Source organism: Pseudocercospora fijiensis (assembly GCF_000340215.1).
Source record: "Pseudocercospora fijiensis CIRAD86 unplaced genomic scaffold MYCFIscaffold_1, whole genome shotgun sequence".
Taxonomy (NCBI): domain Eukaryota; kingdom Fungi; phylum Ascomycota; class Dothideomycetes; order Mycosphaerellales; family Mycosphaerellaceae; genus Pseudocercospora; species Pseudocercospora fijiensis.
Window position 1 is genome coordinate 4,662,603 of NW_006921532.1, and position 272,792 is coordinate 4,935,394.

Consider the following 272,792-nt stretch of genomic DNA (forward strand, 5'->3'; position numbering starts at 1 on the left):
AGGCCTAGCTAACCCGCCGGCCTATAAGCGAAAGTCAGCCGACCTAAAGAGCTTTCGCTTTAATAGGTATATAAAGAAGTATAGTACCGGGCCTACTAACTCTTACGATATAAAGGCAAATGCTCTCTTCTAAGCTTTATAGTTCCTAGACCTTAAGTCTAACGTATCTATAGGGGAGCTTCTAGTATACGGTTTGCCTACTAACCTGTTCTAGAGCCGGATTCTTAACGATGCTACCTTTATAAAAGACCTTGCAGCCCTCCGACGTAAATAGGGGCGAGAGGACTATATCGACGTCTCTTCCCTATAGTTCCTTCCTAAATTTTCAGGGGCCTAGGAGTTAGCAGAAGGCGAATTAGTAACCTACGAGAGCTAGGAGACTATCGATAATGCTAACGAAGAGGGGATTAAGGAGATAGGCCGAGGGGATAATAATAATGCCGACTCTACTTCGGTTTTAGTTTCTATTAAGGCTATCCGATTTACTAGCTAACAAATCGGTCGAGCAGGACCTCCTCGACCTAAGGAACTTTACTCTATCCCTAATAATATAGACCTTTCCGCAGTTACCCGTTCCTTTACCGTCGTTCCCGCTATCTACATTTAAGTTACTATCGGAAGCTATAGTTAGCAGTTGCTAGCAATGCTTAATAATGGCTTAGAGTCACTTATTATAAGTGAGCGCTAGGCTAAATAGCTCCGACTGCTAATAAACAGAGATATTTCCCTTAGTATATAGGGAGTAAATAGGGAGGTTGCGCTAGTAGGTGCCTACTATAATGTTATAGTAGACGCTTTCGGCATATACTTTTCCTTCACCTTCTAGATTGCCGCCGACCCGAATACGCCAATTATTCTAGGTCGTCTATAGTCTCGCATAACCCGGGGTATCTAGCGCAACTGCGACGATAGCTCCTAGGAAGGAACCATCGCTAACTAGAAGGGCAACCGAGTCGTGTTCACTAGTTATATCGGAAACACTAGCTGCAAGTCCTACGAGGATATCCTTACTGCTTCTAAGCGCTCTTCGGGAAACGCTATAGCGCGGTTATAAGACCGGCAATCTGCGCTATAAGTTAATATAGCTTAAATAGGTTATATCTAGAGGTGCGCCGCTCCGTACGACAAGGCCAGTTTCTAGGCTCTATACTAAGGAGACGAATGCTCGAAGCAATAGCGAGCATAATAGTGCAACGACTACCTAGTACACGAATCTCGGTAATAATACTGTCGTAGGCATCGCCGCCGGAAGCGGATCTACCCGAGCCCGAATCCGAACTAACTAATTAGAGCGCCGAGCCAATGCTACCCCGGGGGTGTTATTAGGAATCTAACGTTTTCGCCGGAATTATAAATCAGGATTACTAGCTATATACCTACCGACTTAAGGAGACTTCTAATAAAGTTTACGCGCTGTTCTGTTGCGCCAATCTCCGGGCCTAACGTTAAAGAGAGAGGGCTCGGGTATTACGAGCGGTTAGTATATATACCCTATATAAGAGGGTAGCTAACAAGATTAAGCCCGTAAAAGGCAGCGTGTATATAACCGATAGGTCCAATCCTAGCGGAAATCCTAACTAGCGACAAAAGTGCCTTAACCGCGAAGCGATGTTAATACCTAGGGATGGTCTATACGACTAGAGGTATATTACTAAAAAGTTCTCCGCTATTCCTAGGGGATCGAGGCTAACGCCGGAGAGACTAGCGAATATTAAACCTAGCATCGAGCTTTCGGATCTTAAACTAGATTTGCTATACGAGCTTCTGTACAACCGCGAAGCCGTATTAGTATATAACTTTACGTATCTAGGTAGGATTAACCCGGAGGTTGCCCCTCTATAAAGGATCCGAACGATCGAGTATAAGCCTTAGGCTTACCTAGGGTTTAAGCTAAACCTAAGCCTAAGAGGTATAGTTAAGGACATAATACGGCAGCGTGTGAAGGCTAGTACCTTAGAGCCTTCCTATGCCTCGTATCGCAATCTATACTTCCTAGTTTAGAAGAAGACAGCCCCTAGGGAGCTAAAGAAGTATCGGCTAATTAACGCTATATAGAAGTTCAATGCAGTTACGATTAGAGATGCTAATCTTCCTCCGGAGACTAATAGATTCTTAGAAGCCTTTACTAACTATATAGTAGCCTCGCTAGTTAATGTATTCTCGGGCTACGACTAGATACCTCTCTACCCTAACAGCCGGGACCTTACTAGTTTCGAGACACCTCTTAGGCTATACAGACAAACTACCCTTCCCTAAGGGGCAACTAACTCCGTAGCCTAGTTTGTTCGCATTATAAACTAAGTCCTCGCGGCCTATATCTCCTATATAGCGATGCCTTTCCTCGACGACATCGGTATTAAAGGCCCTAAAACTAGGTACGATAATAAAGAAGTAGAGCCTAGCATCCGTAGGTTCTTTCTCGAACACATTTAGAACCTCGATAGTGTCCTCTGCGACCTAGAGCGAGCCAACCTAACGGTATATAGGGAGAAGCTTCAGCTCCTATACAAACGAATAAACATTGTCGGGTTTGTAACTAATAAGAACGGCCGCTATCCTAACAATATACGGGTCCTAAAGATTGTTTCCTAGCTAGACCCTACCTGTTAGAAAGATGTCCGGATCTAGCTTAGAGTAGTCTCCTACTTCCGCATCTAGGTCGAAAACTTTACGTTAGTATATAAGCCTCTGTACGCCTTACTTAAGAAAGATGCAGAGTTTGTATAGACCTCCGTTTACTAAGCCGCTAAGGACAAGGTTACTAAGGCGCTTATTAGCGCGCCTACGCTTACCTCTATTAACTACTCGGAAGGCGTAGGTCTACTAATTATTGCTATCGACTCGAGCGGGGAAGGCTACGGCGAGATACTAATACAGTGTAATCGTAAGGAGCCCTCCTTACGTTACCCTATCTAGTACGAGTCCGGTCTATAGAAACCTATCGAAGCCCGATACGATACTAGCAAGCGAGAGTGCCTTAGTGTCTATAAGGCTCTTAAGAAGTTCCGACCTTGGCTCTTTAGAGTGTTCTTTCGCTTAGAAGTCGACGCTTAGACGCTAGTCTATTAACTTAACCGTGTAGCCTCCGACCTGCCTAACTCTACGATAGCTCGGTAGGTTGCCTAGATCTATTTGTTTAATTTCGACGTCTTCTACGTTCCTAGCAAGAGGTATACTAGGCCGGATAGCCTTTCTAGAAGGCCTGCTATAGAAGAGGACATCGCCGAGATAATAGAAGAAGAGGATGTCGACGCGGTTATTAACCGCACCTTCTTTACTGCCTTCTATATTAATACTATGCCGGTAATTACTAGGCCTACTGCCGACGACTAACCTAGTAACTAGCCTAACGAAGACCCTGCTACTAACGATAAGGGCTAGGACGATGCTAAGGCGGGCGAACTAGGCAGGGATAATATCCTTAATAGGGTCTACTCCGACGACTCCTATAACATCGCCTACTTTCTTACCTATACGAAGAGAGCTCCCGGTCTATTAAAGAGTTAATACCGTCGTGTTATTCGCTATTCTCGGAGGTTCCTTGTTAAGGATCGCATCCTTTAGCGATAGGCTATAGTTAATGCACCGCTCTAGCGTATTATTAACGATCTAGCAGCCCGATAAGAAATCCTTCGTTCCGTTTACGATAAGCTCGGCTATCGGGCGGCGGAGGGCACCTTCGATGTCCTTCGTCGACGCTACTAGTAGGACGGCGTATAGGCTAATGTCTCCCGCTACTGCAAGAGCTGTCCTAAGTGCAACTTTAGGAACAGCTACCGGCGTCTAGGAGAGCTGCGTATCCCTACTGCCTAGTTAGTTAGGGAGCGGTAGTATAGCGATAGGGTCTATCTTAGCCGCAACAATAGCCTATATATCATTCGAGAGGGTCTTTCTCGATAGCCGGAGGCCTATTATTTCTATAAGGGTTGTAGTGCTATTAATGCCCGTAACATAGCCACCTTCCTATTTAAGGATCTGTTTTGCCGCTAGGGAATACCTTACGAGATTATCTTAGACAACGCTACGAACAATATAGCTAAGGAGGTTTAAGCGCTACTTGTTTCGTACGGGGCTAAGAACGTTCGTATCTCCCTGTACTATCCCTAGTCGAATGCTATTGTTAAGCGCGGCTATCGGTCGTTAATTGATGCCCTATCTAAGATAACTAATAGTAGCGACAGATTAGTTCCTATTTCTACCCGCGTCCTAGCCCTTCTCTAAGCGGACCGAACTACTGTTGTCGACACGACTAGACTTATACTAGCGGAACTTATAATTAGGAGGGACGCCGTTCTTCCTATTGAATTGTCCTACCGTACGCACGGCGTTTACGATTAGGGGTCTGTTCGTACTAGGGCAGATCTTCTTACCCTACGGGCTAAGGCTCTTAAGGATATAACTACGACTTCTTAGGAGGGTCTTACTCGACAACGTCGCCTTCGGGAGGAAGCTAAGCAGTATTTTAATAACTATAATGCTGTTAATTAGGAACCTCTAAAGGTTAGCGATATAGTCCTTCTATACCGGTCCGAACTAGAGTACAGTTACTCCTATAAGCTAGCCTTTAAGTAGAAGGGTCCTTATAGAGTAAAGGAGGTCCTTTACTCGGGTTCCGTATACCTTCTTTAGGAGCTAGATAGTGCTACCTTGAAGCACTCTTACCCTCGGGCCAATCTAAAGAAGATCGTTAAGTTGCGCGAACCTGCCCGCCCTCTACCGACCGAGGAGGAAGTTAGTGCCTCTATAGACCCTCTACCGTCCTTAGATGCCTATCGGGAGGAGGATCCTACCGCTATTATAGATCCTGTTCTGCCTAAGAACTATGCCTATCCCTAGATTCCTCTTAGTGAGCTATTAGGAATAACTTAAGAACAAAGGGAGGGTTATATACGGATTAACTATATATAGAGCGTTTCCGATATTAATTCCGATTCCAATAGTAAACTAGACTTCTAGCTATCTAACTCTAACTCCGAGGAACCTGACTAGTCTAGCGATAAAGACCGCCTAGAATCATAGCTAGATAACCCCGAGACTAAATAATTGCTTGCTCTTCCTTGCCCCTATCTGCCTCTGCTACGTTGCTTCCTTGCTCTTGTCGATCGTTCTCCGCGCTGTTAATGCAGTGCCGCCCTATACGGTACTATACCTTTAGTCCTTACCTGTTATCTATTCCTACTAATGTTTATGCTCTCGTTTATTGCTTTTGGTTTATCCTGTTATTGTCTTTTGCTTTTGCCTTTACCTTCGATTAATGTTACTATAACTTTATTCCTTCGCTCTTGTTTCCTTAGATAGAACTGTACGAGGCGTATTTTCCTAATAACACCCCGGGGGTAGCATTAGGAAGATAGCCGAACCTAACCCCTCTACCCTTCTAGGACTACTTCCCTCTAGATTCCTAGTCTCTAGCAACTGCCCTTAGGTAGCAACGACAACAAGATACTCCGCTAGAGAAGATTGTTCCTGCCCTAATTAGCATTAGTTACGTAGGACACTAAGAAAGGGAGGATCCCTCTCCCTTCCTAGCTCTTAGATAGACGTAGCAACCTAGGCCTATAGCCTCTAAGAATAGGGACCTTAGGCCGCTAAGCTTAGTGTCTAGAAGAAAGAAGAACGCACGGGCTACGTTTATATGCCTACTGCTGCGAAAGGTAATGCTGCATCTACAACGATAGTACTATAGGCTAATATAAGCTACGCTAGGCCTAGGCGATTTGCTCCTAGTTGCCGAGCATCTCTAGAGAAAAGCTAATACTACCCCGGGGGTGTTATTAGTCCCGCTAGCCTCACTACTATAGATTACTACTAGGTACTCGAACTAACTAGTTACATTTCGAGTGCGCGGGAATCTACGAAAGCTAGAGGTTAATAAAGGCGCGTAGTCGCTACTAGCAATTAGCTAGATCGATTGTCAAACTTTAGCCGCCCTACTAATAAAGGAGTCTCGCATGCAGCTTCACTTTTCAGGGTCTATATATAATCGTTATCCGTTTGCTTCACCGGAATACACGGACTACGCTACCTTCGCACCCTATTTAAGGCGAGCCTTCTAAGCCCTTTCTTCTACTCGAACACTAACTAACTTACTACCGCCTACCCCTCCCCCCCTCTTCTATCTAAACCCTTTAATTATTATTAACAAGCTACGAACGTTTTTTGCAAGCTCGTTACTAACTCCTTTCCGCTCCGGTCGACTAAGATGTCTTCCGGCGCCCTAAATCCGCTAGGCGCTAGTAGTAGCGGCAACCTACGAGCCCTAAACCTAGGCGTACTAGTCCCGATCGAAGCCCTATCCGACAGCGCCTTAGCTGCTACAACCAGCCTCGAGCACTGCTTCTAGATCGTTACCGCCCTTAAAGATCCTTAAGAGAAGATCTAGAACGCTCGTACCCTACTACGCGTTATCGATAGGAACATTAAGAAGGCTGCTATCTTAGTTGCGTACGGTATAAACAACTTGCGTTAGTCTATCGGTAAGCGTATCTTTAAGCGCGAGGTTCTTAACGATATAGATATTAAACAAGCCTTTCCTATCGTCTATAGCCTCGAGACTACCGGCACCTAGATTCGTTTACGCTTTAAGACCCTCGACTAGGCCTTCGAACATTAGGGAGGACTAAGCAGTCTTCCTAAGAGCCTTATTAACTTCGCCTACGGTAGATAAGAGCGTATAAAGCAGGTCTCTTCGTTCGTTAATAAGTACAAGGTCCGTCGTTAAGGCGCCGAGTACCTTTCCCGTACTATAATCTATCGTATGTCTACCGCTAGTAAGAAGGTAGGCAAGTAGTCGCTTAACTTGTCCTTTGCGCTTAACGACTTTACGACATCCTACTAGAAGTAGCACTACGATACAATTGTCTAGGTCGATCTTAACGTATAGACAACTAAGGATCTACTAAAAGAGAAGGGCTATCGTATTAATAGTATAGGCTTTATTGTTAAAGGTTAAGAGGCTCCTATCGTTAATGTCCTTAAACGTAAGGCTCTTCGCCTAGAAATAGAGGCCGATACGGCTGCTAGTCTCGCGCTCGCTACGGAGATGCAGGCTTAAGACCGTCGCTCGACCCGCAACCGTAAGGTCCCTTAGGAAGTTGAAGACGAGCGCGCTAAGGCCGAAGCAGCGCGTAAGAAGGCATTGCATGCTCGCTAGGCCCTCCGCAAGGCTACTAAGAAGTATAGCGCCCCTTCTAGTACTGACTATAGTGCTAACTATAGTAACTCGGATGTTAATATGCTAGATATACTACTAGAAGATGTCTCCTCCGAAGGCTCCTTTAGCGAGCGTAGAGATAGAGAGTTCTCGCCGATCCTATTAACTAAGAATATCTATAGTTCTTGCAAGGGCGACTCTATTGCGCACCTTATTACTAAGATCGATATAGTTCCTAAAGCCGCAATAGGCGAAGCTCCTACCGCCCTCTCTATCTATTAACAGCTCGACGACCTTAGCAAGCTAGGAGAAGAGCCGTTCTCTATATATACTAACTATATTAAGAAGGCCGCTAAGGTCTATAGTCTCTATGCTAGTGCTAAGGCGAGTGTCCTCGTCGGTCGCCTATTAAAGATTAGTCGCAAGGTTCCTAATCTAGACGCCTTCGCTACCCTTAAGGCTGATTAGGCCTATGCTAACTGGTTTCCTAGACGCCCTATTGCCGCCCCGACATCTCTAGGACTCTACGCGTTCAACCCTACTAGTACTGTTACTCGCGCCCTTACGCTAACGGATCGCTAGAGCAAGTTCGTTACCGGCATCCTTAGCTAAGGCACTTCCTTCGACCGCTTTCGCTAGACTAGTAATGCTATCTTCCCTTAAGTCTTTAGTTAGTTGTAAGAGCCTTATAGAGTATATCTTCCTTTCCTTATCGACCTAATGTAGGAGGAGTTTAAAATGTACCTTTAGCATATGCGTGCGATGCCTAAGTCTAAGTAAGAAGGCCGCAATGCCCTTTAAACTTATAGTGTAAGTAACTAAATCGTCCGCTAGCACCCTGCCCTATAGCTCTTAGCTGTCGCCCTTCGACCTAATTACGTATACGAGCTTATCTCCGTCCCTAAGCCTACTAAGTTCTTTAAGGTTAGCGGTACTTACGAAAACTGTCCTTCTAAGGAGTCTGCTCGTCTCGGATAAGATATAGTTAAGCTCGTAGCTAGCGAGGGTGCTAGTTACCTACGCATTAAGGTCTGCCTTATATCTAAGGATGAGACTAGCTGCTCTACTATTGTCGAAGGCATATATTAGCCCGAGGTCTTTACGAACTAGGTTAAGAAGCTTAAGGCTCGTAGCCTAGTCCTACTAAGCAAGATCGGCAAGATTACTAACAAGCACCTTACCGACGACGACCTCGACTACATATTCGATAGTTAGCCTAATAGTGAGGGGCGTAAAGCGGAGTAGATCCTCAACCCTCTAAAGGAGTGCGAGGTCTCTATTTAGATGCTATACCTGCTATATAGTAATCTGAAGACTAAGAGCAACCGCATGTTAATTAACCTAGGCTACTCTCGCGTTATTAACGGTACTAAGGTTAAGGGCTACGAGAACTTAATAGTCTCTTAGGTTGCTAAAGTATACCGCAATCTAACCGCCCTCCTAGCCTCTAACTCCTTCGTGCTATTCGCTTTCCCTACGGCTATCTTAGTCGAAGGCCTCGGCTATATCTCCGACGCTCTAGTTAGTAGGATTCCTTAGTTAAGTTACGTTATTTAGAACGAAGTTGAATAGATCCTCTAGCTTAATAACGAGGGACTTAAGGAATATCTGCACGATTAGGAGAAGGCTGCGACGGAAAAGGCTATTAACCTCCTCGTTAATCAAGCTTTCTACGAGGGGCAGTACTTCGGTGCTAATAGCTTCAACGCATGCGGAGGAGATTTCGAGAGCCGACTAGCAGATAAGGTTATTGCTAGTAAGGATTACGGCGCGTTAAAGCAACAGTAAGTCTGTATAGTGTTGCTTAGGAAGTTGTTTTTGTATAATTATAGCATCTGGGATTAATACTACCCCGGGGGTGTTATTGCGGAGTTCTAAGAATAGCCTTAGCTAAGAGCGCTAAGGATGCATACATGTTTGTTTTGAGCGCGCATAATGTGAAACGTGTCTAGTTAGACACGAAGAAAGGGAGGGATATTGGCTAGTAACCGGCCCTACACCTATAGGCTAGTTTTGAGCCTATATAAGAGGCCTCCTTCTACAGAGTAGACAGATCATTAACCTCGTATAGCACATTGTTCATATTACACTTCTACAATGCCTATATTGCAGGGCTCTAGTTATTAGCCTAAGCGACAGTCTCGTCATCCTATCTTGCTAAACATAGCTGCCTATATTGCTATAGGTTATGTTACCCTCGGTAGCCTATACTATTGCTACGAGTGGTGGTAGTAGTATTAGTTTCCGTCCTTTAGTAGGTAAGGTTGTATCTATAGGCGTAGCGATAATAGCAAGTAATGTTAACAATAGCGGCGCTAGTCGTCTTAGCGCTAACTTTACCTTATTTCAATTTCCTTCTTTAACTAACAATACACTCCGCAATACCGTTACTAACATAGCCGCGCCGGCCGTGCCGCCCTTTAGTATAAGCGAGACGCTGTCGTTATTATTATTATTACCCTTCTACGCGCCTACGCGCCGCCCTCGCCGATCGCCTAGGCCTCGAGGCCTCGATAGAAGGAAGGAATAAGAGGGGGACCTAAATACTAGGAGAAGGGCCTTATAGGGCGCGTTAGTAGAGAGGTAGTTTCCTAAAAGAGTAGCGAATAGTTGGCGCGTTATAGCGCGCTTATTAACACTCGGTGCGCGTTTATTATAGTAGTATAGTCTTATTGTCCTAGTTTGCCGGCCTCTAATTAGTTAGCTTAATAGCACCCCGGGGGTAGCATTGTTCCTAGGCTTAGTAGTAACATTATAGGCATTATAAGCTCTTAGCCTTCTTCGTGTTCTTTACGCTAGTCTAATACTTATCTAATAACTTAGTTATGTCCTTAAACGAGTCTTTAGCCTCCTATAAGTCCTATTTAGGTAAATAGCCTTACTATCTTAATAGGTACTCCTTCTTGCCTTTCCTAGTCCGGTGCTATAGGATACGTTCTATAGACTATAGCTCTTTACTATCCGCTAGTATGTCTTCGTATTTAGCAGGGGCTTTATCCCCCTCGCGTAGGTAATATAGCTTAAGGAGGGATATATAGAAGGTGTTATAGATAGTGTAATAAGGAGGAAGCTACAACTAATAGGCCTATGCGGAGGAGCCCTTAACTTCTCGAATGCGGAATGGACTAATGTATCTTAGTGCGAGCTTGGGCCTTATTTTGCTATTAGGGGATAGGTGCTTACGGATACAGAGGTTCTTAGTGCTTAGCATAACTATATCGTCTTGTTTAAAGGTTATCGGTATGTAGTATTTGTCGTAATAGGCCTTCTAATAGGCCTAGGCCTTCGCTAGTTTGTTAGCTATCTTAGCGTAAATCTCTCGTATCTTTTAAACCCTCTTAATAGCCGCTAGTGTCTTAGGTGTTAGTACTTGACACGCTTCCCTTTCCTTGCGCTCGGCCTCGAGCGATAGGGGATCTTGTAGCATAGCTACGTTCTAGCCTATTATAGCTATATATAGTAACACCTTAGTTAATAAGTAGACACTGTTATTATATACGAATTTAGCTAGCTATAGGAGGTTGACCTAGTCGTTAGGGTTCTCGTTAATGTAACTGCGTAGGTACTGCTATAGGGTAGCATTCTGCCTTTTAGTCTAACTATCTATTTATAGATAGAATGCTATAGACAGGCGATGCTTGAGTCTTAGCTGCAGGCAAATCTTACTCTAATAGTAAGATATAAATGTCGAGCCCCGGTCGGAGACTATCCCCTTAGGGGTTCCCTAATAGCTATAGAAGATATTGTTCTACAACGACTTAGCTAGGTTAATAGCCGTCTAATCCTTTCGGGCAGGAATATAACGAGCGCCCTTAGTAAACCGATCTACGACAACTAGGATAGCATTATACATATCCTTGCTACCTTTACGCTTAGTAGGCGGGAGGCCTATAATAAAATCTATTATAAGCTTAGCAAATGGCTTCTTTAGAATAGGGAGTAAAGACAACTCGCTAAATAGTAAGTACTTTAGTGCTTTAACTCGTTAATATACGGTATACGTATTTACGTAGTCCTTTATATCCCGCTTACTATTTAGCTAGTAGTATGTGCGCGATAGTAGCTCGTGCGACCTCTCTATACTATAGTAACTAGCAAGCTTACTATTATAGTGTCGCTTAAGAAGCTCTTATCGGATCGAATGTTTAGCGGGGATATAGTATCTGCCCTTGAACTTTAAATAACCTTTGTTATCGATCGACTAGTTATTACTCTTACTAGATCGAGTCTTTCGCCTACTTACAAGCTTGTCTATACGTTTAGCAGCAAAGGCGTCCCTCTGCTAAGCCCGTAATAGCTTATCTATGAACGATTAACTATCCCTATTTGCAAGGTTATTTAATAGCACCCTCGCTATTAAACGAGGTACGCATTATATATATCTAATAGTACTAGCAGCCGGATTAACTGTATTAGTGCTTTAATCGCTATTACTATATATAGCAATATCGACTAGGGAGTTATTATAACTTCTCCTGTCTGTATCCTTAGCTCTTGCCTTAACACGCACTATTAATATAGTAAGAGCATTAATATACTTTAAGCCGTCGCAGAGTCCGGTAAGCCGCTTATCCTACGCGTACTTATTAACAATACGGGCTATAGTAATCTTATACTGCAGGGTTAGAAACAATGAATTAATAGATTGCTAAGTCCCGCTATCGTAATTAGGTCGCCTCGATAGGCTATTAGCAGGGTTGCTTACGCCTAGCCGATATAATATATTAAAATTAAACCTAGCGAGGTAGACGGCCTATCTAGCCTATCGACCTATAATCCTAGTAACCTTCGTAATTCTACGGAGGTTGTTATAGTCCGTATAGACCTAAATAGTATGCTGTGCACTATCGAGATAGTACCTCTAATGCTTAAAGGCTTCGACAATAGCTAGGAGCTCTTACTTATATATCTCGTAGCGACGCTCTATATTAATTATCTTCCTCGAGAAGAAGGCAATCGGGTGCTAGTAATAGTTATTATCTGATTGCTAGGATATAATAGCCGATACAGCGAACTGTAAAGCGTTAGTCTTAATTCGGATCTGCTTGTTTAGTACGAAATAGTGTAATAAGGGGACTTTAGTAAAGCGTCGCTTTAGACCGTTAAAAGCGGCTTGTGCTCTATTAGTCTATTTGAATTCTCTAGTCGGGTTAGCCTTAGTTTTGGTAAGCTTAGTTAGTAGCATTACGTGCCGCGAGTAACCTTCGATAAATCGACGGTAGAAGTTAGTAAAACCTAGGAATAATTAAAGCTCTTTAATACTAGTAGGCGTCGGCTACTTAGTAATAGTCTTAATCCGATTAGGATTAGCCTTAACACCCTCGGTTAACACGAGGAAGCTAAGGAAGGACACCTCTTTAGTAGCAAAGGTGCATTTAGAAGGCTTGCAATATAAGCTATAGGCCCTTAGGCGATCGAGTACCTTACGGACTATAGCCTAGTATTCCGTAATATTAGGAGAGTGTGTATAAACTAGGATGTTATCTAGGTAAACTATACAGAGGTAATCTAATAGGCCTAATAGGGCCCGATTAATGTAGGACTAGAATGTAGTAGGGGCATTAGCTAGCCCAAATAGCATAACTAAGTACTTAAAATGGCTATAGCGAGTACGAAAGGCTGTCTTCTATTTATCGCCCTTACGAATACGGATGCGGTAATAGGCGTCCTTAATGTCTAATATAGTATAGTAGTAGGCACTAGAAAGGCGATTAAGGGTCTTATTAATAAGAGGAAGTAGACAACGATCTTTAATAGTAATAGCATTAAGCCTACGATAATCGATATAGATGCGCAGGCTACTATCTTTCTTTAGTACGAACAGGATAGGGGCACTAGCAGGGCTGTTACTATACCGTATCCGGCTATTAGCTAGGTTTTCCTCTAGGTACTTACGCAATATAGCAAGCTCTCGTTTACTAAGGTTATAGAGGGGTCTAAAAGGGACCTCTTTGCCCTCTATAATATCAATCTTATAATCCGTCTCTTTGAACTTAGGCAATGTCGATGCTAAGTAGTGTTTAAACACATTAATATAGGTCTCTCGAATAGGTTCTAGTATGCGCTTAAGCTGTTTAGGATCTATGCCATTAGGGGGCACTAGTTTATCGTTATTACTACCGAGCAGGTCGGTAGTTAGATTAGCTAAGGCGGGAGTTAGGTTGCTAATAAATAGGACCCTAATATCGTTAGGATACTTGCTAATGTCGATGTGTTTAATATCCTCTTTCCTAGCGATTCTAAATCGCTATTATTAACTGCCTAAGTCTATAACTATAGCATAGTACTTAAGAACAGGGTTGCTAATAACAATATCGGATAGGAGGCTGTCTATGTCTACCGCGTAGGCAGTAAAGTTTAGTAGGCGTTTATTTCCGAGGTCGTCCTTTAGAGCTATATAGACATAGTAGGCTCCGTAGGTTAAGTGCCGAGCGTTATTAAACCAAGCAAGGGTTAGTAGGTTAGTCTTCGGCAGTTGTCGAAGGTCTAATTGCTTAGCTAGGCGATAGCTAATAAGGGCGCTAACTGAATTTCCGGGGTCTAGCATAACCTTTGCCTTATAGTTAGTATTGCGCCTAGATATAAGACAGGTACGTATAATAGCTAGTATAATGTCGATAGTCTTACGCCGCATAAGGCTAACAGTTAGTACGGCGCTTACTCTTTTTTCGACTAATAAGAAGGTTAGCCTATAGGGATAGCGTTAGCTACTAAAAGGTGCTTTCGGTGTTCGGCGGTAGCACGGTCGATTCGGGCCTAGTCCTTAGGTTTGTCGCATTAGCCTAGTAGATGGCTAGTGCTGTTATAGTTAAAGCACTTTAATCCGGTCGGGAGATTGTTACCGTAGCTATTGTTGCTGCTATTATTAGTCGAGCGGTTAGTATTATAGGGATACGAGCCCCTTCTACGGCCCCTATTACGGCCTCCTCTATATAGCCGTCGGCTACGGCTTCTCCTACGGTCGTTGCTACTATTCCTATTGTTAGCACTATTGCTCTAGTAGGAACCTTAGTTTCCTCCGCGGCTACGATAGGTAGCTAGGCGTATCTTAGATTCTAACCGTTATTAGAGCTATACTACACGCTCTATAGTCTCGACTTTAACTATAAATTAAATGCGTGTAAGATTAGTCTGTTTAAATATACGGCGGCGGTCTAATTTAAGGACTAATTCCTATCGCAATTTAGGGCGTATTTCGGAAATCTAGATAGAGTCGGTCTTAGCTAGCAAATCGTCCTCGAGGGTCTTTAAATAGGCCTTAAATAAGCGAGCCGATTGATTAGTCTTTTATTTAGCTCGAAGGTACTAGTCCTAAGCGTGTTATTGCCTTAGTATAGGGTTTCTAAGGGTGTCTAGCATAATAGTCTTATAGTCTTGCTACTAAACAGCGGTCTAGTCGTAAAGGGAATCAAAATGGTTATCCTATATACGCTTTAGGTCGCTATTAATGTACTACATAGCGTATACGACTAAGGAATAGTCGTCTAGTAGCGCTCTTAGTACGTTGCGCTAGTTAAGCTTACAGTTACGAATGTAGTCGTTATACTGCTTTCGGCTAGAGCTATTAAACACGGTGCAGTCCTTAAGTTTAGCATCCTTCTTCTAGACTAGGACTAATAGTAAGGAAGGCCCTGCTATCGGCCTAGTATTAGTTGTTAGGGCCTCCTAAAGGCGGCGAATTTCGAGGAGATTGTCCTTTAGCTATTGTTCTTAACGTAGAGCAGCGAGCTTGTTTCGGGTAGCTTCTTAAAGTCTCGCTACTAGCTAGGGGCTAAAGGCTAGTTAGCTATATCGTCGATTAACAATATTGTTAAGTATGTCGTTAACAGGCAACTCTAGGTCGTTACCTAGAACTATAGGTTCTTCGGCAGGCCTAGTAGTAGGCTATTTAGTAGGTACTTTAGCAGGTGCTCTAGTAGGCAATTTAGTAGGTACTTCGGTAGGCGCTATGCTACTAGTGTTGTTATTGCTAGCGCTGCTAGCGGCGCCGCGGTTGTTGTTTTGTAATAAACTAGCTATTATAAGGGGCGACACTAATAATGTATTATAGGCCCCTAAGATGCGGATATAGCGGAATTAGTAGGTATCGGCTTAGTGCGATTAACTTAGTGTAATAGGCCGTATAGAAGGCCTTACTTAATAATTAGTACGGTTGTTTCGATAGAATAGTACGTATAGGTCCCGTTCTTCGGGCGCAATATAGTTAAATCGATAGTTTTCGTAGCTATACCGCTAAAAGCTTAAAATAAGGACTATCTAGCTGCTGCCCTTAAAGGGTAGATCGAATACTATATAAGAAGGGTATATTAGCAGGTAGATAGGGTAGTAGTAGGTACGAGTAGTATTCGATAGAGAACTAGGAGGAGAAGGAGGAAGGCAGGCTAGTTAGCCTAACGCTAAGCGCTAAGCCCTGCCTAAGGCACTGAAACCCTAGCTTTACTCGAGCTAGTTACATACCAATTACGTGTAGCCTCTAACAATAGGCCCTTAGCCTTCTTCTTATTCTTTATACTAGTCCAATACTTATCTAACAACTTAGTTATGTCCTTAAAGGAACCTTTAGCTTCTTATAAGTCCTATTTAGGTAAATAGCCTTGCTATCTTAATAGGTACTCCTTCTTGCCTTGCCTAGTCCGGTGCTTTAGAATACGTTCTATAGACTACAGCTCTTTACTATCTGCTAGTATGTCTTTATATTTAGTAGGGGCTTTATCCCCCTCGCGTAGGTAATATAGCTTAAAGAGGGATATATAGAAGGTGTTATAGATAGTGTAATAAGGAGGAAGCTACAACTAATAGGCCTATACGGAGGAGCCCTTAACTTCTCGAATGCGGAATAGACTAATGTATCTTAGTACGAGCTTAGGCCTTGTTTTGCCGTTAGGTAATAGGTGCTTGCGGATGCGGAGGTTCTTAGTGCTTAGTATAACTATGTCGCCTTGTTTAAAGGTCCTTAGCGTATAGTGCTTGTCGTAGTAGGTCTTTTAGTACTCTTAAGCCTTTGTCAACTTCTCGGCTATCTTAGTATAGATTTCCCGTATCTTCTGAACCCTCTTAATAGCCGCTAGTATTTCGGGTACTTAACGCGCTTCCCTTTCCTTACGCTCGGCCTCGAGCGATAGGGGGTCTTGTAGTATAGTAGCGTTCTAGCCTATTATAGCTATATAGGGTAAGACCTTAGTTAATAAATACACACTATTATTGTATACGAATTCGGCTAGTTGTAGAAGGTTAACCCATCTGTTAGAGTCTTTATTAATGTAGCTACGCAGGTACTGCTATAGCGTAGCATTTTGCCTCTCTATCTAACCGTTAGTCTGTAGATAGAAGGCTGTTAATAGCCGATGCTTTAGTCTTAGCTGTAGGCATAATTCGCTCTAATAGTGCGATATAAATGTCGAGCCCCTATCGGAGACTATCCCCTTAGGGGTCCCCTAATAGCTATAGAAGATGTTGTTCTATAGGGCTTTAGCTATATTAATAGTAGTCCAATCCTTTCGAGTAGGAATGTAACGAGCACCCTTAGTAAATCGGTCTATAATAACTAGTATAGCGTTAAAGACGTCTTTACTTCCTCTTCGCTTAGTAGGGGGAAGACCTATAATAAAGTCTATTATAAGCTCTGTAAAAGGCTTCTTTAGAACAGGGAGTAAAGACAACTCGCCAAATAGTAAGTGCTTTAGTGCTTTAACTCGCTAGCATACTGCACAGGTCTATATATACTCCTTTATATATCGCTTACTATTTAGCTAGTAGTATATGCGCGATAGTAACTCGTGCGACCTCTCTATACTATAGTAACTAGCGAGTTTACTATTATAGTGCCTCTTTAAAAGCTCTTGTCTAATCGATTGTTTAGCAGGGATATAATACCTGCCCTTAAACTTTAAGTAACCTTTGTCGTCGATCGACTAATTGTTATTACTCTTACTAGATCGAGTCGCCCGCCTACTTACAAGCTTATTAATACGCTCGACAGCAAAGGCGTCCCTCTACTAAGTACGTAATAGCTTATCTATAAACGATTAACTATCCCTATTTGCAAGGTTATTTAATAGTACCCGTACTGTCGAACGAGGTACGCATTGTATGCATCTAATAGCACTAGCAGCCGGAACTACTACAACCTCTTCTATAGTGCTATCGCTATATAGGCTATTACTATAGATAGCAATGTCTTTAATCGAGTTATTATAGCTCGAGCGATCTACGTCCTTTCTTTTAATATGCACTAGAAGAACGACAACTCCGCTATAGTATTTGTTGTCGCCGCGGGGTCTAGAAGTCCGCTTATCCTACGCTTGCTTATTAATAATACGGGCTATAGCAATCTTATGCTATAGGGTTAGAAACAAAGAATTGATATGTTAGGTCTCGCTATCGTAATTAGGTCGCCTCGATAGGCTATCGGTAGAGTTACTTACGCCTAGCCGGTATAATATATTAAAATTAAACCCGGCGAGGTAGACGGCCTATCTAGCCTATCGACCTATAACCCTAGTAACCTTAGTAATGCTACGGAGGTTGTTATAGTCTGTATAGACCTGAATTGTATACTAAGCACTATTAAGATAGTAGCGCTAATACTTAAAGGCTTTAATAATAGCTAAGAGCTCTTGCTCGTAGGTCTCGTAGCGACGTTTAGCATTAATTATCTTCCTCGAGAAGAAGGCAATTAGGTGCTAGTAGGTATTATTAGCCTGTTGTAATATAATAGCTAATATAGCGAACTGTAAAGCGTTAGTCTCAATTCGGATCTGTTTGCTTAGTACGAAATAGTATAATAAGGGGACTTTAGTAAATCGCTTCTTTAGACCGTTAAAAGCGGCTTGCGTTTTGTTAGTCTACCTAAACTCTCTAGAAGGGTTTGCCTTAGTCTTAGTAAGCTTAGTTAATAGTATTATATGCCTCAAATAGCCCTTAATAAAACGGCGGTAGAAATTAGCAAAGCCGAGGAACGATTAAAGCTCCTTAATAGACGTAGGAATAGGCTATTTAGTAATTGTTTTAATCCGATTAGGATTAGCCTTAATACTATTAGTTAATACGATAAAACTAAGGAAGGCTACCTCCTTAGCAGCAAAGGTGCATTTAGAAGGCTTGCAATATAGTCTATAGGCTCGCAGGCGGTTAAGGACCTTGCGGACTATAGCCTAGTACTCCGCAATATTAGGTAAGTGTATATAAACTAGGATGTTATCTAGGTAAACTATATAGAGGTAATCTAATAGGCCTAATAGGGCCCGATTAATATAGGACTAGAATGTAGCAGGGGCATTAGCTAGCCTAAATAGTATAACTAAGTACTCGAAATGGCTATAGCGAGTGCGAAAGGCTATCTTCTATTTATCGCCCTTACGAATACAAATGCGGTAATAGGCGTCCTTAATGTCTAATATAGTATAGTAGTAGGCACTAGAAAGGCGATCGAGGGTCTTATTAATAAGAGGAAGTGGACAGCGATCTTTAATAGTAATAGCATTAAGCCTACGATAATCGATATAGAGGCGTAGGCTACTATCCTTCTTTAGTACGAATAGGATAGGGGCACTAGTAGGGCTATTACTATACCGAATGCGGCTATTAGCTAGGTTTTCCTCTAGGTACTTACGCAATATAGTAAGCTCTCGCTTACTAAGGTTGTAGAGGGGGCTAAAAGGAACCTCCTTGCCCTCTATAATATCAATCTTATAATCCGTCTCCTTAAACATAGGCAATATCGATACTAGGTAATGTTTGAATACATTAATATAGGTCTCTCGAATAGGCACTAGTATACGTTCGAGCTAATTAGGGTCTATGCTATTAGGGGGTACAGGTTTATCGTTATTACTACCGAGTAGGTCGGTAGTCGGATTAGCTAAGGCGGAGGCTAGTATTAGGTTGCTAATAAACAGGACCCTAATATCATTAGGATACTCGCTAACATTAATATATTTAATGTCCTCTTTCCTAGCGATTCTAAATCGCTATTGTTAACTGCCTAAGTCTATAACTATAGCATAGTACTTAAGAACAGGGTTGCTAATAACAATGTCGGATAGAAGGCTGTCTATATCTACTGCGTAGGTAGTAAAGTTTAGTAGGCGTTCATTTCCGAGGTCGTCTTTTAGAACTATAGGAATATAGTAGGCCCTATAGGTTAAGTGCCGAGCGTTATTAAACTAAGCAAGGGTTAGCAGGTTAGTTTTCGGCAGTTGTCGGAGGTCTAATTGCTTAGCTAGGCGATAGCTAATAAGGGCACTAACTAAATTTCCGAGGTCTAGTATAACCTTTGCCTTATAGTTAGTATCGCGCTTAGATATAAGACAGGTACGTGTAATAGCTAGTACAATGTCGATAGTCTTACGCCGTATAAGGCTAATAGTTAGTGCGGCGCTTACTCTTTTTTCGACTAATTAAAAGAGCCGACTAGGGTAGCATTAGCGGCTAAAAGGTGTTTCCTATACTTAGCGGAAGCACGGTTAATTCGGGCCTAGTCCTTAGGTTTGTCGCATTAGCCTAGTAGATAGCTAGTACTATTATAATTAAAGCACTTCAATCCGGTTAGAGGGTTGCTATAGCCGCTATTGCTACTATTATTAGTTAAGCGATTAGTACTATAGGGATACGAGCCCCTTCTACGGCCCCTATCGCGGCCTCCTCTATATAGCCGGCGGCTACGGCCTCTTCTACGGTTATTGTTACTATTCCTATTATTAGTATTATTGTTATAGTAGGAACCTTAATTTCCTCCGCGGCTACTACGATTACCGCGGTTAGTACTAGCTAGCCGGATCCTCGATTCTAGTCGTTATTAGAGCTAGATAGCTCGTTTGGCTGTTTCTACTTCGACTATGAATTGAATGCGTGTTAGGTTAGCTTGTTCGAATATACGGCGACGGTCCAATTCGAGGATAAGTTCCTATCTAAGTTTTAGGCGTATTTCCGAGATCTATATAGAATTAGTCTTAGGCGGAAGGTTATCCTCGAGGGTCTTTAAATAGGCTTCAAATAAGCGAGCCGATTAATTAGTCTTCTATTTAGCTCGAAGATATAGGTCCTAAGTATATTATTACCTTAGTATAGGGTTTCTAAGGGTATCTAGTATAATAGTTTTATAGGTCTGCTACTAAATAGTAGTCTAGTCGTCGAGGGAGTCGAAATAGTTATCCTATATGCGCTTTAGGTCGCTATTGATATACTATATAGCGTGTACGACTAAGGAATAGTCGTCTAGTAGTACTCTTAGTATATTGCGCTAGTTAAGTTTATAGTTACGAATGTAGTCGTTGTACTGCTTTCGACTAGAGCTATTAAATACAGTATAGTCCTTAAGTTTAGCGTCCTTCTTTTAGATAGGTAGTAAAGAAGGTCCTGCTATTAGCTTAGTAGTAGTTGTTAGAGATTCCTAGAGGCGGCGAATCTCGAGAAGATTATCCTTTAGCTATTGTTTTTAACGCAAGGCAGTAAGCCTGTTTTAGGTAGCCTCTTAAAGCCTCGCTACTAGCTAGGGGCCAAAGGCTAGTTAGCTATATCGACGGTTAACAATATTGCTAAGAATGTCGTTAATAGGCAACTCTAGGTCGTTACCTAGAATTATAGGTTCTTCGGCAGGCCTAGCAGTAGGCTCTTTAGTAGGAGGCACTTTAGCAGGTGCTCTAGTAGGCACTTTAGTAGGAGGCGCTTTAGTAGGCACTATGCCGCTAGCGTTGTCGTTGCTGGCGCTACTAGCGGTAGTACAGTTGTTGTTTCGTAATAAACTAGCTATTATAAGGGGCGATACTAATAATATATTATTAGCCCCTAAGATGCGGGTATAGCGGAATTAGCGAGTATCGTTCTAATATGCTTGACTTAGTGTAATAGGCCGTATAGAAGGCCTTGCTTGATAATTGGTATAGTTGTTTTAATAGAATAGTACGTATAGGTCCCGTTCTTCGAGCGCAATATAGTTAAATCGATAGTTTTCGTAGCTATACCGCTAAAAGCTTGAAATAAGGACTATCTAGCTACTGCCCTTAAAGGGTGGATCGAATACTATATAAGAAGGGTCTGTTAGCAGGTAGATAGGGTAGTAGTAGGTATAGGTAGTATTCGATAAGGAGCTAGGAGGAGAGGGAGGAAGGTAGGCAAGTTAGCCTATTGCTAAGCGCTAAGCCCTACCTAAGGTACTAAGACCCTAGCTTTACTTAGCCTAGTTACATACTAATCACGTATAGCCTCTTTAGCCCTAACAGCCGGAAGGGTTAAGAGAGGGTAAGGAGCTACGGGTCGGATTCTTCTAGTAGGTACTCGAGATACCGCTATTTTACGACTCGGCGGAAATGCGAGCTATATAGAAGACCTATATCGACGAGGACTTCGACCTAGTTACTATCGCTAATATAAGCAAGAAACAATAGCAGGAAGAGTTCAAAACAAAGGCTAGTATAAGGTATAGGATAAAGGAAGCAATCGAGAAGTTCCTAATACTAGAGGCCGATAAGATTATAGCGGCGGAGCTAGCCGGAGCTAAGGATACTATATAAAGTGCGAATTTAGGCTTTACTTCTTATAGTACTATATAACGTTAATACTATTATTTTTTGTAATTATTGCAGGCGCGGACTAATCAGACTAAACACATCTTATATATTAAATATCTAGTATAGTATTGCGTTGTATATTAAGATTTCCTTTTTATATAAAAGCTTAGAATTCGAACATTTATAATACTTCTTAGGCTCGAGCGCGCTAGTCGTACTAGCGCACTTGCCGCGAACATTACGTTATTAGTCCTATTCTTCTTTAGATTCTTCTTCGCTATCTATATCCTTATTCTACTTACTAATCGACGCTAGCGGCGTATATATATACTAGTTATACTAAGTAGACTCTTCCGGATCGAGACCTATTAGATCTTATACGTGTCCGGCGGCACTAACGAAGCCCTCTTTAGAAAACGCGAAATCTAGGCAGTAGACGTTATATCCGGTATATTCGAAGAGTTTCTACGCCCTTAGCCCTTAATATCGCTATAGGTAATAATATAAGAAGTCGCCGAAGTTTAAGAAGCATTCTACGTCGCGAATGTGCCTTTTAATATAGCACTTTAAGCAGTTAAAGGTCTATTCGATAGGATTCAAATCCGGTAAGTACGGAGGCAAGTATTCGAGTTAGTAACTAGCTAACAATATCGCCTCTCTTACCTCCGAGCTATAGTAGATGCTAGTATTGTCTATTATAAAGATTATCGGCGGATAGCCTTCGAGGTAAGGTATTACCTACTTAGTTAACTAAGCGACGAAGATCTCTCGAGTTATTAAGCCTTATCGACTAATCGTATAGGGTAGATATCTATTAATAGTAAAAGCGGGCAGTATAGACTATCTTACTTCTCGCTACGCGTACTAGAAATCTCTATAGTTAATGCCCTTCGGAGACTAACTATACTTCCGCTAACTAGTCTTCTAATTATAGGCAGTCTCGTCGATAAAGACTAACCTATCTACTAGCTATTTAGCGCACCTAAATATCTATAGAGCCCTTAGCAATAGGTTGCGCTCCTTCGCCTTCCTTTATACCGATTTACGCCTCTAACTACGCCGCTTTAAAACACTCGATAAATGCGTGTATTTTAATACCTCTTAAAGCTCCGGCTACTTGTCGATAAGCGCCTATATTACCTCTACGAAGTACGAGTCCGGTCGCTTAGATAACAACGCCTTAATATATATCTCTTGCTTATTATTAAGAATAGTCTTATAGCCTCGCTTTATAATACAAGGAGAGTAGATCTCGCTAAATAACCGCTAGTTATCGAGCGCTCTATATACCGTACGCCTATAGATAGGTAGTCGACTTATCTCTATAGTTTAATAGACATCTTTGCCTTATACAAAGCAGTCCTTTAGCAACTCTTAGTATTCTACGCTAAGCTCTTTACCTAGACGCATTCTTTACCTCGCAATACCTTAGAAACGGCTATACTACTGCTTTATAGCGACAACTTTGGCTTCAAAATGCACTATATACGTAGGTACGTAGAAGAGAGGAAGATATACTATTCTACGAGCAAAGTACCTAACAAAATTGGTAGCGGTAAGCTGCTTAGCACTCGCAGGCTTCCCCGCGGCCGAGTGACAGGTAAAAGCCAACCCTCAGTATTGAAGGTCCGCTTGAACAACTGAAGATGCCCGCGGCAGCTGCCTGGTGGAGGGCGGTCAAGGCCGTCCAGCTTTCCGCAACTTGATCAGAACTCAGTATGGACTCAGACTTCAAAGAAGGTTCTTCTCCGCGCTCTGGCATTTGCCAGATGGACGATGAAAGAGGAGTCGCATCAGCTGGAAGTGGTGCAAGTCACAGCGACACGGTGCCAGTGAGCATGGATCAAGACCCAGCGGCCACCGACAAGTTTCAAAAATTGAGCAAAAGAGCCTGGCAGACTCGCGATTCGAGATTTCACCCTTCGAAAGAACAGATTACTACACATTGATCTGAGCCAGTAACGGCAAAGGACGCTGGAGCAAAGAGGAACAAGGTCGAACGGGGAGCCTCTAGCCTTTTTATAACTTCACAAAGCAGGCTGGTCACCAGTGCTGCCTGCGATCCTGCTTTGAGTCATGCCTGATACAACTACATTGCACATGGCACTCGACTCAATAGGCCCCCGTTGTGCATTGAATTCCTGATGATCTCTACGTTCGACATGTCGCGCAACACAAAAATGTGTTATTACCATCTTGATCGGATTTGTGGGCGGATTGTGGCGCCGACATGTAAAAAATGCAAAATTCTTGTGCCAAAGGGCGAAAGAGGACAAGGTGGTATGTATCAGGATCCAAGTGGCAAGATGGTCTACAGTACACTTCCCACTCAAGATGACCAGAAGCAGAGCTTCATCGTCTCGCTCGAGCAGCTTTATACCGTAATAGGCAATGCCGCCCTCACGGACTTAAGCACTGAGAGACTATGGACGCCTGACTATTAGACTTGTCAGTTGTGATCGCAATCGATCATTCCGAGGGCATTCTTTTCCCAATATTGATCGACTCCGTCGGACATACGACTCCAACCTCCAACAAGAAAGTGCCTAGAAGTCTCAACGCAGCATAAATAACCAACGGATCTCAGCGACAGGGAAGCCGTACGCTCAACACCAGCTTTGCATGATACTCCCTCCATCTAATATGGCCAACAAGATAATCCCAGTTACGGGTGCCAATCGAGGCATCGGTTTCAGCATCGTTCAAGCTCTAAGCCAACGCGCCTCAAACGTTACCTTGATTGTTGCCGCACGAGCCTACGCCAAAGCACAGGATGCTGTTGATCAGCTTCGAAGCCAGGGAGTTCCGATCCCATTGCAACCGCTCGAGCTTGACGTGAGTCAAGATGACAGCGTACTCAGAGCAGTGAACTTGGTAGAAGAGAAGTATGGTCGTCTTGATGGTATGTAAGAGTTTGCATACGCAATACTACTGTTCAACGGCGATCCTTTCGGATGAGCCTGCGTTACAGCACAAATTTTTCGTGTCAATTCCGCGCGCAACCCATGATCACGAGATTTGGCTGACGAAGTCTTCAAAAACCAGTCCTGATCAACAATGCCGGCGTCGCACCTACATCACCGTCAACGGACATCGCAAACTTTCGGGCCTCGTGGGCTACTGTTCTGGACACAAACGTCACTTCTATTGCTTTAGTTGCGACCCTTTTCCTTCCACTTCTGAGAGCATCTGACGATCCCAAGGTCCTCAACGTCTCTTCGGCCCGTGGATCCCTAGCGCTTGTAACGAGCGGCGCAAATCCGCCAACAGACAAGATTGCGTACAGCGTTTCCAAGGCGGCGCTCAATCTCTTGACGATCGAGATGAGTCACTCGCTTCCAGAGCTAGAATGGCAAGTGGTGAGTCCAGGATGGTGTAAGACAGCGTTCAACGGGTTTCGAGGCCCAAAGGATCCTCTCCAAGGTGCTCAGGTGCTCGTCGAACTGGCATTGGCAGCTAAAGGGCAGTACGAGAATGGATTTTGGCAGTTCGAGGATGGAACGATGGAGAAAGTGCCATGGTGAGGCGGCGTATATCGAATCGCCGGGCGGGATGAATGCGTTCTTTCGTGTCTATAGTGCATGCTTGACATCGTGATGGTTGCCATTCAGCATACCAAAACTGTCGACCCTTCGACTTTTCCTCCCCCACACCTCTTTAGCCCATTCGCTGAGCTGGTAACACCAGCCGCCTGCGACTAGCAGTCCCGAAACCACGTTCACGATTCTGATGAAAAGGGCTGGAAACGAACTCCATTCCTCGGCGATGGTGAGGCCAATGGGTTCCATGTCGAATTTGATGAAAATGCCAGGAACAAAGTTCTCGGATACCTTACGTGACTGTTCTGTTACTGCGTATTGGTTCGTAAAGACGAAGTTGCTGTTGTGCTTGAGCGGATGCACTCCAAGGCCGTCCTCGCCCGAAGAAGGCGATTCATGGTACTTATCCAGCAAGCGAAGTGCTCTAGCGTCCGTGGTATAGACGGTGGGGACGACGGAAAGAAAGTATTGGAATTTGTAGTAGTTGATATCAGTGGTCGCGAATGTGTTGTCAAGGGGGTTTTCCAAGGACGGATAGAATGGTCCAAAGGAGAGCTCGTTGATGCGATGCGAGAAGTTGAACTCTTGAATCAGTGTTAGCGTTCTCGATCAATGAAACTGGTAAGATTGTCGGACGCTTACTGCTGTGGTCAAGATGTTCGGCGAATTCCAAATAGCCATGCCCTCGAGCTGTGATGTGGAAATCGCCTTGGACCTTGTTGCCATGCATAGTGCCGTAAATCCTGCATGAATCCGCAGTCCATCCTCGAGGAATCTTGGGCGTCTTGGGAAATCTTTTGGAGTGATGCGCAACACTCAAATAATTGTGTACGTCCTCCTCTTTGTAGTCTTTCCCTGCTTCACCCAGTCGCTCCTGCTTATCGTGACCGAGCGCGTGTGCCTTGAGTTTCTTGTCCCATCGCGTCCATATGGTGGGGTCTTTCTGGAAGACAGAGCCTGCTAAAATGCGATCGCCCGCTGCGTCTTGCACGTTCACATGCAGGTCCTCGCAGTTCATCATCACGACCATGTCCAGGTTGATTTGCAAATCATGGCCAATGCCTTGCTCGACGGAGAAGGTGTGCGTTGTCGAGCCTTTCCACCATCGTGCCAGCTCGCTCCAAGTGAGAAAGAGCGATGCAAGAATCAGCGTCACTGTCCATATTCCACCGGTCGACGTCCGCTCCTGATATGAAGGTTTGGTCTTGGGAAATGCATCGAATGCTTTGACCGCGCTCAGAGCCTTGTTCTCGCCGAAGTTGTCCTCGTCCAGGCCTTTTTCCGTGAAGCCATTCATCGTATGTGTGACAGCTGAGGTGACGATATCAGTCTGTCCGAAGCCAGGCAGGGCTTATTCTCGCGGTATCATTGAGTGTCTTCGCGTTGACTATGGCGATCCTGAAATCAACCAACGTGGACACAGGACAGCTTGCCATTGCACACGCGAGCCTCCAAGGGTCCGATGCCGACGGCAAGCCTCAGCCCTGCAGCTTGCATGTGTGCCGCAACCTTAACTATCTTTTCTCACATGCTTTTAGATCTTCTGCTTCAACCATCTGCACGTCCTAAATCATGCCTAGCCTCCCTGAGAGACGCGCCTCTCACTCCTCATCTGTAGAGCAGATGTACTACTCCGTAGACTTTGACTACATGATCATTGCAAGGGCATCACACTCGAATGAGCTACGATCCCAACTCTATATTTAGACTATGATATCGACATATCGGCGGACGAGCTGATCACAAAGTCATAGACGCGGAGCCGTGAACTCCTTCCTGTATTGAGATCATTTGCTGATACTGTGCTCCTTTCTCTGTCTGCCCCATGATGCGATCGTCATCATCTCCAGTTCCCTTGGCTTAACGATAATAAGCCGTGCACACAATCAAGATCATCATCGCGCGATGCCTTAGCAACTTTCCTGCCTCTGCCCATGAACGCAGCTAGCTCTGGATCAGCTTCGGGGTCTGTTCGATCTTCAACTAAATGCTTTGAGCTTCCTGACCGCCTCGTTGAATTTCTTTCTGGATTTGAGAATCGAAACTCGGAGGGATCGTTTTGAGGCGACCAATTCTCCTTGTCTGACTCGCTTCGCTTGAGGCCCAGAGATCGCGCTTGAGCACCTCGCGCTTCGTGACTGTCTTGGAGTCTTGCAGACGCAGTAGATGATCGCTGCACAGTCGATCGCTTAAGCTCGTGCTTTTGGCGTTTGTTAGAGTCGAGGCGTGTCTGGTTTTGTTTCCATGACATTGTCCCCAGGACGCTCCGGCCGGATGCATTCCTAAGCAGACCAATGGCGCCCGTAGCAGAGCCTCTGGCATCTCTCACTGCTGCAGTCTCAAGCTCATTCCGGGACTCTTTGTCGCACCAGAACTCCCAAGACCGTGAGTCCTGTGAACGACCACTGAATGACCTTTTCAACCCATTGAACGGCGCTAAACTATGCACATCTTCCGAAGCCGACGTATCATCCGGTAGTCTGTATTGCTGCGACCGGGGCGGTGATGGCGACGAAGCATCTTTGGTCGTGACCATAGCCTTACCTTCGGAATCCATCGATAATCGTATTTGCGAGGACGATTTTCTAAGCTGTCTTCGTGCTGCTGGCGCCGGAGGCGGCATGCACTTCACAGAAAGGCTGCGTTGTAGCGATGACTCGCTTCTCCTGTGCGCCAGGTAGCCAATGGTCGACGAGGACTCGTGGGCTGAAGCTGACGATGTCCTACTGAGACCGGTCGACAATCGCCTCTCTGACGGCCCACGAAGCTCTGAAGTCACCGTTGCCGCCTCCCGGTCGGTCACGATAGCGCCGTCAGTATGTTCTTGCCACCGACCCGCAACAGAACACAGCTCATCGTTTCGAGGCCCATCACTAGCATCGGAAGCGGGAGAACTCCCGCCAGCCTCAGCAACTACTTCAAATTGTTGCATCAAACCAGTCCCGTCTTCGAGGCCTTGAGTACTTGGCATCGCTACACCTCGAGAAAGCTGATACTGCGCAATTTCGTGCGGCAAAAGGGGACGAGACTTCCGTCGAGAACTTTGCCTACGGTTCTGAAACCAGATCTGCGTTAACATTATTGTTAAGATAGCGTTCGTGATTGAAGTGGCAGGTAGTGCTACAAACCTGAACTTCCTTCTCGCCCAAAGAGGTCTGCTTCACGAGCTCTAAACGAGCAGCTTTGTCAGGTTTCGGATCGTTCTTGTATGCTGCCTCCAGTATCATCTGGTCCTGAGGACTGGAAGAAGATTAGCGCTTAAATTGGGTGAGATATGTCTAGTGGTAGCATACCTGGTCCGTCGCCGTTTCTGGCGGCAGAAGCTCCTGTTGTCGAAGCTTTGCTGAGTTGCGCCATCGGTGTCGCTGGTCGAGCTGTCCAGTGCATGAGGTGTATTTGATGAGTAGGGGAGATTCGAAGACGCTGTCGAGCCATCCATGTCGACTGGTGAGGTGCGTCTACTTTGTTGTCTGTGCTGTGCTGTGCTGTGCTGTGCTGTGCTGTGCTGTGTATTGTATTGTATTGTATTGTACGTTGAGTTGTGAAGCAAGCACGCGTTCGGAAGACGCGTCGGGAGCGCGCGCACGGTTCGAAGAGAGAGCCCGTGTCGCTGCTGCACTGTACTGCCGACATCTGAGCTCCATGGTCCGCGACGACACACTCCATCTTTCAACACCACCGCGGCCTCCGGACATCGCTTGCAGGAGCCCTACTGCATCGGCAAACAACAAGTCGACAGCGGCGGCTGCCATGTCGCCGAGGAAATCCGCACCGCCAAAATGTGCCAAGCATGCAATAGAATATCGCGCATCGAATGCGTTGTCACCTGATCCGCTTTGGGCCTAGGGATCGACATGCGAAACCTTACATACAATGTAAGGTAGGGTTATGCCATGTAAGCTTACAAAACCATGTAAAATGGCATGTAAGGTTGTAAGACCAGTGATTCTGGCCATTCTGCCTATGTCGAAGTTATAGGCCTTGCTGACTGTCTTGAATAGCTTAACAACCTTCCTAGAGCAATCTTAGATCTCGAAAGTCCTTCCAAGACTATAAAAGACTGGTTACTGTTGGTTTCTAGACCTAGACAGTCCCCTGCTGAGAATTCCTTCTAGAAGCCTTAGCAGTCAACATGGTCTGAATGGGCTCCTACAGCCACAAACCTGTCAAGATAGCAGGTAAGAGCCTCCAAATTGCCTATACCTCCTTGGCAAGACCTACAGAAGCCATTCCGTAAGGCAGAGATACAGACAAGCCGTGTGGGTCTAGATAATGGTCCAACATACAAATTGTAAGGCCATACAAAGCTCAGATCCCTGCCTTACATTAGGTTTTGTAAGACTTACATGTAAATGTAGAACCCTATTTGGGCCGAGCAGACCGCTGCATTGATGTCAGCCTGATTATTGTTTTACGGGAGCGCAGCGCCACGTCGTGGACCGTGGACGTTATAGTGGAAGGATTTGCGCTCCAGCTCGGCCTGCCCTTCTACTGGCTCGTTGCAGGCTCCAACTCCGAGATGTGCCATGTCAGACGGCCAAAACTTCGACCAGTGCATGTCTCAGACCTCAAGACGTCACGACACGGCATTCGGGAGTGATTCTTTGACTGTGCTGTCTGGGATGACTCGGTATGCCGTTGCAAATGCTCTCCGATAGAGCACAATTGCCGAGTTCATGAAGACGTGCCTGCAGAACCACTTGGATTCATACTTCATCACTGGAACCTGTTGATGGCGTCCAAGACCTGCGCGGCGCGTACGTAGACATTCGTCGATTCTGTTCCCATGTCCACCAGAGTGGGCCACACCAGAAGACACTTGCACGTGCATCAAGCTTTTGATATCGGCAAGAGTGCATGCGCTGTCTCTTTTGACAGGGGTCTTTAACAAGCTGCACTCATTTATCTGCGGCCTTGGGATCACTACTACAGTGGCGATCGAGGCATATGAACTCAACCACGAGCTGTGCCGCAACCGGTATGCGGGAGCTTTCACAAGCTAATCGCTGGACTCGATGCTCTTTGGTCGTTGCATCTTGACCGGTGAACGTGCTGTCAAAGCTCATTGCTACGAGTTCGTCGCTGCACCCATGTGGAGGTTCACAAAGCATGAAAAGGTTGGTGCAGAACCCTGAGAACCATCTAACGAAGGCCTGGCACTCGCGGAATGGTCATCCACGAAGCATAACTATTGAAAGTGCAATGTGGTGTTACATTTGTAGAGTACATCTACATTCTTTTCACCGCAAGCGCAAGCTTGTCTGCTTCACCGGATTGGCGCGGTATAGAGCAACACCAGCAGACTTCAGCAACACGGCATTGCTGGTGTGCGCGGCGTTATGGCTAAAAGTGCCGTCTTCTGAGGTCTAAGCCTGCATCAATTTAAGGATCATTCGAGACTGGACCGCGCTGGATCCCATCGAGACCCGTTGACCGTAGCGCCCTTAACTGGATGAGCCCCGGATGCTCGTGAGCCTATACATGGTCAAACAAAGCAGCGGCCCGACAGCACCTGAGGAAAGCCTTGACTAGCATCTGCTCATCTAGCGCTCTGTAAAACGCGTGTTCAACGTGGCTACACTGCCGTCTTTGGACACGGCGGTCAGACATTCGAGTTCTACCTTTTCCTTTCTAAGCAGATCCTCTGCTTGCGTGCCATATCTTGGATTCTGGACTTTCCTGCAGCAGTACTCTACCGGTGACCAGTGCCTTCGCCATTCCCTCCAAAGATGATCATTCTTCAGCAACGCCCAGCCCCAAGCAGTCATAGACCATCACCGGCATCTGACTGGCTTGCGCACGCCTGAGTTCCATCATAGAAGCATCGAGATCTCTGACATTGCAACGCAACGGACCTTGTCACTGAGGAGGACAAGTTTATGGTGGCTGTTGACCGAGACTGCGATCTGAACGAAGGAAAGCACAACCAACAGTCGCGTTGTTCGAGCTCAAAAATGTCAACAATGAGGATAGCGATCGCTGGCACCGGCGGACTAGCGCGTTTGATTGCGCATTACGTAGGAGTTGAGACTACGCATATGGTGGTTTTTCTGTCGAGAAGTGTACACAATGAGCTCAGGACAGCTGATGACTTGCATCAAGTACTAACACAATTATAGCAACAGCCACAACTTGCAGCCGCTGGCTACCAGGTAGCCGTCATCGATTACGGCGATATTGATACGCTACGATTCTCCCTTCGAGGAATCGATACGATCATCTCCACGATATCAGGTCCGAACCAGATCGAGCTCATCAAAGCAGCCGTTCAAGCTAGCGTGCGTCGATTCGTACCTTCGGAATTCGAAGGTCTTCCTCAACTACGCAATGCAAACGATCCACTAGATCGTAGCAGGACCGCTGCCCGTCAATTGCTCGCTCATTATTCGCAACGCATTCAATCGACCGCGTTCGTTTGCGGAATATTGTACGAAAGATTCCAACCAGGCGGTCTTGCACAATCTCGAATAGGAGCCAATTCCGGCCTCAGCGCTGAAGGTAGCTACATTCTGAACTTGCGTACCATGACAGGTTCGTTGCCACTTACAACCGTGTCCCCTAATACGGGCCTTATACCGACTTATCATAACTCGGAGCTTCAGGACAAGTGCCCGCGTACGATGCGAACAACAACCCCACCGCCATGATCTGCATGACGGCTGCCCAAGATGTCGCGCGCTTTGTAACAAAGTCGCTAGAACTACACACCTGGCCGCCTGAGCTACGCATGTATGGCCAAAGGGTTCTGGTGAAAGATTTGGTGCTGCAGATACAGCGCTTGAAAGGTGCGTTTCATCCGAGTATTCAAGACCATTACAACACTTTGCTGAATCCTCTATCTGAAGGAGCACCTTTCTCCATTCAGTGGCATAGCCCTACCACTCTGCGTACAGAGCTACTTGAGGCCGCCGCTCAGGGCGATGTACCAAGACAGCTTCGACTGCGCGCATTGCTTGATACTGCAGAAGGTCGATACGATTTCACCCAGCCAAACCTCAACCAGCATTTCCGTGACGTACGGCCTCTTGATTTCGAAATATGGCTCACAGCGAAATGGGGCCTGTAGGACTGCAGCTCTTCCAAATTTTATTTGGTGTCCCTTGCACGAGCGGTTGATAAGACACCAACAGAAGAAGCACAATCCCGCGATTTCACCCTGTGGCAAGATGGGCACGCTTTACAATGCAAGATTTGGCACGCCAACCGCGCGCGGAAGCTCATCTCAAATCTTCAGACAATCTGGCGCTTGTCCAAAATCTGCGCCGTCTCTCCTTGACTGACTATAGAGACAAATCAAGCGGTGGAAAATCCAGTAATACGCCACCTTTCCACCACAGTGCAACACCATAAGCCAGTATCAACGACATGTGCTGCCTCCATAAGACGTCTATGACATTGCTCACAGTCAAAACATGAGGTTTAGGGCGAGAAGTAACTCCAGCGATGATCGTATCTCGAAGAGTCCAAGAGCCGCGAGCATACTTTCCTGCGTCGACATCGCAGCTGTGCTGTATACGCAAAGTCTAACTGCTCCTATCATCATGCGTGGCGTTCGGCGAGCTGAACTGCCTGCCCTATGCAATTCATATGCGAAGCGCATGCACGTGCATATGTACTCCTAGGAACGGGGAAGCATGAAAACCTACGCCGCCAGCGTGTCAGTGGTTTTTCTTTTTTTGCATAGCTCGTTGTAACGTAGCTCGTGGCTATCTCCCATCAGACCCTTGCTAAGAGCGCACGAGCCACTGGTTTATTTATAAACCAACACCAAGGGGCTTCGTATAAGTCGGCATTGCATAGCTCGTTGTAACGTAGCTCGTGGCCATCTCCTATCAGACCCTTGCTGGGAGCGCACGAGCTACTGGTTTGTAAATAAACCAACACCAAGGGGCTTCGTATAAGTCGGCACCTCGATGCTAAACCGAGCCCCAGCTGGCCGGCCGAGCCCCAGCGACCAATCAATGTCTCGTCGATATACGTTAAAGACCTTCAAACCCTCGCTAACAGCGAGGATGGCAACGTTGGCCCTGCGGCCCGCTCGAGTACCGGCGACGCTTCGGAGGGCAAGCCTCCTGCGCCGGCACGTCGCTCCTTGCTTCTATAGACAGAGAGGAGTATTATTCGAGGCGTTGTATAGCGTGAAGCTGTTGTATGCTGAAATCCTAAATCAAAAGTTCGGGTTATGCTAGGGCTCGGTCGGCTAGCTGGGGCTCGGTTTAGAGTCTAGGAAGTCGGCATTTTGTCGTCTGTGACTCCTTATTTTAAGAATAGGAAACCTGAGGGCCTGCTCTCGATTTGACTAGTACAAGCATATGCCTGCTACTATTGAGGATGCAACTTCGAGATGTTACTATCGACTAGTGCCTTGCATTGCTTAGGTTATTAATAATAAGTACCGCACAAGTCGAGCCCTTTCCAGGGATACGTAGAGTCTCGGTCTCTACTACTATTACTAGATAATTTTAGTTTCGAAATTTGGGCTACCCGAAGCTTATAGCTAGGCCTGTCGAAGCCTTACGAACTCTACGAAGGACGAAAAAAAGAATCGGGTATTTGAAATGGACTGTTAGGCGAAGAGCTTAGAGGTCGGTATGAATTTCGGTTGTTGTTATCGAAGTTAGCTATACCCTGTATTAAATCTAACTTTAAACCCCTAGAAACACTCTAGAGTCTAGACCGGTACCTATTGTATAATATAAAAGGAACGTTTCTGTCTACCTATTAAGTAGTAGATCAACACATCTATCTACCTAACCCCAACTGGACGGTTCAAGTTTCGCCTTTAAGTATCGACGGTGATACTCGGCCTTACATCTTTGCGACAATCAACCAAGAGACTCTTCGACGAATTCGACGTAACTTAGGAAACTCTTACGACAATTTCAACAAATATGCATTTCGCAGTTGTCTTTGCTGCCATTCTCCCAGCAGCATATGCCAATTATTTCAAGATATACGCAGGGTACGATTGTCTAGCGAATTACCATGGTAATACCAAAGTAGGCCAGTACGACTTTGGAACCGAGGAGCCAGGCTTCGTTAGTAGATGTTACAGCGTTTCTCCTAGCGGAAATTCGGTCGATATACACTTCGATCGGAGCGAGAATTGCTCCGTATATCTCTACAACGACAACAGATGCGGCGACCAAATCTGGTACTACAGGGGAGACCACCCGCCGTTTGAAATAAACGGCTGCTATAATCTTGGCACGACTGCCGCCATTAATTCCTACAGACTTAAATGTTGGTGAGGCGAGCAAGGAATCAAGTTGTCTTGACGGACGAAGACGTGAGGCTAGGCGACCAAGACCAAGCCAAGTAACCAAGTAAACGGTCGACTGGTCGAACGGACTCGAACACAGTGCCAAGACTGGCACAGTTACCTTTGTATTTAGATGCTTTTAATCCGAGCGAAGTGAAGCGAAGGTGTTGTCTGTTTACGAGCTGAGTGGAGGAACAGCCAGAATTTGTGTACCTAACATCACGTTCACTTGCATTCAATAGAGTCAGTCGGAATCTGAGATCGGAGAGATATCTTTCCATGCTGCTATTCTGTATACCGGTAGTGACCTATAACATCATGTTAGCCATGGTATGAGATATCGGCCCGGAAACGTCCTACCTTCTGGCCATGCTGCAAAGACATCTTGAACGCGATGGGCTCTATATGTTTCTGAATATGCCGCTATACCACGATGTGCATGTCAAGTGTGGAGGTCTGGAGAGTTCAATTTCGTTCAGAGATGGATGAATAGAGATGTCCTGCAGGAACAGAAACATCTCCAATGTATATGTGTTTGCATCACCCACGCGAGCAATTGATGGTGACGTAACTTGAGTCGTGCGAGTAGCATCATATGCAGGGTAAATTGTGGATATCAGTGCTTTTGGGCTGGTCCACAGGGTTTTCTTGAAAAAGTAAAGCGATGCTCATCTGTTCTGCAGAGATGGCTCCTATGAAAAGATTTCCCGTCCACAAAGATCGGCTGACCTGACGCCGCGAGTCTTCGTTCCTCGCCAAATTCGTTCGAAACACAGTTTCATAAACCAGAGTCCTCTGCGGACAGTCCTACCCATCTCGTGCTCCAATGTCCTTCCAAACACCAGTAATCGTAACGCCAACGTACGAGCAAGGGGTATCCTTCGCAGTCTTAAATCGCAGTGCAGTCCCAATAAGAAAAGTCTAGAAAGTCCAAGTCTGGTCTTGTAGCGCTTTATCCCATTATGCGCTTGCATCTTCAAGCTCTCCCCTTAAAGCATTACAACGATCCTCGAAGCCAGAAATGATATCGCGACATTGTCCGCTACACCACCTGCTTTTGAGCTTCTCGTCCCAGTCAGTCTTATGAAGCTCGTGGCGTGCGAGTTCGGTCTTTTCTCGCTCTCGCCGCAGGTCAACAACCATCTCCTGAGTGATCCGTAAATGCCTTGTAGCGGTATTGGTAATTTGCTTGCCCATCTGCAGCGTGTCTGTCAACTGGGTCAGAGTGTGAACGACTTCGGCTGTTTCACGGTCCAGTTTCTGCAATTTCTGTACAGGCAACATATTGGGTTGCGGTATGATCTTGACTAGGTTCTCGACCAGGGGTATGGTTTCCTCGAGCAAGACGGGGTCTAATGTTGACGAGAACAAAGGGATCAAGCTCTGACCGAGGGTCTGCAGAGTCTTCGCCTGAGTGCTCAAATGCGAGCTCAGGCTGTTGGAGGATGTGGTGAGCCTCTGTGCAGATGCTTCGAGGCTGGTTTGATTGCCCAGATCCTGTAGCTGTGCGATCGTTCTGGGAATGAGTGGATCCTCGGTAGTGGAGGTATAGCTGGTCATACGCGCAATGCTGTTCATGAGATCTTCCATGTCCGACGAGAACCTGTCTCCGCTTTCCGTGTCGTCGTTGTCGTCGCCTATAGGTGACGTTCCGTCTATGAACGGTTTTGAAAAGTTCCGGACATGCTTCGCGCCCTCCCTAGAGCGACCATTTTCCGATTGTGCATGAGCATAGCTGACATCTATGCCGCTGTCGCGACTCTGCTCCTCAGCATCGCCTTCTTGTATGTCTTCGGTCACACCTTCCTCAAACTCATCCTCTGCATCCAACTGGTCCAGCTCGTCTGCCAAGTTCCCGAGACCACCGCCTCCATTGCCGCCGCCACCATCGTCGCCATGCGGACTGAACTCGCCCGACAGCTGCGAAGCGTTGCTGAAGCGGTGCCGTGACTTGGGCGTGATCGGGCTCCGGTCGTGGTTGGAGGAGAAGCTGCTGGTTCTACGGTGCAGATGTTGTCGGTAGGAAAGCGTCGGTGATGTGTCGATGGGCGACATTGTGTATGTGCGGATTGGCGTCAGAGGCGGACTCGTGGTGGTTGAGTCCATGTCTGCTGCGGCGGATGGTGTTACTGTGTGTGATTACATGTATGCAAGGAGGTCTCGATGGGTTCTCGCGTCTGAGAAATAATAGTTGTCTGGTCTGGGTCGGTCCCTGAGCGCCGTTTCGGTCGCAGCGTCGGGAGGCAGGCACGCGTGTAGATCTTCGGCAATCTCGGCTCGGCCAGCAGCAAGCGTGAAGGTCATGAATTTGTTGCATAGGTACATGTAGCATCTGACCTGACCTAGCATTCTCCATTCCCTCCGCCGTACCATCCACTCGCATGCTGTGACGCGTGTGCTTCAGGCTCTGCGGCGAAGGCATGGGTCCCCCAGCTCGCCATTCTTTATTGCAATCTTGACTGCCGGAGTGGAACATGTCATCATCAGCACTGTGCTGTCCACTTCCACGAGACGAAACTCACTTCGACTTGAGCACGAACTGTCTCCTAACTCAGACGCAATTCGCAACGAATCTCGAGCACAACTCCCCCGACGAAAACATTCTCCAGTAGTGATATGCCGGACAGCAGAGCCTCGAAGACAGCCATAACGCTCGCCTCCTTGGCAGGGTTCTTCGTGATTCCGTATTCGATTCGGAAAGCCGCGGTATACTCGCGAGAGCACAGCGAGAAGAAAGCAGTGAAGAAAGTCGCCAATGGCAATGGCAAGGCAGATGAACAATCAAGTGGCTACTCTACCCCGCCAGAGATCAATTATGCCTTCTAAGCAGCATCACCGGAGCAACAGCATCTGATGGCGATAGGTTGTCAAATGGCGGCAAAGTGATATCTCTGGATCACTGCCGATTAGGATAAGCTTTCGGTCATACAGGTGAGCAAGTATCTGACCCATAAGAGATCTCGGCTAAAGACAGATTTTCAGGATCAATCACTGCCATTGTGCATTCCGATCCGGCATATGTCTCACACCTTAAGCCATCTCGAGGATTAATGAAATACGGCTCACGATAGATTTGAGCAACACAACACAGGTTCGACATGTGATTCTCGAATTGCTTGATTCGTGTACTGCTCTACGTGACCTAATACATGCCTCCCCACGGTCCATTGATCGTCTCGCATTGATCGTACAAATGAGCAGGCCTCGCCTGTCCTCACTCTGTCATGCTGCGCCTATCGCAGCGCGGCCTCCAAGATTCGAGGGCAACACGTTGTACAAGAAGTGAATGCCACCCGTCTTGAATTGTCATCCCGTCATTGCACTTGAAAACACATATGCATGTCCCATCCCAACTTGTTGCTCGTGACTGCCGAAGAAATGCGCCTGCGCTGCTTCGCAGGCTACCTGTATTCTTGTGGAGCTTGCTCCTTCTCGACCTCGAATTCATTGCCCAGAGCGCCAGCATACAACCAAGAAGAAATGCTGATCATGAAGAGTGTTCGGCTGATGCAGTCCTATCGACCCCGGAAACGTCCCGTCGTCTTTTCCAGAACTTTAGACCTCGCAATCGACTGCGACTGCGCGATTCTCGCACATGTGGTTCGGACTTTCGTGGGTCAAGCCTGGATGTTGCGGAATCACCACTTGCCATCCGTGCTATGATGCGAGGCGAATCAGATTTTGTTGAGTGAATCAAGGGAAGGTCTGGGGGCGTACTGGGTAACGCAGAAGGCGCAGATGAATGATGTGCGCCATCCAGGCTGTCTGACCAGCTACCTGTGGCGATGAACGGATCTGATCTCGCAGCTGGCGCCAACGAGAACGGGCCGTGCTGTAGCCCGGCCTGCACGGCATCGGCATCGTCTGTCGGAGCTAAAGAAGATGGTTGAGTGGAGGGCGATTGCTGGTCCGTGGTGGCCGCAACTGAAGTCGTCGTCTGAGATCGCGACGAGGGAATAGAATATCGGGGGCCGGATCCAGTCTGCGACGGTTGTGCCTGATTCTGACGTAAGCTGTGTCGCTTCGCAATACTAATGCTCTTGCTCGGTGATCCTGGCTTCGTGAGTTTCGTCTGCGACGAAGATGGAGAGCTTCGATTAGCCGGACTGCCTTGGCTAGTAACCAAAATTGTCGTGAGGCTCTCCTCTTTGCTACCGCGTCGGGATCCAGGGTAGTTCTGGTGGATCTGCCAACCTGCATCTGCCGAACTTCGTCTCGACCCAGCAGGAGCCAGATTCTGTTGAGCGTAGTGGCTTAATTCCTGCAGCTGCGTCAATGCAACGTCTTTACTCGACCGTCTACTAGACCCGCCTGCTGTTGGTGAAAGCTGCAATCCGTTCAGACTTGGCCACAGGTTGGGTGTAGATGAGTGTTTATCTTCATCCAAGGGCACACCGAATTGAAGACGATGTCTTTGATCGCTAGCTGGGTGCTTTGCAGGAGATCCATGGCTGTCTGGCTCGACGTTAGGTTGCCGCCTGATTGGTGAGCTGGGCGTCTGCGGTGTCGAAGTAGGAATGACGACGGGCTCAGATTCCCGTTTGCGCATTCTGGCTTCCTCGACCTGTGAATTTGTCACTGAGCCGTACGTCCTAGGCGACGCTGTTCCCACTCCTTCGTGATCACGGCGCGCCTTTTCGTCAACAATCTTCTGTTCCCATACATCTTTATTGTTCTCAAGCTCGGGAAGCGTGCAGGAGACATTGGGCATCATTTCCGAGATACCACGAAATAGCGGAAACCCGAAGAGATTCATGAAGCCCTTCTGACTCTGTGCCGCGGCAAGCCGGTCTGACTTGTCAGGAGGGCCACCGAAAAGGCATGTCGGGATCTGCAGCTCAGCTTCAAGCTCCCCTTGCCGTGCGAACTCGTTCATGAGCGTCTTCGCCCATTCGGCGGATATGTCGAACGGTCGTGCCACGTTGGATATATCAGCAGCCTTCAGCAAAAGGGCCATTATGAGCTCGCGGGTTTGTGACTTGTCCTTTTCACTCCAGTCTGCCAGTTCCGGCTCACTCTTCTCGACTTTCGCCTTGAGATCGCTCAAATATCCCATGTACTCAAAGTGTCGCTGCATATCGGTAGCCAGTATGGTGGATATCATTGTCGATCTGAAATTTGCGATGCTGCTCACCACCGGCCAATGTCTCCTGAGGAGTTGCGAATACGCAGCACAGTGGTAATTTTCAAGAACAGATTTGTCGTTATACAGTCGGGCCAAGGAGTGATCGCTGGCCACGAGAAACGCATTATTGACACCCGGATGGCCTACATCGTGACCAATCGCTGAGACCAGGAGGACGAGAGCTTCAACGGGTGAGAGAAGTCGTTCCACAGCGTTAGGCTCCTGAGTCGCCTTGACGGGTGTCGAAGCAGACGGCGGGCAGAGCCGCACATCGCAGAGAAAAACGTAAAGCGATTGAGTGACATCGACCGCATGACGCCAGTTATGATAATGCACCTCCCTTTCGTGCCTGTACTCTCTTCTAGCGGCCAAGAGAAAGGTCATCAGATCTGCACGCGGTAGTCGATAAGCTTCCAACGCTGGTGCACGCAGGATGTGTTCGAGCATGGCCAGCGCGGCGTATGTTAGCTCATCCATATCAAATTCATGTGCGGGAAAATGCCATTGGGCGACTGCTGCCTCAATTGCAGCCTTTCGTGGTGCTGACAGAATCTCATCAGGACGATGAGATGCTAGCTTTGGCGTGGTGATGTTCGCAATGTGAGCGACTAATGTGCTTGCCATGCTTGAGCCAAGATTTCTTGCTGATGGGCGAGTGAAGTCCTTCACGCGACCTATCAGCCGATCGATAGAGTGAGAATCGAGTGGACTGCGTATCGTATCAAGCGCACCAGCTTCGGAATAGCTCGACTCCTGCACTTCTCCCGAATCTGAAGAGGAATCCGAGGCAACAAGTACAAATGGCATCACGTGCCTTTGATAGCGACCTGATTGACAGTCTGTTACCAGCGTGCGAAGAAATGTCCATACATCTGTTGATAGAGCATCCGCGACAGCAATTTTGGACTCGACAAGGACGGCTGTGGAGCTCCGCTGATCAAATTCGGCCAAGGTGAGCAGACATTGCTGGAGGTCGGAAGTGACGAAGACTACAGAAATTAGTTTCCGATCGCGCGAGAGCTTACAGACAGTCGGCCTGTCTCACCTTGAGCAAAACTGCCCTGATCGTGGTCCAACAGGCGGCGCACGTTGCTGTAGACGTGTTCTGAAGGCGGCCGAGGAAGTTCATCGCCAGACGACGCTATCGGAGGCGCTGTGGCATTGTAAAGCTCTGACAGAGGCGGGTCAAGACCCGGGCAGTAGTAGACGACTCTACACTGCCCATCGTGGGACTCTTCCATTTGCCGTGCGATGGCGCGCGCAGAATTCGCAGCCGCGGGGGAGTCAGCGATGGACTCCCGCGATGCGACTCGGCGCAGACGTTGCGATATTGGTGGTCAGTGTGTGGTCCACTCTGGCGACGGCGATGGTGAGCAGAGGAGCACACAATGGCTAATCGTGGTTACTTCAGGGAACGGGCGTGGGCGCAGTGTCGAAGCAGGAGCGGCGACATGGGAGCAGGTCGCTCAATGGCAACAACCACGGCGGATTGCAGCAGACAGCAAGTGCTCTTTGCGGCGGTATGTATCGCTGGTGACACGGTCGCTCCCGGGAACAGGTGGTGGATGTGCGAAGTCGCAATTTGCGCGAGGAATGGAGGTCTCGCCGTGGCAGGGCAGGGCAGGGCAGGGCAGGGCAGGGCAAGCGTCGAGTGTCGAGTGTCGAGCGGCGGGTGTCGGGGGTCGAGGGCAGAGGAGGGCAGAGCGAGGACAGGATGAAGGTGGATGGCTGGCTGGCGGGCTGCGTGGGTGGGCGCGAGGATGCGATGCGATGCGATGCGATGTGATGCGATGCGATGCGATCTCACGACAGCGGCGACCAGCAGGCAGTCGTTGCGATACCCATGTTGCTGTTGCCGTTGCCGTCTCGTGGGCCGCTGTGCTGCAGTGCGGTGCGGTGCGGTGCGGTGCGGTGCGGTGCGGTGCGGTGCGTGCGGGAGGGACAATACCACCAGCACTAGTCCTAGTTCTACCACTACTACTGCTAATATAATACTAGGCACATGTAGCTCCTAAGTTACCTAACAAACAAGACTAAGCACGGCTAACAATAGGGCAAATAATATTCGGCTATTACCTATATAATATTTAGCTATTACTAACCTAGAAAGCGTATAGCGCCGGATCCTAGCTCTTAGTGTTCTTGCTATTGTAAATAGCCGTAAATAGCTATTTGCTAAGGGATGCGACGCGTCGCGTCTTTCTTCTATATAGTATATATTAAATCTTTCTATATTTATCGAATTTTAATAGTATAGGGCTATCTAAGGTATTATTATATAATAGAAACCGGGTCTGCCTCGTAGGCTCTTTACGAGTCGTTAATCCTATCGTAGCGTACCGAGAATAGCGAGTTCTTTTAAGATATCGAGGTAGATAAGGGTATTAAAGACTCGCTAGTAGCGGGTAGTAGATTTAATAAGGAAGAAGAGGTAGATCTATCGTAGTTAAATAATAAGGAACAGCGTAAATACGAGCTCGAGAGGCAGGCTAAGAAGGATAATAAGGATAATAAGAAGGCGGAAGCGATCGAGGTCGATAAACAGGTTAATAAACCTACTATCCGACAGTTAGTAGAAGAGGCTTCTTAGCAGCTAGATGCTAATACTAGCGAGTCTAATAATAAGTACGTCGCGCTACTGTCTAATCTACTAAAGGATAGCTATCTATCCGAGGATGCCGCTATAGTAGCCGTTTAGGACTATACTATAAGGGCTAGTTATTACTAGTATATTTAAGCTAGAAACAAGTTAAAGGTAGCTTAGAATGCTAGACTCTAGGTCTCTCGGTACCTAATCTATAACTAGGGTAGTAAACTATTAGATTCTTCGAAAAACCTAAAGCGTCCGACTACTACGTTAAACCGGAAGCTCTGTCTAGTGTCGTTAATAATAAAGGCCTATAACTCGAAGAATCCGACTAGTAGGTAGGTTATTAGTAAGGCTAAGGGCACCTACAACTATAAGGCTACTACTGCTACCGATTTCGCGGTATATCGACGTAGGTAACGTAACGAGGCGATACGGAAGGCGATAGTCGATAACTTAAACGCTAATACAAGTATATATACGACGTTATTGCGGTTAATAAACAAGAAGGATTGTAAGTCGCGAGTTATTGTCTACCGGCCGAGCCTCGGCCGATAGCGCTAATAGCAGTCGCGTTTCTTAATCGTAGCATAACACTAATAACAACACTTTCTAATAGGTATACAACTAGTATAGGACGTCTATAATGTTAGGACCTTCGCTTAGAAGGCCGCGTAAGGTTCTATAACCGCAGTAGAAGCGCTTTTTAAGCAGCTACGTAACCTAAGTTTCTACTTCGAGAACTAGGTTAATCCGGATACGAACAAACTCGACAAATTGCTAGTAATCTACCCTTAAATAGCAGAGCTCTATAAGCAGTATCCTAAGTACCTAATTATCGACAATATATACAAAACTAACCGCTACAATCGACCGCTTTTAAACATTATAGTAGGCACTAGCGCAGGAGATACAATCCCTTTAGGATACTATATTATAGGTAATAAGGACGAAGCGGCGTTTACCTAGTTTGCTAAGGCCTTCTAGCGGATATCTATACGCTATAACCTCCCTTAGCCTAGCCTATAGGTTACTAACCGAGACCGTAGTTATATAAATGCCCTTAATAAGATATACCCTTAAACACCGGCTCTTATCTGCGCCTAGCACGTATTTAAGAACATATAGGCTTAGGCTCGGAAGCTAATGCTATAGAAGCAGGTTATTAATAAGGAAACAGGCAAGAACGAGTAGTAAGACGATCTAGACTGCACTGCCTTCGTAGACAACTTCCGTGCCTGTATCTATACTAAAACAGTAGAAGAATTCAACTTAAAAGATACCTTCCTTAGTAACTACGAGAACCCTTACTTCCGCACGCTTTAGGAGTATATTTAGCGTAAATACTAGAGCTATAAGGAAAAGCTAGTATACTGCTTCTAGCAAACTAAGTTTCCATTCTATAGCCAATCCGTTACATCTCGAGCTAAAGGCGCTCACTTAACTATAAAGAGGTAGCTTACTAGTAGGCGCTATAATATCCTTACCCTCTTTCTTAAACTAAAGCTATAGTAGACTATTCGCTATATAGAGATAACTGCAAAGATCTCTCGAGAGCGGACAGGCGTACCTAGCTATCTACGTCGACCTAAGTTTGCTAATATGAACCTAAAGATACACCGTAAGGGCTTATAGAAGGGCCTTAACTAACTAAAGTTAGTATACGACGAGATTGCTAAGCTAGTAAAGGAGCCTAGCAAACAGCGCTCTTAGTGCTTAGGCTGCTTTCGGAAGGCATAGGGTATCGTTTGTAAGTATATAATAATCGATACTATTAAGTTAACTAGATCCTTCGAATTCGACCCCTATATATACTTCGATAGGCACTAGTATATCGACAAAGCCGCGGCGCTAGTAAGGGCTATTATTAAGCTTAAGAGACTAGTTTAAGAGCTATTAGTATTGCTAAACAACCGCCGTAGAAGAGGTAGAAGAGGTAGAGCGGCACCTACTAGAAGATACGTACGTACTAACTAACGAGAGGCTTCTAGCTTCGAATACGTAGATTAGTTAAACCTAGCTTCTTAAAGAGGCCGTAGAAGGCGTACGAGGGCATCTATATAACCTCGTACGGTAATACAACAACTACGACCTTCAGCTCCGCTAGTCTATACGCCTACTAAGCGCTACGGCTTTGTTAGCAACGATCTAGCTAGTATTTAAAGAGCTACTATAGCACTTAATCGACAACGTTTAATAGCGCTAGTACCGCTAGTAGTGCCTTACTTAGAGCGACAGTTTGTCTAGTTCTATAGCAGTTAATCTGTACTACCGCAGGCTGTAGGTCCGCTAGCAGCGACATAATATACTATATTTGACTATCTACTACTATTAAATTAATAGGTCTTTACTTAGTAATAGTATATACTAGGTTCTATAGGTCTACTACTATTAAATTAACAGGTATTTACTTAGCAATAGCATGTGCTAGGTTCTATAGGTCTACTACTATCTATAGCTCTACTCCGCGGAGGTTAGTAGTAGTAGTAAGGTCTATAGTAGTAGCAGCTAGTTCTATACCCTCGTAGTTATTAGTATGCCGGCTATAGCAACTAGTTCTAGCAGTCTTATGTATCTACACGCGTTGAGGGCCTCTTAAAATGCCTCCTTCTTAACTATAATCGTTACTAATTCGAGGTAGGTTGTAGTTTGCTACCCGAGATTCGCATAGAGAGGGAAAACAGCGAGTTGTATACTGTAAATCGTCCGTGCGCACTCCTAACCGGAACTGGACGTACTATGGGTCAGCAATGGCCAAATATTATATGGGCAATGGCCGAATATTATTTGCCAACGACAGCAGTGCTGCTGGGCAGTAGTAGTGGGCGGAGCGATAAGCCTCGTGCAGCTATGACACTTTTCGAGAAGAAGCGTAGAAGCTTGAGAAGTTCTAGAGCTAAGAGTGGAGAGTGGCGCCGGCGCCGGCTGCGCCTGCTGCAATTGGTTGGCCTGCCGCCTCGCCTGACGGAAGATGTCGATCAGATGTAGAGCTCCTTCTCATCAGCATCCAGCAGTGATTCTCACTCTCACTTAGAGATGTAGACTCACGGTGTATTTAATTTCCGGGCTTATGAACACGGTGTTCACTATATGAACATACACGAGACACAGATTGGTCAGCAAGTGGATCCAGTTATTATAGCGTATCCTATACAAAGTAGAACAATGAAGGAAATAAGACATGTAGAAGGTATATAGTGACAATCTTGGTATAGACAACAGCCCTACTGGCTGTTACTGTCGGCAGTGAGGTCGATAGCGTTGTTGCCGCTATCTTCGTCTATATTGTCGCCGCTATTGCGAGTGTATTCAAAGTCGCCTTGTAGCTTGAATACCTCCTTCAGTATGTCCTGTAGATCTACATAACTGTCGTCTATAAGCCTGTCGTCGTCTAGTCGATACTTGATGCGTAGATTCCAGTAGATGAACGCGAACAAACACGCCCTCGAGGTAGTACGGACCGGGGCATAAAAAAATCTCTGCAGCGCCAGTGCCTCGAGAACCCGGCTAGGGCGGCAAACCAGCTATTCCAGCCATTCCAGCCACTTATCTAAGTGATTATTACTAATCTTATATTCACCTACGTGTTCATAAGACACGCGCTAAGGTGGTCTGTGTTCACCGTGTAATAACGGTGATGTTCACGGCTGTGCCATTGTGTACAACATCTCTACTCTCACTCCATTCACTACATGTAACACAGTACATATGACACTTGCATCCATGTCTCCCCCAAGCTTGCACCTCCCTTCACTTTGAGCCGCACCGCACCGAACCGCACCGCACCCCGCCCATTCGAACAATCACACTGACACTCACTCTACCCACCTGCACACCTCCATAGCACGCCGCTCCCAGCCCACAGAACTGCTGCTCGCGTGCGCTCATGTGTAGCTCGAATCCATGTACCTCACGTCGCCTGCCGGCACTGCTCTGCTCTGATTCTTCCGCACACCACCAGCTGCAAGTCGGACCAGCTCTACGATGCCCATGTCGCCATTCTACGCCCGCCGGTCTGCCTGCCTTGCAAGTGGCGACCGCTCGCTTTCACGCTTGTCAGTTCAGGTATGACCGCTGAGTCTGTAAACTTATGCTACAAGGGAGCTGCGCAGGTCTTGCTTGACGAATCTGGCGAATATCACTCACCACGAGCGGCTCCGGCAGCCTGGAATCGGCCTGGGCCACTGCGATGGGGTCAGGTGGCACCATTAATCTATATGCCGCAATCGTCCATCAAGCCACACCTTTGGAAAGACGCTAGAACGAGTCTACCTCCGAAGCAGCAACCTTCCCGGCATTGAACGCTATACTGTAATTGCTGGCACGGTATGCAGTACGCTCCCAAAACGTGAGTGTTAGCATCTGCCATTAGAATGGTTGAGGGTGGCGACCGACAAGCTGCGATGTGCTCCGCGCCGCCGAAGTTCTGGCGGCAGCACGCTACACGAAGCCTTGGCCGCCGACCGACGACCGTCGTCCTCTTTCTTCCGTCAACAACATCACTGACTTAATCTATCTCGATGATGCGGTCAAAGCGTCCTGCTGCCAACTGCACGCGAGACACCATTCGCGACCCATGCCTGCCTGCCGCTTGAAGGTCATCGTTGCCAGGCTGCATAAATGATGAGAATTCGATGCGGCACTTGTTCTTGCACAGGAAATGCCGAGCATCCAATCTCGACGCACTGCCGATACCCATATATAAAATCAGTGACCACCCAAAATTTGGCTCAATGCGGCAGGACTGAGAATCTTAGGCGTGAGAAGTAGCCATGTTCGGGCTAAGGGAAATCCACAGCCCCAGTCTCTTGATGTTGTGCACATCCAAGATCAGAAGTATGGTCATAGGCCACCTAAATTCTTCATGTTGGCTCTCTGGCTGTCACGGACGAGACTTCTCTTTGCCTCACATGCATTTGCAGCGTCGTGTGTATGCTCAGTAGACGTTGCTTCTTCGCAGGATACAGCTGACTGCATATGAATGTCAACAAGTCTTGGGGATCAGGGCTGGGCAAGAGCCTGGGCTCATGCCAAGGGACAGAGCACCTAAGATTGCCCGGGCGGGTACTGTGAAGGGAAGCCTGCGTCTGAAGAAATGGGCTCCCTTCACAGCCTAAAATGTTGGGTCGGCAAGGATACTGATGTACCGCGAAGCTACAGTACTTTGTTCGTATCGCAGTTTCATCAGTTTCAGACCGCTCCCAGAACGACAATCTCCCTACGTCATGTTTGATTCGCGAAGATACAGCATAGGCACCTTCGCCAGGTCATAGCTCTCGGAAGCGCCGTGAATACGACGCTGATCACAAGCCGAAATTTTGCCATGATAGTCAACACTGCATCGACTGCCGCCTTCAGCACTGTAATGCCTGATGGCACAGTAGGTCCTGCTCGTTCGACAGTCCAGTCCTAATGCGCGTTGGTGTCATCTTGTTCATCATCCTCTGCATCAGTATGTTCTGCATCAGTATGTTCTGCGTCGGTATGCTGATCGCTGGCGGCTTCGCTGTCGTCCGCGAAATCGTCAAAGAATACTCGGCTTTGTCGGACAAGTTCCTCCATGACGCCGCTATTGCGTCTAGTATCGACGGACGGCGACCGCGCAGGGAGTTCTCTCCGACTAGGTCTGACAGTCTCGGAACTTGTGCGAGGCGTAGGAGTTTGCAGCGAGCCCCAAAAGTTCGACATGCGTTTTGTGAAAGATGGCGAGTCTTGACGCTGGGGCAATGGCCGCCAAGCGGGTTGCTCACGCTCAACGGCCGGCGACAAAAGTCGTTCGGGCACTTCGACAATCCCGTTACTGGCGCGCGCTTTCTCAAGAAGACCTTCCAAATCTTCTTCACTGAGGACGCTACGGAGTCGAGCTTGTGGACGTTCCATAGGAGTTGGTGGTAGGACTTGCCCTTCGGGAGGTCGGTATGCCTCTCGGGCTTGTTCAATAATACGTTCGATAGCCATACGATTGGCAACGAACTTGAGCTTGGGCCATGCAGCTAGCTGGCCAGCGCGGATCATCCCAGCAAGTCGCTGCATTGTAGGGTCGGAGAGGATATGCCAGAAGTCAGATATCTTGGTTTTGGGCCAGATGGTGATGGTGCCGCTGAAGCGTTGTAAGAACACCTCACTCCAGTCTTGCCCAAGCGGTCTCGGAAGTAGCTCCAGATGTCGCAGCACTTTCAGCCACTTATTCAGATCGAGCTTGATGAACTGCTCAATAGCAGAGCCAAGGAAGCCACCGCGCCATCCACGCCCTCTTCGGTGCGTTACAGGCCGGCCCACTGTGCCACGCGAGGAGAAGAACCACAAAGACACGTGTGGATTGACTTGTGAGACAATACTGAAGTTGACGTTGAAATGCAGGTTCAAGCTTTTGAGCGGAATGTCGGTTCGCAGAGATCCATCCTTCCATTTGTGTCCAAACGAGAACGGCTCAAGGCTGCCGTGGGAATTCTTGCGCATGAGTACGACAGGGTTGAGTATTCCAGGCACTGCAGCAGACGCAAGGACTGCAGACCAGATAACACAGTCAGGCGCGGTAAGATAATTCACCAGCATGCTGGGGGAATGCGGATCCGATGGGACACAAGTGACGTTGAGGATACGTCCTGTGCGCTGGTATGCCTCAAGAAAGGTCAAGCTGCCATGGCAGAACCAGGCACATCGCTTGGCCCAGTCGACCGAGTCGAAGCGGGCTCCAGTCCGCCACCATCGCAAGAACCATGTCTTAAAGTCATCGTGGCAAGCAGTGATGCGGGAGGCCAGCGCCGGTACAAGCAGCTCTTTCAATTCTGCATCGGTGCGTGTTGCGAGTAGAGCAGCCACCAGAGCTCCGCCAGAAGTCCCTGTGATGATAGCTGGCAACAAATCGGCATCTAGCAGAGCTTTGGCTATGCCGAAATGGTAGTACGCAAACGTTGCGCCGCCACTCAGGCATAAGGCCGAGCGTCCCAAATTGGCTGAAAAGTGCTTAGATAAGCTCCGCTTGTCGGCTTGGGTGAGTTGATTGCTTGCAAAGAGGAATTTGAGAGACTCTGCCGTTTCGTCGATGTAAGTCTGAAGAAGTGACTTAGTCCCATAGTAAGTTTCGGAGTACAGACGAGGATTCTCTATGCCGGCGAAGTTATTCTTGACACACGTCTCCAGCACAGAGCGCAGCTCATCAATGGCCCTGCGGTCTTCGCGTGCAGTGCGCCGTGCTTGACGGCGCTCATCTTGCTCTGCTTCTGCCCGTAACCTCCGTACTTCCCTAACGATTCGCCGTATCGTTTTCCAATCATAGTACGAGCCTTCATCATCATCCTTCCAAGCATCGTTGCCCAGATGGCGGTCAAGGTTCTCAGCAGCCTTCACCCAATCTTCATAATTGTCCTGAATTCTTAAAGTCTTCCGCAAGCGATCGCGAGTACCCCTCCAGGTCACGTATTGCTCGTATAGCCATATGTAGAATCTGGTAAGGAGATAGCAGATGCCCAGAAAGGTGATCCAGCCGAAGACGAAGAACAGCAGCGGGTACTTGACCAAAGAATAAGTCCAGCCCTCCCTGACTTCGTCTCTGCCCCTTCTCGACTTCTTGCCTGCCCTGCCTTTTTTCCCAGAGGCGCTTGACCCCGATCGTCTGACCTTTCGCTGCCGTACAGGCCGCCAGTCGTTCAGGGCGGTGATGAACTCCGCGGCATTCGGCGGGTTCTTGCGAAGAGTGGCGGCGAGGTCCTCCTCTGACGGCGATGCAGTCAGATTCTCGGGGGCTGCCAACGCTGACTGAAATGCCGAGAAATCCTCGTCATCAACGAAGTCGTTGTCCCAGTCCGGCAGACGGTGAGGGTCGAAGGCGTGGGGATTGCTCACTGATGGTCCATCTGTTGACTTCTTCTTGTCCATACTGCCTTACCAGACGAAATAGATCAAGTCATATTCGCTTTCTCACATATAGCCTCATCGGAAGGGGGGAACAGAGAGCAGAGACAGAGGGAGGAGGGAGAAGACTGGCGGACTCGCGGGCCATCACATGCGGACGGGTTCTCAACGCTGGAGCGCGATGCACGCGCCCTGGCTTGGTGACGCAAGAGCGGGACGTGCCGATTTTGACGGGTCGGCTCTTTGACAGCCAGGTTGGCCCTGGTCAGTTGTCCGATGGTTTAGCAGGCGAGGTCTTCCGCTCGACTACCTCCGTTCAGGCCTTTGTGCATTAAGGATTACGTTCCGCGGTGGTGAATTGGTCAGATTGCACGTGATAGATTTAAATAAATTAGGGCTAGCTTCCGTCTTTCCGAACAACTAATTACATACTACTCTACCTAATCCTTCGCCTAAAGGCCTAAAGCTAAACCGCTAATTTTTATCGTAGACTCCGCTATCAAACTACTATCTCGCAGCGATACCAACTATCGGCATATCTAACACGCTGAGATTGTAGCGCTGCTAATTGCGAATTAGAATATCTAAAAATCTCGTATATGCGACGTATATACGTTAAGTTATACTAAATCCCGCAAGGCGACTTTATTTATAGCTATCCGCTACTAGCGCACCTAATATACACCGAAACAATAACTCCTGAATCTCGCGTACCTAACACTTGGAGGTCCTTAATTAGAGCCTTCCGACTAACTTATTTGCTATAAGCAACTGCGTACGACTTCTTACTATTAAGTTCTCGTCGAGGCGGGAGATAGAGGCTATAACGACCTCCTTTAATCTTAACCGAACTAACTCGAGGCCCTTCGTAGAGTACTTCTCAATTACTTTAATAAGACACTCGAGTGCCTACGGTGTAATAGTGCTAAGTTCTCGTTACTCCGGCGACGCTATTTACTAGCGGCTTAGAAGGCACTAGATTTATTACCCCTAATACACTCGAAACCTCCGCGAGCTCGTAGACCTAGTATTTCCGACCAATATTGCTATAAACACCGTGCTCGTACGACACCGCATTGTTAAGATATAGCTAAATAGCAGACGCGACTTTAGCTAGCTACTCGAGTCGACATTTCGAATACTAATTAATACCCGCGATACTAATTAATATAAGCGGCTCCGACTTGACTAATTAAGCTAACACTTCCGAGCTCAATCGTCGTAGCGGAGATAATTAGTATAGCTCTTCTTATCTAATAGAAGCGCTACTAATATCTAAACTAGACCGTCGTAGCGAAGAAGATATCGGCCTACTACCTCGACTAGACGATAAAGACGAGGAAATGCCTACTCTAGAAGACCTACCGCTGCTAGGAGAGACTTCCGATATACTAGGCCCTTTATCCGATCTGCTAGGTCCTATATTCGCTAGTACATTCGCCGGTCTAGCACTCGATAAAGATCGCCGCCGCTAGCGCTAGTACTATAGCGACTACTATAACTCTAAGAACATGCTAGGCGATAAGGACCGCTTAGCTACTCGCCGCTAGCCTACTCGCCTTTAGCCTGCTCGCCTTTAGCCTACTAAAGAGCGCGCTACTCCTCGCCGCCTACGAACCGCTAATCGCAACATTATATATAATTAGCTAGTTGATAATAGTCTAACTAAGGATAAGGATGCTAATATAGATAAAAAGCCGTAGAGCGAGGGCGAACTAGAGCGTAAGCGCCGTACTAGCAATGCCTCCGATAATAACGATTAGCCTATTTAGCATCCTAGTAAGCGCGGCCTCGATAAGATAAACGACGAGGAAGAGGGCGAACTCGAGCCTACTAGCAATCGTAGTCCGCGCCGTATACTAAAGCAGAAGTACGCCCTCGCTATAAAGCACCTTACTTAGCTTAAATTACCGATAGAGAAGATATTGTTTATATAGTTTAGCAATAAGGGCACTAAGACCTATCGTAAGCGGGTATAGGCTATATAAGACATACTGCCTAATAAGCATCTTATTAGTGCTGTCTAGCTGCGAGCTAAGGTTAAGAACTTAATTAGCAAGAAGTTCTTTAATGTATATAAGCTAGAAGAGAGCCTTGCTGCACTACGCCGCCTCTCCGAGATATATAATGTAATCTATAGTATTGTACCGAATTGGTACCGCCTGCTCGAGGACTTTATACTACCGAATACCCGCAAGGACACTATATAGCGAGCAATATTATTCGAGGATAAGCGTAACATAATATAGAAGCGTATCTGCATAATTACGTATATAGTAGTGTATTCGATGGCGATAAAGCGAGCCTCCTAGATACTAAAGTCGCTTAGTCTGCTCTTAGTATATGTTAGCAATCTACTAGCTCCGCTTATCGACACCCTATATAGTATAGGTCTGCTTCCTTCGTATAGGACTATTTAGGCGTTAATTAAGAAGAATGCTAACACCTAGCGGCTAAGGATCCTCGAGTAGGCAAAGCTGTATATTTAGTAGCTCTACTACGACAACTTTAACCGCTAGGCAAAGCGTAAGGATTAAGATATTGCAGACAATAATAAATAGGTCAACATTACTAATTCGTATATCGCCCTATATAATAATCTTCTAGAGGGCGGCTTAATATAGGACATACTAGACCGGTCTAAGCTAGTACTAACTAAGAACATTATCTATAACATCGATAATAATAATACTATCGAGGCAGTCGAGATGCACTAGCTCTACGAAGCCTATATATATGTATTCGGTAATGCGATTAAGGCGGTATTTAAAGTAGCTAAGGATAGAGGCTATCTAGTCTAGTAGCTAGAGTATCCGGAAATCGACTGCAGCTTTAAAGGCAAGACCTAGTTGCTAGCTATACCTCTATTATAGAACGACGAGATCTCTAATAAGGGCACTGCCTTAGTATACGACGACATCTACTAAAGCAACCTTGGCCTAAAGCCTAATAATCCGATATTCGACAATCGATTAATTATTAATATTAGTAATTAGCTTACGATCGAGCGCATACTATCTATAATCTTTAGCGGTGTCGAGAACAAGGCGGTATACGATAAGAAGCAGCATGTCCTTCTAGTGCCTGCTTAGTTCTACATCTTTATAAACCTATGCTTTACGCCTTTCCGTATCTACTAGAACAAGAATAAGGCTAGTAAACGCTTAGACTTCTCTCTATTATCTAATGTCAACTTCTAGGGCATAAAGGAGGTTGATCCCAAATCACTAAAGTTCTTCCGTATGCAGAGACTACTTAAGCGTTGTTTCAATGCTCGAGTTATCGCTATGCTACTCTAGATTATAGTCAACCGTAGCTATATCACCGAGGACATTGTTAGAACAGGCTAAGGTAATCAAACTCGCCCCGAGGTTGTTAAGCAGGCTATTATCGAGAAGATTACTACCGCTAAGTATATAGATATCTTAAAGGAAATGCATAAGCTGCTCTTGTCGCTAGAGGCATAGGATAGTATACCTAATCGACTAGCTACTGCTGCTACCGACGGCGCGGCACTAAATAGACTAGATGCGGCCTTTACTTCGATATATAGACTACTAAAAGAGATCTCCTTGTTTATACGTATTCGCTATGCCGTCCGTATATAGGATGTCGGTTATCTCCGTCGGTGCGTAGATTACACTATTCTAATGTTCCTCGGTGCTAGACAGAGCAATTATAGCCGCCTAATAACCTACTTCCATTTCCTATTAAATAAAGGTAGTACAGCGGAGCTACAGAAGGCAGTTCTCGCTACTAGAACAGTTAATTAATCTAGAAAGAAGGGCTATACTGTCGGTAGTAATAAGATGATTGAGCTAATTAACTACGCACTCTCGGAGGATTACAAGCGCCTTACTAACTCGACTTATAGACTTGCTGCCGCCTTTAAGCGAGTATTAATAAATAGGGAGCTATCCCGTCTTATCCGGGATATATTCAAGGAGAATTCTAGTGTCTATCGAACTAGCTATTACACCGAAAAGGACATTAGCGTAGGCGTGTTCAATCGAGCCGACAAGATCCGTATCGATAGCTTTACGAAGTAGCAGTATAGAAGCTTTACGCTGTTAGACGATATCTAGAACATTAGCGCAGATCAGATACTAGCGGTCGTTAAGAACTTCAATACTACTAATCAGAACTTTATGCGAGGCCGTACTACTGTACTGCAATCCGATGCCTTAGACGGTCCTAATGCTACGGAGCGCCTCGAGGGTGTTAATTATAGTCCAATCGAGGAGGTAGTACTTAATCTAGATCGAGACGATATGTAGGTTTAGCTAGCAGATAGTACTGCTTAGCTCTTCGAGAGCGTTAAGAGCTAGGACCTAACTAGAGCTAGAGCTAGAGCTAGAGCTAGAGTTGAGGGAATAGACATAGGCCTTTTAGTACGTATAGGTAGCCTCGGCGATAACGGCGGCAGTAACTTCTAAAGCAATAGAGCATAGCATTCGATAGATATTAATGCGCATAGCTTAATTAAGGATATACTTTATAGTTCCTAACTAGTAGTATACGTGAATCTCCGTCTATCCGTCTATCTATCTATCTATCTATCCTATACATTCTGCTTACCTAAGGTTTCCGTCGTTATCGTGTTAATCACTTTTACTAGCGCTAATTGCTAGAAACGCGCTTAATCGACGTATCTCGTGCTAACTAACTAACTAGCTAACTAGCTAACTAGCTAACTAGCTGACTAGCTAACTAGCTAACTAGCTAGCCGGCTAGCTCTAGGAAGGTCGTAGAAAGATAACTCTAGTAAGTTGTTTGCTAAAGTTAACTAGATAGGCGTCCTTCTAGCTAGCTATACTCGACCTAGGGCCTATTTAGTAGGATTCGGCCCTGCTTAGGACGACGGAGCGGCCTTAGGCACAATCACATGCTAGCGTCTAGTAAATAATGTCGCTCTTGCCGTAAAGGAGCGGGTTAGTTAGTAAGGTGATGTATAGCCGTTATTGCTACCTATTGTCGACTACGTAGCTTAACCTTACCTGCGTAGATAGACCTTCGCTTTCTAACTTCCACTTCTTCTTCTTCTTTACATTAACTATACTGTGTACCGGTATCCGCACTGCGCGTATAACTAGCGAGTATCCGCACTATATACGTAACTAGCGAGTTCCCCTTTGCGTAACTAGCGATAGTAAACACCTCCACCCCTAGCAACATACTAACTATCTATATACTATAGCGGCAGTGTCAATTATACCTCTTTATCGCGAGTAGAAGTGGCTCTCTACTACGATTAATACTATTCCTTGCTAGTTCTGCGACTTGCTACCGATAGAGCCGCTTAGAAATAGTCGAGGTCTATTAGCAGGTAATTTGTTTAGTCCTTTAGTCTCCGATAGGCTTTGCCGAAAGGTAACTCTCCTAGCGAGTAGGTTTAGGAATTAATCGCAGTCTTAGTATAGCTGTTCTATAGTAGCATTACTATTAGGTAATTCCGTATTAGATAGTCTTCTTGTCTATTACTATAACAGGCTTTCTACATTATTAGGCTCTTCTCGGGATACTATACGCATATCTAGTTAAGCTTAGTGTAACGTAGCCTTTGCAAATTCGGCGATTAGGAGCGTACGATGTCGGATATAGCCTCTAGGCAGCGAGCTATTAATGCTGTAGTTCCGCGGTACGAATAGGCGTCCTTAAGCAAGACGTCTTTATAAGGGCACTGCTATACGACTATAGTAAGCGTATCGACTCTGCTAGACAACTGCAGTGCGCACCCCCTCTTCCCTCCGAGCGTATTAAGACTGTTATATACCTACAGTGCGCAAGAAAGAGTTGTTCTAGGGGTATATCTTTTAACAGTCTTTTTAACATTTAGGCGCGGTTCGACTATTGTTCTCTAGGTAGCTTTAGTCGGTACCTAGTTTCTAACTCTTTAAGTTCGCTAGTGTTATACGCTTAATAATGCCTGTTCTATATACACTTCGGTGTTGTAGTTAGTAATAGAATGCGTTAATAGCTAGCGAGAGAGCAAGCTTATAGGTAATGTATGCTTCTAGTATGCTTCTTATAGTATGCTCCTAGTAGGCCCTTAAACCGCTAGTTATATCAGATCCCTGTAAACGCTATTGTTTATTTTCTCTGCCTTGCATAGCAACTAAGGCCTCTAGTTTTAGGGAGAGGTAGGCAAAGGAGGGCGAGGACGTAAGAGGTCGCTTCGGCGATTCTCGAAGAGATGCTATTTATAGCGCTCGTTATACGTTATCGCCCTACGCTTCTATTCTACCGTACATATTATAGTGCCTGCTAACTAGCATGTAGTACGATAAGTATAGTATTAGCTTCTAGGCTTTGTCGGTCTTCTCGAAATAGGACTTCTCGAAATAAGGCCTTCGGTATGCCTAAGGCTACGGTCGTCGTTATCGTGTTAGACACTTTTGTTAGCGCTATTTGCTAGAAATGCGCTCAATCGACTCGGTCTAGCGTTGTAGCGGCGGTATTGTTGTTTAAAAAGCATCGTAAATTCGAGGAAGGAGATTCAGATAGAGGAAGCCTCGATAGCCCGCTAAGGCTCGGATTTACTATAGTATAACATCCGATTGGCGGGATTAGGCCGGCTTTAAGATCGCGATTTCCTCTTACGTATCTATTAACTTTAGCTGTATACCGATATCGACAAAGAATATAACAAAGAGCGTAACGGTACTAAAAACGCGAGAAATATATGCTATACTATATACTGTCTTAAAGGTCTACTATCTAGTCTACTATCTACCGCGAAGTCCTACTAAACAACCGCTAAATTAACGCTAAAACACGCGATTTCCGACCCACCGACAGTCTACGTGTCTCTATACTATATCTACTACCTACTCGGCAGATACTACGATAGGATGTTGTCGTCGATATTACTGCTACGGCTGCTTGCTACACTTAAGCTTCTCGCACGAGCGCCCTCGCTATATAGACCCTTAGTAGCTATAGGAATGCGAATGTTACGACTACTACGACGACTAATATAAGCCTATATTAACTGCTTAGTCGCCTCCTCTACCGTAATATCGTCTTCTTCTTTAACAGGTAGAGCGGTAGGGCTAGCGGTAGTAGAGGCAGATCGACTAGGGCCTAGCTAAGTACTACGGCGCGTACGCTTTCGAGCAGATAGTGCATTAGAAGGCCTAGCAGGATCGGAGACCGTAGGGCTATCGGACGGAGGGTTAGAAGGAGCCGCTATAGCAGGTGTCTACTAAGTCTGCTGCTAAGTCTGCTACTAAGTTTGCTACTAAGTTTGCTAAGCTAGGCCGTGCTATATACCGGACTAGCGTATAGTGTTCGCGAAGGCAGATCGTCTTAAGGAGTTATTTAGGTTGCGCTAGTCGGCCTCTATCTGCTATAGAGTCCTATAGGTTACTAGACGTGGATCTGCTAAGCTGCCTTTAGCTCCCTGTTCTTCTACCGCCTATCTAGTAGCAGCAGCATCTTTAATAGCCTTCGTAGCAGCCTCCTGCTTCGCTTTCTATTCCGCCTTGTAGGCCTCCTAATTAGTATACATATCTTCGGCTATACTAATAATAGCAGCAAGCAGCTCGTCGAGATTAGTATCCTTATGCTGCTACTTATTTAATTCTAGTACGACTTGTAACAGCCTATCTCTATCGATATTCAAATCCTCCTAGGTCTCGTACGACCGAGTAAGAAGGAAGACCTCTAACACAGACTATATTAGCCTATCCTTTATATATATGCCGGCTAGTATGCGGAATAAGCGGTTCTTGCGTAGGTATAGGGCATCTACTTTCTTTAAGCACTACTCCTTAATGCGCTTAAGTGTATAGCTTAGCCTCGTGCCCTTACCTAGTAGGTTGACTAGCTTAATACGCTTAACTAGTAGTTTAGGTAGATCGGCCATTAGTTCTGTATTATAGAAGTTATAGCAGTCTCTCTAATCTGCCTAGCTAAGTAGATGCAGAAACTAGGTTAAGTACTCGCTATAGTGCTTATTTATTACTACGCGAAAGCAGCGACTAGGAATCTTAAGGTAATCGTTTAGTATACCTAAGAAGACCTTCGGGATATTCTTACGGCTCTCTAGCTTAGACGTGTTCTATATATTACTCTCCTTAGATTTTCCTCGCCTACGGCTACTAGCAGCACTATCTCTAGCATCGGTATTAGCGTTACTATACACATTATCCTAATCGCTCGCACCGCCGACATCCTCGCTAGGAAGCTCTTATCGCAACCTACTCGGTCCGGCAGTGTATGCGCTACGGCCTCTACTACGAGCACCTCTGCCGCGAGCACCTCTGCCGCGACCGCTACGACTACGACTACGACTACGACCGCTAGACTGCGACTACGCCTATACCTATACCTACGCTAGTAGAAGGATAGAAAGCATGCTAGCGCCTTCTAGCATACGCTTAATATAGTCTCCGCTATAGTATAGGACGAAGAAGAACGCCCGAGGCCGGTAGAAGTGTAGCTTATTAAAGAAGCCCTACGAATTCAGAAGCGCTAGTCGTCGAGCAATGCGTCTAAGTCGCTGCTAAAGGTCTCCTAGGTTACGAGTAATGTTAAACTTCTACTAGTATACATCCGCGATATTAGGTATATCTAATCTAATGCTTGCTACGGTAGTAGCTGCTATGCATCGAATATTAGAGTCTAGCTTATAATACTTATTATATCGATCGTCCTAGTCTAGCTTTAGCACCCTCGTAGTATAGAAGGAGATAGTACGGGTAACATTAACACCTAGACCTACGCCTAGGCTATACTAATACTTCTTAGTTAAATCCGGATTATCCTTAGTTAGATATAACAACTAGCTACGGGCGATATCGACGAAATTAGCGATATATTTACAGCCGTTAATAAATACTAGAGACTTGCGCATATTCTATAGCGTAGCAGATCCCTTCTTAATATCCTTGTCCTCGCTATTAGGAGTTAGTAGATAGGAGACCGCATTATTAATTACTATATATAGCATGTCGTAGTTAGTAAGATGCTCTCTCGGGATAAACTTAATAATATACGTAATCTCTAGTCGATCGATACTACTACGGATAATCTTGGTCTCGTATAGATTAGGGCCTTTATCGCGTATGCCGGCATACTTCATCGCATACTTAGTGCACTCTTTATCTATAGTAGCCGATATTAATAGCGTACTAGTGTCGATACGTAGGCGATTACGTATTTAACCGACCTGCGAGTATTCGTTATAGAAACTAGAAGGCTCGCCCTAGTTATAGATTAGGTGCGCCTTATCGATAATAAGCAGACTAATACGCTCGCGGACCTCTAGTTCGTTTAGTAACGAAAGGAATTGCGGAGATGCTGCCTGTTCTAAACTAAGTAGGAGGTGCTAGACCTTGCCTTTTAGAATGTTCTTAAATATGCCTAGGTCGATCTTCTTAGTATCGGCAGAGATATGCACTAAATAGACGAGGCTACTAGTATTGCTAGCTATACGCTCGATAGCTGCTGCTTGTTCGGCACCTAAGCGGTTTAATAGAACAACTTAAATAGTAATTATACTAGTTAGCATTGTAAAGCCCTAGAATAGCAAACTCTTTCCCTCGCCTATACGAGCAATAAACAGGACATTATTCTAGCTATAGATAAGTGCGTACATTACTATTTTCTACGGTAGAGTTAGTATATATTCTATACTAGGGTACTTGAAATCGAGGAGTTTAGTTAAGCCTTTCTCGATGATTTCCGCCTAGTACTAGATAGTCTCTTTAAACTAGCCTGCTTGCTATACTAGTTCTTATACACGCGCGAGTAAGGTATCTAGATCCGTAATCTTCTCGATGCGTCGCTAGAAGTGCCGCGGCTAGTCTGATTTCAATTAAGGTAGCTTTATCGGCTTAATACCGAAGTCTAGACATATACGCGTAATAGCGGAACGACCTAGTAATAGTGCTTAATATAGCTCTTAGCGCTCGAGTCGCTGCTTCTTCTAGCGCGTAGCCTTCTTATTCTCGCGCTGCTTACGGCGCTACTTTTTAAACGCTATGCTAGACGCTAGGTACTAGACGCTAGGTACTAGATGCTAGACGCTAGGTACTAATACTAGATACTAGATACTAGATGCTAGATGCTAGATGCTAGATACTAGGTACTAGCTAGTGTTCGAGTCGGCGATATCGTTAGTTTAGCGCTAATCGAGTGCTAAAGGAATAGAAAAGTTAGCGAGTAGCGGCGGCAGCGAGGTCGAATTTGAACCCTGTTTTAAGGATATACGGACCTTCGGCGGAGCCTATATAATACTTAAACTTTACAACTGCGTACTACGTTTATCGAGATTAGGCTACGGGTTAAAGTTCTAAGTACTAGAGGCTAAAGAGCTAGTTTGCCCTCTAGACTAAGCAGGCTATATAGGTTAAAATACAGAATAGATAGACACGCGGAGGTTATAGAGGGCACTAGAAAGGTAGACCTCTAATGCTTTGTTATTACGGCTAGGTGTTGTTTGTTTAAAAGTAAATTATATAGAGATAGGCAAACGAGTTAGGCGAGACTAGCAATTTACGTTTCCTAATTATAATTCTTAAATTTGTAAAGCAATAGTATTATTAGAATACGCAGTTATCTTGTTAGTATAATTATCTAGGAACCGTCTCTATTATGTACTATACTACGAGTGCTAGTTGTTGCGGTATTCGAGCTATAATGCCTACACTAGTAGGTAGTTAGTCGAAGCTGCACCCGCCCTAAACGGTTTAGCCTTAGGCGCTTCGCTAGAATGAGATCTCGAATAGCGCTAAATCTAATGTAGTATAGTATAGAAATGGAAGTCACGAGCAGTACACATACGAATTCAACCACGAAGCGCCTGAATGGAGGTAGCCGCTCGAGGAGCCTCGCGACAGAACATCGTGATACATTCACCCACTCCACCCATATGCGCTCTCTGCGCTGCATCACGGCGCATCGACATGTAAGAACCTTGGCAAGACAGCTGCCATGCTGTCGCTCACTCCGGCGATGCCTCACTACGCTGGCCATAGAAACCTCCTGCGACGACACATCAGTCGCGGTTGCAGAGCTCACGCCATCTTCGCTCGGCGGACGACTCCATGTGCACTACCACAACAAGATTACTGCGAACGCCGATGAATTCCGCGGAATCCACCCATTAATTGCCCTGAAGTCGCATCGGACGAGCCTCGCGCCAATGGTTCAAGAAGCATTGAGCACTGCTCCGCCATTGGACTTCATTTCTGTCACGCGAGGTCCTGGAATGCGTAGCAACCTGGCTGTTGGTGTGGACACTGCGAAAGGGCTCTCTCTTGGTCTGAGGATTCCCATTCTAGGATTGCATCATATGCAAGCCCATGCCTTGACTCCGAGGCTTGTGCATGCGATGCGGAATTCTGGTGGATGCAGTTTGAATCAAGGCTTGAAACCCAGCTTTCCGTTCTTGACAGTACTGGCGAGTGGAGGCCATACGATGTTAACCTCGTCTCAAAGTCTGGTAGAGCACACGATTCTGGCAGAGACCCACGACATCGCCTTGGGCGACTGTCTTGACAAGGCTGCCCGAGCAGTAGTACCTTTAGATGCAATACAAACTCCTTATGGGAAGGCTCTCGAAGATTTTGCCTTTCCTTCTGGCGAGTACCAATACAGGCCTCCAGCCCGCCGGCAGGAGGAGCTTGAGCACCGCAGAACGCAATGGAACTGGTCGCTTGCGCCGCCTTTCTCGGAGAGTAAAAGTGGTGCCAAAACATCACGACGCATGGCATTCTCCTTCGCCGGGCTCTTATCCTTCGTAGAGCGTCTAATGTCTCAGAAGGTAGATGCGAATGGACGTTTGGCCTCAGAGGCACGTTTGCCAGAAGAAGTCTCCACTGACGAGCGCCGTGAACTGGCGCGCGAGGTTCAACGAGTTTGCTTCGAGCATTTGGCCTCCCGCATCTTACTGCATCTTTCCTCTTCCAATGCAAACGATGTCAACGCGATCGTTGTCTCTGGAGGGGTTGCATCAAACCGATTTTTGAGACATGTAATGCGCGCTATGCTTGACGTTCGTGGCCATCGACATGTTGCATTGGAGTTTCCGCCCGTCGAACTCTGCACCGATAATGTAAGAGAGAGAAACTCGAAAGCAAATCACTGTCTCAAGCACCTGCTGACCATCGAGGATTGTTCTAGGCCTTAATGATTGCATGGGCTGGATTGGAGATGTGGAATGCCGGCTATCGGTCGACCTTGGATATTGAACCGATCAGGAAGTGGTCGATGGATGCAGCTGCTCCTGATGGTGGTATACTAGCGGTCGGAGGGTGGACTAACAATGGCAATATCTGATTGTGAGCAAAGTAGGCGCATACCCATGTATACTTTGGGCGAAGTCGCCAAGTCAACAGTGTTCCTCCTGCCATGGGTGCCGTGACTTACGGTAGCGAAGTGGAGCCAGAGTACATGGACTTGGTGCGGGGCTTGGACGCATCCCACAGAGTTGTCCAGATCAGAAACATCTTGTTCAACGCATGACCAAAGGGCCGCAGAAAGCGGTCGCACTGGTTGAGTAGCTTCTAAAATATGGCACTGGCTACGCTTGGCATCATCAGCATTGGCGATATGGGGCTCGGCATTGCAAAGCTCCTGCTATCTCACAATTTCAATGTCATTACGAATGTTCGTGGTCGCAGGTAAGTGGATCACTTCTGCGAAGGGGCTTCTTCTAATATTCTCGCAGTCCAGAAACGCAGGAGCGTGCCCGCAAAAATGGAATATCACTCGTCGACACCGACACGGCGCTGGTCGATGCAGCAGATGTCATCCTGTCCATTGTGCCACCGCGTGATTCGCTCACAGTCGCAAGGCGTATTTCCACTGCTTCAGGTTCTGCATCAAGGACCCGACCAAGCCCTCTCTGCTTTATAGATCTCAATGCAGTGAGCCCACGCACGGCTCGGGAAGTCAACGATCTTTTCGTGAATTCCAGCTCCAAAGTCAATTTCATCGACGGAGGGATTATCGGCGCACCGCCGAGCCTGAAAGAAGACGGCAGCTGGTATCGTCCATCAATTCCGGTTTCTGGTCCCTACAAGCTTTTCCAGGCTCATCCAAACGGTGACAAGTTGGCAGAGGTGCTGAACATGAGACACCTTAACGACACAATCGGCGCCGCAACCGGTTTAAAGATGTGCTTTGCGTCGCTTTCCAAGGGGTTTACTGCGCTTGCCATCCAATCCTTCACCACAGCCCACAGCCTAGGTGTTCTCAATGAGCTTAGACAACATCTTGATGACTTCTCCCCAGGTGTGCGGACACGCGCAGAAAGAGGTCTGGTCTCGATGCCTCCAAAAGCGTACAGATGGGTGAACGAAATGGAGGAAATTGCTGCAACCTTTGAGGCCGACGGCGGGTTTCAGATGGACGAATCGCCATTCAGGGCGATTGCAAATATCTACAAGCTTGTAGCTGACGAGACTGATCTAGGGTTGGAGAAGACCGAGGATCGCCATAGGGGAAAAAGCTCTGAAGACGTTGCAAAGCTCATTCTGGAAGGCACCACCAGGCGGAAGATCAAGACGGATTAGCACAAGATGGCGTACTTTGCTTCAAACCACGAGAACAGAGACGAAATCCTTCTTCTCTACCTTCTAGCGGAGTCGCAGGTGCAGGCGAGCGGCTGACGAAAAGATATATCGAGACTAAAGTCACCGCACGCTAAACGCCACGAAAAGGATGGATTGCAGCTGCAGCTGAATCGTAGTGCGACAGTACGTCTGTTCCCCTGCTAGCTCAGAGCTGATTCACATGTTGAGGCCGAATTTTCCATTGAGACGTAGCGGCACCTGGGTCCTCTAGCGATTGTAGACACCTTGCGCGACTGCCTCGAACTTGCATATTCCATCGGCTTGGAGTGACATACTCCAAAGCCAGTAGAACGCCGGATTTTAAATGAGCAAACCATTCGTGGATTGTCGAGTGGCTATACTGGCCATATTTTGGGCAATGAGACAGCTGTATTGAAGTCTTGAATCGCAGTGAACTTCAAACTTCCTGAGCACCGGTCAGAGGCTTCAATCTGGCACCTGGATTCTTCATTGTCGACAACTAGATCTCGTACTGATTAGGCAAGGCATGCTTGGATCCATCCACCTACCAGAAGAGTCAGTACGGGCTCAGTGAACAGGTACCAAAATACATATACTCACCTGCGAAGAATGCCAAGCTACATATCCATTGAGCAACTCCAAAAGCTCCCTGAATATCGTTCTTGTGACATGCCCAGGCGACGGCAAATACCAGACTTACGAACGCGAAGAATAGATTTACACACATCCATACACGATCAGGCATAAAGCCTTCTACAAGATGAACTCCCCAGCCCACGCCTAAGGCCAACCTCCCCTTCTTCTTCGGCACTCGGAGGTAAGCGATCATTTCTCCGTCGTACTCCTCTGGATGCTTGAACAGATGCAAGAGGTACTGACTGCCCACCGGGGGGATCAAGTCTCCGGGCTCGAAGGAATAATCAATCTTACCAGTTGGTGGCATATCAGGCGTCTTCCGAATATCAGCGAATCGGTTTTGGTGACACTCGAACTGGACAAAATTAATGGTGCTGAGGCCACGAAGTTTGAGGAAGCGCTGCCACCGTCTGTTGATAAAGGAGTAGTGTGATCGTAGCTCAATGGCCAAATCTCGATCGCTCTTGATCTTATGTGGAGACATGTCTAGATGTGCCATCTTAGGGGAGTGTTGGGCTTCATTAGCACACGTCAGGAGCCATGGTGGATCCGTCAGCGGCGTATATGGTGTGTAAAAAGGCAGTGAAGAGGTGGAGAACGTTTGCTGTGACTTTTCTTCTCCTGAGCAGGAGTTGTGAACAGGCTGTCCAAAGCTTGACCAGGAAGTTTGAGAGGATTGAGCACCTCCGAAAGACGAGCTGAAACTGCGAGTGCCACTAGAGCTGCTTGGACTCGTAGGTGTTCCTGGAGTATGTGTTCGTGGTCGGTTTAGGTAAGCTTCGAGCTCCCTAGCTGCGCCGGGCTTTCGTTCTTCGAAATCGTCATACAAAGGTTGACCACACGAGCAAGTCCATCTCACGCGAACGTGGTTGTCTTTGGGTTCAGGCTCCGGGCCGTAATTATCCTGCAGCCACGAGATTCCCTCCTTAACTGTGTTTGCCATTGCTTCCAGGATTATGCCGAGCGACGCTTGTGCATTGTTTCGAGGCTTATGTGGAGGACGCCAGGAGCTCCAGAGCGCATCGCGTGCCAATTGCTCGCGCAGACGGTCCGTATCGTTTGCCTCAGGCCTATCCGGGAAGGTGGTCTGCAAAGCTGGCAGGGCGCCTTCGGGTTCCTGGACGTCGCCACTGGTCGGAGCCTGATGGGACGACAATGGATGCTCTTGTACTATATCACGGGACAAGCCGTTGTTCTGGATTATATCCGCTGTGTTAGGAGCGTCTTCATCGGGTTGAAAACTATTCGTAGAGGCTTCCGACCCGCTAATTTCCTGGACAGAGCCAACAGTGTCATCCTCTTCGCTCACAATCAAAGTGGCCAGCGTTTCGAGATTGGCCGAAAATGCAGCAACGTCCGGATGAACACTCCCGAGGATTTTGACAGATAGGTGTTCACTTTCTCGTAGTGAGTCAAGCAGGTCAGATGAGCATTCCTTGTGCTGGTTCTTTCGGCTCTCCGCCAGCGCATATTTTGCCTTCCATGTCAAAGGATGCTTCCCTCCAATCAGTTTCTTCTGGCCCTGAAGCGCCACCTTCCAAGCTGCCTCGGGACCGTCAGCAATCGTAGCACGCTTAGGCACAGTGGCGCGTCGTTGGAGAGCAGGCCGTCTCGGCTCGTGATGAGATCGCGGCGGATCCAGGCCATGGAGAGGTTTGCTCTTGAGTTTATTGCGCATTCTCACGGTACTTCGACCTTTCTGAAGATAGCACGGGGAAGGAGTCTGACCTGATGCACCGATCGGGCTTGCTGGCACTGCGTCAGCCTCGGTTTCGTACGTATAAGTTTTGGCGACATTTTGGCCGGATTGTAAATTCAGGTCTCCACCAGCTGCATCTTTCGCCAAACTGCCTCGAATTTCGGCTAAAAGTGCATTGACTATGTCAGCAGCCACTTGATCGTGTTGGTCTGACGGCTCTTTGATATCGATTGGGTCAGTGCGCGGTCTACCATCGTTCAGCTCTGGCTTCTCGACGTCGTTGTCCCTAGCATCATCCAGCTGTCCAATCCAGTCTTCTACTGCGAGACCATCGGTGGGTGTCGCAACTATGCTTGACACAGATGGTGAACGACTATCAATGCCAGAGTCCCCATCTAGTACCGTCGACGGTATCTGGAGCCGGAGTTGAGGCGAGGGATCAGTAGGCCCCGAGTATTCTGGCAAAGTCTCTACGTCTTGCTCATCGGCAGCATCTTCCATGTTCGAGTCCAAGGGTGTAGAAGGCAGTTCGGATGTTCGAGAATTGTCCGGGAGCTCGAACATGCCCTCGCTCGGCAGCTCTGGCAAGGCGATCCCCTTCGGCTCGTTCCATGGTAATTGGTCTTGAACGACAATGTCTGTGACTTGATCACGACCTGTGCTCAGCTTTCTCCTCAGACGGATGTCAAAGCCTATTTTTGTTTGCCGAGTCCACGCCTTGATTCTCGCAGCGCCCTTAGCCATGGAGCGTGGCTGATCAGACAGTTGAGTGTCGTACTGCTTTCGCAGCTCACGCAAGAGCTTGGGCGATAAGACATCGAGATCGATCCATTGCTTTCGATCCGGAGTCTGAACAATATGTGACGCTGCATGCAGCTTCCTATCAATCAGTGCCAGGGGCGAAAGAACCGGCGTCATGAATTCATCATTGTCCACCAAGGTGACAGCGGCAGTGGAGGAGGAATTGAGTGTAGAGATTGGCCGTGGCTCCTGAGAAGACGGTTAGTATTCACTTGTCGCCGACCGGTTCCAGCATACCATCTTGGTGTCATGAGATGCACACATCGCCAATCGAACCAGCTTCGGACCCGGGCATTGTGAGCGGGAGGATGGAAAGCAGGATGGCGGAGGATGGAGTGAGTCGCTCGAGTCTTTTGGGACGAGGCATTGGTCACACGAAAGCAGCTGCTGCCTCGCTGCCTGGCTGTGAGGATGTCAGCTCCGACGGCATTCCGAGAGGCGCAGGCCGCGCAGCATGCAGCTGTTCGGCGAACGAGAAGAGCGCGCAGGCTCATGTGTGGGTGAGGCGAGGCAGTGAGGGCCATGAACGGCCTCCTGCAGGTGCAGAGAAGAGGCCGCCATGCAGAGCTGAGCTTTGTGCAACACGAAACTCTCACGCCGTGCTGCAGACTGCACCTGCAGTGTTGACGAGCCTGGCGCCTTGGCATTCTGGCTGATGCTTTCCAGCTTCTTTCTTTCCATTGTAACGCACGACTGTTCTCCACCATCAACCACTTACGAGCCGATGAGCAAGCTGCCGCATCCATCCGATTTGACACAAGTCAATGCCAATGGACAGCACCTGTAGCCGCCCGAGGCTCAAGCACCGACGCCAGTCGAGCTCAGCGCCTACACCACCAACGACCATCGACGCACAGTAGCCGCGGAAATCGTTCCTCGTAGTCATGCGGTCGCTACGTGAATATATACAAGACTGCCACGGACGTGAGTGCTCGCTGCCCGCCCGCGTTGCAACATTGCTACGATTTCACGAATTTCCTTGGTCCCTCCTTGCCATTCTTTCAGTCTTTCACTTCGTTATGCTGCTGGTCAGCTATTTTCCCGCAAACCTTCTGTAGCTATAAGATTTTCGTTTTCTATGATAAGCGCCTGGTCTGTATCATGCCTTCGCGGCACCCGCACACTGCATCTTCAGATTTGCTCAGAATACCTACAATCAAACGATCGACTTCAGCAACGACGGCGTCGAATCTACCAGAAGTCATCGAAGGCTCAATTCCAAAGTGCGCCCAATCTTGTCTATCGGCATATGTCGGTCAGGAGTACGCATGCGCTAGCAACAACGCGGCGTGCCTCTGCAAGCAATACAGCTCGCAAGGCTTTACCATTGGCGAGCTTGCTTTTCTCTGTGTACGACTGGACTGTCCCCGGGCAACGACGCAACAACAGTCGGACGCGTATAGTGTCTGCTCGGCACAATCCAACGCAGCACGTGCTCGACATAGCACTCTCACATTGCCGGTCGAGACGACCACTTCAACCTATTCACACGCAGCTGCGACAACGGCATCGTATCCAACGACCACTGCACAGCTTCACCCCACTACAACTGCAGAAGCGACGTCCTCAGAGCCTGACAACTCGTCAACACTACTGCCGAATTTGCCTACCGAGACCCCGAGTGCAGCGACAGCAGCACGCGGGGCGTCTTCTTTGACAAGTGCGCAAGCCATTGGTGTCTCCGTCGCTGCGACAGGTGCCGTTATCATCGCCATCGTGACAGCTTACATCATAATATGCTTGCGAAAGAGAAAAGCTAAAGGTGCCAGAGCAAATAGGCACTCTTACGACTTCGTTGATGAGGGCCCTCCGATGGCCGAGGACAGGTTTCTGGACAGGCCGGGTGAATCTGGCATGGTTTCTGCTTCCGAAAAACATCAGACTTTCTGGCCGGGTCAGTACTCTCGAACTATTCGACAGGTGCACGACGACGTAGGAAATACCCAGACAAATATTGTTGGGCCAGCATCAGAGCATTCCAACAGTCAAATTCCTTCACCTCTGCTTCCAGATAAACCTCGAAGTCGTCCCGTTCCGCCAAAACCACGACCAAAATCGCCCGTGAACTGGCCACAGACGCCAGCGACCATCTTTGAGGAGGAGAGAAATTCCCCTTTGCCAGCTGCGCTACTGCCTGGTCTTCCTGCTCATCCCGCAGTAAACAAGCACAGGGACGCAACAGCAATGCCGTACTTGTCACTGCACATACCAGAGCGGGTGCCTCGCCACGAAGCTGTGCAAAAGCCCACAAAATTTTCTTTGCCGGCACCTCCCAGGCTCCACGCCAGATCTTCCAGCAGGTCAAACTCGCGATCCAGCAAGAGCAGTCTCCTAGACTATTACGCAGGCCCTGACAGTGGCTCATCGGAAAGGCTTTATTCTTCTACGCCCATCGAATCACAGGCACAAGTCCGCAGGCCCCCTCCGACTGCCATCACCATCACAAAGCCTGCATGTCCGCCTCAAGCTGTCCGCAATTCAGTTGTCTCCACTGACTCTCGCCGTACTTCGTTCGAAAGTACCGATCCTGACGAGCCGACGCCCCCTGAGGAACAAGACAAACAATTGACACCGTTAGCAGAATCGCCAATCGCAGCAATTCGTTATCCGAAGATCCCCAGAAGTTCCAACCAAGCCGTCCCACGATCTCCAGGAGGTGGGATTTTGCCAAGAGCTGCGGTGGCGATGGCAGGTCCTCGAACATCGTCTCTTGGGCATGCGCCAGCAAGGGAGAAAGCATTTCCAGTGACTCCAGAGCGTCAGATGCTTCGAGCACACTCTCCGACCTTGAGCGGTACGACTCTAGCCGCGAAAAGACGAGGCTCTTTGGCGGCAGAGGGGCTAGAGGATAGTATTCACATTTCGAATTCAGCACATGCACCCAACGCCCAGAAAGTCAGCCGCAAGACTTTGGAGTCTTCGACAGGCAAGGAAGTCGTTGGAGGTTACAGATGCGAAAGTCCTTTGAAAGGATATGGCCGCGTCGCGAGTCGGCAACAGCCTAACTGGCCATTGACTGTGGCGACGAAGACTCGTGAAAGCCGGCCAGCATTGAAGAGTCCGCCGTGGGAACCGAAGCTGACGCCGAGCAGGATGGGAGATGATTTGTACTTGCGTGTTTCCGCGGCGACGCCTCAGCAAGCGCACTTTTCATCGTTGTACAATGCTCGATAACCTATTACTTTGCGTTGGCGCGTTCAAGCGATCGATCGATAGACCAGACATATGTAATGCTTATATTATAGACGAACTCGATGATGATTCATGTGCAGTGGCCTTACGGTACCTTACGCAGAGTTGAGCCAGGATGTTGATGCCGTCAGTCAGCGATGAATCATGCGGTGGTGCAGCTGCCGACGGCATTTGGGATTCGGCCATTGCATTGGCGAAAGGCGACATAGTGTGGCACATGGCAGGCATGGCATGGCATGGCATGGCAGGCACGCCACACCACCTGCACGCCGGCGGTGGTCAAACAGCTGCAGTGCAGTGCAGTGCAGTGCCGTGCCGTGCCAGGTGTACTCTTAGGGTATAACTATCGCCGTCCGGGCAAACACCGAAGCGCGGCGTTGGCAACGTGGGGCACTCGAGAGAAGTTTCCCTGCCCTGCCCTGCGACGAGCTGCGGGCTATGAAGTCACATCCGTTGAGCTTTTCTCACAGACCTACCCTACCCTACCCTACACATGCTCTGCTCGTCTCCGCTTCCACACTCAATTCTCCCCTACACCAAACATTACAATCATGGGCTACGACAAGACTGATCAGTTGGCCATCAACACCATCCGCACGCTCGCGGTACGTCTCCTGTGCCCGTGCCCCTCATCGCCTTGTCCATTCCTTCATTTCTGCCCTCGTCCGGGCTCACCGACAGCTGCTGCTGAAAATTGAACAGTAGTCATAGTCCTTCACTCCACTGACACCATGCTCTCCGCATACAGGTCGATGCCACCTTCGCCGCCAACTCGGGCCACCCCGGTGCGCCAATGGGCATGGCACCCGTCGCCCACGTCCTGTTCAACAAGTTCATGACCTTCAACCCAAAGAACCCCAAGTGGCTCAACCGCGATCGATTCGTCCTCTCCAACGGCCACGGTTGCATGGTGCAATATGCTCTGCTGCACCTCTTCGGCTACGATCTCAGCATTGACGACGTGAAGCACTTCCGTCAGGTCGACAGCAAGACTCCCGGCCACCCCGAGTCCCACGACACACCTGGCATTGAAGTCACCACTGGCCCGCTCGGTCAGGGTTTCACCAATGCCGTTGGTCTTGCTATTGCTCAGGCACACACCGCTGCCGTCTTCAACAAGCCAGGCTACGAGCTCGTAAACAACTACACCTACACTTTCTTCGGCGATGGCTGCGCTATGGAGGGTGTGGCCAGCGAGGCTGCCTCGACCGCAGGTCACTTGCAGCTCGGAAACCTGATCGCCATCTACGATGACAACCATATTTCCATTGGTAAGCAGTCTTCCAGGCATAAGCTTTGCCACGAGCTAACCGCCTTGTAGACGGTGACACAAAGTGTGCTTTCACCGAGGATGTTACCAAGCGATTTGAGGCCTATGGCTGGCACGTGGAGTGGGTGAAGGACGGCGACAACGACCTTGAAGGCATCGAGGCTGCTATTAAGAAGGCCAAGGAGGTCAAGGACAAGCCATCGATGATCCGATTGACTACCACCATCGGTTTTGGCTCCAAGCTCCAGGGCACTGGCGGTGTGCACGGCAATCCTCTCAAGGAGGATGACTGCCAGCAAGTCAAGCAAAAGTTTGGCTTCGACCCCAGCAAGAGCTTTGTTGTCCCACAGGAGGTTTATGATCTCTACCACAAGCACGCCTCCGAGGGTGCCGCTGCGGAGCAGGAGTGGAACCAGCTTCTCGAGAAGTACTCGAGCGAACACAAGGAGTTGGGTGCCGATCTCAAGCGTCGCTTGACTGGCAAGCTCCCTGAGGGCTGGCAAAAGTGTCTACCAGTATACAAGCCAAGCGACAAGGCTGTTGCTTCGCGTAAGCTCTCCGAATCTGTTCTTGAAGCTATTCACGAGGCTGTTCCAGAGCTGCTTTCTGGTTCAGCTGATCTGACTGGCTCGAACAACACCCGATGGAAGAACGCTGTCGACTTCCAGCCTCCAAGCCTTGGCATTGGCGACTGGTCTGGTCGATACCTTCGCTACGGTGTTCGTGAGCACGGCATGGCCGGTATCATGAACGGTATTGCCGCCTATGGCACCCTCATCCCAGCCGGAGGCACTTTCCTCAACTTCGTGTCTTACGCTGCCGGTTCCGTTCGCCTCTCCTCGCTATCGCAGCACCGCGTCATCTATATTGCCACACACGATTCTATCGGTCTGGGAGAGGACGGTCCCACCCATCAGCCCATCGAGACACTCGCACACTTCCGTGCTCTGCCCAACATGATGGTCTGGCGTCCTGCCGATGGCAACGAGACTTCCGCCGCTTACTACGTTGCTCTGACGAGCGAACACACGCCTTCCATCCTGGCGCTGACTCGTCAGAACCTGCCACAACTTGAGGGCTCGACAATTGAGCGTGCCATCAAGGGTGGATATGTCGCGCTTGAGAACGAAGGCGCTCAGATCACCCTCGTTTCCACCGGTTCAGAAGTGTCACTTTGCTTGGAGGCTGTGAAGTACCTGAAGGACAACAACAACATCACTGCTCGAGTGGTATCCATGCCTTGCGTAGAGGTGTTTGACGCTCAACCGAAGGACTACAAGCTCTCTGTCATTCCAGACGGCATCCCTGCTCTTTCCGTTGAGGTCATGAGCACTCTTGGATGGGAGAAGTACTCGCATGAGCAATTCGGTCTCAACAGATTCGGCGCCTCCGGTCCATACAAGAATGTCTACAAGGTGAGTCTAAGCCTGCATGATAATATTTGTACTACACTGACGTTCCCTCCCAGAAATTTGAATTCACTCCAGAGGGCATTGCGAAGCGTGCAGTTGCGACTGTCGATTTCTACAAGGATGTCAAGCCTCTGCGATCGCCACTCAACCGTGCCTTCCAACAGCTTATCTGAATTCAGTATATGGCCATGGTCATAGATACCAGTAGCCGCGGCGCTGAGAAAAGCATAATGGGAAGCGATTAGAGAGACCTTGAATCTCATAGATAAAAATGCTACGATGTTGAACGATTGAACCATTTTCGCTTTGACAATTTCGAAATCTAGACTTCAAACACGGGGCCGACTTCTCTCCCGGGTCCGGCGCCTTTCTGTCTGAGGTCCGCTATATCGATGCGCCATCCTCGCCACTGCTCGAGCCCGCGCTTGACCTCCTTGATCCTTTCGATACGATTCTTCTGCTCCTGTTCTTGTGCCAGTCGGAACGCCTCTTCATCGAATCCGTCTTCGCTCATAAGACCCATAGACATTGCTCTGTCTCTGAAAGGGGTTTTCGATGGCTCCCTGCCCGTGAAAGCATTGATACCAGACGTGATCACATCTTGAAATGTGCTTGTTTGTCTCGGCAGCGAGCCTCTGTGTCCACCTGCGCTGTGTGGTGTATTCAAATCCACATCCTCATAGTTATTATCATCCATACCCGGCTGCAATTCTGCTCTTCGATCTCGCCATACTCCACGTCTGAGATCGAAGTTCTCGGCTTCTAGAGCTCGAATGCGTGCCTGGAGAGCGCCAGCTTCAGTCTCGTCCTCGTTCAGCTCGAATTCTGAAGCATCCCGAACGTGAGATGGGCGTGACTGGCGCTTGAGCTGCGAACGTAGGTCGGTGAGCTCGCGATCTTTGCTCTGCGAGGTGTTCAAGCTATCCCTGTGCAGTTTGGTCAAGGCCTCGATCTTCTGCTCGAGTGATCTAGCTCGCTTGGCTGCTGCTTCAAGATCTGAATTCGCACTCCGCAGGTCGGATTCGAGGACGGTGACGCGCTTCGTCAAGGCTTCGGGATCCTCATTGGCAGCCGCTGTCTCGTCTGAGGGAATGGCAATGGAAAGCTTGAGCGACTCCAACTCTTGCTTCGCAGCTTCTGTAGCAGCCTCGGCGGCAGTCGTGCGTTCGTTGGCCTCCTGAATAGCCACGTCTCGTTCTGCGAGTGTGTTTTGCAGAGTGGTGATCTGGTTGCGCAGGTTGCTCATATCAAGCTCCAGAGAATGAATGGTTGAGTCCTTGCTCGCGAGCTGCTCACTGACATCCGGCGAAGTTCCAGACTGTCGTCGTGTGGGTCCTTTGCCTGCGGCTTGTTGCGCCTGAGAGAGCTGTCGCTGCACAGATGCCAGTTCTGTGCTCAGCCGCTGGGCCTCCTTCGCCTTGGACTTGAGTTCCGCAGCGTCACCACTACCCTCTCGCAGGCTCTCAAGCTCTTCTTCTGTCTTGGCCAGCTTCTTCGTATGCTCGTCGTGTTGGTCTTTGAGCGACTTGTTCTCCTTTTCGAGTTCCTCGATTTTTGCAGCCTGCTTCTTGTAAAGTTCTTGGACTTCTGAGTGCGCATTCGACTCTGAGCGATGGACCTTGGCCTTCGTCTCCTCAGACACCACTGGTTCCTTCTCATCTGCGGCCATCGCGGTCGTTTCTCCGTCTTGCTCTCCCGCATCATCTTCAGCTGCTTCCGCGTTCGATGTATCAGCCTGCTCTTTGTCTTTCTTCTTGCCGCCCTTCTTGCCCTTCTTCGCTTGTTGTTTCTTGAGTTCCTCAAACTATGCCGGCCAGCTGTCAGTTTGGGGAGAGCATTGGTGTCGTATTGATCGTATATCAACGTACGCGTTTTTTGGCAGCGGCCAGCTTCTCTGCTTTCTCCTTGTCTTCGTCGGCCATCTTGATCGATTAGGCGAGTAGCGTAGGAAGAAATGCGAATTATCTGGCTTGGGAACTTGTGAGGCATTCAAGGAGAGTTCATCCCTTCTCTCGGCAGCACTCTCCGGCACGGAACAGCGAGCTGTGCTTCCGCTGCCTCATGCACTGTAGATTCAAGCAACAACAATGCCAAAGCAGCGCATCGAGACATGCGCCTTCGAGTATCAGTCGAACAATTGCAACATGTAAGTTTTGTGCATCAGAATCGCTGATCACTACCTCAGATCAGCATGCCTTCTGTGGTCTGCTTCCGCAATGCACGCCTCTGCGTCGATGGCCAGCTACATCCTCAAGCACAGTTCGATGTAGACACTAGCACTGGAAAGATCATCGAGAGGAGCCAGCATCCAGACCACATCACAATCGACCTGAAAAATGCTATCGTCGCACCCGGATTCTTGGAGCTGCAGACAAACGGATCGAGAGGCTTCCACTTTACGCATTTCACTGATGCGGAAACATATACGGAGAATCTCACGCGAGTCGCAGAGTATCTTCCAAGAACAGGTGTGACAGCCTTCTATCCCACAGTCCCCACCGTGGCCAGTCAAGATTTCAAGAAGGTCAGAAACGAGAGTCAAAGTTCGATCATGTATGGCTTACACGGAACTTCGTAGATACTCCCATGTCTCGCACCGCATGATCTAGCACGTGCTGCCGCCGTCCTCGGTGCGCACGCAGAGGGACCATACCTCCAGCCTCTGAAAAAGGGCGCTCACAATGCCTCGCTTTTCCAATTGCCCACAGTCCCTCCAGAACATATCTATGGCCAAGAGGGACTGGCTGCCACAAAAGTTGTCACTCTCGCGCCAGAGAATGAAGGCTCTCTTGACCTTATCAAGAACCTGACGCAGAACGGGATCATGGTCTCCTTGGGCCACTCCAATGCCACATATCATCAGGGACTCGCTGCTGTCGAGGCCGGAGCCAAGTGCTTGACTCATACTCTCAATGCCATGGCGCCTCTTCACCATCGAGATCCAGGACTGACAGGTCTCGTGGCCACTCCTTCAACCAACTCGCCCTTTTTCAGCATTATTGCTGACGGCAATCATCTCCATCCCAGCGTCGCCACTGTGCTCTTCAGAAGCAATGCGAAGAAGTGTGTCCTCATTACGGACTCGATCGAGCTCGCAGGACTCCCAGATGGCACCTACCCAGGTCATGCTCAGATTCCGTTCAATCAAACAAAACTTGGAAGCAAAGTCGGCATTGAAGGCACAGAGACACTCGTTGGAGGGTGTGCGTCACTTTCAGAGTGTGTGCAGAATCTTGTGAAGTGGAGTGAATGCGGTATTGCCGAAGCCGTCAGATGTGTGACGGAAAACGTGGCAAACTTGATGGCATTGACAGATAGAGGCATGCTAGAACCCGGTCGCAGAGCCGACTTTGTTGTTTTAGACGATGAAGCAAATGTGCTTCAGACATGGATAGGAGGTGTGAAAGTCTGGGATTTACAACACAGTGCAAACAATTAAATCAATTTGATTTGGGGTATCATAGAGCATCATTGCCTTGCCTCCAGCAGAAACTCATGCCCAGCCGCTGGAACTCCTCAGTGCGCCGAGACCTCTCGAGCTATCGCTATCTGGCACCGTCTTCCTCCCACTTCGTCCGATACATCCATAATGAATGACCTCGTTGTCAGGGTATACTCGAATCGCACCAGCGGCTTGAAACCGTTTGTGACAGACCTTGCAGTGATCCAGCTCCCCGATTCTTACTCGCCTGTTCCTTCCCGACGGTCGTTCATCACTAATGTTATCTGGTCCAAGCAGTAATGTTCGTTCACGGTTTGCCTTCCTCACGCCCTCGAGTCCACGAACGATCATGTCTTCGCGTAGGATCGAGGTAGCATTCCTAATGCGACCTCGAAAGTAGTCCTGCAGCTCTTGAACAGCAAGGTCGTCCGGCATGAGGTCAAGAGTGCTGCTGGCCGGGAGACGGGCGCCGTGTTTGCCGAGGAGCTCGAGAGCTTGGGGCCATCGTTTCTCTTCTGAATGTGGCGGACGTAGGTAGAGGCCTAGAAGAATTGCGAAGATGTTCGCACGGCTTGCACTGTCTTCGGGTTCTAATTGACGGAAATGCTTCTCGTGGGTCGTATTTGCCTCAAGAAGGCATTCCTGTTTCTCGGCTTGATCTTCGAGATAAACTTTGTTGCAATATTCCTCGGCCTTGGCGTAGTCTTTGAGCTGGAAGACGTAAATAGAAAGAGCTTGCTTGTGGTTACCCATTGCGCTGAGGACAATGGCACGGGATTCGAAGAAGATCGGATCATCTGGAGGTAGTTGGCGAAAGGTCTTTTCTTTCTTGTACACTTTGCTCTTGACCAAGAACGCCTCAAGCTTTGCTTTCAGCTGGGATCGAGATTCGTCATCGACAGCCTCTTTCCTGAGCTCGCTCAAATACAGGTCGATGAGCTGTTGATGGAAATCACCGTTGCTATCACCTAATTCGTCGATGATGTGTTCAAGATACTGAATCTGCAGCTTTTCGTCAATCTCGCCGAGAAAATCTAGGACTTGATCGCGTGGAAGCTTCTCGGCATTATCAGTGTCCGCGAGGAACACATCCATGCCAACTTCCGGTTTTTCTCGAACGGGCCAGGCAGCGTACTCCAGTATCAGCCCAACGAGATCGGGCGGCAGCTGCTTTAGATAGCCCACAGTACGTTCTGGACCGCGCATGCCTTGGGGAATTTCGCCATCAGCTTCGCCTTTGCCGAACTTGGCAAGCATTTCCAGGGCCTGGCGATGCAATTTCTTTCCATGTAGGAAGTCAATCAAGTCATTGTATCGCTCACCCTCGTAAAGCGCTGACTGAACGACATCGGGATTACAGAAATTGTCGAGCCGAAAGAGCGGACCGGCCAACATCGGCGTTGCAAGCATGTACGACCGGAAAAGAGTCGTGTCAACGAGCTGTGCGATCCTAAGAAGTTCTTTCTGCCAATCTACCGGTTGACCAAGTTTTCCTAGAGTAGACTGTGGCAGAAGATTATGAAATTCAGGCAGACCGGTCTCTTTGTCTAAAGACGGTGGATCGACCTTGAGTGTGCCGTCGGGGTTAAGATGCTTCTGAACCTGTTGTCTGGTCTCAGCCAAGAACGAGCACAGGCAACGAACGGCAAATTTGAGATCTTCTCCTTCTAACGGCTTATCAGAAGCCTTTGGTGCCCTGATGCGAATGCTGGCATTATCCGCGTCCTTTCGAGCTGGTGACTTGATCGAGGCAGCGTCCGAGTCCGCTTTCTTGTGGCTTGATGTTAGTTTTCCAAGAATTCCTTTTGAAGGAGTACTAGGAGCTGCTTTTACGTCGTCGTTGGTGTCGCAATTTTCAGTGGTGTGCTCAGCTTCACTGGATTCTTCGGGAAAGCTCGACAGTTCACCAGCAATGCTTCTTGGGAATAAAGATATGACTCGTTCTGGAGATGTCTTGGCGTCTGTGAACAAATCAAGCGCTGGTCGATACTTTTGTTGCTGAAACAGAGCAATGGCTTTCAATATCATGATTTCGCGGATTCGGCCAGGCTTGTCATCGATCAAGGTATCCTCAAGCAGTTCCAAAAGACTGATCGCCTCGTCAAATCGCTGCTTCTCTACCAGCTCCGTGAGTTGCGTGTGGTACGGCAATGCATTCATACGCCATATCATTCTGTCCGATGCTACAAGAAACCCTTTCCCGGCGTGCGCGAGACTTATATAGGGTTGGGGAACGTGGAGGATGGCTGCGCCAGGCACGTTGATCGTTTGCAGCAGTGTCAATGTCTCTGGGTTGCGTATTTGTAGCGTGCCTTTGTCGGGCGGTTGCAGCGCCAGTAGATAAGGGTAGCTGTAGCCAATTGCCTCCGGTGCCAGTGCCCACGGTACCTGTCGTCTTTCCAGAGGTTTACCATCAATGGACACGAAGAGAGTATTGACATCCTTCGCCAGGAGAACTTGACCGCCGGACAAAGCAGTAGCCATTGGCTTGGGCACCCAGCTTCCCATACCCATATATCCCATTCCACTGCTGCTGACCGCACCAAATCGGACACCAGCCAGCTCTCCTGCGTTAACGTCGGCTGCAGCCTGCGGTACCGGTTTCGTGACAGAAACAATCTCTTCTGAAGCTACGTCAATCACAGAGAAGCCTGGATCCATGCCGGCAACGAGGCGAGATCCATCTGCCCAATTGAGGCTTTTGATGCTCGCCTCCAGGCTAATTTCCTGGACATCTGGCAGAAGTTCCATGTCTTGCCAGGTCCAACATAGAACCTTCCGTCTCGCACCCACAGCCAATCTTGACACGAGGCCGGGCACATTCGTGTCTGGGTCCTTCACTACATTGCTGGTGACTGCGAAGCAAGCGGCACCTTTGGTGCGCTCCAGCCGCTCTACCAATTCGTATGATTGCAGATGATGCAGCGAGATGTATGCATCGCTCAGACTGACTAGCAGATTGGCCTCCTTGATCATAGCCAACTGCTGCACTGGCTTCTTGCTGAACTTCTCTTGCTCGTTCAACAGCTCCACATGCTTTCTCTTGGTCGGGCTCGGCGGGACCTGAGCATCTCCATTTGCCTCTCCATTTGCCGCCTCTCCTACGTTTGATGTATTCTCGTTGACGCGAAACACTCGCAAGACACCAGTGTTGAGGCCAACCAGCAGCCGGTCGCCGTACGCCAGCAGCGACTCAACTCGGGCTTTGTCGCGCGGCTTGAGCTCGTGGATGGCCTGCGCCTTGAATGCGGACAGCATCCCGCCAGGTGGTAGAATCGTGTGCTATCGCTCGGTCATCTCGAATCCATGCATCTTCCGTCCTTGGACGTGGACACAGTCGTGAAATGTTCTGCTGTGAACGCTGCAGCCTGCAAGAAGAACAGCTGAGAAGGAAGCTGGAGCTCGACTTGACGTTCAGATCCGCGTCCCCGCCACGAGGCACGGCTTCCACTGATCAAGCAGCGTTGCGCACAACTACAGCCACTTTCGTTGCATGGCTCGAGGAACAGAACGCCTCTCTCCAATTCTATCCTCTCCCTTCCAATGAACATATGGAGAACCTGAGTCTCCATGATGCGGGCAACGCGCCTGCTGGTCCAGCTGGACCGCCAGTCGTGCCTCAATTGCCCGTACGTCACTTAGGCCATTACGCGCGCTCATGCAATTGGATTGGACTGACGAGCAACAGCCTCAAATGTTCACAACCGCCGCCCAACTCCTCGATCTTACCGACAGTGAGTGCGCCAACAACGGAGACCACCTCCACCGCCATGAGGACGATGACATGCTAGCAAGAGTACAGAAAAGCTGATGGTAGTTCTACGTGATGGCCGAAAGCTCATTGGGGTCTTGAGGAGTTGGGACCAGTTCGGTGAGCGGATATGAGACGCGAAGCATAGTGCAAGCTGTTCTGATTACCTTGGCAGGCAACCTCGTGCTTCAAGACACCATTGAGCGATTGTTCGTGCACGACTTATACGCCGACATAGAACGCGGGCTTTTTCTCGTGCGGGGAGAAAACGTCCTCATCCTGGGTGAAATTGTAAGGACGCGGCAGATTTTCCCACTACGGATCGCGATCTGACCAATACTACTAGGACCTCGACAAGGACGATTACATCCCAGAACCATATCAGCTGGCACCAGCCGAGAAAGTCTTTGAGCTGAAGAAGCAGCAAGACCAGGAGAGGAAGAAGACAGACAAATCAAAGTTTAAGAAACTCGCAGAACTAGGCTTCGAGGGAGAGCATGCTGGGGAGGTATTGTTTTGAAGTTGCCCTCGATGCATTCTGCAAACCGAGGCGCCATCACATTCGAATGTTACATGGATCTTGAACATGCGGATCCCCAGCTCCTAGCTAAGTCGATTGCAAACACAGAGGTCCTTCTTGAGCAACTTCATGCCAACGAATCGACCAGGGAAGACACGTGATTTGTTCCTGTTGTGCGCTTCATCCTCTTGCACAGCAGCAGCTCTTGAACGACTGTTGTCGCAAACTTTCGATCACAGTTGTTGCTAGCTTCACGTACATTGCGCGACGTCTGTACAATGATTGGCGTTATTACTCATTTCAGTCGTGCATTTGATGGGATACTCTCTTGGTACACCAGCCGGTGACAGTATTTGCGCACGCACAAGCTGTCGTGATACCATGCGGCTCTTGTGGCCAAACTCAGTTGTGTCAGAAGCTGTGACTAGGCTTAGAATGGAATAGAGTTTGTCGAACTCTAAATCCCAAGTGAAGCTTCGGCTTCAACTTCGACTTCCTCTTGACATCAATTTCACCACTTTTTGACGTTGGCTCAACCAAGCATCGTCCATCGTAAAAGTTCACCTCTTTATCTCACCACCCGAAGCAACCGCCCAAAATCCCCCCTTGCGACTGCATCTCCACGTTCGAGGACGTCGCGACCAGTGCAAGAAGGCAAGTGGATCTTTCGAAGCAGCCGCGCCGTGCGCACGCAACACCAAGCAGCACGAGCCTGCAGGCGCTGTTCTAGCTGCCTGAATTGCAATTCACCTTCACTTCAGAAGAGCACCCCACCTCTAAAAGGCTTGGCAAACAACAAAAGCACACTCGGAAACTGACCTTTCCAACTGAGCCTCAGCAGGCGAGACGATTGTCACTGGCCTATAAAATCAACACTGGAACACCTGGAGCACTTGACTGGAGCGGGAGTCCCACGATTGACTAAAACACCAAGCCTTCCAGGTTGCCTGCCTAAGCCAACGCCAATTGCCTTGCCGGACACACGGGACCTTCTCGATGCTGTGAGGGCCAAAGACTGACGCGTGACATTATCAGGAAAAATGGAAGCGGGCGTGACCACGCGACGCGCATCGCAGCGCAAATCGACCTCGTTGGTAGCCGACACCATAGAAGTCAAGCAAAAGACCGACACCATCGCCACATCAAATGCGCGACGCTCAAAAAATGAGGCCAAGATGAGTGAGCAGACAAAATCCCCACACAGTGTCTCGCCACCTGTGGCCAACAGGCCTTGGGCCAGGAAGGGCAAGGTAAAGAACCCATTTCTGTTCATGTCTTCCAGCATTCTGACTCTGTGTAGGAGCCCGCCGGTCCACGTGGATCTGAATCTGGCGATGAAGAAATTGAGGAATGGCCATTCGAAGATGATATGCGTGACAGCGACTTCGAAGACGAAGACGTGTTCAGCGAAGATGACGCTAAGTCTGTCATATCCCTCTCTTCTGAGCTGTCTGCAGCAGATCAAGACCGCACAGGACTACCTGAGCGGCCGTGGAAACAATTCGACGAAAACGCTCGCCGACATTATGAGATGATGTTCTGCAGCATTACTGCCCATCCCATGCATGGAGCTTGGGACTTCACTGAGGACTACCAACGGGAGAAGGACATCGAAATGCTGCGTTACATGGAGGATTTCCCACTTCCAAGCTGGGTAATAGCGCAGGACAACGCACATGCCGCGTACTACCAGCTTCTTGAGCGAACCAGATGTAGAGCGACGGGTACCAGCATATACAGTCATGATCGTGCGGCTCAGCCTCCGCCCCATCCTCCGCAACAACAACACATGCCACGACAACAACAGGTCCCGTCTCGCGCAATGAGCTCTGGACCTGTTCCAGCACAAGGTCAACGCCAAGGTCCCCAAATGCACTTTCAAGGCCCTGCGTTTGGACAGCCTCAACGCATGCCGCCTCACATGGGTCCACCACAGCCACCGTCTGGGATCCTTCGGTCTCAGCCGTATGCTCAACCCATGCACGTCATGCATCAAGGCCAGCCCCCTCCCGGCATTGGCCGTCCTGTCGGCCCTCCAATGACTTACGGCATGCCAGCACCAGGCTTCGCAAACAATGTTATGTCGGCTTATGGACCATTTCCGGGCGAGCAGATTCCCAGACCGAGGTTAGTCCGCCTTGACGCTACTTCGTGAGAAGTATACTGACATCTGCAATAGACAAGGCAGGGCAAAGAAAGAAACACCGATCGCTACCACGCCACCGCCTCCTCCACCAACTCCGCCGTACGAAGCTCGGACGAAGCCATCAGAGACACGAAAAGCCCCCATCAAAACTGCTCGAAAGCCGGCTCGTCGTCAAGCAGAGGCGGAAGAATTTCCATGGACACGTCAGCTCAACTACCGGGAAGAGAAAGGCAAAGCAAGCTGGGACGAGTCAATCTACGATCCTGTGATTCTGCGGGAAATGCAGGCTACCCGAGAGCGCAATGCTCCAATCATTGAACGCATTGATTCCCGTCTACAAGAAACCCAGCGTAAGATCTGCGGGGCTCGATGGCCTACTAGTATCTTGAGCATGAGCTGACCACAAGCACAGGTATTGCGCGCGCTGCCAAGAAAACTCGTGAGAAGAACCAAGGTCAAGAGACTAACTCTCCTGAGGCTGAGGTGGTTAAGAAAGAGCGCAAGAAACGTAGTGGTCAAGGCAAGGGTGAAGCAGGCGGCGATCCATACCACTCTGGCGCTTATTCTTTCGCATCAGCAGAAGATGAGATGAAGGCCAAGGAGATGGGACTCGAATCAGCGGACGAAGCAATCGAAGCTGGAGTGTCGGGCAAACTTGAGCCGGACAAGATGGCACAGCTGATGATCCTGTGGAATCCCGGCAAGAAAGGAACGACGGAGGAACTAGAGCAAGCGAAGTTCTCGGTGCGTGACAATGTGCTCACACATAAGCAGCTCGAAAAGACGGCAATCCTGACGAAGAGAGCGGCCGAGTGTATCGTTGACTTCTGCCCGGACATGCTTTGGCGGGGCATGCTACTTCGAGTCACCAGTGAAGGCGGATACGGCAACAAGGATGTGCGCGACCGATTCTGTCTCAACGGCTGCTATTGCGACAAAGCTACAATCACCAAGCGTATCAGCGCTGCTCTGGGGCAAAAGCAGGTGCAACCCAAGTCGAAAGGCTACCAAGACGGCGAGTTGGAATGGTATGAAGAGAATGTTAAGGACTTTACACACTACATCGACTATTTTGGCATGCGCACCAGCCATCGCAACATGCTCAAGATCCAGCTTGCCGGCGACAAGCGACGCGCCAAATTCGAGAAGGGCGGCGTGCAGGGACAAGCACACAAGCAGCAGCACGAGGCCGCCGATTCTAGTAGCGATGTCGAAGTTGTCAGCAGCAAGCGTGCCAAGCTTGACAGCGAGAATGCAACATCTGAGGGCAACGCTGAGGGGGAAGGTGAAGAGTCGGACAAGGGTGGTGGTGATGGGGAGCTTGAGGATGGGAATGAGTCTGGCGAGGAATCGGACGACAGTAACGCCGTGTCTCTGCAGGACTCGGACATTCTCGATCGCATGGATGAAGACTGAGCCTTGCTCTGCGACTCTACGTTTTCGTTGAGACACACCTTGATCGAGGTGGCGAAGAATGGCAAGCAGCAAGCTTCACATGGTTGCTTCATCACCGCAACGTGCGGGCCAGGTACAGCAGCGGTGAAGGGATGGGATTTTGGTAGAGGGCATGTGGCAAAGTGGAAAGCAGGCATTGGAAGGGTCGCTGCGCTGGCATGCGATGTCTACGGTCTACCGCGTTGCTTGCGGCAGTACGGAGGTTGAAATGGTACATGGGCGGCAGCAGCAGCAGCAGCAGCAGTTGACGGGCAGCCGCGTTCGCCACCGATGTTGGGCAACAAGCATGGCCCAGATAGCACATGCGGCAGTTTGTATGCAGAAGCCGTCATAACACAGACAGCAGTTAGTATATGTGAAAAACTTGATCAAGTGGTGTGAGAGTTGGTGACAGAGTTCACTAGAGGCGTTGTAGCTGGCAGAGCCCATTTAAAGTCCCGTAAGAGCGTCAGTGCGTGGATTCCACTAAGAATAGCCTTAGCCTGCCGCAGCGGACTCGGTGAGATCTAGAAGTCCGCTCCGTAGTATGCGTAACTATAGAAAACGTAATCTCGTCGTCGGCGCGCGTCGCTATTACTAGGTCGACAGTACTAGGGTAGTAGTAGTAGTAGTAGTAGTAGTACGATTTCCGCTAGCATACTAAACATCGCGAATAAGAGGTCGTACGGTCGCAATTTAATAGATTTCGCACTGTTTTAATAGATTTTAACGACCTCCGCATCTCTACTAATAGATACTAATAATATTACTAAAAATAAAGCTAAAGTTTATTAGCAAAATAGCGGTATAGCAAAATTCGAGGTATAGTTAGCGATTATAGCTATTTTAATAGCGTTAATATATATTAGAGGGCGGCGGTATATAAGGCATACTACTATAGACCTATATCGCGCTCGGAGGCGCGTATTGCTACCTATTAAGTGCCGGTAGTATCGGTAGAGGTATATTAAAGCTATTAGTTACCTTTGCGACCTACGCGACCTACGCGACCTACGCGACCTACGCGACCTACGCGACCTACGTAACGGCGGAATTTAAAAGAAAGCGTAACGAGAACGCGTCGATACCGCCTAGAACTACTAATAGCGCTTCTTTACTAAAATTTAGCTAAGCTAGCGCCGCTAGTATTCGTTCGGATATGTATCTTTATTCTATCTATTTCTCTACCTATTTCTTTAACCGCTTCGGCGGCGGCTTCTTCTTACTCGCAGTATCTACGCTCTTGCCCTTCCGCTTCTTACTCGCTATCGCGTCTAGCGGCGGCGCCTTTAAGGTATTATAATAACGCGATAGCACGTTACTTAGAAGTAGTAGTTATAATAGCTTCGGCGGCTGTAATAGCGTTATATTAGTAGAAGGGTAGCTATTCTTAAAGTAAGTTAGTACTAACTATGTAAACTCGCGCCTAATATTATTATCGAACTCGTAGAAGATTAATAGTATCTTCGAGATTACCTACGTACGCTTCTCGTCGTTTTCTTCGAGGCCTTCTTCGTCGTATATACGCTTAAGCTTAAAGATTAACTCGTACGCCTTAGTAAGCGTCTTACGTACGTTAAGTCGATAGATAGGCGCGTAAGGTGCCGCTATTATAGTATCCGTACCTTGTTAGTAAGGCGCGTCTTCTATCTCGTAGACCTCGAGTACGCGGCCTTTAAATATGCTAATCTAGTACTACTAGTACGTATCTTTAATAATAGTACGAAGAAGAGTAATATAATAGTACTAGAGGTAAGCGTATAGTATACGATAGCGGCAGAAGAATTTATAGTCGCAAGTAAGGAAGGCGCGGTCCTTACTAAGCGGCTTTAGGTCTTAGAATGCCTCCTTGTCTAGCGCTCGACTAATTTCGGCGCTAACCTTACGTTAAATAGGCTATAGAAGGCGTAGAAGGTATATTCGAAGCTCGTCGTCGTCGCTATAAGCGAGAGAATATATATTCGCGCCCTAGCAGTACGCTATAACGTCCGATCGGATATCCTTAATCCTTATCTCGCGAAGAACGTAAATCGCTACGCCTTTAAGTATAAAGTCCGCTACTATCGGCGCCTTATTACTATCTATTTTAAGGTATGCGTAGAAGCTCTTATTTATGTTTATAGTCGTATTTTGTTATATAATTATTAGTACGCCGCTATAGCGAAAGTAGAAGGCCTAAAGGCGGATATCTTTGCCTATCTCTTACTCTAGATAGTTCTTATTTAACGCGTAATCTGCGTTTATAGGCAAACTGTCGATAGCGGCGGAGAGGGACTATTTCGCGCCTTCGAGAGAGTAGCGATAAATAATAGCGGCTCGAAGGTATCGACGCGTCTTACTATAGGTCTTACCGCTAAAACGACGAGCGACCGTACGTTAAACGTAGATATAGCAAAGAAGGTATATTATATAGTTGCTAAATGCTATACAGACTACGCGTTGCTCTGCCGCCGAGTCGTCTATTAATATAAATTTAGGTACCTAAATTCCGTCTATCTATATGCTTATTTTATATAAGAAGGTCGATATAATATCGCTATTATTAGTAGGAGTTAGTATATACGCAACGGTACGCGAAATGCCGTATTTGTCCTTTACTATAATAGTATAAAGGTACTAACTAAGATAATTAGTCTTATATATCGCGTCTATAAATGCGATCGTAGTATAGGATTTTAGTAGTTCTATACTAGTTTTAGTCGCCTAAACAATACTATAGGTTGTTTTACCGTTAGTCTCGCGTACTACTAATATATTGTCGCAAAAGAGCCCTTCTATACTAGTATGTTAGTAATTGTTATAATAGAAAACTAAAAATTAAAACAAAGGAAGCGCGTCGAATCTAAAGTTTAGAGTTCGGCCTACTAAGATACGCTAAAAAGCCGGACCGAGGTATTGCCGTAGCTTCTAAAATTCTTAATTAGCTCGAAGCTAAGGCTCTATAGCGCTTCCGCTTTAAGCGAAGAACTTCAAAATTTCGAGATTCTTTAAACTTCTAGCTTTCCGGGCTTTTATTCGTAGGCAATCGAGTCTAATATCTTCCTCGGTATAGAGGCTAAGTTAGACGAGCTCTATATCGATTAATTAGTTAATCGGAGTTTAGATCGGCGGGAAGCGTCGGCCCGCTACGCTTTCTTTAACTTTAGATAGTAATAAGAAATAATATACTTACCTTCTCGATACTACTTAAATAAGTCTTCCTTCTACTATTGCTATACTAGCGACGCGCCGCTAAGTTTACCGTTCCTATATACCTTCCGAAAGGCGCGACCTAAGTTATAGATATCGTATTTCTGCATCTATCGACCTCTAGCGGTATTAAATAGCTTATACGCGACTAGGTCGTACTCCGCCTTTAGCGCCTTCTATATAGTACTCGGTATATAGCCTTAATATACCTACCGACTAGCGGCAGTTAAAAGAGCGCTATATCGACGGAATACGTCGAAGTTGTCTAGTTAGTAGTAATCGCTATAGTCGTCGCGATTTATATACTATATCCGATATACGATAATCTCCTAACTACCGCTACTACCGAGTCCTTTACTATCCTCGTTACTATCCTCGTTTAGCGCGATATTACTCGGACTATAAATAGCGATAACCTTTATCGTTATAGTATAATACTAAGTGCGCTCTATCTTCTTAGCATCCCTCTTTACGCTATAGCCCTTCGTCTTATTACTCTTCTAGTATAGTTGTTTGCGGAAGCGGTATATATAACGCGTCGTTTCTAGGCTACTCTTCTCGATATAGTTATAGTCCTTTACCTATATATTATTAATATATAGCTAAAGCGCGTACTACTGTTTTACTAATACTTTAATATAGTTATCGAAGCCTAGAAGGATTAGTTGTTCTCGCTACTTGCGGAGGTTGTCGATATATAGCAACTACGCGTATTTATCGCTTAGCTCGACGAGAACTCGAGACTTTCGAGGGTAATAATAATCGGAGGACTCGGACGCGTCTAATGCGTTATTTTTACTAGAATAGACTAATTCGTCCTCCGCTAGCCGTTCTATCGAGAAGTTAGCGATTCTAAGCCGCTACCGCTAGGCGCAATTTGTATCTATACTATAGTATTCTAACGCGAAGTCGCCCTAAGCCTCTAAGGTAAGTATACTACTATTTCTACTATCGCCGACGAGGTTACTAATTAATATAGCATTAGAAGAGATTAAAGGCATAATTTAATTAATAAGGCGCTATTAGAAGAGATAGAATCTGCTCGTTATAGAGGGCGGAGTAGAGCGATAGCGAGGTTAGTAGGGGTAGTAGGGATATAGAAAATAAGAACCTAAATAAATAGGCGCGCCTCGACGCGCCGGAGCGGAAGCGTATATAATCTATACCGACCGCCGCTCTACAAGGTCTAGAAAGGCTATTCTTAGTAGGTTAGGCGCTCGGATGCTCTTACGGGACTTTAGACGCCTGCAGCTGGCAGCACTGCAGGCCTAGACGGGACGAGCTGCTTTGGGCTCCTTGGCGGTCGATCGCACCAGCCTCCCGTTCACCATCCCTTTGAAAACTCGACGGTTTTGCCTGTGCGCTCATACAAATTCTGTCTGTGCACACAATTAACCGCCTTTTCTGCTCCACTTATGTTCGCCAAGCACAACCGGTATAACCTGCAAAGGGATTCACCGTTCGTTCACCGTTCACCGTTCACGTTCGCGCGACGCTGGACATGCATCCCTTTGCCAGGCCGGTGGGTGAGAGTTCCCGCTAGGAATTACTGCTCGCTGTTATGGTCCGCCGTACAACTCACAGACCTCGCGGGCAGAGTACGGGTAGCATGGTCAAGCTAACCAGTCCTGGCCTAGCAGCCGTTACCTACGAGTTTTCAAAGGGATGCAGAGATGCAGCTTGCCGGCCCAAAATCTTGTTTGTGCCAGCGTTCATCGTCACGTCGATGCTTTGTTCTCCGTCACCTGTGTCGCATTGTATCACTATGCCCTCGCCTCCTGTTATTATCTGGCCACGCCCATGCCCACGCGCGCTTGCCGTGCTGTTACAGGGGCCGTCGGGCGCAATGCCGTGTGTCATTATTGGGGGTGTAGCATCAAACGTCGCGCCGCAAACAGATTCGTGGGAAAGTGGGAAATGAGATTATTGCCGCGGAGGTGCGCCACAAGCACGGACAGCAGCAGCAGCAGCAGCTAGTGCTCGGGCAGGGCAGGGCAGCAGGCACTGTGCATGGAGCGGCGGGCGTGGTTGGACGGGACAGGGACAGGGACAGGGACAGGGACAGGGACAGGACAGGTCCAGCAGGATTGTGGCGAGTGCAAATGCTTGACGTCGCGCTTGCCGCCTTGCCGCGAGAGTTCCCGGCTGCGCGACCACGGCTCGCATGAGGCATTGATGGGGGACAAGTACTTATTCATGGAGAAAGTGTGATGTAGGGAGTCATGGAAGGACTCCAGATTTCTGCTGGCGCTGGCTGGCGACGTGGACGGGAAGCTTGCGTTTGGGAAGGCACGGCCAATCACAGGCGCGCTTGGCACATTCGAGCGTTGCCATGCGGACAGGCAAGGCAAGACAAGTAGTGTCAAGTACGTGAGGCTTAAGCTTTGCACTAGCCGACCAGTAGGTGGCAGGATTCAGGAAGCCGCAGGAGAAGTGATGAGTGAGAGAGTAGGGACCTTTAGAAGGTCTACTAGCTTCCAAATAAGCGCTAGCTAGTAACCGTTATATAAAGGATTAATATAGCGCTTTTTACGGACCTTTAGAAGAGGCCACTTTGCATGTAATTAAAAGCGGTTTAGTACGGTAAGGAGCTCCTATTCTAGACCTTCTAGGGTATAGACTTTAGCTATAGACCTAACCTATAGACCTAACCTATAGACCTAACCTATAGACCTAACCTAAAGCTATAGAAGAAGCTATAGAAGAAGCTACTATAGTTATAGCAACTACTATAATAGCCGTTACTATTGCGAGTAAATACCTCGAGGAAGATAGTAGTAATAAGGAGCGGTAGGTATAACGAGAAAGTAAATCTATACGTAAATACTAGCACCGCTAGTCGAGGCGTAACCGACTATTTAAACTAGCGAGAATCTATAAGAAGGAGCGCTTCAACCTCGATAGTTATCTAGAGGCTAATATTAAGGGTAACTTCCGCTTTATAAGGCCTTAATTAGTAGAGTTAGTAGACCTACTAGATATTAGTTTAATCGTATTACTAGTTAGTCTTAAATTGCCTCCTATAACGGTGCTTTATATTGTCTATAAGCGGTTATCTAGTCTAGGCTTCTAGAAGGATATAGATAAGAAGTTTAGCTATTTAGCTACTATATTAAGTTACGTATTTAACGCGGTTATATATAGCCTAGCGCTAAGGTAGAAGTCCTTCTTGTTCTTTAATAAGAGGCGGCTTAGTAAGCAATATCTCCGGAGCCTAGCTTAGTCGCTATATCTATTAGTTAGAGTATCTAGTGTCTTCGGATATATTAATAGTACTATAAGGAAGATCGCGAGACCTAGTCGTAACTAGAGGGTGTTCTATAATAGCTATAAGCACTTCTATAAGCACTTCTATAGCCTCAAATTCTAGGGCGTATAGCTACCGGATAGCATACTGCTAATTAATAGTCTATATCTAGGCTCTTATAGTAATAGTCGACTAGTACGCGAGTCTAATATTAACTAGGTATAGCATAAGTTATTCGACGACGAAGAAGACAAGCTCTTTCTCTTTAGCGACTCGGTATATAGACAGGTTAATAGCATTATTAGATCGTAGAAGTCGAAGAGAGGCGGCTATCGCGACCCTATATAGGCGTAGGTAGCGAAGGAATAGTCGGCTCTACGACAGTCGGTCGAATAGGGGTTTAGCGAGGTAACTAATAACTAGCTATTCTTCGAGTATAAGAAAGGGCTACGTACTAGTTTAATGCCGATAGGATCCTGCTATATTATAGCAGTCTTACTTACTAATTGCCTGTCTTGTTATCGTAGAAACAAGGTCGCTACGCACTATAGTTTAAGCTATCCGGAAATTAGGGATTACCTAGGTACTAAGTTTAAATTGCTACCTATGCCGCTAGTAGACATAGAGGTACCGGATCTAATGCGTATAAACCCTTCTAGTAATAGATTAGAGGTTGGAAGTAATATAGAAGATATAGGGGATATAGTTGTTAATAATAGTAATAAAGAATAGTAAAGAATAGTAATAGATTAGTAATTCTAATTATATCTAACCCTTCCGCGTTCTCTTTATCAATCCTCGGATTAGATACGGAGGAGCTTCGGAGGGCCGTTTTACTATAGTTATAGCTATATTAATTGCTTCTTAGTATCTTAGTAATAGGTAGAGGCAGAGAATAAGCGGGGGTATATAAATTTCTAGAGATAGTCGAAATTCAATCTTAGTAACTAGCATTATAACTAATAGTATCGAAGGTAGTAACAACTATACTAAATAATTCGCATCTCTACTAAGTTTCTTACTAATTCCGGAACTAACTAGCACTTAGAATACTATATATACTACCTACGATTCAATCCGCTTCGCTTAAGTCTAATACCTCGATTATACGAATATCTACGTACTAACGGCTATTAATCTCTAATGTCTAATGCTTCTAACACCTACGAGACAGTTCTATCGCTATCGTAGCCGTCGTTACTATTTCCTATTAGTGTAAGAACGTTAGTAACGAGGTTGTCGTCTAGGTCTACGCTAAAGTCGGTAACCTACGATAACTACGAAGGAACAAGAGGAACGTGTCTAATACGGCTAATAAGAAGGGCTCTTAGCTTATTAAATTGACGTACCGTAGAGGCGTGCATTAGCTTTATACGCTTCTTAGAGCGGTTGTCTATATCGTCTATACGATATATTAAATAGTAGTCTGCCTTAGTAGAAGATCTAGCCCTTAGTCGCTTAGCTAGTATAGTAATTGCCTCTCGAAACGGCTCTAATACTCGACTTAACGACCTCTCCTTACTTAGCTGCCTCTTACTGTCGATATCTAACCGCCGCCGAGTCGTATACAATATAGCCTTAGAAGGAGAAGAATTTGATAGTATCGATAGTGTCGATAGCGCTAGAACAACTGCTAGACTCGGTATCGAAGGACTCGCAATAGTAGGAGGTAGCTCTTAAAGCCGTTAAGACATAATACGGAGTATATTGTCTTAGACCTACTAAGCTAGAGTCTTATAACTACGCAACTCCTTAGTAGTAAGTAGCTTCTTACGGAGCTTCTTGTTATTTAATAATATAGTGTCCTTAAAGCGATTAAGGATCTGTTTAAACTCGGAGTCGTTAACTACTGTACCGGAAGCAGTAAGAAGGGCTCTATACTCGAGAATACGCTTCGCAATCTACCTACGAATAAGGCTATCTATACCTTTAACAGCACGTTGTCTAGCCGGCCGGTTGTCGTTGCACTACTTCTAATAGCGCTTTATTATATCTCTTATACGACCTTCTATATAATAGCTAGAATTGGCCTCGAAGTACTTTACAATAAGTAAGGCAAACTTATTAGATATGCGGCTATTACCTTAGACTCGGTTATAGTCGTCTTCTATACCTTCTAGCTAGTTAAAGTTGTGCTAAGAGTTTTTAGTATTATTGCTAGAAGACTAAGAGTCGCTTAAATCTAGTGCAGGCTGTTAAGCTATAGCCTGTTATTGCCGCTAAAGGTAAGCCGTTAAGGAGGTATCTATACCTCTAATAACAACCGGCCTTAGTAGAGTTGAATTTGGGGTCTATTAAGTAGCTATACTGCTAGAGCTATCGCTATTATAGCTTAATTCAGTTAATAAGCTTACTACGGACATAGAGCGACTATATAGCCGCTTAATAACTAACTAAATTGCAGGCAATAGACTACCGAGCGAGTGCTACGGTAACGGTAATAATAAAGACATATCTATATAAAGAGGTAGACCTTAAAGAGCTACTATAATAGGTATAGGCGGCGCCTATAGTAGTAGATAGACTAGTGTAGCAAAGGCAGTAGTAGAAGAGCTAGAGCCTAGGTCGATAACTCGAGGGTAATAAGATAGGGTACTAAGGGTAGCGAGGGTAGCTATAGTCGAGGAAATAGTATATTTAGCTAACAATCTACGATATCTACTACCTCCGAGGTGCCTCTTATCCTAGGACCTATACTACTGCAATTACTAATAACCGCTCTATTCTACCTCCTAATTATACTAACGGCTATATACCTAGACCTTTATATATATAAGCTAGTGCCCTCTTATACTATCTCGAAGACCTAATAGCTACTTTCTACCTTACCGTAGCTAGTTATAGTATAGCTTATTATTCGGTAGTGCTAAGAGGCTAATTTGCCTTTAATAAGCTAAGCCGGTTAGGGGTTAAGCCTCCTTCTATATTCTTCTACTACTTAACTTCTTATAGTTAGTAAAGGAATACAGCCCCTGCTAGTTGTTAATATAGCGTCTTATATGCTTTTAAATAGGCCTATTTAAAAGCACGGTCTAGGTCTACGAGTCGATAACTCGCAGGGGTGGAAAACCAGCCTACGAAGGATGCGGTAGTAACCTTCGTATCCACCTTATTCGCCGACAGCGTGAAATTGGTGGCTTCTGAAGGTCCCTAGTCGCGTCGCACAGGTCGCTTGGAGGTCAATTAAAAAACGCTGTGAAGCCTGTGATCTAGATGGATGGGGCATGTGCGTCAGAAGCTGCCGCCGATAGAACAAGCAAGCAGCAAGAACCGTCTGACCTCACATATAGCCCCTTCCTCGCCCCCAGCCCGCGAGCTCGCATACCGCATACCGCCTTCCCTCTTCCCTCTCCACCCATCCCCATCCCCATCCCCATCCCCATCCCCATCCACCCTCAACTTCTTCTCGCAACCACCACCACACACACACACACACACACCAGCTATCCTTCAACTCCAGCCTCAATCGACCACCACATCAATAACACATTGCATTCCCACCACACACACTCACAATGAAGGCTGCTTTCGCCCTCGCCGCCATTGGCGCCACCCTGGCTGCCGCCCAGGCCAATCTGCCCCAGTGCGGTGTACGTCTGCTTCCCCTGCCATGACAACCTTTCCCAAGCACTACTGACCCATTCACAGCAGGTGTGCATTGGAAACATGTTGGGCTTGGCTCCTTCGTTAGGATGCAACAGCAACGACGCTGCCTGCCTTTGCCGCAATGCCAACTTCGGATACGGTGTCCGTGATTGCGCCAACGAGGCTTGCGCCAACGCCCAAGACGCCCAATCCGTCATCTCGTATGGCACACAGTACTGCGCAAGTACGTACATTACAAGAGACATGCGACTCCCTTCCTACTATCACATGCTAACAACCACTAGGCGCTCTTGGGGACAGCGCATCTGCCTCGAGCGCAGCCGGTGCCTCTGTCTTGTCTAGTGCAGCTGGAACCGAGTCTGCTTCTGGCACTGCCAATGGCACTGGGCATGCTTCAAGTACTCCGATTACCACCTCAGCTCTCACTGCTGTTGTATCCTCCGACGGATCTGTCTACACCACCACCACTGGAATGACCACCATCTACTCCGCCGGAGGAGGAGCCATCGCCTCTGCTACCGGAAGTGCCGCCTCTGCAGCTAGCGGTAAGTTTTCTTGCCACTTCGGCAGTAAATCCTCGCTAACTTTCCTCCAGCTGCAAGTGAATCCGCAAACAGCGTTGCCAGCACTGCCAGCGAGGGTGCAAGCTCCGTCATCAGCTCTGCTACCGAGGCTGCTGCTTCTGCTGCCAGCTCTGCCGCCAGCGCCGCATCGAACGCTGCCGAATCAGAAACATCCTCTGCCTTTGCTCCAGCCATCATCACTGCCGCTCCAGCCCTCATGGCTGGTGCCCTGGCTGTGCTCGTCCTTTGAAGTCATTGCGCTGCAACCTTTTGGAGCTCCGCGAACTGGAGCGAAGCGAATCGCTACGACTCACGAATACACACAGCAAGTCGCCGCAGATGATCACGACGTTCTACAATTGGATTGGCGATGATACCATTTCAGGCATGAGCACTGAACATAGCGTTTGCTTTAGTTTCACGCGTCAATGACATGACGATTATAATGTAATCTCTCTACAGCAGCAGTCTGGCTGAAAGAATTGAATAGCAATAGAACTCCAAGCTTTGGCGTTTCCGCATCATTCCATCGTTCTCCTTCTTGCCATTTATGTTTCGTTCCTCCACTGCACGCACATTTGAACCCTGACCCGCTGTGAAAGCCTTGGCGCTTGCTCAACTTCAGATTTGCTGTAACAGTCACAGGCTCTCACTTTGGCAAAGACTTTCTTCAACTCAAAGCGTGATAACTTGCGGGCGCACTCATGTTCAGGCCCTTGAGACATATCGAGTTCTATCTGGCGACGACACGGAGGATCACCAGCACTTCTACGTAACGTACTATATGCCAATGGACACCCCAGCGGTTCCCTTCTATACCGACAGGGTAGATCAAGCCTTCTTGATCCAGTCATCAGATTTCATGACCGTCGTAATAAAGTGACAGACTTGGCGAATCCGAACTTGCGACCGAGGTTGGGGTATGTGAAAGATGCTACAACTGAGCAAGGTGGTAATGCATGTTTGGCAGTCTTGTCTGCCAATTCAACATCGCTACAGCACTGATCTTGCATCACTTCAATTTTACGCGTGCATGCCGACGTAATGTGGGCTTCTACGGAGCAGTAGGCTTCTGAACAACATGAATCACCATTGATATGTTGGTCTTCCACATGGTCGCACTTCGACAACACCATCGCACTCAGCAACTGCTCGCATCAACATGTCTTCGAAGTGGCTCTTTCGAGCATACTCTGATCGCTCACAAGGATTCAACTCTAGCACCCTCTTTGCGCCCAAGGCAGCACTGAATTTGCCGGATCCACGACACTATCGTTGTCCAGACTTCGACAAGGCCGCCGAGCTAGAACTGGCTCTCAAGTGGAACCCAGAATCGGACCGCTTAATCTTTTTCAGCAACTCTCTGCTATTCGCACTCGCAGTTGCTGCTTATCGAGATTCCTCCGGCGAGAGCGATATCAACATCGTCTGCATCGATACCGACTATGCCCGGACGCCCTTTGGAGAGAAAGTCGTTTTTGAGAATGCGGCGAGCATATTTGAGACGTCCAACCACGCCGGCATCAAGAATTCCGACGGTAGTCAACGTAGCTGCTCTGATGTCTTTGTCGCGACAGAGTGCGTCGAATTGGGACGCGCGTCTTGCGCAAGCTACGAGGTCCTGAAAGGAGCAGGTCTGTATGCTCTGTTTCCCAGATATGCACCTCAGTTGAACAGAAGTGGCATGCAATATCGGCGACGTTTGAACATTGTGATCGAGGATATGAGAGCATACGGGTTCAAAGGGGTCCATTCATGGACAGCAGGTCAAATCGATACCATGGCAGCTCTTGCGTCTGCTTTCCGAACGACAGCTGGACGACGTTCGACGTTCCCAGTGCATGTGCTGGCGGCTTTTCTGGCATTTAAGAAGGCGGATCCTTCACATACAGTTCTGCGGTCATGGCTCCGAAGAACTCGCCGAGATGTCGTGATGCTCGACGAGGATGATATCTTGGCGAATGAGAATGAATCGGAGATTGAGCAAGTCCACGAGAATATCGGCTTGGGACCAGAGGTCATTCTTCAGCTTGATATGATGGAGACGCTTCGCCGCTTCCAGGTCACGGAGTTGTCCACTACAATGAACATACCGCTTTCCGAAGCAGAGATCAACGGCGAGATAGAAGCGTGGGAGACCTGGCTGTGGGACAAACACCAATTATGGCGTCGTCAACGCGATGAAACCTCTCGAAAGCCGTCAAGGGACCTCCAGAATTCTCGCAGTCGAAAAAGAGGTCGAGGTGATCGCTCAAGGTCACACAACCGAGGCCGCACAAGACCGAGTAACGCGAATTACCAGCGGGCCATCGATACTGGCAGCACCATAGATCGGACTTCTTCGTCGCAGCAATCACAACTAGTCAAGAAGAAAAGGCAGTACACTCCTGGCAATGATGGGAGCAGTCTCGATACCGCAATCCTGCTATCTGACTCTGACGAAGAGGCGGAGAAGTCGGGTTTGCTACCTAGACTCTCCTCGCTGTCCCAGTCGGCGGAGAGCCAGGGTCGACGTAGCAACAGAGGGGGATACGCTAAGAGGCTACGGCGTGATCGTCCGCAAAGGGAACATGAAGGCACCTCCAGAAAGCGGCGAGGATCTGCCAAGGATCGTTGACAGTCAGGATTGCAAAGGTCCTATCCTATTCACCAAAACTTCCGAGCGACAACAGTATTCTTGCACCAAAGGCGCATGCCCTTGAGATGAATCGCTGGACGATGGTGTTGATAGACGGGATGGCCTAAGATTCTTGAATTCGAGAGCGAAAGGGTTCGTTGAGTGGAGAAAAGGATAGCGTAAGCATTCGGACTAGATCTTTCATGATGCAGACATTGCAATTCATAAGCTGCGCAGATAGCAGAGAATATGTTACATGGAAGGCGCAGACGTCCAGACAGAGAGAGTAATAGCATCGGCCCTCCTCACCCGAATGTGCTGATAGCAAAACGACCAGGTATGCCGCTGAATTACGCGCAAGCAATATCAACAAATCAATTGGTGACCAAAGCGAAGGACGTATCACCACAGCTCTTCTTCCACTTCTCGTTCATTCCACAGGCCTTGTCGCGAAGAGAACGGCTCGGATTTTGCATACCCAAGATAATCATGTGTGGTGGCAACACTGTATCCTTGAGAATTTGCGCCTGCGCCATTGGTTCGTGGGCTGCTCCCGTTCCCAGAATGTGACGAGTACGACTGCTGTCCACGGTCTTCAGAGGCTCGTCTTTGGTGGCTTGAGTGTGGTTGTTGTTGTTGTTGTTGTTGTTGACTCTCGTAATTCAATTGACCTTCGTGCACCATGTCGAAACTTGTCCGTCCAGCACCAGAGTTTGCAGTATTAGTAGCTTCCTGTCTTGCTTGTTCCTGAAAACCCGTCAGTATCTTTGTCAACCTTACTCGAGCTCACAACTCACCTCTTGCCACCTCTGGTACTGGTTGTATTCTGGCGGATGCTGTTCTTGCTGCTTCTTCTGCTGCTCTTCCTGCGGCTGCCCTCTCTGCGCCGCTCTTTGGGCTGCGGGGATCTGCATCTGAGGATGCATCATTTGCACTTTGGCAAGATAAGAATACATAAAATTGGAGAGGAGCACCTGGCTGTACAATGCTCGCCGAGGATTCGCGAGCTTGATGTGTGCCATGCGGTAAATGGCTCGCTCTTCCAGTATACTGAATCTCGTCCAGTTATAATCAATGTCGGGCTTAAGAATTCGCGCGAGTGGCTCTGGAGAATGTTCACGAACTCTTCGCTTCTTTTCTTTCAGGTCACCATCTGATGTCTTCTTCTTGCCTCCAAAAATGGCCGAGAGCAGGCCTGGTTCCTTGCTCTTCTCTTTGCCTGGATCTGACGTTTTCTTGCTTTCTTTCTTTCGTTCTTCCTCCAATTTGATTTCGTCACGATTGAGAACCAGGCTTTCTCGCCCGCGAGCTGGCACGTTCCCATCAATGGAATTCTGCAGCACGTCCAATCTCGCCTTGTCAGCTGAATTCTTGGATAGCTTTCCAGCCTTGGATTTACTCGAAGAGCTATCAGAGACTTCTTCCTTGGACCTCTTGTCTTCGTCGCCACCCAAGATCCATTTCCAGCTGCTCTTGCGACCTCCGCTTTGCTTTTCCGCTTTCTTCTCATCGAAGGTCGGAACCATAGTCAGAGCATCTGTGCGAGTCGCACCCGATCCAGGCAAAGGCGAAGGATGAGATGAAATGTCATCGAGGGTCGACGAGGGCGCCTTCTCCCGGCCAGGAACAGGACGCATATGCGCACCACCGCGCTGGAAATGCCTTGGTAGTTCATGTGATGATCTTCGCTCCGGATGACTTTGCATGAGGCTGCTAGCCGGGACTTTGGTGCCATCAGGTAGGGTTTCGATGATTTGTGGCAGCGGATTGGTGTTGTTATAGCCAGGTAGTTGGGCCGTGGTCCTACCAGGAGACGCTATTCGAGATTGGAACTGCCTTGGCTGCTGAGAGGGAGCAGGCTGCGGCTGGGGATGCTCACGCTCATCAAAGCGTCCATCCCTTCGTGACGTTGTTGACGCATAGTCTCTGGGTTCGTCACGCGGAAGATACTCTTCTGATTGAGACGTGAGATTTCTTCGACTCCTCTCTGACCTTGGAGGCCTTTCTCTGTGGTCCTTAGGAGGCGGTATGGGCTCAGTCTGCACCCGTGTCAACCCCAGCGCTGGCTCGTTTTTATTCGGTAATGTCGGAGAAGCCGATAGGTCTTCGCTCTCGGGCTCGATGTGTCGATGTGCTGCTCGTTTGGAGAATGGCACTCTTTCGCCTTTCTTCAAGCTCCCCCTTCGGTATGTCGTTCGAGTGGAACGTTTCAACGTACCCACGGGAGGCAGAATGGGGACATCATCGCTTGATGACACGTCGTTACCAGAATCCAGCGAGCGACGCTGATTGTCCATGCTCATCCGCCGTATGAGCTGTGCAGGGTCATTCACCAGAGTTTCCAAATCAGATAAATTCGCCACGGTTGTCTGCGCCTCCACTGTCATGCCTTTCGACCGTTTCCTCTCCAGACGCTCGGCACCATCTTCGTAGCTACCCTTCGTGTCGATCTGATGGGAGAGCATGCTTTTCTTCCGCTGCAAGCTACTGCCAGAGCCTGATCTGCTTATGCCGTCCGGTGTCAGACTATCCTCGCCTCCTGACCTCCGCCGTATCTTATCGACCCTATCTTCTATGAACGTCTTAAACTCTTTTGGCGCAAGCTCCGGATGTAGTCGCGCGGGCACCCAGAACAGTTTGGAGGGATCACTATCGTCATCGTCGTCATGCTTGGGTGCAACGGGGGAGATGGAGCCTCCAAAGGACGGCAGGTCTGGGTCGGCGGTATCTACATTCATGCTCATACGCCGTATAGCCTGGAGATTGCTGAGTTCCTGGGCAACTGCGGCCGGACTCGACTCGTAGTCAATGTCATTCAGCGGGAAGTGTTGCACGGCGGTGTCGGTGCTTGATTGGCGACTCAGCGGCGGGGGAGAGGTGGGCGAATTCTGGCTGTTCACATTCTCGGAGCCATGCGAGGCCATACGATGCAGCGTCTTAGGCGAGCCGTGTCCAGTAGACTCGGTGGGCGAGCGCAGCTTCTCGTTGCTCCGGACGCGGGAGAGCGGTGCGCGTGACGGGGGCGGACTGACACGAGGGTTGCTGGAGTCGCTGACAGTGCCCACGCCGACCTGGGCGTCCAGCAGAGTGCCATGTCGACGCTGCCTGCGGGCCTCGAAGCTCTCGCGTTCACTGGGCGCGTTGATGTAGCTCAGCGGCCGGCTGTGGCCCGCATCGCCGTTGCTCATGCCCATACCTAAGGCTATACCTATACCTATGCCTGGGCCTCCACCGCCACCGCCGCCTCCCACCCGGCCTACTCCTGATCCCGCACCTGAGCCTGAGCCTGAGCCTGAGCCTGAGCCTGAGCCCGAAGCCGTACTGGACGGTGTAGGCGCTTCCTCGTACCAACTGCCAATAGCCTCCGTCACGTGGTGGTTGTCATCGCTGATTGACAGCTGCGGACTGTGCTTCTTGCTGTTCTTGCGCGCCTGGTAGACGCGCTCCAGCTCTTGCCGGCGGTCCAACTCCTGCCTTGCTGCCATCCTGGGGCGCTGGCGCTGATGGAATGGAGCGAGGTTTCACGACATGCCCACCCGACTCGCTGCACGTCATTCGTAGCAATAATAACCCACGATCCCGGTGCCGTCGCTCGTTCGATTCAGGCCAGCAGTCTATCCTCGGTCGGGCAACGTCGTCGAACAATACGGTCACAATAAGCATACAGCAGCGAAGGCGAATGGAGGACGAGACTCCGTCGTAGCGGAGTCTAACTCGTGGCTGCCCTGCGCCACAAGCCTCGCACCAAAAGTCTACTATCGACTTCGGCCAGGCTAGGTCCCTCTGGGCAAGTACAGTCTGCTATTATTCTGCTTGTCGCACCGCTCGGCAATCCTAGCTCAGCAGCTGGCCATTCCCAAAACACATATCGCAGCCATCGTTCGTCGCTGTGCTCACCGAACAGCAAGGTCGACGGAGAGTGCGTTTGTCTCACTGCCAATCGCAGCGCCAATGCTCTCAACCGCAAGCAATTCCGAGCCGGCTGCAACATTGCACACCGGCTCGAAGGAGCTGAGTACCTCGACTTCAACACCCTTCCGAGCGAGTGGACGGCGGTTTGGGTGAACTTCGGACTGCGACGTTCCGCGTGCAGCACGAGGACAACACCATTTCACGCTGCATGTCCGCGATTGCGCTTGGCACGCTTCTATACTGTAGACTCGTCGGAAGTGCTGGACGAGCGAATGAGCACGGACGGCCAGACGATAATGCACCTCATGTCGTTGAATCGCGGCGCGATGCTGTGCGAGCACGCCGTCTGCCATCCTTCACAGCTTACCCGTTGATTCCAATCCGAGATCATCGAGCTACATACAATAGACCGGTGCAAACATCTACTGTACCGCAGATTGCCCGTAGACAGGCCAAAGGCTGTAGATCATACAGTACTCCTGCTGTGCCATTTCTCTATCTGCAGTAGATATTCTTGTCAAGTGTAAACATGGCGCCACGCAGTCACTCCACTGCTACGACCGATCACCGCGCTGATGTCTGCGCCGTGCCGACCATGCTTGGACTATTATCAAAGAGTTTCAAATGTGGTTTGTGTCCAGACGATGAAGTCCTCGTCATGCGGTTGAGGCTCAAAGACCACGGCAGTGTCGTCATCCATGTCTACACGTGCGCGTCTTCCGGATTGAGTACCGCTGCCCAACACTTCCTGCCCATGAAACAGGCAAGCAGACATGAAAGTCAAAATCCGGGCAGGACTCATCAGCGTCAGCGCCAGCTTCAATCCAGCGCGCGGTGAGAGTCTCCTCCCTCACCAAGACACCAATCAATCATGGCATCACCAATTGTGACAGCATCTCTGCAGGCAGGCGTGCTGAGTGCAATATCAAACATACTGGCTCAGCTCATAACCTGCCACCAAGCAGGGGTAAACAGACACAGCAACGCTTTTGCACCTGATTGACAACTAATTGATATCGCAGACTAGCTACACCCTGAACATCGTCGAGCTCCTCCAGTTCGTGACATACTCGGTCCTTTCTTGTCCTCCGAATTACCTTTGGCAAGCATTTCTCGAAGCCCAGTTTCCAGCATACGCAAACGAATTGCCGCAATCGGAGAAAGAGCTCACAGTGGACGAGAACGCAACCAGCTCGGGTGCTGAGAAGAGTCATGGTGCCAACGGAGGCCTAAGCAGTAGACGTGTCGGAGAGAAAGCGACGGCACCACAGACGAACACAAAGTTGTCTGAGGATAAAACGAAGAAGCTCAGTCTGAAGAATACAGCGATAAAATTCACTCTCGATCAAACGCTCGGATCTGCGATAAATGTAAGTCAGCAGCACAATCTGGAACTGGATTTGGACTGAAAGTTGAACAGACTGTGCTGTTCATTGCTGGCATTGCTCTGCTGCGAGGACAATCGTTGGACACCGTCTATACAAACATTCAGCAGCAATTCTGGCCAATGATTTTTGCTGGACAGAAACTTTGGCCTGCTGTGAGCATCTTGAGTTTCGCGGTAATTCCTCTAGAGCATCGAATGCTTTTCGGCTCAGTCGCAGGACTATTCTGGGGAGTATATCTCAGTCTTGTCAGCGGGTCAGGAAAGCATTGAGTCTACGACAAAAACCGATGTCATCATTCACGATTCACGAGCGACGAGCGACCAACTACAGGACTTGTAGAAGCTAGACTACTTTACGGACAGCGTAGACTTGTAAAGTGCTAGGATCGGATCTCGCGAGTATGACCTCTCGTCCTCAAGCTTACATGTCCTCGGCCGAGAGGACAACGAGGTACACATAAAGTGGGATTTGTCCCCTGGTCCTGTCTGGAGCACGGCAAGGGAGATGAGAGCTCAGTAGAACTTTGATGCTATAATGTCATGTGAGCCGCCCCGTATCAATTCATTCGTCCCGAAGTGTACATGCGAAGAGGCGAGCGTTGTGTCGCACCTTCCTCGCGAGTGACGACGGCCATTTTGTGGTCGCTCGGGCTTTCTCGGCAGCCGGCCTTCGTCATATGATACAGTGTGTCATGTCTATCTCTACATAGAGGAATCGCTTGACTCCTTGAGAGGTCAAGGGATGGGTGTAGTATTTTGCCGCAGCGGAGCAGACACTCCCTGCCGGGTTGAGTGCACCCACAATGGGTATGGACGGGGAGTCAAGATGCTGACGTCAAAAATTACGAGCATTCACAGGAGTGGATCGTGGTCGGTGGTTTCGTATAGCCAGACTACATGTTCTGCAGTGAGGCTGCCAGAATAGTCAGGCTGAGTAGCCATCGCCTAGTGCGGCCGTCGTTTCGGACCAGTGTTGTAATCATTCGTCAAGTGATGTTGCTTCAGTGTGGGCTCAATTTGACGTGCGGCGGTGATGATTTTGTAGACTTGGCGAGGGCCTGCTTCGAGGCCTGTTGTACCAGCTTGAATGTTCTTTGCGGCACCCATACGCGACTTCCGAGGAGGAAGACACCTGTCAAGAGTGCCAGTGCGCCGGCTTGGTGTGCAGATGCTAACGCTGTTGGCACAAGGTACCACAGTGTTGTTATGCCGAGAACTACCTGCATGCTCGCGAGGTGAACAACGCCGAGCATACCAACTTTGCCCTTCTTAGGTAGTGTTGCGCGAACAGCTGGACTGAACCTGCTATAAGCCCACAGCGCAATGATGGCAGTCAAGGTAGTAGTCGCGAGTATTCGGTGGTCTAGCTGAACGAGGACTGGGTTTTCCAAAGCATTACGCCAGTATAGGTCGCGCTGGTCGGGCGTGTGGGAGTAGAAGGGATCCAGAATTTCTCGCTTTGGTGGTAGAATGCCCTGTCCCATCCACGGAAAGTCGTTATATATGAGACCAGCATCCAACCCAGCTACAAGTGCTCCAGACATGGCTGTAGTGAAGACGAGCACTGATAAAGCAGCCACGAGTCGTTTGAATCTCTTGAGCTCTGGCTTTTGCAAGGTCACCAAAAGCTCCAGACCTTGGGCAGGCTCTTTGAGAAGAGCGTGAGTCTGGAGGATCCTAATACCGTTCCAGAACATACAGAGATATGCGACGAAGGCAGTGCCCAAGTGTGCTGCCAAGCGATACTGGCTGACTCGTGGATGCTTGCCTTGCTCGAAAAGATCATCCTTCAGTCCACTCTTGACCATCCACCAGCCGATGAAACCTTGAAAGCCGATCAATCCGCAGATTCCCACCAGTCTCAGGGCCATCGGCTTGCTTACCCTTCTTCTCACAATAAAGTATGCGGTTGGAAGGAGGAAGGTGATGCCCACCACCCGGCCCCAAAGTCTGTGTATCCATTCCATCCAATAGATCTGCTTGAACTCTTCCAAGTTCATCCTGCTATTCAGCATCTTGAATTCCGGACTGAGCTTGTACCGGGCGAACTCGGCCTCCCAATGCTCTTGCGAGCGTGGTGGGAATGACCCAGTCACAGGTCTCCATTCCGTAATGGACAGCCCTGATTCGGTGAGACGAGTGAGACCTCCAAAGATGACAATGCCAAATACACTAGCTGCAGAAGCGAGGAGCCAGTATGCAGCAGCCCGGGAGCTCGTGTCCGGAAAGGACGACGCTTTCGCTGCGTTCGATGTCTGGCTTGCGGTTTGGGACGACTCGGCGAAATTGCGTCCAAGCGCTGCCAAGGGAGACGATGGACTGTGTGAGGCGGCTGAGCTTTGGGGTCTTGATCCAGCTGGTCCAGATCGGGCTCCGGGACTTCTGAAGGCCTTCAAGAAAGGTGTGTTCTGCTTCGACTTCCAGATCGGTGGCGCTCTGGCCTGCTGTTGCATGCAGCGTCTGCACACGAAGGCATCTTGAAAGAGCTTCTCTGCTTTGAATGCCAGTCGCGCGCGCACGGCGGACGATGACAGTATCGATGCCATTGCTGGCGACTGCAAAGGAGAAAGAAGCAAGCGGCGACTGAGTCACTGAGAAGAAGAGTAGGGGTAATCGACACAACTTGTGCCGAGCCGACCCTGGACCCTGCAGCAAACTTGGAAAGTTGAAGCTCGCCAGTCAAGGCGTAGAAGTGTTCTATACAGTGTGCAGGTGGCAGCGGCTCGCATGACATGACTTCTTGTTTGCATACAAGCTCGCGTCTGCGTCCGAAAACATCATCATTCAGTACGACGTCGCCGTGATGCTGGAACGAGAGCCCGCCGTGCGCTCTCGCAATTACTGCCTCCTCGCCGTCGCCGACGTATCCCGAGGCAGCTGACTCTTCCGAAGGCGTACCTCACAACTTGGCGTGCAACCTCCATCCGTATCCTGTTTCTCCTGTGATGCCGCCATGAAAGACGACGACAATGTCGATCGCTCCGCACCTCCGCCAAACACATCACATGTCTCGCGCATGACGTCCAACGCTTCTTCCGCCAGCTCGTGGTCATTCATGGCTGCTCCGAGCCAGAGCCCCGAGTCGACGCCCACCGACGCATCCCACCGATCGCAGATGATGAGCAGACGCAGCAGTCTGTCGCGCACTCTCTTCGGCACAAGCAGCGCATCGGCCGACGAACCAGCATCGGGTCACGACCATGCCGTCTCACACCAGCGACCGCTTGCTATGTTGCAGTCGACGCCGACCATGAAAGAGCAGCAATATGGCGAGCCCAGCAGGCCAACCCTTGGTCCACATCTGATGCCGACTGTAGAAAAGGACGTTGACGATGTCACTTCGCCGCCGTCTGCTAGGGCAGGTCTGCATGTCCGACAAGAGTCTACCACTTTGACCACATTAAGCAGGCTCTTCGCCGTACAGGCAGCTGTCTCGCCCCAGCATTCTCGCCAGCCTTCATACGTGATGCCGCCTCGTTATCCTTCTAGCTACAGTCGCTCTTCCTACTCGGCTCAGACAGCTGCCCTACCGGACCATCTGTATTCACGTGGCTTGCTGTCTGGGAAGCATTCTGATATCACTGTGCACGCCTTCGGCCATCAATACAAGCTTCATCGCTTAATCCTGGATCGTGCTCCTTTCTTCGCCAGTGCTTTCAGTGAACCATGGCTCGAGGCCAGTGCCAAAGACATCACCGTTCATCCAGAAGACATCGATAGCTCTATCACGCAGTCAGCGTTCGAATTGGCCCTGAAGCGTTTGTATGGAGCATCAAGGATCTCCGAAGAAGACCAGAACCCAGTCGGTCTGTTCGCAACTGGATGCTGGCTTGAGATGCAAGATCTGGTAGACTCTTCAATTGAGTCGATGCTGCGGCAAATGACACCGGAAACATTGTCTCCGCTTGTCAAGCTGGTTACGAGCAATTATTATGGTAGAGCAGGCGACAAGGTTCTTGCCAGCGCCAAGTCGATGCTCTGCCGAGATGGATGGAGGATGCCCCTGAAGTTTTGGGACGGCATACCCGGTGAGTAACTTCCTTTTGCCTATGCAGTCTGAGCCCGTCCACTAATCGGGGCTCATCATCGACGTAGGCGATATCATCAGAGAGATCGTGGGTGGCGACGGGTTTTTCATCGATGGCGAGTGGGACAGATTCGTCCTTGCAAAACGACTTCTCGATCGCCGCCTACGCCAGCAAGCCATTGCAGCTGGATTGGTCGAGCCAGGCCACCCACGAAAATTAAAAAAGGCTCCCGAAGCAGCAGGTCTAACGGCGATTCGATTCGACTCAGTATATAGAAGGAGTAACGCATGCGCCGGTAGAGGCGTGCCAGAGAGTCTGCAGAAGTGAGTATGCCCTTGTGTATGACCCATGACTCCGCAAGAATGTATGCGACTGAGGCAGCACTTTCAGAGATGGCAGCACTGTCTCTGCGCGGTGTCTCAGAGTGCACAGCGTATGGAGCAAGGCTGACCCTCATTGCCTTTAGGTGGGTGACGCCGTACACATCCATCGAAGTTGAACCTATTCTGGTTTTGCTCGACGAAGGCATACATTACGTCCACCTCGATTTCGAACAGCTTCAATATATTCGCAATGCCAAGGACTGCCTTGGTCTTCCTGTATTGTCAGATACGGTCGTAAGCAGTGCTCTATGGCAGCAAATGGAGCTGAGGCAAAAGGTCATGAACGCCAGGGAAGTCGAGTTGGAGCTGGGCCTCAGCGTAGAGTGTGCTGAAGATGCTGCTCTCAACACGAACAGGGACACGACAATGTCGATCCACGAGTCGTCTATGTCAAAAGGTAAACGCAAGGTTGGAGATCCTGATGAGGCAGCAGAGGATGTGATCGACAGTGGATCCTGGGATGGGAATGGAAAACCACGAAAGTTTTGGATCCCAAGCAGTGACTGCAACATCGTAATGGGAGGCAATGCGGAACCCATAATCGCGACGTCGAATAACACAACACTGCAACGCCACGCAAGCCGTTTAAGTGCCACGATTCAACCGGAGGACGTCCAGTGGGTTGCTGACTTTGCTGCGGCAACATCACAGCCTCGAATTCCGCCCCAGATGCCAACAGCGGACTGTATTCACCCGCCTGAACCGGTCACAGTTAGCTGGACTGCCTTCCCGCCGTTCCGCTTCTCGTGCGAGTTTCCGAATCCTAGGCTCCTCAAGGAAAAGAAGCGAGTCTATAGCCGAACTGTGTTCTATGCCGGGTCATTGTGGAACATCTACATCCAAAAGGTTGCATCCTCCCGCAGCAAACAGCTAGGTGTCTACCTGCACAGAGCCAAGGAACGCGAGACCGAGGAAGTCGTCGCTGGTACTTCTGGTTTAGCACAAGGCAGTGTCGATGAACGGATTGGCCAGCTAGAACGGGAGATGATTATGCGCAGCGAGCGCCGGGAACGTCGACAACGGCGGAGGACCACCATCGCATCAGACGGAATGGATGGTAATGACATCGACAGCGGTGACAGTGCAGGCATTGATGAAGACCATTCTCTTTCGAACGAGCGGGACACTCACCCCAATTCTAGAGCAAACAGGATGCAAAATCTGCTCTCCAGACGGCATCACAAGGACATGGACATATTGGGCTCATCACCGCCTTTGGCTGAACCTACGTCCTCTGGCCATTCCAATTCTACTCAAGATGCACACAGTACAAGGTGGGACTCGGAAGCGGATGACACTGAAGTGGAGAGACTCTCGGCCGCCTCATCTCGCCTTCATATTCCTACCCTGCCGCCGTACGTTGACATACGACCCACGATCAAGACCTATTTCAAGATCTATTCTCCTTCGCGTGGCGGGCGTATGCTATCTGTATACGAAAGCGCTCCGGATAAGTTTAACTTCTCACAGTCCTGGGGCTGGAAGAGCAGTACCTTAATGCTGGATGAGGGCCTTTTGGGGGATGACGATGAGTCCAGCAAGTATGATGGCAACGAGACTGTGTCCGAGAGAGACGGTGCTAGCAGGAAGACAATGAAGGGAAGAGGTGATGGCAAATTGAGATTTATGGTGGTCATTGGAAACATTTGATGGAATGACTCAACGCTAGGAGACCTTGATTGGTCTGATATGATTGATGAACCCAGAGCACTAGATACCCATTGACACAAAAAGAATTGCTTGTGATGATTGAATGAAAATACCGAAGAGTTGGGTATGCCTTCGTGGGCAAGGCGCGATCATGTACGACTCAAGCAGCAGTGTGTCCTGTTACGATTGATCTCAGTCGAGCACAAAGAGAGTAGAAGACGTCACTGCCATCAGCACGCGTTTCAAGTTGCACACGCGTGGGCAGCGATCCGATCCCTTGACCCACCAAAAGTTGTACAGAGCCAAGCTTGTGACGCAAGTGAGCAAGGACGCTATCTAAACTTAATCCCTGTAGGTGAAGAAACAGGTTTCAACCAGACCCTGATATCATGTCGAAATCGCGACGGAGCGAGGCGCACATTGGTTATTATAGAACCAATCGACACTCCTGCCGTGCTCGCAGAAAACTGTCGGTCTCGTAGCTTTCGCCAAGTGCATCCGCAAACCAAGTCGCAATCATTAGTTCCTCTTCCTCTGTGTTCAATTACCTCGATTCTCTACAAAAGACCTCTCGCGCGTGACAATGTCTTCCAAAGCCGTTGCTCAGAAAGGGGACCAACAGATCTACCAGCCTGACACAACTGGCGATGCAATTGAGGAGAGAGAAGCTAGCGCCAAGGCTAGTGCGCAGGTGTGTCCACCAATTCAAGTCATGTTTTGATTTTGATCCTCTGCCTTCCACCTCGAGCTCCTCATCGCTGACCCGTCCATTCTAGGCAGGTCTGAACCTCGTAAGTATTTTGGAAAAGTGTCAGGCATCGCTCAGCCGAGCGGAAATCCGCCAGTCCCAGTCGTCTAGGACTGGGCTTCACCAACGGAGTTGCACTTGGCTGCGGAGACACTTGCTGATCTGATTAATTCTTGGATTTTAGAACATTTTCGGGGCGGTCTCAGGTATCTTCTCGGGGAAGAGCAGTAAAAAGACCGAGGCGGACGGGAGCTCGATCGAAGAACAGGAGCAGAATGCTCATGTCAAAGGTAAGCATTGTTGTGGCCATGCTTCATCGGAGAATCGCCTGATCACTGATCGACAGGATCCAGGAGCGGGAGCTGGTAACTTGAATGCAGCGGCTGCTGGCAATGCTGAGCAATACAATCGGCATACCAAAGCCATCCAGTAGTGGTTGCCGCTGTATTTAGAGTCCGAGATGATGGCTTATGATGATGATAATGATGAAGAAGATGTATTTAGTAGCCACCCAGAAGCTGATGTTTGGCACTCCGGGCACGATTTTTTCAAATTCCTTCAGATCGCGCATACTCGAGCCTTCATCCCATGTCCACCTCTAACGCTTTCCAGGCAGCCCTCTGTCTCGACCTTCTCCTGGCTTCCTCAATATCTTCCTTGTCTTCGCTGCTTGTTACATTGTCGCTGCCGTGTCCAATTTTTCCGTCAGTCAAGCCTTGCAGCAACTTTTCCACCTTCGCTTTACTCTCATCAATCCTCATCACCTCGGCCTTCATGCGTTCCACTCTCTCCTCCATCATCATGATTAGACTCTCCCGCGCCTGATGCGGCCGATATTGATTGATCAGGTCATGCATATTGTACATGAGGGTCTGCATATGTTTGAGTTGTGGCTCTTGTGCTTCGGGATCGTTCGCTAGCACACCCGTTAAAGATAGGAATGTCGTCAGCAAGCTCCGACTCATTGCAAGCAGCTGCGGCTGCGGATTGAGCTTTGCAGCTTCCGTATCTGGGTAGAGCTGCTCAATTTCGAAAGTTTTGAGACTCGGGCCGGAGGCTTCGAGGTCAACTTCAGCTCCGAATACTTTGAACTTGCTAGCAGACGGAGGAGAAGGCGGTACCAGGTAGCGGAGCTCGGGAGGGAGCGCGACAACGTCGATGTCTTTTCTCTCATGTGAGGGCGTGTCGGAGGTGTTGTCGAGTAAGCCTGCTTCTTTCCGCAGCTGTCTGAGGCGCAAGAGGTTCTGCTTGGTGAAGTGTTGATAGAAGGGCGGCGGCGATGGGAATAATGCCGCCAAGGGCTTCGCGTCGGCCATGGTTGCTTGCTGAAGTGGACGCACCAAGGCGACAGACGTGCTGTTGGCGGAGTGGGAGTGGTGTGACTTGAGTGAGAAGTCCCTGGCGCAGCGAAGTTCGAATGGTCAAGTTCCTGTGTCGTAGTAGAGTCGAGGTTGAAGCTGGAGCTTGATTGACTTCGCGAATCCGGGGCATGCCTAGGGAGGCCCATACGTACCAGATTGTCAATACAGCACTTCTGACCGCAGCGACAACAACGCAATCTTTGCTCCTTCAAGTTCTTTTTAATATATCTTTTTATATAGAGGAGTTATAGCTTAACAATGTAGAACAAAAATACTCTAATTTGTATCTATTTTTAGAAAATAATAAAATTTCTAGTCGTTACCTATTGAATTTATAGGCTATATAGCCTAAAAGTCTAATTTAGAAGTTTAACAATTTTAGCATTTTTTAGGCCTTAGCATACTATTTTTAGTAATCTAAAATCTAGATCTTATAGTTTCATCTTATAAAAATCTAAATCTAAATTTATATATTATTATATAAACTATTAGTAATATAATCTAGAAAGGAATATTATTTTCTTACTATATTCTCGTTAGTTTATCTTTTTATTTAGAAGAGCTATAGCTTAGTAATATAAGACAAATATACTTTAACTTTTATATATTTTTAGAAAATAACTAAAACTATTATAGCTATATACTAAGATTAGCCTAAAACTCTTAGGTAAAGATTTTAAGATTTTAGTATTTATTAAGCCTTAGTATACTATTTTTAGTAATCTAAAACCTAGACCTAAAAGTTTTACCTAGTATAAATATATTTTGAGATTCTTATTTTAATACGCTTACTATTAGTCTTAAAATCCTAAAGCGAATATTCTTAACAATTGTAGGCTTAGCAATTTAAAGTTTACAATTCTTAAGAATATTCTTTTCTAAGTTATAAGACTATTTATAGCTTATTTAAAGTAAAAGCTTTAACATAGATTCCTACTAGGTAAAACTATTAGGTTTAGGTTTTAGATTACTAAAAATAGTATACTAAGGCTTAAAAAAAGCAAAAGTCTTAAAATCTTTATTCTAGAATTTTAGGCTAATCCTAGTAGATAGCTATAACAATTTTAGTAATTTTCTAATACTAGATGAAAAACAGATTATTTTTGTCTTATATTACTAAGCTATAACTCGTCTAAAGAAAAAGATATACGAAAGGGAACCTAAGAAGAATTTAAGTTTTAAATTCTAGATTATAGAACTAATAGTAGCTATATTACGAGAAAAATCTCAAAATAGATTTTTATTAAGTAAAACTATAAGGCCTAGTTTTTAGATTACTAAAAATAGTATATTAAGACTTAAGAAAACGCTAAAATTCTAAAATCTCTAACTTAGAGTTTTAAGCTATATAGCTTATTAATTTAGGAGGCAACGACTAGAAATTTTAATATTTTCTAAAAATATACATAAATTAGAGTATCTTTGTCCTACATTATTAAGCTATAACTCCTCTAGATAAAAAGATATATTAAAAAGAACTTGTAGGGGCAAAGATTGCGTTGTGAATTCTTCATTGACAATCTGGTGTGTATAGAGCTCCGTCCTACTAGGGAGGCCTGCGTCGTCGATCACATGCACGCGTTGCTCCCTACAGAGTTATACATATCGCTCTACTTGGCTCCTTGAATGGACCGACCCATGCCATCTCGTCATTAATAAGTTAACATGCCAACTACGGCGAACGGAGATCGTGAAAGGCGCAAGGCAAGATCACCATCCAGCAACGAATCTGGACTGTATGAGACTCTGCATCGATTCTGGCAACGAAGCTCGTATGCAGGCGACTATTTCGGACTGCTCGTATTGGTAGTCGCATACACTCTGGTCAAGATCACTTCCGAGCCCTTCCACAGCCAATTCCGCCTAGATGATGCTCGAATATCGCATCCTCATGCGGAGGTAGAAAGAGTGCCAGTCCGTATGTCGCTCCGCCATTCACCCCTTCCTTCTTCCTTGAGCTGATCGTTGTTCTTGCAGTCTGGCTCTTCGTCTACGCCGGCATCGTCCCTCTAGCACTCATAGTAGCTTGGGCTGCTTTCGCCCGTCTGTCGCTCCACAAAGCTCACGTCACCATCCTCGGCCTTGTAATCTCCATCCTCGCAACAATATTCTTAACGGATATCTTCAAAGACGCAATAGGCCGTCCTAGACCCGATCTCATTGCACGATGCAAGCCCGAAGCTTCTGCTCCTCATGAAAAGCTCGTGACGGTGGACGTATGCACGGAAACGAGACGTCATGTTCTACAAGATGGGTGGCGGTCATATCCAAGCGGACATAGTAGCTTTGCCTTCTCCGGTTTGGGGTGGCTGGCTCTGCTCTTAGCTAGCCAGACACATGTTTTGAGACCGAGAGCGAGTCTTGGAGTTGTGCTGATATGCATGCTTCCTCTGCTAGGAGCCTGTTTGATCGCGATAAGTCGGTTGGAAGATTATAGGCACGACGTTTTTGATGTAGTGTCCGGGTCACTGCTGGGATTCCTGGTGGCTCTCTTGAATTGGAGGAGATACTATCCATCGTTGCTTGAGGATGGTTGCGATGAGCCATACAGCACCACGTCATCAGGTGGAAACAGTCCTGCTGGATATTTACGAGCAAGAGACGAGGAAGAAGGGTATGCTAATGACAGATTGAATGCTGTAGATGATCGATAACATGAACAGCCTGTACATTTGCTCATTCGCAGTCTCTCTAGTTACTTCCGGTCCAGGCTACTGTACAGGACATGCTGCTTTATAAACATCGACACGAACGCTGCCAGGACCGCGAAGCCTAGCACGACTGTCCACACTCCTCTCAATGCGCCAATATATGCTTCTATGACGCCCGCCTTCCAGTCAGAAGGGAGCTCACGTATATAGTCAGGCGAGTCTCGAATCCGTGAAATCTCATCAGCTGCGCCAGGCTGGCCGCCAAATCTATCGTACAGCAGCGATTTGAGCAAATTTTGGAACACTGCACTGGCTATAGTAATGCCGATGCTCGATCCGGTCGATCTGAAGGCGTAAGAGGCTGAGGTGATGACAGCCTGGTACTTGTGATCAACAGCACTGATCAGAGCGATGAGCGTAATGGTGAGCATGGATCCATAAGCCAAGCCCTCCATTGCGAGGTATATAAATGGAGGCACGGTCGGGACGTTTTCGTCGAATTGCGCAAGGATGAGACTTGCAGCAAGAACGCTGATGATTTGCACAAGTATGTTCAGCCACCAGTACTTGCCAGTCCAGCGCATAATCAATCCAGAGCCGAGTGAGCCGATAGCAGTTCCTGCGGCTTGAGGGATGAAAAGCGTGCCAGCTCTTGTTGCGCTGACACCTCGGACCACCTGGAAGAAGATGGGACCGTAGTAAATGAGGCCGAAGACAGACATTGTCATGAACCAATTGGTGAGGCAAGCAGCTGCCACAGATCGGTGAGTCAAAAGCCGAACGGGAATGATAGGTTCGCTTGCAACGCGATCTTCAATGAAAATGAAGGCAGCCAGCATCACACCACTCAAGGGCATGCAAACGTAGACCAGTGGATGATTCCAAGGTACGGTATTTCCGCCACTGTTCAAGCCGAGGAGGAACAAGACCAGAGCGGAGACCAAGGTGAAAGCTCCAAGGAAGTCAACTCGTTTAATCTTTGCCGTATCCGACTCCTTGACGGGAATCTGAATATATTCGTTAGTGATCACTTTAATACGTCTGCATTGAACACCAACCTTGATGGAAAGTGCGCCCCATACGCCACCCAAGACAATGAATGGAATCTGGATGAAGAAAGCGTATCGCCATCCGATTGTATCATTGATGAATCCTCCAAAGACACCACCAGCGCCCATACCAAGACCAAAGACGATGTTTCCCATCCCCTGCCATACTCCTCGTCGCCTCAAAGGAATAAGATCAGATGCGACGAACACCGATACTGTGTTCAAGCAGCCTCCCCCAGTTCCGGCCACCACCCTTCCCAAAACCATTACCCAAGCCTCTTTAGCCAAACCACATATCAGGGTACCGGTGGCGAAAAACGTGAAAGCAAAAATGAGACCGGCCCGACGGCCATAGATGTCCGTCATTTTCCCTGATAAAGGTTGAAATGCTGCATTTGCGATCAGGTATCCACTCGCAATCCAAGAGAAACTCGTGCCAGAATTGAAACTGCTTGTAATAGGCCCTGATAATGTTGCCACAACTGTAGTGTCGAGTGCCGCGAAAAAGCTCACAATCCAAAGACTGCCCATCGTTCGAAGCAGCTTCAATGTGCTTGGTTCTTCTGCTAACGGCACATGTCCGGCACCGTATTCGCGCACTTCGCGCAGCGCTTGCGCTTCGAGGCTGTTCTCGTCTGCAGCTCCATGGCCAGAAGCTGGTTGTCCATTCTGTAGAAGTGGTGATCTTTCATCTATGGGTTCGGGGTCTAGTGTCTGTAGTCGATCTTTTTTCGGCATTATGAATTATAGTATACTGGTTTGGACGATCTCAGAGGTACAGGCAGATGTCGCAAGCCGTGCAAGAGTTCAGGCGTGTGTGAGCAATGAAGAGGAAGTAAAGTGGTAAAAGGCCGCCCTTATAAGGGCCGAGATGTCGTCAGGTTGAAGTTCGGCAATTCAGACCGAAGCTTCCTCTCTCAGCGCCAGACATCAAAGGCTCCTCTTCCTCTTCCTTCGAAATTGGCTTACGAGAGACATCGATTCCATCGCAGAGTATTAAAAGACTACTATGTAGCATTAACGCTGTCCGTAATTAAGGCAGGACACTTTTCAGTCACTTTGCTACCTGTAAGAGTGGCATTTGATTGAGCTAAGTTTATCGTGTCTTTACAGTCATGGCCGTCTTCTATCGTGTCAATACTTTGCCAATTGCGGATTCTGTCTTTCCCCTTGTACCAACCCGACCAATGCAGCATGCAGATGGGGAGCGTCCATTCGCTGATAAGTTACCTCTACCTCTGTAGTGACTGTTATTCCAGGTAAGGGCAGAGGAGCTGGATCTGGATTAATTGCAACGATTTGGTCCAAACTCGACACGCTCGTAAATTGTGCCCTGTTCGCTCGCCAGTGGTTCTTGGAAGAGAGGGCCGAACTCAATGGTATGGGCGCATGCCAAGAAGGAGGTTGGACAGGCAGACCATCGTCAGTGCGCAATCTTTGCAAGAGCCGCCGGAGTATATAGTGGAATCGAAGCAGTGATGATCACAACGTTGAGTTCCACTGACATTGCTATAACGTAGTTGCTTAAGTTATAGGTGTAGTCTGTGACTTCGCTCAAGGCCTTGGCTTCGTAGGTCTTCACAATGGATGCTGCCATAGCGAAAATGCTCAAGCATAGCCATAGTTGTTGATTACTAATTACTCTATAATCAATAGTCACTGTAATCGCTGTGACTATAATTATGATTATAGAGTCAGTGATTAGTGACTATAATCAGTAATCAGTCGGCTGTTTCTAGGCTATACTAGGGTGTGTGTTACACCTATAGAAGGTATCAAATTTGCACTGTTTCTACCTGTTTCTATAGACAACAATACATCCGTAATAGGCGACTTTTATCGAGAGGTAAGTGAATCGAATATAGGCATAGGAAGTCGCTAATTTAGATAGGTTGCCGAGTTACTAGTGCCTTCTTAAGAGGAAGAGCTATTATTGTCGCTATCGCTATTATAGACCTCTAACCTATTAACTATAGCCTTCTTAGTAACGTAGAGCTATTACCTACAGTTATTGCTAAAGGATATACTAGCTACCTATCTAACTCTTAGCTAAACCGACTATTATATTACTCCTACTTAGCTCTACTTCTAATAAGCCGGTATACTATCCTTTATCGACGAAGTAGTATAGAATAACTTCGAGTAGTATATCGGAGAGGCGGAAAAGGAAGGCTTATAGTTGCTATATTAAAGGGTTACGAGGAAGACGATAAAGAGCCTTCGGTATACTTAGGAGATCGTTAAGAGGGCTAGTAACTACTAAGAGCGTATTACTAATAGCCTTTAGAAGGTATATAAAGGTATAGAACGGAAGGGTAGGCAGATAGTACTAGGCTCTCGTCGTTACTTCAAATTCGGAAGGAGGTATATCTACTTCGAAGAGTACTTTCTCGGGCTAAAATCGTAGTGTCCGCTACGATAGGTGTATTTCAAGGCTCGTATTAATAAGGTGCTATACCGTATAATCGATAGCGAGGGTGCTAAGAGCGACAATAAGATTATTATTATTAATTAGGTATAGAATTAGTCGAAGAATAGTATTCGAGCTTGCTATCGCGCCTATAAAGATTGCGTTATATTAGCCCTCGGGGTCTAGCTAAGCCTAATCGGAAAGCGTCGCTTAGCACGGACGGCAAGGTCTGTCCGGCTTAGCCGTACGCTAGCAAACTCAAATCTCGACTTTTATTATTTAATTCAAGACAGCTATACCTTCGAGATGCGAGATAACCTCCGTAAGATATATAAACTAACTTAGAAAGTGCTAGAAAATTATATAAATACCTAGGCATCGAGACGGGAAAGCGACCTACTAGATCGGATACTATTCCGTAAAGATTCGAGCGATCTAAGCGATATTCTAACCTCCGAAGCTAATAAGCCGCCGTCTCTAATACTAGACGATAGCTTATTCCTTTAGTCTACCTCGTAGTCCTCGAATATAGTACAATCGATAGCGATAGCGACACCGATACCGATACCGACACTCGCCGAGTTAAGAAAGAGAAGGAAAGGTAGGAACCGCCTAGATCCGGCGTTGTAGGAGTATACGAGAGCACTAAAGGATAGTAAGCCTTTAAAAGTAGATAGAGGCAGGTATAAGGCATTCTACTATAGATACTATAACGATAACGACCCTAACCGGTACGCCTCTAATTCTAGTAACGCGCCTTAGTACCTAGCTAAGAAGCACTTTATCTTTGTCGGCATTAAGAAACGGAAGCTCGAAGGCAATTATTAATAGAAGAAACAGACACAGATTGACCTCTCGGCGCTATAGAAGAAGTAAGGCATTATTAACTCGGACAAGACTATTAATATCCTATAAGGAGCCGCCGATAAAGACAAGTTTAGGTACGCTCTCGCTCGCTATACTACGGCTAGTAGCATTCCTTACAACGCACTAGTTACGAAGGAATTTAGAGACCTAATATTAGCGGTTAATCCTTACGTAGAAAGCGTGCTTCTAAAGAGCTATACCTTACTATATCCTCGTATTCTATATAACTTCGAGAGCTAGCGAGAACGAGTTAAGATAGTACTATTAGAAGCACTTAGCTGTCTTCACTTCTATACTAATATATAGAAGTTATAGCACGGCTACAAGTTCTTCTAGGCGATTAATTGCTAGTACATTAATCTACGCGGTCAACTAGTCTAAATACTACTAGATTTGCTATAACTTCCGCCTAGTTCTTATACTAGTAACTTCCTTGCCGAGAGCGTCTTACCTTGCTTCTTAACCTTCGAGATTGCTAATAGTAGGCTTAGCTAGATAACGACTAATAGCGGCTCTAACAATAATACCCTTTGTCTTACTATTAAGCGCTTTATAGACTCGTAAGGCTACTCGTAGAAGAACCGCCGCCTCCGCTATATTAGTTGTATTCTTAATCGTGTAACTATAGCCTTTATGTTTGCTAAGGACGCAGAGGCCGCTAAAAGTAAGGAATTTGATTAAACAGTGCTTAGCAACGACAGCGACAATATCTCTATATCGAGGTAGCTCGATATAGACGTAGAGTGCTTCGTCAAACAAGGACTATTATAACGGCTATTTACACTCGCTAAGCTTCTACGGAAGAACGACTATAATAATATCTTCTAAGAGGTCTGTAAAGCCTAGCTACAACTGCTATATACAGTGCTAAAGATCCCCGGTAAAACACGCTAGAATAGTTAGCTTCTAATAATAGAAGAGGCTATTCAAACAAGGCCGATTTTAAACACCTTCTTCGATAGAATGCCGCACCTACGCGAGTTTAGCCTATCCGAGGACGATTGGAAGGTGCTAGCTTATATACGGAGGTTTCTTAGTCCCTTTAAAGAGGTTACTCTTCGGCTATAAGGCTACACTATTACATTCGATATATATTAAGAGTCTATAGAATACCTAAGAAGCTACTTTATACGCTTAGCTAGCGAGAACGCTTACCGGACGGTCCTTATTAGGTCTATTAATATAGCAAGGACGCTATTCGACAAGTACTATATCCTTAACTAAAAGAGCCCTCTCTACGTTACTATAGTATTGCTATATCTAAGCCGACGACTTGCCTAGCTTAGAGGCCGCTCCGCAGTAGACATAGATACTACCTTATTACAGTCTATAGCGCTTTAGAAGGACTATAAGATACGCTTCGGAAATAGCCGTTAACTACTAGCTACGCTATAGCGCTTATTTAAAGGACTATCGGACCTCGAGCGCTAGCAAATTGAGTCTTAAACTAACCTAGTTGCTACTAATAATAACCCCTTCGAAGCCTTCATTTATACTAGTCTAATAGCACTACTACTAGTTAGCGAGAAGCCTATTCTTATAAGCCCTATTAACTAGTAGGTTTAATAGCGGAAGACCTACGATCTAGCACTATAGCAACTGGCTATTAATACATTGTTAGCCTTCGCTATATCCGCTAAGTTAGAGAGGACCTTTAGTATAAGCCGCCGTACTACTAGATAGGACTGTATACGTATAAGTAGCGACTATATTCGTATAAATAAGTGCTCGAAGAACTAGACAAGAATAGGGGTTGCTAAGGTACTATTAGAACTAGCTACACTAGAAGAGGTAGAAGAAGGGCTATTACTAGCCTTATATTTAGTCTTAGGTGCTAGCAACAACGACGACGGCTTATAAATCTATCTCCTTCTTAACCCTAAGCATTACTAGGTACTAATTATATAATTACGTGACTATGAATACTAATTATTCACTTATTATTAACTATGATTGTGATTATAGGCGCTGACTAGTGAGTACTTAGTATTTAACAACTATGAGCATAGCAGTACACCGACACCGACCCCATTCTTTCGCGAGAGCCGCGTATGCTTCACGAGGACTGCCGGTAGAATGGATAGGAATGCGTCTGTGGCAGTATTGAATGCTCCCATACCGTACTGATAGTTGGTCTGAATACTGCTCTTGTTAGTACCTTGGTTCACGGCATCATGTCAGAGAGAGAAAAACGAACGTTGGGTGCCAGCAGTACTCGTCGTACTTGAGTTGCTTCTCAAATGTCCAGAATGTGTCCAAGTTCGTTCCGCATTGGGCAAAGAATACTACGACTCCAACAACGTTGACAATCAGCTGAAACAGGATGATACAGTATATCGGCCAAGTCTTCACACGGGAATCAGTCTTTGTCAGGAAGAGTAGAGTGCAGCAGAAACTGATTCGTCCGAGCATTGGACTTAGGAAGCCGAAAAGTAGAGACCAGACTCCGCACTTCATGGTTTGCTCCAGCGTTTCCAGCCCATATATCGTGAAGATGTCGATGATATGATGTCCAAATTTGTATTTTATCGCAAGCTGGATCATGATCGCATGCGCAAGGCCGCATAGCTGAAGATGTTAGCCGATGTCGCGAGAGTCGTTCACTTTGCGCGGCTCGTATTGGACTCACGACGGCCAGGACCATCAACACGTCGTCAGCAAAAAGCCGACGTGCTGTGAGCCATTTGGTATAAAGCCGAAGAACAACGACTAGAATCGAGACCCCAAGCAGGACCCATGTTACCCGCTCCATTAATGGTCCCTGGGAGGCATTGGGTGCAGAAACTGCGGATTTTATCACTCTGCCGACTGTGGTCGAGGCCATGGGTCCAGCCGGCAGCCAAAGCCCGTTGTCGACATTTGCGTTTCAGAGCGACATCCGATTGAGGCACTGGAAAAATCGAGAGGAATGAGGGAGGGAGGACAGTGAGAGTCAAACTTGCTAAAAATGCCATAGCGCAACGCGGCAGCCACGAACCGATCATGCAACGATGATCTGGCTATCAGGATACAGAGTCTACAGTACGCACATGAGAGTGAAAGCGCTAAATTCCCCAATCCTGGACTTCATGGTTCGTAACAAATCAGAAATGTCAGATTCTACTGGCCGCTGGTATCCACTTTCACTCCGATGCGTCGAGACGCTGTATGCCGACATGCCGATGCCCTTCAGTCAGGACTGCCGACAGCGATTCGAGCGCCGGTGGCATTAACCTGTGACCGCCGGGCCTGCAGATGTGGAGGGAGCGAGGATTGAGACTGCTCGGCCCGGTCAAGTCGACTACGGACTAATTACGGATGATGAAATATGATCTATGCTATATCGCTAGTAGATCAGTTACCGCACTTGAGCAGTCGTAAACGAGAGCTCTCGGTTGGTTGATGTATCGGGAGAAGCGTCTGCTTCTCAGTATGTATACTCGCAAGCTGGACTCGGGCTTTGATCGCCAGGCAATTATTCTTGTAAAGCCAGGAGACATGCGCGGACGAGTACGCATTGAATAAACTGCGTCCCCATCCTCCTCAGATATTTATACACTCTGCGTCAGCGCTGTCTTCATGGTCGTTGCCCTTCGCGCACAGCGTGCTTAGATCAAAACTTCAAGTGAACTATGTTGGGAAAATGGGGGCCAAGACTAGCAATGGTCTGAAATGCCGCTCATGGCAGCAGGTTAATCTATGATTCCTTAGCTAGTATTTCGCTACGCATGGAAAGAGGATACTTCTCGTGGCCTTGCAGCCATGGCGGACTTCCAGCACTCAATGCGGACTGGTGTCTGTAAAGGACGTGATCTTGTCCACTCGCCAACCCGTGTTGCTAGCCATGCATAGGAACTGGACCACGTCCTCAAAGCATGTCAAAGAGCTTCGCATCTGTAAAACGATGCCCTCGTTGTCGCGCAAGGAGAGTCCTACTGAATCCATTTCATCCTCTGCTTGCTAGGCTTGCCCCAAGATCATCTTTAAGCATCCGTACTTACTGATTGTAGTAGAATGCTGTGCGAAGGTCTTCAATCCTCAGGATCGTCAGTCTTGCCGAAATTCCATTTCGTCCGCACCTGATCTTTCGTCATCGGCTTTCCAGAACCTGTGAATCCAACCTGGTAGCAAGTCAGTAGATGTCTCGGGGAAGAGCGAGCCCTAGAGACTTACCTTGGCGCCTGGTAAGTCAGGAGTGCGAAATTGGCTGTCCTTTTTCAATTTCGTTGACCCGCCGACAGCAGGCTTCTTGGGGCCTGACTTTTGCCAGTCGTTCCAACTGCTCTTTCCCTTCTCGAGCGCTTTCTGCCCCTTGAGCTTCTTCGGCGCGGGAGCCATGCGCGTGGGACCATCACTGACCTTGCTAGGTTCTTTCTTCTGCAAAGCTGTCGTGTCTATCAAAGGTGCGGCGGAGATGACTGTGGCATGCGAGGTGGCCTTTGGCGAGACCGGAGGTGGTGGAGGCGGTATCGCATTAGTGGGCACAGGTGTACTATCGGCTTTTCGTTTCTTCATGTTCTCAACAGGCCGCACCTCGTGCTTCCGCTTCTGCTCCTTCTCATTGTAGCCAGTAAATTTGACACTGTAAACAGGATCTGAGGAGCTACCAGTTTTGGCAACTATTGTCGCGGGATACCATTGCCTGTCGGCGGAATACTTGGCCTGGACCGAGTCGCCGACATTGAAAGTGACACGAGTCTCTTCTGGCGGTGGTGGAGGTGGATCGACGGCGGATGTCTGAAATTTGGGGTGCTTGCTCATGTCATATTTGGGAGGCAGATGGCCGGGCGGCGGTGGAGGGGCGGCAGTTTGTGATGTATTTGCTGCTGAAATTTGGGCTTTGAGGTGTGCAATCTGTGCTTCGAAGGTGGGAATCAGGTCGCGCGCGTCGTTGTCGTCAGGATCCATTTCCAAAGCCATGGTGCACGTGTTCAGCCCATCTTCAGCTTCTGCGAGCTCCTGCTCGAGTTGCGCAAGATCGCTCATCGTGGTCGCAGCCAACAGCGGTAGACCTGCAGCGATGCAGAGATGGGCTGCAATTGCTCTAGTTATGGTCCGGTGTACGCGATCTGGAATCTGGATGTGGATGTGGATGTTGGCTGCGCACGTGCGAACCTCGCCTCGCAACAGAGTTGAAGATCTATCTTCTTGGCAAACTCTAAAATGTCCCCTCGATGACCAGACGACTTCACGTGCGGGCATTTCACTTAATTCCGACGAGCGGCGAGGACAAGGACAAGCCAGGCCAGGCCATGCCATGCCTCCGCAAATAATGATGCATTGCATTGCACTCGATTGCAGCGTCTATTCACAGTCGATACCAGACAATCAACGATACCTCATGGGGTGTGTGCAGTGGACGTCAAAGCTATGCGACTTGGGGGGCCTCCGCTGGATTTATCAGCATGCCATCAGCGAGGCGCGGCAGCTGTACGCTTCGAAGAACCAACAACCTTTGCGGTGCTGCAGCGTTTCTCGCCTTACCACGAAATCCTGGTCGCATTGTCTGCTGTCTTCCAATCATCCGTTTGACCACTGTTCGTCTCGTTTTCGTGTGCAGCGTAGCGTGCTGCGCTCTCTGCCCTTTGCCTGCCGCCGACGCCGACGCTGTGGCAGAAGAGAGAGTAGCCCGTGATAAGCTCGGCCATCACGACCGTCTCAGGCCACTTTCGCCATCGTCCTGCTGCCAGCAGTTTCTCTCCGACATCCTGTCACGACTGCTCCGCTCCGCTCCGCTCCGCCACCGCTGCCACCCCGAGCGGGCGCATCATAGTCTGAGCAGTGCATAGGCTGAGAATCGAGGTATGCCCTTTGCAACAGTCCAGCCCGCCAGCCCCAGTCCATGCAATGGAACGCACAGCTTCGGTGGGGTTGATCGCCTTGCTCCATCCCGAGTGAGGCTACTGCGCATCCGCCGCACCATAATCCTCCGTCCAGACTCACCAGGCCCCGTCAATCTCACGCTCTCCCTTGTTCCTTCGTCTCCTCTTTGACAATTGCTGACCAGCAGCCTTAGCCACTCCGTCCAGATCGATGGCCGGTCGCCTAACAAAGCCAAAAGAACAACCCGCTCCGTACTTGTCCTCCAATCAGCAGGACCTCCTCCTCGCCGCATTGAACTCGCAAGCCCGTAGCCAAGGCCAAAGCACGTCGGTCGGCGACGGCCTGTTGAAAAGATCACGCTCGGACCCCTCAGCCGCAGCTCAAACGGACACCATGAGCGGTGCCAATGGTACGCTCTTCATGAGCCCGCAAGATGCGGCGCTCGACAACTTCGACATCAATTACACCCCAGACGTGGATTACCTTGATGGGGACAATTTCGAGTTCGAAAATGCCGATCTGGGCGGAGAAATGATCGGCGCGTTGCCAGGAAGCGGCTCTGGCGACGACTCTCAAGTCAGCAATGGCGATGGCCACGAGAAGCGCAAGAGTCCAGACGAGAATGGAGGTGCTGCAGAAGGCGACACAAAGAGACAGGAAACAGAAGAAGGCGAGAAAGGCGCCAAGAAGCCCGGCAGGAAACCGCTCACCACGGAACCGACAACAGTAAGTACTTCGCAGCAGCAATTCCCAATGCGCAGCCTAACTCTTTCTAGAAACGAAAAGCGCAAAATCGTGCGGCACAGCGCGCTTTCCGTGAACGTAAGGAGAAACATTTGAAGGATCTGGAGACGAAAGTCACCGAGCTGTCAAAAGCTCAGGAAGCTGACAAGCACGAGAACGGGCTGCTGAAGGCCCAAGTGGAACGCTTGCAGACTGAATTGCGTGAATATCGCAAGCGGCTTTCCTTGAACAGTGGCGCTCTCCGCGGATCACCGCCACTCAATGCTGTCGGTGTACAACATCGCAGCAACAGCGCTGGGTCGTACAATGGAGGCTTTCAGTTCGACTTCCCAAAATTTGGTGGCCTCCCTGGAAGTGCGTTGTTCGGAAACCAGAACCTCTCCACCGGCAACAGCCCCATTAACAAGGCTTCTGGCAACACTGCTCCAGCTATGACTCAGTCGCCAACCAGTCTCAATGGACATCGGAACTCTCTGTCGCAGGGGCAAAACTCGCGCCAGAACAGCATGGGTCGAAGCATGAGCCCTCAAAGTCTTCAAGGCAACGGATCCAGTGTGACAAGCCCTGCGCAAATGACCAACAGTGATGCAACGTTTGCGCCGTACAGCACCAACAACAATATGCATGGCTTTGCCAGCACACTTCCACAAATGAACAATGATGGTTTTGGAGACCTGTTCAGCCCGAGCATTCTCAAGGGCGCCAACTCGGACGAGTATTTCGGTGGCTCCAAACTCAACACAACCGCTTCGTCGGTTTCCAACCTCGACAACGGCGGCGACAGTACTGCTGGACTGAATCGCGTGTTCCAATTCAATGGTGGTAGCATTAGCGATAGCACGTCCCCGAGCGCCAGCTCGTCCAGCCAATGGAATGCAAATGGCAACAGCTCTTGTGGCACATCTCCTGAGCCTTCTCACGACAGCCCTGCGCTCAAGGACAATAAGGAGAAGCCTGCAGAGAATTTCTGCGACAAGATAAACCCCAACAAACAACAGACGAACATTTCTCATGTTGCGAAAACAGACTACAGTTCGCAGACGGGTCTCAATTCCATGTTTGGGTTTCCGAACAACGACTACAATGTTCCGTCTCTCAATAGCTTTGATCCGGTACTTTTTGGCGATTACCGAGACAGCAACGACGCCATTGTCGGAGCTGGTGGTGATTTCACAGGCGGTTTCTTCGACGATGCATTAAATCCGTCATCTTTTGATATGGGCTCTCCTAGCAATCTTTTTGGCATTCTTCAATCGCCACAACAGACACAAAGCTCGTTGGCTGTAAGCAAGTCACCGGTAAACGCATCCACGCCGAGCAGGACTTTGATGGCAGAGATTGAGAAGACTCGTGACGGAGACAATGACGAGCACCTGGTTTCCGCTCAGCCGCGGAAGAAGCCTGCGGATGGCAAATACGTCAGCTGCAATAGCATCTGGAACCAGCTTCAATCGAATCCTGATTTCCAGGAGGGCAAGTTCGATCTAGATGGCTTGTGCTCAGAGCTTCGTGCGAAGGCAAAGTGCTCCGAGTCTGGCGTGATGGTTGATCAGGATCATGTGGAGGCTGCTCTCAAGAAGCTTGGCCAAAAGAATGAAGCTGGTAAGCCATTTGAAGTTCCATCTCTGATGTTTGAGCAGGACAGCTGGTGAGTCTGTCAAATATCGGTTGATCGCACAACAATGTTTACTGACACCATCTGAAGGGATAAAATTATGAGAAAGCTCCAGAATGGACCTCGCGCATGAATGGCGTCTCAGCAGATGGGCACGGAGATGTGAACTTATGAAAAGGAAAGGGCTCCGAGCTCAGATTGAATGGCTACTGCAGTACATTCGCGTATCACGACTTGCTACATTATGGTTGGAACGGGAGTTGATGGGCAGGATTTCGCAAAACGCGGCACGAAAGGATTAGATACGGCGAGGCCAGTTTTGATTTGATGATGGCGGACAAGCTGTATGTTACAGATGAGAAATAACGACTTGACTCCCAAGCATTTCCAAGAATGGTGAAACCACTGTGCGCTTGCGAACTGTTGGATGCGTGGCTCATTGCGCCAAGGCTTAGCTTATATCCTGTTGTCCCTGGCAACCTCAGCATCGAAACACGGCATCATGCACATTCCATGTGAGCGATGAATTGATTGACCGCAGACGCCGCTGCAGGCAAGATGCCGAGTTCGTCACAGTATCGTGATCAACGCGATAGCCCTGCTCGCCGACAACGAAGACGGAGAACACATCATCGCACAGACAGCAATGGCGAGTTGCTCGGTCGGTTCGAGGAGCGGGAGAGAGACCGAGACCTCACGCCGCCCAGCAGCCCCACCAAACACAGAAGTCGCAACCCAGACAGAGACAGAGATCGTGAGCGTGAGCGTGATCGATCCAGACCACGGCGCAGTCATCGCGAGCATAGAAGGAGTTCGCGAGCGCCCGACAGCGAATATACCAAGAGTTCGAGTACTGCGCTGAGCTCAGGGCAGCTTGCTCAGCTCGATAAGCTCAACCAGAAGCTGGGATGGAACGAATACGACAGCATTCCGCAGGCACCGAGGCGGCCGTACGATGAAGGTGTCAGATCCGAGTATGACAATGAACGAGAGCGAGAACGTGAGCAACGAGAGCTTGAGCGTGAAAGACGCCGCCAAGAGCACAAAGAGCGGAAACGGCGGCGCAGGGAAGATGAAAGAGCGGCAGCCCTAGCACTTGGACCTGATGAACAGAGCTTGGCATATGAACATCCGAGTAATTACGAGCGTAGAAGAGAACGCAGAGATGGAAAGCAACGCCGTGTAGCGAGTGGCCAGGCGCTAGAACGTGGCGGCGGAAGACCTCGCGGCATTGGCGGTACTTATCACAGCGACAAGGAGGAATACTCTGAAGATATCCGGCGACGTGATGGCGACAGTAGTACCGATCCATACTATCTTGACCTCGACGAAGCAGAGAAGAGGAAGAAGCGACGCAAGAAAATATTCATTGGAGTCGGCGTTTTAATACTTCTGCTGGCCATCGTAATCCCTGTGGCTGTGGTTGTCTCCAAGAAGAACGGTGGAGACAACACTGGCAGCACCGGAGGAGCAGGCGACAATTCGACCAAGCCGGCAAATTCCAACCTGGATGGCATTTCAGAAGACAGCATACCGCAGCAGTACCAAGGAACGAGCTTGGACCCCTTCACCTGGTACGATACGGAAGATTTCAATGTGACTTTCACCTCGACATTGGTGGGAGGGTTACCTATCATGGGACTGAACAGTACATGGGACGACAGTAAGCGCGCAAATGATAATGTGCCACCACTGAACGAGGACTTCGCCTACGGTACTATGCCTGTTCGAGGAGTAAACTTGGGTGGTTGGCTCAGCATTGAGCCCTTCATTACACCTTCATTTTTCTCCAAATTTACAACTCACGACAATGTTGTGGATGAATGGACGCTTTGCGAGAAGCTTGGGCCGACCACTGCCAAAAGCACTCTCGAGCAGCATTACTCGTCGTGGGTGAAGGAATCTACATTCGCAGACATTCAGGCAGCTGGATTTGACCACGTCCGCATCCCATTCTCTTACTGGGCCGTGATCACTTACGATGGAGACCCATATGTTGGCAATGTCTCGTGGCGGTACCTGCTCCGCGGTATAGAATGGGCGCGCAAATATGGCCTACGAATCAATCTGGACTTACATGGAGCCCCAGGATCGCAGAATGGCTGGAACCATTCAGGCCGTCAAGGCGAAATTGGTTGGCTGAATGGAACAGATGGCACGCTAAATGGCGACCGCACCATTGCAATTCACAAACAGCTTTCGGAGTTTTTCACCCGGCCGCGATACAAGAATATCGTGACCATGTATGGTCTGGTCAATGAGCCTCGCATGGTCGAGCTCGATCAGAGCACAGTCCTAGCATGGACGAGTAAGGCTGTGGAAGCAGTACAAGCGAACAATTTCACGGGCATTGTCGTGTTTGGTGATGGTTTCATGGGCCTCGACAACTGGCAGGGCAAGCTGACGGGCCAAAAGAACCTACTCCTTGATGTCCACCAGTATGTCATTTTCAACGTAGAACAGATCGTTCTCAATCACCACGACAAAATTAACTTTGCCTGTGGAGGATGGACTGCTCAAGCGCGACGATCTCAGGACACAACAACAGGATTCGGACCAACGCTTTGTGGTGAATGGTCACAAGCCGACACCGACTGCGCGAAATACCTAAATAACGTTGGGGTTGGATCGCGGTGGGAAGGCACACTGAACATGGTGTCGACGCCTGGAGGGAGCATTGACGGTAGTGTATTGACACCGACTTGTCCAACGAAGAACAGTGCCCGATGCTCCTGCGATGGTGCAAATGCCGACCCCTCAGGCTACTCCGATGGGTACAAGCAATGGCTGCTCATGTTTGCCGAGGCGCAAATGCACTCCTTCGAGCAAGGTTGGGGATGGTTCTACTGGACGTGGCAGACAGAAAGTGCAGCACAGTGGAGTTATAAGAGCGGGCTTGCCAATGGCATTATGCCACAGAAGGCATATTCGAGAAGCTTCAATTGCTCGAGCAATATTCCTGATTTCAGCAACTTGCCCGAGTACTATTAGAATGAGCCTTAGACAGCATAGCGTTGGTGCATGGGTTGCGTCGGTGCACATATTGACGGGATTGGACAGCGATTGCGTCGCTATGCATTTGATGATGAACGATTTGGGTACTCGGAGCTGCTGGTGGACATATCATCAATTTTAATGATGAGTGTAGCAAGCAAAACGAAGGACAAGTGCATGGAGCCTTGGTGATTGGCATTGTGACGACTGACCAAGCAATCTTGGACCTTTTTTGCTTATTTTCTAAAATGTCACCCGCGGATGCAGTCAGTCCCCACGAATTCCTGCACAGGTCATGCGAAGGATCAACGAATGGAAGGCAATGGTGAAGTGCGCTCTCGACAAACAGGCTTATGTCAAAACCATTCACGAGCCACTGCCTTATCTTCAGACTGACGTCTACACAGTAATAGGATATGTGGGGATCGGCGTGGCAAGCTTTCAGCATGGCATAGTTCTAGTTTGACCAGTCTGCGAGTGGAAACGTTCGGCACTACTTGTCTTCCCGTGCCTTCTGGATCGTCCTTGGGGTCCTATAGTTCCCGAGAAATGATGGAGAGGACGAATGAGTAGGCAGAAAACAGGTGGCCGCGGCTGACTGGACTGGAGCATGTTGTGCAGAATGGCGTTCAAAGGGTCTTTTTGAAGCGCCAGTGTTCACGCATAGTCGAAAGGTTCAATGGATTAGTGATATACATACGCACTACCGCATTTCCTTCTCAGGACTGCGCTTCATTCTTGACTTGCTGTGCTCTGCTGTCCCTTGGTGAGAGCACACACGCCGGCACGATTACAATCTCTCTTTCTGATCTTGGAAGCACGCGACGTAAGAACAAGAGGGACTTTAGACAGCGAGGAAACGGAGGAAGATTAGCGGAAGGGAAAGGAGACTGCAAGCAGGATGACGTCTGCTTCTTCGAGGACATCAGCACATGCTGAACGACCGAGGATATGCGGTCGTGGAGGAGCTGGGAACATGCGTATGTCATCGAGCAGTATAACAAGGCTTAGACACAGGTACTCACAGTTGGTTGTAGACACTCCTTCCGAGATCAAAGCGGCTGATGAGTACGAGTCTCGTCTTACAGCGCAGCTCACTAGCTTGCACTCGCACGAAATAGAACAAGGTCGGCCAAGTGGATTTTGCACAATGCCGCGGACTGACGAATGGACGGACAGTGATGAGGCAAAAACGACGGAGAGGCTCGATATTCTCGTTCCGATGCAAAGCCAGCTCGAAGAGCAGTTCTTCTTCAATCATTGACAAGCTCTTCCGACGATGTCCTTCGAGCGTCTCATCAATGAGCGCCGAAAGTGCGGTCGCTATTGAGGGTGTGGAAAGTGCTTCGCCGATGGAGCCTTCGATGTCGAACGAGCGCTCGTGGAATCCTGCAGAGTAGTCGGTTTGGCGCGGCAATGATACCCATTTGCATCCTCTTGGGCAGGTGCGTCATTCTTGATCTGTGACTGCGATAGAAGTACCAATGGAGCCATTCATTCATTGTACACGAAGACGGCAAGAGGAAAGCTGAAGTTCAACCGGCCTGTCCGTGCAGCCGGAAAGCAGGGGGTCACCCTGTACGCGTCTTCTCACGCGCGCACCGTCGCTTCCCGTCGCCAGTCGCCAGCCACATGGCATGAAACACGGAGCACGGCAGGAGTGGCGATCATGTGCGACTCGAAGCACACGATGGAAGAGGCGGGCGAGAATGTTGAGGAGATGTCACAGATTATGGGGTATTGGTACGTCGGATGGCGTGATGCACTGCAAGAGCGCGGCAGATGAGACGGAGCGAAGCGAGAGCAAGAGCATTTTCTTCCTGGACAGGCTGGGAGTGATGCCTCGTGTGGCACTCGTGCACGATTGCTGCCACAACACCGGCGCCGTTCTTTCTCTCCCAGAACAACCAGGCAGGCTATCGCTTCATCGATTCGCTGCATTCACGCTCTATCTTCACCTGGTCCAGCAGACTGTCGACCACGGAAAATGCTCTGCGCCGATCCTCCAAATAGATCCCCAATGCGGAAAGCCACACTCCTTGCTTGCTTGCCACGTCTTGGTGACAACGTTGAACGAATCTCTCCACGTTGTGTAACTTGCACCGCAGCGTCTGGTCCACGGCTCTGCGGCGTCAGTCACCAGGTGTCTCGAAGACGCAAGCTCGCCCGCGGAGTCCGCCATTTTCGTGAAAACTGTCGCTTCCCGTTGTCGTCGCCTCATCCTACTACCACAAGTCGTTCTGACTCGACTCTGCCGTCCGTCCGTTCGTTCTTAAACTTCCCCTTGCCGCCAAAGACCGCCGTCAATCGGGCCATGTACGAGCTGGACGTGGAAAAGCGTTGATGTCCATTCTGCAAACAGAGCGCAGAACGAGAATGCAGATTCCACCTGTGGAAGTCATCCGAAAATGGCCAAAAGCAAACTACGACAATCCCACTACGCGAGGAGACGCACTTCTGGTGCTGATGATCTGTTTTAGCATTTTGGTGGGCTTGGCCATCGCCGGCCGCTTTTACTCGCGCTTGGTGGTGAAAAACTGGTTTGGATGGGATGATGGAGCAATCATAGTTGCTTTTATTTTCGTAAGTGAGTCGATGCCTTGTTCTCCGCGCCTTCGTATCTGACCTCCTGCAGACCATCGCGTTGAATGTAATTGTGATACTGGCCAATCGCCAGTTTGGGTGGAATCGCCATATATGGGACGTCAAACCGACCATGTACGTACCGAACACCCACGAAAGGATGATGTTGCTAATAAGCGGTGCCCAGGATCCAGGATGCGAACATAGCCGCCTTTACAGCCAAATTGCTGTTTGTGGGCGCCTCGACTTTCACGCGGATAAGTTTGATATGTTTCTACTACAGGCTGGTTCGCGACAGTGGCATTGCATGGTTTGCACACGTGCTCCATGCCAGTATGGCCTTCGCTGTGGGACTTGGATTGGCCTTCACGTTCGTTGGCGTGTTCCTTTGCATGTCAGTATTATGCTCCGCCAGAGAACTGTCGACCATGCTGATCAGATGCCAGACCGGTTCAAGCGTACTGGATCTACCCGCCCATGGCCAATTACCACTGCCTGAATGAAGGAACGGTGACTCTTACCATCGGTATCTTCAATTGCTGTGCTGACTTGCTCACCACCATTCTGCCGATCCCTCTTGTGTGGCGACTTCAGATGGCTCTGAGACAACGCATTGGTATATCCCTCCTTTTGAGTCTGGGTTTCATCGTCACTATCGCTGGCGCTCTACGGACATACTTTATTTGGCAGTCATTGATAGGTACTTGGGACACGACATGGTGAGTAGTTTCGGCAACCGCACAGAATATTTGATAACAGAATAGGTACTCATACCCCCTATGGATTTGTGCTGCTATTGAGATTGACATTGCTGTCGTAAGTTGAGTAGCGCAATCAGCAGAGCGTCAAGAGCTTACAGTCGCTCCAGATATGCGCTTGTGCGCCGGCTCTCAAGCCATTATTGCATAAACCCATCTCTCGAGTGACTTCGAAGCTATCCGACAAGCTCTCCTTCAAGAGTTCTAGAGGGTCCTCACGATCTCGAGCCGCCTCCCGTGGCACACTGACATCCAGCGTGGGAAAGTCCAAGTCTTCTCTCTTTTTTGGCACTCCTTTGCGGAAGTCGCCCGCTGACAGCGTCTGGGACGGCGACGATGAGTATGGCATGCTGGAAACGCTTCCTTCTCATCAGGACAAGAACACAGGGGTCTCTGCTACTGCAACCGCATCTCACGGAGAGGACGACATCACACCGTGGTCGATCACTGAGCCTCCGGGAAGCAAGCCAGTACGCAAGCCAACACTTGAGATCATGAAACGGCAATCAGTCGAGATGTCAGTTGATCACGCAGTTGACAGAATTTCGGTCGATCGACGACGTGACGAAGCTTTTGGCATGAAATAACATGAGGCGTATAGGTTAGCATTGTAATAGCACGTTGACGCAACAGTGGTTGTAGGTGGGCATAGGGGAAGATACCCAGGGTGGTGGGATGGACATGTTGTACACAGAAGTGTTTACTTGAGGACTGCATCTGGTAGAGGTCGGCAACGCTTAGGACGGAAAGGAACGAAAGCATCTATTAGTAGCTAAAAGTTTCGAACGTTTTCAAAACTTCTATCTGTGTAGCTGCGATCTCAATGCCTCTCCCGGCTCCTGTGATCCCGATGAAGCATTCTCTTCATGCCAATCATGCAACGTAAAACTCATGCCGCCACCTGCTTCTCAAGCGTGGACAGCCCAGTAATTGGGTATCATCTAGTTCTTCACACCGGAGCTAGGATCGTTCTTCGGGTAGCCGTAATCCTTGCCCGTGGTGTCTTCGAGACCGGCCTTGTTCTTGCTGCCCTGGGCCACGGCATCATTTGGAAGACCACTCAATCCCTCCGCTGCCTCACGGCCAACACCGTGTCCTTGCACGTTGCCATGGGTGGAGTGTGGGTCTGCTCGTGTCGCACTCTCGCCAGTTGCGGGCTCACGAAGAGCTGAGTTGCCGTGAGAGAAGGCGCCGCTGGTGCTGCCGGATCCAACGTTGACCGTTCGGGCGTCGGCGCTGTTGAAGTCGGAGGCTGATGGTGGCTGATCTGGGAGTGGGAGGTTTGCTTTACGCTCTGCAATGATTTCGGCCTTGTTCTTGTCTGCGGAATCGACGATGGACTGGCGATGGCTGTTAGGATCAAGAATCGCAACGACATTTCGGTGGACTCATGGCTTACCTGAAGGCCTGCAGCAGTCGAGTCGGCGGGGATGTCACCGCCATGGATCTTGCCCTCGCGCTGTTCGGCCTTGCGGACGTCCTCCTTGGTGAGGTGGTATGCTTGCTCGGTGCCAGACATGATGATTGTGTAGTGGGAAGGTGACTCTAAGTGATTGTGAGCCAACGATTGGTTCGAGCTTCTCTTCAATGGTTCCCTTGGATAGACTTACGTGTGGGTGATTTGATGTATTGAAGGTGCGATTGAAGCTGAAGTTGTATGCAGAAGTCGGTGCTGTTGGCCTGTTGATTCTTCCTGTTCCTGAGCACCTCTGCACACTTGCATTTTAAAAGCTCGTGTGCCTCAAGTCGAGCGCGTCCCCACCATCCATCGTCATTCTGTTGTCACAAGCAAAGCACGGCTCACCAAAGTGCTGTGCATCGTTTTGACGCAATCGCCCTGCAGGGGTTTGACGCGCCTGAATCAAACATTTGATTGGCTTGACTTCAATCGGGATCCCCTGCCGCTTTTCGGCAGGCGAAGCGTGAGCATCTGTGATCCACTTTGCTTGGCAGCGACCAGTCCGGCGCTCTGGTGATTCTGGTAGTGACCATGTTGTAATGACAAGAACGACAGCGACGGCATCATGGCGGAGCTCCATACCACAACCAAGCTAGAGCCGGACTCGCACATTCTGCTGGATCAGCCACTATTACGATTACCTCATGAACTCCTCCGCAAGAACCTCAAAAACGCCCAGAGACACATCGAGCAGAGCAGCAAGAACATCCAGAAAGATGTGCAGTCCGCGACAAAGCTGGAGCCAGCACAGACACTGGCCTCATTGGATGCCACACTAGCCAAAGCACAGACTTTGAAACGGAAGCTGGAGGCTCTTCACCAAGAAGAACAGAACCTCCATCGGCAGCAGCGATTACGCATCGAGCACCTACAGCAGCTTCACGAAATTCCCAGCTTGGCCGATGTGAAGTACGATACCTGGTCACATACGCGGCTGGACCGCTTACTCGTGGACTATCTCCTAAGGCAAGGCTACACCCAAAGTGCGAGAGAGCTTGCGGCCGAGAAACACATTCAAGAGCTGGTGGACGTAGATGTGTTTGACGAGTGCGCCAGGATTGAAGCAAGTCTTGCACAAGGGAGAACACAGGAATGCTTGTCATGGTGTAGCGAGAACAAACAACCTCTGAAGAAGATCAATAGTAAACTGGAGCTGGAGCTGCGGCTACAACAGTTTATCGAGCTAGCGAGAGGTGGAAGTCAGGTGGAAGCTATCATGCATGCCCGCAAACACCTCGCTGGTGAACAAGACCCGCATTTCGGACTGAAGGCAGGTGGCCTACTCGCACATCCCACAGATACACCGGTGGAGCCATATCGAGTACGTTCGTCGAGAATGGAATGCGTGTACCCCTGCTAATAATCATGTGTAGGAAATGTACAGCCAGGAACGATATGCATATCTCGCCGAGCAGTTTGTGAAGACACATCACGAGCTATTCGCACTACCGTCCCAGCCTTTATTGCATATTGCCCTCTCAGCCGGTCTGTCCGCGCTCAAAACTCCCAGTTGCCACTCCCAATATGCTCTCCGAGCAAATGCAAACACCGGCGCTCCTGTTTGCCCGATATGCAGCACAGAGCTCAATGAACTGGCACGAAATGTCCCATATGCGCATCATAGCAAGAGCTATATGGAAGACGATCCTGTCGTGCTGCCTAACGGTCGTGTGTTCGGGCGAGAACGTTTGCAAAGGTTGAACGAGAAGCTTGGGACTGCGCCTGGGAAAATCAAGGACCCGACCGATATGGAGACGGAATGGGATGAGAAGGAGCTCAAGAAGGTATTCATTTCATAGCATCCCAGCTCAATCTGACTCTGCTTCACCAAACTTAATTCATGCTCCCGATTTCTACCCTGTGTGCTTGGCTCTCGACTTCACGCGGAGCGGCTCTTTCCCAGGTGATGTTGTGAAAACCTGCCACCACGTCAGCACAAGTCACATGGAAGCGCACTCGCTCGAAGACCTACCTCTCTGCAGCTGTCCACGGTTTTCTTTCTCTTTGCTTCGACCGTCCATCGAGTACCGAGTGCCGGCTAGTAAGCACGACCTATGCCTTCACTCTGGTTGCTTCTCAAGCTGCTCTTAGAGACGCTCTCCTGCAAGCCTTTCGGCAGGGCCCTGGTCTGCTGGTCGTTAGCGGTCTTGCTCGGAGTCACTGGTTCTCTCAACCGCGAGTATGATTCGGCTGGCATGGTCTTGCTGTGGCGTGGCGACGGCTTTGGCAGTGGCTCTGGTAGCGTTTCTCGTTCTGGCTCTGGCTCTGGCTCCGGCTCCGGTGTTTCCACGGCGGATCTCATGCTGCTGCTGCTGGCCTCTGGAGTGGGCGCAGTTGGTCTCTGGCTGCTTGCAGGGTATGGTGGCAGTGGAAGCACTTCTACTGTGCTGGCGTCAAGAGGAGTCTGTTGCTGGCGGCGTCGGTAGCGGCCGAGGATGAGGCAGGCTCCAATGGCGATGGCGATGGCAGCGATGCACATGCAGATTATGATGGTCCATATGACCGGTAGGCCATTGTTGTGTCTTGATTGCTTTTTGGTGTCGTTAATGGCGGTCTCTATGCTCGTGCTGATGGCGGCCATGGTTGTGTTGTTATATCGCTGCGTTGTACAGTGCTTGTCGAGTTGTCGAAGTGTCAAGAAAAGTAGGCACATGGTACTCGGTGTGTCAAAGAGCAACATAACATGAGCGAATTGAGGTGAGGTGAGGGTTGATGCAGAGCCGTTGGCCGTTGAGACTTCACTCATGCAAGCTCCAAGCTTCTATTTTCAAAGTATCATGATAGCACAAAATTTCACATATACTCTGGCGCTTTTCCAGAAATTGGAAAGATTCGAAGCAGTGCCGGCTCTCACGGCCGAGTAGCATTTGCTGGCACTTCGGAGGTTGTAAGAGTATGACCATACATCTCGACGACCCAATGACAGAACTCCTGCCACTTGCGGTCGAAAATATCCTTGGCTCGTTGCTGCTCAGTCGCATTGAGGCAAGCGTGCTCGATGCTCCATAATGCAAGCTGCTTCCACCCGTAAAGGTTCATCCTGGGGTCGCCAACCATGACTTGATAGAACTCATAGGATAAGGAGTTGCTGAAGAGGTTCGGGTTATCTGCATTGAGAGTGCAATGCAAACCCGCTGCTAGGAGTTCTGGCAATATGTGCTGCCGAACATTGCCGCAGAGGTGCAGGAGCTCATTCGATGTGGGACAGACCTCAAGGCAGATATTACCTTTCTTGTATTTTTCGACGAGCAGCGGATGTTTTAGGAGCGAGTAGCCATGTCCGATTCGTTTTGACTGTAGCAGCAATGCATCGTATAAGTTACTATTGTCCGGATCTTTGGTGCCGCCTGTGTCGAGGAGTGTCTCGCCGGCGTGAAACATGAACGGCACGCTGACGCCTTCTCGTTCGCATGCGTGCGTGAAGTCAACCAGCTCTTTGGCGAACGAGCCGATGTTCCTCGGCCGATCTTCTGCGCCGACAAGATCAAAGCCGCAAATTAGGTCCGGGAATTTTTTCTTGAGATGGAGGCAGTTCTGTAGCTCCTTCACCATCAACTCTGAACTGATACTTCTGGGCGTGCAGTAGATGATCTTGAGGCCGAATGGGAATTCGTCCAGCCTGTTCATCCGTCGCAGCTCGTCCTGCTTTTTCTGGACCTCCTCAAAGACTATTTCCATCTGTGCGCTGTGATCGACCAGCTCCATGCCATCGTCGGAGGGGATGGTCTTGTCTAAAAGCATAGGTCGAAGCTCGGCGTAGATAATCTTGTCATCGATCAAGCTCTGAATCATTTCTCCGATGTACCAGCGGTAAATGCTTTGGTAATTGAGCAAGCCTTTGAACGCTCGCGTGCCTTGGTTGAAGCAGGCCCAAGCGCCATTCGTAGTCTGTCGATCGTGGTAGGCACGATGGCGTGTCACAATCATTTTTTCCCGGGCCCAGCGTTCAGCATTGTCGAGCCTGTGGTACTCCAAGTGATCCTGGCAATGTTCTTCAGGGAGAGCTTGCCAGCCAATTTCGGTCTCGATCGAGTCCAGTTCTACGCCTCTCGGAAATGCTTGTCGGAATGTAGACCATCTCATCCACGACCGACTGAAATCCTTTTTATTGCCTTCCACAGGTAAAGGACAGTAATCGGGAGAGAATATATCATGTTCCGGTGTATTGCTTGGACGGACTTCGAACACTATCTCAGCCTTGTTGAGATTGTCCGCTGTGCCTAGATGCCTGTCGCTTCGCATATACATGGTGTCAGCCAGCTTCCGGGCATGAGCTATCAGTCGTTCCGGTGGTAATTGAGTGTTGAAATGAAGATGTAAATGCGTTCCCTTGGGCATCCGCTTGGCGATCTGGACCAGGTCGCTCTTGTCGATTCGCTCTTTGTTCACGAGAAATCGTCCTCCAAGATCGCGCAAGTCGTCTGCCGGAACGGCTTCACTTGGCATCTCGCCGAACAGCCCTACACGTTCATCTTCGCGTATTCGAGTGATAACGGCGTTGGCGTTCGTCTCGGCGCTGCTCGAATCTCTCAGTACATTCTTGTACCAAAGCTGTCCTCGCTCATCTTCGAGGAGTTTTGACCGTGCGAGTTCATATTGGTCATAATTCGGTATAGCTTTGGCGTGATCCGGCTTGGAATACCTAGCTGCAGGCTCCGGATGGGACATTCTGCGATTCTGAAGTTTTTTGCCACAAAGTAGGGGTAGTAGCGAAAGCTTCATTCGCTGCTCTGACTGAGCAACGTTTTCACTATCGTATGAAGGACTTTTCGTCTCTGCTAACAACTCCTTCTGCTGAAAGCGTCGGCGTCTGATCTAGAAGCTGTAAGTGGCACGCCAGGATGGAAGGGTATAGCTCGCTTTGTCCATCGATGACACAAAGAAGACATCCTTCACACACCTTTTCCTTGAGCATTCCTGCCACGAATATTACGATGTGAACAAGTGAAGTAGACTGGCGCGGTTCTGCAAGGTGACCAGAACAGCATCGTCGACGGGTTTCAGGCTCCTGGTAGACATTATCAGTGACTCGAACGATGCTGAAGCAAAAACTCATTGCGTTGGTCGGCGGACCTTGTCACTGAGGTTAGACCATTGGCTAGTACAGATCCGAGCTTTATATCAGAGTCGGGAGCATCAGTATACGTGGCGGCGTGGTGGATCAAGGCCAGGCAGTGTTGTCGCCGATGCGTAGTCTACGAAGTCACACAGGTGGCCTGGCGGCATCAATGCGGTACCCGTTCAGGCGCAAGCAGGTGTGTTGGCGAGCTCAGAAGTCAGGCAAGCTGTGGGGGTTCTTTGCCTCACGAGGTATGGCAAATAATGCTCATATGTCAAATGATATGGATGCAGCTCGGGTTGAGTTGACGCTGTCGCCCAGCCTCGTTGCTGTGTGGGGTGGGTGGCTTGTGCTGCGCTGCACTGCGCCTCCTTTCAAAGAGTACACAGTAGGGAGAGCTGCAGAGGGCTCCTTCTGTATGAGTTGGTAGTCAGAGACGTCAAGTGGCTGTGATGTCTGGGCCACGGCGCGATCATCAACGTCAACGACGCTCGCGGCGGACTCGCGCCAAGCCAGCAGTGGGGCGGGGCGGGGCGGGGCGGGGCGGGGCGTCGGAAAGAAGAGGCATCTCGCTCTTGCGGGCGGCCTGAGGTCCATCGCTCATCGCTCAACGGCACAGCATCATGCATGAGCGGCTGAGTGAAGCACATCACAGCGCGTCCCGTATTCTAACCTCAGGCTCCTCAGCAGCGTCGTGCATCGACAGCACAGCACAGGCGGTCGGCGCTTGCGGCTGTGAGGCTGGACCGCGAATCGCCAGCTCGTTGCAGACGCCTTCTTGGCCTCTCATGCTGAACATCTGATGCCCATCTCTGCGCCTTTCCGCATTCTTCCACGCGCCATAGTATATGAAATGATTGCCGGCATCAAATCATCTGGTCGACGGAGACATCATCTCTTCGTGCACGCCACCCCGGAGCGATCCTGGTCCGATTCCTGGACGAGACGAGACCTTAGCCGCAATATCAATCATGAGTGGAAACAACAATGTGACCGTCGCCATTCCGGGAGAGGCTAACTGGGACGTTTGGTGGCAGTGGAATGTGTTTGACAACTTCCAGCTTGACATCGTTGGTTTCCTCGCCGTGCTTGGCGAGGGTGCCGTGCTCGCCAACGCACAAGTCTCAGCTCTCTCACGACTCTTCTACCTTCCGCGCCTGCTGCCCGCCCCCCAAGCTCTGATACGAACAACACGACCGACCACTCTACCTTCCGTGACAGCTAAGGTTACTGGTGTTTATTCTGGAAATGTCAAAGACCATGTCCACCATGTTGCAAATATCCTGCTGTAAGCTGTCTTGCACTGTGCACACTTTGATACACCTAACAGCCGCTAGTGGAGAAGAGATGCCCCCCTTCACAGTCAGATGTGTGCAAGTCAAGAAACGCATACAATCAAATACACCTCCGACTAGAATGGATACCATTTTTCGCGGCCAACCAAAACGAGCTCCCACGAGATCACCCCACATGGGTCCCCCGTTGATCAAGGCTAAGGCTACTGGGCCTCAGACCTGGGTAACTTTGATCGGCTTTCTTGAGGCTGTCATTCTCCTTGCAATGTCGATCACTTTTGGCGACGGTATGTCAATCCTTGCCACCATCACGCTTGCCGGTCTTTCCACCGTTGTGGGCATCATCAACAAGTGGAATCTTGTCCTGCCACGAAAGGCCCAAGGATCCATACCACCAGCCGGCGACGTTGTCATTCGCTATCCGAATGGGAGCTATCTTGTCGTTCGGTGCGACGAAGAGGTTGCACGAGAGCTCTACTTCGCACCGGAAGAGATCGACTACGAAATCCAAAACCCAATTGTCTATCGCATGTTGTCTTTAGCGGGTACTATTATGCTCATGTTGGGTATCGTATTTCTGGCCAATGCAAAGCTTCAGCTGCAGTTTGCCTGGGCGGGCGGATATGTCATTATAAACATTGCCCATTGGATTGCCGCTGCACTGCCTCAACGCTACAACTGGGATTTATCGTGCTACGAGGTTGAAGAGCAAGGTGTAGCTGGAGGCTGGAAGAACCCCAATTTCACCGAGGCCTTGTGGAAAGCCATCCTGCTCACTAAGTCTACACGTTGGGTGAAGAATGGCGCTGCTGCTCCCCAAACCAAAGTCTGGGATGATTGGCTTGTGGATGCCGAAGAGAAGGCAAAGGGGTACGCATCTCATCTCGGAAGGGTGGAAGACCCTCTCTGGCCCGGGTCGAACCCAGAAAAATGCACGATTTGGGATGCTCCTTCACCCGAAGATTGGGACGCAAAGAAGGCTTGGAATCATTTGAATGAGCAGTTCTCCAAGGAGAATGAAAATGGGACGGCGTAGCGGAACCACATCGACGACAGATGGAACTTGAGATGGTTTGCATAGCGGCGGAATGGGCGACCATTTCCGTCAGCCAGCGAGGCGTTTTGCACTGGATCTGGGAAGTATGTAAGCGAGCACAGCTTTCTGGGCGGGCATTGATGATACCATTTTGAGCGAAACGATCTTGAATGAGAGCATATACATCGAGACTTGAGAAACTGTACGCGACTGTACAATAGTAATAGCGCTGCAAAAATGCACATATTTCTCATTCCAGTCCTCCCCGAATTACCACTATTACAAAAAGGCCTGGTCCTCTTCTCATTTGGTAATGGCGGGCGTCTTTACCCAACCAGGAAAGAAAAAGATTTTTTCCCGTGTCCCACGCAAGCACAAGAATAGCGCTCATTATGCTGAGATTATTATTTGTTGTGCAAGCCAAAGTACAAGCCCAGAACGAGAGCTAGGATGGCGACGATTGCCAGACATATGAAGAGACACCACCATTTTAGTTTTCGTGCTCGTCGCGCGGACTCGATGCCTTTGTCGAGTTGCACGTTTCCAGCTTCTGTGTCATGTTTGACGTTGTCGGTGTGCTGCTCGGCCTGCTGGATAGGCTCGTCTTGTAGGACCACGGCAGTCGCCAGATCCTCCATGAGTTGGTTGAGCTCCATGATCGTCTTTTCGATTTTCTGAATATCATTGTGTCGGGCTCGCACAGCACCAAGAACAGTGTTCGCAGTCGCTGATCGATTCGTTTTAAGCTATTGCCGGAGTCAGAATTCATCAGATACCATCATCTCCCCAAAGCACTTACTGCAGTCTGGAAAACACCCTCGTTGCCCCAATCCGCATTGGCGGCTTCTTGGACTTCTGATTCGCTGGCTTCGGGGTTGACGATTCTATATTGACGCGCGATTTGCTCTCTGTACCGTTTCTCGTAGCTTGCCTCCTCAACCCTATATTCCTGCAATTGCTTCGTAAAACTCGTCTTCAGCTGGCCAACCTGGGTGTTTTTGACTTGGTTGTCTCTGCTCCGCGCAGCATCTGTCTCCAGAAATTTAATCTGGTCCTTGATCGATGTGTTCAGAACCTGCGTCTGCGTGATCATGGACTCCAGTTGCGCAGATGAGCCGCTATCGGGAGAGGAGAGAGCGCGCTGATGCAGTGATGCGATCTGGCCAACGTGTGTGGTCAGGGTACGGATGTCGGCCTTGACAGCTTCCACGCGCGACAGGAAATCAGAATTAGACATGACGGTTGGTCCAGGCTGGACATATTGCACGTTCTGACCCGGCTGAGGCGCTTGACCGGGTATCGCAGGCGTTGCCGTTTGGCTGTAGTTCGAATCTGCGGTCGCATACGCCGGTCGTGATTGAGCAGGCGTCTGATGTTCGTTAGTATGGAATGGATAGGCGTCGGGCGCCGTGCGCGACAGTGTGCGCTCACCTCCTGCTGGCCATCCTGGCCACCGCCATAGGGATTGCCGGATTCGCTGCCGTAGGGATTTGTCGTGCCGTAGCTCTGTTGCTCGCCTCCATAGGGGTTGCCGCCATAGCCAGAGTACTGGTTGTAAGACATGCTGGCGACGAGGGGCGCAGCGCGCGCGGTGGTCTCGCGGGTGAGATGTGTGTGAGCAGAGGATGATGGTAAATGAGCTGCGAAGCTCGGCGGCTTCGTTCGGCGGGAGGCTGGATGACGCTGGCTTATTCAGCGTCAAGAATGCGAGTGCTGCGCTCGCAACGACGGATGATGTGTCACCGAGAACCCATCAGCCAGCGCAATATTCGAGATGGCAATAGCTGCCAGCAGGCAGCCCTGGCAGATGCTATTGGTGTGCATGTGTGTGGTCAAGAATACCGAGCTTCCATTGCGCTGCCTCCACACATCCTTCGGCACCCACCTCCGCGCCAAAGTCAATGGCTTCCCGATTCGAGATTCACCACCCGAACCAAAGCACGTGGCAGAACGTGAACTCCACATTGTACACCACGTCAACCTGCCAAATTGTTTGCAACTAGCACGTGCGCAGAAGCATGCACACCAGCGATGCCGTCTGCCGCGTATCGATCACATCTCCGCCACAACCTTTGCCAGGAAGGAAACGAAAAAGATTGGGGAGCGTGAGTATGCAAGAGGCGAGAATCAGGTGCCACGGATGGTATCATCAGAGTTCAGACGTGATCGCTGTGTCTATAGACCTGTTCGTACTGATCACTTTGCATCCAGATGGTGTCCTCCTGATTATTCTTCTTCACAGAAGTCAATATCCAAAGCCATGCTAAACTCTCAACACACGTTGGTATGCATTGCGTAACCCATAGGAGATGATCCGCTTCAGAACGGCTACGATCGAGCAGTCCAGACTTCTCTTCCCCGGCGAGACGATGCTCAATTCAGCCTGGCTAGCATTACGGGTATATCACCTCCACATCTCTTCTCAAGCCAGCCTTAGAGCCCAACGTCACCCAAGTCTCTCGAAAGACACGCCATTTGTGCTCTTTTCGCTGCCTCTGCGAGCAATCCAAAATTTGAGAGGAGCGGTGCAGTCTCCGGAGCGCCTCCACCGTCTCCTCGCTGCCCTACGAATTGTGGCGCTAATGACTGCTGCTGTTGGTGCTCCTGCGATAATCTTGATTGTTGCGTGGGATGGGATGTTGGTGCACGTGAGAAGTAGTTTACGGGATGTTGTTCAACCGACGGTGACGGCAATGGCGCCGATGACGCTGGAGACATCGCGGACGGGGTTGTCGACGATAACGACGATAGTGAGCTTGAGCTCTGAAAGAAGGAGGTCGCCGTTGAGGTCGATGCCGAAGTTTGCTGTGCTACTTGTGGATAGGGCGGCCTTTGGTAGACTTGTGGCGGTTGCCTCTGGTCCATGCCTTGCACAGATGATGGTATCAGGCTGATGTCGATGAGGATGGAAGGGGGTTGCTTGAGGCCTGCAGCACTTGGCTAGTCGAAAGCAAACGATGTAGCGCTGTACCGAGGAGGAAGGATGTAAACTGTATTTCCGATCAAAGTTGTAGATCTGCTGCCGCTTGAGCAATTGAGCTCGTGATAAGCCGCGCTCAAAGCCGGACGCACAGCACGGGCACGACTTGCCGAGAGGCTTGCTGGTTGGACGTGAGTTTGTTCAAGACCAGAATGGCATGGCAGGTCATGCATACAACACTGATTAGGAGAGGCAGGTGCAACGACGATTGGACATCCCAGTTGGAGAATAGCCAGGCGCCAGTATCGCAAACGCTTCGTGGAAGGCGATGCGCCGAGGCTTTGAAACAAATTCGGCGGATGCGCGGGTCGAGCAGGGCGAAAAGCGCCTTCCAAGAGACGTCTTCGCCTACAAGGGAGACCGCCGGCAATTGATGGGATGGCTCGAATCGGACGGGTATGAGATCGGCTCGGCTCAAGAGAAGTGTGTCCTCTTCTGTGGTGCCCAGGTGACTCGGAGGAGAATGCGATCAGTGAAATCGACAATGATTGTATAACAACGCTGCTCAGCAGAGGCAACAGGATCTGCGAGAGTGCAGATCGAAGTTGTATGACGAGTGAGGGCCTACTGTTGTGACAGGCTGCAGGTCCACGGTGTAAATAGATGGGGCGAGTGGATGCTCAAGAGTCAAATGCCACCCCCATGTCTTCTCCGCGACTTTCAAACGCTAAGACCCGCCCGTGCTGCCAGACCTTCCCTTTCGGATCCCTCCTTTCGAGCCTTTGCTCATCAAGCATGAAAATTTATTTCGTTGCACACCACACGGAGAAACTTCCATCATAGGACACTTGCTATGCCGGTACGCCATAGCCTCATCACCCTGCACCGCACTTTCTCGACTCGCATCTACTGACAGCTCACGCGACACCATAGCTCATCCTAATATCTGGTTTTCCATCGAGTGGCAAGACCTTCCGTTCTCATCAACTGATCCAGGACTTCACCCGGAAAATCTCCGAGTCTCAAGATCCCAAAATTCAGCGGCTCAAAATCGTGCACATTGATGACGCAAATCTCGGTCTGTCCCGCGATGTCTATGCTACAGCTCGTGCAGAGAAGGATGCCAGAGCGACGTTCTCCTCTGCCATCAAGCGAGTTCTGACACGAGACACCGTTGTGGTCGCGGATGGCATGAACTATATCAAAGGCTTCCGATACCAACTTTACTGCGAAGCGAAAGCGGTACAGACGACCAACTGTGTAGTGCACGTGGGAACGCCCAGTGAAACATGCCGTCGATTGAATGAACAGGCTCTAGAAGATCCCAAAGGCGGTGGCTACGTACCTGAAGTTTTTGAGAACCTGATCTTCCGCTACGAGGAGCCGAACGGCATGAACAGATGGGATGCGCCACTATTTATAATCCCCTACGATGACGCAGAGCCACCGAGTGATGCGATATGGGAAGCCATGATCGGATCTGATGGCAAGCAAAAGGTTGTTCGACCGAACGCCGCAACGGTCTTGAAGCCGGCAGCCGAACAGGGATATCTGTACGAACTGGACAAGACGACCTCAGATGTCGTTGCGCTGATTACCAGCTGGCAACAAGACCATACTGGCGAAAGCGGAGGCGAGGTTCGAGTGCCTGAGTCAGAGCAGGTCATCAGTCTACCGACGAGCTCTCCCACTTTGCCTCAACTTCAAAGACTGCGGAGGCAATTCATTGGCTTGAATAGGCAGCACACGTTGAGCAAGAGCCGGATACGTGATCTGTTCATTGACTACTTGAACGACGCGTTTGAGAGCTGAAAGGCCACCACGAACCGAGTTTGACTCACAAGCACCGATTCTCCGCCAATATTTATGCGAAATATCGCGTGACCAAGCAGTATCTTGAGGTATTTCATCCTTGACTTGGCAAGCAGGCTGTCTTTTCCAATCGCTTTAAAGGCGTGACTGGAGCACAACCTTCGCGATCTTGACCTAAGCACATCTGAAGACATTACGGGCAGCCCGAGCTCCCTGAAGAGGGACGTGTCCACTTGCGACGCTCAACGCTCTAGAAGAGTGCGACAACCATCTGAATATCATCGTGACATTTGAGGACCCTCAGGAAGAGGTATTGACAGGGGGCATAGTTCATGCGTCTTAGGTAGCACCGACTGCAAAAGCTGGCAGCATGGCAATATCAGGGCGATACCATGATGGATGCGGACGAGTCCGGTCGCAGTGAGCGGACACTCCAAGCCGCACACGTTCTCGCTGCGACATCCTCTTGACGTCTACGATCAATAGCTGTCAAAAGGTTTTTGATCTGATGGAACGTGAAACAGAATGTTGCGAAAGATGTCCCATGCTTGAGCTAATACAGCCCATATAGCCTACCAATTCCAGTTGACCTCGTGAGACGTGCCATGGACGTGCGATTTGCTTCATGGCCATCAAGCAATCCTTCGTACGCTTGGTAGGTGGAGCACGCAAATAAGCTTTCGGTGCTTTCCGGGATAAGCACACAGTGGCCGAGGCCGCGGTGTTGACAGAAAGTCGTGCTGAAGAACGTTATTAATAATGATGCACCGGTAGAGTCGTAGACACATCGATAGCGGTCGCTTAAACCTTGGAGTTTTTGGCAGGGATATATGGTGGCACGGCATTGGTCAAATTTCTCGCGTGGTTGGAAGCACGAATGCTCGTGGTTTGAGAAAGCCAATCTGTGAAGTGATGCTGGGGTAATGCAGTAGCTGGGCAAACATTGGCGTTCCAACAGCACCAAGCGGCCTAGGTACTGTAGCCACAAGACAGCGATGGCGACGTCGATATCGTCTGCTTGTGGCAGGCAATGAAATTGCAGTGTGCGGTTTGCAAGTATCATTGTGGATTGGCCGGCTCGCAATTGATCGCGCTCCGATGCATACATAGGGATGTTGGAATACAGCTTTCTGTAAATGCAGGCTCTGTACACTGTATAATACACTGGTGGACACCAGTATACATATGTCGGCCCCACCCGGATACTAGGATATCTGAGGATTATCGAGTAGCCTAGCCGGCTGCAGGCAGGATATCAGCGTATCCGATAACTCCTCATTGTATGTACACACCAGCTAAATTTTCCGCCCCTGCGTACATAGTGTATTACAGAGCGTGTACCCATACACATGTATGTGTAGCTCCATCACTATGCATACAGTAGTTCTACGTATGTGATTTTAGCGTAGACTTGGCTCTCCCGTAGCCAAGGACTGCTAGACGCCACTCGCTTCAGCGTAGCATTGGCAGAATCAAAGATGACCATGATAGGAGTTGGCATTGTCTGTGTGAGAAATAGACGTAGTATTCTCGGCGTTTGCGCAAGAATGTGTTCTGAAGCTGTGCGGACACAGACTGGCGAACAAGCAAAGACGAATGTCAGACTACTACCGGTTTGCGCTCTCCCTGCATGTGCATGGAAGTCTGACAAGGTTGAAGGTTGCGGCAATGGGCATGCTTCCGCGAGCAGCAAGCCAGCTCTGAGCTCTCCTGGTTAAAACGCGGCTCTGAATGATGCTTGTGAATGGAGGCGGCAGACGAGATGTGAGGCGTGAGGCGTTGGGGCCTTGGACGGCTGGATGGTTGAAAGTGGAATCGAGGCGTTGGAGGGTTGATTTGAGTGTTTTGAACCGAGAGCGACAGCGAGCACAGGGCTGGCGGCTTTGTTGTGTGCGCTAGACATGTGCAATAGCAGCGATCCTGGGTAGCGATGGCCTGGGCGTCGAGCACTGCCACGCTTGGCGAGCAAGCTTGAACGTTCTGTGATCGACGTATGACAACAACCTTTTCCTATCATCCTATGCCGTGGCCATTATCATTGTGAAGAGCTGAGGCACGGCAGAGCAGCTGGCGGCGCGTGCCATAGCGCGGCTTTTTGCCTGTAATAACACTCACATCACCGTTCGTTTGTGTTGCAGTCAGCGCTTCAAGTCTGCGGTGGATGACGAGAGCTTAGCAGTGCTGCCACGACTACCACGCATCACGCACCACGCACCACGCACCACGCACTACGCACTACGCACCACGCACCACTCCTTTGCCGCTCGCTCGCTCAATTCACGACCACGCGAACAGCATAGCCACCCCGGACAGCGCCGCCTCGTCTTGCCTCCTTCCAGCGAATTGCTACGCCGATGTCCGACGCCTGAACACTCTGCCGCTGCCTACCATCTTCCTACACAGCGGAGCTTGGGCATGCACAGCCTCGTTCCCACCGCATCGCCGCATCGCCGCATCACCGCACCTGCACTCCGGATCGCCTCGATCGCCAGCTTCGTCGCGTGCTGCCACTGCCACTGCCAACCGTCCCGTCCAGCATCGCTCCTGCCCTCTCCGGTCCCGCACCATCGCAGACTGCTCTTGCCGCATGTGCCCCTCCAGTGAATGGCACTTGCGTCGAGATTCCGTCGACCTGTTCACTCAAGCAAGAACGGCCCCAGACGCCGCCTCCACCGCCTACCCTCGACGCTCTCACTCTCACTCTCATCACTGCTGACCGTGCCTCCACCCCACGGGACCAACTGCGCCTCTTTGCCTTCGGAAAGCAGGTTATCAGCGTGTTCTACCTCGATATCCTTGACGATCATTCCATTCCCTTGCATGTATTGCCCTGCACCTTGAGCCCGCCTACACCCCCACTGGCCGCAGCTGCAATCTGCTATATTGGCCGCATGTCACGCTGAGCCTCCACCGGTGAGCACAGCATTGTGTCTTGGCAAGGACGGCATGGCGGAACACAACGCGCCTGGGGATGCTGCTCCCACATCACCTGCAGACGGCCAAGGCCGACGGCCTCGAGCACCAACAATCACCATCGACACCTCCGCTGTGCGGCGGTCCGGCGATGCGAATCGACCTCCGCATCCAGAGATGAGTGAAGTCCCAAATGACAATGGAGTCAATCTTGCCACATCGGGACTACGACCTTCGATCAACACGCAGGCTGCTCAGCCTGAGCTCCTAGGGAAGCAGAGCTTTGAAAGTAGGGAATCAAGGCCCACCAGCCCGCACAATGTCTCTTCGCCGTCACAATGGGGTCAGCCACATGGCTTTTTGTCAGTGCCGTCAGGAAGAAGTAGGGGTGGTAGCATCGACACGGATGGGGATTCGTCGTCAACGTCTGACTTTACTTATGTCAACACACAGACGCCATCCGATGCCTCGAAGGGATTCGGCAAATCCGCCCACGAGGGAGACCATCCAATTCTATCGGACGAAGAAGCACTCACACCGGATCCGGGAACCGAAGACGACTTCCACAGGGACAACAATCCCTTCGCTTTCACACCAGGTCAGATGTCGAAGCTCTTCAATCCCAAGAGCTTGGGCGCTTTTCATGCGTTGGGTGGACTCACAGGCCTGGAGAAGGGCCTGAGAACAGACAGAAACTCTGGTTTGAGCGTCGACGAGCATCAACTGCAAGGCAACGTTTCTTTCGAGGACGCCACCCATGTCGGCAGCCCTTCCTCGGACAAAACAGTAATAGAAGAGCCAGAGTTGGCTGGTGGTGCCCAGTCCGTTTCCGGCACGTACGACGATCGAAAGCGCATATTCGACGAAAACAGACTACCCGAGAAGAAAGTGAAGAACATCCTACAGCTCATGTGGATCGCCTACAACGACAAGGTCTTGATTGTTCTGACCGTGGCCGCCGTTATTGCATTGGCGCTTGGTGTATATCAAGCGGTGGCCTTTAACGGTGTGGAATGGATTGAGGGTGTCGCCATCATCGCCGCCATCACCGTGGTAGTCCTCGTCGGGGCCATCAACGATTGGCAGAAGGAACGGCAATTTGCAAAGCTGAACAAGAAGAAAGATGCCCGATCTGTCAAAGTTGTGCGCTCTGGCAAGACGCAGGAGATCGACGTGCAGCTGATTCTCGTTGGTGATGTGTTACTGGTCGAACCCGGCGACATTCTTCCCGTAGACGGAATCTTTATCACTGGCCATGGCGTAAAATGCGACGAATCATCTGCTACTGGAGAATCAGACATCATCAAGAAGACAGCCGCCGATGAAGTGTACCGCGCCATGGAGGCCCACGATTCTATGAAAAAAATGGACCCTTTCATGATCTCTGGAGGCAAAGTTACCGAGGGCGTAGGCCGCATGATTGTCACAGCAGTTGGCATTCACTCGTCATATGGCAAGACTATGTTATCTCTCCAAGAAGACAATGAAGTCACGCCATTGCAGGTGAAACTCAATGGCCTCGCAGAATACATCGCGAAGCTCGGCAGTAGTGCTGCACTTCTGCTCTTCGTGGTCCTGTTGATCAAATTCCTGGCGCAGCTTCCTCATGACGACTCATCGCCTGCGGACAAGGGCCAGTCCTTCATGAAGATTCTCATCACTGCCGTTACCATTATTGTTGTTGCTGTGCCGGAAGGTCTCCCGCTTGCCGTCACACTCTCGTTGGCTTATGCAACAAAGCGTATGCTGAAGGACAACAATCTCGTTCGAGTGCTTCGCTCTTGCGAAACCATGGGAAACGCCACCACTGTCTGTTCAGACAAGACTGGGACACTGACACAGAACGTCATGACTGTCGTTGCTGGCACCGTTGGGACTTCTAGCAGATTCTCAATGCGTGCCGGACGGCGGGACGATCAAGGCAAGCCCGACCCCAATGATGACCTTCAAGACGACATCGACGATGTAACCATTAACGAATTCATCAAGACCCTGTCGGAACCCCTCAAACAGCTCTGGAAGGATAGTATTGCCATCAACTCAACTGCGTTCGAATCCGAAGAGAATGGTAAGGTCGTCTTCACAGGATCCAAGACGGAGACTGCTCTTCTCGATCTGGCACGCGACTATCTTGGCATGGAGCGTGTCGGCATCGAGCGCAGCAATGCGGAAATTGTGCAAATGATTCCATTCGATTCTAGCCGAAAGTGCATGGGAATGGTTATCAAGCGCAAAGATGGCAAAGGGTATCGGCTTTTGGTCAAGGGTGCGTCTGAAATCATGCTTCGACACTGTTACTCGATCATTCGCGACCCCACCCGTGGCACAGATGCCACCAGCATGACTGCCGATAACAAGAAGACACTCGAGAAATTGATTGATGCCTATGCATCGCGCTCGCTGAGAACGATCGGATTTATCTTCCGTGACTTTGATGGCGAGTCATGGCCTCCACGTGGTATCAAACGGTCGGAGGATGACAAAACACAGGCCTCTTTCGATGACATTTGCAAACAAATGACTTTCGTCAGCATTGTCGGAATTCAGGATCCTCTCCGTGCGGGCGTACCAGAGGCTGTCAAGGATTTCATCACCGCAGGAGTCTTTCCACGCATGGTTACTGGAGACAACATTCTTACTGCAAAGGCAATTGCGACAGAGTGTGGTATATTCACTCCAGGTGGTGCAGCGCTTGAGGGCCCCGAGTTCAGGAAAATGAGCAAGCAAGAGCAAAGACAAATCATCCCGAAGCTGCAAGTCCTGGCTCGCTCCTCGCCCGATGATAAGCGTACCTTGGTCAGGCGCCTGAAGGAGATGGGAGAGACTGTTGCTGTTACTGGTGATGGTACAAACGATGCTCCTGCCTTGAAAGCTGCCGATGTTGGTTTCGCCATGAACATCGCAGGCACAGAAGTCGCCAAAGAGGCATCCGATATCATCCTCATGGACGACAACTTTGCTTCCATCGTCAAGGCGCTTATGTGGGGACGCGCTGTCAACGACGCCGTGAGGAAATTCTTACAGTTCCAAATTACCGTGAACATTACAGCTGTTGCCCTAGCGTTCATCTCTGCTGTTTCCAACGATCACGAAGAATCGGTCCTGACCGCAGTCCAGCTTCTCTGGATCAACTTGATTATGGACACGATGGCTGCGCTTGCTCTTGCAACCGACCCACCCAGCCGCGAAATTTTAAATCGAAAACCTGACCCAAAATCGGCACCGCTCTTCTCTGTCACAATGTGGAAGATGATCATCGGCCAAGCCATCTATCAACTCACCGTAACCCTCATCCTGTACTTCGCTGGTGCAAGCATCTTGAACTACGAGACAGAACACGAACACAGACAGCTCCAGACACTTGTTTTCAACACATTCACATGGATGCAGATCTTCAATGCTCTGAACAACCGACGATTGGACAATCGCTTCAATGTCTTTGAGGGTCTTCAGCGAAACTGGTTTTTCGTTGGCATCTTCCTTGTCATGGTCGGTGGTCAAACCCTCATCGTATTTGTTGGCGGTTGGCCCGCGTTCCAGGCCGAGAAGCAGACCGGTGCCCAGTGGGGTATCGCTCTTGTCTTGGGTGCATTGTCGTTGCCAATAGGAGTCATAGTCCGACTATTCCCTGACGAAATTGTGGCTGCGGTGGTACCACCATTCATCAAGAGCTGGGTGCGCAAGAACAGGGAGAAGAGACTCAAGCTCGAGGATGAGGAAGCTCAAAGCCCGTTCCAATTCAACGATGCACTCTACGACATCAAGGAAGAATTAGCATGGCTAAGGAAGTACAAGGGCGGTCGCCTTAACCAGCTTCGATTCGCAATGACTCATCCAAAGGAGGCCTTTAGCAGGAGCCCCAGCCGAAGCAGGGCCAGTTCCAGCCTACCAAGGACACCGCAAAACGAGCGAGCAGAAGGTGAAGATGGTCACTCACCGGCGCCACCTACACCTGAATCTCGCCGTCGCCGAGGCAGGTCAAGGTCCAACTCGACCTTTGCTGCCGGAGCAGCGATGGCAGGCATTGTTGCTGGGTCCATTGCTGGAGGATGGTCCCCTATAGAACGTCGTGAAGGCGACAATGACAGCCTTCGGTTTGGTCGCGAACGTTCGAAGAGTGACCTTAGCAAGGAGTACAGGCTTGATCCGCACCCCGAGACAAGCGATAAGGACAAGCTCGTGGTAAAGGCTGATCCAGCCCCGGAACGCGGTGCGCCGCCAAGTCAGTCAACCAGTACTACGCCCGCATTTCCCGTTGGTCCTTACAGTGGAGATGACAGCTCCAAGCATGACGATGTTAAGCCGTGAGCAATGATGCAGTGCTCGTGTGGAGATACATACTGTATAGCGACCGAACCGACACCCATGAGGCCAGATGTAATCTCTAGAACTCTATCAGTTCTTCGGTCGAGATGAGCATCGATCAGAGTACACCAATTACTCAATCAATGGCCCAGGAAGGCTCTCGGAGGCCGAGAGGAAAGAGGAGAGAAAGTGAAGTGGGAAGAAGAGATCTTGTTCTAAGCATGGCGATTGGCGTTTCCTTTGAAGGAGAATATATACAAAGATTGACGGCCGCGCAGAAGCAGCTCGCCGCCGTTTGGGTATTGGCCGAGCGCCCTATAGAGAGTTCATCTGGCAGAAAGACATCTATCATGAAGAGACCAGAAAGTCAATTGCGGACACGCAGCTGTATTTACCTTGTACTACCATCCTCTTACCAGTCAACCAACTCCGAGAATCATTCTCAATGTTTTGGAGATTCGTCGTAAAACTCACTCTCGGTGACGCAAAACTACTTTGGTTGAAGTGACCAGCCATGGCGAATTCCAGAGCAAGAAAATCATCAGGTCGCCAATCACGGAAGATGGCATTGGCAGTCCATACATCCCTTTGCTCGCACAAAAGAAGGCTACAAGTCTGCAGTTCTCGCTTCGCTTTCAGCGATCCACTTGTCAAGCAACTCCCTGTTCCTGGGTCGCAGACCGATCTTGAAAGGTTTTGGATCCATGGTCAAACCATTTGGCAACTTGTTACAACCCATGGCGTCGAGGATTGGGGCATCGTTTGGATCTTTAGGCGGCAAGATCTCAAACGCTGAGATCATCTTCAGGAAAGCGGTGTATAGTTCTCGATTTGCGAGATGGCTGCCAATGCACATGCGAGAGCCTGCTCCGTAGCCGTAGTGCGGAGTTCCTCTGGTCGCTGATGCGTCGTCGATGGATTTATCCGACATGTATCGATCTGGGTTGAAGGTGTAGGGGTCTTTGAAATGTGTGTCGTCGTAGTGGGCGGCGTAGGCGTTCATGTAGAAGGATGTGCCGGCTGGAATGACGGCGTCGCCCCATTTGATGTCTTTGATGGACTTTCGTGGAAGGCAGATTGGGATTACGGACCAAAATCGGAGGGTTTCCTTCACAAGTGCCGTGATGTATTCGCACTTTTCTTCAACGAGGCACTTCTCCCAGGCATCGTTGTCGGGGTATTGGGCATTGATTTCAGACAACGCACGTGCTTGGATTTCCTGGCCATGTTCTGACGAAAGATAGGCGATACACATGATGAGGTTGCCCGGGACGGTGTCGAGACCTGCAGAGACCATTGATAACCCGATGGACATGACTTCTGCGTCGTTCAACTTGGCCTCTGGATCCTTGAGCACATGGCCTGAAATGCAAGGCTTATCGGTTCCTTTCGCAATGCGGTCCTTGAGTCCATTGAGAAGACGGTTCATGTATATTGCTCTTCGTTTCTTGTACCTGTGATGCCATTCACATTAGCAAGCGCTGGAGGGAGACAGGTGCGGAAGTACTGACTCAAGAGGCTTGTCGTTACTGCCGGGTAGAAGACGCATCAGCGGGACGTAATCCGCCCAGTTGGTCGCGGTGCTGCGGAAGAAGCTGATCTCGCGCTCCACATGAACAATTTCTTGGAGCAGATTATCGTCGATGTTGCCCTCGATCTTGTAGCCATAGTTCAGAGTAAGAGATGTGGAGAGCGCAAATCTCTGAAAGTATGGGTTTATATCAATATCGTGCGTGCCGTAGTCGGTGTTTTGGACCATTTCCTTGACCGACTTTGTAGATTCGTAGTCCAGAATGGGCATGTAGCTTGCCACTGCTGGTCGGTTCAGAGCAGTTGCAGCCGCTTTGCGCCTGTTCTTGCAGCTCTCATCCCAAGGACTGGTTCCAATGGTGAAGCCCTCGCTGGAGCTGACCACGGTGTGGAAGGTGTGCAATGTCGGTCTGCTGATCAAGGCAGACTGGTTGGTGATCCAGAGATTCTTGACACTGTCAAACGTATTCGCGAATACAATTCTTCGGTTCCCTAAGCGCACTTGAAAGACAGGCCCGTACTTCTTGGCGAGTTTCATGGCATTGACCGGATGGTTGTCGCCTAGCTGCTTGAGATTGCCCAGAAGAGGGACGCCCGGCACTTCTGGTAGGCCTTTGATCCTGGGTACATCGGTTCTGTCAATGATCTTGATTATGGCATAGACCACGGCCATCAGAAAGAATGGAAGAATTTGTGGCTGCAGCAAGAGCGCAACAATGCTCGTCGGTTCCTGCGTCTGCCCCATTGTGGCCAGCTCCGTCTACTCTGACTTGGGCCTCTCTGGATCGTATCCTACGCGTGCTAGTCAATGCCGGACCGGGTTGAGTCGTCTCGGATATATATGTACGCTCAGCAGTGAATGCAGCACACGTACACACAGCAAAGTGTTGACGGAACACAAGAGAAGATAGGCGGCTCACCGCGAGAGTAGGGCGTGAGAGTAAGAGCTTACGGTGAGGTCTCACAACCCCAGCTCCGCCGTATACACCTTCCCTTCCGCGCGATGTAAAAGCTAGGGTGTGATCCAAAGCTGTCTTGGGAAGGATCAGAGGTACAGTACGAATTACGAACTATGTCCCCATGGCCAGAGGCGACATCGCGGGGCCGGCGCCGGCGGAGGGCGAATGTGCAGCCGTGATGGTGCACGAGCTGGCTCGCGACATGGGGTCTAGTCCTGCTTAGAGGCGGAATGCTTCCTTGGAAGCGGAACCTCATCGACCACGTGATATCAGATTGAGTGGAACGAACGTCGTGCTTCCATCGGCCAGCGTTCTGCTGAAATGACGAGCTGTGATGAAACAGACCGATTCTTTTCCGAGCCATGGAGTACGAGACCTACAGGCGATACGCAATATCAGAGACCAGCCGAGACGTCTCCATGTCCTTCAGACGACGTTGTGAGATGCGATTGCCCTAAAGAATCTTGCGGCAATTAACGATGCGGAGCTCGTTGAAAGATAATGATAATGCGAGCTAATGCGAAAAGCCTGTCCCCAACTTCATTTCTATACGACAGGACGAGCACATTACAGCAGACACCATCCATTCAAGAAGATACGAAGATGAGAATGGCTGGAGTGTATTGGCCTTGGAACTACTGGAAGCCAATAAACCGCTCGGCTTCACCAGTCGTGGCTTAGAACTTAAGGTCAAGTGCAGGTTGTATCTGGCCGATGCATTCACCAAAGCCGACAAGCCCGTAATCTTCCTTTCCACACACTCCCGACAGAATGACAGTATCGCCGTCTTCCAGGAATGTGCGCGTTCCTCCATCTGTCAGTTGCAATCCATGCTTCCCGCCCTCCGTTGCCTCCAACAATGCGCCTTTCGAGTCCTTCGTGGTGCCACTGATCGTCCCTGAGCCTAACAGATCACCGACCTTGAATGGACAACCTCCTATGGTGTGATGTGCCAGCATTTGAGGGAAGGAGAAGAGTAACTGAGTGGCTTCAGTCCGCGATATGGTTGTTGGACTTCCACCAGCCGGAGTCAGGGCGAACGAGAGATCAATGGCATAATGAGATTTGCGGCCTGCCTCGTCAAGATACGGCAATAATTTCGTATCGTTTTCCAGACCATCAGTAGCAAATGGTGCCAGTGCATCCATAAGCACAACCCAGGCCGAGATGGTCGTGCCAAAGTTTTTGGCATTGAAAGGTCCCAGTGGCACGTACTCCCACGCTTGGATGTCACGGGCAGACCAATCGTTCATTAGCACCACCCCGAAAAGATGCTCCGGCGCTTCCGTCACACCGATCGGCTGACCCATAGTATTGGGTTTGCACACAAAACATCCTAACTCTAGCTCAATATCAAGCTTCTTGCAGGCCTTCAAGACAGGCTCCTTCTTCTCGACCGCTGGATTTAGGAGTATTTGTCCAGTAGGCCTCACGATCGGTGTGCCAGAGACGACTACCGAGCTGGCTCGACCGTGATAACCAACAGGTAGATGCTTGTAATTTGGCTGTAGTGCATTTGCTGGACCGCGGAACAGCACACCGACTTGGTAAGCATGATTGAGACCGGCGTAAAAGTCCTGTCGATGATCAGTTCACGCCGACCATGGGAAAAGGTTGCTCGGGACCGAATCGATCATGGGTGCCTGGTCACTTACTGTATAGTCACCAATCTGCATTGGAAGATGCGTAGTGACTTGGTCGAGGGGTATAAGTGCTTCCTGCTGGAGAGACTTGTTCTGCTCTAGCACGTCCGGGAAGGGGCCGCCGTCGAGTAATACACTCTGCAAGTATTCTCGCACCACTCTGTGCACTGGTCGTCCGAGAGCTGCAAAGGCATTGAGGGTCGGTTGCGAAAAGACGGCTCGGTGAGGCTGAATGATGGACAGCTTCGAGAATCCATTGCCTTGGGAGAATGCATGCAGATCCAAAGCATAATTGCCGATGGCTACAGCAGTGCGAGGTTGCTGGAGTGTCGGTGTTGAGATGATGCCGAAGGGAATGTTTTGGATGGAGAAATGGCTTTTGGCGTCGATGCTGAGCCAGCTTCTGAGAGATGCCATAGCTGGTCTGAATGCTGGTGCCAGCTTGCTGGCAGTGTTGACCTATGCGTTTGTGCTAGAGCATCAGCAGTAATATGCCGTGCAGATATCAGTGGTCAGGTGGAGAGCGATTCGGACCAGATTCAAGGCGGATGCTTCGCGATGCTTCGCGATTGTGTGACGTCGCGAGTGCTCGTGCCGGTTCGCAACGATGGGTGTGGTGTGGTCTGGTAGTACAGGGAGAGGCGCATCTTAAGGGCGATGTTGCCGCAAGCACTGGTTGGCAGCGCGTGGGCCACAAGAGCTGTGTGTGAAGGTGAAGGTGTGGTGCTGCGCGGAGGCATTCCGCCCCTTGTCTCCGCTTGCACAACTGCGGGTAGCGACGGGCCATTGGCTTTTCCGCCAGGCCCGCGTGTGGCCGTGGCCATTGCCGTGAGTCCGTGACGCGGAATTGGACGAGTGGAAGCTCGAGAGCTGTCATCGTACCGCGCTGAACAGTAGCACCAGCAGTGAGTGACAGAGACTACAAAGAATGCCTTCGACGTTGTTCACCTCACCCTGTGAATGCCATACTGCATCCACATGCCATGAGCTGATCTCCCCTGTCCCTTCTCCTAACAGCCATTGATCTACAGTCAGTCCCGCCATGCCTGTCACGCAATTCAACACTCCAGAAAAATACAAGTACCACACCGGATTCGCTTGCTACCACGAGAGCGAAGCCGTCGAAGGCGCTCTGCCCATTGCTGCGAACAACCCACAGAAGCCCCCTTATGGACTGTACAACGAGAAGCTGTCCGGCACAGCCTTTACCGCGCCTCGCCACGAGAACCAGCAGTCATGGCTCTATCGCATCCTACCAGCCAGCGCACACGCTCCATTCCAGCCTCGCGAAAGCGCGACGTATGATCTGAACCCAGGCGGATTAAGAGATGCCAAGTGGCACCAGATTCCGAATCAACTTCGATGGGATCCATTCGATATCGATGAGACAGTCGATTGGATTCATGGCATGCGACTTGTTGCAGGCGCAGGAGACCCGACCGTTAAGAGTGGCATAGGAATCATCATATATGCAGCAGGAAAGGACATGGACGAGAAACATGCCTTCTACAGTGCCGATGGTGATCTCCTGATTGTGCCTCAGCATGGAGCACTGGACATTCAGACTGAGTTTGGCAAGATTCTGGTCAGGCCCAACGAGATATGTGTGATTCCAAGAGGAATTCGACACCGAGTCTCTCTGCCAGACGGGCCAGTACGAGGCTATCTCCTCGAGCTGTACCAAGGCCACTTTCAGCTGCCCGAGCTGGGACCTATTGGATCAAATGGTTTAGCGAATGCTCGAGATTTCCAGGCGCCTGTAGCTCATTTCGACGAAGATACCGACAGCGAGCACACCCTCTTCGCCAAGTTCGCTGGCACACTCTTCGCCGCAACGCAGAATCACACACCTTTTGATGTGGTTGCATGGCACGGCACCTACTATCCATACAAATACGATCTGGGCAGATTCAACGTAATCGGCACTATCTCATATGACCATCCCGATCCGAGCATATTTACAGTCCTGACTGCACCATCTGACCATGCTGGAACCGCCATTGCAGACTTCGTCATCTTCCCACCCCGATGGCTAGTTGCAGAAAACACATTCCGCCCTCCGTGGTACCACCGGAACACTATGTCTGAGTTCATGGGACTTATTCATGGACAATACGATGCAAAGACTGGCGGTGGCTTCCAACCTGCTGGAGCATCGCTACACAATGTAATGAGTGCTCACGGACCTGATGCATCCACACACGAAAAAGCCAGCAACCTTGATCTGAAGCCTGCCAAGGTCGGGGACAACAGTATGGCTTTCATGTTTGAGTCGAGCTTAATGGTCGGTGTCACGGAGTGGGGTCTCAAACAGAGCGGGAAAGTGCAGACAGACTACAATGCCGAATCGTGGGAACCTTTGAAGCCGCATTTCAAGAGGCCGACGCCGGCGAAGATTGTCAACGCGCAGTCAAATGGCACCAACGCCGGGCAAGCAGACAAGCTTGCACAACCGCACTATGCATAGGAGACTTCATGACATTAAATCTCGTATCTTAGCGCGGTAATCGAAGAGCATTCTGAACGAGGTCACATTATTTTTCATCATGTCTAGTCAGCTTTTGGAGACTTGAAAGTAATTTCCTAAAATGACCACAGATTGCAATGAGAACTCGGCCGTTACATTCTCTCAAGCCTCTATTGCTAGATATTGACAAATACAACTCTCCTGGGCTGCTGGATCTCGCCCTAAATGCCCTATCCAACAAGCGAAAAATCGCAATATATACACAACATCGTACTCCGCACTAGCCGTCACGCTATCTATTTATTGGCGATCTCAATCACTCTCTTCGCAGCATCCTCAAACTTGTCGAAAGCATCCAATCCCAATCCGCTTTCCGCAATGATCCTTTGACCTTCCTCCTCATTCGTTCCTCTTATCCTAACAACCACGGGCGTGTTCTTCATATCCACCTCTTTGAATGCAAGTAAGATACCATTCGCGATCATGCCACCATCGGTCAGACCACCGAAGATATTGACGAAGATGACCTTGACGCGAGGATCTTGTAGGATGAGTTGGAACGACTTCTTGACGGTTTCAGAGGTGGCTTTGCCTCCGGTGTCGAGGAAGTTGGTTGCGATGCCGCCGTGTAATCGGAGGGCGTCGACAGTGTTCATGGCTAGACCGGCTCCATTGACGAGCGTCCCAATGTTGGCATTTGGTTCGTTCTCGAATTTTACATAGACAATGCCATCTTCTTCTGCCTCAACTTCCTCTGGGACTTCCTTCTCTATTTGTCGGAGGCGATGGATGTCTTCTTGGCGTTTCTTGGTGCGGTAGGCGGAATCGTCGAACATGAGGGTTAAGGAGGGTTGGTGAAGTTTCAGATTCCCTGAGCCATCGATCGAGACACAGCCGCTGAGAATGATGGCTTCCTTCTCTTTATACATTGTTGCGAGACTGGAGATGAGTTGAGATACCTGCTCTTTTGCAGTTTGAGGAGCAGAGGTCATTTGCAAGTATTCGATTGCGGAGTTGATGTCCGATTGCGCTGGACCTGTTTGGTAGTCGTAGGGAAATCGCTTGACGCGAGCATCGATCTGCGAAGAGTCGCCGGTGGGAGCAACAGCAATGCATGGACCACGTTCTGTGCGATCCACGATGATTCCAACGTAGTAGCTGTCTTTGGGAGCCTCGTCCAGAGAGAGTGTGAGTCCTTTGACTTTGGAAAGATACGGGTAGAGTGGTACAGGGGTCAGCTCCGGGGCAATGAAGAGGTTTCGGTGTTGCTGTTCTTGTCTGGGCCTGAGCACTGGTCCTTGCTGGGCCGTAGGTCGTCGAGCGGCTCGTTGCATCGCTGGGCTCCGTCGCAATGTATGGTATCCTCGCTTCTGGTTGGACTGTACACTTTGTTGGATCTTGCTCACGTCTCGTCCACTTTGCTTGAGGATGGTTTTCATGACACCACCGAAGTCCTCAGGATGGTCGACCATTGTCGCACCAGCCTCTTGCAGGACGCTATATTTGCCATGCGAATCTCTTTCGCCTCGAGCAGCCCAAGCACCAGCGTGGCCCATGATGGTATTAGGCCTGGCACACTTGCCTCCGACCAGAGCAGCGATGGGTTTGGGATTTTTCTCACGCTTGAGGTAGTCCTTGATCCAGTCTGCTGCATCCTCTTCTGCTCGACCTCCTACTTCGCCAATGAGCACGATGCCCTCGGTCTCTGGATCTGCCTCAAAGACCCTCAGTGCATCCACAAGATTCGTTCCGGCGACGATGTCACCCCCCATGCCGATTACCAGACTTTGGCCGAGACCTGCTCGAGAGATAGATGCAACAGCCTCATACGAGAGGGTTCCTGACTTGGCTGCAATTCCAATGTGGCCGGGAGCGAAGGTAGGCAAAGGTTGAAAGCCGATACGGCAGAAAGCAATGGGTGCAATGATACCAGGCGCATTCGCTCCCACGAGTCGAGACTTTGACTGAGTTTTGAGGATGCTGGCAACCTGGGAGGCATTAGATAGGCCTTCCAATGCTCTACACTACTACTGCTTCACTTGCCCTCATCATATCGTGCACGGGAATGTGCTCAGCGACTGAAACAATCAAAGGGATCTCGGCCTCGATGGCCTGCTCAATCGCCTGACCACAGTGTGGAGCTGCCACGAAGACTGCGGTTGCATCTGGCTTGAGCTCTGTCATGGCCCTATGCAGATCCGGCAGCAGAGGGAGGCCAATATGTTCTCCCTCTTTGCCAGGAGTGACGCCTCCGACAATATTCGTTCCATAGGCCAGAGAGTCTTTTGCGTTACCCGTTGCTACTCGACCTGTGAAACCTTGGTAGACAACACGCGTGTGCTTTCCTATTCGCAAGTTTTGAACGGTATCATCGTATGATGCTCTGCATGGCGAGCTGGAGAAAGCTCGGCTCGCTCGGCTCGACGTTTGCCTTGCTGCCGACGACAGTATCGACGAGTATTGTGGGCAGCGTACAGTCGAAGCCATGACGTCGGCGCCTCGAGAGCTGTGCTAGCAGCTCATGTAACACAAGAATGCTAGAAAGCTCTGTGTCGTTGTATGGATGATGGAGGGAGTGATGAGGTGGGGGAGAAGATGTGAGAATCGAGGTGAGACAGACAGTATGGCGGCTCTAGGCCAGCAGGGACATGACGATGTTCTTGGACATCAATGCCTCTTATAAAAGTTGCCTTGCCTTTGCCTTTGCCTTTACCGAGCTTAGGCCCGGCGGGAATATGAGCGGCGAAATCGGAGAAGTCAGATCTGCGCTAACCTGTTCCTGAAACCAAGCATTATCCGCTTGGTACGGGAATACGGTGAAGATGGTGATGACAGGAGCCTTTGCCTTTCCCACCGCCTTGACCGCGCGCGAATGTTATTAAAATTTAGAGCCCTCTCAAAAGCTGGGCTCCCGCGACGCGAGCTCAACCTCCACACGTCTTCGGAAGGCGTACAGTAACCGTAGGCAGGAGCCATGCCATGCCGTCATGGCTTGAGCTTCGTGTGGGGAACTTCACGAAAGTGGTGCTGGTAGTGCCTGTGCACCTCAAAGTCTAGACACCCATGAACACTGCCTAACATAGACACGTGCCTTGTGCCTTGTTTCCACGCTCCGCACACGCACGCTGCACGCTGAAGGAGGCTCTGAAGGCGGAGTGTATCTAGCAGTACATCTTCGCTTCCGTCACTTACCTTCGTTACAAGCGTGCGCATAAGCATCATGTCCTACAAAGCTGCCGCCGCTGGTCTCGGCAAGCTGAAAATTAGCGATTCGAAGCCGAAATCCAAGAAAGCAGAGCCGGCCGAGTCTTGGGAGGACGAAGCTGATCACAGTTCCGACACTGAAACAGAACAAGTGTCCTCGCCAGGCAGACCAGGCACAGCCGAGTATCCAGGTCCTCCTCCCCCAACGCCGTCTTCGCCAGTCAATGCCAGGCATCACTCCATTCTTGAAAAGTCCTTCACCCCCCTGCAGTTCGATGGGGCCTTCGATAGCGTGGCGGAATCGAGCCTAGGCTATCACGGAGAGGAGAAGAGGCCAGAGAAGACGACAGCTGTTGCGTCCAGGCTCATTGCTGCCGGTATTGGTCAAAAAGCTCCTAAACGTACCAAGGAGCAGCGCGAGTACGACCAGGCTATGAAGATACAAGAGAAGCAGAAGCGTGATCAGGCACGGGCAGAGGAGGAGAGAAAGAAAAGAGAGGCCGAGCAGGCGAAGAACGCTATCTGGGACGATTGACGTGCAAGAATGATTATGACATGGCTTCGGACTGGGTCAAGCTGGCCGTCCCCTTTGAAGATGGAAGGCCTATTCCTACCGGCATATAGTCAATTGCCGGACACAGCGACGATCACATTCGATCGAGCTCAGCCAGAATGCGTTCAGGCTCTATAGCTTCGATCCAGGAGTCATCATCAGCTCCTTCAGCTTCCGCTCATAATTCTTGCCAAGCTGTCGAACCATGAGATCAAGCATCACGTCCTCCGAGCCGCCACTGTGTCAAGTCAGTATGATCAAGGTATCTGATGCGAACTCGCAGACTTACGGGATCCTGTTCCCATTGACTTCGCGCCACATTCTTTCTGCGATCTCTCCCTGTCCAGACCTGGTATATCCATTGCCACCAAACAGCAGAACGGCGCAATCAGCACATTCCTTTAGTACTATACCAGCATTTGCCTTCGCGCCTGCAGTCAAACCACCCAACTCCCTATCGGCGTCCTCCTTCTTCATCTTGGTCATCTGGAAAATGAACTGCTCGATCCAAGCTGTTGAGGTCTCCAAGAGCAGTCCTGCTTTCGCAAGCCTATGCCTCACGACTGGCTGCTCAAATAGTGTCTTGCCGAATGCTTCTCGCTTCAAGACATAAGCAAATGCTGCCGAAAGCGCGACCCTTGCCTGCCTTGTAGTTCCAATCGCAATTGAAAGCCTTTCGTGGTTGAAGTTGGTCATTATCATTCTCATTCCGTCGCCTTCCTTGCCAATGAGATTCTCCACGGGTACTTCAACATCATCGAGTTCGATAAAAGTCGTGCCTGCCGAGATTTGTCCTGGTCATGGGTAGTCAGCAGCCTGTCCGAAAGGCAGACACTTCAGCAGCAGCATATAGCCGTACCTTGAACCTTGAGCCGCCTCATGTCTACACCCTTGTGTCTCTTCAAGGGCACAACCAAGAGACTGAGTCCGCCAGGACCTGGTCCACCTGTCCTCACGGCCATGGTCGCCATTTCTGCCCACTGCAAATTTAAGGAGTCAGCGTCAATGTCACACTTAGCTAGAAGAAGGGTACATGCTCAATTGGCGAGAATGTCTGACATATGCCCTCGCGACTCGGACGTTTTACAGCACACCACCATAGTGGCCTACTGCATCCGAGACACCGTAGCTTATGTTGAAAGACGACCTGGCCGTCGTCGACATGCACTCCCTAGATCTTACTCACGTATGCATTGGTGATCCATTTCTTACTGCCGTTAACAATATACTTCTTCCCATCCTTGCTCTTCACAGCAGTAGTCCTGATGTTCGCAACATCACTACCAGCATCTGGCTCGGTAATCGCAATACACGTCCTCTTCTCTCCCCTCAAAAGCTCTGGCAAGAACCTCCTCTTCACATCCTCATTGGCAAACTTGATGAGCGGCGGAACCCCAAACGCCATACCTGTCGTGAGACTTCCCGATGGCCCAGTCAGTCCGGACCGCAACATCTCATCGCCATAGATGTAGTTGTGCCAGTACGTGAAATCTTCGACTTTGACCCCCAGGATTTCGTAGATTCCTGCGGCGTGGAGTTCCTTCACCGGTAACGGGGCGGGTAAAGAGGGAATCAGCATTCGATGCTTAGCGAAAGTTTGGAAGACGTGTGGAGGGATGGTCTCCTCCTTTTCCCATTCGAAGGCATTTTGCGTGAGGTGTTCTGTGATGAAGGCGCGGCATTTCTGCTGCCATTCTTTGAGCTCGGGCGTGAGCCAGAATGAAGGGAGGCCGTTGAGATAGGGCGGTTCGGAGAAGGGGACATTGACTGTGGGTTTGGCTGTCATGATTGCGAAGCGGAGCGGATTTTGTGCATGGATGTGTGCAAGGTGGGTGAAGATGGTGTTCGACCTACGAGACAATGCTTTGCGCACTATACATTGCAACTACTGTGCGATCGACTCGCTTGAGGATGGTCATCATGCAGATGTCCTCGGATCAACATGGCGGAGGATTGAGGTCTTATCACGCACAGCGCAGTGGATTACTTACGTAATACTGCCTTGCTAGCGGTTCAATATAGCTTCGTTGATTGCCTATGTTCTGCTTATTCTATAGTCTAAAATACAGTGTAAAAATCCTTCTCCTGCTAAGAAGTTACGTGCTACTATGTAACTAAGCTTACGCGTTATATACCCCCTTAGCTTATATAAAAAGAAAGGGGTTTGCTTTCCGTTTTAGGCAAGGTAGTTAGTGCTTCTTTATATACAAACAAAAGAAAAATTAATCCTTTCGACTTTTTATATAGTACTTTATTAAAACACTAAAAAAATAGTTTAAATCTATACTATATATAAGAGAGTCTTATTTTATACCCCGATTACCCTAGAAGGATATCGTTACATAATCCGGACTGCGTATACACCTTTATATATAGCCCCTGTTACTAGGAACTGTTGTTTTCCTACGTAGTCTAAGTATAGACCGACACTATTAAGCCTTATCTAAGTACTCGTATCGTATAGTAAAGTTAGTTCAATTTAAACTAAGCCCTTTATACTATTACTATCGGTTATTAGATCAATCGTATAGGTAGCGTCTATTTAATTAGACGAAGGATTAAGTAAGGTATGCATTAGTTAAATAGATTTAATAAATTAGGATAGGTAACTTAACTAAGGACGCTACCCTTAGCTAAGACTACTGCACTATTATTACTAGTACTAATACAATCGCCGTAGACTTGTTATTAGTTAGTAGAAGTAACGTTCGAAGTAATAATATAGGCGATAGTAATATATCCCGCAAAGTAAGGTTTCCTATGCTATTTGTTTAGTCTATATTAGAAGGTAAGGTTATATCCTTTGTTCTAATTGGTCGTCGTTATCGTGTTAGATACTTTTGCTAGCGCTAATCGATAAAAGTATACTTAATCGACTTAGTTACAATTAGTAGCGAATAGGGGGGGGGCTACTACTACCTATTATATAGAGTTGTCTTCGTATTGCTAAAGAGGAAGAGGTTGTTAAAGGAAGAGTTGCCTCCTTATATATCCCCTAGTGCTAGTGTTAGTTCAGTTAGTCTTAGCTGTTTAATAAACCTCTTCTAGTTCTGCAGGCTATAAAGCTTAGTTATTCTATTAGCTAGTATATCCTATATAGCAAGGTATTTATACTAAATCCTTCCGGCCTTATGTTCTTGCCTTAGCTAGCACTAGTAAATATCTATATAACGGAGCTTCGTATCTAGTTTGCTAGCATTAGCTTTAATAATGCGGATAGTCTATATATTGTTATAGTACAGTATAGGAATGCTATCTAAGGTAAGGCTAATGTTGTTAAAGAAACGCTTCTACTAGATTAATTCTAAACCTGCATATAAGGCAGCTAGCAGTTTAGCTTTAGTCGTGGATTTAGTAACAGTTGACTGTCGTGCTACTTTCTAATCGACTAGTCTATTAAACAGGCTAAAAAGCTATCCTTCTAAGGACTGTCTAGTTCCTTTATAGTTACTATAGGAGGCGTTAGAAGCTCCGTAGAATTTATAAAGCTGTTAGCTTGAATAAGCGGTGATTGCTAGTCTATTAGCGTTGTATTCTAGGTATAGGTGCTTTGTCTATAGTAGGTACTTGATATACTAATTGGCTGCTGCTATATCCTTAGATCGTGGGTTCTAAAGAGCCTTAGATAGTAAGAATACTGCCTTAGCAATGTTAGGCCTAGTTTGAACAGCCGCAAAGTTAAGTAAGCCTATACGACTTTAGTATGCTAGTACTACTAATAAGTCTATGTAACGAGTCTTAGTAGCGTTCTCGTACGGCTCGTATCTAGTTAGTAGTAGTGCTTTAGCCCTTCGTCTAGTGTCGGTACTAATCGTATAACGCTAACCTATCTTTTTAGCATATGTCTTTTATAACAACTATAGCTTTCTGTTCTGCCTGTTACGTATAACTTTAATGCCGAGAAACTATAATAGCTTGCCTAGGTTATTAAGCTTATATTCCTTTATTAGCTTCTACTTAAGGTCTATTGCTTTCTGCTTATATTGACGATAATATAGTAGCACTATGTCGTCTATATAGAAGAAGATAAATACCTGCTTGTCCGGGTCGGTATATAGGCAGTCTATATTATCTACTAGTTGTATACCGAGCTTGTTTTCAAGGGTAGTAGTAAAGTAATTGTACTATAACCTTAGTAACTCCTAAAGACTATAGAGAGCTTAGATCAGCCTTAATACCTTGCCCCTCTATTTAAATCTATTAGGTAGCCTAAGATACAGTGTGTATAGCAATATAGCATTAAGGAAGGCATTGACTACGTCTATTTGCTCCGCTTCTAGGTTAAACTAAGCTACAATAGCTATAAGGGCCCTAAAGACTCGTATAGCTAGTGTTAAGGCATAGGTGTTAAAGTGTGTATTCTTCTAAAGGTCCCCTCTTACACACACCCTTGCTTTAAACTTAATTAGTCGGCTATTAGTATCTCCTTTATATTTGAATACCTAGGTAAGAGGCAGAAGCTTAGGCTTGTCTAGTGTATTTAGATCCACTTATTTAAAAGTACGTGTTTTTAGTACTTTGTTAAATTCAACTCTTATAGTATATATCTATTGCTCTTTAAACCGACTCTTCAACACTTAGCGCTAGTTACGTAGCTCTACTAGTAGGTCTAAGACCTTTAGTATAAGGTTTGAATTATGTTCGTCGCGTAGAAGTAGTAGTAGACTGTCGGCTTAATTACTGTTACTATCGGCGGTGTTGCTATATGTTAACCTAGCTTCGTATTCTACTACTAGATATAGGCTGCTAAATAGTAGAAGGAGGTTTCTTGCTTAGTCTCGGTCGCTAATATAGTAACAGCCGGCTCGGTAGATAGCCGCTGCTCGCTATCGTTTGTTTAGGTTATTAACTCGATAATGCGGTCCTCCTATATTTAGTAAGTAACGATAAGATATATTAGCTGCTTCAATTAGTATTAGCAATTTAGCTAGCTCTATATATAGTAGATTGAAGTCTATATTATCCGTATAACCTAGTGCGTCTACATTGTTAGTAGGGACATTATTACTAGCATCGTTCTTAGGTTGCTAATTGATAGTTAGGTCTACTAGTCTATCTAGTATATTATTACGCGGTTGTAGTGCTTCGCGTAGATCAATTGGAAAGTCTTGTTTCTAAGGCACCTATATAGGCTAAAGTTTAGCTAGTGCTAGTAGTTCTTGCGGTAGTACCCGTTTAATAGGCTTATCTGCTAGCCTTGTAGTGTTAACTATTATAAGTCGACTAGGTCCTATTAGTATATCTACCCCCTTAGCTCTAAACCTAACAAGGTCTAGAGGTATATCGTATGCTTCTCGAAGCTCGTTAAACTAATGCTCCGAGGCTAGTAATTGTTGTAATTCTTCAAGATTACTAAACTAAGTTAGTTCTTAGTTAGTAAGGTTGACTCTAAGATTATTATCGTATCTATCGTAGAACAGGGTTTTATTAAAGACAACATCTCTTGTCCGTAGGACTGTTATACGTAATAGTACCTAAATCCTATAGATTAAATAGCCTTCGTAACTATATAGGTATCTAATATAAGTGCGAGAAGCTACCTTTATAGTCCTTAGCAGGATGTCCTTTCGCTTATTTAATACTAGGGCTTTTTCCGTACTATAGATTAGTAGATAGGCTCGTATACTAAATTAGTATATATAGGCTATATTAGGTTTGTATCCTGTTCTAATCTCAAATAGCGTCCTTATTGTATAGTCGATAGAGCGTAACCTTAGTAAACGATTGATTAAGAAGGTTGCTATATAAACTCCTTCTAGCTATAGCTTGTATAGAAAGCGTGCATGTATTATAAGGGCCCTAGCTACTTTAATGATAGTGCGGCCCGCTCGCTCTACTAGATCTTGCTTAGGGGTGTATAGTGCTAATAGCCTCTAGGTAGTATAGTTATTGCGTAAATAGGACCGAAAGCGCATTCTACTAATAGCTCCCTTATTGTCGGATAATAGGTAGATAATATCCCTTCTAATACTGCGTGCAAATAATGCTAGTTAGTTCTAATATTATAGCAAGGTTGATTCAGTTCGATTACTAATAGTCTAGCTAAAGTGAAGTCCTATATTTAAGTCGTAGGCGTAGAAGAGGTACTAGTCTCTATTGTAGGCCGTATCTAGTTGCATTAAATCGGCTGCAATGTGTCTATATAGAGTTAATATCGACACGTTATAGTGCCTTAGCCTCCTAGAAATGAGCTTCTTGCCCTTTGCTTGTACGTATATAGGGTATAGTAGTGTTCTTAGTACCTCATTATTATGTGTATAATCCCTCTTTATTCTATTAATCCTATTAACTAGCTCTTCTGCTCTCTTAGCACCTAGATGTCTAAATACCTTATATATTTGCTTAAGTGTAAGCGTTCTTAGTAGTAATAGGCGTACGGAGCGACGAGCTATTGCGTAGGCTAACAGGTTTGTTATTAACTAAGATAGTTAGAATAGGTACTTAAGCGGCTTATTGTCTAAGTCGACTAGCTACTTAGTTAGTAGTAGTGTTTTATCTACTTTGCTAACAATATCGAAGTAGGGCATTCCTTAGGTTAGTCTAATAAACTTAACTAGTAGCTTATATTATAGGCTATAGAGGGTGTCATCGATTTCTTAGTGCTTGAATCTACGCTAGAAGAAGAAGGCACCTCCTATAATGTTAGTATAGAAGTTAGGGATGTAAAGGCATTCCTTTAGTTTAATCTGTAGGGGCTTGCTACTAACAGCTATAACCGTAAAGGATACTATTCCGATAGCTACTACCTTGTTATAACTAGTACTAGTTGCTACAGTTAAGGAGGCTAGTAACAGAAGTAGTATAAAATTGAAGCGACTAGGATAGTTAATAATATTGCAGTTTAAGCTACTATTATATATTAGGCTATTAAACGGATTCTACTCTATTAACGCTGCTATACTAAGGTAGGCAGTAGGCCCGACTGCTCCGGCAAATAATAGTGTATTAGCGTAGAAGAAGCAGGCAAGGGAGAGCTTGTCCGGTATAGAATCCTCGCTATTGCTACTCTCTAATCTATAGTATTCTTAAGCAATTTTAATAGCTAGTAGGTCCTTAAAGAACTTAGCCTACCTTAGATAGAAGCTTTTGTTCTTACGTAGGTAGCTTTTAAAGTACTTTAGCTTAGCCTTCTACTTGTTGTCCTTATCCTTCTCTTTAACCTAGTTACGAAGGCGATAGTTTACTACGTTGCATTTGCCTCGGTTCTTATATGCCTTCTTCTTACTAACGCTAGTTACCTTAGCGTACGTCTTCGGTATACGGCTGCTACTGCGGTTCTTGTTCTTATTGTTATTGTCTTTAGCTGCTTGCAGAGCGGCATTAGCTTAGGGAGAAGTAGTATTAGCTTTACCTGTTTCCTCGTAGATAATGCTAAATAATAACCCTTTCTTAGTAGAGGCTCCTAGTATATTGCGGGCATATTCTCGTACTATATTAATTAGTTAGAGGAAGTAATTAGTGTTAGGCGAGGCCTAATACATTATATAGAGTCCCTTTCCGTAGGTTTTATCTATATTCGTAACTGCTATATAGAGATAGACTACTAGGTTATCTAGTTCTAAGTGTTGTATACGCCTTATCTTCTTATATAGGTTAAGCTATTCCTTATACTACTATTCTAGGTCCTTAACTTGTCGTAATCCTATTAGGCGAGCTAGTTCCTTACTAACTATTGTTCTTTACTATTATATATTTAGAGCAAGCTTGTCTTTTAGACGCGTAAGAATAACACGCAGTATTAGCACTATTATATTGTTATTATTAGTAATTTCTAAATAATAGCGTACGTCTATAGTAGTAGCTAGGTATTCGATAGACTTGTTACGTACTAACCTAAATCGATTGAAGTCCGCTAACTAGATCCTATAGATATCTATAGCTATTTTAACTCCTTGCTAGTAAAGAGGGTTAACTAGTATGCGTTCTGCGTCTAGTATAGGGATTATAGGCTAAGCTAGCTCTACTAGTTTACTTGCATAAGGATTAGTATATATCTAGGTTTTATATCTAGAGAGATGTATCTTAGTTTGCTTAAACTAGCGATCCTAGTCGTTAGGCCCTCGAAGAGTAATATATTTAGTTCCTCCGAGGCGACTAGCCGAAAAGAGAGCTATTAACGATATATCGATCTTATAGGCGCTTATAGAAGCTTAATTAAATAGTGTTTGTTTTAGTACTACTAAGACTACTAATTATTATCTTATGCTATAGAAGTCTCTAACACTACGGATTTCCGGGCTTATAACTATTACGTATAGCGCAGTGGATTACTTACGTAATACTGCCTTGCTAGCGGTTTAATATAGCTTCGTTGATTGCCTATGTTCTGCTTATTCTATAGTCTAAAATACAGTGTGAAAATCCTTCTCCTGCCAAGAAGTCACGTGCCACCATATGACTGAGCTTACGCGTCACAGGTCTGCCGAGGGAATAAGGTCTGCCAGGGTTTCCTTGGACCGGGGTAACTAAACCTTGCTTATTCCCAGCCTTGCCGATATCGCCCATCAAATCTCATCGGCATTCCGAGTCGTGGCAGTATTCAAGCGGACACAAATTTAACAGGACTATCTCTACCTCCCTCGAGTAATTGAACGAACGTGCCGACTACTGCGCTACCGTCCCAGCAGAGGTCACAATCTCATGCCAATGGTACCAAGAGCCATATCAAACCTCATATGAACATCTCAGCTTGGGTTCGGAAGTATTTGCATGGCCGGAGGAAGTTTGGAGTTGGGAGGAAAGCAACGATCGATGTATGTTGGCTGGTTTCCCCACCTACGTGGAACATCAGTAGCCAGCTCATGCGTGTCTGACATCTTTCACTTACCACGTCGGAAACGACAGGTTTGGCAAATTGATGCAGAACGCCAGGAAGGTCTGCATTATTTGGGTACCACCTAAAAGCAATGGGCATAAGGGTCAGCAATAGTTCGCATGATGTGCAATCCGAGACACAGCTGTGAGAGAGTGCTATCATCTCTGACACCGCTCCTTGGGCCGTACACAGTTGCTCGGATTCATGCCTTGAATAGGGGAGGGGTATACTCACAATCCATGCCGACTCCGGTCAAGTAATGGTACTTCCGCCACCAAGCAGGACGATAGCGGTAAACGAAGCCCATGGTGATGATTGACGCCAGGAATGCCGGGAAGAAGTTCGTCATTGGAAAAATTGGGAACGTGGCCGCACCCAGGAAAAATAGAGTGGGATTGCAATAGTGCTCCAGGTTCCAGTTCCGCTTTGTCTTCTGGACAAGCCACACGAGTATCACGGCCACGGGTCCTACAACGAACCCGTAATATGCCCAATTGTAAGGCGAGTCTTTCCCGAAGAAAGTCTGTGGTCCCAAAACACCCCAGAGCACGGACAGCGAGTAGAAGTTTTTCGTCCTGGCTGCATACCAGTTCACGCTCTTGACTTTCCCCGTGAGTTTGGGAATTCCTATATCATCAATAACGTACTGCATCAAGCAGACATTGATGAATGGACCAACAAGCGTGCCCCTAACAGCGAGAAGTAAGCGGGATTCCGTTCATGCTTCTTTTAATTCTTCATCTCCAGTCACAGCGAGTGGTCGACGAAGTGAAAATCAAAGGACAGTTGACTCACCAAACTTGACCAATAAACATCTCCTTCTCCGGTATCTTGGTCAAAGTCAGCATGCGTCTAACCACCACAATTCAGGAGGCATCGACACCAACCTTCATATAGAAGCCGAACTTGTAGTCCGAGATAAGATTGAGATTTTGTTCCAAGATCTGACGGGCATAAGTCATTGACATCAGCACTGCAGTGGGACTGCCACGAAAGAGGCTGCCAGCGATGACTTCTGAAAGATATGCCATGCCGATCTGCTGATTTGCGACGCCCCACAGTATGCCGTTCGGAAGTGTGAATGCCCATGAGACCAGTGCCATGACGATGAAACCCCACCAGGGCAATTGCAGGTCCGCTCCATAGATTGTACCGAGCGACAGAGCAGCGCAGACTCCAAGGAGAGCCAGGTACCACCAATGCGGCCTGAGATGGTCAGCAGGTCAATAACTCTACATGCCAGAAACGCACTTACACCCGTGGGTCAAAGGACATTAGCTTAAGATAGGGATCATTGTAATCGTCCATCTCGGATCTTTTCTTGAATGCATCCTTTGCAGCTTTCCATACACTCTTGCCGTACCACAAGATCGCATACATGATAGCACCTGTACTGCAAGCAAAAGCAAAGAAGAAGGAGAAAACATAAGGCAGACTCCAGTAAGGTCTTGAGTACTCGTCCATGGCCGTTTGATTCAGTCGAAAATCTGAGGTCATCACGCGGGTGATGTTGTAGTCAGTTCCGTTTACGTCGTAAGTGCCAGAAGCCATCGCGGGCCAGGTCTGTGCATTCAATGTGTTGGTGTAGTAAAGGATCGGATACAGGAACCAAGCAGAGAAGACGACGCCCGCACACATCGTCATGGATACCTGGAATGCAGGGGTAGGATCAGCATAGGTCCGAAGAGAGGAGGGAATTGTGCGTCTTCGTTACACTTACCCAAAGTGGTGTGTACTACAAAAAAAAAAGCGTACGAGGTTAGCAAGTGTCTTAGACATGATCGTGCATGCTAAAAACCCAAACAGACTTACCCAAGGAGATTCAAGAACTGTAACAATGAGAGAACAGATCAGCAAATGATGCGGCCAAAGTGATACATGCTCGTTAGCGCTACTCACCAGAACCGTTGATATAATTCCAATCGAGAGAGAGCGTGAGAAAGCCGAATCCGTATGTACCTGGATCATTCATGGTCAGCGTAGGCCCGGATGCATTCGGTCGTGAGGCACTCCCTGCACAGAACGGGACTTTGGAGTCAAGTCTGGTCTGCATGCTCTTGCGGAGAAATGCCATCGGTTGCCGTTCCTGGCCATTACTTACCAGATCCAAGGACATACGCGATGGGGTTGCCATGCCCGAACCAGCAGATGATCGGAAGAGAGGCAAGGACCGGAAATATGAGTTCTGGAAACCATTCCCAGATGAAAGCCCCGACCGCGACAATGATAAAGAACTTGAGCGAATTCCTCGTGACGGTAGGGTTTCGATGCCTAGCAAATATATCAGTAAATTTCTAGGTCAGGACGAGGCCCTTGAACTGTCGGATTTCTTACATCGCGTTGAACAGCGCGACATTTGGGAGCACGCCCGGATAGTAAATCTTTGGAGGTCGGACCAGAATGTCACGAAAGACTCCTGCAAAGCCGTATCCGATCATTTGAGTAGTGATCAGGAATAGAATGCTCCAGCCTAATGAAATTCAGCACACTTTACTTTCGAGGTCAAGCACGGCAGCTCACCTGCAGATATCTTTTTGCCATAGTATATTTGAAGTGCGCTCAGTGGGCCAAGGCCATAGGCAGTATAGCACGAGCCCCAATACGCAACGATGATCAGAGCGTGTTCTTTTGCATTCCAAGGACCGGGGTTCATCGACTAGTCATCATCAGCGACTACTGCAGAATGAGCAGACTGCGAAGGAAAAGTACCCTGAAAAGTAGGAAGCCGAAGGTCAGCAAATGTCTTAGGCATGTGTGTGCTCTCAAGGTATTGCCTTCTTACCATTTGTAACCGAATATGGAATACTCTCGCTTCGGTAGCCATCGAGCCATAGCCTCGCCCGTGCCCCATGCCAGAAGCTGGACCGCATAAGATGTGAGATATTGGTCCTGGAGAACAATTGTCAGCACTTGCGCAGGCGAATTGACCCCGTGATTGCATCAGAGCATGCAGCAATAGGGCCCTTAGCTCAGGACGACTCTAAGGTGTTGTAGAGTCTCATACACTTGGAAGCTAAACCAATCAACAGTGCACTCACGTAAGGTTTGAAGTAGTAGAATGTCGACACTGCACACCCGACTATGGTCCACAAAGTTGAGAGTACCCAGAATCGGAAGGTAAGAATTGGCTCTGTCGGATCGTTGTGAAGATCTACGGTCTTCGCGACTAGCGGAATGGCTGGCGCGGAAGAAAGCGCGTTAGCAGTGTATCAGCGATATCACAGCCATTGCTCAGCAGCCACTCACGATAGTCCTTCAAGCGAGGGTCGATGAATTCCTCATCGTCTCTGGGTACGTATAGCTCGTCATCAAGCTTTTTCTCTGCGACGATTGTAGTCTCTACGCTTGGTATCTTGAACTCTTCATCAGAGGCCTGATGGCTGCCTTTCTCGGTGCTCTCCATATTCACAGCGCGGCGTAGATAGCAGAAGGTGGACGGAGAATCAGCTACGGTACACCAAAGACTTATCTTAGTCTGGAGCGCGGGCAACAGCAAGACGACAGCATCGACAAGGGTGCTACATGTGGAAGGTTGACAAGGCTTGTCATCTGGGGTGTGCAATGTGCGCCGTGCGCTGCTTTCGCCTCACACCCCGTCGCTCGTTGGACAAATGAGGCATTGGGCAAAGACCATCAGCTCAAGACCTGATGGCGTCGGTCTTGTTCGTGCTTGTTGCGACCGAAGCGCCCTCCAGTTCCGCAACAAAGAGATCTCGGCGAGGCTTGAGAAGCAACAAGCATGTCAGACTGAGACTTGCCCGCGCGCCAAGTCAAAGTGTGGCCATGTACAGGGCAATCGAACTGCCGCAACTATCTTTGTTCTCTGCATCAATACGACGCTATAATGCGACTCAACCCATCGTTTGCATCATTCTGGTCGAGACTACGCAGCAACACTGGAAGTAGTCACTTATCTGCCGGGCAGGTCCACAACGCTCTTCAGAACGGACTCTCCAGATCTATTGCGTGTGCATAGCCGCTTCATCGGAGCAATTGCAAGCCGTGAAGATCTGGTGTAGGACATGGCCGCGCTCTTGTGTCCGCTCGTCATTGAATCTCATCGATCTTTGAGCACTTTCGCTTGCGCCCCGACTTTCGTGTAGAATAGCAGGGTACTCGTGTTCGTTTGCGTGAAGATAGGCGATGCTCGCATGGGGTGTCGCGCACGAGGTCTTGGAACGATGGCTTTCAATTGACAGTGAGTCGGATATGAGAATTTGATGCCCAAGCAGTGAGGTGAGGTCAAGAAAAGGGCAGGCGAGGATGTGAAGGACGGTGAGGCGCGTACTTGTGCAGGCAGGCCAACAGCGGCGTTCGGAGTTCGCTCACAACAACATCACAACACCGTACGCGGCTGGACTCTCATAATAACTTAGGTTGATGCACCATGTCAGACTAGCTGCACGTGTACTGTACCTGTCTCCCGCTGTTTGGTTCGAGTCTCCCATTGCGCCTGCGCTCAATAGAACTACACGGCCCAGCCTATAGTGAGCTTTCGTGCCTATGAGCAGCCAGACGCTGTCAGGCGCATCAGCTGAGAGATCTGCTCGTACGCAGCGAACACTATGCCGCCCGAAAACACTAAACGACCCAGTCGCATCGTGCTGCCTCTCCAAAATGCTCGAAGCCCTCCATCTCGCCAGATGCTCACAATTGCAGCACCCATACGCTCGCCGCGAGCGCTCTGTGACCGTGTCTTGACTGTGTCGAGAGGCTGAGTTGCATATACCTGAACGTCTACCCGTTAGCAACAAGTTCCTTCCCAGGCATGCTGTTGGACTGCCGTTTCTGTACTTACCGTCACCACCCCAGAAGCCGCCCCCATGACGAATGTCTCTGCGATACCTGTCGGACTACGCCCGTACCTGGACCTATACCTGGATTTCATTGCATTATAAGTACCCATCCTCACCGCAGATGTCGCTGATTGCTTCATAGTTGTCGAAATAAGGCCACGGTATACGCCAGTCAACCCCTGCTCGCGTACAAGAACCGTAATGCCGTGCAGAGTGGATCGAAATCGTTTCGCGCCCTTCACATCGTCGATCAAGGCAGTCTTGATTCTCTCGGTCGGTGTTACTGCCACCACGCTTTCTGCTGCCTTTCGCGCATAATTGTCAGCACAAAAGCATAGAGCTGTGGATCTTATTCTTCTTGCGGCTTTTTTGCAAGAAGTGAACTTGACTCACGCCTGCCAGCATCCCGGCGAGGATGCCATTTACTGTAGAGAGACGACCAGAGTCGTCGGCAAGCGCATTCTTGATTGAGTCGAAGGCAAGAAATCGTACACCGGCTTTCACTGCTGTGCCTGCTACCAATGCAGAACATCCAGTGTACAAGCCGGAGAGCCCTTGGTGGGAGATTGTCTGCTGTAGGATCTTCAGAGCGCTCACAGTTTGCCCCGAGGCTGACCTCAGCTGTGATCTCGTCTTAAGATATTCCGTAGGATAAGTTACAGAGGCTTCGATGGCTCCAGCAACAGCTCCTGCCACTAGCGACTCCGAAGGCGATAATTGTTGGTGATTTCTGGACTTTGACGCGACTGGTCGAGTGGTCGAAGCGCTTCCCACAACAGCTCTGGAGTCCATCTTGGAGAAATCGAAGTCGGGTCCCCGTCAAGGAACATTGTGACATGGCAATCAGGCTGGATTGCCGGTTGAAAAGCAGTCCCACACCCTCCAAGGACTTCGATACATCGCATACCGCGCAGGCGGAGAGATAATGCCAAGACATGGGACTAAATATCCCGCGGAGCCTCATCATCCGCGGCTGATGACATGTAGCTTGAAGTCTCTCCAAGCTTCATCTCTCTGTTCTGGCTTGCACGATCCCGTGGCAATTCTTTGAGGGCCATGACATCTCCATCAAATACAAGGCAATCTCCACGGCGAGGCAGAGTGAGCAAGGCTTGTCAGTTCTGCAAGATCCGCAAGGTGCGAAACAGCAGGATGATGGTTGCGTGATGGTCGCTGAATCTTTCAAGCTGAAATGCGACAATGATTCGCCTCTTTGCAGCAATTGTCGTGCGTATGGCAAAGACTGCGTCTATGTGGAAAGATCGAAACGTGCCAGGCCGACAAACGCTGTCATCTCCGCCTTGCGTGAGGAAAACCTTGGCTTGCGTTCTCAGCTTTCTGCTGAACCGTCCAATGACCACGCCGGCACGCTCTCGCACGTTGCACTTCAAGATGTCCCATCAGATACACTGCCTCTTCCGGTGTCCCAGGCTTCTAGGGTCCACAACCGGGCGCCTGCGTCCATCAGCAACAACGCCACATATCACGGCCCTACGAGCACACTATATGAAGATGCTCCCGCAGCAAGACATTCGCAGAAATGGTTTTCGGGCGAACGTGAGTCTCGAATGTCTACTTCCCTGTTTGCGGAAGCTGCCAAGCAGAGACAGCTGGAGGCTGTAAATGCCGCTCGCGGGCTGCTTGACTTCGACGGTCTCGATCCAGAGATGGGTCTCCACCTACTGAATCTTCACTGGAATCGACAGCACCATTCGTTCCTGGTAACTTACCGTCCAGCGTTTATGCGCGACATGGCGTGCGATGGGCCGTATTTCTCCAAGATCTTGCTAAATGCCATCTATTTTGGATCGTCCAAGTTTAGCCCTCGATTGGAGCTTCGGACAGATCCCAGCGACGTGCGCACGGCTGGTGCAAAATTCAGACAACATCTTCTGGGAGAAGCAATGGATCAATCTAGAATCACAACAATCCAGGCTCTCCTACAAATGACCAATTCCTTGTTCGCTCTTGGCGACGAGCAAAGCGCAGCATGGCTATATGCGGGCCTCGCCTTTCGTATGATAATCGATCTAGGTTTACACATTGATGCGATCCTGATGACCGACATTCGTGGACTCTCGGATGAGGATTTAGAGGTGCGAAGACGTGTGTTCTGGAGTGCTTTCATCGTCGACAAAATTCAGTCACTCTATCAAGGTCGCCCAGCGGCACTGCAAGTATCGGAATGTGATGTGCCTATCTGTTTCAAGGATGAATACGAAGAGCTTGAGTACTGGACCCCTTTCGCTTACTCTGGAAACTCGTCATACTCGGGCTCGTGCAGCTACAGTGTGTCCACATTCACACAATTATGTCGGCTTTGCACAATCTTGAACCAAATCCTTAACAAAGTCTATCGGGAGAAGGGGATGATGGAGAGTCCAGATACTCTGAAAGACGACCTGGCTTCTCTGGAGTCTGCCTTGGCTCAGTGGACGGATCAGCTCCCCTCTCACCTCAGCTTGAGCTTAGATCGTGAGCATGATACAGGAAGCATTCCCCCTCCACACGTCTTGTCGCTATTGGCCATCGCAAACTTTATGCGCATCCTCTTACACCGACCCTTCGTTTCAGATGGACATTTGCACTCCAACTCGCCCTCCGTTGCCGTGGGCTCCTTCAAGCAGTGCGCCACCGCTGCCACGAATATCGTCAAGCTCGTCAGAATGTACGATCGTGCGTATAGTGTGAGCAGAGCACCGTACCTCATTTCTTATGCCACATATGTGGCCGCCACCATTCAAGCTCGCATAGCCTCGAAAAGAGGTGCCTCTTCCGAAGCGCACAGTTGTCTAAGAACATGCATGTCGGTGCTGCGACATAATTCAGCAACCAATTACGCCGTCAGGAAAGCGATCTATGTCATTGAGAACTTGATGGCACGTTTAGGCGTCGAAGCGGGCGAGAAACCACAAAATTCCGAAATCAACGCTTCAACAGCGCCGAATGATCATCTGCACCTCATGTCAAATGATCAAGGTATAAGCCCTGGTCACTTCGCTGATCTGGAGGCGACCTTCGTTGCAGGTAATATGGCTCCGGATCTAGATGTCGATGCCATCATTCGAAGCTTCGTACAAGAGTCTGCAATCAACAACGATGCCACGGCGAGTGCTGATTGTAATCAGTCTGTGTATCCAGGCGAGCTGAGATTCGAGGACATGATCTTTGGATTCAATGCATCTGATTTCGATGCCATGATCTAGCTGCTACACGTGTGGATGAACAGCGATATAACTCGGCAAGTTGAGAACTCGCTGGCGCTCTGAAATCAGGCAAGGCAGTCTGGTCTCAGCTTTTCCTATGAATTGGCACTCTGTGTGTCGACTCAGGCTATGAAGCAGACGTTTCCTTCAAAGAGGCGCCGTGCTGTTCGCACCAATCTTACAGTGGCGACCTCGCCGCCATGCACCCTGACCTCAGCACTAATTGTGCCGCTGGGATGTCGTATCGTCACGTTTCGCTCTGAGGTGCCGAGGTCAACGAAGCAGTTGTTCCTCACTTGAGTCGCCGATTGATATCTGGTTGCCAATAGACGATTGGCTACCGTCCCTGTAGTACATACTGCTGTGCTCAAGCAAACCGCTCCGGTCAATTGCAATGACCCGTGGACTTTCCCCATACTGAAAGCCGTCACTTCGAGGTCGGTTTTCGGATCGTTCGCAGCCGACAGGATTGCAATCTTGGGAGTCCCGCGTGTCTTTGCAGCCTCCTGCACATCCCTCGCCAGGCCCATCGCAACGGCGCCTTGTCGACGCACGTCTTCTACAAAATCCAGATAAAACGACGAGTGGGGATCTTTGCCGTGCAGGACTGCAGGCAATGAGGAAGCTTCGACCAACACAAATGGATTGGCCGCGTCTATTAAGCTTGCCTGCACCACACATGCTGGCCGTCCGATCGTGCCGGGGATGCACAACGAGTCGATAGCATTGCCCGAAGGCAACAGTGATCCTGTCATTGCGCCTGCTGGTTTCTCGAAAGCGACACCAATGGTACTACCGGTCGAAAAGGTGCCCGGAAGATTGTAGTCGCCATCTTCTGCGAAATGACCCATCCGATCGATCTCCAAGGTTTCCACAAGCACTCGGCCAGTGTTTGTGTTCAGAATTCGTACGTCAATCTATAGCTGTCAGAAGGGGGCCGAGTTTTCCAGGAATGGACCGAGCACGCTTACCGTCTCTTTTCCGGGTGGAACCTGCACAAGCCCTTCATCGATTGCGAATGGCCCAACACCTGACGCGATGTTCCCGCAATTGCCCGTGAAGTCAAGCTGAGGGCTACCGATAGAGACCTGGATAAAGGTGTATTCGATGTCAATACCAGACTTGCTCGATGCAGCCACGACTGCCACTTTTGATGTCGTGCTTGTTGCTCCAGCTATCCCGTTGAGTTGTCTCGGGTCAGAATCTGCGGATCCCATCGCCGCAAGGATGATCGGACTCCATTGTTCTTGCTTCGCAGGAAGGTCGCGTTTGTGCAAGAACAGACCTTTGCTGGTACCTGCTCGCATCCATACGGCCGGTAACGTACGCCTTGACTTGCGCACGGGTGTACAAGGGACAAGAGGCGTGTCAATAGCCATTGGGAATTGTTGCGTCACAGCGTGGTGGTTTTGTATCGACAGTTCTTGATGTATCGAACGCAGCCGTGCAGTATATCTGAGCATTACTTTTGGACTTGCGCTTCATACTCCGCCTGATATGATCGTTTTTCTACCATAGCGGACCAGAGCACAGTTCTCTTTCGCTGCATGGCATGGCCAATATCTCCACGGATCTGTCTGTGTCCAGGCTGTTCCACGGATGTAGAGTTGCCATGCATAGGAATCTTCAGTGCAGCTGCCATACCGGCAGCGAGCCTATTAACCAGGACAAGTGACTCGCACAACGCCTCGAAAGCGCGCTGGTGGTGACGGACGGGTGAGATCTCTCCATGGAGATTGACAAGCCGTCTTGGCGCCAAGCGGTCATCCGAACGTGGCTGGAATCGTGTGTGAAAGTGTGAACCAAGAAAAGCCCAAGCGATCCTTCTCAGTGATGGTCAATCCAAATACTCCACAATGCTGGTATGCCTTGTGAAAAAAATGGCACAGAGCTACTCGGTCCAAGAGAAAAAGTTGGTTCTGCTCACGTCGAAGGCGAAGTCACAGGTGACAGTCGACAGTAAGGATCCGGACGCGCCTGTTGCTCTCGTGGAAGTTGTCACACCAGCTGGCATCCAGGCACAATGTCCCTGCTTGCGAGATAGATTTAGAAGCCGAAGAAATGTTCGCCTTTGAGAAGACGGTTCTGCGGAGACCGGATTGGCGGCTTCTGCCAACAACTATTACGATTGTGTCTCTCCCCCAGAGCTAAGTTCTGTGAAGCTATCTCGATCGTATCAACGTTCCCAATGCTCGTCTAGCACGTCTTCAAGAAGATCTTGGAATGTCCAATACAGTCTGGAATGCAGTAGTAATCAGAACGCTCCATTACAGCTCACAACAGCTCATATCGGTGCCAATCGTCCTCCTTTCAAGATACTGTCGATGTCGCCCCTTTTCACTTCACGGTCATAATCAAATTCGCCTCACGATCGTCGGTGACTGGTGAGCTCTTCCTCGCCCGAATCTCGGCGCTCGCAAACGGCTCGTAGCCGCGTGAACTCATCCGCGGTCTGGCCCAGAGACGCTTCACGGGAATGTCTTGCCGCTGATGTCAGGCTTCGCAGTCTGTTTGAGATTTTCAATTGCAATGAGAGGTCCAGAAGCCACGGCATATGGTATCAGCACTGGCAGTTCAGAGATCTCTCTTGCAGAATCGCCCATGGAATTCCCTGGAGAGCGCGGCAGCGGGGCAGGACCTCTACCCTCAAGCGGAGGCATGACTGTGGTTTTCGGAATGGAGAATGCTGGCGTGTGCACGTGCGGTGGATGCCCGGCGCTCCTTCTCAATACAGCCTCGCTGATCATGGGTTGCTAACCTACGGAATCTGTGGGCGGTGGAACTGCGTTCGAGTGTTCACTGGCTTGTGCCGGTGTTGGAATTGTTTGCGCTGGCAAGGAAGCATACTGCTGTGTGAGCAGTCTATACCGTGGGACGAGGATCTGTCATGCCTCTTTTAGCAGCTGCTTCACCTTGCATCAATGTTCCAAGGATTGCTTTGGGGAGGTACCGCATTCTCTTCATCCAGAGTGGAGGGATTCCCACCTGGACCGCCGTATCCTCCCCAGTTCGCGAACTGTGCAATTGGATTTGTCTGGGTCGTCGGTTGTGTAAAGTAAGATTGCTGATGCTGCCCTGGCGGGGTCAAATCCTGATTGAAGTTATACGACCCTTGCTGGAATTGCTGATGCGCAGGCTGCACAGGCTGCGGATGTCCCTGCACCAAAGGCGGCGATACCTGATGTCCAACTTGAGGCTGGTAAAATTGAGGCGGAGGGCTAACTTGATGAGCCATCTGTGCATGAGCCGGTCCGGGCGTTTGCTGTAATGGCGGGGAAAGCTGTGCGTATGGCCCGGCAGCCATGCTCTGCGGTGAGCTGTATGATATACTACTAGCATGGCTACTGCCAATAGAGCCGGCTGATCCATGGTGCCACATGCTCTGTCTGCGACCGGGACCATCAAGCTCTCGAAGACGAGAATTGAGGTCATCAAGCATGTACGAGGTTTCTGACTGATATCTTTGGTTCCAGCTAAGAAACATTAGTAACAGTGATCAATGATGACTGCACAGTGGTGACTAGCTCACCTCATATAACCCCAGCGAATTCCAAACCGCGAGAGGCATTCAGTGATTTGCTTTATGCATTGTATGCTGCGAATCGTGTTGAACCTCAAAGCAGTCTCCCCAGGTGGCAAAGGAATGACTGGCATTGGAGGTGGTGGCGAAGCTGTCGGCTTAACTTCGGGATGAGGCGGAACATGGCCAGCCAGTAAGCCTTCCGTATTGTGCTGAAGTACGTCCAGAAATTGCCTTCCGGTCATGTAGACTCTCATGGCATCGTAAAATGTCAGGGGTGCCACGTATGCTGGATCACTGATCAGGCGGAGCATGAGGTCGGCATATCGAATAGAATATTCGAAAATGAGCTTTTGTGCGAAAGGATGAACCACTGGCACCCGTGGGGATGGCGACAAAACGTAGACGCAAGAATAAAGTAGGTCGAGTTCGAAGAATGCTCGCATGCTAGGCGATGTTGTTGATGGAAGCTTGTCGAACCATTGGCGCATCTTGTCGCAAGCATTCCATAGATAATGGTAAGGTTCCTCCCACCGAGTGCGACCAGACTGGAAGAGATCGGTGTACCATTCGGATTGGAGCTTGCGCAGGTTGATCAGTTCCACTGCGTACTCGTACGACTGTAGCCAGAGGCCTTGCGAAGTGGAAGTTGGCGCAGGCGATGTAGATGCAGAAGAAGAGGGCTTGTTGAATGGTATCTTCACTTTTGCGCTGTCATCAGAGAAGGAAAAGGCTCTTGTCTGAACGAGCGAGGTCGAGCGATCCAAATTGTAGACGCAATGATAAACTCGACGTCGCAGCTCAAGCTTCCCTTTTGGCATTGGAGTGCCCTTTGGAGGATCTTGATGCAATCCGAGGTCTACCATGGCTCGAGACGCTGCTCCGATCAGGCCCCAAGAGTCGAAATGATGAGGATCCAGCATTGCAAACTCGGTCAATAAGACGAGCGCTTGTATGCTCGCAATTTCGCCGGGATGCAACACATGCTCGGCGTGCTTCAGAGCTTCACAGACATGACCAATGGCTTCGATGTATCGCTGATCGCCGCGCTGTTCTGACGAAGATGCACTTGAAATGGCAAGGACCATGCGCACCATGTAGTGATCCAGCGGATCTGCCTGATGCACATGGCGAGAGTAGACATTGTCGACGGAAGCATAAAAGCTGGCTTCGTCAAATACAGGCAGGAGAGTGAAGACGTTGTTCAGATAATGCTGAACCAGTGATGTCGCCTGGTAGCGCGGTGGTAGCGGCTGTGTCATGCCCTCTGGCAAAGGCTCCTTGGAGGAGGCGGCCAATATGAGTCGTGCATACGACATTGCGCTGGTAAAGCCGTAGAAGTCTCGCGCGGTCGCATTGACCGACAGAATGCCAAAATCGTTGACCAGATCGTCAATGGCAATGACTTCTCTCCGCCGCATGGCTTTACTCGCATTGGGCGTCGGCGGCTCCTGCACTTGGTAAGACGGACGTCGTGCTGGAGCATCGTCGTCCGGCATGTCGATGACCGATGGCTTCCTGGCCTTGGCATCCTCGAGCTTCTCCTTGAGTCTGTCAATGCGCGTCTCCAGTGTGGAGACATAGCTTCGCTCCTTTCCCCGCGCGAATTGGTCGTTGGTGCTCGTACATTCGGCCGCCCGACCATTCTTCTCGCACGAAGAGCATGCCGGCAGCTTGCCATCGCATTTGATTTTGGCCGCTCGACATCGAGAGCACGCAGCGACTGGCCTGTCACGGGTGTGGAGTCAGCGGGCGAGCAGAGGAGATGGCATCAGGATCATGGTGTGTACCGCGAGACCTTAAGGATGGGTGTTTCGAGAAGCATCAGCGTGGTCGGATCACTTTCGTCTACGGCCATGGTGTCAGCTCCCTCAATCAAGACCATCGGAAGCGATGAGCGTGGCGCAAGTCAACAGGCAAGTGTGAGGGCGGGGAGCATCGGGCGTATTTGCATTGGTATGGGATGGTCAGGCCACGACAAAGGTAGTCATACACAGCAGCTGAACGTACGTGGATACTGCAGTATTCTACAGGGTGCGTCTCTAGTCCCGCCTCAGCCTCCCGCCAGCTGACATCTACGTGCAGTAGTCCTCGCAGCGTGCAGCAATGCAAAGCGCGAGCATGGGAGAAGAATGATGAGCAACAGTCCGACGGTCAACTTTGTCCCCAACATAAGGGAAGGAAGGTGTGGTGTGAGTGCTCTTTGGCAGAGCGAGAGCGGGAAGACGGACAGCCGAAGACACAGACCGACTACCGGCTAGCTTGCAGGCTCTATGAGTCTACGGCCACCGGCCACCGCGTCGATAATGTGTATTAACGTCTAAAATAGTAAAATATAACAACGCAGCAGAAACGCGGGCCCCTTTAGGCTTAGTGCGGCTCAGAATGAGCTAAACGCCGACTCTAATTAGTTATCTTACGATAAGCGTTTCCGATAGTACTCGCTATAAGCGTTTCTAAATAGTGCTTTCTAATATCTATAACGCGTTCCAGATTAATATTGCTATTAGCGTTTTAGATATAACTTACTATACGCGTTTTAGATTAGGCCTACCACAGGCGCCCTAGATAAGACTTACTATACGCGTTCCGAATAGTACTTGCTATAACTTAAAGCGTTTCGGATTAGACTTACTCTACGCCGCACGCGTTCTATATTAGACTTTCTAACTTACTATAAGCGTTCTAAATTAGAGTTATTATAGGCATTATAGATAAGAGTTGCTCTAAGCATTTTTAATTAGTCTTACTTAGGCCTTATCGATAGCCACTCGTCGCCTTAGGCAGCCACATAAACACTAGTGGACAATGATAATCAAACGGAGCCTTGGAATGCTCCTGGCTGGCAGACGTGTTCGTTTCAATTGTTGCGACGGCATGCTGTATGCCACGCAGCATATCTGAGCGGTGTATGTGTATGGGGCCGAGCTGTGCATAGAATCAATCATACGGCACGGTGTTTGACTTTTCTGTGGCGTCGCATCGCCCTCGTGGTCGTACAGCGCTGGGTGAGGTAATAATAATGGGTGACTTATGCTTGTGCAGAAGCTGTTAGCCTGCTGCTGGCCGAGCACACAGCCATCTTCGACAACGCTTGATGCAAGGCATTGGCATGGCTTGCAGTAGACTATCATACCTTATGCCAAAGCTCGGTTGAAGGATGCGTAGGTGTGCACATCTTCCGCTGCCATGTGCCTTGGAGCTGTCGCTTGCGGTTAAACGACCATACGATGTGTGCCTGCCAATTACACCGCGAGACCGTCTTCCGCTCTGCAGTACGGTGGATCTCTCTCTGCAGGGCCAGGTACCGCGCTGGGAGGCGAAGCGAAGCCTCACTGTACGTCTGTGACTTAGACTTGCTCGCCATTGCCCCCCATCATTCGCGGAACGTGAAGGAATTGAAGATCATTGACATGTCGTGCTTGAGTCCGTGACAAGACATCTCCCGCCGTCCAGCCCTCCAGAAGCAAACACTAGACCGCCTTCACGCTGCCTACACTGCCCTGCCGACATCGTATTCCACCGCCGTAGGGACACCGCCAGTGTGCGTGAAACCAGGCAGGCAGGCAGGCAGGTGGAAGATCTGGATATGGCCTCGCTACACGCCATTCCCCCCGTCAACACTGCGCACGGCGCCTCTGGGAAGAAAGCCGTGAGAGGTGATGTGGGAGGAGACGAGGGTTCCACCTCGGGACAGGGACAGGTAGCCCACACTTTGACGGCGTGCACGCGATGTCGACAGGTAATCTTTCTGTAGAGCCAAGGAGACAGAGCGCACTTGTTGACTGCTGCTGAAGCGCAAGACACGATGCGATCCCGGCCTTCCACGCTGCACGCCGTGCGAACGAACCAACTCCATCTGCGAATATTACGACTCCACCCGTGGCCACAATGTGAACCGCAACTACGTCGTCTGGCTACAGCACAAAGTACGTGAGTTGGAGTCTGAGCTCGAGCGCGTGGAGAACGATGAGGCCGATGATCCTGAGGCCATGATGCGTGCCGCGAGCGTGCGAGTCCACGACACGAAAGAAGGCAAATACCTGGGCCCGTCCAGTGGAATTGCCATCACACGCCTGGTCATGCAACTGGCCAAGCAGTTCACAGATTCTAAGAGCATCAAGGACATCGTGTCGGAGCAGCGCGCGAGGCAGATTAAAGAGCTGTATGCCCAGGAGCAGGCAAAGCCTACGTCCAAAGTGTATCCCTTGATCAGCGATGTGGCCGCGACCGACCTGCCAAATCGTGCCCTCGCAGACTTGCTGGTGCAATTGTACAAATTGAAGGTCCAGCCTATGTATCCGGCATTGCACGAGCCGACTTTGGATCGCGATATCGAGCTCGTCTACTCGGCGCCCGAGCAGGCTTCGCCTTACCAGCATTTTGTGTGCCGCATGGTAATAGCGATCAGCTTACAGAAGATGGACACACAATACGCAGGTCTGGCAGATAGTTACTATCTGGCAGCTCTAAAGTTCATGGAGCGCGTGGTGAAGCCGATGGACTTGCAAACGCTGCAGTGTTTTGCTCTCATGGCCGAATATTCTCTTCTAACCCCTACGCGCACCGCCATATTCTACGTCGTCGGCATAGCTGTGCGTTTGTTGCAAGCGTTAGGCCTGAACGAAGAGAAGACAATCACAAGAGGACAACGAGACGGCACTATCAATTACCTGGAAATCGACATGCGGCGGAGAGTCTTCTGGAGCATAATGGTGATGGAGTATGGCTTGTCACATTCTATAGGTCGTCCTTCCATGCTTGCCACCAGCCAGGACCATATTGATGTTGGCTGGTTCGAGACTTGCGACGACAAATACATCACACCAGAAGGTATCGACCCTGGAGCACCTCGGCCTACCTTGAAAAAGTGGGTGGCCATACACTTTTACAAAATGCGATTACTTCAACTGGAAATTCGGCGGAAGCTGTATCAATGTAAGCGAACGGAGCCGAAAGACGACAGCGACCCTTGGTTCATCCGGATGGAAGCCAAACTCACTGCCTGGAGAGATGCTGCGCCTTCACAGGACGAGGGCATTGGGCTTGACAAGATCTGGTTTATTGGCCGGTACAATACGATGATTGTCTTCTTATACAGACCATCACCACAGGTACCCAGACCGTCTCTTGATGCGGCCTTGAAGTGCTACGATGCATGCGAGTACAACATCTACATGCAAAAAGAACAGATCATCAAGCGAAACGTTGACCTCACCTGGATCTTCACACAATCACTTTTCATGGCTATCAACACGATGCTGTGGACACTGAGCTACGTCGAGGTCCGGCGCAAGTACAAACGCGAAGCAGTTGAGAAGCATCTTGATGTCGCTATGGATGCCATTCAGATGGCGTCTGAGCGATGGCCTGGCGTGGCATCGGCCGTGCAGCTGTACCAGAATCTCATCACCGCCATCATGAAAATTTACGAGAAGGAAGGCGACATTCCAATCTCTGCCTGCACACCTTCAGATGCAAATTCACCGGGATCAATGTTTCCAGACGCGCACAACCGCTCCCAGGCGACGTCTCCTGCGACGGTTAGCACTCAGTCTGTGCAGACGCCACCAGAGCAGAACAAGCCTCCCTTTGGATACATCAATCAGCAAGCGAGCAGGAGCATAGAAGAACCACCTCCACTTCCGTACCGGAGCGACGCTAATCTTAGTAGTATCGGCACACCCCAATCACGACATCAATCGACGGGTAGCACTGGTTATGGAAGCTCCGATTCTGTGCCGACGATCAACAACAATATGCAATTCAATCAACAGGCCTACAATCAAAACGCGCAGTTCAACTCCTTGCCTGAATTCACACCAGATTTGACGGTGCCAGGTTGGACAGCACCAATGCCAGCACCAGTGACCTTTGCATCGGCGCCAGCACCGGCTCCAGGTGTTCCCATGCAACCGATGTATCCTTACAATAGCAGTCCGGCATTCGACCCAGTGGCAGCGGGATACCCTCCTTACGGCAATTTCGACAGCAATATGGGCGACCAGCAGCAGCAGCAGCAGCAGTACGTGCCACAGTACTGGGACATGGACTCGGGCGCCTTCGGCGAAGGTCTCACACAAATGCAACAAGAAGAGTTGATGCACTCACTGGAGACGGACGGCATGGAGGACATTCAGAGTATGATCTCGCACACATTGGCTGCGATCACGCCCAAAACTGCACAGCAGCCACAATTTTGAAGCCCACCCAGCCCAGCCCAGCCCCAAAAACGAGTCGAACGAAGAGATGTGACACGATATATATTTGGAGATATGAATCTTGCTAATTTGGTTCGAATCTTGCAGGAAGAGTTCAACTTTTCAACACCTTGTGGCAATCAGAATCTAGTCCTGGGCGGCAGTTTCGGGATGGAGGAGGAATGATGATGATGATGATGATGGCCGAGTCAGCGTCGAGCATTGCATTTTCTTGAGTGAGAGGGAGGCTGGCTAGATTAACTTCTTCGGGCATGAGGATCTGGGCATGATCGAAAGAAACCACCGAATTGTGTTTCGCATCAACGGCAGGTATGTAGTCTTTTGGGTTGGCTTTTACACGCATGATGATATCCAGTAGTAGCGAGGCGTTCGGAGGCGAAAACGTGAATACACCATGCAAGATACGACGACTTAAGACGGTTCGAGAAATTGAGCCAGACAAGTCACACGAAATGAGTAGAATTTGAGTCGAGACGAAATGTGATCTCGTGATCCGGAACATACATCAAAACATCATCTTTGGGGGGTCGATGATAGGCGATTCACGTACTGTGCTCTGGGAGTCATCTGCCAAGGCTGTCAGAAGCTGGTTGTGTGTAGATTGTGACGCCAAGACCTCACTCACATCTCACATTTCGCCGGTTGCTATCTGCTTCTCTAGCCATGGCTAACCATTCCAAGCATCGCCTTCACCCGTCCTCGAGGAGAAACGATATCATACGCTCTAATTCGGATAACCCTCGTCTAGCAAGACCCGACGCCCATGTTCTTGCGCCAGCTCCGCCCAAGAGATCAAATCCGAACCTGTTCTGATCTTTCGCTAATTGTTCCTCATAGCGCCTAAGATCCTGTTGCAAATGCTGCCACTCGACGCCTGCCCACCTCGGGACAAAAGTCGTTCCTCGTGTCCTCCCTATTACGTCCTTGCGTGTATAAGGGTGCTTACAATGCCGAGAATACGAAAAGCTACACATGCTGTCAGTGATTTCGTGTCACGCTCAAGACCATGTTGGCTTCTTACGTTGTTGGTCGCCGCGATGGCGATGCTGTCTTCCTGTGGATGCCAGCTCATATGCAGAATCTTCTTGTTAAAATCGATTTGGTCGGCATCGGTCTCTTTCCTCATCCGCTGAGCCCCAGCAGGAGAGCTAGCACGGCTTCCCTTCTTGCCATCTTTGGCGCCAGCAGCATTCATTGGCGTCGGGATCCCGACCTTCTTTGCCTTGAACGCGCTCTTGTCGGCCTGTAGCACAACCTCGGTGTCTTTGCCTTCTTCCGATGGATAGATCATGAAGTTGTTGTTATACGAGCCTGTCATGACGTTCTTCGCGTCACCAGAGAATACGACCTCGAACTTGTCGAAAATGCTGTCGTTCTCGTAAGTATCGCAAAGTCGTGGTCGGAGGTGCTCGTGAATGGGAATGGTCTTGACAGGTTGCCGCTCCATGTTCACATCCCAGATCTTGACAGTAAGGTAGTCTCGGGATAATATGTAGCGACCATCGTAGGAAAATCGAACATCCGAAATGCTGCTGATGATCTCGGAAAAGAAGGAGCGCGATGATGGGTCCTCTTCCTGCTCAAATTCTGCACCGGAAATCAGCTGAGAGATACAGTGTGTCTTGGGCTTCACCACTTACGCTTTGCGTGCTCATCACACAACGCTCTTTGCCGCATATCCGCCAGTTTGATTGTACCTTTACTTGACGCGTACATGAACCAGTTGCAGCTAACGGGGTGGAACTCGGCTGCCGTTATCACTTCCGTAAGCTCCTCCATGTTAGCGGGCTTGATGTCCACAATGTTGAAGCTCTGATCCTGGATGTTCAAGTTCCAAAGGTTTATTCGCAGATCGTCTGAGCTGATGAATGTCTCCCCATCGCTGTTCACCGATATGCTGTTGATGTGATACGCATGAGCGTTGGCATACACCCTGCGAGGGACTGCAGCAACAACAGTGTCGTGATGCGTCATCCGTGGAAACTTGAGGTCCGCGACGCTTCGGAAATGTTGATTGGGATATCGAACCGGGCCGCCGCCATTGGCATTGCCAGTGCCAGCAGGTGTCAATTCTGATGACAGATTGTTTTCGGCCACCACCTTCAAGCTCTTCTCAAAGACCTTCCACAGCTTGATGGTCTTGTCGTTGGTCGACAAAAGGTAGTGAGATGCATTTTGTCTCCTACACCATTTGATCTTGTTGATTTTCTCTTCGATCTCTAATGACTTGAGGTAGTCGAATTCTGGCTCGTGGGATTGAAACTCGGTATGAAATTTGTATTCGCAGGTCTTTTTGGTCTCATTACGCTCGAAGAGAACCACACGGCCGCCTTTGTCGCCGGTAGCGAGGTAGTTTCCGGTCTGGTCGAACTCAACGGTCGATATGATGTCGGCTTCGGTGATATCCTCAACATCGCCTTTATCGCCAAAGCACCTACGATCAAGATATCAGCCCGAGTCCTGTCCAATTTTTGTAGAGCTGAAATTGAGATATATGTGTAGGGGTGGGCACACTGAGTGAAACGCCATGAGGGCAGGTATGGTTGGGCATGAGCATCTGCTCGAGCCTGAGGGTCATCATAATCCAGCAGCACAGACTGGCCAGCGTATGAAGCATCAAGATGTAGGTCGACGTCGAGCCAGTCGCGGTCAGAGGAGGAGTCACTGTGCTCGTCGACGCAGTCGACTGCCGGCGGTATACGTTCCCCAGCCTCCTCGTTGCCGCTGGGAAGCTCTGGTGCGCGAGACCGGTTGGTGCGGTCGGGAAGCAGACCGCTGAGACGCGAGAACATGCTGCAGCTGTATCTATGCACGCTGTTCTATTCGCGATACCATGCCGTTTCATGCCATAGCCACTGATGTTTGTAGGTGCTGCTGCTTCCACGGCACAAAGAAAATAGAAATGCAAGCGACAGAAGGGGAGTGCACTTACTGCGTGAATTTCCAGGTCGGCTGGGCAGCGCCTTCTGCAGCTTCTACCATCTTCCCGGTGCAGCAGGTGTGAATGGCTTGGCCTGGTATGGTATCAAGGTGCTTTCTCCCTCAGCAGTGCCGCGCCGTGCTCTCGCCCCAGGTTCCGGGAGTGTCTGGTGCCGCTTGTGGCTGTGTGCCTTGTCTGCGTGTGGTGCACAGGCTCGTGGTATTCGGAGGAGCGGGCGCTGCGTCGGCGAGAGACTGGAGCCGGCGGTGGGGAGGGTGGTGGTGGTGATGGGCGCAGAGATGCGCGGGTTTGAAAAGGAAGCTCCCGTTCCTTTGGAGGCCTTCAGAGCAAGCAGGCAGGCAGGTCAAGTCAGGCTACGTCAGACGGGTGGAAAGCGCCAGGTCTGTCTGCCGCACGCCAGAAGCACTAGTTTGACTCACGCGCACTGCAATGGGATGTGAAGGAATGGATGTGAGTGCGCAAAGGTCGAAGGTGTGTGTCGTGGGATGTCGTGACAGCGGTGGAGGCGTGAATCGATAGATACGAGGAGGAGAAGATGCTCTCTTTCTTGGCGCGATGGCTGGTGGCAGTGGTGGCGCCTTGGTCGAATTCTCACGCACACCTTGCAATGTGATTGTAATATTATTGGAGCATTGCGCCGGTCAGATCACTTTGTAAGATGCGCTCAAAGACGGACAGCATGCCACTGACTTGCCTCGTTCTGCTTCGGAACAAAGAAAAGCGATGATGGCAGTGTGGGCAATCTCGAGTCACGGCGAAGATGGCACCCGACAATTCCAGACCGCATTCACTTCATTGCAAAAACTCGACATGGCGACAAACTGCCGACTGGCGCTGGAGGCGTTGACATCCGATCATTCAAGCTACATGTATGTTGAAGTCGTAGTTCTGAGGCTTCACATACTGTATCAACCAAATGTAACAACTATCCTCATCCTCAAAAGAATCCCTCCGCATTGAGTCTCTCATCCCCTCCCGAACGGAATCTCGATTTTGTCTGCTCGAAATATCAGCCCCTCGCGCCGCTACACTCGAAGGCAAGGGCCGCGAAATCATACTTTTGATTGTGTACTTCACACTCTCCACCCGTGACATCTTTACAGGTTTGATGAATCCAGAATCGGCCACTTTCGCGTTCCACGCCGGCAATGCGTTCCGGTCGTCGTCGTATGTCAAGCCTGACTTTCGATTTCTTCTTCTCGTGCAGCAGGAGCAGAACTTGCACAAAACGATGAGAGCCGCAATAATCCCAATCGTCACCACCACAATCCCAACCACTAGCCAGATGATCTCGGTCTTGCTAAGGGATATGCCCATGCCAGAGCTGGAGTCATTGGAGTCACGCCAGTCTGGTTCTTGCGTGGACGACATATCCACCGGCAGATCTGATGGAGGACGGAAGCAACGAGTTCGTCTGCGTTCGTCTCGGAGAGGAGTTGCTGCTGTATCTGTGTTCCTCGCAATTGATCGTCCTTGAAAGGGTAGCTTGTGTATGGTGGGTCTGCTAAAAAATGGTAACTCCGTGTGTAGTGAAGAAAGGAGGGGAACCAGCCTCTATGTGAGTAGCCAGCTTAACTAGGAAGGAATGGAGATGCAAGAAAGAAATGCAGGTACAGCAAGGTTCGACCACAGACGTATAGACAAGCGTGACGCGTAGCCCAAATGCAGCATGCTGCTAGTCATATAGACACACAAAATTAGTGCCAAAGATACAGTGCCAACAAAGAGACGGATTCGAGCGGAGGCGGCTACTCAAGAGTCCAAGACCTGAGGCTTGGAATTGATCTAGGCAGGGTGAAACAAAGAGCTGAGAAGTCTTACGCGGCCGTTCCACAGAAGTGGGGAGTCATACCTACGCGCAAGCGCCAGCCTTGCGCGGTCCAGTGGAGAATATAGCACCACGACACACATTTATGAGCGTGTAAGTGGATGATATTGGAAAGGTGTTGTTGGAGGGAAGAGCTTCCTCACCCCTCGGATTCGCACTTTCCCGCCAAGTCCAGTCCAAGCCTCATGCTTCATTGGAAGGTATTGCAGTATAGCAAAGCAAAGCACTCTTCGACAAACGGAAGCCTACTACGGATCGGACGACAGAACGTTCAACGAGCAGCAGAATAGATCGAACACTTGCATTCTCATATGTACTGCCACATCCTCCTATTACTTTTCAACTATCTTCAAGAGTTATGGTTCCAGTCTGGGTATATCGCAAAATGCAACAACAGCAGCAGCAATAATAGATGAGATCGCACGGGGTATCTTTGGGCCAACTGGTAGGAAATCCACCTCAAATGCCGGATATCAATCAAAGATCGAGGGTGGTTTAGCTGTCGCTCTTCTCTCCTCCATCGAGCGCGAAGCACTCATTCGTTAACAAAAGAAAATTGGCCGCCCCTGAACATCGGATGTCGTTGGAACACGTTGGGATCCGTCGTAGAGACTTCTATTGGAGATGACTCTGTCACTCTCGGTTTGGGGCTGTTTCGTGAAGCAGAAGATCGTGGCGTAGTGATCCTCGAAACGTTGTTGCGGTCTGTGGCCGCCGGCCGCTCGACCAACGAGGAATCTGTGTGCTCGTCAGAAGCCATGCGCCTCAGAGTCTGTGCAAACTCAAGCACAACGCTCTTTTTTCGGGGACGTAGTCATGCCAGGGCTTCAGGGGTGATCGGACTTGGCTCACCCATCTCCTCTTCGAGACTCTTCGGTGCTCGGAATCCAGGTGGCGCCTCGCCGGACTCGTCTATGTCATCCAGGGTATCATCATCTTCCAAGTGCTGAAGATTGAGCTCTGGCGCGTCTCCTTCTTCCGCGTCACGATCGTAGCTTTGCTCGCGGAAAAGAGGGGTGCGTGGGCCATTAGAGGTGCTAGATCCCGTGCGAAGGCTGCGAGGCCTCTCGCTGCCGGCGCTGGCCTGACTGCGACTGCTGCGAGGGCGGTCTGTCACGGTGCTCATCTTGGATCCGTTCGACCCAGTGCGGGTATGTAGTCTTGGCGGCGGTAGGGTGTGCATGGCTGAAGGATCAGGTGAACTTCTGATGTTGCTGGCCGGTGGCGTCATCAGCCCAGATTGGAAAGCCTTCGGGAGGGAGGGGAGGGAAGGAGCGGTTGCCTTAGATGGTGTGCCGGATCGTGAGGCAGGAGCGCGCGGGGCATTCTTCAACGCAGAGCTTTCCATGGACGCACGCCATTTGCCAAAGGCAGAGGTCAATTTCGCGGCTTGTGGGGTCGCGAAACTGGACAGCAAGGCCGTGGCCTGCCCGGTCACGGACTGGTTCGAGTTGCGCCCGAAACGTTCCTTCTCCTCGTGTTCCATCTGCAAATTCGTGCGTATGCGGATGGCGATGTCTTGGACGCGACGACGGTCGAAGTTTGGCTTCTGAAGCGTGTTTGCAAGCTCGTGGAGCTCGTCTCCGCGCACTGAAAGAAGCTCGCGCAGCCAAGCAATTTCAGCGTCGCGAGCCTTGACCTTCTGCACGCCCTCCTCTTCCAAGTCAGCTTCCAGTCGTTCGATGCGCGTCTCTCGTTCTTGCAGCTGCTCTTGAAGCACGAGAATCGTCTCGCGCAATGCCTGCGGTGAGATCTTCTCGGGCAAGCCGGCCGACGACCGAGCGGAACTCGCCAGTGCAGGCGCAGACGCCGCTTTAGAAGCCTTTGCTTGCTGCGCTGCCGCTCTTGCGGCATCCTGCACCACCTCGACCCTTTCCTCAAGATGGCTGCAGCGCTCTTGATAGTGCTGCGCTCGGGCATTCGCCAAGGCCAGTCGTTCATTGAGCAACGATTCAACACGATCCTTGTCTTCCAGAGCATGCCTCAGAGCTCGGGAATGCTGTGCTGTGAGCTCTTGGATGCCCGACTCGTACTTGTGTCGTGCATCATCCAAAGCCCGACTGTTATCGGCATTGACCTTTCGCAGCGCTTCTCTGCGCTCTCTGTCCTCTTGTTCAAGCAGATGCTCATGCCTCTCTTTCATGGTCTCAATCTCCATCTTGGCATTCTCAAGCTCCGCACGCGTCTTGCTCAGCTCCGCTTCAAGCTCCGCGCGCACCACGTTCACCTGATGATTGGCAGCTTCGACCTCAGCTTCGTAAGCCATGCGAGTTCGATGGACCTCGGCGCGACCAGACTCTTGTGCGTCGTAGAACTGACGCTCGTAGCGCGCAGTGATGGCCTGCTGCTCTGAGAGCTCGCCCTGCAATTTGCGTAGCATCTCCTCCAGTGAGTTGTTTGATGCACGTACGTGATCCACGGTGTTGCGCGTCTCTGCAGCCTCGATAGCAGCAGCACGCACAATACGCAATTCATCTTCGAGCTGTGCGCGCTCACGAGCACCAATGAGGTTTTGGTGCTCCAATGTCTCGATTCTGCTCCTGTAGTCCTCTTCCCTGGACTTCCACATGGCCTTCTCACTGGAAAGCTGACCTGCTGCAGCGGACATATCAGTATGCAACTTCTCTAGGCGCCTCTTCATGCCGACGGTAGATTCTTCATAGTCCTCTGCTTGACGCGTGAGCATTGCGATTGTGCTTTCCAGCTCTTCACGCACGCGTTTGCCTTCGTCAATGTCTGCTCGCCATTTGTGGCTGGATGTGCGGTACTCCTCCAGCGTGGCCTGCAGTGCTTCTTTTTCTGCCTCTGTATCAGAGAACCTCTCCTCAGCTTTCCGGCGGGCTTCGTCAACACGGTCAAAACGATCAAGCAGGTCCTCACGCTCTTTCTCCATGGCTCGAACCTTGGCTTCGTCGTCGCGAGCGGCGGCTCGTAATAGCTGTATCTCTTCCTCCGCGAGGCGTAGTTGTCTCTTGGCTTCCTTCTCCTGCTCCTCAATTGCGCGCCTTTGATTTGCTTCTTCGAGAGCGCCAGCTAGTGTCTCATTGAGGCGACCCTCGAGTTCAGATAGCTGTCGCCTATGTTCTTGGCTCTCGTGCGGCACTACAGCCTGGCTTTGACTGGACATCGTGGCTTCTACAACGGCTCGGATGTCGTCCAACTCTAGGCTCGATGACGCAGCTCGTGCGAATGAAACTTTCATATCAGCCAGGACAGAATGTAGGTCCGCGATGTCGATGGCTTGCTGAGATCGCTTTGGGCTCTGTTCGCGCAAAGCTTCTAGGACTGCGAGCTTGATCTGGTCGACTCGCTTGTCTCTACCACGAGAGATGGGTCTGTTCTTCAGCTCATCCGAGAGTTCATCTTCATCGTCAGCGTCGCTGTCCACATTAGATGAGCTGCGAGCAAGTTTTAGCTCAGATGATCTGTTTCGCCGTGAGATGGTCGTGGAAATACTGCGTAGTGACTCTTCGAGTGGCAGCAATCTTCTTTCTACCGCGCGACCGATGAGCTTGTCAATGTGGCCATCGAAGAATGTGCTTCGCTGCTCCAGCTTAGCAATATCAGGCGGCGAGACCATGTCCGACCAATCGCTGGTGGGTATTTCTTCGGCCTTGTTGAGTTGTCGTACATGCGCATAGCCGTTGAGACCCCGGTCGCTTTCGAGCTGCGGTGTCGCATTACTCTCTTGCCTAAGCGGGCTCGGACTTGGCGCATCGCTGCGGTACCTCTCCGCCAGGTACGTGACACCAGCCATTGGATGAGAACCAGGACTTGGCATGCGTGCCGGTATTGTCTCACGCTCGGATTCGGTGGCATTTGGTGGGAGACGGACAGGTGTGGGCTCGCGCTCAGATTCAATTGCACTATGCGGCAAATGCGCGGCTTCTGGCTCGTGTTCCGACTCCCAGGCATTGAGATGCTGCATAACTGCGTCAATCTCATCGAAAGAAGGCTCGGCCTGAGTGACTGTGCCGATCCGCTCTTGAGAGTCTCTTGGGCCCATCAATGTTGGTTTCGGACCAAAGTCTTGCGCGGAATATTGGTGCACTGGCGACACTGCTCGAGAGCCATCGTCGTCATCTTCCCTGATTTCGCCCTCTTCAAGATCGCTGATAGAATCGAGGCGCTCGTGTGCACGCGCAGGTGCTTCAGGCTCCGGTCCAGGCAACACAAAACTCGCAGCGTTGGGATCAAAAGATTTGACTCTCGGATCGAACGTGGCGGCAGTTGGACTGAATGAGCTCGCTGTAGGGTCAAACGGCTTGGCGAAAGCGGACAGAGAAGTCGAGTGCTTGTGTCCATGTTTCTTCTTTTCATGGTCTGGATCCTGTACCAGCTCAGCGGAGCTCGGTTCTCCCTTGCTTTCCGCTGAAGTTATTTGAGCGCCCTTTTCGCCGATTTCAGGGATGGTCTCTTTGGCTTCCTCTTCGACCTCCTCTTCGACCTCGTCCACCGTAGGCATAGTCTTCTGGTTCGGCACATTGGAGCCCAAGATTTTCTCGGCAGGCACAGGGTCAGCTTCGAGAACGACAGGGAAGCTTGGCATGGGAGTCGGCTCGGCGAAGAGAGGCACAGAGTCCCCGTCGTCGCGTGCTTTGTTCCTCCGCTTGGCTTCACCCTGTGCGACACGACCTTCCTCGTCCTCGTGTTCCTCTTCTGGTCCAGCATCCGCCTCAGTTGGCTTCACAATAGGAACTGCTTTGTTTCTTCGGACTGGCTTGACTATATCTGGAATCTCGATCTTGCCAAAGATCTTTGGGAGCTCGTCAATTACAGTTTGCCCAATAGGGTACTTGGCTGTCTCCGACTTGGGCGCCGTGGCTGAGAAGCTGAAGTCGGACGTGGTGGGTTTGAAGGCGGGTGCGGCGGCGTTGAACGATCCTAAAGAACGCTGTCTGTTGTGATTCGTGGTCTGCCCGTTGATCCTCGAATGCATAGGCGTGGGTGCGCTGAAGTTGAAGTCCAACGTCGCCGGCGGCTTGAATTCTGTCGCTTGCGGTTTGAAATCGGCAGCCGGGTTAAAGTTGAAAGCTGGTGCAGTGACGTTGAAGCGAGATGTGCTTCGCTTGTGACTGTGTTGTGCCTCTTGCACAGGCTGATCTCCTAATGGGTCCTTCTCGATCGGCTTCGATGGCGGCTGATTCTCCTTGTCGCTTGGCTGGGATGTGGCATTGAATGACGGCCTTTCTTCCTCCTCCTCGGTGACCTCAATCCAGTCGCGACTGGCTGCTTTCTGTCGTTTCTCGGCCTCCAGAATTTCTCGTTCGAGCCCTTCGCTAATGTTATGGCGGTGTCCTCGAGGCGTGGGAACAGCAATCTCAGTGTTGGCCTGCACACGCTTATGAGGCGGCACATAAGCAGGCAGCTCGGACGTTTGAACTTCATCTTCCTCGTCATCTTCAGCAAGCTCAGGCAAAGCCGGAGTAGGCCGCACACTAGATCCTTGCGAGAAGAAAGAATTAGGCATCGATGGTGCGGCCACGGATTGCGAGTATACGTGTTGCCGGCGACGCTGATCGTCCACGAGCTGTCTGCTATAATCTGCGGGAGATTGTGCAGGGTATTGCTGAGTTCCGGACAGGACTTGCTGGCTCAAGGGGGATCCTGGTCCGCGTATGGCGCCAAGGTCGTTTCGCAAGGCGGCAAGCTGCGCTGGCGATCCACCTCGTGGCAAACCTGGCAGGCCGCTTTGTACATGCCCCTGTAAGCCGCCAAACTGCTGTTGCAATTGTTGCGGAAGACCTGCTTGGCTGAAAGGATTTTGGATCTGCTGAATGGGAGAGAAAGGCTGCTGTGACTGCTGAAAGTTTGGCGAATGCGGCAGCTGCTGCAGTGCTGGAGAAAACGAATGCGGCAGACCCAGACCACCCGTAAAAGTTGAATGTCGATGCATGTGCCCAAATGGTCCATTCATGGGCGAAGCAGGAGATGCGACCGACATGGTATGCGTGTGGCCGCGCATCATCGGCGGACGACCCATGCTGCCTGCGGAAGCAGAGGGAATCGGCGGCGAGAATGGCAGCGGCGGATACTGGGCAGAGGACTGACGCGACATGTCTTGTGCAGCTGAATGCGGTTGCTGCTGTGGTGGCAGAGGTGCTGGCGGTTCATCGAAGCCCAAGTCAACTCCCAATGCAGCCAGCTTCTGCTCCACAAGGAAATTCTCGTAGGCCTTCCATCGCTCCAGGTCCGGTAACACGACCTTGATTTGGTTTCGCGGTGGTAGGAACCGTGCTTCGCGCTCATCTGGGTAGATAGCTCTCACTTGAGCGGGACCATCGCTCCCTATGTGCTCGTCCAGCAGATCGTAACCGTTGGTATTGTAGCCCGCGTCCTCGAAGTGCTTCATGCGCTCTTCGACTTGCTCCCTGCTCATCGGCTGCACCAAGCCCATTACTCTGTAGTCGAAACGAGGAATGGAAATCACAATATTCTTTCCCCGCCAACTCACTCGCTTCTTTAGTCGGGGTGGCTCCAGCTTTCTGGGCGACACCACAGGCTCAGAACCAGCCGCAAGTGAAGGCGCAGGTTCTGGCTGAGGTGAGGTCTGCTTTTGCACAGCTCTAGCGCCTGGACGCAGAATGTCTGGGATACTATCGCGTGCCGTGTCCGCCTTGATAGCTGGTGCATCTCGCCGCCACTCTGGTACCTTTGACTTTGACGCTTCGTCCGCATCGTGCGTCTCTAAACGCTGCGGCGCTGCCGAGACCTGCTCTGCCAGATTCTGCTCCTGCTCCTGAGGCTCTGGCGTATCTGCCCACCGTGACGCCATGACGCCCTTTGGCGCGGCATCAGAAGTCTTGCGGGAGTGCACGCTCTCTCCCACCGCCTGCATAGGATCCTTCTTCTCCGCCGGCGGAGTGGCAGCCCTCCGCGATGACAACAACTCGTTTGGCTGGCTCTCTTTGTCCTCTTCGACATGCTGCTTCTCCGCACTGTCCGGCGGCTTCAAGGGATGATCGGCCACCGGCTCAGGCGTCGCCGCCCATCTACTTGCAAACAAACTCGACATGTCTTCCTCCCGGCCCTCTCGCAGAGTATCCCAGAAGCTCTGCTGGTCCAAAGTTCTGTTCTCCTCACGCGCCTTGTGTCGTAGCCGCCGTTGCTTATGCTCCGACAGCCCTCTTGGTCTCCCGTCTTCCCCGTCAGACTGGCTTCGGACAGATTCGTCGCTCCACCGCTCTGCGTGATCGTCACGCTGTGGCAATTGCACCCAACGCTGTGTGCGCGATCGCGGCGTTTGCAAGTGGTCAGCGCCGCCGAATTCGATGCCCAGGGGAGAGTTGTTCGGGTGCGGAGGTAGACTGAGATCAGGCAAGCGACTGGGAAGTAAATGTTCCAGACCGAGTCTCACGCTTGGAGAATGGTCAAGTTCGTCGCTGAGGATTGATTGCTGCTTGGAGAGAGCAGAATAGGCCGACTTAGTACTTGGCGAAAAGTCCCGATCGTACGGTGATCCCCAAGGAGCTGTGAGGTATTCCGATTGGTTTTCTCTGCTTTTCACACTGGCTGGTGTCCGTGGCGGGGCCTGACGTGCCTCGGTGGAATGGGCGGTAGGTGGCGACAGCGGGTGTTGATGTGTCTGTTCGATGGGCTGGTCTTTGCTTACGATGCCATGATGCACGATAGCGACAGGCGGCGACGTGAGTTCGGCAGCGGTGGGAGAAGACGTGATGGCGACGATATGCGTGTCTACGATGCAACTCCATTATCAGCAGTGCATTCGTTGCAAGGAGAAGGACGACATTGATGACCGGCATACTGCGGGCATTGCAATGCATGCATAGACTCTTTCTCACCTTCCAGCTCCACGCTTCGCACCTAGCGACAGACCTGCGTTCTATCGCTCTCACCAATGCGATTCATCGACAATTTCCCCTCCACGGCTGCTTGACCTTCCAGAACGCGTATATTGCAAGGAACACCCGTCCTCCTGCCGCGGTTCAACACAACTGTGGGATGGTTGAAGGCTCCGGCGATTCCTGAGCGGACGCGGCGAGGACGACGTCTGAAGGCAACAAAAGAAATGCAAGAATGGGTATGGATAGGATAGCAAGGACAAGGAATGACAAGCGCGACTCAAAAACACATGTAGAGAAACAACAGCATCGTGCACTGTGCGGGAGGCGGTGCGCGGCGCGGTGGTGAAGATTCAAGAAGAGTGCCGCGCTGCGCTGCCAGCACACTTGGGCTTTGATGAGACCAACCAGGGGCATCCGCACACCGGTGTCTCTACGGAGCGGAGCGAAGCGTGCTTTTTTCACCCAATGCCACACCACACGCAACGCACTCGAAGTGTGCACGTCTGTACCTAAGGCTGTACCCAACGACAATCTCATAAAGTACCTATATCTCTGAATGACTCGCTCCACCACCATTGAGAATACTGCACTGCACTCTACCCATGCACTTTCGTTAACGCGTGTCTACTTCCCTCCCTCGTCTTGCTTCTCTCCCTCTATCCTGATGCCTCTTATCTCGGCGCCTCCCATCGCAGTCTTTCCGGCAGTTGCAGGCGAGGCCGGAAGTCTCAGCGCGTCAAGACTACTGATTCCGAGGCCCTCGTCACTCTTCATGCCCTTCAACCAGTCGACGTCAAGTGCAAATCCGCCAGACTCTCCACTCATTGCTGCATATGCACCGTCTTCCAAAGACCAGACATCGCCTGCTGCATCAAGATTGATCAAGCTTTCAAAGTCTGGCTCGAATTCGGTCCCAGCAATGTTTGCAGCCAGGCTGTGCAGACCTTCGATGCCAGAATCCGCAGCATGACTGTGTCCATCTGAGTCCGGAGGTGTGCTCGCAAGATATGAGCTTAGTTTCTGCGCCATGTCATCATCTGTCATGACACTGTCGTTATTCATGCTATGCCGCAGCCCTTCTTTGAGCTTTGCATTCTCACTGTCCGGTGGAGGTGTGAGGGTGGCACTGCCAGCGCTTACAATCTGTCTCTCGCTTCCCTCGACCAGATGCAATCTCCTCCCAGCATCGACAAGCCCTTGAGCGCTCGTGATGACGTTCCTCGGCTCCTTGACTTCATCCGTTTTCTGCGGCAGCACGATCTCGGCCTTACGAATTGCCGCTTCCAGGAAGGCAGTGCTGTAATCCGCTGCTGCATAAATGTCTCGCAATTTGCCCATAACTTGCATGCATTGACAGAAGCCTTGTAGGCTGCCCCTTCGAGTGCCTTCGTCTGGAGCCTTGATGTCCAGGAGGTGAATGATGATCGCAGGTAGAAGTGTTGTGATTCCTGTGGTCGGAAGGAATCGAACCATATCGAGATTGAACAGCCTGTATGCAATACTGGTGATCTCACTAGCCGCGAGACGGACAGCCTTGCGTGAGTGGTCCAATTGCTCGCTGACTTGCGGCCGTGGCGGCAAAGCAGTGTTGGGAAGAACTTGCGGGCGATGGAGCGCTGACAGAGTTGCATAATAGATCATGTGAAGCAGACTCCGGTTGAGCACCATGCTCTCGTTCCCAGAGTCGACATCATTCCAGTTGGGTACAACGTATTTGGCTTCTTCCGGTAGCTCGTCTCGCCACTGCTGAAGTTCGCGGTCACAGGTCTGGACCTCGTTAGTTTCGGGATCCCGAGCTCTTGCCACTAGATGCACCGTGGTCTTGGTACTGCCCTCTTCACTCAAAACGCCGTGGTTATTGTTGAGGACAGAATATTGCACAGAGAGCACATGGCTCATGCAGATGCAAAGCTTGGCTTTCTCAATGCACATGATGGCAAGCTGCTTCTGCATCTCACGATCTCGAAGAATCTTGCAGTCTGCTGGGATGCATGAAGGGCCTTCTGGGAGGACCCCGTCTTCAAAATCGCTAGGCTCCATCATTGGCACGTCGAAATCGGCATTTTTAATCCTAGTCGGTCGACGCATGCCAAGAGCAACGAGGCGATCACGCATATAGGTTGACCACCAGATACGCTTCCACAATTTCTTTCTGTTCGAGTCCATCGCTGCCGATTTATCAGGATTCCGATGCAGGCCAATGGTGTGCGATAATGAGACTGCGATGCCCATCCAATGGTGGCTGTCCTTCTGATCATCGGGCGTTTCGTACCAGTAGGTCATCAGGAGGAGAGACTGGATGAGGCTAATGCGATCAATCTCGATATCGAAGTCGTACAGGAGTCTGGTCTTGGTGAAAAATGCTCGTCGAGCCTCCCTTCGTGTAGCATACCCTGCTGCTTTCAGATATCGAATATCGACTGTTGCGATGGCTGAGAACATGATTGCTTGGAATAACAGCAAGCTGACAGGTGCCGACCCATCGTTTCGATCAATCGTGGAAACAAGATCGTGGATATTCAACAGGGGCATAAAAGGGTGGACAAACTCGACATAATTTCGCAGAAGCTCGTCTCTAAGCTGTTGTGATGGGATCTGCAAAGCGCCTTTCTTCTCCAGATACATGATGTCTTCTGGATCCAGCTTCGACGGGAGTGGTTTGATGTACATGGGCAAGCTGTACGTTGGCTGTACAGGTGGTGCCAGACCCAAATTCGGAAGCAGTGGCGTCGGATCCGGTACTGCTGGTTTTTGTCCCAGTCGCTGCAGGTTCATGAGCATGTCGGGCGTGTACATTGATGGTCTTGCTGTATCGTTGGAGATAGACATGCTTCTGCCCAGGTCCTGGTCTGTCATCAAGATCAGCGATGTTTATGGTTGGAATAAAGCTCGAGCTACTCACACAAAGAATGCGGTACATGCTCGGAGCTGATGGTGCTCCTGCGCAATGGTTCATACGGAGGTTGGGCCTTCATCGGAAAGCTCGGTGGGTTGTATGCATTCAGACCACTTTTGCTGGTGTGAGTTGAAGTCTCGATGCCATTGGTCGTCCATTTCCTGATGCGTTAACGATTAGTTTTGCGATGCTTTCGCGGGGATGAAGGCAAAATAGGAGAGTTGACTGACTTCTTGCGCTTGCTTTCGGATACAATGCACTCGACCTCATCCAGTCTGCAATTGGTGCACGGCGGGCCATGCTCCACCACGTTGCAGCGCACTTTGCGCGCGCGACAGCACTGGCATGCTTTCGAGGCCCTTCTTTTCACGCTCTTGGCTGGTCGCATGCCATTCGTCTTTAAGCCGGCCTCGGTGGATGTGCGCTTGTTGCTTGCAGGAAGCTGGCTCTGCACGTCTACGGTGTCCGAGGGCGAGGAAGAAACTTCAGACATGGCCTGCTCTGCCATGGCGATGGAGCCCATGTCTGCCAGCAATGGCAGATAGAGAGGGACAGAAAGTACAGTGTAGGTGAGGTGAGAGCAGAAGACAGAATGTGAGAAATGATGAGAGGCGCCAAACCTTCCAAGTTCTTGCGTGAGCCGGTGGGGCATGGTGTGGATGATATAGCGGAAGCTGGGAGCGCGCGAGTTATCTCCGCAAAGACGCTGCTCTAGCGGCGACGGTGCATGGCGCGCCGCGCGCGTGAGAAAGCCTGGCCGCTCTCAGGTGGTGGGAGATGCGGCAGACTTGCTCGGCAGCTCGGCTCATTACCTACATTCGCGCATGGTGGCAGCAGGGATCGCGGCCGTTCCCCTCTCTCTGTACCGCTGTACCTTGATGCAGTGCACTGAGTGCGGTAGAGAGCTGTGTCCTCGCTGTCTTCACCTTCTGTGTGAGTGGCGGCAGTCACAGTCGCATCCGCAGTCAGTCGCGCTCGAGGAACCCCAAAAGCGCGAGAGGAGTGTTTCTTCATTCACACGCATTACTGCGGGGCCCCGGTTCCGACCGTCGAAACGAGCGACCCACAAAAAGATCCGAACGCGCGAACCCTTTTCAAGTAGCAGCGCAGCGCAGCCCTGTGATGAGTGTTCTCACTCAAGCCAAGCGTGAATGTCGAATCGCTCATTCTCGACTCGCCGCCGGCTAGTTACTGTATCCCCTTATCGAATTCCTGGACCAAGTCCGACGAACTGCTGTATAAGATTAGAGCGATCTGGTTAGCCGAATACGATTTGCATAAGTTGGTATCGACGTATATTATTGTATAAAGATCCCACAACAATCCTAGATTGGCCGACGAACGCCCCGAGCGGAAGAGTTTCTACAGGGGATCGTACCTCCATATTCCATAATCCATTCACCCCCCAGGGCAAGACGCCACCATTCTCTTCTGTCGAATCCCGCACCCAGCTCCGTTCTCCGGATCGTCTTCGTATTGCAGGCTTGCAGCATGTACAGTACATGGTTGTGTTTGCCGCAGCTTGCTCCGAGAAGGACTGGCGCAGGACGCAAAAAATCATAATCCCAACAGTGGGGTCTGTGCGCATCGACTCGATTATGAATCCCCAGAGCTGATTATGCCACTGGCACTGCTGCGAATTCTGCCTTGCTGGCAGTGCTGCTCTAAGCGAGACCCGCGCACTCCATTTTCCGGGGTTGCTGACTCCACATTTCGCGTCTGAGAAATCGTGGGGCACCCACCCACAGCCTCTTTGACTGCGTCAAGGGACTCGGGCAAGACACGTCAATTGAACCGATCATGCGCAAATTAATCACGCAAATATACAACAATTATTGCGGGATGGCAGCCATTGGATCTGTCCCGCGGACCAAAGGACTACCTAGACTTCACGCGCCAAAGCCCTGAACCAAGCTGGAACCTAATCGCTGATGGGTGCAAGCCAACGGGAAGAGTCGAATCGCTCGACTAGCTCTGGTCGATCGGACATATGCAACGTGCTAACTAACGGCAATGTCAGAATTTCAGAAAGGGTCCTCTATGCACAGGACACATGATGAGAAATCATGCTGCTCACTTGAGGAAGCGCTCGATGCACCATCCTGCGCTACCTATGCAGGCGGGTAACAATCTCTCAAGCTCTCTCTCTCACATCTAAGATCCCGCAAAATCTAGCTTCCGTTGAAATCAATGGACATGTGAAGCTATTCCGTGAAGAATATTGATGACTATGACTGATCTGTGTTTACATGATGTTAGGCCCAGCGCCTTCGACACACGGATACCGAGAACCTCCTTTCAATCGCGCTTCAGACTCTGCTGCTCCATCCTTATTCGCTCGATTCGAGGAAGCGATGTGAGAACACTTGGCCATACTAACTCGTAGTCATCAGCTTTCTCGTTTAGGCAATGTCGGAGCCACTACAAGTTCCCGACACAACACATTAGCAAAGATTCTCACATACAAAGAACCATACCGTTTGGTGTACTTACGATGCCCCATACAATGTAGAAATAGGCTCCTAACCCAGTCATGAGATGCCACCATCCGTGGCCCTCAAGTAACAAACCCCAAGGTAGGCCGACTTCGTGTCTCCAGCTTCTGATTTTGGAACAGTAGACATTGTCGAGGTTCCAAATACCAAATCCGCCCAAGAAGAGTGTAAGACCGACCGCGATGAGTATCCACATCCGGCGCAAGATCTCTACATCCCTCTCGTCTTTCAGCCGTTCGGCCGCTCTTGTACCTGGCGTGACAGAACTGTCCTGTTGCAACCTTTGGTGCTCTAGATGCCTGCCTCTGAAATATGGTCGAATGTCCCGTTCCATGATGTACATGGATCTGAAGAGTACAATCGCAGTGAGGATTGCATAGGCGTTTTGGTGGAACGAAGGGTCCTGCAGGTAATGGTAATAGAGGGTGACGAAGATCGCAAGCGCGGCGACCCCGATTGCAAGCGCAATCTTGAAGCCCATCGGTCTCTTGTGTTCGAACGTCGCCCAGAACATGAGACATGTCGTATAAATCATTGATAACTCGTCCACCAGCTGCATCGGGTATTTCAGTGTTGAATGAAACGCTAGGCTGCCTGAGCCCACGATGAGATAGCCAAAAAATGTGACGAAGAAAATGAAGTCATGGCCGTGGCGTAGACAATTGTGCATGCCCTTAAACGCAAGGTAAACAAACAGGAGATTGGTCAAACTGTTGACGATCTCCGCTGAATACCTGGTGGCATAATAATTCTACTCACCACTTAGTGACAGTCCGGACGAGCGTCGCTCCACTGCGCTCTACGCACTAGCCATACTATCATACCTCTTCGCACCAGTCTATAGTCGATGTGATCGGAGTCCAATATCCATCCTCATCCCCGGCCGGAGGGTAGGCGATCGAAGGCAGCCAGGATGGCATGCCGAGTCTCGGCAGATGCGGTTGGGTGCTGGATTCGGATGAGTGGAGAGTCCTTGGCTAGTAGCGAGAAAAGGGTGCTGCGCGTGCTCGCTATGCAGCTGTACGGTACTCCGCGAATGTAACGGGCGGTAGCAGCAGTGATCATCGAATGCAGGTTGCCTGTGAATGTCGCGAGAAATGCAGCCAAATATTCACTGATGACGCGACGTCAGTGGGACCAGGTTTCAGGCAGCCGCCAGCCGCCGACTTCCAGTCGCTTCACCTTCCGTGTTCGGTTCCCGCTTGGCATTCTCCATCGCGCGTTTGTTCATTACTGTATTCACAACATATTTGAATCGTCCGTCGTCTTGCCGCCATGTCCATACCCAACGAGAAGCTGCAGCAGGTGTGTATCATTTCCGTGCTCTTTCTGTTTGGCTGTCGCTGACGCAATGAGGCAAGTTGTTGCAAGAAATCGAGCAAAAGGCCGCTTTTGCACAGCAGCAGCTGGCTATTGTTCGCTCGCAGATCGCCTCGAAAAACCGCGAGAAGCGTTTGTTGCAGTTGTCGGACACAGAACTGGATGTGTTGCCAAAGGAGACGCCGGTATATGATGGGGTTGGAAAGATGTAAGGAGATCCCCACCACGTCAACATACATTACCCATAGTCATAGCCGGAGCAGGCCTCGGCTAACCCACCACACTGGATCACAGGTTCGTCTTAACCTCCATTGAAGACGTCAAGAAGCGACAGTCGAAGGAGGCCACAAATGTAAAAGCCGAGCTCGAGAACCTGGAGAAAAAGCTTCATTACCTGGAGACCACCCTCTCCAACTCACAGCAGCACATGGAGGCCATATTCAAGCGAGGAGGCTGAAGGAGGCCGCTACGTCGATTGAGGTGATATGCTTTGCATTAAGTTATGCTCCAAGCTGGCATGGGCCGAGTTGTCATAAGCCTGTGCTCTATCGAGAAGCACTTCTATGACCAAGCTTAACCACACGCCAGGTAGGCAGCATCCGTGCCTATGCGTCAAAGGTTCGATGCCATGGATGAGGACATGCGAACATGGAATCATTAACATGAAAGATAGCCTGCCCTCGACCTTGTGGCTCTCCAGACGCAGAGTCGAGGAAAAGCTGCCAGCGGGATTCCTCCGGAGCGCTGCGAACCCAGGATAGTATCAGTGTCAATCCAGACATGGCATAAGGATGGAATATCTCTTAGAAATGGTGATTGGAACCCGCAATTCCTTCCTTTTCATTTATGGACAGCTTCTTTCACTGGCCTACTTTGGCATCTCCGGAACTATTCGATTGGCCGTGCTAGCGACCCTGAGCACAATACTTCTTTTGTACCAGCGTCGTGTCACGCGAAAGAAACAATACAGCCAGCTCTGAAGCAGTTGTCCACGAATTCACAAACCTGGCAGCAGCGTGATTGACCAAATGAGTGCAGCGAATCGATCTGCGTGATGTTCACAGCAAGCGGCAACTTCGTAGTCGCTTTCAGCGATGTGAAAAACGCGTGTAAAGCATGCACCAGGCAGCTGGAAGCCAACATCGATCTGGAGCAACTCAGGAATCAATGGGAGGTGTAGTATCGCTAAGCAATTTTCGCATTTCAAATGTGTACAAACATGCCGCTTCTGTCTGAGCCGTGGAGCAGACGCAGCTTTATCATCTTCCTTTCAGCCATCCATTGCATATCCGAGACGCCGGTGTCCTCTCCCATCGGCCGATTTTCTGTGCCTGTTCTCTCTCTATCGCTGATTTTCTGTGCTCTTCCTGTACCGGCTTCGCACCAGGCTTCATAATTCATAATTCATGCTTCGTAGTCGCGCCTTCATTCGGATAGGTCGTGGGAATCAATGTCTCCACCACTCCTAGAGACAATTAGAATCACACCGTACATTGTGAAATAAGACGAGGATTTGTATAATGACTTACACGAACTTCTCCAACAGCCATGTTTGCCACGTCAGCTCCCACTGTGGCGCCGAAGCCACATGCTGCAGCTTCCAAAACTTTTCCGCCATACATGCGGACGTAATGGTGTGATTCGTGCTTGCGAGCTTCGTAGTGAAAGACATCTCTGTCCTGGCTCGGCGTGTCTTTGTCGGATGGCGCGGTCGAGAAGTTTGGGGCTTGGGTCGACATTTTTCGGGATAGGGCGACTTTCGATCTTTGCTGTCGCCGTCCCTTGCAGTACTGTATGTCAAAGTGGAAGTCAATGTCAAGAAGTTGATGACAAGGCTCGAGGCAAGCTCAAGCTCGAGCTCGCGCGCAAGCCTTCTTCCCCCTGCATTGAATGACGTGCAGCCGCAGCGTTCTTTCCGCAGTCACAACAACTGGCAACACATCAATGGAGCAGCAAGGTGAACATTGCGCAAATCCACGCTTACGCGGTCATGTTCCGAGAGCCCTTCGCATGGAAGAGCTGCACAGTGCTCACCAAATGAAGTGGTTAAAAGCTCTGCCGCCAATGCCGACCAAGGATACCGAGCGGGCAGCTCCAGAATCCAGCCGGACGCACAGTAGCAGCCCTCTTGAAGCATCTTACGAGGTATTATTCACTTTTCAAGACTCGTGGATGTGACTCAATATAGCAACTTCAAAATGGAAGGACCAGGATATCTTGCCGTTGCAATCCAGCCGGGCGCAGACACAGATGAAGCAGCATTTCACGAGTGGTACAACACTGAACACGGACCACTGCGAATTCGGCTACCATTCATTCAGACTGGCGATCGATACAGAGCACTCGATGGACAGAAGCCGGAATGGTCCGCTGTATACGATGTGTCTGACTTGTCAAGTCTGAACAAGCGTATCTACACACGGTTGCGGGAAGAGAGATCGCGGCGAGAAAAGGCTGTAATGGGAACGTTTGAATCTTTGGACCGCAAGATCTATAGTTTGATATCTGCCCGTGGCGAGAACAAGTCTCCAGCTCCAGCTCCAGCTCCAGCTCCAGTGACTGTTGCTGTTTCCTTCGGGGTACAGGAAGTCGACCTGGATGCAATTCAAAAATTCTACCAGGACGAGCACATAGGTATGCTGTCCAAGATCCCGGGCTGGATTCGTACAAGAACTTTCAAGATGTTGGTCGGAGGCATCAGTGGCATGCCGCCTTCTGGTCAGGTCGAATGTCTAGCAGTTCACGACTACGAAGCGGACAACGGACTTGAAGGTCCAGAGCACCAGGCAGCCAGATCCACCTCCTGGGCGGCGGAAATCCGGTCGAAGCTTCTCTGGCAAGATCGAAGGATATGGTCACACTATCACACCTTTGATCCTTCTTGGGTCGAAGAGCCGATTTCCACCGTCATCACAACTGACGGTGCAGAGCTTCGTTACCAACTGGAAGGGAATCCGGCAGATCCTGTAATCGTTTGTGTCAATTCAATCATGACCAATCTGCATATTTGGGACGACGTTGCTCGAGCCTTGATTCGAGGCGTCAATGGCAAGATGTATCGCGTTCTGAGATATAACTCCCGCGGGTACTCTCAACAGGTGGAAAGGATGAATCAGACGACTTTCGACATTCTCGCAGACGACCTCGAATATCTACTCGATAGGCTCAACATCCAGAAGGCACATGCTATCCTTGGCGTCAGCATGGGTGGTGTTACCTCAATAAACTTTGCTATCCGTCATTCAGATATGCTCGAGAAGTTTGTGGCCTGTGACTGTAATGTCGCCTCGAGTCCAGCAAACAGTCAAGCCTGGTGTGAGCGAGTGGAGCTCGCGAGATCGAAAGGGATGGCTGAATTGGCAGATGTCACGGTGAAGCGATGGTTCACGCCAGAGAACCATGAGTCACCCAACGCCAAGAAAGTAATGCCTATGGTGGCTCAAGCAGATATCGAAGGCTTTGAACAGAACACGTTTGCGTTGAGCAACTACGACTTGAAGCCTCATTTAGGCGGTATCAAAGTGCCAGGTCTCCTGGTTGCTGGTGAAGGTGACGGCAAGATTCCAGAAGCCATGCAAAAGTTTGGAATACCAAACACGGTTTTCAAGTCCATTCCAAAGGCAGGCCATCTGCCATTCCTAGAAAACCACGACGCTTTTATGGAGGTTCTGGCAGGATTCCTATAGCTTATCGATAAACTCCATTTAGGCAGCGCTAAGGCACCGTTTCAGGCACCATCCTGCCATGAGGATGCCTGTACTTAAACCTCCCCATCATCTGGTCTACTTTGTTCTCTTGGTTCTGTTAAACATCTCAAAATTCTTGACGTTCTCATCTCCACGCTTTGATCATCAGCGAGAAAGAGCTCGATCAACAACCATGACACTTCAAAGCTTTCCTTCCGAACTCGTCGAGGCCATATGCCTTTGGCTCAATGCTCAAGATATTGGCAATCTTCGTTTGACTTGCCATGCAATGAGATCGAAAGCAACACAGGATCACTACCAGTCGTTCTTCGTCAAGCAGCGGATCAGCTTTTCTGAAGAGAAGCTCGGAGCATTTGTAGAATTAACCAAATCTCAAGACTCGCCAGTTTCTTTGGTCGAAGAACTTACCATCGTTGGAGATGTCACCAACCCGATGATGCTAGAGAAAGTCATTGCGAAGGGTAGCAAGGTCATGACCAAACAACAAGGAGTTTTCACCACCAGTACCGAGCATCACCTCAGCGAAGCAGAGCTCGTCGACGCTCGCGAGAATCTGGAAATCCTGACACGACGACAGAAGGAACAACATGACTTGCGACGCACGGGAAGGGATGTCGAGCTGCTTGCTGAAGCTTTGAAGAACCTCTGTGGGCGAAGCTTAAGGCTGATAACACTTGAGGTCTGTGTATATGAGGAAGATGCTTCGAAAGGCGAGCCACCTGTTGCCGGTGGAAACTGGAGACCAGTAAGTGACGCTCTCGCTCGGGGGTCTTCGCTAATGAAGCAATTTGCTAATCTTCGCATCTTCCACGCTCAGATCTGGACTCGCGCAGCAGAAGTCCTTGAAACCACCATCTCTGCCTTGGCCAGGAGTCAATTCCCTCTACCACCCGAGCTCGATGCGTTCAGTGAGCTCAGACGCTGTGCAGTGCCATGTGACAAGATTGGAAGGACGATATTCCACGACGAAACATTTCAAGCAGCTTTCCACAGCCTCACAGCCTTCTCCATCAGCATATCAAACAGAATCCTAAACCAACTCGAAGACGACACGCCAGATTTGAGAATGCGAAACAACCCCGATGGATCTCCCATCAATCCTCTCATTCCCGTCGTCCCATCTCACGACCCGGAAGTCCTGCGAGCACAAGCTGCAGACGAATCCAATTTTACCGGCCTTCCAAGACTTCTCAACCTCTGCGCTAACCTCGAGAAGCTCGATTTACACTTTTATGTTCTGCGCACACCAGGTTTACAGCAACAGGAGCTCCATCTCGACCAGATTTTCCATCACATAGCCAAAACTACCGCGCTCACTCGGCTCCACAGCATGCGATTGAGGGGTTTCCATTTGCACATGTCCGATCTGCTCCCATTTATCCAGGCTTCACCAATCCGCATGCTTGTGTTGCAGAACCTGTACCTCGAGTCTGGCACTTGGCAGCCGCTCTTCGATCACTGTACAGCCGATGGTAGCGCTCTGGAGTTCTTATTCTTCGATGACTTGTTCGAGGGTCATAAGCTCTTGTACTTCGCTGGCGAAGGTGATGGGAAGCCGAAGTTTGAGACCTTGTGTGGAACGCAGGGGAAGAATACGTTGGTCAGAAGGAAGAAGGAAGAAGTTGGTCGTGGAATCAGCTATCATTTCGCGACCGAGAGGCCATACGGCAGTCCGGAATGTTGGATGTGGAATCAGGCAAGGACGAGGGAGTATGGACCTCCCCAGGGATTCTGAAAAATGTGACAGCGAACGAGCTGGAAGCTACAGGAGAGAGCTTTATCCTAATGGAATGATGATAGCAGTTTTCGGGTTTCGCATCTGTAGTTTCCTTAGCCGCATCGTACAAGACCATGATAGGCTGCCTCTAAGCCGAACGCCAGGCTCAATGCATTTCTCGATTCCCAGACATGTACAGTAGGAGGAGCAGGAGCGATCTAGACAGCGTCCCCGCGCATTTTTCTGAAGAAGTCCATCACACCTGTGAAGACGACCAGGAGGATACCACCACCTGGACCCAGTCTCAGAACCTTAGGCGTGAAACCCTTGTACAAGGCACCGAATCCTTCTTCCTTCATGATCGTTCCAAGTGCTGGCCATGCCCAGCCATACTTTGGAACTCCACCCGGCACCTTCGGGCTGTTCTGTATTCTGCTCTTGGCAACATCCATTGGAGTGTTGAGAATCGTGCCCACCGTTCCACCAATGGTACCCGAGATAAGGTCGTTTCGCATTTGCACTGACTTGTCCTTGGTAGGGTTCGCAGGAAGGAGAGCACGGACCTGGAAAATGCAGCCAAAGTAGCCAGAATTCCACAGCACGTGTCGCCAGATGGTGGATTCGAGACCTTGGTACAGAGTCAGGAGACCTTCTTGCCGGACGATCTTGGCGAAGCAGTCTACCAGGCCGTTGTACTTGTGTGCTTGTGCCCTGTCTGTAACATCTTGTCAGCCTCGCTGGCCCAATGCAATGCCGCCAGCCTCTAGCATACCTTGTAACCTGATCTTGACCAGCTCGAATGGCACAACCACGAACGCTTCCGTGGCACCAGCCGATGCGCCGGTAAGGATGGAGAGCGACTGATTCATCTTCGCGATACCAAAGAGATTGCGATACACCTTGCCCCATTCGTCGTTGGCTGCGAACTTGGTGGCACGCTTCGGCGCTTCCATAAGAATAGGCGCACCGATTCCGCGGTACAATGTTGATGCGCTGCGAACGTGTCAGCTTTGTACAGACGCTCCGCTGTGCCATTGGAAGGCTTCATACCCTTCATTCGCGATGATCTTGCGGAAACAATCCCCCATGCCGGTGTAGAAGTCCTGGCCGGGCACAGGCACTTTGCCCTGGATCTGCCTGTGCACCAGTGGTGTTACTAAGTGCCGCATTGCAATGGCAATCCCCATATTGTATGAGAAGAATCCCTACACTCTTGTCTTGACCACATCGAGCGGGTACATGACCAGAATCTCAGAAACACCGGCAACGGCGCCAGCAGCGAACTGGTATATGAAGGGAAGCGGCTTATCGGTCGACATTTTGGCGAATTGGCGAGCTGAAGATGATCAAGGCAGTGTGCAAGGTGATTCCGTGGCCGGCAGCGGAAGTCAATGCGAGGTGAAGTTGACGGGGGGCAATAAATGAGTACCTTAAGAACGAGACGTCGAGACACTCGAAGTTCGAGAGTCGAGATCCATGTTTTGTGAAGGCCCGTCCGCCTCTCTAGCGAAACATTGTTGTGGAGGCTGAACTTTAAATTGACAGGGGCTTCATTCGCCGACGGAGACCCGCTTTCGTCTCGCCAGCCAATGACCACCGCCGACCCAGGTTCTTCTAAAACCTTTTACACAAAGAATACCATACCACACAGTAACATACATCAAGTTGACCGCTGAAACGAGACGATTCCGCTAGTACTAATATTTTCGCGATATAACGAGGCGCTACCTTACTATCGCTAAAATAAGTCCTACGACGCGTCCGATTAAAACAAACTAGCGACTAACAATACTAAAGATATACTAAACCGACCTAATTCAAGACAATACTATACTATTTATAAAGCACTATTGCGACATCGAAGTATAGTTAAAGGGCGAACCTAGAAAGAGTAGTAATACGGGTATAGGGTTACGAGAGGCTTAAACCTAATAGCGTAAAAGTATTTAATACTTGCTACGAAGAAACGGAAGATAAGTCGTCGTTACTACGACGACTATATCTCTAAACAAACAAAGGCAAGTAAATGTCTAAGACAAACAAGCCTATAGTGCGGTATACTATAATACTACCCTCCCTCTAAACCGCCGTAAGCTCCTATAAGGCGGCGAGGTCTATTAATAAGTGTCTATGTCTACTAGTATCCTCTAACTATTAAACAATGCGTCCGGGTATATCTATACAATTCTATAACTATACTCGATACTTTCTAAATAAATATATAAAGCGATAGCAATAACACCCTTATAAGCGCTCTCCGAATAGGAAGTAATAGGGGTTAAAGGTGCTCCTAACTAACTAGTAGTCGCAACTTAACACTTCCGTAACGTACGCCTAGCGGTCCTTATTAGACTAATTATTATACCGTAGCATACCTTAAGTCTAAGCTTATATCGTAGCTTTTAACCGATTATCGCACTATAGCGCGCCTTAGATTGTAATAAGAACGCCCTCGCTGCGTTATTTCCGCGTCGGCTAGACTTAGGGCGGCTCCTAAGGTGCCGTCTGTTTAAATAAGCGTCTCTTCTTCGATAGTGTTATTAAACTTCTAACTAGCCGGAGGTGTCTACTTCGGCGGTAGTCCTAGCGCTTATAGGTTCTTATAATAGAAGTCTGCTATAAGGTTATCTACTAAACCCTTTAAGTTAATATATAGTTCTATCGTAATAGCGCCTCTAGTCTATCTAACTATGTACTTTACGTTCTTCTTTGCTTTGCCTATCTAATCGCTATCTACTACCTCTTCTACGTAGAAACTCTAAGAACCGTTATTAGCTTCGATCGGCGGAGGCTTATAGTACTTCTAGCCTTCGAATAGTTCGGCGGAAGCGGGTCGTAGTAGGCTCGTATAGAAGACGTTATAGATGCGTAGGCTGTCTAGTAACTCGAGTTAGTAAACGTCGGCGGAGATAGCTTTAATAATCTTAAAAGGCCCTACGTTCTTATAGTTAAGCTTCTTACATAGGCGTATTGTCTTAATATTACGCGTATCTAGCCAAACCTTGTCCCCGACATTGTACTATAGTGCCGCTCTCCTAGCGGTGCTAGCGGCGTTATATCGAGCTCTAGTCGCTTCGAGATGCGTAGTATAGGTGTCTTAGATATCCTATATATATTTAGCGAATTGATCTGCGTAGGCCTTAGCAATCCGCTAATCTTGCGTTATAGCTGCCTTAGGTGCCTTATCTCTAGGTTTCATATATATCTCCGGGTAGCGGCTAAGAGTAGCATAGAACGGTAAGACTCTAGTCGCGCTAGACTATTAATTGTTAATAGCAAATTCTACTATTAGAAGCTACTAAACCTAGTTATCCTATATATAGTTAACGTATGCGCGTAGGTACTATTCTAGTCCTTTATTGCTGTTCTTAGACTAGCCGTCTATCTATAGATAGAATGCTATAGAGATCTTCTATTAGCTTCCTATACGGGCTATAAGTGTCTTCTAGAAGACACTTGTCTATTGCGATCCTCGATCTAATACGATACTACGGAAGAATCCGGTGTCTTTCTATACGTATCGTATAACGAGGTTAGCCGCAGTCTCTAGTATAAGATCTACTGCTAGCATAAAGTGTCTTCTCTTAGTCTTGCGGCATGTAAGGGTTAGTATATTGTTGTACTTAACTCCTTCCGTGCTATAGCTGTCTAGTAACTCGACGATGTAATCTAGTGCTACTTCTTAGTATACGCCTATCGGGATTAGAAGCTAGCGTAGACTTCCTTAATAAGCATTATTAAAAGCTATTAATCGTTTGCATATATAATATGCCTTGCACTATTTAGAGGTGTTAGTATACATGCCTAGCTAGTAGTAGACACGAGTTAACAACTCGTAGGTCTTGTCTCTGCCCGGGTGCCCTGCGACTAGTGCGTTATATACGTTGCTAAGGATTTCGCTACGGAGGTTATATAGTACGTATATCTACCCTTAAATCTTAATTAGTTTATTAACTAGCTTACAATTAGAGAGACTAATGTTAGCTGTATTAATCTTCTAGGGAAGCCTAGTAGCCTTAGAGGCTTTAGCTTCTTTAATAGCGTACGCGAATTCATCCTTATCGTATACGGCTGCGATAAGTTCTTCGATCGAGACTTCGTTCGTAGAAAGGTAGGCAATTGTAGCTCGGTATTAGTCTATTACCGTAGTGCTTAAAGAGATTGCAGAGACCGTTAGTTCTTAGCGTTGCTCCGGCAGGTTGTAAGGTTTTAGCACAACCTGCTGTCGGTTCTTAACATCTTCCGAAGGATCTATATCTTGTTCGCGCCGAGATAGGGTATCGGCGACGATATTCTGCTTACCGGGTCGGTATTCTAGCTTGAAGTTAAACGCTAAAAGGAACTCGCTCTAGCGCGCTTAGCGGCGATTAAGTTGCTTCGTTATTATAAAGTACTCTAATCTACGATAGTTAGTAATTACCCTTGTCTCCTAGCCGGCTATTAATTCCGGTCTCTATTCTTCGAAGGCTCGAACAATAGCTATTAATTCCTTATCGTAAATCTCGTAGTTGCATTTAGCAGGATCTATCTTATATAAGTAGAACGCGATTAGGTATAGCAACCTATCCTCTCTAACCTAAGATAGTATACTACTAACGCATCTGTTAGAAGAATTAGCTTTAACTACGTAGGGCTTAAACTAATCGAAATATACTAGTATCGGCGTAGTCGTAAATGCCTTTTTAAGGGCATCGAATGCCTACTAGCATTCCTCGGTCTAGCGGAAAGCAGCTTTAGATCGAGGGCTAGATTTCTTCTTCTTGCCTTTAATAGCGTTGCCTCTAGTTAAGTTAGTTAAGGGTAGGACAATCTATAAGAAGCCTTCGATAAACCTCCGGTAGAAATTACCGAGGCCTAGGAAGGATAGAACTTCCCGTACACTCTCGGGAGTGCGCTATTCTTGTATTATACGGACCTTCTCGGGGTCTATTTTGATACCGTCGGTAGAGATAATAAGTCCTAGGTACTTTACCTCCGATACGAAAAACTTGCTCTTATTTAAATCTAGCGGTAAGCGGGCTTTACGCATCCGCTAAAGAACTTTTCTTATATGCTTAACGTGTTCTTTAAAAGATTAACTAAACACGATAATATCGTTAAGGTAAGCCGAGTAGAAGTTATCGAGATACTCCCTTAGCGCTTTGTTAATATAGCTCTAGAAGACGCTTAGCGCGTTATAGAGTCCGAATAGCACAACTAGGTATTCAAACGTACCGTATCTAGTAGTAAAAGCAGTCTTCTACTTATCGCCTGCTCGGATATATAACTCGTTAAAGGCTGCAATTATATCTAATATAGTATAGAACTTAGCGCCGCCTATGCGGCTTATTATTTCTTAGATCTACGGGATTAGGTATCTGTTCTTAATTGTTATAGCGTTAACAGCTCTATAGTTAACGCAAATACGCAACCCTCCGCCTAGCTTACGTACGATAAGTATAGGCGAAGCGAGCTTCGAAGACCTAGCTTCTCGTATAAAGCCCTTAGCTCTTAGTCTATCGACGTGTTTCTTAGTAACTTCTAGCTTAGGCTAGCTTATCGGGTATAGCTTGGCCTATAGCAGCTTGTCTAGGTTGTCGTATTCTAGTTTGAAATTAATAGCTATGTCTGTATCTTCTCTATACGGTAGCAGCTTAGTAGCAGTTTCCGGATTAAAGCAATTAGTATAATCGGCGAACTGTAAAGGCAAGAGACCGCTTATATCGGGTAGCGGTTTTTCTTATATATAGGCCGTAAAGTCTTCTACGGTAATAGCGTTTACTCTAGCGACGACATTAGCGAAGGCTTGTTCTTCGGATACGTCTTTGCTATCTTCTCTAGAGAGCTCCTATACTAGGTACCCTTCCCTAGGTTCTTCTAAGATCTAGAGAGCTTCTTCGGCAGTTATGCTACTAACTTTAATATTATACGGGTCGCGTATATCTCTACTCCTAAGACCTATTAATATAGTAGAAGAAGTACTGCTATCTCTGCTACGGCGTAATAGCTTCGTTAGGTTCTATACTTTCTATATAAAGGCGTCGTCCGGGGTACGGACATCGACCTTGCTGTCTTCGGTCTTTATAGCTACTTTGTAGCGGACCGTAATAGGTAATCTATTCGAGAAATAACTACTACTACACTTATTAGCTATAAAGGTAATAGTGTAGTCTAGCGGGTCTAAATATAGCATATGCTTTCGGTACTATAGTATACTAAGGATAATATTAATACTAGGCTTAGTATTAGCTACTAAGCAGTTAACAACCTCGACGTAGCCGCCTATATCCAATTCAATCTAAATACACTCTTCTACCGAGTCCTTACCGCTCTTACCCTAGAACCCCTTTAGGTCCTACGCGCGTAGTAGGCGAGTCCTACTTATATGTTCTTTCGCGAAGCTTCTACGGCAGACATTAGCTTCTACCCTAATATTAAGCAGATTATTGCTTAGTATAGTCTCGCCGTAAGTAGTATTATAGACTAACCTACTAACGATTATACGTTTAAATCTCTCTAGGAGGTCGATAGCCTTTATAGCCGACACTACCGCTTCTTGCTCTATAACTTCCGGAAGGTCCTTCTTCGGAGTAAGCTATTATAGTAGCGGCGATCTATTGTTAGGAGGCTCCTTTCCTTGCGCTATGTTTAGGTTAACTAGCCTCCGATCGCTACGCTTGCGCTCGGAGGTCTTTAGTTTCCCGAATCGGTAGAGTCGTCCTTCTACTCCTAGCTAGTAATAGCGGAAGTCTTCGCTATTCCCCTAGTCTTCTTAAACTTAAACAAGGGACATAACTTGTGCTACTACTAGTGTTCTATACTCTTGTAGGCGTAGTAGAGAACCTTAGATCTAGGCTTATTAGCTTCTTCCTTTATTAGATCGCGGTATATAAAGCCTTCCTTCTTAGCAGTATCCTAGTCGTACTAGTTCTTTATCTTCTTATTAAAGTAAATATGCTTTAGCTTACTATTAAAAGGATCCTTTTTCTCCTTATTACCGTCCCTACCGGAGGCTCCTCCGCGACCGCCGCGGCCTCTACCGCTAGCTCCGCCGCGTAGGTTAGAACTCTGTCCGCGTAGTAGTACGAGGTTTAGATCGGCCTCTACGTCTCTATAACGGTCGGCTATCGCATCGAGATTATCGAACTTGTTACTAGCTAACTTAGTACAAAGTCGTATCTCTAGCTTCTCCTTTATATCTTCTATAAGCTCGGCTTAGGCTTTAGCTTCATTCTTGCCTTGCTTGAGATAGTAGCCGTGTTCCTAGAAGTCCGCAAAGAAGTTATCGAATAATTAATTCTCCTTTTATACTAACGTTTAATATACCTTACGGTGCTTTTGTCTCTCGTAGTATTCTTTCTATAGCAGGGCTTCTAAGACTTATTCCTATAATGTAAACTCTCTAGCCCTCTTCCTTAAAAACACTCGACGGTACGCTTCCCTAGTAACTAGGCTTATAAAGGTATTAATATACGTCTCCTTATCTCTACCTATACGCTCTTCTATACGTATATAGGCAGTAACTTTGTCTTTCTACTCCGTAAAGGTAACCTTCTTATCCTTCGAATAAGTATAGATAGGTAGCTTAGTAAGCGGGTTCTTTGTTATAATTAGCGTGCTCTTCGGCCTTACTACTATAACGTCCGACTCTTTACTAGGCGGTACGGATTTGGTTCGGGGGCCTAGAGTATCGCTAGTACGGTCGTTAAGCGGAACCTTCTTCTTTCTATAGATAACCTCTACGGAGCCTTTACGACCCCCCGGAGGTAGAACGGGTATCTCGAACCCGCTACTTAAGTCCTCGTCCGATAGATCCTTACTATCTAGCAGCCTCTATAAAGGGGTCTTCTTAGTCCTCTTAGACTTTAGCTTCCGTATTCGTATCGCATCTCGAGCCTGTTCTTTCGTAATACCTTTACCGTAAGGAGTCTCGGGCATACCGCCCTTAAACTATTCGTCCTATAATTTAGGATATTCTTGTATACCCTAAGTTATAACCGAAATAGCTTGTTCTCCGAGGTCGTATACGAGTTCCTTAGTCGCCTTTAACTCCCTTTTTAGCTATTTAATTAGATCTGTAGCTTAAGAGCAATTATCCTTAAGCTTGTTAATCTTGCGGTTCTTATCTACGTCCTCGGTACGGAGCTAATTAAGGCTGCTTCCTCCTAGCTAATTATCTATAATTGCGATTCTATTATTCGCGGATGTTAGGTCTTCTTAGACAGCCCTTAACTTATTACTTACTGCCTTCTATTTAGCCTCCTTCTATTTAAAGGCCGACCTGTTCCGAGAAGTAGTGCCTTTAATAGAGTTATACTCAATCTTGCTCTAATCTAGTACGTCTAGCAATCCCGCTAGGTAGTCCTTCGCCGTAGTCCTTAGCTCGTCGCTAAATCGCTAGGTAAAGTTATCCGTATCGTACCGGTATTTATATACCTTCTTCCTCGTAGGTTCTTATTCGTTATCTCTAGGTACGTCGACTTCCTCCTCGTTAATTAGGATAAAAGCTCGCAGATCTAATCTCTTAGAGGTACGACCTTCTATGCCTTGCTTGCTAAGCTTCTTACCCTTACCTATACGCTAGCGTCTAGCATATTCTTTAGCAAGCATATCCTATATACGCGCCTCTTGCTATTTTTCTTCCCTCTGCTTCCGTAGTACGTTATCGTAAGTATCGGGGTTATCTCGACCCTAGGTCTAAGACCCGTCCTCGCCTTTACTCGTTATTCTACTAATAAAGGTGTCCTTTATATATAAGAACTCGTCGTTATTACTATCGCCTTCTCGAGGCGTTAGAACTAGTTTGCCTCTACGTAATAGGCGTTATAAGAAGTCCTCGTTTTAGGCTTCTAGTATGTTAATGCCTGCTTCTATTAACCTACTATATAGTAATGTCTTGCTAGTATGCCTTGCCCTTTAGTAATACTAGTATACGTACTTAGCGTTCTCGTAAGCGCGTCGCGTCGTGCTACTACTTGTGTTACTAACATAGTCTATAGATGTCGTATTACCGTAGTATCGATAACGGTAATAGGACAATCGTAGTCTTAAAGCGGTAGCAAGTAATAATACAGGCATAGGGTTACGAGAGGCTCAAACCTAACAGCGTAAAAGTATTTAATACTTGCTACGAAGAAACGGAAGATAAGTCGTCGTTGCTGCGACGACTATATCTCTAAATAAACAAAGGCAAGTAAATGTCTAAGACAAACAAGCCTACAGTGCGGTGCACTATAATAAGTAGACCGACTAAGATTAACGCGCTTAAAGTACTAGATAAGCTAGTAGAATTCGGCCTTAACTATGCGTCCTAAGTAACTAACTATATAACGAACGATATTAGTATTATACTATATAATATTTAAGCAAGATTAGTTTACTCGGCTATAGTCGAGAAAGAAATACTATACTATATAAAAGCTAGCCCGAGAGGCTATATAAGAAGGGTTATATTAGCAGGTAGATAGGGTGGTAGTAAATTAGTATAGTATTCGATAGAGATCTAAGAGGAGAGGGAGGAAGGCAGGCTAGTTGGCCTAACGCCTAGCGCTAAGCCCTGCCTAAGGCATTAAGACCCTAGCTTTACTCGAGCCCGGTCACATGCTAATTACGTATAACCTCTTTAGTCCTAACACACGCTTCCCTTCTAAAGGCCGCGCCCTCGTAGCTAGTCTTTATTCTATTCTCAACCTCTGTCGCTACTAACTTAGCAGGTCTAGCAAGCTTCTTAGTCCGCGCTAAATTAAACACGCAATTACCGATTATATAACTATATCAAACCTTACCTCTAATATAATACAATATCTAACTCTAACTGCGCCATCCCTATATATAATAAAGTAATATATAACTATAAGAATTAACGACTATCGACTAATTACAATACGAGCGCACCTTCCCTACTATAATAGGTAGGTATACGGGGTATTGCAGCACTGCCCCCGTTCTGCGTAATGTCGTACCGAGTTCTTTGCGTCTACTCTAAAAGACCTAGCTATATCCGCTTCCGAGGGTTGTCCGCTTCCGAGGGTTTATTCTTGTTATTACGAGGGCTATTATTGTTCGTAGTTTCGCTAGCCCTAATTAGTTAGGTTTAGTAGCCTTTAATTGTTAATCTTATCTTATCTTTTTAGAAAAAACACAGCTCGTCTAGTTTCTATAGGTAAAGGCTATTATAAGTGTAGTAGTAGAGGTTCGCCTCGCTTAAAGGGTTAGATAGATCGAGGAGTAACCTATTGTCCGCAAGATCGACCCTAGCTAGCTTAGCTCTATAGTTTTGCCCTTAGTTAGTCTATTAGTCGCTTAATCTTTTAACTTAGTTAAAGTTTTAACTTAGCCTCAAAGTTTTAATTAAACCTTTAATAGGCTTAAAGCTTTAATCAAAGTTTAATTAAAGGTGCCTTAGGCTCGTAGTGTAGGTAAGGTTACGTTTATAGGCGCAGCGACAATAGTAAGTAATATTAACAATAGTAGCGCTAGTCGTCTTAGCGCTAACTTTACCTTACTTCTAATTTCCTTCTTCGACTAATAACACACTCCGCAACACCGTTACTAATATAGCCGCGCCGGCCGCGCCGATTGCCTAGGCCTCGAGGCCTCGATAGAATAAAGGAACAAGAGGGGGACCTAAATACTAGGAGAAGGGCCTTGCAGGGCGCATTAGTAAAGAGGTAGAGTCCTTAAAAGAGCAGGCAATTAGTTAACGCGTCGTAGTGCGCCTAATATAGTCTTATTGTCCTTTATTGCTAACAATTGCTTGTCTCTAATTAGTTAGCTAATAGCACCCTAGGGGTAGTATTATTCCTAGGCTTAGTAGTAATATTATAAGCTTTTAGCCTTCTTCTTGTTCTTTACGCTAGTCTAATACTTATCTAACAACTCGGTTATGTCCTTAAAGGAACCTTTAGCTTCCTACGAGTCCTATTTAGGTAAATAGCCTTGCTATCTTAATAGGTACTCCTTCTTACCTTTCCTAGTCCGGTGCTATAGGATACGTTCTACAGACTATAGCTCTTCCCTATCCGCTAGTATGTCTTCGTATTTAGTAGGTACTTTATCCCCCTCGCGCAGGTAATATAGCTTAAGAAGGGATACATAGAAGGTGTTATAGATAGTGTAATAGGGAGGAAGCTACAACTAATAGGCCTATACGGAGGAGCCCTTAACTTCTCGAATATAGAATAGGCTAATATATCTTAGTGCGAGCTTAGGCCTTGTTTTGCCGTTAGGTAATAGGTGCTTACGGATGCGGAGGTTCTTAGTGCTTAGCATAACTATATCGCCTTGTTTGAAGGTTATCGGCGTATAGTGCTTATCGTAGTAGGTCTTTTGGTACTCTTAAGCCTTTATCAACTTCTCGGCTATCTTAGTATAGATTTCTCGCATCTTCTAAACCCTCTTAATAGCCGCTAGTATTTTAGGTACTTGACGCGCTTCCCTTTCCTTACGCTCGGCCTCGAGCGAGGTAAATAGGTCTTGTAGTAAGGCAGCGTTCTAGCCTATTATAGCAAAATAAGGGGAGACCTTAGTAGATAAGTAGACACTGTTATTATATACGAATTTAGCTAGTTATAGGAGGTTGACCTAGTCCTTAGGGTTCTTATTAATGTAACTGCGCAGGTACTACTACAGAGTAGCATTCTGCCTCTCTGTTTAACCGTTAGTCTATAGATAGAAGGCTGTTAATAGCCGATACTTCAGTCTTAGCTGCAAGCAAATCTCGCTCTAATAGTAAGATGTTAGTGTCGATCTACGATCGGATACGATCCCCTTAGGGGTTCCCTAATAGGTATAGAAGATGTCAGTCTATAGCGCCTCTACTATATTAATAGTAGTCTAATCCTTACGAGCAGGAATGTAGCGAGCACCCTTAGTGAATCGGTCTATAACGACTAATATAGCGTTAAAGACGTCTTTGCTTCCTCTTCGCTTAGCAGAGGGAAGGCCTATAATAAAGTCTATTATAAGCTCTATAAAAGGCTTCTTTAGAATAGGGAGTGAAGACAACTCGCTAAATAGTAAGTACTTTAGTGCTTTAACTCGCTAGCATACTATATAGGTCTGTATATACTCCTTTATATACCGCTTACTATTTAGCTAGTAGTATGTACGCGATAGTATGTTAGGGCTAAGGAGGCTACACGTGATTAGCATGTAGTTAGGCCGAGTAAAGCCGGGGTCTCGGTGCCTTAGGCAGGGCTTGGCGCTTGGCGTTAGGCCAACTTGCCTGCCTTCCTCCCTCTCCTCTTAGATCTCTATCGAATACTACTTGTACCTACTACCACCCTATCTACCTGCTGATATACCCTTCTTATATAGTATTCGATCCACCCTTTAAGGGTAGTAGCTAGATAGTCCTTATTTCAAGCTTTTAGCGGTATAGCTACGAACAAGACTAATCTAACTATATTACGCCCTAAGAACGGGACCTACACGTACTATTCTATCGAAACAACCGTACCAATTATCAAGCAAGGCCTTCTATACGGCCTATTACACTAAGTTAATCGCACTAGACCGATACCTACTAATTCCGCTATATCCGTATCTTAGGGGCTAACAATATATTATTAGTGTTACCCCCTATTATAATGGCCGGCTTATTACGAAACAACAACCGTGCTGCCGCTAGCAGCGCTAGCAACGACAATGCTAGTAGTATAGTGCCTACTGAAGTGCCTACTAGAGCACCTACTAAAGTGCCTCCTGCCGAAGAGCCTACTATAGGACCTGCTAAAGAAGAACCTGCAGTTCTAGGTAACGACCTAGAATTGCCTGTCGACGATATTCTTAACAATATTGTTAACCGTCGATATAGCTAGCTAGCCTTTAGGCCCTAACTAGTAGGGAGACTCTAAGAAGCTACCTAAAACAGGCTCACTGCCCTACGTTAAGAACAATAGCTAAAGGATAATCTCTTCGAGATTCGCCGCCTTTAGGAGGCCCTAATAACTAACACTAAGCCGATAGCAGGGCCGTCCTCACTATTAGTCCTAGTTTAGAAGAAGGATGCTAAACTCAAGGACTGCACCGTGTTTAATAGCTCTAGTCGAAAGCAATATAATAACCATATTCGTAACTGTAAGCTTAACTAGCGCAATGCACCGAGAGCGCTACTAGATGACTATTCCTTAGTTGTCTATGCTATGCAGTATATTAACGGTAACCCTAAGCGTATATAGGATAACTATTTTGATTCCCTTTACGACTAGACCGCTGTTTAATAGCAGGATTACAAGACTATCATGCTGAACACCCTTAGCAACCCTATATTGCGCTAGCAGCACGCCTAAGACTAATACCTACGTGCTAAGCAAAAGGCCGACCAAACCTCTCGATCCTTCGAGGCCTATCTAAAGACCCTTAAGGACGATTTGCTACCTAAGACCGACTCTATCTAGATATCTAAGATACGACCTAAACTAAGATAGGAACTAGTCCTTGAATTAGACCGCCGCCGTGTGTTCGAACAGGCTAATCTTATATACATTCAATTCATAGTTAAAGTAGAGACTACAGAGCGTATAGTACAGCTATAGCAACGGTTAGAATCTAAGATACGACCATCTACCAACCGTAGCCGCGGTAGAAACTAAGGAGGTACTCCCTAAACCAACACTGCTAACAATAGAAACAGTAACGACTAACGTGGAAGAGGCAGGGGCCGATACCGTAGTAGAAACCCCTAGCGAGGAAGAGGATAAGGAAGGGGCTTATTTCTATATACCCCTAATCGTTCATCCAATTCTAGCACTAATTCGAGCGGACCTAGCGGTGCCCTAACTAGATACAAGTGCTTCAATTGTAATAGCACCACTTATTTACTAGGCTAATGTAATAGGCCTCGAGACTAGGCCCGAGTCGACCGTGCTGCCGCTAAATACCGAAAGCACCTCTTAGCCGCTAATGCTACCCCTATTAGCCCTTCTAACTATTCGAAAAAAGAGTAAGCGCCGTACTAACTGTTAGCCTTGTGCGGCGTAAGACTATCGACATTGTGCTAGCTATTATACGCACCTGTCTCGTATCGGACTCGCATAGTAACAATTATAGAACTAAGGTTACGCTAGACCTAGGAAATTCAGTTAGTGCCCTTATTAGCTATCGCCTAGCTAAGCAATTAGACCTTCGACAACTGCCTAGGACTAACCTACCAACCCTTGCTTGGTTTAATAACGCTCGGCACTTAACCTACGGAGCCTACTATATCTATATAGCTCTAAAGGACGACCTCGGAAATGAACGTATACTAAACTTTACTACCTATACGGTAGACATAGACAGCCTCCTATCCGACATTGTTATTAGTAACCCTATTCTTAAGTACTATGCTATAGTTATAGACTTAGGCAGTTAATAATAGCGATTCGGAATCGCTAGGAAAGAGGACATTAAACACATCGATATTAGCGAGTGTCCTAATAATATTAGGGTCCTATTCATTAGCAACCTAACTCCCGCCTTAGCTAATCTAACTGCCGACCTGCTCGGTAGTAATAACGATGAACCTATGCCCCCTAATAGCATAGACCCTAACTAGCTTGCTCGTATACTAGAGCCTATTCGAGAGACCTATATTGATGTGTTCAAATACTACTTAGCATCGACATTGCCTATGTTTAAAGAGACGGATTATAAGATTGATATTATAGAGGGCAAAGAGGTCCCTTTTAGACCCCTCTACAACCTTAGTAAACGAGAGCTTGCTGTATTGCGTAAGTACCTAGAGGAAAACCTAGCTAATAGCCGGATACGGTACAGTAACAGCCCTGCTAGTGCCCCTATCCTATTCGTACTAAAGAAAGATAGTAGCCTGCGCCTCTATATCGATTATCGTAGGCTCAATGCTGTTACTATTAAAGATCGTTGTCTACTTCCTCTTATTAATAAGACCCTCGATCGCCTTTCTAGTGCCTACTACTATACTATATTAGACATTAAGGACGCCTATTACCGCATCCGTATTCGTAAGGGCGATAAATGGAAGACAGCCTTTCGTACTCGCTATAGCTATTTTAAGTACTTAGTTATGCTATTTAGGCTAGCTAATACCCCTACTACATTCTAGTCCTATATCAATCGGGCCCTATTAGGCCTATTGGATTACCTCTGTGTGGTTTACCTAGATAACATCCTAGTTTATATACACTCTCCTAATATTGCGGAATACTAGGCTGCAGTCCGTAAGGTACTCGATCGCCTAAGGGCCTATAGCTTGTATTGCAAGCCTTCTAAATGCACCTTTGCTACTAAAGAGGTGTCCTTCCTTGGCTTCCTCGTGTTAACCGAGGGTGTTAAGGCTAATCCTAATCGGATTAAGACTATTACTAAGTAGCCGACGCCTACTAGTATTAAAGAGCTTCAATTATTCCTAGGTTTTACTAACTTCTACCGTCGATTTATCGAAGGTTACTCGCGGCACGTAATGCTACTAACTGAGCTTACTAAAACCAAGGCCAACCCGACTAGAGAATTCAAATAGACTAATAGAGTACAAGCCGCTTTTAACGGTCTAAAGCGACGCTTTACTAAAGTCCCCTTATTATACTATTTCGTACTAAACAAGCAGATCCGAATTGAGACTAACGCTTTACAGTTCGCTATATCGGCTATTATGTCCTAGCAATCAGATAATAACTATTACTAGCACCCGATTGCCTTCTTCTCGAGGAAGATAATTAATATAGAGCGTCGCTACGAGATATATAAGCAAGAGCTCCTAGCTATTATCGAGGCCTTTAAGCACTAGCGCTACTATCTCGATAGTGCTTAGTATACTATTTAGGTCTACATAGACTATAACAACCTCCGTAGCATTACTAAGGTTACTAGGGTTATAGGTCGACAGGCTAGATAGGCCGTCTACCTCGCCGGGTTTGATTTTAATGTATTATACCGGCTAGGCGTAAGTAACCCTGCCGATAGCCTATCGAGGCGACCTAATTACGATAGCGAAATCTAACACATTAATTCTTTGTTTCTAACCCTATAGTATAAGATTGCTATAGCCCGTATTGTTAATAAGCAAGCGTAGGATAAGCGGCTTACCGGACTCCGCGACGGCTTAAAGCATATTAATGCTCTTGCTATATTGATAGTACGTATTAAGGCAAGAGCTAAGGATATAGACAGGAGAAGTTATAATAACTCCCTAGTCGATATCGCTATATACAGTAACAGCGATTAAAGCACTAATACAGTTAATCCGGCTGCTAGTGCTATTAGATGTATACAATGCGTACCTCGTTTAATAGCGAGGGTGCTATTAAATAACCTTGCAAATAGGGATAGTCAATCGTTTATAGATGAGCTGTTACGGGCTTAGTAGAGGGACGCCTTTGCTACTAAACGTATAGACAAGCTTGTAAGTAGGCGAAAGACTCGATCTAGCAAGAGTAACAACTAGTCGATCGATAACAAAGGTTATTTAAAGTTTAAGGGCAGATACTATGTCCCTACTAAACATTCGATCCGATAAGAGCTTCTTAAGCGACACTATAATAGTGAGCTTGCCGGTTACTATAGTATAGAGAGGTCGCACGAGCTACTATCGCGTACATACTACTAGCTAAATAGTGAGCGGGATATAAAGGAATACGTTAATACGTATGCCGTATGTCAACGTGTTAAGGCACTAAAACATTAGCCTTTTAGCGAGTTGTCCTTATTACCAATCCCTTATAAGCTATTTGCAGAGCTTATAATAGACTTTATTATAGGCCTTCTACCTGCTAAACGTAGGGGCAGTAAGGACATCTTCGATGCTATCCTTATTATAGTAGATCGGTTTACTAAAGGCGCTCGATACATCCCGGCACGGAAGGATTGGACTGCTATTAACATAGCAGAGGCTCTATAGAGCAACATCTTCTGTACCTATTAGGGGACCCCTAAGGGGATAGTCTCTAACCGGGGCACGATATTTATATCCTATTATTAGAGCGAGATATGCCTATAGCTAAGACTGAAGCATCGGCTATTAACAGCCTTCTATCTACAGACCGACGGTCAAATAGAGAGGCAGAATGCCACCCTATAGCAGTACCTACGTAGCTATATCAATGAGAACCCTAATAACTAGGTCAATCTCCTACAACTAGCCGAATTCGTATATAACAACAGTGTCTACTCATCTACTAAGGTGTCACCTTATTTCGCTATAATAGGAAGCAACCCTGCGCTGCTATAAGACCTATTTACCTCGCTCGAGGCCGAGCGCAAGGAAAGGGAAGCGCGTTAAGTACCCGAAACACTAGCGGCTATTAAGAGGGTTTAAAAGATACGAGAGATTTACGCTAAGTTAGCTAACAAACTAGCAAAGGCCTAGGCATATTAGAAGGCCTACTATAACAAACACTATACGCTAATAACCTTCAAGCAAGGCGATATAGTTATGCTAAGCACTAAGAACCTCCGTATCCGCAAATACCTATTACCTAACGGCAAAACAAGGCCTAAGCTCGCACTAAGATACATTAGCCTATTCCGCATTCGAGAAGTTAAGGGCTCCTCCGTATAGGCCTATTAGTTGTAGCTCCTACCTCATTACACTATCTATAATACCTTCTATGTATCCCTCCTTAAGCCGTACTACCTACGCGAAGGGGATAAAGCCCCTACAGAACACGAAGATATACTAGCGGATAGTAAGGAGCTGTAGTCCGTAGAATGTATCCTAAACTATCGGACTAGACAAGGTAAGAAGGAGTACCTATTAAGATAGCAAGGCTATTTACTAGAATGGGACTTATAGGAAGCTAAAGACTCCTTTGAGGACATAACCGAGTTGTTAGATAAGTATTGGACTAGCGCAAAGAACAAGAAGAAGGCTAAAAGCTTATAATGTTACTACTAAGGCCTAGGACTAATACTACCCCCGGGGTGCTATTAGCTAACTAATCAGGAGCAAGCAATTGTTAGCAATAAAGGACAATAAGACTATACTACTATAGAATCTACCTCTTTACTAGCGTACCTTACTAGCGCACCCTACAAGACCCTTCTCTTAGCGCCCCCTCTTATTCCTTTATTCTATCGAAGCCCTAAGGCCTAAGCGATCGACAAGGGCGATGCGCGCGCGCGCGTACGAATAACGGTAATAAAGATGATAGCGTCGCGCTACGAGCTAGCGAAGGACGGCGCGGCCGGCGCGGCTATATTAGTAATAGTGTTGCGGGGTATGTTGCTATTTAAGAAAGGAAGGATACCGCTATGTTAGTAACGGTGTTACCGAGTTATTATTAGTTGAAGAAGGAAATTAGAAGCAAGGTGAAGTTAGCGCTAAGACGGCTAGCACCGCTATTATTAATATTACTTACTATTGTCGCTGCACTTACGAAGGCAACCTTACCTATACTACGAGCCTAAGGCACCTTTAGTTAAAGGTTTAATTAAAACTTTAAGGCTAAGTCAAAACTTTGAGCCGCCTAAAAAGATTAAGCGACTAATAGACTAACTAAGGGCAAAACTATAGAGCTAAGCTAGCCGGGGTCGATCTTGCAGACAATAGGTTACTCCTCGATCTATCTAACCCTTTAAGCGAGGCGAACCTCTACTACTGCACTTATAATAGCCTTTACCTATAGAAACTAGACGAGCTACGTTTTTTAAAAAGATAAGATAAGATTGATACTTAAAGGCTACTAAACCTAGCTAATTAGGGCTAGCGAAACTACGAATAATAAGAACAACCCTCGGAACGGACAAACCCTCGGAGCGGACATTTCTAGGTCTTTTAGAGTAGACGCAGAGAACTCGGTACGACATCACTTAGAGCGGAGGCAGGGCTGTAATACCTCGTACGTCTACCTATTGCAGTAGGGAAGACGCGCTCGTATTGTAATTAGTCGAAGGCCCTCAATTCTCGTAGATATATATCACTTTATTGTATATAAGAATAGCGTAGTTAGAGTTGCACGTTGTGTTGTATTAGAAGTGAGGTTTGACATAGTTACATAATCGATGGTTAAGTGTTCAATTTAGCGTAGGCTAAGCAGCTTACTAGACCTGCTAAGTTAGCGGCAATAGAGATTAGATAGGAACATAGATAGGCTACGAGGGCGCGGCCTTTAAAAGGGAAGCGTGTGTTAGGGCTAAGGAGGCTATACGTGATTAGCATGTAGTTAGGCCGAGTAAAGCCGGGGTCTCGGTGCCTTAGGTAGGGCTTAGCGCTTAGCGTTAGGCTAACTTGCCTGCCTTCCTCCCTCTCCTCTTAGATCTCTATCGAATACTACTTGTACCCACTACTACCCTATCTACCTACTAATATACCCTTCTTACATAGTAACTCGTGCGACCTCTCTATACTATAGTAACTAGCGAGCTTACTATTATAGTGCCTCTTTAAAAGCTTTTATCTAATCGATTGTTTAGCGGGGATATAGTATCTGCCCTTAAACTTTAAGTAACCTTTGTCGTCGATCGACTAATTACTCTTACTAGATCGAGTCGTTCGCCTACTTATAAGCTTATTAATACGGTTAATAGCAAAGGCGTCCCTCTGCTAAGCACGTAATAGCTTATCTATAAACGATTGACTATCCCTATTTGCAAGGTTATTTAATAGCACCCTCGCTATTAAACGAGGTACGTATTGTATATATCTAATAGCACTAGCAGCCGGAACTACTGCAACCTCTTCTATAGTGCTATCGCTATATAGACTATTACTATAGATAGCAATGTCCTTAATCGAGTTATTATAGCTCGAGCGATCTACGTCCTTCTTAACGTGCACTAGAAGAACGACAACTCCGCTATAGTATTTGTTGCTACCGCGGGGTCTAGAAGTCCGCTTATCCTACGCTTGCTTATTAATAATACGGGCTATAGCAATCTTATACTATAGGGTTGGAAACAATAAATTAATATACTAAGTCTCGCTATCGTAATTAGGTCGCCTCGATAGGCTATTAGCAGGGTTACTTACGCCTAGCCGATATAATACATTAAAATTAAACCCGGCGAGGTAGACGGCCTATCTAGCCTGTCGACCTATAACCCTTGTAACCTTAGTAATGCTACGCAGGTTATTATAGTCTATATAGACCTAAATTGTATGCTAAGCACTATTAAGATAGTAGCGCTAATGCTTAAAGGCTTCTACGATTGCTAAGAGCTCTTACTCGTAGGTCTTATATCGACGTTCTATATCGATTATCTTTCGTAAAAAGAAGGCAATCGGGTACTAGTAATAGTCATTATCTAATTGCTATAATATAATAGCCGATATAGCGAACTATAAAGCGTTAGTCTCAATTCGGATCTGCTTGCTTAGTACAAAATAGTGCAATAAGGGGACATTAGTAAAGCGTTGCTTTAGGCCGTTAAAAGCGGCTTATGCTCTATTAGTCTATTTAAACTCTCTAGTTAGGTTAGCCTTAGTTTTAGTAAGCTTAGTTAGGGATATTACATGCCGTAAATAGCTCTTAATAAAGCGACGATAGAAATTAGCGAAGCCGAGGAACGACTACAGTTCCTTAATTAACGTAGGAACAGGCTATTTAGTAATAGTTTTAATCCGATTAGGATCAGCCTTAACACCCTTAGTTAATACGAGGAAGCTAAGGAATAACACCTCTTTAGCAGCAAAGGTGCATTTAGAAGGCTTATAATACAAGCTATAGGCTCGTAGGCGGTCGAGGACCTTACGGACTGTAGCCTAGTGCTCCGCAATGTTAGGTAAGTGTATATAAACTAGGATGTTATCTAGGTAAACTATATAGAGGTAATCTAATAGGCCTAATAGGGCCCGATTAATATAGGACTAGAATATAGTAGGGGCATTAGCTAGCCCAAATAGTATAACTAAGTACTCGAAATAGCTATAGCAAGTACGAAAGGCTGTCTTCTATTCATCGCCCTTGCGAATACAAATGCGGTAATAGGCGTCCTTAATGTCTAATATAGTGTAGTAGTAGGCACTAGAAAGGCGATCGAGGGTCTTATTAATAAGAGGAAGTAGATAGCGATCCTTAATAGTAACAGTATTAAGCCTACGATAATCGATATAGAGGCGCAGGCTACTATCCTTCTTTAGTACGAATAGGATAGGTGTACTAGCAGGGCTGTTACTATATCGAATTCGACTATTAGCTAGGTTTTCCTCTAGATACTTACGCAGTATAGCAAGCTCTCGTTTACTAAGGTTGTAGAGGGGGCTAAAAGGAACCTCCTTACCCTCTATAATATCAATCTTATAATCCGTCTCCTTAAATATAGGCAATGTCGATACTAGGTAGTGTTCAAACACATTAATGTAGGTCTCTCGGATAGGTACTAGTATACGAGAGAGCTAATTAGGGTCTATGCTATTAGGGGGTATAGGTTTATCGTTATCTCTACCGAGAAGATTAGCTATCGGATTAGCTAAGGCAGGTGTTAGGTTGCTAATAAATAGGACCCTAATATTATTAGGACACTCGCTAACATTAATGTGTTTAATGTCCTCTTTCCTAGCGATTCTAAATCGCCACTTCTAGAGGCCTAGGTCTATAGCTATAGCGTAGTACTTAAGAACAGGGTTGCTAATAACAATATCGGATAGGAGGCTGTCTATGTCTACTACGTAGGTAGTGAAGTCTAGCAGGCGCTCATTTCCGAGGTCGTCCTTTAGGGCTATAGGAATATAGTAGGCCCTATAGGTTAAGTGCCGAGCGTTATTAAACTAGGCAAGGATTGGCAGGTTAGTCTTCGGCAGTTGTCGAAGGTCTAATTGCTTAGCTAGGCGATAGCTAATAAGGGCACTAACTGAATTTCCTAGATCTAGCATAACCTTAGTTTAATAGGTAGTGCCCTTCGTGTCCTATATAAGGTAGGAGCGTATTATAGCTAGTACAATGTCGATAGTCTTACGCCGTACAAGGCTAATAGTTAGTGCGGCGTTTACTCTTTTTTCGACTAATTAAAAGAGCCGACTAGGGTAGCGTTAGCGGCTAAAAGGTGTTTCCTATACTTAGCGGAAGTACGGTCAATTCGGGCCTAGTCCTTAGGTTTGTCGCATTAGCCTAGTAGATAGCTAGTGCTGTCACAATTGAAGCACTTCAATCTAGTTAGTAGACTACCGTAGCTATTGTTGCTATTATTAGCCGAGCGGTTAGCATTATAGGGATACGAGCCCCTTCTACGGCCCCTATCGCGGCCTCCTCTATATAGCCGGCGGCTACGGCCTCTTCTACGGTCGTTATTACTATTCCTATTATTAGCACTATTATCTTAGTAGGAACCTTAATTTCCTCCGCGGCTACTACGGTTACTACGGTTAGTACTAGCTAGTCGGATCCTTAATTCTAGTCGTTACTAAAGCTAAACAGCTCGTTTAGCTGTTTCTACTTTAACTATAAATTAAATACGTATTAGGTTAGCTTGTTCGAATATATAGCGACGGTCCAATTCGAGGATAAGTTCCTATCTAAGTTTTAGGCGTATTTCCGAGATCTATATAGAATTAGTCTTAGCCGGAAGGTTATCCTCGAGGGTCTTTAAATAGGCCTCGAATGAACGAGCCGATTGATTAGTCTTTTGTTTAGCTCGAAGGTACAGGTTCTAAGCATATTGTTGCCTTAGTATAGGGTTTCTAAGGGTGTCTAGCATAATAGTCTTATAAGTTTACTACTGAACAGCGGTCTAATTAGTAAGGGAGTCAAAGTAGTTATCCTAGGTGCGTTTTAGGTCGCTATTAATGTATTGTATAGCGTAGACGACTAATAAGTAGTTATCTAGCAGCGCTCTTAGTATATTGCGCTAGTTAAGCTCGCAGTTACGAATGTAATCATTATATTGCTTCTGACTAGAGCTATTAAACACGGTACAGTCCTTGAGTTTAGTATCCTTCTTTTAGACTAAAACGGGTAGTAAAGAAGGCCCTACTATTAATTTAGTAGTAGTAGGGTCTTCCTAAAGGCGGCGAAGCTCGAGGAGGTTATCCTTTAGCTGTTATTCTTAACGTAGGGCAGTAAGCCTGTTTTGAGTGGCTTCTTAAAGTCTCCCTAATAGTTGAGGGCCAAAGGCTAGTTAGCTATATCGTCGATTAATAATGTTGTTAAGAATATCGTTAATAGGCAACTCTAGGTCGTTACCTAGAATTATAGGTTCTTCGGCAGGCCTAGTAGTAGGCTCCTTAGTAGGAGGCACTTTAGTAGGTGCTTTAGTAGGCACTTTAGTAGGTACTATACTACTAGCATTGTCGTTGCTAGCGCTGCTAGCGGCAGCACGGTTGTTGTTTCGTAATAAACCGGCTATTGTAAGGGGCGACACTAATAATATATTGTTAGCCCCTAAGATGCGGATGTAGCGGAATTAGTAGATATTAGTCTAGTACGATTAACTTAGTGTAATAGGCCGTGTAGAAGGCCTTGCTTAATAATTGGTACGGTTGTTTCGATAGAATAGTATATATAGGTCCCGTTCTTCGGGCGCAATATAGTTAGATTAGTCTTATTCGTAGCTATACCGCTAAAAGCTTAAAATAAGGACTATCTAGCTGCTGCCCTTAAAGGGTAGATCGAATACTATGTAAGAAGGGTTATGTTAGCAGGTAGATAGGGTAGTAGTGAATCAGTATAGTATTCGATAGAGATCTAAGAGGAGAGGGAGGAAGGCAGGCTAGTTAGCCTAACGCCTAGCGCTAAGCTCTGCCTAAGGCATTAAGACCCTAGCTTCACTCGAGCCCGGTTACATGCTAATTACGTGTAACCTCTTTAGTCCTAACAGGCTACGCTTTAGTAGCACGCGAATCTATATAAGCCGTATAGAAGGCGGTACTCTCTCTATAGTATTTAAACTTAGGCTAAGGGGAGAGGACTATTAACCTATCGACAATCTATACTCTCCGAATTAAAATACTAGACCTATTAGCCTAAAGAGCACTCCGTACGGCCGACTAAGAGCTATTTAGACTGCTATCCCTTATTAATAAGAACGCGAGAAACTAAGGCGTTTAGGCATAGGTTAATGCCGTAAAACAACTACTATTAGGAGACCTCGAGCTATACTTTAATAGCTACGAACAGAGGGAGCAATTTATACGCTAATTAATACCGTTTCTAAATAGGCTAGGCTTAGGAACTACTATTATTACCTATACCTATCCTCTAGTTATTTACGGTATACCGACGCGCACAATTAGCATATACGTAGCTAGTAAATAGAAGGCTATTAGAGAGATTCTCCTCTAAAATAGCGCCGCTATCCCGAATAGTACTATTATATATATCGGCTAGCTAGTTAAAACGAGAGCTAATACAAAACTAACATTTGTTAGGGCTAAAGAGGCTATACGTAATTAGTATGTAACTAGGCCGAGTAAAGCTAGGGTCTCGATGCCTTAGGCAGGGCTTAGCGCTTAGCGTTAGGCTAACTCTCCTGCCCTCCTCCCTCTCCTCCTAGATTCTTATCGAATACTACACTAATTCACTACTACCCTATCTACCTACTAATATAACCCTTCTTATATAGTATTCGATCTACCCTTTAAGGGCAGCAGCTAGATAGTTCTTATTTCAAGCTTTTAGCGGTATAGCTACGAACAAGACTAATCTAACTATATTGCGCCCGAAGAACGGGACCTATACGTACTATTCTATCGAAACAACCGTACTAATTATTAAGCAAGGCCTTCTATACGGCCTATTACACTAAGTTAATCGTACTAGACCGATATCTACTAATTCCGCTATATCCGCATCTTAGGGGCTAATAATACATTATTAGTATCATCCCTTATAATAGCCGGTTTATTACGAAACAATAACCGTGCTACCGCTAGTAGCGCTAGCAACGACAACGCTAGTAGCATAGTGCCTACTAAAGTGCCTACTAAGGCTCTTACTAAAGTGTCTCCTACTAAAGGGCCTGCTACTAAGCCTACTACTAAGCCTGCTAAAGAACCTATAATCCTAGGCGACGACCTAGAATTGTCTGTCGACGACATTCTTAACAATATTGTTAACCGTCGATATAGCTACCTAGCCTTTAGTCCCTAACTAGTAGGGAGACTCTAAGAAGCTACCTAAAACAGGCTTACTACCTTGCGTTAGGAATAATAGCTAAAGGATAATCTCCTCGAGATTCGCCGCCTATAGGAAGCCCTAACAACTAATACTAAGCCGATAGCAGGGCCTTCCTTACTACCCGTCCCTATCTAAAAGAAGTATACTAAGCTTAAGGACTATACTGTATTTAACGGCTCTAGTCGCAAGCAATACAATAATTACATACGCGATTGTAAGCTTAACTAACGAAATGCGCCGAGGGCCCTTCTAGACGACTATTTACTAGTTGTCTACGCTATGCAGTACATTAATAGCGACCTAAAGCGCACCTAGGATAACTATTTCGACTCTCTTACTAATTAGACCGCTGTTTAGTAGCAAGACTATAAGACTATTATACTAGACACCCTTAGAAACCCTATACTAAGGCAATAATACGCTTAGGACTAATACCTTCGAGATAAACAAAAGACTAATTAATCGGCTCGCTTATTTAAGGCCTATTTAAAGACCCTCGAAGAGGATTTGCTAGCTAAGACCGACTCTATCTAGATTTCCGAAATACGCCCTAAATTGCGATAGGAATTAGTCCTTAAATTAGACCGTCGTCGCGTGTTCGAATAGACTAATCTAACGCGCATTTAATTTATAGTCGAAGTAGAGACAGCCGAACGGGCTATTTAGCTCTAATAGCGACTAGAATTAAGGATCCGACTAGCTAGTACTAACCGTAGCAACCGTAGTAGCCGCGGAGGAAACTAAGGTTCCTACTAGGATAACAATGCTAACAATAGGAACAGTAACGATCGTAGAAGAGGCCGTAGCCGCCGGCTATATAGAGGAGGCCGCGATAGGGGCCGTAGAAGGGGCTCGTATCCCTATAATGCTAACCGCTCGGCTAACAATAGTAGCAACAATAGCTACGGCAGTCTACTAACCGGATTAAAGTGCTTTAATTGTAATAGCACTAGCTATCTACTAGGCTAATACGACAAACCTAAGGACTAGGCCCGAATCGACCGTTATACCGCTAAGCACCGAAAGCACCTCTTAGTAGCTAACGCTACCCCTATAGGCCAACCTTCGAAAAAAGAGTAAGCGCCGTACTAACTGTTAGCCTCGTGCGGCGTAAGACTATCGATATTATGCTAGCTATTATACGTACCTATCTTATATCTAGGCCCGATACTAACTATAAGGCAAAGGTTATACTAGACCCCGGAAATTCAGTTAGCGCCCTTATTAGCTATCGCCTAGCTAAGCAATTAGACCTTCGATAACTGCCTAGGACTAACCTACTAACCCTTGCTTAGTTTAATAACGCTCGGCACTTGACCTATAGGGCCTACTATGTCTATATAGCCCTAAAGGACGACCTCGGTAATAAGCGCCTACTAAACTTTACTACCTACGCGGTAGACATAGACAGCCTCCTATCTAATATTGTTATTAGTAACCCTGTTCTTAAGTACTATACTATAGTTATAGACTTAGGTAGTTAATAATAGCGATTTAGAATCGCTAGGAAAGAGGACATTAAATATATTAATATTAGCGAGTGCCCTAATAATATTAGGGTCCTATTTATTAGCAATCTAACCCTAGCCGATCCGACGGCCGACCTGCTCGGTAGTAATAACGATAAACCTGTACCCCCTAATAACCCTAATTAGCTTGCTCGTATACTAGAGCCTATCCGAGAGACCTATATTAATGTGTTTAAACACTACCTAGCATCGACATTGCCTATATTTAAAGAGACGGATTATAAGATTAATATTATAGAGGGCAAAGAGGTCCTCTTTAGGCCACTCTACAACCTTAGTAAAAGGGAGCTTGCTATATTGCGTAAGTATCTAGAGGAAAACCTAGCTAATAGCTAGATACGGTATAGTAATAGCCCTACTAGCGCCCCTATCCTATTCGTACTAAAGAAGGATAGTAGCCTACGCTTATATATTAATTACCGCGGACTTAATGCTGTTACTATTAAAGACCGCTATCTACTTCCGCTTATTAATAAGACCCTCGATCGCCTTTCTAGGGCTTACTTCTATACTATACTAGACATTAAGGATGCGTACTATCGTATCTGTATTCGTAAGGGCGATAAATAGAAGACGGCCTTTCGCACTCGTTATAGCTATTTTAAGTACTTAGTTATACTATTTAGGCTAGCTAATGCCCCTACTACATTCTAGTCCTATATTAATCGGGCCCTATTAGGCCTATTAGATCACCTCTGTATAGTTTACCTAGATAACATCCTAGTTTACATACACTCTCCTAACATTGCGGAATACTAGGCTATAGTACGTAAAGTCCTCGACCGCCTATAGGCCTATAGCCTATATTGCAAGCCTTCTAAATGCACCTTTGCTACTAAAGAGGTATCCTTCCTTAGCTTCCTCGTATTAACCGAGGGTATTAAGGCTAATCCTAACCGGATTAAAACAATTACTAAATAGCCTGTTCCTACGTCTATTAAAGAGCTTCAATTATTCCTCGGTTTTGCTAACTTCTACCGCCGCTTTATTAAGGGCTATTTACGGTATATAATGCCCCTAACTAAGCTTACTAAAACTAAGGCCAACCCTACTAGAGAATTCAAATAGACTAACAAGATATAAGCCGCTTTTAACGGCCTAAAGTAACGCTTTACTAATGTCCCCTTATTATACCATTTCGTGCTAAGTAAGCAGATCCGAATTAAGACTAACGCTTTACAGTTCGCTGTATCGGCTATTATGTTACAGCAATCAGATAATAACTATTACTAGTACCCGATTGCCTTCTTTTTACGAAAGATAATCGATATAGAACGTCGATATAAGACCTACGAGCAAGAGCTCTTAGCAATCGTAGAAGCCTTCAAGTATTAGCGCTACTATCTTAATAGTACTTAGCACACTATTTAGGTCTATATAGACTATAACAACCTCCGTAGCATTACTAAGGTTACTAGGGTTATAGGTCGATAGGCTAGATAGGCCGTCTACCTCGCTAGGTTTGATTTTAATATATTATATCGGCTAGGCGTAAGCAACCCTACTAATAGCCTATCGAGGCGACCTAATTACGATAGCGAAACCTAATACATTAATTCTTTGTTTCTAACCCTATAGTACAAGATCGCTATAGCCCGTATTGTTAATAAGCAAGCGTAGGATAAGCGGCTTACCGGACTCCGCGACGGCTTAAAGCATATTAATACTCTTGCTATATTAATAGTGCGTATTAAGGCAAGAGCTAAGGATATAGATAGGAGAAGTTATAATAACTCCCTAGTCGATATCGCTATATATAGTAACAGCGATTAAAGCACTAATATAGTTGATCCGGCTACTAGTGCTATTAGATGTATATAATACGTACCTCGTTTAACAGCGAGGGTGCTATTAAATAACCTTGCAAATAGGGATAGTCAATCGTTTATAGATAAGCTATTACGGGCTTAGTAGAGGGACGCCTTTGCTACTAAACGTATAGACAAGCTTATAAGTAGGCGAAAGACTCGATCTAGTAAGAGTAATAATTAGTCGATCGATAACAAAGGTTATTTAAAGTTTAAGGGCAGATACTATATCCCCGCTAAACATTCGATCCGACAAGAACTTCTTAAGCGATACTATAATAGTAAGCTTGCCGGTTACTATAGCATAGAGAGGTCGCACGAGCTACTATCGCGCATATACTACTAGCTAAATAGTAAGCGGGACATAAAGGACTACGTAAACACGTATGCCGTATATTAACGAGTTAAAGCGCCGAAGCACTTACTATTCGGCGAGTTGTCTTTACTCCCTATTCTAAAGAAGCTATTTGTAGAGCTTATAATAGACTTTATTATAGGACTTCCGCCTACTAAGTATAGGGAGGAAGTATATAATGCTATCCTTGTTATAGTAGATCGATTTACTAAGGGCGCTCGATATATCCCGGCGCGGAAAGATTAGACTACTATTAATATAGTAGAAGCGCTATAGAACAATATCTTCTATACCTATTAGGGGACCCCTAAAGGGATAGTCTCTAACCGAGGCTCGACATTTATATCTTATTATTAGAGTGAGATTTGCCTATAGCTAAGACTTAAGCATCGCCTGTCTATAGCATTCTATCTATAAACAGACAGTTAGACCGAAAGGCAGAATGCTACGCTATAGTAGTACCTGCGTAGCTATATTAATAAGAACCCTAATAACTAGGTCAATCTCCTATAACTAGCTGAATTTGTATACAATAATAGTATCTACTTATTAACTAAGGTGTCGCCGTATATAGCTATAATAGGCCAAAACGCAGCCTTACTACAAGATCCATTTACCTCGCTCGAGGCCGAGCGCAAGGAAAGGGAAGCGCGTTAAGCCCCTAAAACACTAGCGGCTATAGAGAGGGTTTAAAAGATGCGAGAAATTTACGCTATAATAGCTAACAAACTAGCAAAGGCCTAGGCCTATTAGAAGACCTACTATAACAAACAATATACGCTAATAACCTTTAAACAAGGCGATATAGTTATGCTTAGTACGAAGAACCTCTGTATCCGCAAACACCTATTACCTAATAGCAAAACAAGGCCTAAGCTTGCACTAAGATACATTAGCCCCTTCCGAATTCGAGAACCGAAGGGTAATAGCTAGGCCTAAATATAAAGAAATACTAGCCGACGGTAAAGAGCTATAGTCTATAGAACGTATCCTAAAGCACCGAACTAGGTAGGGCAAGAAGGAATACCTATTAAGGTAGCAAGGCTATTTACCTAAATAGAACTCGTAGGAGGCTAAAGATTCCTTTAAGGATATAGCTAAGTTGTTAAACGAGTATTAGACTAGCGTAAAGAATAAGAAGAAGGCTAAAAGCTCGTAATGTTACTAAGGCTTAGGAATAATGCTACCCCCGGGGTGCTATTAGCTAACTAATTAGAGGCAAGCAATTGTTACTAACAAAGGACAATAAGACTATACTATTATAGAATCTACCTCTTTACTAGCGCACCCTATAAGACCCTTCTCTTAGCGCCCCTCTTATTCTTTTATTCTATCGAGGCCCTAAGGCCTAAGCGATCGATAAGGGCGCGCGCGCGTATACAAATAATAGTAATAGAGACGATAGCGTCGTACTACGAGCTAGCGAAGGACGGCGCGGCCGGCGCGGCTATATTAGTAATAGTATTACGGGGTGTGTTACTATTTAAGAAAGGAAGGATACCGCTATATTAGTAACGGTATTGCCGAGTTGTTATTAGTTAAAGAAGGAAATTAGAAGCAAGGTAAAGTTAGCGCTAAGACGGCTAGCACCGCTATTGTTAATATTACTTGCTATTGTTACTGCGCCTACGGGCATAACCTTACCTATACTACGAGCCTAAGGCACCTTTAATTAAAACCTTAATTAAAACTTTGAGCCGCCTAAAAGATTAAGCGACTAATAGACTAACTAAGGGCAAAACTATAGAGCTAAGCTAGCTAGGGTCGATCTTGCGGACAATAGGTTACTCCTCGATCTATCTAACCCTTTAAGCGAGGCGAACCTTAACTACTATACTTATAATAGCCTTTACTTATAGAAACTAGACGAGCTGTATTTTTTCCGAAAAGATAAGATAAGATTAACAATTAAAGGCTGCTAAACCTAACTAATTTAGGCTAGTAAAACTACGACAGTAAATAATAACCCTCGGAAGCGGATAAACCCTTAGGAGCGGACATTGCTAGGTCTTTTAAGAGTAGACGCAAAGAACTCGGTACGACATTACTTAGAACAGAGGCAGGGCTATAATACCTCGTACGTCTACCTATTACAGTAGGGAAGACGCGCTCGTATTATAATTAGTCGAAGGCCCTTAATTCTTATAGATACATATTACTTTATAGTTCATTATATATAGAGATAGCGCAGCTAGAGTTATATATTATATTGTTTAGAGGTAAGGTTTAACATAGTTATATAATTAGGTAGTTAAGTGTTCAATTTAGCGCGGGCTAAGCAGCTTATTAGACTTGCTAAGTTAGCGGCAATAGAGGTCGAGATTGGAATATAGGTAGGCTACGAGGGCGCGGCCTTTAGAAGGGAAGCGTGTATTAGGGCCAAAGAGGCTACATGTAATTAGCATATAACTAGGCCGAGTAAAGCTAGGGTCTCGATGCCTTAGGTAGGGCTTAGCGCTTAGCGTTAGGCTAACTCTCCTACCCTCCTCCCTCTCCTCCTAGATCCTTATCGAATACTACACTAATTCACTACTACCCTATCTACCTACTAATATAACCCTTCTTACAACATTATTAATAGTCCTTTATTTTACCTACGCTTCCGACGCTAATAAGGTACTAGATCGAGGCCTACGGTAGTATAGTAGCCTATACGTAGCCGAAATCTTTAAACCGAGCGCAAGGATCTAATAGTGCTTTAAATACTAACTATATAGTTATAACGGAACCTAGTGCCGTATACTAGAACGATGCCCGCTATATGCTAGGCTATATAAGAAGGAGGCCTACTAGCTAAATACGCCGCTACGCTACGCGCTCTGCTTAGGACTATATATAGTATTTAGCGAGAGCTGCCCCGAGAGAAGGAAGGCTAAAGCAAAAGTAGCGGCGTCGAGGGAGCACCGTATAAGGTTTAACGTCCTAGTAGAGGAACGACTAACTAAATAGTAGGATAGACGAGCAGAAGTAGGCGGTTACCGAGACCCGGAAAACAGCTAAGCCTAGACGCTAGGGGCATAATTAAAACAGACTAGCTATATTATACTACCCGACTCGGACCTACTAAGCGATAAGGACCTACTACTAGGGAGACCCCTTTCGGATATAGGTAAATAACGCGTCTTACGCGTCCTAGAGCCTAGCGGTAGTATAGCGAAAGCAACAGCCGCCGTACTAAGCGCTAAAGCAAATTTAGTGTCTTTATCGCCTACGCCCGCCGTCCTAATACCTTACCTAGATCGCATTCCCTCTACGTAGAATTAGGTCTAAGTTTATACTAACCTAGATAACTGCTAGGAGCGCCCGCTAACTACTACACTATTATTACCGTAGAGGAATACGCTACTCTTACCTCTTAAGAATTTAGCGCTCCGTATTAAAGAGCTAAAATTAAAAGCTAAAGAGGTAGAGGCCCTACTATAAGCCGAATAGGCCCGGGAACGCGCTAAAGTAAGGAAGAGAAAGCAACCGATCGAAGACGACCTAACCTAACTCTACGCAAACGGTTAACAATCTAGCGCCGATTTAGAGGACTTAATCGGTAACCTAGAGCAGCTTAAAATACTCGACTAAGGACGAGGTAAGCGAATTAAAACTCTTACGTAAAGCGGTTAACAAGTAGCTGCTAAAATTGCTAAGAAAAAGGCAAAAAGCCTTAAGCGGAAACAGGCCTCTAAACGTAACTTAGAGAGCGACAAAGAGAACTAGCTAAAGCAGGTTACTCGCCGCACAAGTATAGCACTAATTTAAGTATTACCGTAGAAAGTGCTTACTAAAGACGAATAGATGCTCTAACTAGTATAGGGCGACCTAGTAGTAATAGGCGACAGCGACACGAGCTCTAGCGTAGCCGGAGCTAGTAGCAATACTAGTAGCGACGAGTTATAGGATACGCTATTCTAACCGGATAGCTACGACAATGTTAGAGACCGGTAGAACTACCGCTCTCTAAAACACTATATATCCTTTAATATAACGTTGCCGGTAGCATCTACGGTATAGCAGCGCTATTCGATAGCCCCTAAATTTATAAATACGACATTATCGCTATCTAAGAGCCGTACCTTAACAAATAGAACGAAGGCTACGTACTTATATACTAGCCGCAACGGGACCTCTTCTAGCTTCTCTTTTTAAGAAAGCCGGACGCGAGAGTTGCTATATTCGTTACAAAACGATAGGCTACAAGTAAATAGATAACTTACCTAACCGAGGAATACGTATACAAAATCACTGTCTAATTAGGGCAACAAACGCTTACTATAATTAATGCCTATTAACTACCGATCGATAACGACTCTACGGTTATTTAATACCTCGTAGGACATATTACGCTATACACAATCCTCGTAGGCGATTTTAATATATACTACTAAAACTAGATGCCTAACAAACCGAACAACGCAAGAGGCCGACAGCTTAATTAAATAGCTTAGGACTATTACCTTGCATAGGTAGTCCCTAGCGGGCAAACGACTAGAATCGACCCGAGAGATAGTAGCATATTAACATTAGACCTCGTCTTTTATTTACCGGCTATTACCTACCGAAACCTTTTAATTAGTATAGAGCACGACTAGGACTCCGACTACCTGCTAGTTAAATCGACGTTTATCTTCGCCTACCTACTACTATAACCGTAGGAAGAGCAACAAAGGAAGTAGAAACAAACCGACATTTACGTACTCTCCGCCTGCCTACGACGGCTACAAGTTCTAAGCGTAGACGAGCTAGACTTACTAGAACGCCTTAATAAATGTATTATTAGACTCTAAGCAATACTCTATTAGGCAATTAAAGAGGCAGTCCCTACGGCGAGGTACGCCGAAAGTAGAACGAGAACCGGCTAGACCTCCGAATTTACGGTACTACGTTAGGAGACCCGATAGCTTAAGCGGCACCTCCGACGCCGTTAGATTACCGAAGGCCCCGAATATAAAAGATACTTAGAACTATGCGGTAAATACAAGCGACAACTCCGTATTTAGAAAAGAGACTAATTTAGGCAGGATATAGCAGCCTACGACAACAATCTCCCTCGACTTTAGAAGGTAATTAAATAGAAGTCTAACTAAGGGTGCCCTTAGACCTTACACTTCCTAACAATACAATATAATAGACAGTTAATCACCTCTAGCTACGACAAGGCAAAGCTACTAGAATCGGCTTTCTTTCTAGTATAACGGGCGGCCGATTTAACTAATATTATACCCGACTTTAACTACCCCGAACCTATCCCCTACCTACCGATTACGCTCTACGAAGTAGCACTAGCGGTAAAGAAGATAGCTACTAGGAAGGCCCTAGGACTAGACGGCATCCCGGCGGAGATTATTAAGAGGGCACTAATGCACCTACCGCTATTCGAAGAGGAACTATTAGAATTAGGCTCCGGTACCGACTTAGACTCCGAAAGCGAAGGCAATATACCGAGTAGTAGCGACTACTTAGAGGACACTACTATATCTACGGCGAGCGCCCGCTAATAAAGTAACAAGGAACTATTAGGCCTAACACTATTCTACGCGTATATTACGGCGCTTTTTAACGCCTCCCTTAAGCTCGGTTACTACCTATAGGCCTTTAGAACATCTACGACGGTCGCCCTTTAGAAGCTAGGCAAAGATCCGATAACGCTAAAGGGATACCGGCCGATTGCCTTACTTAATACGATAGGCAAATGCCTAGAAAGCATTATTGCCGAAAGAATGCACTAGGCCTTTAAAACTTAGGGCATCCTACCGATAGGACACTTCGGTAGTAGAAAGGGCTATACTACCGACGAGGCACTCTACTCCCTAATCGAACCGGTAGCAGATACCTAGTAATAAGGCGGTTATGCCTTAGTACTCGCTCTCGACATATTAGGCGTATTTAACTACGTTTCCTATTAACGGTTACTTTATAATATACGCTATAGACGACTCGGCGGAGAGTTAGCTAAATAGATACAAAGCTTTCTTACTAGCCGTAGAATACGACTCCGCCTACCTAATATTACCGCCTAGGAAGCGGAAGTTACAGTCGGCATCCCGTAGGGCTTACCTCTCTTACCGCCGCTCTTTGTAATCTTTAATACCGACCTAGTCGAGTATATAGACGGAATAGAGAGTAACACGTTAATAGCCTAGATCGACGACGTAATAATACTAGTAACTAGACCTGCCGTAGAGGCTATCGAGCGGACAATAAAACAACTAGTTACGATATACGAGAAGTAGTTAACGTAGTACGCTATAATCTTCGTACTAGCTAAATTCTAGCTTATTTACTTTTACGCCCTAGGTTTAAGATACTAAATAGCACGCGCTTACGCCTTTACTATCGAATTTTAGGGCATAGTAATCTAACCGTTAGAGGCGGTAAAGATACTAGGAGTTACCCTAGACTCCCGCCTAACATTCGCGGTATATCGAAAGGATATTAAAACAAAAGCGGCAAAGAAGACTAATGTTATCGCGGTGCTTAACAAATCTATATAGGGAGCATTACTAATAGCAGTCCGTAGAGTATACCTAGCGGTAATTAGACTACTCCTTGCCTACGGAGCCTTAGTTTAGTACCGACTAGGTACTATAGACGCTAGGAAGGCTACGAAACTTATTAACGCTATTTAATATACGGCAGCCTACTAAATAGCGGGAGCCTTTAAAACGATATCTTAATCGGCACTATAAATAGAGCTCTATATTGAACTAGTAGAAGTATACCTTTAATTAGTATGCCTCCGGACCTTTATTCGAATAGCAAGCCGACTATATAGCGCAGCTCTAGTTAATAGAGCGAGCACCGATACAAACCGTAGGTAGATTATACCTCTCGTATACTATAAATAAGTATACCTCGCTATAGGTAGTATATTGCCCCTTTAAATCTAATAGGTCTTCGTTAATACGCCGTAGGGCGAGTACCCGCAAACTATAGTACCCGACAATATAGAAGAAGCGATCCGCCGCTATAACGAGACTACGCGGCTCCTAGGCATCTATATTTATACCGACGGATTACTTAAGGAAGACAAGAAGGGCGCCTGCAAATTAGGCTACTTAGCGGTATTACTCGACGGCCGGGTCTTTAAATCTAGACCGCTAGGTATAGCGGCATTCTTATTATCCTTTTACGCTAAAGCATATAGACTCTTACTAGCCCTTTAATTAATAATCTACTACGGCCTAGTAGAACCGGTCTATATCTATACCGACAACCGAGGGCTTACATAAAGGATTAGTAACACTAGCGCTAATACTGCCTAGGACGCTATTAAGCAATTTTACGAGCTTCGCCTATATATACCGTACCCTATAGCAATTTAATAGATACTAGGCTACTCCGGTATACTAGGCAATAAATTAGCAGATAAACTAGCTACCGAAGCGGCGGACAGAGTACGACTATTCTACTTATCCCTAATCTACGACTAGAAGTAGGCGAGGGGCTAAATTAATGCCTTTCTAAAGGACGAGTAGTAGCTACGATAGGCGGATAGGGATACTAGCCGAAGCGTCTACCGCATATAGCTATATATTATAAAGGACGTCCTTTAAAGGTATAAGTAGGCTAGCCGGCCGATTAGAAGTATTATTACTTAAATGCGTACCGGAAAGATAGCGCTTAACTAATACCTCTACGGTATCGGAGCAGTCGGCAGCCCCTTCTACGGCCTATATATTAATAAAGAAGGATACGACCCTTAACGATAGACGCCTGCCTATATTCTACTCGAATGCCTAAGACTAACTAAAGATAGAGACAATATATAGGTAGCCCTCGGTAAACGAATTACTAATATTAACCTTCTTCTTAGCGACCTAGCGATAGTATAGTAGGTAGCCCTACTACTACTAAAGGCGAAAGTCTTATAGCAGTTTAGGGCAATCGATCCGGAGCTTGTAGAATCTAAGTATAGCGACCTAATTCAAAAGCAAGAAGCGGTATTAAATTCTAAGAAGGAAGCTAAAGCCGCGAAGAAAGCAGCGAAACAGGCCCGCTAGGCTCGGGTAAAACAGCGATACGCAGAGGCTACTATATAAGCAATTATATAGTATTACCGGGTTATAGTTAAGCAGTATATAGTATTTATATACAAAGAGCGTGCTACCGCTCTAATTTAATACCGCGAAAGCGGCTATACGATAGACATCCGCCTAGACCGTTAAGCTACCGCTAATCCTAGCTAAAATATACTATAAAAAAGGGACGAAGGGTCGTAACTAAGCGATTAAGCACGACGAAGCTACTAGAGGGACTACCTACTATTATAGGCCGCGGAAGGGCTTATAGACGGTAGGAGAAGGATATAAATCCTAGGCGGACTAGTTTATTAAGTCGATCCCCTAATAGCGTCGCACTCGCCTCCTAATACGTACTATATACTAACGAACCTAGCGAGCACCTAAGGGCAACTACGTATTTACCGCAACGATAGTTAAATGCCGCGCGAACCCCTATTAGCGTAAATTAATGCTACGCGAGCGTTTTATTTACTCGACCGAGCGCTTAGTAGACTAGCAGATATACTAATAAAACTACTATCGAGCGGCTATTAACTAGAACAGCCCGGACATTAATACTAACCTCTTTAAAGCCTATTACTACCGGGCGTACGGCTTATCGAAACCGAGCCGCCCTATAATACTACTACTACCCTTAGACTCTGTATTTAAACTACTAATTAGGGTAGGTAGTATACCTATCGCTTTAGGTAGTAGTAGAACAGATATTTATCTATAGTACGCCGGCAACTAGGTAGCTCAATCCTATTGCTAGCAAGCTAATATATATATACTATATCCCTAACCGAGCGAGCAACCCCCTAGTTATATAAGAAGGCATTAGCCTATTTATTAAGATTCGTTAAAAGGCATACATTAATCTAAGGGACATTAAAAGGCGTACTAATTAAATGTTAACGGGAATGTCTATAAAATTATAACGACAGTAAGGCGAAGGATTAGCACGGAGCGGGTCAAATTGTAGCCAATACGGGGGCATTAGGCCACGTATCCATAAGCCGCGTAGATCAAAGGTCTTTAAATAGGCTTCAAATGACATACCAACCAACCAACCGACCACCGCCGACCGATATCAACACAAGATGTGAACGCTGCTATGCAGATATTATAACACTGATAGAAGACCTCACTGGCATTTTACGAGTCTTGCATTTCTCTACCTCGCTATGCCTCAACCCAAAAAGAATGCCCCGTGGCCACGTGTGTGTACTGATTTCCAATCTGTCGATGCGTCGCTTCGTCTCTCATAATCTATTTCTACTGTCTTCACATGCACTATGTGAGACCTAATAACGTCGATCACGTTGTGCTCCCAAATCTTCTGTCTGGCTCCTGTGGATGAATCCATGTCCCTCAGGTACATGCGGCACCTCACCTAGATCACCGGTCCCTGATACCTGCCTGGGAAGCTGTGGGGCATTGGTGTCTGGAGGATGGATGTTGCTTTCATTCGTGTTTAATCGCCAGGCAGCAGGAGAAACCATTCCTGTGCGAGCATCAAGGCGTTGGCCAGCGTTAGGCGTATGCTGTTTGCCCTCTTCTGGGATATCGCCCATGGAAATTCCCTTCTCTGCCAAGTCGTCTGCGCCATCACCACCCTTCCGACCAAAGAAGCGATTTCGATGCACAGAGTTACTACTCCTCCATCGACTGTCCGTTGAACGTCTGGCGAGACCTCCCGGAATGAAATTGTCTCGGCCAGATGTACGAGCACTCTCAGCGCTAGCGCGAGCACGCTCCTGGGAAGCTCGAGAACGCTCACGCTCTTGAGAGGCTTCAACAATTTGCATGCGTGGCATTTCGCGATTGCGATCCTCGTATACATCACCGGCCATGTCGCCCATGGCTGCGTAGCTTTTCATACCCAGGCTAAAGTCCACTCGCTTGTTCATTTGCGCAAGTGATTCTGCCCGTGCCCTGCTGCCTTTCATAATGCTGCCACTTCGTAGACGCGACTGTGGACCTTGCGAGCCAGGATGATCATTCTCATTTGGTGGTGAAACAAACGGCGGGTCCTGATTGCCCGTGTTGTCTTCGGGTCCAATTCCGTGCGGGTTATCTGGATGACCGCCGTGGCCGGCACCTGCAGTAGCCTGATGCGGCACATTCGATAGGTACATCGGGAACGTCTCGCGCATACCAGGGAAGCGCATGTATGGTCCTTCAATGCCTAGTTCCTGCATGGTCACCATCATTGCGCAGATGAACTTGTTGCGTCGTGCAAGACGAAGACCTTCGTTTTGCCAATTCGATTTGTAGAAGAATACCACATTCAAGTTCATTGAATGAACCTCAACGATATCGCGAAGCTCAGTTAGGATGTTGCCCTGGTACTCACGCTTCTCGGACTTGACAAACTCGAGAAGCTTCGTGCGCAGGCCATCAATCTGCTCAAGCGTCGTTCCAAACTTGATAGTGATAGACACCGCTTCGGCGAGTCCACCGGATCGACGCTGATTGAGGATGAACAACGTGTTAAGATAGCTGTTGGGGGCTTGGACAATGTGACCTTCCATCTTCTTGAACTCGGTGTACAGTAGCGAGATCTCCTTGACGAAATAGTCGTCTCCACGGAGCAGAGATCCGGTGTTGCCGTAAATGCCAACACGATCCCCAACATCGAAAGGATGTTTGACAAAGACAAAAATGACAGATTGCAAGAACTCCTGTGCGGTTGCACTGAATAACCACGAAAGGGCCAAGACTGCGCTTCCAGCAGACGTGAGGACTCCGGCAGCAGAGGTCGAGATCAGCGAGATAAAGACCAGCACGACAATGACGAAAACGATGAACATGAAGACATCGTCAAGCTTGCCCACGACACTATCCAAGTCTTTGAGCGAAGCAGTGATACTCTTTCGTTCTCGTCCGATTTCGACGCAGACTGCCTCCAGTTCTTCCATGCTGATGTCGCCATTCATGTCCTTATCGAACATGGTGAACGCGCTGTTGGCTTCCTCGTCGTTTTCGAACGCTGGGCGTAGATCGTCTGAGACCACAGTCTCCGTGTCTTCTCGTGCGAAAGTGCGGTATAGACGCCTGGCCAGAACCTGCGAGCCTCCAGTAGTGCTCAAGAGCGTCAGCACGACTTGCTGAGGGTGCGTGCTTTTGACTACTTGTTTGCCTGTAAAGTCTCCAGCAACTTTACCAGCAACATCTCCGAACTTGCTTAGGCCCTGCTTGGCAGTTTTGGCAGCTTCAGCGACAAACACGCCCGGTGTTCGTGCACCACTACCCGGCTCTGCTTCCTTGATCTCGAACTCTGCATCGTCCATGGCAATCTTCTGCTTCGAGAAGGTGTAGAGTTTCGTCAGGCTGCCGATCTGGAATTTGTTGATTTCAATCCGGTCGGCGTACGTTCTCAAGTGGAAGCTGATCGCTATCAATTGGATGATGATCTTTTCCACGAAATTGAGGATCGCGCCGACGAAAAAGGACACCAAGACTTTGTTCATGGTGTTCATCCATGGCTGGGTTCCTGTCTGTGGTGGCTTTTGGCGATGTATCATGAGCGGCAAGAAGGAAACCTCTATGGCCAGCCACCAGAAAAAGATCGTTGCCGGCAACTCGAGCTGCTTGCCCATATCGCGCCATTTCTTGCTGTTGTTGGTGAAGAAGCTGGATAGAGCACCAATGGGCCATGGCAGACACTTTGCGAGAATTCGACCGGCCCACAGAGTCAGCCAGACGATTTCCAACCAGATCATGAACCAAGCAAGATAGACACCTCCGACGGTAGCTTTCGGAAAGACGAAGAATCCCAACAAGAGGGGTATGAGCAAAATGAGAGTCAGCGGTGCGATGTAAGTAGCCCAGCGTACAAGGACATTCGATTGATGAACCTTCTTCAGAAACTTGGCAATTCCGGTTGCGGGATGTTCGATGGGCTTGTAGATCTTGGTCTTCTCGTGTACGGGGTTTGTGGCGACATCGAAATCATCGACCATTTCTTCGCGTCTGCGTGACCTCGAACGATAGGTCTCGCCGGCGCTTTTTAGTCGGGAAAGCTCCTCATCGTTCCGTGATATTTGTCGCTCTACTTTCAACAGTTCGAGATCATCGTCCAGTCTATGAGCTTGCTCACGCGTAATGGAAGGAGACTGCATGCTGCGGAGAGGGTCGCCGGGTTCATACTGTGTTTCCAGAGTCAAATGGCTGGCAGATCGCGGACGTCCTCCTGCAGGCAAGAGCTCGGGCTGGATTGAGGAGTTTCTATCGTCGGACCTCCCTTGATGTGCACGGTTCTCCCGTTCGTCGCCATCGCCCACCACAGTACCATCTTGTGAGCTGCCGGTGCGATTGCGATCGAGCGATTGACGAGATGCGTCGCGATGGATGTTGTAAGAAGGTAACGAAGGGCGTCTGTCCTGACTCGTCCGAGGCTGGCTTTGGCTCTGATGCACGGGATGTGGTGGTTGGGCATATGTCGGCTCTGGTCGTTCGTCCGTCGGAGTAGTCATATTGGTCGAAGAACTGTGTAGCGAGCAGCAAACGAGTGAGCTGGAATGGGATTAAGCAAGAATGCACGAGGCGCCGTGCTCTCTATACTGTAGCTAAAATGATAATAGAAGCCAGCGTGTACGGTGTGGGTAGTTCTCGGTGCAGGAACAAACGAAGCCGTGCAGGCGGGTGGAAAAGACTGGCGGGAGTAAGAATACGACGAGCGTTCCACGTCGGGAGCAGCGAAACGAGGGGTCTTTTCACAAGCACGAAAAGTCCACGGCGGGCTGTGCGCACTGTGCAACTTTTGCACTGCACCTTTCCCCTGATGATCTGAAGACGAATGAGCACAAAAAATGAGCGGGTGCAGGAAGATGCGGCAAGGCGCCAAGGCCGAATAATCACCGCGAGTGTTGATGACGATGCTTCCTTCACCAACCACACCCTATGTGTATATTTCAATGGCCTGTAAGTAAGTTGTTGATGATTCTCGTTCAATTATCTCCTGTCCATCAAGCTGTGAAGAGCTCCTGCTACAGTAAAAGCTCATGCAGGGATGTTTCGCCACCCTGTCTGTCAACCAAAACTTCCCGTAACTCAATTGAGCCGCGACACGACGCCACTGCCGCCCCTTCATGATTCATTATTGGTACCTACTACAGTACAGATGCACTTGCTTCACGCCGTGTATGTAGAGCTCCCCAACACTTTCCGGAGCCTGATGCGCCCCGTTCCATTGGCCGATCAAAGGTTGACGAGAGTCGTGAAACAGGGGCGGGGCGGGGCGGGGCAGGGCAGTCGCTGCCTACATAGTACAAACTACTCGCCGATGAAAACATCGCCGTGTCGTGACAACCTTTCCATTCCAAACCTCAACAATCCCATCTTGACAGCAAACCATCCAACACCTGACATCTCGCCACATGCACCGCACCTTCCGCATCCCGGATAAGTAAAGCTGCTCGGCACGAGTCTACGCCACCGTGCATCTCGCAGCAGGCTCTTCTGCTGCAACACTGACAGCGGGCATACAATGGCTCTCGATAATACTTGATCGTGATGGATATCTGCCTTCCATCTATCTTCCATCTTCTACCCTCCACGCTCCGCCCTGGAACCACGCACTAAAAAGTGAACGTCATCAGCGCCGGATTGAGCGCGATCGGCAGCAAGAAATGGCTGACGCAGACCGTGGACATCGGAAGAATGGCGATAAAGTCTTGAATCCGCCAACTGTAGGGAATGAAGCTGCCCACGGCGAGTACTATCATGGTGACGATTCCGAGTAATGCGAAGCCCATGCTGTATTTGAATTTGTTGAGCACCTTGGGCACTTCGATGAAGAAATTGGAGAACTCAGCCTCCTTGGAAGTTGCGCCCTGGAGAGATATGTCAGTGGAAGGCCAAACAGTGGAAGGCTTGCATTGTCAATGTCAACATACCCAAGTCATGTTGATCTCAAACATGTGACTGAGTAGAGCCTGGCTGACATGCAGCGACAGACCTCCGAGAAAAATTGCGAGCATGAAAGTCCACTTGACGTTCTCGAGTAGGGAGCCTATCCACGATCGCTCGCCAATCCTGTACCGCATCGTTGCCAGCGCGAAGTTGCCGAGACCGTTGAAAACAATGACGATCGAGAACCAGACTTTCCAGGAGTCGATGTAGTATTTATCGAGATACCCGTTGAACCATCCGATGGCGAAGTAATTGGCCACCGTCAAAATCCATGCGGCTCCGATTGCGTAGTAGGTGCCGATATACGAAATGATAGTGATTTTCGAGGTCATGCGGATGTTGGAGAACAGAAATTTGCGAAAGAGCGGCGTGAAAGGTCTGAAGACTCACAAATTAGCAGAGATTCTGTTTCGCCCATGTCGATACTCCTTACCCTCGCCAAAGCCAGGTTCGAATTGGCTCGAAGAGCAACTCGTTGCAACCATATGCATACTTTTCCCATCTGGCAAGCTCATCGTACACAGTCAAAGAAACGCCTTCTTTGAAACCTTCCCCCGCCCATGCAGCAAGGCGAATAATGTAGCCATTGCACTGAAGCTTGAGTGACATCTCGAAATCCTCGGACACATGACTTTCGGACCAGAATTTTTCGTAGCCATCCTCGTCGAAGTAGCCGATTTCCTGGATTGCCGACCAACGGAGAATTGCATTGTGGCCAACGAAGGGCGCTACATCACCGTTACTAACGGTGTACTTGATCGCCGTATAGATCAAGTTCGTGAAAAAGGTGATGCCGTTCTCGAAAAAGGTATGAACCACTTGCATCACGCCCGAAGCAAATTGCATGATGGCGACGTCCGGAGACTGCTCCATTTCACTGACAGCATCGAGGAGACAATCGACGGGAACCCGCGTGTCCGAGTCGATGATCAGAATGTAGTCGCCGAGACGGATATTGCCGTCAGCCCAAGCTCGTCCATGCTCTTCAAGCACTTCTCGCAGACATCTCTCATATTCGACGGCCTCGTCGTTTTGGGTCCAGTTCGAATCACGCTGGACTTTTGCTAGCTTCGCTTCCACATTGTTGGAGAGCATTAAGCCGAAGTTCATATTGGAGGCCTTTTTGAATTTTCCTTTGCGCACGAATCCTTCAGAACCATGCTTTGGACGAGCCGTGAAGCCGATGCAATGGTCGGCATAAAAATCAATGCGATCCTGACGCTCCTGTTCATCAAGGATTTGGAGTCCATCGTCGTTGACGAAGATGTTGGCGCTCCCACCTTGCATTTCGTACGTTGAGATGGCCGCTTTGATGGATTTCACAGTCGGCGCAATGACAGATCCCAGGCCTTCTTTGTACACTGCGCTGAATCAGCTAGAACACGAAATAGAGAAGGACGGAGGAAATACCTGGGCACTGAATCGTGACGTGCGGTAGGGGCCGATGTGTAAGCCTCATTGGAAGCATTGCGGAGTAGAAGCGACTGTTCTCCGTCATCTGTCGAATAGGTCCGAGCACTTGTGCAATGCATCCAACAATCACCTGTGCAAAGAATAATGTGAAGAAGACTTGAACCGGAGTCAGGGCGAGGAAAGCCAGCCGCAGATACGACTTGTCGACCATCAACTCAATCGCAATCTGTCGGAAGCCGGCGCCCAGCATAATTGTGATGAGGAATAGAGTAATTGAGACAAGCACAGTGTTCATGAGATTCGTAGGCCGCTCCAGACGAGCGGCCTCGCCGCTTTCTTCATCAACACTCTGGGCCGTGACGCGAGGAACTTTCTTTTCATTGCCGCTGGACGCGTCTTCGTCCTCGTCACTGGAATCTCCGGTATTCCAAACCACATCAATTAGCTCACTTTCGATCGACTGAGCGCGGGGGATGAGGTTTGCAGCATCTGCGTCGGTTAATTCGGGAATTCTTGTGATCGATGACCTTACTCACCATCGTCCCAGACAACAAGCAATCCGTCTTGAGCAACGAACGCTGCGAATTGAAGTTTTCTCGCCCGTGGAAGATCTTCCAAAGTGGGTATGACCTACGTCCGCGATCGAGCCTAGTCAGCAAATGGTGTGAAAGGAAATCATCCTTGGGACTGACCTGTACCCGCAGTCCATTCTTCAGAGGCACGTCGACAGCATCGGACCATGCAAGGAAGGTCTTGATCACCCTGCTGTTGACAGTCATGGCACATGGGACGTTCAATGCAACGCATCCATCAGCCAAAGCCGAGTGGACAAGGCTGGCCGGACATGTGAGATAGTGTCCCTTGCACTTTCGAACAAGCACACCCTCACGCTCACCAGCACCATCTCCAATCCACCGCGCCATACATTGCTGCTGGAAGAGGTGGTTGACGAGTACCTCGTGACGAATTTCTTCAATGAATGTTGAGCCTCGGGATTTCGTTGAGGGTGCCAAAGAAACTCGAGAAGAGCCAAAGCCGTAGGGGCCCCATGGATTTCCGGGCATCCAGTCGTTGGAGCGAGGAGTCGACTGCCGTTCATTGTCGTCGAGCTTGGGCTCGGCATTCTCACCGCCATCTTTCTTACTCGACCGAGGATAGCTCTCTAGACTCATAACTGGGGTGTAGGTCGCAGAGGGACCGACTGGCAAAAGAGAATGCAAACACGCAGACTTGAACAAAGACCCTGCGAGATCTCTTGCATAGAAGAGAAACGGAGAAAGAAATGAACGTGTGCTAAGTCAAGCAAGGCCGAACGCAGACACCGAAAAGCGGCATCAGTCAGAATAATTATGTAGGCAGATCGATGGGACCAGCGAGGACAATGATGGCAAAAGTCATCAGCGTCTCGTCTGCTGGGGTTAAGGGGAGCGTCGTTTAAGCTTTCCATATCTATGTTATGCCAGCATGTAGCATAGACATCGCATCAGATTCAGGATTCGAGGCTTGACGAGGCAATACGTTCGGCTGCCAGAAGCATCAAAATCTCATTTGGCGTTTCTCATGTCGCACCATTCGCTCGTCTATGCCAAACTGGAGGAGGATCACTATGCGGAAGGTTTCGAGTCGTTGTGCACATGGCGCCTGGGTAGGAGAAACATGGGCAACTGCATGCCATGATTCATACTAATCATGTCAGCACTGAATCTCGTCTGGTTCGTTTCTGCGAATTCTGCACTGCCACTCGTGTCAACTTAGGATGGAATAGAAGGACTCATAGGAGGCCAACGAGGCGGTGAGCGTCCCAATCTCGTCAAGAATCTATATTTTTTTTAGCGGCCATCCGATACTCACTCACCATTGTTAGGATGCTTGCGCTCCTGTGGGTTTGCCGTTACAAGACACGACCATGCTGTCATGCACACGCCACGCGGCGAATCCGCTCCTCCGGTATAGCACAGTATGCAACTTGCCGACATGCTCCATGGTTTTCGTGAGTGCTAGTTTCAAATTCTGAACACACCAGTCTTCAAACCTGGTTGATGGGAGGAATTTGACGCTGATCATGGTCCGGCAGGACAGGAGATGCCACGAGTCTCTCGGTCAAACCATATCATCTAAGGATCGCAATTCGAGTCCTGACTGATGCAAGCCTCACGCTGTTATTCTCAGAGGAAGACACCAAACTTGGCAGCAAGGTCGGAGAAGCTCGATAGGTTGTAGGGTGCATGCACGACGACGGCCTCGCTCCAGATTTCCTACTCGTGCCGCCTTATTAGCATCAGAGGGCGAACAATTCTCTTTTGGCTACGTCAACCAGCAGAGCCGTTACACCAGCCCTACCTGGGTAGTACAGTATCAGCATTCCTCTTCCACGGAACATACCGACAAGACTCGATATCGAGAGGCAGTGTAGCACAATGTGCAATTTTGGATAGCCTTATCGGGCAGAGTTGCGGGAATGTGCATTGGCTTCTCTATTCGCGGTGACAAGAAGGACCAGTTTTGCAGGGGTCGACTTTGTGTGCGATTTATGGTCAATCGCACGCGCGTTACCGCGAGCGACCCATTGTGGGTTATTTGTATAGTGTTTTTTATGAGTCGGTCCTAGGTTAATACACATATGGTATAGTATGTAGTTTTCTACTAAAACGCGTCGAAATCGCGCTTTCTACTATATAGTTATATTTCCTCTACCTTAAACCTCGTCGTCGCTGTTATTACTATCTAAATAGCACCTCTTATCGCTTAGTTATCCTTATCGTCGCCTCTTATTACGTATTTCAAATAGCTAAGCCTAATAACCTTATTTATCGCTTTTTTAAGTAGTATAACGACTACCGAGCAAAGCGGCGTGTTTCTTATCGCTTCTATAGCTACGACGCGGTAAAGGATCTAGCTCGAAATAAGGACTATATCGACGAGTATAAGAAGCGGTTAGAAGCGATAAAAACAGGTAAGGTGCTATCGTCGCCGGAGTAGATAAAATTGCTATAGGTCGCGTTAACTAACGCTTAGTACGATTATCTCGAGGAGCTATATAGTACTATCTGTTTTAAAGAGAACGAGCCGTTTACCTTCTTCGAGAAGTTAGTAGTAAAGGCTCTATTCGCCGCCCTTTACCCTTTATTCGAGCTATCTTACGAGGCCCGAATTCGACGCATTCTATTACTACGGCACTTCGAGAAGATAGAAGAGAAGGTAATAGCAAAGGTCGTATATTGTAACGAGCTGAACTTATAAATTAATAGCACCTCCGATAGTAATAGAATAGGCGTTACAATATTATCGCTTATCGACTCTACTAGTTGCTATACCCTCGAGACGCGCTAGATAGAGACAGTCGATAAATCTAGTAAAGAAGGCGCGCGTTAGACGAAGGTAAAGTACTAATAGCTTACCGGCGGCGACCTCTCGAAGATTAGCTTAATCGCATTTAATACGTATACTATAAACCTAAAGATAATACGTCTATTAGAAGATAACGAAGAGCTAAGTTACGTTATTATAGTGCCCTACGACTTATATAGCGGAGCGTTATTAATAAGAGACCTCTTTAAATACCCTAAGTTATAAGGCCTTTACGACGAGGCTTAGCACGTTGTTAGTTACTTATCGCGGAAGAAGGCGATATATTAGCTCTTAAAGAAGAAGCAGGTAGCGGTCTATAGTAAGACCTTCTCGCTAATTAGTATATATAAGACTCGGTAGCCGACTATAATCGCCTTATTTAAGTTACTTCTACGCTCTAAATATGCCCTTTAAGAGCTCGTTCGCGACTATCTTAGTACGCTAGATTACGAGGCTAAGAATACTATTATAGACTACGCATTCTAGACTAAACTCTAAGCGGCTATCGACCTTCTCGAACTACTTAATAATTAGCTTATCCTATCTTAGTTAAAAGAGGCTATAATAGACAAGGTAATACCTCGCTAGTTTGCTTATAAAGCGACTCTCGAGAAGCAGATTACTACTAGTCTACTACTAATTTAAGAGCTTCTCGAAGGTGTCTAATTTGTCCTTAATATAAGGAAGTTAATAGCGACTATTATAGGCTAGTAGAAGCGCTTATTAAGGTAGGTAAATAAGTACTATTAGGCGGCCTACTTCCTTAACCCTTCTACGGTGTAAGAAGGGTATATTAGTAGGTAGATAGGGTAGTAGTAGGTATAGGTAGTATTCGATAGAGATCTAAGAGGAGAGGGAGGAAGGCAGGCAAGTTAGCCTATTACTAAGCGCCAAGCCCTGCCTAAGGTACTAAGACCCTAGCTTTACTTAGCCTAGTTACATGCTAATTACGTGTAGCCTCTTTAGCCCTAATATACGCTTCCCTTCTAAAGGCCGCGCCCTCGTAGCCTGCCTATGTTCTACGACCTCTATTGCCGCTAACTTAGTAAGTCTAATAAGCTACTTAGCCCGCGCTAAATTAAACACTTAACTACCTAGTTATATAACTATATTAAACCTTACCTCTAATACAGCACAATATACAACTCTAACTGCGCTATCTCTATATATAATAAACTATAAAGTAATATATATCTATAAGAATTAAAGGCCTTCGACTAATTATAATACGAGCGCGTCTTCCCTACTATAATAGGTAGACGTACGAGGTATTGCAGCCCTGCCTCCGCTCTAAGTAATGTCGTACCGAGTTCTTTACGTCTACTCTTAAAAGACCTAGCAATGTCCGCTCCCGAGGGTTTGTCCGCTTCCGAGGGTTATTATTTACTATCGTAGTTTTACTAGCCTAAATTAGTTAGGTTTGGCAGCCTTCAAGTATTAACTAATTATATCTTTTTAAAAAACTCAGTTCTTCTAGTTTCTGTAGGTAAAGGCTATTATAAGTGCAATAGTTAAGGTTCGCCTTACTTAAAGGGTCGGAAAGATCGAGGAGTAACCTATTATCCGCAAGATCGACCCCGGCTAGCTTAGCTCTATAGTTTTTGCCCTTAGTTAGTCTATTAGTTACTTAATCTTTTAACTTAGTTAAAGTTTTAACTTAGCCTTAAAGTTTTAATTAAACCTTTAACAGGCTTAAAGCTTTTAATTAAAGTTTTAATTAAAGGTGCCTTAGGCTCGTAGTATAGGTAAGGTTGTGTCTATAGGCGTAGCGATAACAGTAAGTAATATTAACAATAGTAGCGCTAGTCGTCTTAGCGCTAACTTTACCTTCTTCTAATTTCCTTCTTTAACTAATAACAACTCGGCAATACTGTTACTAATAGGGCTATATCCTTCCTTTCTTAACTAGCAATATACTCCGCAATACCGTTACTAATATAGCCGCGCCGGCCGCGCCGTTATAAGCGCGACGCCGTCCTCGCCGATCGCCTAGGCCTCGAGGCCTCGATAGAATAAAGGAATAAGAGAGGGACCTATAGGGCGCGTTAGTAAAGAGGTAGAGTCCTTAAAAGAGTATACGATTAATTAATTAACGCGTCGTAGCGCGCCTAGTATAGTCTTATTATCCTTTATTACTAATAATTGCTTGTCTCTAATTAGTTAGCTAATAGCACCCCGGGGGTAGTATTATTCCTAGGCGATATTATAGGCCCTTAGCCTTCTTCTTGTTCTTCGCGCTAGTCTAATACTTATCTAATAACTCGGTTATATCCTCGAAGGAATCTTTAGCTTCCTATAAGTCCTATTCTAGTAAATAGCCCTACTATCTTAGTAGGTACTCCTTCTTACCTTACCTAGTCTAGTACTTTAGAATACGTTCTATAGACTATAGCTCTTTACTATTAGCTAAGACTTCTTCTAACTTAGTAGGCGCTTTATCGCCTTTACGCTAGTAGTATAGTTTAAGGAGGGATACGTAGAAGGTGTTATAGATAGTATAATAAGGTAGAAGCTACAACTAATAGGCCTATACGGAGGAGCCCTTAACTTCTCGAGTACGGAATAGGCTAATATATCTTAGTGCGAGCTTAGGCCTTGTTTTGCTATTAGGTAATAGGTGCTTGCGGATACGGAGGTTCTTCGTACTAAGCATAACTATATCGCCTTATTTAAAGGTTATCGGTATATAGCGCTTATCGTAGTAGGCCTTTTAATACTCTTAAGGCTTTGTTAGCTTCTTAGCTATCTTAGCATGGATTTCTCGTATCTTCTAGATACGTTCTATCGCCGCTAGTGTCTCTAGTACTTAACGCGCTTCCCTTTCCTTGCGCTCGGCCTCGAGCGATAGTAGGTCTTATAGTATAGCAGCGTTCTAGCCTATTATAGCTATATAGGGCGAGATCTTAGTTGCTAAATATACACTATTATTATATACGAATTCTATAGGCTATAGGAGGTTAACCCAATCCTCAGGGTTCTTATTAATATAGCTGCGCAGGTACTGCTATAGGGTAGCATTCTGCCTCTCTGTTTAACTGTTAGTCTATAGATAGAAGGCTATTAATAGCCGATGCTTTAGTCTTAGCTGTAGGCATATTTCGCTCTAGTAGTGCGATATAAATGTCGAGCCCCTATCGGAGACTATCCCCTTAGGGGTTCCCTAATAGGTATAGAAGATGTTAGTCTATAGCGCCTCTGCTATATTAATAGTAGTCCAATCCTTGCGCGCCGGGATATATCGAGCGCCTTTAGTAAATCGATCTACTATAATAAGGATAGCATTATATACGTCCTTACTGCCCCTACGCTTAGTAGGCGGAAGGCCTGTAATAAAGTCTATTGTTAGCTTAGCAAATAGCTTCTTTAGAATAGGGAGCGAAGACAACTCGCCGAACGGTAAGTGCTTCGGTGCTTTAACTCGCTAGTATACTACATAGGTCTATATATACTCCTTTATATACCGCTTACTATTTAGCTAGTAGTATGTACGCGATAGTAACTCGTACGACCTCTCTATACTATAGTAACTAGCGAGCTTACTATTATAGTGCCTCTTTAAAAGCTTTTATCTAATCGATTGTTTAGCGGGGACATAGTATCTGCCCTTAAACCTTAAGTAACCCTTGTCGTCGATCGACTAACTATTACTCTTACTAGATCGAGTCGCCCGCCTACTTATAAGCTTATTAATGCGCTCGATAGCAAAGGCATCCCTCTACTAAGCACGCAACAGCTTATCTATAAACGATTAACTATCCCTATTTGCAAGGTTATTTAATAGCACCCTCGCTATTAAACAAGGTATATATTATATATATCTAATAGCACTAGTAGCTAGAACTACTACAACCTCTTCTATAGTGCTATCGCTATAGATAGCAATATCTTTAATCGAGTTATTATAGCTCGAGCGATCTACGTCCTTCTTAACGTATACTAGAAGAACGACAACCCCGCTATAGTATTCGTTACCGCCGCGGGGTCCGGAAGTCCGCTTATTCTACGCTTACTTATTAATAATACAGGCTATAGCAATCTTATACTATAGGGTTAGAAACAAAGAATTAATATATTAGGTCTCGCTATCGTAATTAGGTCGCCTCGATAGGCTATTAGCAGGGTTGCTTACGCCTAGCCGATATAATATATTAAAATCAAACCCGGCGAGGTAGACGGCCTATCTAGCCTATCGACCTATAACCCTAGTAACCTTAGTAATACTACGGAGGTTGTTATAGTCTATATAGACCTGAATTGTGTACTAAGCACTATTAAGATATATTAGGGCTAAAGAGGCTATACGTGATTAGTATGTAACTAGGCCGAGTGAAGCTAGGGTCTTAATGCCTTAGATAGGGCTTAGCGCTTAGCGTTAGGCTAACTCTCCTACCTTCCTCCCTCTCCTCCTAGATCTCTATCGAATACTAAACTAATTCACTACTACTCTATCTACCTACTAATATAACCCTTCTTATATAGTATTCGATCTACCCTTTAAGGGTAGCAGCTAGATAGTCCTTATTTTAAGCTTTTAGCGGTATAGCTACGAAAACTATCGATTTAACTATATTGCGCCCGAAGAACGGGACCTATACGTACTATTCTACTAAAACAACCGTACCAATTATCAAGCAAGGCCTCCTATACGGCCTATTACACTAAGTTAAGCATACTAGACCGATATCTACTAATTCCGCTACTTCCGCATCTTAGGGGCTAATAACACATTATTAGTATTATCCCCTATTACACTAGCCGGCTTATTACGAAGCAACAACAACCGTGCTGCCGCTAGTAGCGCTAGCAATAACAACGCTAGTAGCACAGTACCTACTAAAGTGCCTGCTAAAGCACCTGCTAAGGTACCTACTAAAGAGCCTGCTACTAGGCCTACCGAAGAACCTATAGTTCTAGGCGACGACCTAGAATTGCCTGTTAACGATATACTTAATAATATTATTAATCGACGATATAGCTAGCTAGCCTTTGGCCCCTAGCTAGTAGCGAGACTTTAAGAAGCTACTTAAAACAGGCTTACTACCTTGCGCTAGGAACAACAGCTAAAGGATAATCTCCTCGAAATTCGTCGCCTACAAGAAGCCCTAGCGACTAATACTAAACTAATAGTAGGGCCTTCCTCTCTATCTGTTTTAGTCTAAAAGAAGGATGCTAAACTTAGGGACTATACCGTATTTAATAGCTCTAGTCGGAAACAATATAAGGACTATATCCGTAACTGCGAGCTTAACTAGCGAAACGCGCTAAGGGCCCTTCTAGACGACTACTCGTTAGTCGTCTATGCTATGCAATATATTAATAGAGACCTAAAGCGTACCTAGGATAACTATTTCGACTCCCTTACTAATTAGACCGCTGTTTAGTAGCAAGACTACAAGACTATTATGCTAGACACCCTTAGAAACCCTATACTAAGGTAACAATACGCTTAGGACTAATACCTTCGAGCTAAACAAAAGACTAATTAATCGGCTCGCTTATTTAAGGCCTATCTAAAGACCCTTAAGGACGATTTGCTACCTAAAACCGACTCTATCTAGATATCTAAGATACGACCTAAACTAAGATAGGAACTAGTCCTTAAATTAGACCGCCGCCGTGTGTTCGAATAGGCTAACCTAATACGCATTTAATTTATAGTCGAAGTAGAAACAGCCGAGCGGGCTGTTTAGCTCTAGTAACGACTAGAATCGAGGATCCGACTAGCTAGTACTAACCGCGGCAATCGTAGTGCCCGCGGAGGCAATAGCTAAGGGTCCTACTAAAACAATAATGCTAACAATAGAAATAGTAATAGCGACCGTAGAAGAGGCCGTAGCCGGCGGCTATATAGAGGAGGCCGCGATAGGGGCCGTAGAAGGGGCTCGTATCCCTATAATGCTAACCGCTCGACTAATAATAGTAGCAATAACAGCTACAGTAGTCTACCTACTAGGTTGAAGTGCTTTAATTGTAATAGCACTAGCTATCTACTAGGCTAATGCGACAAACCTAAGGACTAGGCCCGAATCGACCGTACTACCGCTAAGCACCGAAAGCACCTCTTAGTAGCTAACGCTACCCCTATAGGCTAACCTTCGAAAAAAGAGTAAGCGCCGCACTAACTGTTAGCCTCGTACGGCGTAAGACTATCGATATTGTACTAGCTATTATACGAACCTGTCTTACATCGAGACTCGATACTGACAGTAAGGCCAGGGTAAGTCTAGACCCCGGAAATTCAGTTAGCGCCCATGGTAGCTATCGCTTAGGTAAGTAATTAGACCTTCGATGTCTGCCGAGGACTCACTAACTAACCCTTACTTAGTTTAATAACGCTCGGCACTTAACCTATAGAGCCTACTATATTCCTATAGTTCTAAAAGACGACCTCGGAAATAAACGCCTACTAAACTTTACTGCCTACGCAGTAGACATAGACAGCCTCCTATCTAATATTGTTATTAGCAACCCTGTTCTTAAGTACTATACTATAGTTATAGACTTAGGCAGTTAATAGTAGCGATTTAGAATCGCTAGGAAAGAGGACATTAAACATATTAATATTAGCGAGTGCCCTAATAATATTAGGGTCCTATTTATTAGTAACCTAACCCTAGCGGATCCGACGGCCGACCTGCTCGGTAGTAATAACGATAAACCTGTGCCCCCTAATAGTATAGACCCTAATTAGCTTGCTCGCATACTAGAGCCTATTCGAGAGACCTATATTAATGTATTTAAACACTACCTAGCGTCGACATTGCCTATGTTTAAAGAGACGGATTATAAGATTAACATTATAGAGGGCAAGGAGGTTCCTTTTAGCCCCCTCTATAACCTTAGTAAACGAGAGCTTGCTATATTGCGTAAGTATCTAGAGGAAAACCTAGCTAATAGCCGGATACGGTATAGTAATAGCCCTGCTAGCGCCCCTATCCTATTCGTACTAAAGAAGGATAGTAGCCTACGCCTATATATTAATTACCGTAGACTTAATGCTGTTACTATTAAAGACCGCTGTCCACTTCCGCTTATTAATAAGACTCTCGATCGCCTTTCTAGTGCCTACTACTACACTATATTAGATATTAAGGACGCCTACTACCGTATCTGTATTCGTAAGGGCAATAAATAGAAGACAGCCTTTCGCACTCGTTATAGCTATTTTAAGTACTTAGTTATGCTATTTAGGCTAGCTAATGCCCCTGCTACATTCTAGTCCTATATTAATCGGGCCCTATTAGGCCTATTAGATCACCTCTATATAGTTTACCTAGATAACATCCTAGTTTATATATACTTACCTAATATTGCGGAGCACTAGGCTATAGTCCGTAAGGTGCTCGATCGTCTAAGAACCTATAGCTTATATTATAAGCCTTCTAAATGTACCTTTGCTGCTAAAGAGGTGTTATTCCTTAGCTTCCTCGTATTAACCGAGGGTGTTAAGGCTGATCCTAATCGGATTAAAACCATTACTAAATAGCCTGCTCCTACGTTAATTAAGGAGCTATAGTCGTTCCTCGGTTTTACTAACTTCTATCGCCGATTTATTAAGGGCTATTCGAGGCATATAATGCTACTAACTAAGCTTACTAAAACCAAGGCTAACCTAACTAGAGAGTTCAAATAGACTAATAGAGTACAAGCCGCTTTTAACGGTTTAAAGAAGCGATTTACTAAAGTCCCTTTGTTATACTATTTTGTACTAAACAAGCAGATCCGAATTGAGACTAACGCTTTACAGTTCGCTATATTAGCTATAATATCTTAGCAGTCAGACAGTAACTACTACTAGTACCTAATTGCCTTCTTCTCGAGAAAGATAATTAATACTAAGCGTCGCTACGAGACCTACGAGCAAGAGCTCTTAGCTATTATAGAGGCCTTTAAGCATTAGAGGCATTACCTCGATAGGGCCTAATATACGATACAGGTCTATATAGACTATAACAACCTCCGTAGCATTACTAAGGTTACTAGAGTTATAGGTCGACAGGCTAGATAGGCCGTCTACCTCGCTAGGTTTGATTTTAATATGTTATATCGGCTAGGCGTAAGTAACCCTACTAATAGCCTATCGAAGCGACCTAACTACGATAGCGGGACTTAACAATCTATTAATTCATTGTTTCTAACCCTGTAGCATAAGATTGCTATAGCCTATATTGTTAATAAGCACGCGTAGGATAAGCGGCTTACCGGACTCCGCGACGGCTTAAAGTATATTAATGCTCTTGCTATATTAATAGTGCGTATTAAGGCAAGAGCTAAGGACACAGATAGGAGAAGTTATAATAACTCCCTAGTCGATATCGCTATATATAGTAACAGCGATTAAAGCACTAATGCAGTTAATCCGGCTACTAGTGCTATTAGATATATATAATACGTACCTCGTTTAATAGCGAGGGTGCTATTAAATAACCTTGCAAATAGGGATAGTTAATCGTTTATAGATAAGCTGTTACGGGCTTAGTAGAGGGACGCCTTTGCTACTAAACGTATAGACAAGCTTATAAGTAGGCGAAAGACTCGATCTAGTAAGAGTAATTAGTCGATCGACGACAAAGGTTACTTAAGGTTTAAGGGCAGATACTATGTCCCCGCTAAACAATCGATTAGACAAGAACTTCTTAAGCGACACTATAATAGTAAGCTTGCCGGTTACTATAGCATAGAGAGGTCGCACGAGTTGCTATCGCGCATATACTACTAGCTAAATAGTAAGCGGGATATAAAGGACTACGTAAATACGTGTGCCGTATATTAACGTGTTAAGGTACTAAAGCATTAGCCTTTTAGCGAGTTGTCCTTATTGCCAATCCCTTACAAGCTATTTGTAGAGCTTACAATAGATTTTATTATAGGTCTTCCCCCTACTAAGCGAAGAGGAAGCAAAGACATCTTTAACGCTATTCTAGTCGTTATAGACCGGTTTACTAAGGGCGCTCGATATATCCCGGCGCGGAAAGATTGGACTGCTATTAATATAGTAGAAGCGCTATAGAACAATATCTTCTATACCTATTAGGGGACCCCTAAAGGGATAGTCTCTAACTAAGGCTCGATATTTATATCTTATTATTAGAGTGAGATTTGCCTACAGCTGAGACTTAAGCATCGCCTATCTATAGCATTCTATCTACAAACAGATAGTTAGACCGAAAGGCAGAATGCTACGCTATAGTAGTACCTGCGTAGCTACATTAATAAGAACCCTAACGACTAGGTCAACCTCCTATAACTAGCCGAATTCGTATATAATAATAGTGTCTACTTATCTACTAAGGTGTTACCCTATTTCGCTATAATAGGCTAGAACGCTGCTATGCTATAAGACCCCCTACCGCTCGAGGCCGAGCGCAAGGAAAGGGAAGTGTATTAAGTACTAACCCCTAAAACACTAGCGGCTATTAAGAGGGTTTAGAAGATGCGAGAAATTCACGCTAAGATAGCTAACAAACTAGCAAAGGCCTAGGCCTATTAGAAGGCCTACTACGACAAACACTATACGCTAATAACCTTTAAGCAAGGTAACATAGTTATGCTTAGTACAAAGAACCTCCGCATCCGTAAGCACCTATCCCCTAATAGCAAAACAAGGCCTAAGCTCGCACTAAGATACATTAGTCTATTCCGCATTTAGGAAGTTAAGGGCTCTTCCGTATAGGCCTATTAGTTATAGCTCCTACTACACTACACTATCTATAATACCTTCTACATCTCCCTCCTTAAACTATACTACTACCGCGGAGACTCTAATAAAGGAGCCCCTACTAAACATAAAGAGATACTAGCTAACGGTAAAGAGCTGTAGTCTATAGAACGTATTCTAAAGCACCGGACTAGGCAAGGCAAAAAGGAGTATCTATTAAGATAGCAAGGCTATTTACCTAAATAGGACTTATAGGAAGCTAAAGGTTCCTTTAAGGATATAACCGAGTTGTTAGATAAGTATTAGACTAGCGTAAAGAACAAGAAGAAGGCTAAAAGCTTATAATATTACTATTAAGGCCTAGGATTAATGCTACCCCCGGGGTGCTATTAGATAACTAATTAGAGGCAAGCAATTGTTAGCAACAAAGGACAATAAGACTATACTACTATAGAATCTACCTCTTTACTAGCGTACTATGTAAGACCCTTCCCTTAGCGCCCCCTCTTATTCCTTTATTCTGTCGAAGCCCTAAGGCCTAAGCGATCGACAAGGGCGATATACGCGCGCGCGTACGAATAACGGTAATAAAGGTAATAGCGTCGCGCTACGAGCTAGCGAAGGACGGCGCGGCCGGCGCGGCTATATTAGTAACAGTATTGCGGAGTGTGTTACTATTAAGAAAGGATATAGCTATGTTAGTAACGGTGTTGCCGAGTTATTATTAGTTAAAGAAGGAAATTAAAACAAGGTAAAGTTAGCGCTAAGACGACTAGCGCCGCTATTATTAATATTACTTGCTATTGTCGCTACGCCTATAGATATAACCTTACCTACACTACGAGCCTAAGGCACCTTTAATTAAAACTTTAATCAAAACTTTAATTAAAACTTTAAGCCGCTTAAAAGATTAAGCGACTAATAGACTGGCTAACTAAGGGCAAAACTATAGAGCTAAGCTAGCTAGGGTCGATCTTGCGGACAATAGGTTACTCCTCGATCTATCTAACCCTTTAAGCGAGGCGAACCTCTACTACTACACTTATAATAGCCTTTACCTATAGAAACTAGACGAGCTGTGTTTTTTTCGGAAAAGATAAGATAAGATTAACAATTAAAGGCTGCTAAACCTAGCTAATTAGGGCTAGCGAAACCACGAATAACAAGAATAATAACCCTCGGAAGCGGACAAACCCTCGGAAGCGGATATTGCTAGGTCTTTTAAGAGTAGACGCAAAGAACTCGGTACGACATTACGTAGAGCGGAGGCAGGGCTATAATACCTCGTACGTCTACCTATTATAGTAGGGAAGACGCGCTCGTAT

General features: G+C 48.1%; 66 protein-coding genes across 66 annotated transcripts; 31 read left to right on the forward strand and 35 right to left on the reverse strand.

Annotated features, from left to right (window-relative positions):
- Positions 1 to 23,224: 23,224 nt before the first annotated feature.
- MYCFIDRAFT_169936 (uncharacterized protein) lies at positions 23,225 to 23,794 on the reverse strand (the record flags this gene model as incomplete). The annotated part of the gene is made up of 5 exons (XM_007923207.1): positions 23,225 to 23,457; positions 23,486 to 23,559; positions 23,605 to 23,634; positions 23,692 to 23,749; positions 23,773 to 23,794. 5 exons carry the CDS (start codon positions 23,792 to 23,794, stop codon positions 23,225 to 23,227), a joined length of 417 nt encoding a protein of 138 aa, XP_007921398.1.
- Positions 23,795 to 24,282: 488 nt separating this feature from the next.
- Positions 24,283 to 25,184, forward strand: MYCFIDRAFT_25665 (uncharacterized protein; the record flags this gene model as incomplete). Its single annotated transcript, XM_007921519.1, has 2 exons — positions 24,283 to 24,562; positions 24,706 to 25,184. The coding sequence occupies 2 exons, from the start codon at positions 24,283 to 24,285 to the stop codon at positions 25,182 to 25,184; spliced, it is 759 nt and encodes a 252-aa protein (XP_007919710.1).
- Positions 25,185 to 25,232: 48 nt separating this feature from the next.
- MYCFIDRAFT_25415 (uncharacterized protein) lies at positions 25,233 to 26,496 on the reverse strand (the record flags this gene model as incomplete). Its single annotated transcript, XM_007921505.1, has 3 exons — positions 25,233 to 25,539; positions 25,603 to 25,783; positions 25,842 to 26,496. The coding sequence occupies 3 exons, from the start codon at positions 26,494 to 26,496 to the stop codon at positions 25,233 to 25,235; spliced, it is 1,143 nt and encodes a 380-aa protein (XP_007919696.1).
- Positions 26,497 to 27,784: 1,288 nt separating this feature from the next.
- On the reverse strand, positions 27,785 to 28,638 carry MYCFIDRAFT_76128 (uncharacterized protein; the record flags this gene model as incomplete). The annotated part of the gene is made up of 3 exons (XM_007922244.1): positions 27,785 to 27,865; positions 28,328 to 28,439; positions 28,493 to 28,638. The coding sequence occupies 3 exons, from the start codon at positions 28,636 to 28,638 to the stop codon at positions 27,785 to 27,787; spliced, it is 339 nt and encodes a 112-aa protein (XP_007920435.1).
- A 2,515-nt stretch (positions 28,639 to 31,153) lies between these two features.
- On the forward strand, positions 31,154 to 32,265 carry MYCFIDRAFT_128961 (uncharacterized protein; the record flags this gene model as incomplete). The annotated part of the gene is given in 4 exon segments (XM_007923208.1): positions 31,154 to 31,300; positions 31,319 to 31,730; positions 31,802 to 31,988; positions 32,073 to 32,265. 4 exon segments carry the CDS (start codon positions 31,154 to 31,156, stop codon positions 32,263 to 32,265), a joined length of 939 nt encoding a protein of 312 aa, XP_007921399.1.
- A 3,156-nt stretch (positions 32,266 to 35,421) lies between these two features.
- MYCFIDRAFT_27373 (uncharacterized protein) lies at positions 35,422 to 36,516 on the reverse strand (the record flags this gene model as incomplete). The annotated part of the gene is made up of 1 exon (XM_007921625.1): positions 35,422 to 36,516. One exon carries the CDS (start codon positions 36,514 to 36,516, stop codon positions 35,422 to 35,424), a length of 1,095 nt encoding a protein of 364 aa, XP_007919816.1.
- Positions 36,517 to 38,234: 1,718 nt separating this feature from the next.
- MYCFIDRAFT_185033 (uncharacterized protein) lies at positions 38,235 to 40,827 on the reverse strand (the record flags this gene model as incomplete). The annotated part of the gene is made up of 5 exons (XM_007923209.1): positions 38,235 to 38,305; positions 38,470 to 38,788; positions 39,074 to 39,947; positions 40,005 to 40,519; positions 40,612 to 40,827. 5 exons carry the CDS (start codon positions 40,825 to 40,827, stop codon positions 38,235 to 38,237), a joined length of 1,995 nt encoding a protein of 664 aa, XP_007921400.1.
- Positions 40,828 to 47,304: 6,477 nt separating this feature from the next.
- Positions 47,305 to 50,097, reverse strand: MYCFIDRAFT_148955 (uncharacterized protein). The gene has a single exon (XM_007923210.1). It carries the CDS (start codon positions 50,049 to 50,051, stop codon positions 47,583 to 47,585), a length of 2,469 nt encoding a protein of 822 aa, XP_007921401.1. The 5' UTR covers positions 50,052 to 50,097; the 3' UTR covers positions 47,305 to 47,582.
- Positions 50,098 to 60,853: 10,756 nt separating this feature from the next.
- Positions 60,854 to 62,291, forward strand: MYCFIDRAFT_159545 (uncharacterized protein; the record flags this gene model as incomplete). Its single annotated transcript, XM_007923211.1, has 2 exons — positions 60,854 to 62,088; positions 62,157 to 62,291. Coding segments are annotated over exons 1-2 (1,320 nt in total), but the record flags the coding sequence as incomplete, so codon positions are not given.
- A 255-nt stretch (positions 62,292 to 62,546) lies between these two features.
- On the forward strand, positions 62,547 to 63,550 carry MYCFIDRAFT_27364 (uncharacterized protein; the record flags this gene model as incomplete). Its single annotated transcript, XM_007921623.1, has 2 exons — positions 62,547 to 62,656; positions 62,704 to 63,550. The coding sequence occupies 2 exons, from the start codon at positions 62,547 to 62,549 to the stop codon at positions 63,548 to 63,550; spliced, it is 957 nt and encodes a 318-aa protein (XP_007919814.1).
- A 520-nt stretch (positions 63,551 to 64,070) lies between these two features.
- Positions 64,071 to 67,002, reverse strand: MYCFIDRAFT_192510 (uncharacterized protein; the record flags this gene model as incomplete). The annotated part of the gene is made up of 3 exons (XM_007923212.1): positions 64,071 to 64,115; positions 64,272 to 66,896; positions 66,970 to 67,002. 3 exons carry the CDS (start codon positions 67,000 to 67,002, stop codon positions 64,071 to 64,073), a joined length of 2,703 nt encoding a protein of 900 aa, XP_007921403.1.
- A 3,278-nt stretch (positions 67,003 to 70,280) lies between these two features.
- MYCFIDRAFT_71376 (uncharacterized protein) lies at positions 70,281 to 72,874 on the forward strand. Its single transcript, XM_007922128.1, has 4 exons — positions 70,281 to 70,504; positions 70,648 to 71,170; positions 71,221 to 72,584; positions 72,638 to 72,874. The coding sequence occupies exons 1-4, from the start codon at positions 70,451 to 70,453 to the stop codon at positions 72,752 to 72,754; spliced, it is 2,058 nt and encodes a 685-aa protein (XP_007920319.1). The 5' UTR covers positions 70,281 to 70,450; the 3' UTR covers positions 72,755 to 72,874.
- On the reverse strand, positions 72,856 to 74,503 carry MYCFIDRAFT_169946 (uncharacterized protein; the record flags this gene model as incomplete). The annotated part of the gene is made up of 4 exons (XM_007923213.1): positions 72,856 to 72,885; positions 72,919 to 74,360; positions 74,387 to 74,398; positions 74,446 to 74,503. 4 exons carry the CDS (start codon positions 74,501 to 74,503, stop codon positions 72,856 to 72,858), a joined length of 1,542 nt encoding a protein of 513 aa, XP_007921404.1.
- Positions 74,504 to 74,772: 269 nt separating this feature from the next.
- Positions 74,773 to 76,020, forward strand: MYCFIDRAFT_28806 (carbohydrate esterase family 9 protein; the record flags this gene model as incomplete). Its single annotated transcript, XM_007921699.1, has 2 exons — positions 74,773 to 75,105; positions 75,160 to 76,020. The coding sequence occupies 2 exons, from the start codon at positions 74,773 to 74,775 to the stop codon at positions 76,018 to 76,020; spliced, it is 1,194 nt and encodes a 397-aa protein (XP_007919890.1).
- Positions 76,021 to 76,074: 54 nt separating this feature from the next.
- Positions 76,075 to 79,281, reverse strand: MYCFIDRAFT_26523 (uncharacterized protein; the record flags this gene model as incomplete). The annotated part of the gene is made up of 1 exon (XM_007921569.1): positions 76,075 to 79,281. One exon carries the CDS (start codon positions 79,279 to 79,281, stop codon positions 76,075 to 76,077), a length of 3,207 nt encoding a protein of 1,068 aa, XP_007919760.1.
- A 400-nt stretch (positions 79,282 to 79,681) lies between these two features.
- Positions 79,682 to 80,294, forward strand: MYCFIDRAFT_126773 (uncharacterized protein; the record flags this gene model as incomplete). The annotated part of the gene is made up of 4 exons (XM_007923214.1): positions 79,682 to 79,757; positions 79,826 to 79,894; positions 79,950 to 80,065; positions 80,121 to 80,294. The coding sequence occupies 4 exons, from the start codon at positions 79,682 to 79,684 to the stop codon at positions 80,292 to 80,294; spliced, it is 435 nt and encodes a 144-aa protein (XP_007921405.1).
- Positions 80,295 to 83,515: 3,221 nt separating this feature from the next.
- MYCFIDRAFT_209772 (uncharacterized protein) lies at positions 83,516 to 84,277 on the forward strand (the record flags this gene model as incomplete). Its single annotated transcript, XM_007923215.1, has 1 exon — positions 83,516 to 84,277. A coding segment is annotated over one exon (341 nt), but the record flags the coding sequence as incomplete, so codon positions are not given.
- A 9,373-nt stretch (positions 84,278 to 93,650) lies between these two features.
- MYCFIDRAFT_86075 (uncharacterized protein) lies at positions 93,651 to 95,002 on the forward strand. The gene is made up of 4 exons (XM_007922459.1): positions 93,651 to 93,900; positions 93,959 to 94,139; positions 94,201 to 94,461; positions 94,512 to 95,002. The coding sequence occupies exons 1-4, from the start codon at positions 93,826 to 93,828 to the stop codon at positions 94,727 to 94,729; spliced, it is 735 nt and encodes a 244-aa protein (XP_007920650.1). The 5' UTR covers positions 93,651 to 93,825; the 3' UTR covers positions 94,730 to 95,002.
- A 639-nt stretch (positions 95,003 to 95,641) lies between these two features.
- MYCFIDRAFT_76142 (uncharacterized protein) lies at positions 95,642 to 97,224 on the forward strand (the record flags this gene model as incomplete). The annotated part of the gene is made up of 2 exons (XM_007922245.1): positions 95,642 to 96,938; positions 97,211 to 97,224. 2 exons carry the CDS (start codon positions 95,642 to 95,644, stop codon positions 97,222 to 97,224), a joined length of 1,311 nt encoding a protein of 436 aa, XP_007920436.1.
- Positions 97,225 to 97,470: 246 nt separating this feature from the next.
- Positions 97,471 to 100,581, reverse strand: MYCFIDRAFT_213242 (uncharacterized protein; the record flags this gene model as incomplete). Its single annotated transcript, XM_007923216.1, has 3 exons — positions 97,471 to 97,712; positions 97,768 to 97,843; positions 97,894 to 100,581. 3 exons carry the CDS (start codon positions 100,579 to 100,581, stop codon positions 97,471 to 97,473), a joined length of 3,006 nt encoding a protein of 1,001 aa, XP_007921407.1.
- Positions 100,582 to 101,838: 1,257 nt separating this feature from the next.
- MYCFIDRAFT_55315 (uncharacterized protein) lies at positions 101,839 to 102,950 on the forward strand. Its single transcript, XM_007921950.1, has 3 exons — positions 101,839 to 101,975; positions 102,031 to 102,378; positions 102,429 to 102,950. Exons 1-3 carry the CDS (start codon positions 101,880 to 101,882, stop codon positions 102,663 to 102,665), a joined length of 681 nt encoding a protein of 226 aa, XP_007920141.1. The 5' UTR covers positions 101,839 to 101,879; the 3' UTR covers positions 102,666 to 102,950.
- Positions 102,951 to 103,357: 407 nt separating this feature from the next.
- Positions 103,358 to 104,941, reverse strand: MYCFIDRAFT_213244 (uncharacterized protein; the record flags this gene model as incomplete). Its single annotated transcript, XM_007923217.1, has 1 exon — positions 103,358 to 104,941. One exon carries the CDS (start codon positions 104,939 to 104,941, stop codon positions 103,397 to 103,399), a length of 1,545 nt encoding a protein of 514 aa, XP_007921408.1. The 3' UTR covers positions 103,358 to 103,396.
- A 758-nt stretch (positions 104,942 to 105,699) lies between these two features.
- On the forward strand, positions 105,700 to 108,558 carry MYCFIDRAFT_55316 (uncharacterized protein; the record flags this gene model as incomplete). Its single annotated transcript, XM_007921951.1, has 4 exons — positions 105,700 to 106,423; positions 106,491 to 106,746; positions 106,890 to 108,347; positions 108,390 to 108,558. 4 exons carry the CDS (start codon positions 105,700 to 105,702, stop codon positions 108,454 to 108,456), a joined length of 2,505 nt encoding a protein of 834 aa, XP_007920142.1. The 3' UTR covers positions 108,457 to 108,558.
- A 481-nt stretch (positions 108,559 to 109,039) lies between these two features.
- MYCFIDRAFT_76148 (uncharacterized protein) lies at positions 109,040 to 109,637 on the forward strand (the record flags this gene model as incomplete). Its single annotated transcript, XM_007922246.1, has 4 exons — positions 109,040 to 109,147; positions 109,233 to 109,247; positions 109,389 to 109,494; positions 109,558 to 109,637. 4 exons carry the CDS (start codon positions 109,040 to 109,042, stop codon positions 109,635 to 109,637), a joined length of 309 nt encoding a protein of 102 aa, XP_007920437.1.
- Positions 109,638 to 109,848: 211 nt separating this feature from the next.
- On the reverse strand, positions 109,849 to 110,490 carry MYCFIDRAFT_23024 (uncharacterized protein; the record flags this gene model as incomplete). The annotated part of the gene is made up of 1 exon (XM_007921482.1): positions 109,849 to 110,490. A coding segment is annotated over one exon (642 nt), but the record flags the coding sequence as incomplete, so codon positions are not given.
- Positions 110,491 to 112,230: 1,740 nt separating this feature from the next.
- MYCFIDRAFT_26755 (uncharacterized protein) lies at positions 112,231 to 113,219 on the forward strand (the record flags this gene model as incomplete). Its single annotated transcript, XM_007921583.1, has 2 exons — positions 112,231 to 112,483; positions 112,543 to 113,219. 2 exons carry the CDS (start codon positions 112,231 to 112,233, stop codon positions 113,217 to 113,219), a joined length of 930 nt encoding a protein of 309 aa, XP_007919774.1.
- A 41-nt stretch (positions 113,220 to 113,260) lies between these two features.
- Positions 113,261 to 115,003, reverse strand: MYCFIDRAFT_27941 (uncharacterized protein; the record flags this gene model as incomplete). Its single annotated transcript, XM_007921653.1, has 2 exons — positions 113,261 to 114,223; positions 114,275 to 115,003. 2 exons carry the CDS (start codon positions 115,001 to 115,003, stop codon positions 113,261 to 113,263), a joined length of 1,692 nt encoding a protein of 563 aa, XP_007919844.1.
- A 47-nt stretch (positions 115,004 to 115,050) lies between these two features.
- MYCFIDRAFT_169955 (uncharacterized protein) lies at positions 115,051 to 115,986 on the forward strand (the record flags this gene model as incomplete). Its single annotated transcript, XM_007923218.1, has 11 exons — positions 115,051 to 115,062; positions 115,098 to 115,105; positions 115,154 to 115,258; positions 115,320 to 115,339; positions 115,379 to 115,437; positions 115,466 to 115,490; positions 115,525 to 115,726; positions 115,761 to 115,781; positions 115,825 to 115,835; positions 115,865 to 115,888; positions 115,922 to 115,986. 11 exons carry the CDS (start codon positions 115,051 to 115,053, stop codon positions 115,984 to 115,986), a joined length of 552 nt encoding a protein of 183 aa, XP_007921409.1.
- A 3,728-nt stretch (positions 115,987 to 119,714) lies between these two features.
- On the reverse strand, positions 119,715 to 120,086 carry MYCFIDRAFT_169957 (uncharacterized protein; the record flags this gene model as incomplete). The annotated part of the gene is made up of 1 exon (XM_007923219.1): positions 119,715 to 120,086. One exon carries the CDS (start codon positions 120,084 to 120,086, stop codon positions 119,715 to 119,717), a length of 372 nt encoding a protein of 123 aa, XP_007921410.1.
- Positions 120,087 to 120,116: 30 nt separating this feature from the next.
- MYCFIDRAFT_169958 (uncharacterized protein) lies at positions 120,117 to 120,853 on the forward strand (the record flags this gene model as incomplete). Its single annotated transcript, XM_007923220.1, has 7 exons — positions 120,117 to 120,217; positions 120,256 to 120,368; positions 120,413 to 120,467; positions 120,499 to 120,613; positions 120,639 to 120,687; positions 120,715 to 120,744; positions 120,777 to 120,853. The coding sequence occupies 7 exons, from the start codon at positions 120,117 to 120,119 to the stop codon at positions 120,851 to 120,853; spliced, it is 540 nt and encodes a 179-aa protein (XP_007921411.1).
- Positions 120,854 to 121,582: 729 nt separating this feature from the next.
- Positions 121,583 to 122,501, reverse strand: MYCFIDRAFT_100636 (uncharacterized protein; the record flags this gene model as incomplete). The annotated part of the gene is made up of 2 exons (XM_007923221.1): positions 121,583 to 121,642; positions 121,695 to 122,501. Coding segments are annotated over 2 exons (867 nt in total), but the record flags the coding sequence as incomplete, so codon positions are not given.
- Positions 122,502 to 122,873: 372 nt separating this feature from the next.
- On the reverse strand, positions 122,874 to 123,620 carry MYCFIDRAFT_209777 (uncharacterized protein). The gene has a single exon (XM_007923223.1). It carries the CDS (start codon positions 123,408 to 123,410, stop codon positions 123,180 to 123,182), a length of 231 nt encoding a protein of 76 aa, XP_007921414.1. The 5' UTR covers positions 123,411 to 123,620; the 3' UTR covers positions 122,874 to 123,179.
- On the forward strand, positions 122,874 to 125,740 carry MYCFIDRAFT_201498 (uncharacterized protein; the record flags this gene model as incomplete). The annotated part of the gene is made up of 2 exons (XM_007923222.1): positions 122,874 to 124,070; positions 124,121 to 125,740. Exons 1-2 carry the CDS (start codon positions 123,555 to 123,557, stop codon positions 125,738 to 125,740), a joined length of 2,136 nt encoding a protein of 711 aa, XP_007921413.1. The 5' UTR covers positions 122,874 to 123,554.
- A 1,598-nt stretch (positions 125,741 to 127,338) lies between these two features.
- MYCFIDRAFT_76154 (glycoside hydrolase family 5 protein) lies at positions 127,339 to 128,694 on the forward strand (the record flags this gene model as incomplete). Its single annotated transcript, XM_007922247.1, has 1 exon — positions 127,339 to 128,694. The coding sequence occupies one exon, from the start codon at positions 127,339 to 127,341 to the stop codon at positions 128,692 to 128,694; it is 1,356 nt and encodes a 451-aa protein (XP_007920438.1).
- Positions 128,695 to 130,358: 1,664 nt separating this feature from the next.
- On the forward strand, positions 130,359 to 132,855 carry MYCFIDRAFT_48511 (uncharacterized protein). Its single transcript, XM_007921849.1, has 6 exons — positions 130,359 to 131,280; positions 131,333 to 131,415; positions 131,468 to 131,674; positions 131,727 to 131,999; positions 132,045 to 132,096; positions 132,149 to 132,855. The coding sequence occupies exons 1-6, from the start codon at positions 131,041 to 131,043 to the stop codon at positions 132,623 to 132,625; spliced, it is 1,332 nt and encodes a 443-aa protein (XP_007920040.1). The 5' UTR covers positions 130,359 to 131,040; the 3' UTR covers positions 132,626 to 132,855.
- MYCFIDRAFT_213247 (uncharacterized protein) lies at positions 132,045 to 133,801 on the reverse strand. The gene is made up of 4 exons (XM_007923224.1): positions 133,649 to 133,801; positions 133,438 to 133,583; positions 132,149 to 133,378; positions 132,045 to 132,096 (listed from the first exon to the last, which is right to left on the reverse strand). The coding sequence occupies exons 2-3, from the start codon at positions 133,555 to 133,557 to the stop codon at positions 132,980 to 132,982; spliced, it is 519 nt and encodes a 172-aa protein (XP_007921415.1). The 5' UTR covers positions 133,558 to 133,583; positions 133,649 to 133,801; the 3' UTR covers positions 132,045 to 132,096; positions 132,149 to 132,979.
- Positions 133,802 to 134,062: 261 nt separating this feature from the next.
- MYCFIDRAFT_26747 (uncharacterized protein) lies at positions 134,063 to 135,296 on the forward strand (the record flags this gene model as incomplete). The annotated part of the gene is made up of 2 exons (XM_007921582.1): positions 134,063 to 134,818; positions 134,871 to 135,296. The coding sequence occupies 2 exons, from the start codon at positions 134,063 to 134,065 to the stop codon at positions 135,294 to 135,296; spliced, it is 1,182 nt and encodes a 393-aa protein (XP_007919773.1).
- Positions 135,297 to 136,347: 1,051 nt separating this feature from the next.
- Positions 136,348 to 137,424, reverse strand: MYCFIDRAFT_129401 (uncharacterized protein; the record flags this gene model as incomplete). The annotated part of the gene is made up of 1 exon (XM_007923225.1): positions 136,348 to 137,424. One exon carries the CDS (start codon positions 137,422 to 137,424, stop codon positions 136,348 to 136,350), a length of 1,077 nt encoding a protein of 358 aa, XP_007921416.1.
- A 2,103-nt stretch (positions 137,425 to 139,527) lies between these two features.
- MYCFIDRAFT_86082 (uncharacterized protein) lies at positions 139,528 to 141,144 on the forward strand (the record flags this gene model as incomplete). The annotated part of the gene is made up of 2 exons (XM_007922460.1): positions 139,528 to 139,844; positions 139,972 to 141,144. 2 exons carry the CDS (start codon positions 139,528 to 139,530, stop codon positions 140,885 to 140,887), a joined length of 1,233 nt encoding a protein of 410 aa, XP_007920651.1. The 3' UTR covers positions 140,888 to 141,144.
- Positions 141,145 to 141,291: 147 nt separating this feature from the next.
- Positions 141,292 to 142,450, reverse strand: MYCFIDRAFT_128860 (uncharacterized protein; the record flags this gene model as incomplete). The annotated part of the gene is made up of 3 exons (XM_007923226.1): positions 141,292 to 141,633; positions 141,687 to 142,174; positions 142,306 to 142,450. The coding sequence occupies 3 exons, from the start codon at positions 142,448 to 142,450 to the stop codon at positions 141,292 to 141,294; spliced, it is 975 nt and encodes a 324-aa protein (XP_007921417.1).
- Positions 142,451 to 144,660: 2,210 nt separating this feature from the next.
- Positions 144,661 to 145,619, forward strand: MYCFIDRAFT_62759 (uncharacterized protein; the record flags this gene model as incomplete). The annotated part of the gene is made up of 2 exons (XM_007922063.1): positions 144,661 to 144,666; positions 144,741 to 145,619. 2 exons carry the CDS (start codon positions 144,661 to 144,663, stop codon positions 145,617 to 145,619), a joined length of 885 nt encoding a protein of 294 aa, XP_007920254.1.
- A 2,026-nt stretch (positions 145,620 to 147,645) lies between these two features.
- On the forward strand, positions 147,646 to 148,409 carry MYCFIDRAFT_209779 (uncharacterized protein). Its single transcript, XM_007923227.1, has one exon. It carries the CDS (start codon positions 148,035 to 148,037, stop codon positions 148,221 to 148,223), a length of 189 nt encoding a protein of 62 aa, XP_007921418.1. The 5' UTR covers positions 147,646 to 148,034; the 3' UTR covers positions 148,224 to 148,409.
- A 156-nt stretch (positions 148,410 to 148,565) lies between these two features.
- On the forward strand, positions 148,566 to 153,732 carry MYCFIDRAFT_55324 (uncharacterized protein; the record flags this gene model as incomplete). The annotated part of the gene is made up of 2 exons (XM_007921952.1): positions 148,566 to 148,718; positions 148,791 to 153,732. 2 exons carry the CDS (start codon positions 148,566 to 148,568, stop codon positions 152,838 to 152,840), a joined length of 4,203 nt encoding a protein of 1,400 aa, XP_007920143.1. The 3' UTR covers positions 152,841 to 153,732.
- On the reverse strand, positions 150,589 to 155,363 carry MYCFIDRAFT_201503 (uncharacterized protein). The gene is made up of 2 exons (XM_007923228.1): positions 154,349 to 155,363; positions 150,589 to 154,291 (listed from the first exon to the last, which is right to left on the reverse strand). The coding sequence occupies exons 1-2, from the start codon at positions 155,110 to 155,112 to the stop codon at positions 153,445 to 153,447; spliced, it is 1,611 nt and encodes a 536-aa protein (XP_007921419.1). The 5' UTR covers positions 155,113 to 155,363; the 3' UTR covers positions 150,589 to 153,444.
- A 640-nt stretch (positions 155,364 to 156,003) lies between these two features.
- Positions 156,004 to 157,386, reverse strand: MYCFIDRAFT_62762 (uncharacterized protein; the record flags this gene model as incomplete). Its single annotated transcript, XM_007922064.1, has 2 exons — positions 156,004 to 156,903; positions 156,982 to 157,386. The coding sequence occupies 2 exons, from the start codon at positions 157,384 to 157,386 to the stop codon at positions 156,004 to 156,006; spliced, it is 1,305 nt and encodes a 434-aa protein (XP_007920255.1).
- A 498-nt stretch (positions 157,387 to 157,884) lies between these two features.
- Positions 157,885 to 159,497, forward strand: MYCFIDRAFT_148993 (uncharacterized protein). Its single transcript, XM_007923229.1, has one exon. The coding sequence runs from the start codon at positions 158,012 to 158,014 to the stop codon at positions 159,434 to 159,436; it is 1,425 nt and encodes a 474-aa protein (XP_007921420.1). The 5' UTR covers positions 157,885 to 158,011; the 3' UTR covers positions 159,437 to 159,497.
- A 73-nt stretch (positions 159,498 to 159,570) lies between these two features.
- Positions 159,571 to 162,073, reverse strand: MYCFIDRAFT_209780 (uncharacterized protein). Its single transcript, XM_007923230.1, has 2 exons — positions 161,480 to 162,073; positions 159,571 to 161,424 (listed from the first exon to the last, which is right to left on the reverse strand). Exons 1-2 carry the CDS (start codon positions 161,921 to 161,923, stop codon positions 159,733 to 159,735), a joined length of 2,136 nt encoding a protein of 711 aa, XP_007921421.1. The 5' UTR covers positions 161,924 to 162,073; the 3' UTR covers positions 159,571 to 159,732.
- Positions 162,074 to 162,656: 583 nt separating this feature from the next.
- Positions 162,657 to 163,175, forward strand: MYCFIDRAFT_76169 (uncharacterized protein; the record flags this gene model as incomplete). The annotated part of the gene is made up of 1 exon (XM_007922248.1): positions 162,657 to 163,175. The coding sequence occupies one exon, from the start codon at positions 162,657 to 162,659 to the stop codon at positions 163,173 to 163,175; it is 519 nt and encodes a 172-aa protein (XP_007920439.1).
- Positions 163,176 to 163,325: 150 nt separating this feature from the next.
- Positions 163,326 to 164,979, reverse strand: MYCFIDRAFT_27990 (uncharacterized protein; the record flags this gene model as incomplete). The annotated part of the gene is made up of 4 exons (XM_007921654.1): positions 163,326 to 163,431; positions 163,483 to 163,987; positions 164,053 to 164,173; positions 164,380 to 164,979. 4 exons carry the CDS (start codon positions 164,977 to 164,979, stop codon positions 163,326 to 163,328), a joined length of 1,332 nt encoding a protein of 443 aa, XP_007919845.1.
- A 6,898-nt stretch (positions 164,980 to 171,877) lies between these two features.
- Positions 171,878 to 175,411, reverse strand: ISP4 (sexual differentiation process protein ISP4; the record flags this gene model as incomplete). The annotated part of the gene is made up of 16 exons (XM_007923231.1): positions 171,878 to 171,968; positions 172,021 to 172,090; positions 172,243 to 172,697; positions 172,804 to 172,838; positions 172,896 to 173,214; positions 173,264 to 173,658; positions 173,729 to 173,743; positions 173,821 to 173,837; positions 173,914 to 173,967; positions 174,110 to 174,279; positions 174,343 to 174,478; positions 174,529 to 174,664; position 174,718; positions 174,791 to 174,897; positions 175,047 to 175,186; positions 175,255 to 175,411. The coding sequence occupies 16 exons, from the start codon at positions 175,409 to 175,411 to the stop codon at positions 171,878 to 171,880; spliced, it is 2,298 nt and encodes a 765-aa protein (XP_007921422.1).
- Positions 175,412 to 176,509: 1,098 nt separating this feature from the next.
- Positions 176,510 to 177,596, reverse strand: MYCFIDRAFT_26465 (uncharacterized protein; the record flags this gene model as incomplete). The annotated part of the gene is made up of 3 exons (XM_007921565.1): positions 176,510 to 176,737; positions 176,807 to 177,109; positions 177,198 to 177,596. The coding sequence occupies 3 exons, from the start codon at positions 177,594 to 177,596 to the stop codon at positions 176,510 to 176,512; spliced, it is 930 nt and encodes a 309-aa protein (XP_007919756.1).
- A 374-nt stretch (positions 177,597 to 177,970) lies between these two features.
- MYCFIDRAFT_185068 (uncharacterized protein) lies at positions 177,971 to 180,010 on the forward strand (the record flags this gene model as incomplete). The annotated part of the gene is made up of 1 exon (XM_007923232.1): positions 177,971 to 180,010. One exon carries the CDS (start codon positions 177,971 to 177,973, stop codon positions 180,008 to 180,010), a length of 2,040 nt encoding a protein of 679 aa, XP_007921423.1.
- Positions 180,011 to 180,132: 122 nt separating this feature from the next.
- On the reverse strand, positions 180,133 to 181,317 carry MYCFIDRAFT_149003 (uncharacterized protein; the record flags this gene model as incomplete). Its single annotated transcript, XM_007923233.1, has 2 exons — positions 180,133 to 180,927; positions 180,982 to 181,317. 2 exons carry the CDS (start codon positions 181,315 to 181,317, stop codon positions 180,133 to 180,135), a joined length of 1,131 nt encoding a protein of 376 aa, XP_007921424.1.
- Positions 181,318 to 182,105: 788 nt separating this feature from the next.
- MYCFIDRAFT_209782 (uncharacterized protein) lies at positions 182,106 to 182,966 on the reverse strand. The gene has a single exon (XM_007923234.1). The coding sequence runs from the start codon at positions 182,755 to 182,757 to the stop codon at positions 182,479 to 182,481; it is 279 nt and encodes a 92-aa protein (XP_007921425.1). The 5' UTR covers positions 182,758 to 182,966; the 3' UTR covers positions 182,106 to 182,478.
- Positions 182,967 to 183,535: 569 nt separating this feature from the next.
- Positions 183,536 to 185,118, reverse strand: MYCFIDRAFT_149005 (uncharacterized protein; the record flags this gene model as incomplete). Its single annotated transcript, XM_007923235.1, has 1 exon — positions 183,536 to 185,118. Exon 1 carries the CDS (start codon positions 185,027 to 185,029, stop codon positions 183,536 to 183,538), a length of 1,494 nt encoding a protein of 497 aa, XP_007921426.1. The 5' UTR covers positions 185,030 to 185,118.
- Positions 185,119 to 187,119: 2,001 nt separating this feature from the next.
- MYCFIDRAFT_192543 (uncharacterized protein) lies at positions 187,120 to 189,733 on the forward strand (the record flags this gene model as incomplete). Its single annotated transcript, XM_007923236.1, has 2 exons — positions 187,120 to 187,182; positions 187,328 to 189,733. 2 exons carry the CDS (start codon positions 187,120 to 187,122, stop codon positions 189,731 to 189,733), a joined length of 2,469 nt encoding a protein of 822 aa, XP_007921427.1.
- A 462-nt stretch (positions 189,734 to 190,195) lies between these two features.
- MYCFIDRAFT_209783 (uncharacterized protein) lies at positions 190,196 to 193,135 on the reverse strand. Its single transcript, XM_007923237.1, has 5 exons — positions 192,684 to 193,135; positions 191,392 to 192,185; positions 190,773 to 191,338; positions 190,377 to 190,717; positions 190,196 to 190,318 (listed from the first exon to the last, which is right to left on the reverse strand). Exons 1-4 carry the CDS (start codon positions 192,731 to 192,733, stop codon positions 190,694 to 190,696), a joined length of 1,434 nt encoding a protein of 477 aa, XP_007921428.1. The 5' UTR covers positions 192,734 to 193,135; the 3' UTR covers positions 190,196 to 190,318; positions 190,377 to 190,693.
- A 1,673-nt stretch (positions 193,136 to 194,808) lies between these two features.
- MYCFIDRAFT_213255 (uncharacterized protein) lies at positions 194,809 to 202,140 on the reverse strand (the record flags this gene model as incomplete). The annotated part of the gene is made up of 2 exons (XM_007923238.1): positions 194,809 to 201,845; positions 202,133 to 202,140. 2 exons carry the CDS (start codon positions 202,138 to 202,140, stop codon positions 195,335 to 195,337), a joined length of 6,519 nt encoding a protein of 2,172 aa, XP_007921429.1. The 3' UTR covers positions 194,809 to 195,334.
- A 1,145-nt stretch (positions 202,141 to 203,285) lies between these two features.
- On the reverse strand, positions 203,286 to 205,714 carry MYCFIDRAFT_95483 (uncharacterized protein; the record flags this gene model as incomplete). Its single annotated transcript, XM_007923239.1, has 3 exons — positions 203,286 to 205,174; positions 205,228 to 205,382; positions 205,452 to 205,714. Coding segments are annotated over 3 exons (2,307 nt in total), but the record flags the coding sequence as incomplete, so codon positions are not given.
- Positions 205,715 to 206,778: 1,064 nt separating this feature from the next.
- MYCFIDRAFT_71385 (uncharacterized protein) lies at positions 206,779 to 208,755 on the reverse strand (the record flags this gene model as incomplete). Its single annotated transcript, XM_007922129.1, has 4 exons — positions 208,541 to 208,755; positions 207,715 to 208,467; positions 207,598 to 207,642; positions 206,779 to 206,799 (listed from the first exon to the last, which is right to left on the reverse strand). Exons 1-4 carry the CDS (start codon positions 208,634 to 208,636, stop codon positions 206,779 to 206,781), a joined length of 915 nt encoding a protein of 304 aa, XP_007920320.1. The 5' UTR covers positions 208,637 to 208,755.
- A 319-nt stretch (positions 208,756 to 209,074) lies between these two features.
- MYCFIDRAFT_127178 (uncharacterized protein) lies at positions 209,075 to 209,493 on the forward strand (the record flags this gene model as incomplete). Its single annotated transcript, XM_007923240.1, has 2 exons — positions 209,075 to 209,244; positions 209,331 to 209,493. Coding segments are annotated over 2 exons (333 nt in total), but the record flags the coding sequence as incomplete, so codon positions are not given.
- Positions 209,494 to 210,988: 1,495 nt separating this feature from the next.
- On the forward strand, positions 210,989 to 212,722 carry MYCFIDRAFT_213258 (uncharacterized protein; the record flags this gene model as incomplete). The annotated part of the gene is made up of 1 exon (XM_007923241.1): positions 210,989 to 212,722. The coding sequence occupies exon 1, from the start codon at positions 211,235 to 211,237 to the stop codon at positions 212,720 to 212,722; it is 1,488 nt and encodes a 495-aa protein (XP_007921432.1). The 5' UTR covers positions 210,989 to 211,234.
- A 193-nt stretch (positions 212,723 to 212,915) lies between these two features.
- MYCFIDRAFT_27361 (uncharacterized protein) lies at positions 212,916 to 214,478 on the forward strand (the record flags this gene model as incomplete). The annotated part of the gene is made up of 3 exons (XM_007921622.1): positions 212,916 to 213,164; positions 213,255 to 213,488; positions 213,561 to 214,478. 3 exons carry the CDS (start codon positions 212,916 to 212,918, stop codon positions 214,476 to 214,478), a joined length of 1,401 nt encoding a protein of 466 aa, XP_007919813.1.
- Positions 214,479 to 214,604: 126 nt separating this feature from the next.
- On the reverse strand, positions 214,605 to 215,907 carry MYCFIDRAFT_55343 (uncharacterized protein). Its single transcript, XM_007921953.1, has 4 exons — positions 215,670 to 215,907; positions 215,511 to 215,597; positions 215,233 to 215,453; positions 214,605 to 215,175 (listed from the first exon to the last, which is right to left on the reverse strand). The coding sequence occupies exons 1-4, from the start codon at positions 215,777 to 215,779 to the stop codon at positions 214,679 to 214,681; spliced, it is 915 nt and encodes a 304-aa protein (XP_007920144.1). The 5' UTR covers positions 215,780 to 215,907; the 3' UTR covers positions 214,605 to 214,678.
- A 36,374-nt stretch (positions 215,908 to 252,281) lies between these two features.
- On the reverse strand, positions 252,282 to 255,788 carry MYCFIDRAFT_55346 (uncharacterized protein). The gene has a single exon (XM_007921954.1). It carries the CDS (start codon positions 255,608 to 255,610, stop codon positions 252,437 to 252,439), a length of 3,174 nt encoding a protein of 1,057 aa, XP_007920145.1. The 5' UTR covers positions 255,611 to 255,788; the 3' UTR covers positions 252,282 to 252,436.
- Positions 255,789 to 256,714: 926 nt separating this feature from the next.
- On the reverse strand, positions 256,715 to 259,525 carry MYCFIDRAFT_125630 (uncharacterized protein; the record flags this gene model as incomplete). The annotated part of the gene is made up of 6 exons (XM_007923242.1): positions 256,715 to 256,969; positions 257,033 to 257,426; positions 257,482 to 258,409; positions 258,459 to 258,950; positions 258,998 to 259,091; positions 259,154 to 259,525. The coding sequence occupies 6 exons, from the start codon at positions 259,523 to 259,525 to the stop codon at positions 256,715 to 256,717; spliced, it is 2,535 nt and encodes an 844-aa protein (XP_007921433.1).
- Positions 259,526 to 272,792: the final 13,267 nt, after the last annotated feature.

Bases quoted from the DNA above. Each gene is read 5' to 3' on its own strand.
- MYCFIDRAFT_148955 (XM_007923210.1), bottom strand. From the start codon at position 50,051: ATGGACAAGAAGAAGTCAACAGATGGACCATCAGTGAGCAATCCCCAC.
- MYCFIDRAFT_71376 (XM_007922128.1), top strand. From the start codon at position 70,451: ATGGGCTACGACAAGACTGATCAGTTGGCCATCAACACCATCCGCACG. The intron at 70,505-70,647 runs GTACGTCTCCTG...CTCCGCATACAG, and splicing joins ACACCATCCGCACGCTCGCG to GTCGATGCCACCTTCGCCGC. The intron at 72,585-72,637 runs GTGAGTCTAAGC...GTTCCCTCCCAG, and splicing joins CATACAAGAATGTCTACAAG to AAATTTGAATTCACTCCAGA.
- MYCFIDRAFT_86075 (XM_007922459.1), top strand. From the start codon at position 93,826: ATGAAGGCTGCTTTCGCCCTCGCCGCCATTGGCGCCACCCTGGCTGCC. The intron at 94,140-94,200 runs GTACGTACATTA...AACAACCACTAG, and splicing joins TGGCACACAGTACTGCGCAA to GCGCTCTTGGGGACAGCGCA. The intron at 94,462-94,511 runs GTAAGTTTTCTT...ACTTTCCTCCAG, and splicing joins TGCCGCCTCTGCAGCTAGCG to CTGCAAGTGAATCCGCAAAC.
- MYCFIDRAFT_55315 (XM_007921950.1), top strand. From the start codon at position 101,880: ATGGCATCACCAATTGTGACAGCATCTCTGCAGGCAGGCGTGCTGAGT. The intron at 101,976-102,030 runs GTAAACAGACAC...TTGATATCGCAG, and splicing joins TAACCTGCCACCAAGCAGGG to ACTAGCTACACCCTGAACAT. The intron at 102,379-102,428 runs GTAAGTCAGCAG...AAAGTTGAACAG, and splicing joins CGCTCGGATCTGCGATAAAT to ACTGTGCTGTTCATTGCTGG.
- MYCFIDRAFT_209777 (XM_007923223.1), bottom strand. From the start codon at position 123,410: ATGGAGCAAGGCGATCAACCCCACCGAAGCTGTGCGTTCCATTGCATG.
- MYCFIDRAFT_48511 (XM_007921849.1), top strand. From the start codon at position 131,041: ATGTCCATTCTGCAAACAGAGCGCAGAACGAGAATGCAGATTCCACCT. The intron at 131,675-131,726 runs GTCAGTATTATG...ATCAGATGCCAG, and splicing joins GTTGGCGTGTTCCTTTGCAT to ACCGGTTCAAGCGTACTGGA. The intron at 132,000-132,044 runs GTGAGTAGTTTC...ATAACAGAATAG, and splicing joins GGTACTTGGGACACGACATG to GTACTCATACCCCCTATGGA.
- MYCFIDRAFT_213247 (XM_007923224.1), bottom strand. From the start codon at position 133,557: ATGTCTGGCACCGAGCAAGCATACCACCTCACCAAGGAGGACGTCCGC. The intron at 133,379-133,437 runs GTAAGCCATGAG...AGCCATCGCCAG, and splicing joins CGACTGCTGCAGGCCTTCAG to TCCATCGTCGATTCCGCAGA.
- MYCFIDRAFT_209779 (XM_007923227.1), top strand. From the start codon at position 148,035: ATGCACAGCCTCGTTCCCACCGCATCGCCGCATCGCCGCATCACCGCA.
- MYCFIDRAFT_201503 (XM_007923228.1), bottom strand. From the start codon at position 155,112: ATGGGGCAGACGCAGGAACCGACGAGCATTGTTGCGCTCTTGCTGCAG. The intron at 154,292-154,348 runs GTCAGTACTTCC...ATGGCATCACAG, and splicing joins AGTAACGACAAGCCTCTTGA to GTACAAGAAACGAAGAGCAA.
- MYCFIDRAFT_148993 (XM_007923229.1), top strand. From the start codon at position 158,012: ATGCCTGTCACGCAATTCAACACTCCAGAAAAATACAAGTACCACACC.
- MYCFIDRAFT_209780 (XM_007923230.1), bottom strand. From the start codon at position 161,923: ATGGCTTCGACTGTACGCTGCCCACAATACTCGTCGATACTGTCGTCG. The intron at 161,425-161,479 runs GCAAGTGAAGCA...AATGCCTCCCAG, and splicing joins CCGTGCACGATATGATGAGG to GTTGCCAGCATCCTCAAAAC.
- MYCFIDRAFT_209782 (XM_007923234.1), bottom strand. From the start codon at position 182,757: ATGATCAGCGAGGCTGTATTGAGAAGGAGCGCCGGGCATCCACCGCAC.
- MYCFIDRAFT_209783 (XM_007923237.1), bottom strand. From the start codon at position 192,733: ATGGTAGAAGCTGCAGAAGGCGCTGCCCAGCCGACCTGGAAATTCACG. The intron at 192,186-192,683 runs GTAAGTGCACTC...TCTTGATCGTAG, and splicing joins CCGACCTGGAAATTCACGCA to GTGCTTTGGCGATAAAGGCG. The intron at 191,339-191,391 runs GTAAGTGGTGAA...TTTCCGGTGCAG, and splicing joins GTGTGATGAGCACGCAAAGC to AATTTGAGCAGGAAGAGGAC.
- MYCFIDRAFT_55343 (XM_007921953.1), bottom strand. From the start codon at position 215,779: ATGTCGACCGATAAGCCGCTTCCCTTCATATACCAGTTCGCTGCTGGC. The intron at 215,598-215,669 runs GTAGGGATTCTT...ACTGGTGCACAG, and splicing joins GATGTGGTCAAGACAAGAGT to GCAGATCCAGGGCAAAGTGC. The intron at 215,454-215,510 runs GTATGAAGCCTT...ACACGTTCGCAG, and splicing joins AAGATCATCGCGAATGAAGG to CGCATCAACATTGTACCGCG.
- MYCFIDRAFT_55346 (XM_007921954.1), bottom strand. From the start codon at position 255,610: ATGACTACTCCGACGGACGAACGACCAGAGCCGACATATGCCCAACCA.